The sequence below is a fragment of the Polyodon spathula genome, chromosome 23 (genome assembly GCF_017654505.1).
Source record: "Polyodon spathula isolate WHYD16114869_AA chromosome 23, ASM1765450v1, whole genome shotgun sequence".
Classification (NCBI taxonomy): Eukaryota; Metazoa; Chordata; class Actinopteri; order Acipenseriformes; family Polyodontidae; genus Polyodon; species Polyodon spathula.
In genome coordinates this window covers 22715382-22963836 of record NC_054556.1, presented here as the reverse complement: position 1 = coordinate 22963836, position 248455 = coordinate 22715382, and the positions used below count along the sequence as shown (strand labels likewise).

General features: G+C 38.5%; 10 protein-coding genes, 1 long non-coding RNA gene, 2 other non-coding genes and 1 pseudogene across 32 annotated transcripts in view; 6 read left to right on the top strand and 8 right to left on the bottom strand.

Annotated features, from left to right (window-relative positions):
- Positions 1–5225: 5225 nt before the first annotated feature.
- Positions 5226–11533, bottom strand: LOC121298135 (YTH domain-containing family protein 1-like). 2 transcript variants are annotated; one of them, XM_041225002.1, is made up of 4 exons: positions 11405–11533; positions 8132–9646; positions 6929–7011; positions 5226–6179 (listed from the first exon to the last, which is right to left on the bottom strand). In XM_041225002.1, the coding sequence occupies exons 1-3, from the start codon at positions 11516–11518 to the stop codon at positions 6943–6945; spliced, it is 1698 nt and encodes a 565-aa protein (XP_041080936.1). In that variant the 5' UTR covers positions 11519–11533; the 3' UTR covers positions 5226–6179; positions 6929–6942. The 2 variants fall into 2 exon arrangements, with proteins under 2 accessions (XP_041080936.1, XP_041080935.1); XM_041225001.1 differs by having other exon boundaries at positions 6967–7011.
- A 4507-nt stretch (positions 11534–16040) lies between these two features.
- LOC121298446 lies at positions 16041–24409 on the top strand (annotated as a pseudogene).
- Positions 24410–25116: 707 nt separating this feature from the next.
- Positions 25117–65228, bottom strand: LOC121298491 (sodium/potassium-transporting ATPase subunit beta-1-interacting protein 4-like). 2 transcript variants are annotated; one of them, XM_041225630.1, is made up of 7 exons: positions 64858–65225; positions 49892–50029; positions 48542–48622; positions 43190–43387; positions 33928–33988; positions 29464–29548; positions 25117–27303 (listed from the first exon to the last, which is right to left on the bottom strand). In XM_041225630.1, exons 1-7 carry the CDS (start codon positions 64909–64911, stop codon positions 27294–27296), a joined length of 627 nt encoding a protein of 208 aa, XP_041081564.1. In that variant the 5' UTR covers positions 64912–65225; the 3' UTR covers positions 25117–27293. The 2 variants fall into 2 exon arrangements, with proteins under 2 accessions (XP_041081564.1, XP_041081566.1); XM_041225632.1 differs by lacking the exon at positions 29464–29548 and having other exon boundaries at positions 64858–65228.
- Positions 65229–68249: 3021 nt separating this feature from the next.
- On the top strand, positions 68250–95269 carry LOC121298278. Its single transcript, XM_041225312.1, has 7 exons — positions 68250–68522; positions 82003–82180; positions 84509–84560; positions 84767–84854; positions 85247–85788; positions 90103–90246; positions 92596–95269. The coding sequence occupies exons 2-7, from the start codon at positions 82041–82043 to the stop codon at positions 93067–93069; spliced, it is 1440 nt and encodes a 479-aa protein (XP_041081246.1). The 5' UTR covers positions 68250–68522; positions 82003–82040; the 3' UTR covers positions 93070–95269.
- Positions 95270–100146: 4877 nt separating this feature from the next.
- Positions 100147–136320, top strand: LOC121297979 (zinc finger protein 704-like). 3 transcript variants are annotated; one of them, XR_005947251.1, is made up of 10 exons: positions 100148–100613; positions 102525–102751; positions 124555–124661; positions 125114–125343; positions 126884–126984; positions 127962–128232; positions 128847–128951; positions 130374–130495; positions 130584–130921; positions 132437–136318. XR_005947251.1 is itself a non-coding variant. In XM_041224637.1 (9 exons), exons 1-9 carry the CDS (start codon positions 100311–100313, stop codon positions 130693–130695), a joined length of 1578 nt encoding a protein of 525 aa, XP_041080571.1. In that variant the 5' UTR covers positions 100148–100310; the 3' UTR covers positions 130696–136320. The 3 variants fall into 3 exon arrangements, 2 of the variants coding, with proteins under 2 accessions (XP_041080572.1, XP_041080571.1); XM_041224637.1 differs by having other exon boundaries at positions 130584–136320; XM_041224638.1 differs by lacking the exon at positions 128847–128951 and having other exon boundaries at positions 100147–100613; positions 130584–136320.
- Positions 136321–138587: 2267 nt separating this feature from the next.
- Positions 138588–181715, bottom strand: LOC121297896 (zinc finger and BTB domain-containing protein 46-like). 5 transcript variants are annotated; one of them, XM_041224510.1, is made up of 6 exons: positions 181486–181715; positions 163644–164604; positions 150223–150498; positions 147057–147259; positions 146100–146142; positions 141420–145980 (listed from the first exon to the last, which is right to left on the bottom strand). In XM_041224510.1, the coding sequence occupies exons 2-6, from the start codon at positions 164569–164571 to the stop codon at positions 145397–145399; spliced, it is 2034 nt and encodes a 677-aa protein (XP_041080444.1). In that variant the 5' UTR covers positions 164572–164604; positions 181486–181715; the 3' UTR covers positions 141420–145396. The 5 variants fall into 5 exon arrangements, with proteins under 5 accessions (XP_041080446.1, XP_041080447.1, XP_041080444.1 ...); XM_041224511.1 differs by having other exon boundaries at positions 150241–150498; XM_041224512.1 differs by lacking the exons at positions 141420–145980; positions 146100–146142; positions 147057–147259 and adding exons at positions 138588–140701; positions 141236–141411.
- Positions 181716–195347: 13632 nt separating this feature from the next.
- On the top strand, positions 195348–210290 carry LOC121298075 (tumor protein D54-like). 12 transcript variants are annotated; one of them, XM_041224863.1, is made up of 10 exons: positions 195348–195559; positions 197711–197823; positions 198344–198492; positions 199315–199374; positions 202298–202345; positions 205964–206065; positions 207190–207216; positions 207853–207894; positions 208406–208454; positions 208719–210290. In XM_041224863.1, the coding sequence occupies exons 1-10, from the start codon at positions 195541–195543 to the stop codon at positions 208803–208805; spliced, it is 696 nt and encodes a 231-aa protein (XP_041080797.1). In that variant the 5' UTR covers positions 195348–195540; the 3' UTR covers positions 208806–210290. The 12 variants fall into 12 exon arrangements, with proteins under 12 accessions (XP_041080797.1, XP_041080796.1, XP_041080801.1 ...); XM_041224862.1 differs by having other exon boundaries at positions 197684–197823; XM_041224867.1 differs by lacking the exon at positions 199315–199374 and having other exon boundaries at positions 197684–197823.
- Positions 210291–210888: 598 nt separating this feature from the next.
- Positions 210889–210960, top strand: trnae-cuc. Its single transcript has one exon. It is a non-coding gene; the product is annotated as a tRNA-Glu (tRNA).
- A 347-nt stretch (positions 210961–211307) lies between these two features.
- On the bottom strand, positions 211308–211379 carry trnae-cuc. The gene has a single exon. It is a non-coding gene; the product is annotated as a tRNA-Glu (tRNA).
- Positions 211380–212121: 742 nt separating this feature from the next.
- Positions 212122–214938, top strand: LOC121298212 (pancreatic progenitor cell differentiation and proliferation factor-like). Its single transcript, XM_041225181.1, has 5 exons — positions 212122–212301; positions 213381–213475; positions 213783–213860; positions 214374–214470; positions 214617–214938. Exons 2-5 carry the CDS (start codon positions 213421–213423, stop codon positions 214729–214731), a joined length of 345 nt encoding a protein of 114 aa, XP_041081115.1. The 5' UTR covers positions 212122–212301; positions 213381–213420; the 3' UTR covers positions 214732–214938.
- On the bottom strand, positions 214834–219878 carry LOC121298213. Its single transcript, XR_005947265.1, has 4 exons — positions 219599–219878; positions 218341–218445; positions 217739–217837; positions 214834–216520 (listed from the first exon to the last, which is right to left on the bottom strand). It is a non-coding gene; the product is annotated as an uncharacterized LOC121298213 (long non-coding RNA).
- A 4978-nt stretch (positions 219879–224856) lies between these two features.
- On the bottom strand, positions 224857–232443 carry LOC121297767 (protein-tyrosine kinase 6-like). The gene is made up of 8 exons (XM_041224262.1): positions 231881–232443; positions 230871–230992; positions 229690–229853; positions 228653–228818; positions 228282–228440; positions 227428–227609; positions 226471–226624; positions 224857–225915 (listed from the first exon to the last, which is right to left on the bottom strand). The coding sequence occupies exons 1-8, from the start codon at positions 232255–232257 to the stop codon at positions 225716–225718; spliced, it is 1524 nt and encodes a 507-aa protein (XP_041080196.1). The 5' UTR covers positions 232258–232443; the 3' UTR covers positions 224857–225715.
- Positions 232444–232516: 73 nt separating this feature from the next.
- LOC121298442 (tyrosine-protein kinase Srms-like) lies at positions 232517–240139 on the bottom strand (the record flags this gene model as incomplete). The annotated part of the gene is given in 9 exon segments (XM_041225566.1): positions 232517–233619; positions 233965–234121; positions 234289–234470; positions 234937–235095; positions 236078–236174; positions 236176–236241; positions 237055–237221; positions 238877–238998; positions 240033–240139. Coding segments are annotated over 9 exon segments (1257 nt in total), but the record flags the coding sequence as incomplete, so codon positions are not given.
- Positions 240140–243149: 3010 nt separating this feature from the next.
- The window catches only part of LOC121298441 (peroxidasin homolog), a 12408-nt gene continuing 7102 nt past the window's right edge, over positions 243150–248455 (bottom strand). Inside the window, exons 14-20 of the mRNA XM_041225565.1 lie at positions 246997–248455; positions 246475–246609; positions 246174–246382; positions 245778–245892; positions 244403–244514; positions 243973–244086; positions 243150–243879 (exon numbers count right to left, since the gene is read on the bottom strand). The exon at positions 246997–248455 is cut by the window's right edge and continues 45 nt beyond it. Of these exons, the coding sequence (XP_041081499.1) occupies positions 243781–243879; positions 243973–244086; positions 244403–244514; positions 245778–245892; positions 246174–246382; positions 246475–246609; positions 246997–248455 (2243 nt within the window). The 3' untranslated portion in view covers positions 243150–243780. The remainder of the gene's footprint in view (positions 243880–243972; positions 244087–244402; positions 244515–245777; positions 245893–246173; positions 246383–246474; positions 246610–246996) is intronic.

Sequence of the window (248455 nt, the reverse complement as noted above, 5' to 3'; positions counted from 1 at the left end):
GATTACACACCCAGAACAAACACGTACAAAAATAAACCAGGTCGCGCCAGAAGCCCTTTGCTCTTCGTGCAGTGCACTTTGTCCAAAGGCTTCCATTTTGTAACACTCTAAAAATGAGATTCCTTTACTAAAATAAATGCGATTATGTTATTGCCCACTTTGGATTGAAATATAGCGGGCATTTTAATTTGTAAAGAAAAAGGTTTAGAAATAAAGATTCACATATTCTGTGACTTTATTCTGAAACTTGATTTATTGTGAAATAATTTTCATAATTTAAATGTATGTGTGTGTGTGTGTGTGTGTGGGGGGGGGTAAGGCTGTGTTTTTCCGTTTCTACGTGTTATGAAGTGTATTTGAATACTCAAATGTATTACACCATTTTTCCATCTGTGGCCTGCAATAAAGGTATAAAAATAAGATGTGTGTCTTTGCAATCACTACTCTAAATAAATAATTAATGCAATGTATTGATGGCTACATAATTGTCTGGACTGTTTATTACAAGTATATCAAAACACTACACTTATCCAAACTAATAATACGGTAAACGGTGCTATCGGATATACGAGTTTGCAAATGTTCAAGCTCAAAACACGTTTTACACAACTAAAAACAAATCAGCAGTGGATAAAGTCGGTCCCATCAGTCCTATATTGTTAAAAACACGGATGTACATTTTGCACTTGAGCATACTGAAATGGGGTTACGAAACGCTGCGTGCTTCAGTCCTGCTCTCGCTGTGAATAGGAGCAGGGGGCACTACAGGCAGCGCTGCAAGGCACTATCGTCGGGAGTTATATTTACCACAACGGAGAAGGGCCGCGTACCACCACCATTTAGAATTGTGTATAGCTTCCATACGAACTACACGTCGCACCGTTTATTGCAATTATTGAGAATACATTGTTTGAAATTGCGCCTATAAAGGAACGACTTTAACCCGTTCATACATCACCATTAGTCTTTAAATGGGGACATATGAAAGACGCAAATGCATGACAGTCTCATACTGCACGAGGATGCCGCTTTTCCCGCATATAAAACGACTACATTAGAAGAATGTTTTCTCAGAAGAAGACAGAAAAGAAAAACCTAACATGGTAAACTGTCTTGGACTGCGGCCAAAAAGGACTGGACCTTTCAGTGAGAGTCGTATAGGTGACCGCTGTAGCTCATGTAGCAAAACGTTACGTTTAGAATAATTTTAACAGGCCTATATATAAAGGTAGGTGTGCACAGATAAACATACATAGATATATCTGAGAAATTCAAAAGACGGGATTGCATAATTTACTGCATGATTTCGAAATTGAATCAGTTATGTTAAAAAAGAAGAAAAATAATTTTAAAAAAATGTAAAAAAGTTTTTTTTTTACATTTTATGTTGCTTAATGCAATTGAGCAAAAAACAAATAAATAACTGCATGCATTCTATTTATTTATTTATTTTAAAAGATGAGGCTACGTTATTGTTTCACGTTAACTGGTTTATTGGCATACCTTAGAAACAGCAAGTTCATGACATCGGCATTTTAAAATGAAAGCGCTGCAATACCCGTAGCTACCACTAGATGGCACGTTGATACAGTACAAAAATGTTTAAAAAGCGATTAAGAACAGAACAGAAGGACCCTGAAGGAACAGGTGTGTTTGTGGGCCATTGCGAGGATTAAAGGTCAAAAGAGTGCTTATCAAGGTTTTAAAAACATTTTCCCTTCATATGACTATGCATAGTATTAGCATCACGGGTACCCAACGCTACAGATGAAAAGACCATGCTGCTTCCCTAGCTCAAACTCATTCCAATGGTATCGCAGCAATCACACCATGTGATCTACAGCACGTCACACGAGGAGGTAGGTTTATATATATATTCGATTTACTCGGTTTGATTTATATGCTACGTATTTACTCTATAACTATATAATTCCACAACATCAATGTTGTCAGTCCCCTACTATCCTTATACTGCAGTTATACATAATTACTTTGATTCTGTTTGATTCCAATATTCTAAATGTTAATCTAGCATCACCGCTGCTTGCTCTTAACTCGTTGCCTGCTTTGAAAACAATAAACAACATGAACATTTAAGTTTTGACGACTTTTCGACTATCTGCCCATTCAAACATTTACTTCTTGCCTTTTGTTCTAAATAATATCCATATTGACAGATTTTTCCATTCCAGTTTGCCACGGCAGAGATTCCAGATGTGCTCTTCAGAAGCCCAGTGAACATTGCCTTTACCATGCAGTCTGCGCAGCTCAATCTGTGACACTGGTGGGTTCGTCATCACCGCCTGGGTCAATTGTCAGAGACGCGCGCCCTCTGCTGGTCAGGACTGCTCTGCAGCTTTATTTTCTTACGGTATCTTAGTGTATTTTAGTCTTCAGAAGACTACGTGCGGTACGGTATGTGAACCTTACATCAACTATGGACGTACAATTGACTTAAATGGGCTTCGTATTTCTTCTTCGTTTGTATTAATTTGGATCATTTAAATGAATGCGTTTTTCCTACTTTCCTAAGTTATATACAGTAACGGCCAAAACTTTTGCATCACCCTATAGAATTAACAGATTTTGCTTCATAAAGTAGAATGAAACCTGCTGAATAATGTTACGTTGACAAACTGAATTACATGCCGCTTTGTAATTTTCCATATTATTAACGAAAAACTGACAAACAAATTGAGAAATGTGACATTTCGCAAGCTAACATGTAATATTGTACTACTATAATGGCTTCTGGTTGACTTTCCCTATATAATTTTGCAGTTTCTTTGATTACATGATAAATAAAGTAAATGATCACAAATGTGCATGTGCAAATAACAAGTATTAGAAGAGGTCCAACTATCGTTTACTTGAACTCATATTTGAATTTCAGGGAAGGCATTACTCCGTTTAGTTTATTGGGGTCAGGGATTACTGTTGAGTTTAGCAATGAATGAACAAGCAGGGTTACCAAAGAAGAGATACATTAATCTAGCAGCCAACACGTCTGTTAACTAGATAAGAGATCGTTTAGGTAACAATTTTATAATTCAAACAAACGCTCATTTGAAGTAAACAGGTGTGGCATGCATGCACCTGACCCCTGCGAAGTCTTGAGCCTCCTCTCTTCCCTAGGTTCATAACCATAACCCAGTCGCCCTTCTGTCATTTCAATGCCTGTTCGTAGAATTATAAATCTAGCTTGCTGCCACAAGAGGGCAGTATTAGCCATAAACTAAAGCAAAAATATATGGTTTATTCTTTCTACTTCTGCCAACTGTTTAAAAACAAGTGTATGACTTATTTTTTTCTTTCAAGAAGAAATGCAGTAAACTTCTTTATAACACTGTCTAGATGCTGATCTGGAATGTACAGCTATCGCATTTGCCTTAAAAACGGTAATATTATGTTAGTTCATAAGGAATCCCTCCTCCAATATTCAATATTCAATATAATATATCCAATATTCGCCTTGCTTGTGAAACCAGTGCATACTGTTCCTGACCCAACATTGTTATCTTGCAGTGTTTGGTTACCACCCGCTGCATCACAAATGTGTCAAACATGCAAGTCAAACTTATCACGACATAACAGCAAATGATATAACATTTTAACTAGGACGTATAGCAGCTGTTGAATTTTTTTTTACAACAATCTACTCTAGTGACCAAAAGAAGGGTCACCCCGTGGATCTGATCGCACATCGCTGCACGTTTGTGATGAATTTTAATGTGATGAATCTATGCTCACCTGATCAATTTGAAACATAAAATCTTCCTAGTTCTAACCAAGATCTTAAAGTCACTTCTTCTCATCATTAGAACTAGCAACACTGCCAACGATCTCCTTGCTTTAAAACAAAATATATTCCAAGTTTCTGTAGCTTCCTGTGTTGTAGGTCAGCTTTACTCCAGTATTTGAAATGTAGCCAGTTCTAATTAAGAAAGGTATTTAATTAATTATCGGTATCTGATAGAGCATTACCTATTATTAGATATGGTGTCCACAGTGAAGTTCAGTGTTCCAAGCTGAAAGGCATTCACTGTTGGATAATAATCTCGACATTTACAATTGCTGAGCTTTACAATGATCAGCTGGCAATTCTTACAGTAACCAAGGGACCAGTGCCTAAAAAAAATTCAAAAAATCAATACAGATTGTCTTACAAAAGTCCAGGCTCATAGTAATTTTACATCTATCCAGGTTTTGAAACGTGGTAAGTTTTACAAACATTTGTAGAGGAGGATAAACAGTAATACAGAAGCAAGAGTCAGGCAAGTGCTGTAGCAAACCATCCCATAATTCCAGGAGTAAACGGCGTTCCTGCCAATGCCACTCTGTCAAAGACAATATGAAATGAGTCTCTGTTATTTTACTTTCTTATGGGCTTAATCTGCAGGCATGCAGGGCTTTGCAGCTTGCATTGAGGAAACCCCCTGCAGGTTACCAGGGTGATAGTCAGCGGAGCAGATCAAATGATACAACGATGAACTTCGTGTTGTAACGCAATCAGCAGTTTTCATTTCCACCAGCATTGCAGCAAATGGTGCAGGATTTGTTACCAACATTCATCCTGACAGGTGCTGGACACACTATGTTACCTAATCAACATCTTTCCTTTTTTTTTTTTTTTAAATTGTGACAAAATTCAAATCAGACAACAGAAACAACTAACAAGGTGCTTGCTAATAGACATTGTTTATTAAGGCTTGTATTCTCCTAGAGGACAGAAGAAAGAAAAGAAAGCCAATGCTCCGGGTTTTTTTTGTTTGTTTACCTAAAAGGCAACATTCAGAGAGGTAACTAAAAGGATCTAAATACAAGTCTAAATATGTGTGTGTGTATATTATATAATATATATATATATATATATAGATATATATTACGTTCTATTATATATATATAAACTTCAGGTCCTTTTGTATAAATACTTTTAGAAGTAGGTAATTAGAGGCTTTCTAATAAAGCAAAGATTATCTAACAATAAACACGTGCAAGTTATTCTGCATACTGAAGCACCAGGCATGAGCATGGTTTCAAAAAATTACCCAGTTCTTTCTGTCCCATCCCTGTCCCCCCTCTTGACAATTAAATCAGTAACATTAATTTCAGGTTACACATTTGAGGCTTTGTCCATGACTATATGCTTTAGAAATCCAGTCGGCAGCCATAATTTGTTTATTTTTTATAACAGTTCCCTCATTCCACAAAAACATACATACAGCAAATATCATTTCCTCCAAAAAAAAAAAAAAAAAACAACCACAGTTCTTCGTGTGTCCGCCCCCCCCCCCCCTCTTGACAATTAAATCAGTAACATTAATTTCAGGTTACACATTTGAGGCTTTGTCCATGACTATATGCTCCTACATTAAAGCTTAGCATTACTGAAGACAAACAGCAAAACTTTTTTTTTTTTTTTTTTTTTTTTTTTTTTAAATGTGCAATATGTTGTTAACAGAAAATAAAAAAAGTTACAAAGTTACAGTAAATTAAGTGATTTGGAAAGTTATTCAAACATTGTAATGTCAACATCACCACATCATTGTATGTTTAAAAACAAAAAAAAGTCAACAAAAAATTAACTTTAAAAAGTTGTAAATGCTCTCATTTTCAGACTGGATTAAACACATGAACAAAAAAGCATCAGTGTAACAATTTTAACAATTAATGCTACAATATCATATAAGATGAAGTCAGAAACAATTACTGGTTCATAATATTCTGGTCAACCAAAAAAACAAGCTGTGGTCCTCTTCCGTCCAAAGACTGTGTAAAACAGTGCCACCTTTTGGATCAGAAGAGTACTACATCTTAGCTATCAATTGCAAGAACAAGACAACACTGGCAAAGAGAAGTACTGTTTTTTGTGAAATGAAAGAAATTACAAAGGGGGGAAAAAAGGACCAGTCCAGCTAAAGAAATAGAAAATATGCAACTACCAATAAATGAAACAGAAGTTATAAATGAAACAGAACTTCACAAGAAGTTAACATTGGAGCAGAAAGCGTAAGTCTCAATAATGCTGGCCGACATCACCAGAATTGAACAGAAAAAAAAAATGTAGTTTGTTTTTTTTAAATCAAAAGGGAAAAAAAAAACAAAAAAAAACAGTCCAGGTAAAGTGTATATCAAGCCTTTAATATATTCTTCTACTGTTTGCTTCGACTTTGGTGATCCTAAAACAACAACAAAGAAAAATTAGACAATACTGCTGTATTAAAACAGCATCTGGGTAGCTTTCAAGTACCCCATTTTATTATTAATTTTTTTCTTAACCCATGCAAAAGGACACAATCATTATTTAACACTGGCTCATTTCAGTGTCAGTGAAATTGATCGCAGAGATTAATATTTACATCAGTACAGGTACACTTTCAGGGTTTAAAACAGCATGTCGCATAAAGAATCAACACATATCCAATAGTTTCTGAGATTTATTTCTAACTGGTAGTACTATCTCAACACAGCAGACCAATAACAGGGGTCTAGGAAAGCTAAAAGTCTTCCAAATACCCATAAACATACATTCATTAAGACTGGGTTTCCTACATTCATTTGTTAAATCTATGCACTATCAATGCAAATACTACTTCAGGATAACCAAGCCTATTGCAAAGTGGTTCATCACCAAGGCACCTGGACAATGTTAAAGTTCTGACACTGGCGTTCTTAAATTCAGTGCATAGGGTGCAGTGTATACATTAGGTGACAGGACATAAATCAGTATTCTTTGTGTTGTAATAAATATGCAGCTAATAAAATGGCCTATTTGAAAATGAAAGGCCCTCCACATTAAGTGATTTTGGCTATGTGTCACCTGACATTTCTTACACCGTGTATATTCCTATTTAAATCCTGTGTTAATGCATCATCTCTACAGTGAGCTTCCTAGTGGCATCAATTATGACCACAAAGTAAAACTAACCTTCCCACAGTAGATCACTGCAATAGCTGATACTGTACCTGATCCAATCTGGAACGGTTCTGGGTCGGAGCAGGCTCAAAGTTCTATCAGTGAAAAGAAGGCTGATTCAGTGATACAGTGACAATTTTGTGAATTACTCATTATTAAGGCATATACATAATGGAAAGCATAGATGGCCTCCAAAGGTCTTGATTTTGCACCTAAAACCAACTACCCTGGTATGGAGAACTTTTGCTGCTTCATTATCTAGTTCCCAGGCTGACCTATATTTCTGAACTTGACATGGCATCAACCGGCATGTAGGATTCTGCATTTTTGTTTTCATAATACTTTGTAACAATTGATTGACTGAATGAGAAATAAAGCATTCCTTTAACATTTCATTTACTCCCACATAAGCTTCAGTTTGAGAAGCTATTACAATGCTGATAGGCCAAATGGGAATTATATTAGCTGTATTTGAAAAGGTTACTCCATAGAACCACTTTTAGAATGCATTATAGCATCAAGAGGACTATTTCCATGTAAACTGGGCTTGATACCAGGCATTGGCTCATCTGTTGTGGTCTTACAGGGTTTGGACTAATGGAGTAATTGATTTATATGTACAATCCATTCATCTTACTATTTTTAGCACAGAAGACTACTATAGTCAAATTGTAGAGAACAAAAGCTCTTGCTAACTTGTAATCTACCAGCACCTGCTTTTAGTGAAGGTAACTACTTATGGTGATTAATGTTATGCAGACCTCTTCATAGCTGGAAATCTGCAAATCCAGCTGGCCTGACCTCTGAATACAGTTCAGATCTCATCCTATTTCATTGTGAACTGGCAAATCTTTCTATTTCAGCCAGTTGAAGCAAGCATCAGGTAAACCCAGACCTCTAGCACGGTCACTATAGCAGAAACTATTTGGGACAAATCTCTTATTAAATGCCATACAATAAAATACAGCACTTGGCAATCAAACAATGCTTAAGCTTCACCCAAATGCTGTGCAACGCTTAAATGCCAAGCTGTTTCCTTAAGCAAACGATTAATGGAGGAATTCCTTACTTCACACTATTATAGAAGCTGATGCATTAGGTTATGTACTGCATATAAACTGCACAAGAAAAGTGTTAATCCAAACCTTCCCGTTTTCATTTCTCTGCAATATCATCTAAACAGTAGAGCTAGGCCGAGCCAAGCTAGTTAGTTACCTTGCGAACAACATCCTCTTCCTCCTGCCGTTTTTCGTAGTGTGAAAAGTCATCAAAGATTGAGGTGGTATGCTTGTAGGTCGCGATAATTTTAAGCACCTGCTTGGCTTTCTCCAAGGGCACCTCCTGCGTGTCTCGAGAGTTAGTGACAGGTTTGTTGTCATTGTTTTCCAGGCGGATGTGTCGGAGCTGACTGTTGGGAACGTCCTTGACAAACAGCCACTTGACGTCAAACTTGCCTTTCCACTTGTCCTGAGACCAGACGCCAGCGCTCGTGCCATAGTCCACAGGGGAGCGCATCTCGGCCACGCCGCAGAAGTGTCCGCTGCCGTTGACACTGAACAGCAGATAGACGGGACCCTTGCTGTTCATGGTGCGGAAGGCACTGTCCAGGCGCTTGTTTCCGTGTTCAGTGCTGCACCAGATGGAGTACTTGATGGAGCGATGAATGTCGTCCTCAGAGTAGCTCTTGATGATAAACACCCGCCCGTTCTTCAAGTTCCAGTCAAAGTCCTTGGGGTTGTAACTGTGAGCAGCTCGCAGCTTCTCTAGCACAGGATGGGACTCGGTACCAGGGATGGCGTTGCCCGAGGAGGCATTGCCGGTAGAGTTGCTGTCAGCACCCTGGCCACCGTAGCCAGCATTTCTATTCCGCGGAGCCACCCAACGGTTTTGGGGCTGCATGTTCTGGTACTGCTGAGGGGGTATCTGGTGCTGGGGCTGTGCAGAGACAAGCTGCATTTGCTGGGCTGCAGACTGAGGTGACATGGCCAGCTGCTGCTGTGGAGTAGGGACTCTAGTCACTGGGCCTTTGTTATCCCAAGTGCCGATGTCCATGTTGTGTTTTATGGGCGGTGGAGGCAAAGCCCCCCCTGCCATTGGCACCCCAGACTTGGTCTTAATTTTTGGTTGCGGCTTGGCCGGTTTACTAGCAATGGCAGCCCAGGAGGCGGGCTTGGGCGCAGACATGCCAAGTGTGGTACTGCCGTTCCCTGTCACTGCACCACTAATCCCTGTACTGTTGATGACAGAACCTACCGTTTTCACAGCAGATGCTGACACATCGGCCCCGATCTTAAGTCCCACCATGCCTTGCTCAATGCTGTTCATACCTGGGGCTTTATTCAAAGTGTCATTATGAAAGCCTGTCTGTCCATCTACCAAAGTCCCACCCAAGGAACTTGGCGGGTAGCTGTAGCTGCTGCCATAAGCGGAGCTCTGAGTCTGCTGTCCCTGAGAGCCGCTAGTTCCCCACGCTGAAAAGGCTGGGTTTTCAGGGAAAAAGTTAAACCTATGTTGATAAATATTGCTTCCAAGTCCCCCAGGCTGGCCGAAAACAGCATCGTGCATAAAATGGTGGTCTCCATTACTTAGCTGTCCATAGGTAGTCAAGAAAGGAATGGGAGGGTCTCCACCCGTTGACCAGGGCGCTTCGCTAAGGGAGTAGGGGAATCCGATGGAAGGGGCATAATAACTGGGTAAATAGGGATCTGTCATGGATGGATAGCTATTGCTCTGTTTAAAACAAAAAGAACATACCATCAGAGATAATGAAACAAAAAAAACACCCACTCAATGCATTACTTTCTGAATGACATTTTCTTGGAGACATTCATCTCTGTCAAAAGGCAGACAGATGAAAATTTACTCAACTCCAATAACAACTAATGGATTAGCCCTCTGTGAATGTAGTACCCTCCCCGCATCCCCCAAAACTTAAAACCCAGAATGACATTTCTGAAAAGCTTTATTTGGGACAGAGAGATATCAATTTACTGCAATCCTACAAGTCTTCACATAAAAAAAAGTCAGCCTAATCGATTTTAAGAATAATATCTGCCATCTTATTCCCTTTGTTATGCAGTGAGCCATACACATTCATACAGGAGGATGTCATGCATTAGCGACTGTAAAAAACCCACATCAGTCACAAGATAATGTTGCATGGCAGGATACCACTCACTTCCCACCATTTCCTCTCAATTCTGGAAATTACAAGATGCCATTAACCTCATTCAGAAACCTCCAGATGCAAGAACATGACACTGTGCAATAAGAGGGACAGAAATATGTTTATCTTAAAAAGGGCAAGAAGCACAAAAATGAACACTGTGCACCATTACAAAGATTAGCTTTTGTACTTGCTCTTTGAATCTCAGCAGAGGATACTCAAATAAATGTACCTTTTTACAGTTGTGTCATTCCCACTGAATTTATTTGCTTCTATTTAAGGTAGAACTTTAACGAGCTATGGAGGAAGTATTCACACCAACAACAAATATGACACTCTAGAACCTCTAGGCAGATACAAGCATGTGTGTACGGCTGTAGTTAAGCATCACGTACAGTATCTAACATTGGTATCTCTATAAAAATCATGCAGTGATCTATTACAATTCATATACAGCAATCTATTGTACTTGTATTTGCAGACTACATTTCCTGTACTGAGCAAGCATCATGAAGTCATAAACATACTCCAAATACTATACATAGGATAGCATATCTAAAATACACAAAAACATAGATTTGGGGGGGGTTGCAGACATTTTGTAATACTAAATATACTGCAAATATAAGTACATACTAGTTTGTTTCTGTAAGCTTGATAGTTTAATAAGTTAATGCAATAAATGAGGCAAAGCTTAAGTTTCCACCACCCCCTTCCCCAATTAGTCTAATAAATGAAACACATTCCCATCTACAATTAGTCACTTAAAAGGAAACCCTTATAGCAAGTTGTGTAAAAATGCAATAGCTATCACAAGATCAAGATATTCATTAAAACACCAAATGAGAGAAGCCTTGGGCTTCTCAAATAAAGTTTAACCCTTTAACATACTGTCTCCTTTACCACGTCAAGCATACTAACGACAGATCAAACAGATTGTCCTGCCCTAAATAAACATAAGGGCTGGTATTCACTTACTCAATCTTGAACCTTTCTTTGTTTTTTGTTTTTTTTGTAAAAAGGGAAATGTATCAAGTTGCAGCTCACTGTAGCTGGAAATGTTTCTAAATCTACTTCCAGTGCCGTGAGTCACATTCTGCATTCTGATTTGCCATTAAAAGCGCTTAATTAAATTAAAAAAAAAAAAAAATGTATCTTATTAGAGATATTCTCCAAGCAGTTTTGTTTGATTTGGTATTGTTCCAGGACTGACAGTGATAAGACCTGCATGTTTTACACTACCAGTGACTTCCCTTTGAAACTTCAACCCATTAGCTTCTGTATTGCAGGCTGGTGAAAACACTTATTACTTTAAATCTTACCTGATTAGATTGACCGGTGAGGTATGGTTCAAAATCGTTGTCATGAACAGTGTCCTTCTGATGCAGTGAACCATTTTGCACTAAAAAACAACACACACACACACTGTTAATCATTCATATGGAGAGAAGACAATAAACTAATTTAAAAGGAAAGGATCAAATTATGATTGATTTAATTTCCAATTATGATGTATTTCATGGCAAGGGCTGAGTAAAATATTTAACAATGCTGAAAATAAAGAGAATATTGACCTTTCTGATAGGCTCTAAAGGGGAAAATGCTCAAAGGGGCAGAGGAACTTGGAGTTAATTACATAATCCACCCTGTTGCAGGTATTAAGTGCAAATATTCTTGTTCAGTATGTCAGTTCTCAAGCTGTACTGGTCCAAAGCATTACTAACAGTTGGTTTGCACCTGTAGATAAATGACATCAAGGTCTGCAGCAACATAAAGGACTTCCCTACCCTCAATCATCATGAAGTAAACTTTTCACTGTGCCCTTACAGTCCCATTATAAATTACATTTTAACTTCAAAACATCTCAGAAAGAAAATACCACAGAGTAGCCCTCTCTTTAATGTTTGCCCACACTTATAACGTGTCCCTTAATGCTCAGAAGAAACATCTGGATATTTCTGAACTGTAGGACCAGGACCACTGGTGAGGCAAAGCACTGCAATTGATGGCAAGTGTATAGTATGTAATTGGTGACTACAGCTAACACAACACCACCACATTGGAAAGTGTTAACAGCTGACAAGGAAGTCCTTTACTGAGAGAAAATTACCTGCAAGTGAAGTAATGCACAGTCAGCATCCCACACAAACATTCGTCAAGGTCTTAAAACTCAGGATTTGCAAATATTTCAAATTCATATACTGCCCTAGGGCCGTCACGGTTATCTTGTGCAAAAGAATGGGTGTCATTCACCTGTCTTCTAGTCTGAATAAAGCAGGGCAACAAAATATGTGCAGAGAGGCACTCTGTCCTGTAAAATAAACATCTCTAGAGCTGCCAACCACCAAGGAGAAGCTTGCTTTATAGTATTTTATCAGAGAAATGTAAAATGTAGGTCTATTAGAAACGTTGAAATACACAGTAAGGGCAGTGAAAAGTAGTTAATAAAAGGATAAGGAAATAGATTGCTGTAGCAAGTAGTAACTCTGTTACAGAATCGATATATTTGTTGTTGTTTTTTTGTTTTGTTTTTTCTAGCAGCAGCAGAAACGGAACCGCACCAATTCTTGTCATTAGCCATTATATGGCAGTTTGACTACATAACACTTTTCCATGTAAATGTCTGTAACTATCACTTTTAATGCATTCCCACCACAACTTGTTATTTTCTTCAAACTCACTCCAGTAATACAATATATGAAAGCCCCTATCTACCGGTCATTTACAAATTTGATACAGCAGTATCACAACAGGGTTCAGAAAATGAAAGACAAGGAAACCCTACTGCTGCATATACATGATCACCCAAAACCCAGCACTGTGCACAGAGCGATTAGTCTATTTCACGTGTGTAATGGATTGGACATTCAATACAAGGAATATTTCAGGCGTCAACAAAGATGACTGTAGGCCTTCCTTTTTTCAACAATAAGGATTAATATCACTAGCGAACGCAGAAACAACCCGTCAGCTTGGCATTGTAATTAATTATCAGGGCATCAGACAAGAGACTCAACAACATACAATATATATATATATATATATATATATATATATATATATATATATATAATACTTATATAATTATATATATACGTTTCCATTGAAAGGTAACATAAAAGAGATTTGCCATAGAAATTCATCCTTTTAGCTCAGAATGGAATAAAAGAACAGGAAAACCAGCACAAAAAAAGGTAACAGAATTTTGCCTCTTGTACGTGTTTTTTTTTTTCCTCTCTCCTGTTGTTTAATGTGGAGGCAAAAAGAAGAGAGGGGGGGTTTTTTCTCTTTTTTTTTTTGTCTAGTTGTTTACAGTCGTCAATGTCTATATAATAATAATAATAATAATAATATAATAATAATAATAATAATAATAATAATAATAATAATTCCCTCTTGGATCTGTGCATTCCATCCTCAGCCACAGAATAAATCCAGCGGGTATGAGGTAACAAGAAAACCAGATTATGTCAGACTAGTGTTGCAGTTGAAATGTGAAAAAAAAAAAAAAAAAAAAAAAAAATCTGTCCGCATTCATAAAGTGAAATCTCTCCCTATAATTCAATATAACAGGCCTGAGCAAAGAAAACGCGCCTATGATCCACCACATCCAGCCCTGCCTACCTGAGGGTCAATACTTGCAGACATAATTCATTAAGCAAGCCCCTGGATTCCGAGCCTCGGTCACTGTCTCTTCTCCGTGTTTTAAAATACAGTATGCTCTCCTGAGCCCGTAACCAAGTCTCTCGGTTTAATCCCTTCTCCGGCCCGCTCAGGTGCAATCTGTCCGGTTCAGAGGCTGCCTGGGTGTTTTTGATCCCCGGGGTTTAAGAATGAATTCCTGCTTCTAGTTCTGCTTCCACCAATCCTCCTTAGTTATTGTGCATCCTCGTCCACTTCCCCAATGGCTTCTTCATCCGGGGCCTCAACGAAGGGGAATGACGTGACCTGCCGTCAACCACGGCACCGGCTTCTTTTGCGGAGATGGACGTGGAAAGCAGGGGGTGGTTTTGAGTGTGTGTTTAACGGGACCTTCCCGAAGTCATGTAAGTGAGCTGGTAACGTGTTCTGTGCTGGGGTTTTCAATGTACTCCGAAAGATCTGATAAGGCATTTGATATATTATTATTATTGGTGGTATTGTAGCAATCTCTAGTCATTTTAGGCAGTTATTCTCAAAATTATGGATATGTATATATAATGTGGGGTTTGTAGGGGTTATTTTTAACTTCCCCTTGGTATATTGACAAAAGGACAAAAAAAAAAAAAAAAAACATTTCGTTTACCTGTAATTTTCTCAAAAGTTCCTTGTTGTTTGGTTGTGTACTTTTTTTTTTTTTTTTTTTAATACTCATTTTCACTTTGACTCAGGGGAAGTCCATTTATTTACACCAGCAAGCGCTACACTTTTGATGGAATATCGTTAGGTTATTACCATAACCCCGGTTCTCTGAAAAAGAATGACAACCATTACCGAACGGGAAGAGCCTCTCTGACCGTCAATCTATGAGCAAATATACAAAAGCTGCCCTATCAGGGCCCTACTGTGAGGGGAAAGTCCCGCCAACCTCCTGCTGAAGAGGGACATCCTCACAGTAGCACTTCGCCATTTTCTTTCAAAATCAGAGGTCAGCTGAGGGACACGACCTCGAATTGTGATGATTGTCATTCTCTTTCAGGGAACTAGGGTTATGGTAATAACTAACATTCCCTTTCAATTCAAATGACAACCATTACCGAATGGGAAAGTTGTACCAAATCTGTCGTGGCCCTAGATTACCGACAGTACAGCCCCACGGCGATAGCAACAGAGCCCACATGACGCCTGCAAAACTCTAGAGCCCAGAGAGGGTCTCGCTCTGTTTGTCACATCAAGGCGGTAAAAACGCACAAATGTCTGACTACCTGTCCATGTAGCAGCATTGCATAACTCATCTAAGGAGGCGCCATGAAGGAAAGCCCAAGAAGTTGCCTGGCCCCTGGTAGCATGGGCCGTACCTCTAGAGCGGGACCCGTAGCAGACAAATAGCGGGTTGGACTGTCTCAAGGACACCGTCCTATCCAAATAACAGTGCAGAGCCCGAACTGGGCATAACGTGTGTTGTCTATGGTCCTCCTCTGACTCGTGTGGAGGAGGTCTGAAAGTTTTCAAAACCACTGATTGGTTAATATGGAATGAGGATACCACCAAGGATAGACTTGTTCTTAATGTTACCTGCGAGTCACTTCCAGTGAAAGCCATCCATGTGTCATCGATGGACAATGCATGAAGCTCACTTACTCATCTGGCAGACGTAATGGTTATTACAAATGCCACTTTCAATGAAACAGGACGCAGTTCTGCTGACACCATGTGCTCAAATGGGGGACCCATAAGGGCCCGCAGTACCAGTTCTAGATCCCACTTGGGGACCATACTTTTCATGGAAGGATGAAGCCTCCAAGCCCCTGCAAGAAATTGCACTGCCAGGAAATGTGCCCCAGGGGACACCTAGTCAATTTTGTCATGGCACATGGATCTTGCTGCCAGGTATACCTTCAAAGTGGACGCTGATTTCCCTGGTCAACGTGAGAGCTCCCTGGTCACTGTAGCAGGGGGTGTCCTGGAACCTCTGCGGAAGATCTTGCACCACTGATATCATTCTCCCTGGGTTGGAAGAGAGAGACTCTGCTGGGGATAGGGCTGCTCTCCGTCGCTTAGTTCTCCTCGAGAACTTCCGACATGGAGAGCAGTCCAGCTCACCTGCCAGTGTCTTGGCCAAGTGTTCTGGCCCTAGGCACCTGGCGCAGGATCAATGTTCGTCCTGCCTGGGTAGCTTAGCTGAGCCCCGGTCACATTGGTTGAAGCCAGCTGAAGACCCAGTCGACTGCACTAACATGTTTGCAGCTTTTGTTGTTATTTTTTTTAAACAGCTGTTCTCAATGAGCAGCCTGCAGATGCGTTTTTTTTTTTTTTTAAATGATCAGTCGGGGCCGAGATCGGCGTCGAGACACATGCTGTCGGTGCCGAGGTCGAAGTCGAGATGCATGTGGTCGGTGCCGAGTGGGCGGAGCCAAGTCGATTGGCGCCGATGTCGATGTGTACTGTGATCGGTGCCGGGCTGCAGACGGCCTCGAAGCTATTCCCAGGTGCCGAATCATTCGGAGCCTGAAACAGCGCCGAGAAAAGCGTTGTCGATGCCGAGACAGTCGGCGCCAAGTGAACCAGTTCCAAGGTCGGTGCTGATGGTAGGCACAGTTGGGGCCGAGTTGTAGGCGGCGCCGAAGATGTTTACACCGGTGCCGAGTCAATCGGGACCGTGTAGGCGCTGTTTTCTCAATCTCGCAATCAGCGGGAAAAAACGCGGATGATGCCGGGGTATGCAGCCGATTCAATTACCGTGGACACTGAGGGCAAGTGCAGCCGCGCTAGGCAAGCCAGAGGATTAAGAGGGGCACTTGGCCCGAGCTGTTTTTATTTTTATTTGGTCGCTGTGGCCGATTAAATCGGCATAGAGGACGACACCGCGAGCCCGCGGAGTCCCCCTACACTACCACAACAGCTGTCCCACGGTGTAACAACTACACAAGGCCTTGTGTAGTGAAAAGAGCAATGGCCGCTTGCTAATCTCTTCAGAGGGGTTGAAACCAGCTCTAGCCAGAAAACTGTCCGAGAATAAAGCAAGGGCACTCTTTTAGACACAAATTAGCCAAATTCGGTATGTAAAAGCAAAAGCAATGTACAACCTGTCTCAGAGAGATGAGAGAGAAAATGGCGATGTGCCACTGTGAGGACGTCCCTCTTCAGCATGAGGTGGGAAGGACTTCCCCATCACAGCAGGGCCCGGATAGGGCAGCTTTTGTATATTTGCTCAGAGATTGATGGTCAGAGAGGCTCTTCCCATTCGGTAACTGTTGTCATTCTAATTGAAAGGGAACTCCTGTTTATTTTCTGAGTTGCAGGACTGCATGGCAAGTCAAATGCTCATTTAAAGATATCTATGAAGAAATTTGAGATATCGCTAAATGATCCTTTGGCTTGCCATAGGAACGTGGGGCCCCGTAGGAAAACCAAATTCAGTTGCAGCAAAATGCATGAGCTGGGGGGAAAAAAAAAAACCAACGAACACGCACTTGAAATGTAACAACAACATAACACACTGTCCACTTAAAAATGGAATTAATATGATTACCTCAAAACACCACTGCTTCAACTGTTACAAAGTTCAGAGTTGAAAACCAGAATGATGGTTTTGTCATAGAGATATAGAGATACGCCTTGTTCGAACTCGTCTGTACTCATGTTCAGAGAAGGAAACCGAGATCTTCGGACTTTCCTAATACTTGAAGCAATAACTTGTGTTTCTGACTGATGCCCCACCTCCTTTCACTGCCGCTGTAGCAGTTGGTAAGCAAAGTTCGTGGATGACAACGACAACAACAAAAAAATGGTGAGCAGTCACCTTGGAAAAGTTTTAAACATCTCACCAAACACGGAAATATATGCTTATATTTCAATGCGTAATTTATATAATTGAGTAGGAAGCAGTCATATAAGAATGTAACTATTGCAGAAATAATTATTGCGGGTAAATATTATTCCCAATGGTGTGAGATTTCTGGAACACTAAACAACAAATGCCACTGCTGCTTGTCCTCGTGGTGACACGGGTATAGGCTATGAGCTTGTGCCACATACAGAAGAGCTGCAGAATCCACAATGGAACACTGGCGATATGTCTGCTGGCATAACCTCAAGCGACGCATCTGCAACTCCGAATATGCTGCTTAACACGAGTTTATACAGGTGCATATTGGTGGAGCCCACCATGAGAAGAGAGCAGGAGAGATTGAAGACTTTCCATGCCTGGCCCAGCAATGCTCATGTCTCCCCTGCTGAACTAGCCAAAGGCTGGGTTTTTCTTCCTGGGACCTGGGGATAAGGTGCGGTGCTTTTGCTGCGGTGGGATTCTTAGGGAGTGGGTCGGAGGAGACTGTCCCTGGAATGAGCACGCGAGACACTTCCCGCCATGCAGCTTTATTCTCGGCAGAAACGTGGGGAATATTCTACATGTTATCACCCAGTGCTCTTCAGATTCTGTGGATGGAGAGCTCCTTAGCCAGCTGCAGAGAATGACCGTGGAGGAGGTCTCCGGAGGACAGCCCGTGTACCCAGAAATGGAAACCGAGCAAACTCTCGTGACAACGTTCCACACCTGGCCTCCCCACGCAACAGTACAGCCAGAGATTCTAGCGAGGGCAGGGTTCTTTTACACTGGTGTGCTGTCTTTAGTATTTAGATATAGAGTCATAGTGAGTACCTGTTCAAGACACATTTGAGGGGTTTATTAATGACTCAATACACTTATCATGTGTTCATTAGCAGTCTATTTTATTAACTGCGATTTCAGTAGGAAATGATTTGTTCATACATAGTGAACACATTATAGCAATTGTTTTATCCATGAATAGTGGTATTAGTTTCTATCTTTGCATTACCAATGCAATATCCCCATTTTTATTTCATCGGTAGAAGTTTTTAAAACTGTTTTGTGTGAATGGGGTTTGAGATGTTGAAAAAAACATAAATATATTAAAAAATATATAGCATAGATAGGAAATTTTACATGGTACAATTATAAAATGACCAAAGGGCATATAATACCATAACGTGGTGAGCAATAATATTTACTATTAGTCTACAGTTGTATATAAGGTTGCAATGGCAAGTACAATTTTCAAGTTTCCAGTTTAAAAAAGGTTGTATCTTTACAGTGAAAGGTCTGTGTTATCCAAATGCACTGACTGGTTTTACTAAATCAGAATGTCTATTTAAGACTAAATAAGCAACAATACATCACAACAGCAGGCTTTTCGAAACAAAATAATTGCAGCATCATGAAGCTCTAGAAAAAGCTGGACAAAGATTAGGCTTTCTCCTTTTTTGTGTTTCTGTCTTAAAAAAGAATGACCAGTATTTGGATTTAACTGTCAAATATATAATTCTAAGTAATTTAATTCAAGTAAATTGGATCACTTCCAGAACTGATGCAAATTGAAATATGTTAAATATTGTGTTTCCCTCTTGCCTAGGGCAAATTCCATCAATTAATACAGGACTGCATTATCCTCTGTAATATTCCTCTGCTTCTTAGCACTATTAAAGCAAACTTCCAGACACAGGACATGTCCCAAACGTACCCCTCCTGCTGTTGCAAAAAATATGAAACACTTGAGTTAACATCTGGCTGCTTATTTATAATCAGAACACCTGCTGGTCATTGTTTTCTACATACACTAGTCTCTTTATAGGTGTTGTTTTATTATTTGGCTCCACTTGCTATATAATATAGTGAAGATGAATCTAACAAAGTCACAGCCTCACATAACAGCAAGAGGATTTAGCCGAGGGCTACTTTGGAAAATGGTGCATGTTATAGGACAAGTGGAAATGTAAAATTGGATGAAAGTTAATGGGCAAGGACCTTTTGTTTCATGGTAATACTTCAGCGTTTCTATTCCCCTCTCCCATCACAGGTAATGACTTACTGTGGTTTTATCTCTTGTCCACTACAGCTGAAGAAGACAAATGAAACATTTCCTGCGTAGGCAGCATTTATGAATTGCTGTGAAATTTTGTGATGTTACGCCACGCATGAAGTGATTTGAGGCTGAAAGTCGGATCGTGTGAACTCCAGCAGCTGTGTGGGCAAATTGAAATTGTCATTAGTGTGTGAAGTGCTGTGTGGAAATACACAAGAATGCATCCTCTGGAAGGTTTTCCTAGTTGCATGGGGTCCTTGTTAGTCAGACTGCATGTACTGCCACCACCTCTCTGAATCGCATGAACTCTGTTTTTTGATCCAGGCCAGAGTGACAATGTGAAATGCTTCTATTGCGATGCTAGATTCTGGGAACCAGAAGACGATCCTTGGCAAGAGCATGCAAAATGGTTTCCACGGTAACGCAACACAGAGTTCTGACTTGGGCATGAAGGCTGATCTCTTTGGACTTGAGTTATTTCTCGAAATGCTTTAAAAATATGACCAACAGTAGCAGTTGTTTTAGAAATGCTTGCTCCATTATTTTGTTTCCGTCTTTTGTGGAGTTCATTATACTCAATGTCTTTATTTTCCAGCTGTGAATTTCTTCTGCAAGCAAGATGTCAGAAATATCCAGGAGTCTTACTTCAATACCGGAGCAGCGAGGGTATGGAAACAGACATTTGTAAAAGTGTATGTGTCAAAAATCTGATTTCAAATCCTATTTTTGCGTGATGGTTTTTTTTCATTGTTTGTTTTTCAGAGTGTCTCTCTCTCATCTGGGACTGGAGATATCATTACAGGACAAGGTTAGTGTATGGTATTACACGGGCAACATTCTTTAAAGAAAATGACTTAACACCTCCAAATAATTCCCTAATTTGTAACACATTTTAGAAGTTAGGATTAATCGAACTGAATGATCCGGGTCAGAATTTGGGGGAGCAGAAACAAGTCCTGATTTACCATACTAACCTGATGTTTAACACCTGGTAATTCAATGCTGGTAGAGATGTGTAAACGAGGTTGAGTACCATGGCTAAAATAACTTCAATAAAAGTAGAATGACTCCATTACATAAACAGAGTAGACCATAAATGCTGATAAAGTGCCTGAAATACGGAATAACTACAGTACGTGTGTATCTGTTAGGACCCCAACCCGAAACACGCCCCCATCTGGATCGGGTCGGGGTTAATACAAATTTTTAGAATCCCCAAATCTTTTCTTGTACAGGGTGGGGTGGGGTTGTCTTGCGAAAGACCCCATTGCGATGCAGAAAATTAATTTAACCTGAATCCAATCTGAAGAAAATCTTCCGAAAACACAAAGTAACTCAAGTAGTGAGGAGCAACGTCACAGTGAGCATCGGTCTTCCAATTAAAGCACATTAGCTGCACAGTACATAAGAGTACAATCATTTTTACTGTATTCAGAATAAAATAGCACATCAAATAGCAACCTAAATATGATACACATGTGTTTAATTCTATCAAATAATAACATTAATACAATTATCTCTGAACAGTGCAACAGTTCGACATTCTTGGAATGTATTTTCTATTGTTTTGGCCAGTTATAATATTTCAATTAATCAATCAATGTATTTTTATATAGCGCCTTTCATGACAATGCCACCCCTAAGTGCTTTACAGAAAAAATAAATAAATAAATACAAAGTACAATGTTGTAACTAAAATAAAAAAAAAAACATGATTACAAACATTACAAAACAATTTATATTTAAAATATTCCCATTACCAAAACGCTAAGTAAAACAAATGTGTTTTTAGCAGTGCTTTACATTTCTCAAGAGAATGAGAGCCTCTCACAACTAGTTCCAAAGTTTAGGCGCAATAGTGGAGAGTGGAGAGCGCAGAGTGACACACCTGTTAAAGGGAACAGCCAGCACCTCCCAGAGTGACACACCTGTTAAAGGGAACAGCCAGCACCTCCCAGAGTGACACACCTGGTCAAGGGAACAGCCAGCACCTCCCAAAGTGACACACCTGGTCAAGGGAACAGCCAGCACCTCCCAGAGTGACACACCTGGTCAAGGGAACAGCCAGCAGCTCTCAGCTTGAAGAGCGCAGCTGATATGTAGGGATTCAGCAAGTCCGATAAATATTTAGGGTCAGTTCCTCAGACAGCTTTGAAGGTCAATAGAAGAATTTTAAAAATAACCGTATATTTGAAAAGTATCAAATGCAGTCTCCAAGACAGATGCAATATGTTCAGTTCGTTTTGTACTTGTCAGTATTCTGGACCAGTTGCACTGTTCAGATGATTTTCTTAATGTTATTGTTTGTTAGAATTAAACACATTTAGAATATTTATGTTGCTATTCCATGTACTATTTTATTCTGAGTGGTGTTGGATCAAGTGGCATTGTCTAAAACATGAAAAGAAAGGAAACCAACATTTAGTGTGTGTGTGTGTGTGTGTGTGTGTGTGTGTGTGTGTGTGTGTGTGTGTGTGTGTGTGTGTATATTAATATATATATATATATATATATATATATATATTATATATTCAAACATGAACCAGACCAAGGTTTGTCTTGCCACTTCCTGGATCTTTCATGCTGTCTCACTGGACCACAGCTATAACTCAAAACACAAGATGTCTGTACATTTCTTGTTGTGCACAAAATAAACATAACATAAGCCTAACTGCATCAATGAGTGCTTTCTAAATTTTCCCCAAGTCTGAGCGATCAACCTGACAGCTAAGCTGTTTACAGGTAACAGAACACATACTTGTCAAGTATTACAATACCTTTCATAACGTATGTCTCACCCAGACAACCTGCTTTATATACACCTGCCTACTAATTACTGGCAAGTGTACACAGCCACAAATCACCCATTCATCAGTGTGCAGGCCCTCTGAGGTACGACTGTATCAGTTTGTACAAGAAACGGAGGAGAGGGATACTGTAATGGTTCTACTGTCCCCCTGCAGTTATGAACAAATACCTTAAGGTATTCAATTATAGTAGTGTATATAATGTTCACTACTAAAACCAAAACAGTAAAGTTCTGTAACCTAAGCAAAAGTGTCTGCGCTAGAGATAGAGCTGACCAAATGTTATTTATTTGTATTATATTGAGCCACAGTCAGCGTTATCCCATATCAATACATATCTGACATGCTGACCTGAGTCAATTCAAGCCCCCTTCACTCAAGAATTGATCCTGTAAAGACACATCCCCCTCTTCAGCAAGCTTCTTGTGACGTCACCTCAGTGAATATTCTTTATAGAGACAGCCAGGCGCCCCAGACAAAGTACAAGTGCAGGAGAAGCAAGGGAAACCCAGTATCCTGAAGAGAAAGGTGAGCTAACACACACACACACACACACACACACACACACACACACATTATATATATGGAAGCCACTGTTCAAACGCTCTCTTTGCAGAAACCTAGGGCTTACAGTGTTCAGGTTTTATTTCCCAAATCACTACCTCCCTTTAAACCTCCCTTTAAATGTTAATTAGTTGTTGTTAAGCTGTCTCTGCAGCCTAATAAAGAGAAAATTACTAATTATAGATTGGGTTTAAGGTATTTTTTTTTCTTTGCTACAAATCAAGTAGATTTTAGATGATGAGACTGAGCATTTTGTGAAAATAATAAAAGCACAAGGATAAACCAGGCGACTGCAAGAGTGAAATGCAATTAGGATTAGCGGTGAGCAGTTTGGGTAATTTGTCACGTCTGTTTGAAATAAAAATTAGGCGAAACAGAATCCTGTTCGGTCAAGATGTGAAGGTAAAAACAAGCAATTTTGTTTTGTGATTAACAGTTTAATTGAGTTTGGAAATGGAATTGGCTCAAAATAAGTTTAAAGGGACATCATGTGATCAAAAATAAAATAAAATCTGAAAACTTCAAGCTCTATGTATATGGCAGTGCTTTTAACAGGCGTTTTAGACCTCCAAATCACAATGTACATGTACTATTAAATGTATTCGGTTTTTATTAAAATACCATTTCACCAGGGATTAGGTACAATGCCCGTTTGTTACTGGTCACGTGACACTAAAAAGGCTGGCTGATTGGTGAGGTGGGCAGTCCCATGAAATGCAACTCTGGTGGCCCTTCTGTTTCTCAACGTTGGGGAAAAAAAGTTTTCAGTGTACTTTGTAACTGCAGATGCCGGGAGTGGGATTTTAAATGTGAACAGTTACACAGTGGCCATATGAAATATAGAAATGAACAATTCAACCATATTTTGATACAAAACTTGTAAATAAATTGTTCATGGCCACCATTGTACATGTGTTAAGGATAGCTTTCTTTAGATATTGGCATGTATTTGAATAACAAATCCATGTTTGTGATCAGTGGGGGACCGGAGCCCAGAGGAACAGTTATGGCAGCTGCAGGAGGAGTGTACCTGTAAGGTGTGCACGGACAAGGTGGTGTCCATCGTCTTCGTACCCTGTGGGCACCTGGTGGTGTGCTCTGACTGCACTGCCAGTCTGAGTAACTGCCCCATCTGCTGTGCTGTCATCAGGGGCAGCGTGCAGCGTTTATGTCCTAACCTGAGGGCACTGGTGAGTGAATGCATATTTGTAGGACCAGTTCTTTTCAGGAATTGGAACGAAAAAAAATTGGAAAACGCACCACCAACACCAGTAATTTTAATAATTTCCAGGAAACGCTAGCCTTAAATATTAGATTTTTAAATAAAAAAAAAACAAAACCACAAGCTCTTTAACTCTTCTAGGGCACTGCGATCACACATTGAATGCATTTTTTTAAATTTGTTTGTTTGCAGAAAGTGTCTTGGTATATGTGATCCGAAAAGCCTGCTGGTCACCAACAACAGAAACTTGCAAGGACAGAGGCCCATATTCTCCTCTTGCTTTAAAGACATGTTATTGTTTGCTGTGGACGGTGGTGAATTCAAGTTTATATAGGTGCAAGCTGCACCATCAGGATTTTTGGTAAAAGCAGTAATACCAGCACCCCAGCCACTACCCAGTCTTAATACACAAATGAAGTCCAGAGCCATCCCATCCTTCCTGCCTTGGAGTCTCAGCCTCGCCTCTCCCCACCAGGACTCCTGCTGCCATCAATCATCCCGATATTGCCCTACACAGTGAACTAGTATGGGTTACTACTGAATGCAGCTTTGAGCCCCAGGGTGCACATTAGTGGTTTCTTTGGAGTTCTGACATTTACAGGATTTTTTTCTCTTTAACAAATTGGTCGTTCTGACCCTTTTAGTTTCTAAAACAACGGTAGGTCAGTCACAAAAATGACTATAGCTGGTACACATTTCAAGAAACTATAAAAGTAGATGGTGTATGTGTATATATATATATATATATATATATATATATATATATATATATATATATATATATATATATATATATATATATATATATACACACACACACAAACACTTTTTTAAAGGGATTTATGTTCGCTTGCTATCTTTTGGTCTTAATGGTCTTTGCTTTAATATATACCATATGCATATCAATACTTCCGCAGACATTAAGAATTACACAACACTTTATTAACAAATGGTTATTTACACTTGAGAACACAAACCACAGTACTTGGTCAGGGAAGGAAGAACAATACTACAGTATTCAATAAATGTAAGCATTAAAAATAAAAACAAAACACACACAGAGCCAGGAAGTTTTATAAAATAATTGAATATGACACATTAGCATAATACTGCAAAAACTGGCTTGACAAACATCTGTCTTTAGGTTGATACAAACAGTCTACATCTAATGCTGTAATATTCTATTATAATTCAAGTAGATTTATTCTGAATGTACTTCTTTTTTTAAAATCAGTGAAGCTACTGTTGTCGAATGAGATTTTCTACTTTATTAGGATGAGAAGTTGAGAAATGGGCATTATGTTCATTGATTTTCTTTTGGAGGATCTCAATGTGCTTATTAAGCTGAATAAGTAACTTTACTGCTGTGGTCGTCTCTGACACTGTGCTTCTAGATTATTATGTTCATCTTCACTTAGGAGGCACACTGGATCTTGAAGGACTGAGGACACTGACTCCAGAGCCGGATTCTATTAAACATGGAAGGAACATTCGGCACACTGTAGAATCATTTACAGCAGGAATAACCAGCCAGGGATGCATGAAAAACTCAGTTCACAACAATCCATCCAAACAGGGCAGACATTAAAGTCATTTTGTGGACAACAGAAACTTTTAAAAATGTCATTCAACTACCAATAAATGCAGTGACTGTGATTAATCTGTTATTAGTTAACTGTAAACTGAAACACAACATGGCTAGTTTGTGGTGCTTTAATACTGAAAAATCAATTCTAGCTGTAACTTGCTCCCGAAATTTAAATTAGTGCCCTTCTTTGCAGGACATGTTCCTGTTTCCTGACACTCCTAAAATCTTCCAAAAAAATATTTATATATTATATACATATGAAAACACTAGAGGGCAGTAGTGAATTACATCTGGGATGAAAAGAAACAAACCTTTTGAACAAAGGGTGAAGGAAAAACATTTTGATTACACTCGCATTTTTTTCAGTTTGGATCTGTAAACTCCCAAATGTTTTTACTTCTGAACAGAAGAACCACTTTTGCTAAGATGCACTTCCCATATTAAAACTTGCATTTAAAACAGACGTACATTACCTCAACAAGCGTTTAGGTTCTAATGTTTTTACAACAGAGTGCAGTTTGCCTGCCGTGGAGAAGACATGATGCAAGACAGGCAAGTAATCCAGAGTAGAGAACAGTCGTCCCCTTACTGTCAAAAGACAGGATCAAATCCTCCCTCTCAAAACACCAAATCTCTTTAATGATTCCTTGTTGTACATCTCAACCATCACATTTACATTTCAAGCTTCTTTATAATTGGCCTCCTGCTGTGTTACCTAGAAAACCCCCCACCGAAGATCATTAACATAGACCTCCTTCTCTCACGCTATTGCAAGACACTTCTGGCAAACCATCGTGAACTAAGAAGCTGAGACTGGTCTCTCTGTCCTTCTGTGGAGATCCTGAACCAACATGAATGGAATAGGGTTTCATGCTACAGAGATTGCTGCCACTATTGGTTTGCAGGTCCAGAACCAAGAACCACAGGAAAGGGAGTGTTCAGCATATCTGTGTTTTTTCATACAGCACCGGTACATTAGTATTGAAACTATCTGCTAATCAAACATGCATTCCCCTGTGTGATGTAAACATACACCATCTTTGCTAAACTACATAAAAAAAAAAAAAAAAAAAAAAAAAAAAATCTAGATTTGAAAGGCGCTATTTAGTTACTACACTCAGCAATCTAGTTCAACAAATAGCATTCAGTACAGTCTACATCATGGGGAAACCTATGTCAATTTCAGCTATCACTGCTAGGTCTGACCTCTCTTAACAGTTTAGTGTTCTGTACACGCTGCCCTGTCTAGCATGACCCTCAGCTTAAATACACAGATGGAATTACAGTATTTTCAAGCAGCACTGTTTTATCGTTGCTGTTTTTGTTTTGTTTTTTTTTTAATTGGAGGGAGAGGAAAAAAAATAAAAATCACAACACCACTGGAATATTTTTCAATGGTCCCTTGAGTTGCGCTCCTGTCGAGTTTTACAGCTTTTCTTCATTGTTAATTCGGCATCACCTTTGTGTAAATTCACTGTTAACCCTCTTGCCAGCAACTCGGTCTTCTATTTACGTAGACCTGGGAAAAGAAGGAGACAGTGATTTAGCACAGATGAAAGTCCAGTGTCTGTTGGTGCTGCAGGGCAGAAGAGAACTCTAATGAGCAAAAAAAAAAAAAAAAACAGCCCTGCAAGGAGTTCCAATAGCCTGGCTATCTGAGGTACAATACATTCTTTTCCTTCTGCCCTGGTAGGAGTCAGTTCCAATTTTAACCACAATGCAAACTGACAGGGCTCCAGTTATTTATAAATATCTGAGAGGAAAAGACTTTTCATTTCAAACAATGTACAGCATTTCAATTTTTTTTTTTTTTTCACCCCATTCGAACCCCCAAGCAAAGGCCTGGACCTGTAGGGGTCCTATAGGGTTTACTGAAGTGAAATTAGGTGAACTACAGCCTGTTTTCCTCCCCAACCCACAGGAACACCAAGGCAATGCTCCAGTGGGTCAATGCTCCCCCTGGGTCTCCAGCCAAGACGGTGGATTTGAGTTCCTGATCTCACCCTGCACACTCCTTACAGCAGTGCTGTTCCTGGATGAGCCACAGGGGACCCACCTCAATTGCATTTCACGTTAGAAAGTTATCATTCCCCCCTTCCCCGATTCAGGGAAGCACATTCTAGGAGGACAGAGCATTATGGGCATGCATTACATAGTTTGGTGGGCCTGACCTGAACAGTAAAATTATAATGGAATACAGATCAGGTTACAGAGCCATTTACTTCACAGTTGTAACGGATCAGATGAAGTTTCGCCAGCTATACTCTAAAACCTATAAATTGCAGTACAGTGGTAGAAAATGTTAAAGAAATATGCACAACAGCTATTGATTGAAGTCTAAACATCTATACAGCTTGTGCACTGTACAATGAACACAACGGGGAAAAAGACCAGGGATTCACTTTAAGAGGGAACCATATAAATATTGCATAATATTTCACCATTTTTCATAAAAAAATGTTATAGTAATACAATAGCTGTAAATACAAGTTTGATATATATTCTTTTCAAACATAGCAGAACCCAGTTTAATGAGAATATTTCTCCACTGTCTCATTTGTCCTTGACCTAGATACGAAAGCTACTGGAACAATCAATCTTGTGTTATTGTTAATCACATACTCATTAGAATAATTCTGCAATAGTCAGCTACTAATAAACTAGATGGATTAAGAGCCTATGTTAATTTTTGAATCCGAGATGCACAATGTTTCAGAGTGAGTAATGTCGAAGGTGAATTAGACTAAGATCTTGAGCACATCATTCATTAAATATGGGTTACTGCATTATAGACATGTCGGGGGGAAAAAAAATAAGAGAAATGGCTTGAAGGAAAAAAATAATGATGCCACTTTTTATATAATGTTTGGGATTTATAACCTTGTCTGAGATTTTTGTTGCTTTAGGACTTATTATCCAAGAAGCAATTTAAAGAAAGCAACTACAATAATATAATAGGACATATATAGACGGTACAATCAATGCATTCCCTTTCAATGTGGCTTAACTCATAATATTGTATTAAGAGACCCCCCAGGTCTACCTACTGTAACAGATGAAGAAAGTAGGTTTTGGACAATAAATATATTTTCCATTGAAATAAATTCAATTTCTTTATATGGGTGGATAAAATGGCAGCCTCATATGAGGTCCTCATGTATTTGCATCTTCCAGGTGTGGCTTATATAAAGACTAGAAAGTAGTTGTTTTAGCCATCCCCATATGAGGTCACCATGCAATGAAAGAGTTAATAAACACATCTATAAATACAACACCAAACCCTGATTTCCATGTTCTTGTTGTCTTCTTGAAGACAAGAAGTCTTCCACCGTATCAAAGTGATATCCTATTCCTTTGTAATAATCTTCTTTAATTGTAGGAATGGTTGACTGTTGATAATTAAACATTAAGATGACAATTTCAATGGCTTCCATGATGCCAAGGGCAGCGATATACTTTTCAAATTATGTGGAACTCTTACCCGAAAATATTTCATTGATTTATATGTAGTAAATTCACAATTCGAGCCTAGGCACTAATGGGTTAATTTAATTCCTATCTAAAAGTAGCATCTCAAATGGCATGAGGATGTCAAAAGAATACTGTTAGGAATATAAAATGCATAGATCCCTGTGGCAATCAGAACAAAAGCATGGTTAAACATGTCACAGGTACTTACAGGTACATCGGCTTTAACAGAAGATGGGATGGTTTCTCATTGACATGGTAGAGGGGGAATGGTTCAAATCCACCAATAAAATCAACTGAAAGCCAAAAAGGATCAAATGAAAATTAAGAAACAAAAAATCATAATATGACCAAATCAAAAAGAAAATAATGCATAAAATAAAAGTGTAAAACAAATGTGTAATGCTTGTGTGTAAACCAGAGGTAAACATACTGCATCATCAAAACAACAATTAAACAGGTCATTTCAGGACACCTTTACAATCCTGCTTATTACTGGACTCTTGGATTGTGTAGCTGGAATAATGCTACAGACATCTGATGAAATGAAAACCGTTTATCTTTTTAAGTGGGCAATTTATTTTGACATTATGAAGGTACCACCTTTTCCAATCACAGGTGCAAAACTATTTTGCAAAAGGTGGTAATGCTTCAGCTGAATGTTATATCTGAAGAGATAAAAATCATCTTTCCAAGCAGCAGTTCAATTTTCCAAATGGAAGATCCTATTGATTAATGCTGGTTAACAGCATCAATATCAGCATTGGAGTGCAAACCGGTACAGTGCTACGCAATTCACAGGTATTTAAGATAGAAGGGGAAGAATGGACATGGTGCAATAAGCTGAATTTAATGCCTAGTGAATAAATGGTTGATTCATTTGGATGGAGGAAGCCTGGGAGTTAAAGTTTTGGCCAAGCAATCAATAATCCAGGAGTAGTCAAGGTTCTTAAAGCCCTCGAAGGCTTGTTAGAAAGTAGCAGTGGGATTCAGAGGAATTGAAACAGAACAAGCCCAGAAGCAGACAAGCTGAGTATGCAAACTACCCTCTCCTACCCATAGAGTTTCAGTGACTAACTAGCAAACACAAAACCTGGAAGTTTTCTGTATATAAACTAGCAGCATCAATAAAACATAAATCTGCAAAGTCTTGTGTTCTGCGTATAACAGCTACAGTATGTTTTATAGCATTAAACAGATTTTGAATCCATCCCTCTTTCTGACACTCTGCCAAGAAGAAGGACTTACAATAAAACTCCCACTACTTACAGGCTTTCTTCCAATGTGGTTATCTTTTTGCATTACTGCATTGGAAAAAAACAGCAAGGAATTAACCATCTGTTTTTAAAAAAAAAACTATCCTGGTCTGAATGGCAACACATGCAAGCCTTTCTCTCCAGTCTTTAAAACTGTTGAGTATACCTGGCTGCAGGCCATGGACGTTGTGATCTTATCAAACAGGGTGAAGGAAGAAGAGGCACATTTGTTTATTTAAGACACGAGAGTTGATTCAGCCAACAATCTTGAAAACTCTGCACTTTTCACAAATAAATCATTCACTTCATGAACACTATTTAATGCAGATTTTAGCACATGAATGGCAGATGGTGTACAATTTTCATTTAGAGGATCATATTTCTATGAGGCTGGGAATATATTTTTTTTTATCAGCAGTATGCATTTTTTCTTAAAGATTGTAACTATTTTGCGTATTTGCAAATGTATCAGTAGACGGAAAAGGAAAAATTGCATATATATATATATATATATATATATATATATATATATATATATATATAATATATATATATATTTTTCAAACACAGTTTATGCCCCACCTCCTCCAAATATCTCAAAGTGAATAAAACTGTAGCAAGAATCAAATCGTTTGATATGCAGAGTTTTGACTCACTGCACAAATTAGCTGTCAGGGATCATTTAGAGAAATATGTGAAGTCATTTTTCAGAAGAGAGAAAGGGCTTTGAACACTCAGTGATACCAGACAGACTTCAGAACAGGCTGCAGTTGGTTGAATACATGAACAGAGATAAGGTGGGGCTCTTCATCCTACCCTCTCCAAAAAGACAACACACAGTCCCGGAGGCAAAACAGCCAGCTTGGAATCTCAACTTCTCATCACAGCTTTTATTCATGCAAATCAACAGAGTACAGAACCAGGGTGTGAATTCATTGCATCACAGAGATACTACTGAACATCTTCCAATATGTCCATTAGTCAAAGTTTAATATTTTATAAACTACTGTGTTAATTCCTCAGATGCCCTTTTTTGATGGGGGGGGGGGGAAGCTATATTAACAGCTTCTTGAGAAAGTAATCTATGAAAATAAATGTGCACATCTCCACTGCTAGCTATGTTCATGCTAACATGGTTTACAGCATCTTACTACTTTAAAATGAGGTGATCCGTCATATAAAAGAAGGTCAGGCTGGCTGCTGTGCATGCTTTATGTGCCATTTAGTTTAATATTGGGTACTGGAGAGGTGCACATTACATTCCCATAGGAATAATATTTCTGTATGCTTAATATATAGTAATGCTACAACTGCATAACTTCAACATTTTTATTTTCTGCATCGATAACAAAGATAAACTGAATATTGATGATGCATTCTTTAAAAGGAGACATTTGCCTAAACCTACCTCGATTACAGGGCAATATGTATATTTCCTATTGGAAATGCAAGCTTGTATACCACGAGAAGGTGCATAATGTACACCTTCCAGCTATTGCTAAAGAGTTCATTTAAATGCATACTCTAATTCTGCATGTTTAACTCCTTAACCAGCCCTTCTTGATAAGCCTGCCAGAAGAAAGCAGCAATAAAATGCAATGACTCTGTAGCCTGCTGTTTTTGCCACCCATACCATATTTTGGATGCAGGAGTGTAAAGGGAGCTGGGTGTTACACAAGAGATAAAGAAATAAAACCTGCCAGCTGCATTCCAACATCAAACATAAAACCGCAGCAAACTAATCAAAAAAAGTAACCGCCACATATCAAACTGAAGTTCCCACAAACACGGTACCATAGACCGACACATCACTCTGTCAGTGTACCGACTTAATTGGCATAGAATTGGTGTCACTACAAAGAAGAAAAACTCACATGGACAACACAAACCTGATATTGCACTATTTATAGTGTCTCCAATATACTGCTGTAACTATTGCATACAGACAATCTGTATAAGTCTTGGAGACAGAAGAAGCAGGAACGGCAATGCAGATCCACTATATCACGATTTCTGAGGGACCAGAGAAATTGCAGGAATGAAAGCTCCAGGCTCTTCCTGGCAAACACAAGTCAAATCTCTTTCCCAATTAGCAGTTGGCTTGATGCTTTTCAGAGGAAGATGTGGGTTGCTTATCAATTTTCCCCTTCACTACAGTGGGTACCCCTGACCTAATTAAGCATTAAACACCTCTCCTATGTAATCAGGTTACAGCAGTGCTATGTTTTCAGATGGGACTCATGCAGTACTAAGGTCAGGGGTCCCTGCACTGCCACACTGGTTTTGTGGTCATTGCACTAACCACAAAATTGCAAATTCCATTGCCAATTCAATATAACACTTAGAAAGTGTACCTTGCTGTGCATCAGAAAAGAGGCAGATGTTAAGATGTGTAATTGAAAATGTGCACTAAACTGTGCAAGACTCTTCTGAGGGAGGTTTCCTGCAGACAGCTCTAAAATATTGATGTCCTTTCTGCAGTAATTGTTCAGTTGGGTGAACTCACGACTGATGCAAGCTCCCGGGAGACCAGTCCAAATCAAAGAAAACAAATCATATCTTCATAAATAGTGTACATTTTTCATATGGAGCAATACTAGGCAAGCTGATAAATCTGTGGCATGTCCAAGAATCTAATCACCCCCTGAGCTGATACAATAGCAGTAGTCATTCTGGAATAGCAGTGTCTCAATATACCATACAGCCCAAAGGACGCAGTGATTAGAATAACAACAATGCAGCTGCTCCAAGATAATAGAGGAAATGGCATTTGAAAACAAGTGTAGTTGCTATTGCTCAACACTGCGTTTTCTTAGCTGTACAATGAATATGAATAAGCCCAAAACTGGCCTCTTTTCCATAATGATGGCAGAGAATGAAACACACGACGCATTCTAGAAGGGAGAAGCACATCCATTCTAGACGGGAGGAGCACATTCATTTTTGCAGTGCTGTTTGTTTCATGCTTGTTGGTCTGCAGTACAAAGTAGTAATACAACAAAAGTGACTCTGGGTTTTCTATGCTACCCATATAGTACTATATTGGGTAGAATACTGTAGTATGGAAGAGTTACAGGTCCAAAATGAAATTACTTCAGTATATTTTTATAGGGGGTGGGGTATGATAATAAAAACATAACATAAACAAACACTTACAGCAGACCCACGGGGATGGGAATAGTTAATTAAATTACTTCCCAATAAAACAACAAAAAGACAGCCTGCCAGTGGAATGCAAAGCATGTGCTGCTGTGGGGAGTGGATGTGATTCGATACCGGCTGGCTCAGTGGGCTGCTGGGTTTGGAATGGAGAAACCCCGGCTGTTCTCCATGGGAAGTGCCCAAGCTGGTCTCCATCACACTGAGAGGAGGAGGGGGGGGGCAGGGGGGTAGACCAGTGTTCACACATCAATACTCACAGCTGTCTTCCTCCTCTGTGAAAACACTGACGACGTAGCAGGAGTACACGAAGCCCACGAGCTGTAAGGAAACAAAAGGTGACAGGCACTGTAGAATCGAGTGGAAATAAACCAATGGCCTTGAACACACCATTCAATTGGATTATTCCAGCTAGAAAAAGCATGTTGAGAAAATGATTTGGATACAAAAGGTGCTATACATGTCATGAGTGACAACATTTGAGCTAAAACCAAACCGCATTATATCCTGTGCTGTATTCTAATGTTCAGCACAATACATGTGGGCGTGTATTAATTCACTTGTCAGTTTGAGCCTCCACCCCAGTCTTGCTTTGTTTTCAAATTCATTAAGTGGGGAGAAGGTCTCTCAGAGTGAAAGGGTTCTTTTCAGTATACAATGGTTTTTATAATTAGTCGTGTTTAAAAATCTAAAGAAAATTACATTTCTTAGAAGAATGAACGTCAACTGAAGACATTCCACAATAAAAGCAAAATGTCAAGAGTACAGCTGAGCTCGTTAGCCGAGACGCACATATTGCCTAATTTGCATAAACCATGGTAATTCCCAGCTGATGATGAGAGCAGAGACAAATGGACTCAGAGACAAACAACTCTTCAGACCCAGCTTAACGAAAATCAGTGCAAAACTCATCTCATTTAAATCTTATTTTCCAAAACAACCAAGTGTATTTCTAAAATGAATCCAGACATGTCAGACCATACGTTGTACAGGATTAGCTCCTGCTGGTACTTCAAACAATGGCAAAAGACAACATTTTATAGGAACAGTTCTGACAAAACTGTTCATTTCATTGCTGGATAAACCCCATGTCTAAACGCTATCAATGACGGCCTCAATCCTGACAGTGATAGTTACCTGCTTTAAGAGGTTCGGATAGCATTTCTGAAGTACTGTTAACTCAATTCCCGTTTCTGCAGCATCTCTCTTTTCTGCAAGCTCTTTGCTTGGTGCACGCACACTTCTGGGGGGATGCAGCCAGGGCTTTTAATGTGAAGGGGCAACTTAAACAGCACAGCCGCTTAAAATGTTATTTCAACATTAGCCTGGATTTATCAAAGCGTTTCAATCCAGTGTTTGCATCACTTTTGTGATGTTTCATCATTTAATTTTTTTTTTTTTATATAAAGGCAAGAGGAGAATTCTTTTAGATCCCTAGTGTTAACATTTTTAATGCATCTTGGAGTAACTGATGAATAGGGGCTGATGTTTTAAACAGCGTCTGTATATTTATTGTTTGGCTCATTAGCAGACAAATTAAATGCTAAAAGGATAGTCTCAGTTCTATATAACTACAGCTAACCAAGCCCTTTTTTAAACTTTTTACAGAATGGAACATCAAACATTCCCCATTTTTAATGATCGTGTCATTAAGGGTTAGGGTTAGGGTTAAGAAGGAAACTAATCTCAGCTTGAATTTACATACAGTATCCTTATAGGCATCACCATTGCCACCTTTAATGATTTCCAGATTGCCAGGATGTTCAATTCCAGAACAGCAGTGCAGGTAAGCTTGCATGCATTTCTCATACAAAAGCAATGAGGAGCAATGAAACCAAATGACTTAGTCCAGCACAAGTCATATCAAGTTTCCATCATAATAAAAACCTTCAAAAAACTGGTTTATTCCAGAGTACACAACCCCATTCAGAATTCCCGTAATCAACACATGCATTCTAATTCCAGCCATCAGCTATTTAACACATACATACTGAGCTGTGTGTTGCAAGTTGAATGAATTTGCACACTGTAATCCAACACCCACATATGTAATGTTAATGCTTTGTAATGTTTTTTTTCAAATGCGTGATGGCGTATTACAAATCAATATTACATATCATGATCAAAATGTAATTGAGTAAACTGAATTTTGATTTGCATAAATATATATATATATATTAATGCAAAGGGTATCAGGTTAATGTATCAAGCAGATTTTTTACATTTTAATGATGCACTTGTCCAAACTGTAACACGGCATTCATCAGAGCATTCACTTTATCTTGCTTGCTCATTAAGCTACACAGTCCCACACAGCACCCTTGGGACTTGAAGAATGCTCATCTGGCTACTAATGAAATTATCTTGAAGCGCCCACGACGGGGTTACTGTTCTGATCGAAACTCCATAAGGGAATGTGCCCCCAACCCTACAACATGCAGCCCACTGCCCCGCATTGGCTATCAGCAAGTTTCTATCCTAATAAATCTGCTGTTGATCAGTGTCCAAACTTCTAGCCCTGCCAGCTGAATGGCCAGGTTTCCTCATCAATCACTGGCTAGATAACGAAAGTCATGTTTCGTTAGTAATTACTAACAGTGAGGCTTTCAATTTCACACATGGATAAAATGGGCAACAAAGATCAATGGAAAAATTATAAAAATCGGTCTTGGAGTTCTTATATTTGCTTGCAATTCACCTTGATAAATAAATGCTCTACTTTTTATTTTCTGCAAATTAACCCGTTCATTATGAATCTTCCACATACTATACACATGCTCCTTCAAAAAACCCTTGTAACGCATGTGATGAACAGAACCTACTTTGTTTGATTCGAGAATCTTCTGCAGCCATTGATTTTTGGTTCCGGACAGAAGAAAATAAGCAATTTAATTTTGGAATGTATTTAAGAGGTAATCTTTAAAAATGTGGCTTGAACTTGGACTCTTAACTGTCTCATTGTGTGACCCTGAGCAAGTCACTTAACCTCCTTGTGCTGTCTTTCGGGTGAGATGTTATAAGTGACTGCAGCTGATGCATAGTTCATATACTCTAGTCTCTGCAAGTCACCTTGGATAAAGGTGTCTCCTAAAAAAACAAATAACAACATCAGTAAAGCATGTGCACACCAAATGAATACCACAAGTTAACAAAAAGAAATGACTTGCAAACCACACCCATCTGCAAAACAGCACCTGAAGTAACACTAGAAGTCAGGAAAGGCTTGCAATTACAATGACGACTCCTTATCAAGGAAAGCACTGTGCAGCAATCCTGCAGACATCATTTCTCAGATGGCGTTTATGAGTTCACAATATCTTAAAAAAAAAACACACACTCTTTCTTTTAGGACAATAATTTGCTTTGAACCATTTCCAACATCTCAAGAACTGAGCAAAACATGCAAAGCCTGCCTCAAGCATCCAACTTCCTCACCGCAAGAGCTGTATAGATTAATGACAGTGGGAATTAGTTACAGTAGTTTTAAAAGGGACAATATTAGTCACTTGCAGCAGGAGGTAGAGTCCAGAAGGGATCTTTAGCACCATGCTGTCATGCTCCACAACCAACACATTCAACTCAGGTAGCACCAGAGAAACACATTTCTATCCTACTTGTACCTCTGTTGATCTAAGTGCTGAGAGCAATTGTGTGTGTATGTACTCTATATACATTGAGGACTGGATGATAAATCACCTGCCTACTACAGAATGTGATAAGCTCCAATTGCAAGACTGTATTTCTAAATATGCCAGAGAAACACATTAACTGCTGTAATTCTTCTGTTGGGATTAGTGTAACGAAAATGTATTTTCCTAATGGATACCATTCTGTTCTGCCTCCAGAAATATTGACATGTAGACATTTCTCAAAATAAAAGGGGGAGAAAAAAAGCTCAAAACAAAATGTATTTAACCATTTCTTCTATTAATAGTAGCCTTCTGTACTTGTTCAATAAACTATTCAAAGGATAAATGTGCGCAGCAGCGCGTGTTAAACAACAGCGATTGTAAGATATTATCTTAAGAAACCTCCAAGAAATATTTGCACACTCCTGGAAGAAGCAGCATTTTAATATACAGAACCACCCACCGCCTCTGTCAGTGAGAACATCTCAAGCAAGCCCTTAAGCAAAGTTCAGCAAAGACAAATTGAGTAGGTGTTAGACAGCAAGCGGGAGAGATTCATCTGGATGGCTTCTATCCAAACTGGAACATTTGTAACGAGGTCCCGATCTTTGCCTAACCGTTGTTTTTATTTTGTGAAATGCCACACCTGCTTGGTTTTCCCTGGCTCGAGAAAGTATGTGGCTTCTATGCCTCAGAAGGACATCGAGCCGTCGAGAAAAGTGGGCGTGGCTCAAAGCAGATATTTCACTAATGAGCAGCTTCAGGACTATTAAATACCAACTCCACAAAGACTGGGGTAAACATGAATACATTTTCTTTTGCTCTTACTACCATACAGTGGCAGGAAGAATGGTTTAGAAAACAAGTCCTATTAGGAATGGTCTGTGGCACCATTTTCAAGCAGGCAAGTTCCAATCCAAAGCCTCCTCTAGCAATTAGAGGGTCATCTAATCCCAATTAAAACCCAAGCGCAGTGGGACCGGGAGAACATCGCGTTTCAAAAGTAAAGCATGCCAGGACATATTTGTATGCAATTATAATATAAAAATGGGCATGCATTTAAATCTGTGCCTGTTAATAACAGAATATGAATGTTAATAAGTGTGGAATGATTACTTCAGGCTGTATGGCTTCAATGCGCTCATAAATAATTGTAGGCAATTTTAATTACAGACACTTAGAAGAAAATGAGCAGTGGTATACAGAAGGATGGAAAAAGCTATTGTTGGGAGTTTACTCTCCATCCAATTTCCTTAAAATATCCAAATCCTAAAGAAACCGATTTTCTAAAATCTCATTAAACGGTGTCTAAGCTTGGCGAAGCACAAACGACCACTTCTAAGAAAAGCAATCCGGGTGACTATCGGCGTGCCATAATCACTAACAGGGACTTAAGCTGGCAAGAGCTCCTCTTCCCTGAAGTGTAGGAGATAAGGTTTCCATAATACATGATGTGAAGTGCTGGAAAAACTAATGTGTTGCTGTGTGTCTCCCACTCAGATACCAAGACCTGTCCTGGCTCAATTGCCCAGTCTTTCCAGACAAGTCCGTATATGCAAACCGTATTTAATAGACTTGAAAATTCTTGAATGTTTTAACAAGCGATGCAATGGCGTGTCAAAAATGGTTGGAGCTTCATCTGGGTTTTAAAGTCTTAAAACTTTTTTTTTTTTTAGCATATATCTTGTAGGCCAACCTGTATACAATTACACCCATGAATCATTTGGTTTATAAAAAGAGGTCAACTGTTAGTTCACAACTATTAACAGCACCTTACAGCAGCGATAGGCACAACTCTTCTCCTAACTGGTAATGCAGAACATATGAAGGTCGTTAACTGCTCAATGGAACCCGAGGGGTTAAAGATAAAGTACCAATAAAAAATGCGAGCTTTACAAATAAGCAGAAACAGAGTGCATTTGAAGTTGAAAAGCAGGGTGACTTTTGTATAAAGTTACAATAGTTTGTCACAAAAGGGATCCTGTCTAGACTTCAGAATGTCTGCTAGTTTTGTATCTGGATGTGTTTAATGAGCTGCTTAATTGTCCACAGGGCAGAACTTGTAAAAGCACGGTAAAGATGCTGCAAACAGCATTTACTGCATTAGTCGTCACAGGCTATCAGACATGGAGGTCAAATGCAGCGAGTGGTGCCAGAGGGGAGGGTCTATCTGTTTCTAGCACCAGGATACAATCCCTGCAGGGAAGGAGTATTGAACTGGTTAGCGTGGTCCAGCAGGGAACTTGCATTGAGTTACACAGGGAGAGAAATGTAAAGGAGATTTGGATTTCGTATGGCTATATTATTGGACAAAGCAAGATTCGACTGATTTCAATGCTTTATATAGAATAAAAATATAGATGAAGGTTTCTTCTCCCCATTTGGTTAGTTCACCTCTCAATACAATTTGGTCAGTTTGCTTTTTAAAGTCAGAATAGAACCTACATAAAAAGGGTTGCCCAGAAGTAATGATGTCCTCTAATCATTTCTTCATGCTGTTCCCCTGAGGCAGCATCGTATACTTGTTGATCCTGATGGAGATATGCTTTTTACACTCGGGTGGAAAGTCATTAAGGTTCTTGGTCCATAGCCCAATCTGACTCAAGTGCTTATTCCACTGGAGCATTGCTGGATCTAGCAGATGAGGTTGTCGAAAGGAAGTATTAAATATTGAGCCAATGAATCTGATCTGTTGAGAAGAGTAGAGAAAGACATTCCCCGGCAAAAACGTATGGTCCATAAATATGAAGACTTTTCTGAACACATGACTGTATTTTGGATTAAATGTAAAACATGAATTATTGATTAGGATTTAAATCAACTAGCAAAAGTGCATTTAGAGAGATTGAGTATCAGACAGCACAGGTGGCAATGCTATTGGGCTGATTATTTAGGAACACAAAATGGAAAACTGAAGGAATTAGAAAATGGATCTAGAACATTATACTTGGGTTAATTTACATAAAAAAAGGATTATGTGCTATGAAAACATTAGAAATACTTTGTAGGTCATAAGGCTTAAAGAAAAATGTACAGAGGGATTGAAACTTCTCCAGTTCTGGAATGAAACCATTACAGGTATGTTTTTCGCAGTCCTCTTTGAAGCTTTAATTAGATCATTAAACAATCAAACACAAAACCAGATGGCAGAATCTGTTCAGCATTTCAAACACTATCCTTCCATGAGATTTAGTGCCAGCTTGTTGATTCTCAATGGAGAAGTGGGAAATTAAACAGGTACTGGGAGCAGAAAAGAGACGGGGCATGAATTAGTGCACAGCCAGTTTTAAAATGGAACAAATACAGCATGATCTTCAGCTATGCCAACCCCCTGATAATAATAACAGGTGCACTTTGTATAATTGGAAACTTACTAATTTAAAGATTTCATTAATAATCTTCAATGTTTTCTTACCTGTTGTAGGCATTTTCATGTTGACCAGATTGTTTTACAAACTATTTCAGACACAGGGTGAATCTAATTTGTTTGGTGCCACAACACAAAATGTATTGCTGGTGTTACAGTTACTTGGACCCTACCACAGGCTTTCTATGCTGCTCAAAGAAAACAATACAGGGCAAGTTAGGTTCTTATTGCCAGCAACATAGGAAGCAAATAGAGAGAAACTTCCATCTGATAGCCCTGTGGCAAGACAAATGAGATTAACCAGAGTCAACGTGAAAATCAAGTCTGAAGAACAAAAGTAAGAAAATGTTTCAAGTTTCGGTTATTGTATTCGAACGCCTGTTCAATCCTAATCTTCCTTGCTTAGAAAACTTACCAACTAACAAACATTAGTTAAGGACTGTTCCCTGTCCTGGGGTCATGTTCATACAGAGGAATGCTGAAAAAAACCTCCTGTGAGGGGATTTTGAAAATAAATGAGCCAAGTTTCTGGTGATTAATGCATGGTGTTTCTCTGTTGCTAGAGGAATGTTAACACTTTGGGTTCTCTGTTTCTGGATCAGTTGCTTGAGTGCCTCAGTTCCAGGCAGTACCAGGCAAATGGAGGGGAGGTGGTGTCTGTGTTTCTTCTATTGTGTTACAGTACACAGCTTCTGCTTTACACAGAGGTAAGGACTTCCAAGGATGACTTATTAACCTTTCACTTCACGTTCCTTGAATGGAAGATATATAATTTTCACTCCTTTCAGGAAAGGTACATCTCTATCCCTTCATTTTGTGCCGCTCTGTCACCTCTTGTATTTCTGACCATCTTGTTGGAGTCACAGAAGGAAACATGTTAGTATGGTCACAGAATGCACTGTTCTTTGCAGTCCAAATTAACTCAGGCAAAGGTGTAAGGGCTACTGAAATATGTTTCAATGAATGGAATCTCTTAAATTCAACCTGGTCAGAAAAAGGGTAGTACAGCCTAGCTCTAATTTCTGATCAGGTGGCCTGTAGCACAGGTTTTATCAGTAAAGGGCTAATAGGTCTAACTAGAAATGGATTCAACACAGTAGCCATTCTGTCCATGAGACCACACACCCAGATATTCAGGAGATGCAAATAACCTTTTATTGATGCAAAATAGATGCAAATAAGGCCCTTTCATTGCCAGAGCTCATATTAAGAGATTCAAATAGCTAAACATTTCATAGACAGACAGCCCTTAACTACCACCAAAGCATTTCAGAAGTTTACTGCCTTTCGTTGCCGATCCTAGTACAATAAGCAAGAACATCAGAGCTTCCAACAGCGAAATCCTTTTTTTCTACCAGAGTGAATTCTCCATCCTCCACACCCTACAAATGTACTTCTCCCTGCATGACAACTTTAAAATCTTAGAAGGGGTTCCACTTATAGCGCCAAAAGAAGCATAATGAATACAAATCCCTCTTCCAGTCCTGTAAAGATCTATTCTCGTTCCCATGTGATTCCATCTCTGGTGAATGAACAAGGGAAAGCTGTTCCCAAGGCAACGGTCAGAATGCTGAGGGACAACAGAGGGGACTCTCCAGGGAGTTTCATCAATTCACAGAAAGCCATGAGCTATTATTGCAAAAGACAAACATGCATGTGCCATCAGTAACAATGAATCGTTCACTAATATTTGTTGTAAAAATGTGTTAATACTGTTTTTAAAAGGAGCATTACCATTCACGTAAATCAAGCAAAAGCTACTAGAAAACAGAAGACACTGAACAACATGAAAAGCACTTTCCACGCGCTGTGAATCCAATACAAATGTATGAGTGAACAGCAGGCATTACACACAACACTACAACAAACACAACTAAATCTACTGAGCGACTATCCGGACAAGTTTTAGTGCCAGAAATCAACAGTAAAAATATACAAATTTAATAAAACCCAATGCAATGTTTTGCAACTGAAGGTATAAAATAGCAGCAGAATTCATTCAATGAAATGTGGCTAGTGAGTGTAGAGAGCAGCTCACAGTGAAATTCACTGATGAGCAGTAGAGAAGCGATCAATCTATTGACTTCAAAACAAATATATTCTGTTGTCTAACTGTGATGAAAGGTTCCATGTAAGTGTTGACTGTTGGGTAGTACAAAACTAAAATTCACCACCAATTCACAGGAGTAAACACTGGGTTGACAGAATGGGTTGACATCTGTTAAATAAGATGCACACATTTTAAATACATCCTCTCAATTGCTACAACAAAAAAAGGCAAAACTAAGAAGTATTACGGCTGAAATCTACTTGTAAGAGGATCTGTTTTATAACACACTGCATGGTTATCTACAATGGTTATGTTAATGGTATTTGTGCATAGTACACAGTGCCAGTGTGGTGTAATGGTTCAATTGCAGCAGGGACCCAAGCACTCTCTGCTTACTGTGTAACACTTCAGAACGGAATTGGTTTATTCTGGTCCAGAGCAGGTGTTAATACTTAAAAAAAACAGTTAATACTTACTGCTATGAGTATCTGAAAGGAGCTGTGCAGGACCTCAATGTACTGGAACTCCACAATACAGCCCATCACAGAAATAAAGGACTGGCTGTCCAGACTCTTCACTCCTGTTGCCTGCATCTCCTTGCGCACGCAGCCCGGTCCATGCTCGCTCCACCATGAGTGATGAGCAGAGATGTTGAAGGTCAAGAGGTCGCTCTCCTGCAACGAGCAAGCAGTTCAATACTTGTAGTTCAATACTATACAAGAGATCCGCCACTGAAGATACAAGATTAGAATGGAGAAAAGATGCAGCTCATTGCAATGTTCTGGGGCATTCAAATATGTTTCACAGCTTTCTTATATTAAGAGAGACAATCATCTCCAAGTTAATACTACAGATCATCACAAAGTGGTCTAAATGTATTCACTAAATTAAGCATATGGTAAAAATCAGAAAACCCAAACCAAAAAAAAAAAAAAAAAAAACCCACTTTTTTCTGCTATAAAGAAAATGCATGTATAATTTTATAGGATTATTTTCTTGTCATTATTTTTCAGGATTGTCCAGTTGGATATAAGATTACGGTTCAACAGAAATTGAAAAAGGATTTATTTGTATTTATTTTTGGCATGCAATATATGCTAGGCTTGTATGCCAGCTCTGCCGGCACTGGGAATCAATATGTCAGACACAAAGGACTTCAATGTTGAGAGTAGGCCTGTACTAAATGAACACTAGTGCTGCTCGTGATAGTTCATCTTTTGTTTGCTTTGTTTTTAAACCCATAAACATAAACCACTTCTAACCCAGCTGCCTGTCAAGAACAAAAAACATGAAAAGGACAATCAATTAGTCATGACAATCATTTGTTGTTTGCTTTAAAAAGGGTCTGGAGTACAATATTAGAAAATCAGATTGTTTCTGAGGGAGAGGGAAAAAAACTATTCCAGAAGTACACAGGTTCAAATAAAGATTTTTTTTTTTTTTTTTACATCTGAAAACTAGTAGATGTAGAATAGGGTTGCAATATTTCATTTATTAAACGTAATGCCAGTAATTCAAAGAGTCAAGGGGAAGGGTACAGCCATCTACAGAATAAAACTCCAATACAAATCACGAAAGCTAACGAGACAATACCCAGGACGTACCTCTTCGAGAGCATCCATCCAAGCTAAAGATTTCCTATCTAAAACAATCACCCATCATGCAGAGTTTGGCTTGTATGGGGATTTTGAAAGTACGGTGTGCTGGTTCCGTAAATCTAGAAAGCGCTGAAGTTTGGTCAGGAGCCAAGAGTACTGTATGTGAATAATTAGGTGTGAAGACTGCACCTGCCAAGGTTTGAGCATAATGAACCCAACAGATGGATGGCGCTTGGATGCAGAACTCCAAACCACATGGTGTGCTGTGACTGGGGAAGAGGCTCACAAACTGCTGGAAACAGAACCCCTCTTCTCAACAAAATATTTACTTGAAGAAAAGATTATAATTCTTTGAAAATTACAATTACTTTCTAAACTATCAGCTCGCAACTGGTGCCTTCTAGTCTGCTTACATGTATAAGAATTCAACCAATTATTATTCAAAATTTCAGAACATCTATAGGAGTGATATCCCATGCAAGGAACATACAGCACAATTTGCAAAGTTAAATATCACCATCACCACTTTTTGTGTTGAACAGCTGTTCCGGAGTACAGATTTTGCTTTTTAATGAATTAATCTGTCTCATAAGTTTACACAAGTTGAGCTGCAAGCGCCGCTCATCTTAGCAGTTCTAACCCAAACTGCACAAGAGCTCTTGTACAAAACAAGACATCATGCACACACAATGTATTAAACTTACACTTACTACTTGCCTATAACAGTAGAGTGCACCTTTACCATCACACTGCAAACAGAGGGCATGCACCTTTACACCAGCACTCCGTGCAAGATGTTTGAGAAACTAATCCCCTAATTCTCTTTCCAGCCCATGCTGGAGGATTCTCCCCTCTGCCTCCAAGCTCTGGTTTAAGCCTATGGATTTTCATACATGAGCATCGTAATTGTGGAGTTGACATCTTACATTAACAGCAGCTACAACTGTACCAGCCTGTTCATTTGGGGAATTGTCTGCTTCTAAACAGCTTATTGTCCTTATTCATATGCACTTGGCAAATGAGGGTTCAGAATCGCGACGTGACTGGATTACTAAAAATATTTTAGATGCAAGATTCCCTTTTTCATACTTTTGCATCTTGTGTGTTTATTGCCTCTAAAAAAATGTGTGTATATCTACCTATCTAGATTACACACCGACACATTTCAACTAGATTGTCATCCTGCAAGGGTGCTGCATGCAGAATGAGCACGACAGACGTATGAATTCTTGTGTAATCACAGAAAAATGAGACAGTGGCTACGAGGTTGCCAGTTAGCAAGGGAAGAGTCTGCAGTCACACAAAAGACTTCCTGTTGCTCAACTGTTAGTTATTATAACAGAGCTGGAACTATCAGAGTCACAACAAAAAGCCAAGAATAAAAACAGGCCTGACAGGTTACTTTGCAATACATTGAGGTTAGAGTGTCTCTATATCATAAGAACTGTGTAAGGATTCATTAATACACAAGGAGTTATTGCTTTTGAAGTTGCTAGTGCATAAAAGCCTGATTATATAAAGCCCAGCATGGAGCCGTTAGAAGGCTCAGTCATACTTGTGTGATTAGCTCTGAAACACAGCAGTGAAATATCAATTACGCCCATGCTGAGCACACAGGCTTCCTATCAGTTGGTCTCATGCAGGCTTTCAGCATTTGTACTCATTGCAATCTGGGAACAGATTGTTTTTCAAACTTAACTGAAAAATAGAAGCACTAGAATAGCTATTTGAAGAGGAGAAAACAAACAGTCAGTAACTCAGTCTACATTCCTGCATCTACCACATTCTTAGGATTCCCCTTTTGATTTTTGGTCATGTGATGTCCCTTTACAAAGTTCTATTGAGCTGACTGAGTTTCTGAATTAAACTCTTGGGAAAGCATTGGTTGCGAAACAAGGATCACTTTAGTTTTTTTCTCTCATAAGTTGAATGAGGCTATGATTCAATTTCATTGATAATGTTAACGAAAAACAGGCAGTTCCTAATTTATAACTCAAACCAAACTCAAAAAGCGAGTTCAGTTAAAATGCCTTTCCTGGATTTTAATCTTAACATCTAGTTGCAAAAATGTTATAACCTGTTTTGCAAATAGTTTCCTCTTAATTCCGATTTAATTAAATCAATTTAACTTCACTCGCTGTTTGAGTTAGGTTTAAATAGAAAATAAGGAACTGCTTTTTTTCATTTTGTTAGACTATCAGTGAAACAGAATCATAGTCTCAATTAAGGTATGGGAGAAAATTTAAAGTGAACTTCTCACAGTCAAACCCTTTACAAGATTGAATGGAGTCAGCTAAAAAAAAAACGGGACATCATGGTATCAAAAATAAAAACCGAAAATGAAGCACCCTACACACTGTATCTGACTGCCCCAAAAACAATAAATATGTAAAACCTCTTTAACTCTATAAATGCAGGTTTCACATACGGATACAGTAGATGACCAGAAACTTTCTAATCCCCACATTCAGATCAACAAAGTGGTTCTTAGAGCTACGTAAAAACTCAGACCTATGGATGACCACCTCCACAATACCACTTGGATAGGATTAGAGTTAAAATAGTGGAACATCTACACCCATATTGTACCTTGTATAGCAACAATTCAAGTGTGACATACATACAAACAGTCAGACAGATGGACAGGTTCCTCCATATATGCCTAAATACTGTCAGACAAGCTTTTCTCTTAATACAAGTCAAAATACAAGGGGGAAATGCATACCCCTATGCACAGATTCTGAAACATGTCCTGGGTTTTTTTTTTTTTTTTTTTTTTACTTTGTGTAAATTGTTTCTCATTATTTTCTCATCACTTTTAACAAAGGCTGTCAATCAATTTCCTTCAACCTGAGATCCACGGACAAAACCTAAGTGAGGGCATCAATTGCTGCTTCTGCTTCTCCGTACCCAATGCTCCCAGTGTTACTGGAGGGCCTGGTGTTGATAATGAGCTTCCCATTGTGGCAGATTTATTGAGGATTAAATCCAGTGAACTGAACTGTCAGGCGAATCGCTCCACTTGACATTCCATCAAGGGGAGGGATTTTTAGTTAGTCATGGTCCAGGAACATTAGCTACTGTGGTCCCTCTTATATTACTAAAACTAACATCAGCTATACAGAAGTACTGAATATGCTCTAAATACATCAGCGATTGCACTTTATCACACAACGCCAGTTTCTAATCGAACGGGTAAATACTGAAGTCTAGAGAAATGCTAACAAAAACCAAAGGACTAGCCAAGACAATAAAAACCAGCCAATCTGGTCTAAAACAAAAGTACAGGTGGCAATGCCTACTTAGACACAATAGACTTCATTACTTTATACGAGAGTATAGGATCAAGACTTTAACCTCAAAGTATCTTCTACTGTTCTGTGACAAGGATTTAGATGCCAAGACCTCGAGGGACGAAGCTTGAACATCTACTGAGCTTTACTGTAAGGCCAATTGAGCAGCAGCCCTTTGGGATTCCAATCCTACTGAAGCACTTACACTGCATACTGTGCATCTTCTACTTCCAAGAAGCAACATGGACTTTAATCCCTTTGAAGCTACTTTAGAACACTGCTCACAAGGTTTGTCATTGCAATGTTGCTGTGAAGGGCTGTATGACCCAAATTCACCATAGTAAAGAGGGTCATACGGACGGCACTCTCTCTCTTGAGACTTTTGTCTTTTGCAATTGCATCATCTTAACCTCCAACCATTTTGGATGTACATCAAAGCTTCGACAATGTTTTCAATCTGCTATTAATCTGCTATAATGTTTTCAATGTTGCTATTAAACTGTGTTTTAAACATTGTTGGAACGGAAGGCAAACAGGACACACCCCACCAGGAGGAAATATTTTTCAGTTAAGCTGTTATGTTGCGCTATTACATGAAAACATCAAATCAAACAGACAAAAGCACGACTCTTAGAAAAGCAATAATAAAGCAAATATCCAATTCCTATTAATGATGAGGAGAAAAAAAAAACACATGGATATGATTTAGAATTCAACAATGGATATGATTTAGAATTCCATAATATATATGCATGCCTTCTATCCATCTAACTATAGACAAACAGAGTGTGTGTGTGTCATATATATATATATATATTATATATATATATATATATATATATATATATTATATAATATATATATATATGTTATACTATATATATATATATATATTAAACGCAAAATTTCCAAGAGTCTCATAAAAAAATGTCCTTACCTTTGAAAGTCCTCCCACTTCCAAATAGAAACAGATAACAAAGACATTCCAAGTGACCCAAAGAGCAGTCCAGACAGCATACTAGGAAAAAATATATATAAAAACTAAATTATATGCAAGGATAAAGCATTCAAATAAATCAATACAGTACATAATCAATGGAGAGCACCATGCAGCCCCAGAAACTGCCCATCAGGGCAGGCTCATGTGTGCATCACACTCCGATTTACAGGCGTTTATTGATGGGATTTTTATTTTAGAGGTACTAAGATATTTTTAGATCTTAACAGAAAAGAAACCTGGATAAACACCCCAATAATAAGAGGACCAAGTTTTGGTATGTAGAAGTATGTTTAGGTCAGTATGTAGCCACTGTGTTAAGCAGAAGCTCAGCTGTGCACATATGTAACCCTGCTCAGAAAGAGGAGTCCACCTGGGGATCTAAGAAGATAGTTAAGAAAAACAATAAATCACAAAAAATCCTTGGAAACATGTTAGTTTATGTAGAACCAGGTCTACCAATAGGGTGTTTGGAAAGCATCGCATGTTTGTTTATGCACAGCAGTGCTTGCCAAGGATAACACATTAGTAAAACTGGTTGATACGCAAAGAAATGCAGTGTAAAAAACAATGCAATTAAATATACAGCCTATTTATTGTAACATACAGGATGCACATGTTATTAAACATGTTGTAAAATCCAAGCCCCTTGACTTTGTCCACTATACAGGACATTTTGTTTTACTGCATAACCAATTCTTAATGTATTATATTGAAGACATTCGTAGCGTTATAGAAAAACATGTTTTTTTTTTTTTTTTAATTTTATTTTCCATGTACATAAGTCACTAATTATTTAATTAATAATTTTTTTTTCTTTTCTTAAAACATTTCTCACACCGCAAAAGAGCCGTTTACAAAAGGTTACACTATGAAAATCTTTTACAGTGCAAGAGCACCAGAAACGTTGATTTTTTTTTTTTTTTTTTCATATAGCGCCTTTCATAGTGGACCACCATCACAAAGCACTTTACTAGATAAGAGACTAGGGTGTGTGAACTATGAGTCAGCTGCATAGGACAAGGAGGTTATGTGACTTGCTTGGGATCACACAATTAATCAATGGCTGAGCTGGCATTTGAACCGGGCACCTCCTGGTTACAAGCCTGTTTCTTCAACCACTGGACCACACAGCAAAGCAAGAAGAATATTAATAACCAATATCAACATACCCACCTTAAAGTAGATTTAATCCCCTACATTGCAGTGCATGCCCTTCACAAACAAGCCAACAGGCAGTTATACAGACTTCTGTATTGGTTAAATTTCAACAATATGCATGCAACTTACCACCACAATGTATCGGGGTCGGTACTGGATCGTGCCGAAGAGGCCCAGGATAACGATGATGATGTGGAAGAAGTTTGCAAGGATGGGAGCCCACTGGTACCCGAGGAAATCAAACACCTGTCTCTCTAGCGCTGCCAGCTGTGAAGAGAGAACACCCCTCTGAAAACACAGTGCTTAGCATCTCAGGGGGGAAAAAGGGATAGACTGCTTTGAGACTAACTGTTATTCACTGCAGTCTATTTCATGAGAAAGTGGAATCTATTTTCCATTCATTTTCAGAGTATCCTAATGCAATACAAAGGCTCCCATTCACAGCAAAGCCTGTTGCTGTGTGACCAACTCAGCTGATGTCAGACTCAGAAGTGGAAGGAATAACCTGTAAAACAGACTTTAAAAAATATTTTCAAAAATGAATACTTAACTAAGCGGTTTGTAGGTTGTTTGATAACACCACTGGTTGCATTGTAATTACTGCAGATCAGTTATCTTGTGACATGCTGGGGTAATTGAAAAACGACACCCTGCAGGTGCTGCACTGTCTTTTCATGGGTGCCTATATGCATGGATTCATTTTACAAGGCATTTCAAACGTGAAATGAGAATGACCCTTTTGGAAAATAACACACAATAATATATACCATACAGTGACAAATTGATTTCCCCAGCTGTGAATAAAGTAAAGGATTACCATTAACTGTAAAATAAAAAAACTGTAAATAGTCTCATTCACATTCAAATGGCGAAGAGGCATGTTTTGAGTGTCATTAGAAATTGTACTTTTTATAAAAAAAAAAAAAAAGGTGTCAGAAACTACTGGTAAAGAGATGGAAATTAGACTCAGCAGTTTCACCCATGCCAGGTGTTAACACAAGCTTGATCAGCCACAGTGTACAGATAACAAGCTAAGATCAGGCTTACTAAACTCAGTGTAAAACCAGGAAAGGCTCAAACTGCTATGCAATAGGAGTCTTATTTCCATCCATGTGGTATGGGTGTTCCAAAGCAAGTTTATTTTCCATAAAGCAGTGGGCAGCTTGTGAGATTAGAATCACATGTACATCTAGCCAGCCAAACAGAGTTTCAACTGGCAAAAAGAATCAAACCATTATGTCAAACTAACTTGTACAGTACAGTGTAACCATTGCCGGTTAAGTAAACAAGCTCAAATAAAAGGTATTGATTTGTGAGTTGGATGTATCTTCCAGAACACATTTGCTTTATCACCTACGCTCCACTGAATCTAGCCCTGACTCACTCAACACCCACTCACCACGGCCCTTCAATAATAATTTGTCACGAGCGAACACTTATTTAAAACTCTAGAAATTAGTTGTGTTACTCACTGCAGGATGCAAGCCAGAACCTCGAGATTTACCAATTACACAGGATATTAAGACCAGGAATGACATCCTACTTGACTGCGATTAATCAAGGCTGTTCGTGACAGTTAAAATTGGACAAATTGCGTTATTTCATTTTTATGGGAAATCAGAAGTAGAAGAGGGCAAGAGGTTGCAGTTTTATGTATCTTTTGATAATATTTGCCCACTACTGCAGAAGTCTTAATAGAACAACATTTTCTCCTGAAGAGGCACTTAAAAGTCCTTTGAGATGAACATCAACACTTAAAACACTTGCCAGCCAAGATCTCTAGACTTGCTTCTGAAGATAAATCATCTTTTAAGACTCACTGCCCAGAGCTTTTCCGAAACCTACTGGGACAATCGGACATCATCATAAACCTGGTTTAGTCGCTCATGGCACGGAAAATGACACTTCGGTTTTCTTTACTTCGAGGGCCATTTTAAGGGTACATCAAAACTTCAAATATCAGCACAGGGAATCCATTGACTGGCAGAATATCATGTCAATCATAAATACTTTATTTGATGGTTGCAACAGTTACAATATTGTTTCAAATACTGCTTGTTCCATATTTCTGTTAAATTACACCAAATAGAAAAAACAAGACAGAATTTCAAAAAACTTGTAGGACCATAACCAATATAATTAGTCTCAACATGTCCACTAACATGTAACTTCTCAATAAAACAGTGCGCTTTGATGTTTCTGATTTTGAATATCTTTCTGGCCGGGAGAGTTTCCTTAACTTTCCACACAGCGAGTAAGATGATATAACTGCTGGTGCAAATTGAAGAAGTTGCAGAATATAATGGATTCAAAATCAAATACAAAAACATGAAAATACTAGCCAAGGGTCACCAGCACAAGAAACTCATGAAATAAAAATCAGCCTAGGGTGTAATTGGGCTCAGAATGCAATAGCAACATTGTACTGCTGTTGAAGTGTATGGCTAATATGTAGGGGTTTTGAGTCAATTAAAACTAAGTTTAAAAAAACAAAATCTGGCAATATTGGACAAAACCACAAATATCATAATAAGGTAGTTAGAACTCCTTACTGAGATTATTACAGTCAACATCCAACAGAACATGATCCTACCCCCACCACCTCTCCAATTCCTATTCCCATTTAAATCAAAAAAGGAATAAATATTAAATCTAATTCTACCAGATTTAAAAAAAATAAAAACAAAAATTAAAAATCATAATTCTTTTACTTTTTCCAGATCGTTTCCAAAATGGTTCCACTCCTCCGGTATTACACCCAGAAAGTTCATCAGAGACTTCTCACAGCTATTGGAGGCTGTTCGCATACAATTAAGTTTGCGAAGGGTTATCATTTTCTAAATGTGCATCATCAATCATGGACAAGTTCTCAGCACTGTGCTCGGGTGAATTATGTGTTTAATAATTATCTTCAGTGCAGTGCAGATTCGTCCAGGTTAAACTTCGCATGCTGGTAGATGAGCTGTGTCTTGGCAGAAATGCAGTTGCTTTGTTACATCACTTGGAATGAGTAAAACTAGAGCGTGACAAATCAATAATGCAAAGAGTTGACTGATCCCAGGGCTTCAGAGAGTCTCAGACTGGATAATTCTAGGGACAACGGTAAAGGTGCTATGGCACTGTGAGAGGTGTAAAAGGGACAGGGTTTGATCATTAATCATGCCACACAAAGAGTACATGCAAATGAAAAAAGAGAGATCACACAGCCCTGGCCTTTGATTACTTCCACGAGCTTGGAGAGTTCCGCAGTATGATCCCGGATAGCAAGCTCAAGGATTACATGTTTTTAATATGGAATGAACTGCCTGGAGAGCGCTGGTTCACATCCAGGTTATGTCACTTGGAGTTTGGGGCGGTGTACAATTGGCCGAGCGCTGTCCGGGTAGGGAGGGCTCAGGTCGGCAGGGTAATCCTCTGTTCACCGCACACCAGCGACTCCTGTGGCTGGCAGGGCGTCTGCGGGTCTGTTGTAGAGCCAGTCGGATCCGTGCTGTCCTCCGGCACTATGGGTCTAGTGGCTTCATTGTGGACCTGCAGTGCGAAGAGATGGCTTGGCAGGGCATGTTTCAGAGGACCCGCGTGTCTGCCTCCGTTTCGTGAAGTCGGTCCGGGAGTTACAGCGGTGGCGATCAATACATGCAATTGGCGATTCCAAATTGGGGAAAAAATTCCATTGACGACTACTAAGTTTTATAATAAAAATAATTAAAAAAAAATCTTACTAGACTAAACTACGTAACACTCGAAAAAATCTATCATGCATGCTCAATTAAACTTTTTTTGCTGGATGTACCAATAGTAAAGGCTTATTGTTGTCATTATGTGCCTCTATTGCATCAGGACTCTGCAATGCAAAGCCCTTTTTAAGCATGAACAGGCGTGTGTGTGTGCATTATTATTACCACTTGCATTTCATTAAATCACAACCCTTGCTTCTCAGCCAAGTTGTTTGGACAGTGAATAACAAGATGGCTGGCCCTTAATGGTGTGCTGTGCTCTTGTTCCTTCAATGCAGCTAGTTGTTTAATTCTGGTATGAGGACACTCATCATAGTGATTATAAGAGGGGAAAGTACTGAAAGTATTAAAAAACATATATATTCAAAGTAAAACCTGTTTTATATTCTTGAGCATTGCCATAGGCTGTCAGTGTCTCCTTTGTGCCTTCTCAACCTGCCATTTCATATTTGATATTCAAACAAACATTGGTCTCAATCCTCAGAACAATTAAGTGTTAACACAGGTAGGCTTATCTTTCAGGATTGCTTGGAAATATGCTTCTCTCCCCACGTCCGTCATTCAAAGCGAAGGCTGTAGATTAACTCAGACACCTCCCTTGGTTTGAAGTAATCAAAGTACTGACTTTCTCCAGACACTTGATAGAAACAGGGGGAAGGATTGCGTTCATAATTTTTTTTTTTTTTTTATCGAATTCATCTCAACATTATGTTTTTGGGTCTCAAATTATCCACCTTAAGCATCTGTTTTTAAAACTAGGCTTGACGCCATAGCGGATTTAGTATTCTTGTACAGTAATTGGCATGCCAACTGATATCAACAGTAAAAAGCTTTTGCAATTAGACATTCTCTTTAGGATAACAAGGATACCAAATACGATAAGCTCGCAAATGCTAATGAGAAGTGACAAAACTAGGGGTGGGGGGGGGGGTGGAGGGGGATGCACACACTGCACATTGACTCAAATAGAATTCAGGTTAGGAATTTCATCTTAAATTTGCCTCAGTAAATAGAATCCCATCGAGCACATAATTCAAAATAATATTGGTGATTCGTAGCGTAATTATAAACTGAGGTCACAGCATGATATCTATCATGATACATGTTATGGTTCTGTTGGGATACTTTGTATGGGTAATCAGATTACATGATATTAATGATGAACTATTTTGTTAAAAGCGAGATAGTTATATAATTTATTCATACTATAAAAATCACATTTATTCCCTTATAATAACATCTGCTGGATTACAAGAAGCTATGTTCATGCATCACAATAAACAAGAAACACACTTACATGCCGATTCAATATATCACGTAACCAAAGTAACAGCGTTCAATTCACCAATAAGCAGTGAATAAATACACCGCTATTGGAAAACGCCTGACAGTTTGTTTTTGAACCAAAATACCAATACTCTCCACAATTTCTGAAATCTTAAGCCACACTATTTGTGCTACAAATACTGCTATCTCCATTATGAACAAACTTGTTTGTCAAAGACATCTGAAGAAGACTTCTTCTAATCTACATATAAGCAATACAAAACTGTCCTTGGAATACGCAAGATTTCTAGAGGAGACAGAACAAGGTGTCCTTTTAAAAACAATGTTGCATCAATTATAAATAAACACATGAACACTGGCCTTAGACATTTTCAGATGAGCGAGTACAATATTACTCAAGGAGACAGGGGGTTAGCACCAGTCTGTTCTGTTTTGGGATCAATGATTTACATTTCGTATATCAGCCTATTATAACACAAAGGAAAGAATGCTTTATATATTTCCATTCTACAGTATTCTGTATTTCAGTTAAGGAGACCATCGAAGCAGTTGAAGCCATTTTCAGGCTACGTTTTTATTAGACACACCCAGGCACATGACCGCCAGCTCAAACTACCTTACAAAAAAGAATGGCCGAAAACGGCTATGCTTGTTTCCAGCCCTGTATAATATGCAATTAAAACGTGCCAGTTACTTAATCCACAATCATGCTTTCAAAAGGTGATCTTATATTATAGATGTGAACAGCGTATTAGTTAACCCTATAATAACTGGGTAACAGTTAAACTAATTGCCATGCTTGTTCATCAGCCTATTTGCATGTCATGACTAAATGAATGAATTTAGCTGTCTCAGTTGTGTTTTAATTAAAAGGCCTTCTGCAGGAACGTTGTTATAATGAAGGCAAGTCCATCAGGAGAAAACAGTGTAAGCACAGTGCCCAGTGTTGAGATTAGAAGGAAATTGAGACAGGTCTGGTCAACCTGAACAGGCTTCAGTCAGCTTCACAACTCTGCACCAGGTACAGCAGGTGTGGCAGCTAAAAGAGAAGTTCAGAGGAGGTTAATGAGTTCATTGTGCAGAGAAAAAGAACACCAGCTTCCTGGTTAACAATTTACTTACAGATGCAATATCCATTTCGTTTGCACTGACCACCCAGCTCACATCTAAAGTACTGGTCCTAATACTTGCCTACATTACAGTAACGTAGTCAGAGTGTTCTACGGAACCACATAAAAACCATGTAAAAAGTTTCTTTTTTTCTTACAAATCCTCTAAAAAAATCTGAATGATTAAACTTGTACCTTCTATTTAAATATATAAAAGCAGCCTAATGCCTGGCCGAAACCTTGCTACGTTTTTAACTTCTTTTCAAATAATATATAATAAACAATGGAAATTTGATCTACAATCTATCATAGCGTTGAACCTCTTTTTTTTTTTTTTTTATCAATTGTTACACACAAAATCCGAAAATATTTAAACACAGCCTGAATTTTAATGTCACCTCCCATATGCACTTTTTGCAGACACTGGCTGTTTAAGTTGCTATGGTAACAGTCCTTTGGGGCATATCTGTCTAAAAGTTCTCACCCAAGACACCATGCTCCACCCTCAAAGGTCACTTGTTTAATTGGCCATAGGGGGGTTGCTGAAGCTCTCTATCGAATGTTTTCAGGCAGATGCAATAAATCAGCAGCTTGAATCAATAATTTAAACAAACTCAGGCCTTACTTTCACACGCAAGCAGTGAAACCTTAATGCACATCGGCTGGCTATTAAAAGAGAGAGGGACTTTACTGCTTCTTAACCTGCAAAAACGTACCAAAGCAAAACCAAAAACTGAAGAGAAATTCAAAAACGAGTTTATCGCCGACTTCCCTCGCTCTCTCTATAATGGGGTCGACCTAAAGATAGCTGCTGTAAAACAGATCATAACCTGCCGTGGGCTCTTCCAGTCCATTACTGTAATGATAAGTGGTCATGTTCTTCTTGATTTCACAGTTTTAACAGCGTTCCATGTGGAAGGGTTATAATAAGAGTCTGCTCAATAGAATTATATGTGTGCAGAAGAGCACAGAAGTACTTCACTTCTATTAATGTAATAGTTATCACATGTAATTGCTTGTATGGGTATTGATTGATCTTTAGACCAAAATATTCAGACATTTCAGAAGCAGCTTTATTGGGTATGGGGTTTATCTTGAGTGTTGCCGAGCACAAAGCTTCGGTTACATCACACTTAAATCTAATGTTTTTTTTTTTTTATAAACTAAACTGTGCCAGAATTCTCAACCATGCACCTTGCAATAGGAACAAGTGGGACGAAGCATGTCACTGTATCTTGTACATTAGATTATATTTTTCTATAGTTTGTAAATGTTAATAATACGCCAACTGCACTGATGATATCTCTCTAATAAAGCTTAAGGGTGGCAAGCCTGCAGAAGCTTCTTATAGGAGAAAAGTTACATTCTGTGTAAACTCAGAGTGGGTCAATTCATGTTGAACACACTGAGGAAATCCCCTGTGCAAGTAAATATAATGGAGTTGGATGCATATCGATATATATGGGGTTGTCTGTCCATTTATCCATCCATTTCTATGACACACTTACAATTTTCCATTGTGATTAAATAATGAATTGCTAATTCTTCTACTATACAATTTTGCTCATACTGCTGATTATATATATATATATATATATATATATATATATATATATATATATCTATATATATATATATTAAGACCATCAAAATATCAACTGTAAAATCAAATAACTTTCTCATTATATAAGACCTGCATCAACTGTTTCATCATAAGGAAAGCTCTCATTATTAATTTCTCGCCATGGCAGGGGGGTCTATGATACTGACAATCAAGTTTAAAATGAAAAGAAAAAAAGATATTATATTCTGGATGACTACCAGACTAATCTACCACCCGACTCCTCTGTGAATATAATCTCAAAATTGTGTTATACTCCCCAAGGAATTAAATTCCCTTTGAAGTCTCCTTCAAATGTATGGAAATGTTGCTTTAAAAAGCACTTCATAGAGCCAAAAGCTTAATCTTTAATGGCAAGAAAGAAGGAACCCTCTAACTCTGTATCATAATTAATCCTGCAAGTCTATCTCGAGCGCACAGAGAAACACATGCAAGAATTTGGATGGAAGACAGCCTAATTTACCCCTGTCCTGCCACGGGTGTCTCAAACTAATTCATAATGCTTGTCATGGAAGCATTTTGCAGGATTAAATATATCAGGTCCAGACAGAGCTGAAACACTACAATATGTATAGGGTTATCCTTAGCAACTACACAGCATGCATGTATAGGAACTGTGTGCCAGCCCTGAAGGGTGTTCACACTGACATCTCGAATGTTCTTGTGATTACATGGCCAGATGTCATCAGACATCTAGGAAGAACAGTGACAGGAGTGTCAACCCAAAACAGCCTAGATTAAAAGAGACAGACCAATCTGTCTTTGATCTAGTCATGTACTGGTGACTACAGCTGCCTTAATCAAAATACAGACAACTGCACATCAAATCTGAGAATTATTTTAGCAATAGGAGTGCATCAGGGAATTGGAACTGGTGGGGAGGGGGTGGTGAAAATTATTCCTTGTTCTTTTGTGGAATAACACACTTCAATCATTTTAGTCAACCAGATTTCTTATGACAAGCACATCTCTGAATATAAACATGGCTCTACTGAAATTTCTTGCCTCAAATGCTGCAAAATCATTGCCCTCATTTACATGGGCAGTGTATGCTCATTCCTTTTCTTAAAAAGCACAGGGCTAATACAGATCAGAGATACCCAAGCTTAATTATTCCAAAGTCCTGTACGAAGACAATGATCAAACCTGTCCTGCCATCAAGGAGGCCTGGTGCAGTTTAAGCCCTGGTAGCTAACTGGAATTGCATAGTTTGGCCCCAAAGCCACCCTTTTCACACTTCTTGTGTGATGGTAGTGCAGCTCAGGAGTAGCAAAAATGTCTATCTTCCCAACGTGTCTCTTTCAAAGGCTTCTCTGGTCCATCAGCCCTCCAGAACCACTGGAAACAAGGTGGCTGATTTTTTTTTAAAAACAACAAAACAGTAGGAGATCAATCAGACACATATAAACACCTGTCCTGCGAGCATGAAAAAGCAGAGCTCTCCAGCTGGGCAGTCCATTAACGAAACTGACCCTGGCTTTCTCACAAGCACCAGATTTGAACAAAGAAAAACAAAAACATCATTACTGTGGCCTTGCATTACCCACCTTCACAGACTGGACAAGCCTGCCATTTCCCATAGGAAGACTGCCGACATCAATCATGCTGTTCACAAGGGGCTTGGTAATTCAAACCTAGATGGCAATGGATGTGCAGGCAGCATTTTCTTAAATGATACTCTTAAATGACAACATCTAGACAACGCTGCTGAGGTTTACTTGGTTTATGCCGAGTAAACAGTTGGATGTATAAGCCCTAATGAATTGAGAATTGCTCTGCAAAACCTTCTTTGCAAGCGTTTTTGTTTTTTTTTTTTTTTTTAAGATACCTTAACATGACTCTGGAAATTATTTATAAGAAAAACCAAAACATCGACAAACAAAAAACATACATGTTTCCTCTACATTGATGTGTGGTTCCTAACACGAAGATTTATAATTTGTTTAAAAAAATAAAAATAAATAAAAATCTATCAATACGGCTTGATTCCACGGTAACTATGATCAAAGGAATTCAGGTAAGACAAAATAAAATGGAAATAATCAAAACTTATGCCATGTGGTTGATAGAAGATGGTTGATTGCGTTCACTTCTCATTTAAAAGCAATTCACTTAAAGAAGAATAAATGTAACCTGTCAAATAAAATTAAAGCTCACATTAAAATAGTATTTTAATCCACCAACAACATAATGCGGTTCTCCCTTAGCCTGTACCACAATCTTCTATAAAGCAGCTGATTCTGCAATAAGGAATAGCCGTCTGTTATAAAGCATCAGTGACTATCATTGTTTGCAGAGCAATACAGGGTTAAACGATGCCAGGCGCTGTTAAGAACAACTGATTTAATGCCAACCCTACAGCTAGAATATCCTAAAGTGGTACAGGGAACTGCAGCATCTCGCAGTGCAATGTTGTGTAATTCTGTGGACCCTTTCAACACTCCCGCCTCAAGTCTTCTATTAAATGTGAAGCATGCAGGGGGTGCAGTATCCTCTTCTACAGAAGTAAAAGCAAATGTAAAGAGATACTGGAGGGTTTCAGGGTGTGTGTATGCGAGTGTGGCTCACAGCAACAACTCATAATTCCTGAGCTAATAGCCTGACTCATAAATGAGACAAGGTCCAATTCCAGTAGTTTTCCATGAGAACTGGTCTTGTGTTTAAAAGGGCAGTGGAGAGCGGGGACAGTTGTAAGAGATTCATGAACAGGGGTCAGCATAGAGACAGCAAGGCTTTTTTAGTTCCACAACTATCTGCACAGCAGCCTAGTCCTAACTTTTTCTGGAGAAGAACTTCTTGTTCTGTTCTTAACTTATTGTTTCCTCCAGTGCCAAATGGATACACATAAAAGGGAGGTTGATATACACACACACACACACACACACACACACAGGGTGGGCATTAGTCATGCTTTTTTTAGGGTTTTTCTGTTTGGTAGTGGCTAGATAACAATGGTGTTTATATGAGCACAAGAGGGAAATTAAAAGAAATTACAAGTGTCAAGAGAAGTCATTCTTTGTGTAAAAAGAGGCTTTTCAAGGTGATTCATCAAATGAGACGGTGACAGCAGTAATAGCTATTGCATGGAGCAGGCAGTTTGATGATGGGCACATAAACCTATGTGGAGTGAGGCTTCTAACAAACGGATGGATAGTGTTTAACTGGTTGAGTGTTTAACAAAAAAGATGAACCTCCTCCCTCCCAAACTCTCCGCCGAACCTCCTCTCCCTCCCAAACTCTCCGCTCAACCTCCTCTCCCTCCCAAACTCTCAGCTCAACCTCCTCTCCCTCCCAAACTCTCAGCTCAACCTCCTCTCCCTCCCAAACTCTCAGCTCAACCTCCTCTCCCTCCCAAACTCTCAGCTCAACCTCCTCTCCCTCCCAAACTCTCAGCTCAACCTCCTCTCCCTCCCAAACTCTCAGCTCAACCTCCTCTCCCTCCCAAACTCTCAGCTCAACCTCCTCTCCCTCCCAAACTCTCAGCTCAACCTCCTCTCCCTCCCAAACTCTCAGCTCAACCTCCTCTCCCTCCCAAACTCTCAGCTCAACCTCCTCTCCCTCCCAAACTCTCAGCTCAACCTCCTCTCCCTCCCAAACTCTCAGCTCAACCTCCTCTCCCTCCCAAACTCTCAGCTCAACCTCCTCCCTCCCAAACTCTCCACTGAACCTCCTCCCTCCCAAACTCTCAGCTCAACGCAGGACGTTTGGTTTTTACAGTCCTGGCCCTGAACCCATCCCAGGGTCAATTATAATGATCTTAACAGCAGCTCCTCTGAGTTTTACCACATTAGTATTTATTGCATCACTACAGATATACAGTGGAAATATACAGGTCCACGACAGAGCAGGGTTACATCATCAGCAACACTGAATACATCTAACACACAGACACCCAATCCTGTGCAAAGAATAGCACTGGCATCTTTAATGAGTGCTGGTGATTTCCGGGTAAACGCTAGCAGGATGGGGTCCACAAATAACTGTCTGTAGCAATTCCTCAACAATGTGGGCTGTATTCATAAACCATCGCCACCCCAATAAACACAAAACTTCAACAATGAGTTGACTGGTGCACTTAATAAATGCGACCTAGAAAGTATACCCCTATAAAAGTATATCTTTGTAAATGCAAAGCATAGTAAACCAAGTGTCTGCTGGGTACTAGTGAGAAAATGAAACATTACTGTATTTAGCCTTAGCAAGCCAACATTAGACCCAGCCCAATTTATTCCTGGAACAAATTTTTGTGTAAACAGATACAATCCACTAGGGCAGAAGATAAAAGAGGAGCAGCATGTGATCAATCAGGTTGTCTAAATAAAAAGATCAGACCCCCATCAACAAGCACAAAGAGATTGCAGGTAGACAGCCTGACACTGACAAGGTGATGGGAAATGAAAAGAGAGATATCACCTGTGACAGAAAACCATGAGCAAACACATCACAAAACCACCCCCCGGGAACCAAGAGACTCGAGGAGGAATGGGGACTGGATTCAGAGTGAGTGATCAGATCAGACACAGTTTACAAGAACACAGGAAAGACTGCCTTAGATCAACTGAGTAAAAGACCTACCATCAGAAAAGAGTAGACTCAGAGTAGATTAGATAACAATCAATAACAACCAATCATGTAATGCGGGGAGAGCAAACTGCTCAATTAGTCTCTTCCATTCAGCACACATCCCGAGTGGTATTCTTGAACAACATTTCAGTCATCACTGAAATGCAAGTCTCAAACTGAGCTTCAAAATATTAAAGTATATTGTATTAACTACAAAAGTGCTAATCCAAGATCTCCAATGTAGTGATTATCTTTTGTTCCTTCTGATTGTGCAGCTACATGAGACCTGAAATGTTAGTCTTAAGTAATCACTATCCCAAAGTACATGATTCTACAAATTGGTTCATTGTACTGAAGCTTAATGTTTCTAGAATACAAAGAAAAAGCTTTTTTGGGGTAAAAAAAAACTTAAAAAAACAACATCATGTAATAAGCAAGAGCCCAAGTTAACAAGTATTTTGTTAATTCCACTTTGAAGGACAGAGCAGATGGCCAGAACCTTAATGCCTGCTATCCTGACAGCAGTCAGTCCGGTCACTTCCTCAGAGCGGTGTTGTGCTACAACAGTGTTACAGCAGGCGAGGGTGTCCGAATGGAAGAATCATGGTAATAATATAAAACACTGTCTATATGACCATGCACACACACACACAGATGGACAGATCTCTCAATTTGAAGTCAAGATTATGAAACGCAGTAACTTCTGCTTAACATCTCCTCTCATTAGGCAGGTATTTTGAGTTTGTTATCTAAAACAGATCCGCAACACCTCAACAGTCCTCAACAAGTTTCATCCCAATTAGACAAGCAGTGTTCTAAATATCTGTGACTCTCCACAGTGTGATGGTCGCATCCACTATAAAATTGACTACATATGCATCCTCTACAGGAGATAAGGAGAGCTATAGGAACCAAATTCCTACATTAAACCCTTAGATAACTTGCTGTGCATCTTCTTAGATCATTTCAGAACTGCCTTCTTGATTAATAGACTTGTTTTTCAGAATGATATTGAACAGTATGTACCTACACTTTCTTGCAATTTGCCAAAATAATTTTTTTAACATTACAAATCTGACTTTTAGGACTCTATTTAATACCACATGCTGGAATGTAATAAAAATGAACTTACTACACAATGGTTCTTTAATTACTTCTTGAAGAGACAATGGAGACGTCTCATTCATTGTGTCTGACTAAATACGATATCTTTCAGTCCACTGCTCCCTATTCAAAGAGATGCAGGGTGTGTATTCTTCATCTTTATTTTCAACTACCTTCATTTGTATTCGTTTGGCTTGATTTGTATGTATCTTTTTTCTCTTATTATATACAATAATAATAATAATAATAATAATAATAAAACCAAAAAATATCCATTTGCTAGAATATGATATTTTTGGTTACATTTTATTCTTCAATTTCTTTCTCAATCTATTTATTTTAGTGTTTAGGGTTTAACACTCCCCCCCGAAAAAAAAAAAAAAACAGAGTGTTTGAAATCAACTGCAATAATTCCACTCGCCCCGATTTACATGACAAAGAATCAAGCAAAAAGGAATTTGATAGAGCGCTGACTGGCTCCTCTGTTCTCAAAGAATCACCAAAAAGCGAAATGCAGCAGAATTCTGGCGTCACAAAAACAAGCAACCAACGACTCTGCTGTACTGCTGTCTTATCCGGGGTCTCCTTTACATTTATCCCACAAATATGCAAGTAGTCCTCCAGGCAATGCAGGCAGCATGCTTGGAATTACAATTTGATCTTATCTGTCAGAAAGTCAACAGAAACCTTATCTTTATTTATTTATTTATTTATTTTTGCCTTTACCAAAGTAGCACCACACAACCGTGCATTGTAAAAGTAAACAGCAATTGTTTGGTAAACATGAAGTGCTCAGTAAAATACAAGAGATGACACCGTTCAATTTAACAGAGCATCGGTTTTGTGATTTGTGAATTCCAAATTAAAACTACAGGTTAAGGTTTATATAAGGACAACTATACGCATACAGCTTGCGAATCTCTTAGCGTTTGCGGAGCAAAACGGGGTGTTCAGTTCTGTTTTTATCTGGGCGCATAGAAAGAAGAATTGTAAGTGCTGGGTCCTGCGTTGACAGACTCACTCGACATTACTGGCTGGAAAAGTAATTTATTAGCCAGTGTTATTATTCTCCTTAGATTCCCTGCTCCCGCTCAATTTTTCAAGCACCGCTTGTATGGCGTTATCCTTTTAAGAACAAGGTCGTTGTGTGAATAACATTCTTGCATTCATTAACTATTAACAAAAGTGAATAACAGCCATGAGCTCATGGAAAAAGCCACCAACTGAGTATATCTCTCAAACGGAAAGAAGAAAAACAAAAAACTTACTCCGATTAGTATCCTTAGATAAATATCCGCATGTGTTTCATAAGCAAATTAGACAAAAAAAAAAACTGCAAACAGTATTAAACCATAGAAATACACTCACTGCACTATATATTCTAGTTTGAATGGAAACCGTTAGTTAAATATAAGCTCTGTCTCTGTGAAAAACTGTTAACATTGCAAGCTGATCATTCGCCAGCAAACAAAACACATTAGCGGCATTACAGCAAACTAATATCCGCTCACCTTACATGAAAACCGTTCTTAATTTCTTAAACAACTGTTTGTTTCGCCCTCGTTAAAACTACAGCAAAACAGGTTTATTTGCAATATGCGTGTTCAATCACAAGGCAAACCACCACACCAAGAGTGAAAACACAAAGGGAAATAATTGTTCGAAAAAGCTTACCAGCTGAAAAGTGCAAAGGAAAATCAGCGTGCATCTTCCAGAGCAGCACCCCATTCTAATCTCGCACTGGACTGGAGCGGAATGGGATCCGAGTGTTCTCTAGAAACAAAGTAATTCAATTAAACCAACAGCTCTTTAGAACAATATGAATGAATGAATGAATGAATCGGACTGGAACTACGCCAGGGGGGGGGGGGGGAGTCTGTATTTAGTTTTTACAGCGAGCTAAGCATTGTTGTCGTGTGTTATTAAAGTCAGTGTTCACAGGGTGATCCATAGACCTACTCCCACAGGAGATGTAGAGCTCAGGTTTGGCTGTGCTCAGTTGAAACTGGCTGAGAGCACTCCACGTGAAAACCACGGGAAGGGGCGAGAGGGTCTCCTTTTTAAAGGGGAATGGTCATCGTGTTTTTGCTGCACGGAATATGTTAACGTGTATTGTTTAGTTCCGGTCATAAAGCCAATTTTACAACATTCAATAAAGTTCAGAAATATATGTTAATAATGAGACATTACAATTAAAAGATGTTTTGATTTTTTTTTATCAGCAAGTCATTTGGTATTGTATTAATTAAGTACATTACATTATATCACTGTCTGTATACCATACCGTCATAACATCGCTTTAAATCAAATAAAAATCACTGCCTGCACGAATCGTCTGCCGATTTTTAATAAACTATGCACTGTAATACCAAACCTATTTAATTAAGTGCGTGCATCCAGTATGCAGCTGTTGACGGGGAGGTCGGTTCTTCATACAGTAGCCTATGTCTCTAATAATGTTCTCAGTAAAACCAGCTGTCACGTAAAAAATGGAAACAAGCCATCTCTGAACTCAGGACAGCGGAACAGTGTGGAGTTTCAAGACAGCATTCAAAGACACTAAAGCGCCACCTGGTGGCAGGTGCACCGCTAATAACCAAATACAAGACCTTTTTAGAAGGGGCAAGTGTATTTACATTAAAGGTCAACGTTGTAAAATTATTATTATTATTATTATTATTATTATTATTATTATTATTATTATTATTATTATTAATAGATGTCTCTTGTCTATTTTTGTAGATTTCAGTAAAATGCTGCTACATTCATGCTAAACTCTATACTTAATAATACGAACATCCTTCTCTATTCACTGAACTGTCTCTGCCTGCAAAACGGCCTCTGATATGTTAACCATGAACACATTAACATCAAATAAACGGTGTGTTTGTGAATACTGTTCTGTCAGTGTAAACCTCTGTGTTTCTTTTCAGAAAGGGACTTACAATTGAACTGCAGAGCTAGGATGTATACATGTGGCAGGGGCCCCGTTGCAGCTTGCACAGTACTCGGGGTGAAATGAATGGCAGTTTCACTCCATTCCTTCCATTCAGGCTTTTCCAGCTTGTTTCATAATAGAAGACCCTTTTAACCGCAGTGCCTTCAATCCCATGGTAACCCCTGGTTTTAAAGCGTCATAAATCTTTTACACAGAAGCTGGGAGAGCTGGGAAGCCTATCACATCTGATCACATCACAGCTCTCAACTAGTCTACTTTTAACATGCCATTGCCTCTCAAAATGCTCGCTCATCATGAAGCGAGTTTAATAGACCGTCCTGTTTTCCTTACATTGACAGCATGCAAGTGCAATGGCGTTGTGGAGAAAATGGGAACCACAGCCTTTAAAAGAGTTGAAGTTTTCAGTAGATGAAAAAGAAAAAATATTGCAGTCGACATATCTTTTATAGGTCCAACATGAGGGTAATGGAGCTGCAAGCTTCCGAGACCACAGCAGTTAAAAGTGGAAAAGAAATCACACCGATGATTACATTCCAAAAAGAAACAAGACTGTTAAATAACTGACCCGCCGACTAAATTATTATTATTATTTTCTGGACTGAAATTGTATATTTGAAATGATGTTGGCAGCATTGTTCTGTAACTCGTCCTGTTCTTTTGTGCTGAATCCTATCAATCTCGGCTCCCACAGGGCGGAAGGTGAGTTCAGTAGGGATTCCAGCTGCTCTAACAGCTGCTAGGGCAATTCATTCCAGATTGTCTGGCAAGTTCCTGTACAAGTCAACAGTTGCTGTAACGCTACGAGAAAATCACAACTGACAACATCATTTCACTTTCCAAAATTCAGAATATAGGAATCAGCAAGTGTCATTAGAGCTGGGTCTTCGAAATGTGCAGCGTCCTGTGTCGTCAAATGTTAAAATTAACTTCAGCAACAAAACTCAGCTACACAGATGTAACGACTAGGCAATCATTGTTCAGGTAAGGGTCTGATGTGCAGACCTCACAGCATGTTATTGTCTATATACAAGTTCTGCTGCAAAGGGTACAAGGTCATACTTGCTCGAGGCGCATTTTAACCCATTAAACGCCACTTGCAAACGGAAAGAGCGAGAGAGAGAGAGAGAGAGAGAGAGAGAGAGAGAGAGAGAGAGAGAGAGAGAGAGAGAGAGAGAGAGAGAGAAAGACAGAGAGAAACCCACCTTGTAATTAGTCTTAATAAATAATTAATTGTCATCTTTTGAGATTTTATTTGTAGTTCTCATTACCCAGTATCTGCATGAATAATACATTTAAAGGGTACACTTTCATGTGAGTTCATATGCTGAGAGGCAAAATGTATAGGATATAATGCTGCTTACAACTATACCTCATATATTACTAATCCGCATGGGAACATACATGATGGGGTAAAATGCATAGTAATGACCATGATATAGATAACGATGTACAGTGAATGTCACACCTTCTCGGAGAACAACAGTTATTCTTCAGCCTTTCAAGATTGACTGAACCCAATTCCTTTTGCACCCGAAGCATCTCAAGTCTGCAAATCTGATGCAGATGGACAGCTGAATTAGACTACGGATGCATTATACATGCCTATCTGTATTATAGGTGCAGAGCTACATGTCTTCTTTATTTTCACATTGATATCCTGGTGAAAGTGAAAAAAGGTGACTTGTGTTACCCACAGCGAACAAAAGGGGGTATTTCTGTCTTTCCGGCTTCAACCGTATGGAAAATGAACAGTGTTGTATGTATACAGGTGTCGCATGCATACTCTGTGTGTTATCTTCTGTAAATCGTATTTCTACGTTCTTAAATATACGTAAATGGTAATAGTATAAATTAGGAGGAAATACTGCTGATCTACAGTAAATGACTTCGGAATGACGTGAAAGTCCACCTTCTTTTAAAAACTATATACTTTTTTGTATTGTACTCTAGCATATACCTTACAGACCTGGTATCGACTTGATTGCCCCAGCTCGACATGTATACAACAAATTTCCAGCAGAGGGTGCACATTTGGAATACCGTGCCGCTGTGCTATGTGGGTTGTGTTTTATCTATCACATGGTACTGCTGTGCCGTGGAGCGGAGCACAGATGGAGCAAGCTTGTAAAACCAGAGGCAAATCTCACGGTTTTTCATAAAGCATACACGAAAACAGATTAACTGCTGAAGCTTGTTGCAAATTGAAAAGCTGAGTGAAGCAACAAAATATTGCAATGCTGCATGCAAGTTGCGCAAATCAAAGACTGTGACCTCCGCTGCCCTCGTACTTCTTGAAAGATCATTGAGTAGAGCGGGGTCTAAAAATGAACTAGAGATGCTGGAAGTCACCACTGCACTTTGGAAACCTTTGAGACACTGAGTGAGTATGTCTATGCTGCTGAAATATGTAGGGTAAAATGTTTATGTTGGGTTTTTCTTATTTGCATTGTCGTGGTGACTATATTTGTTCAATTTGCCAGTTTGGATAAAGAAAGTGTGACTGATGCGATGTAGCGAATTTAATCTATTTTATAAATGTGTCCGCGCTGTGTATGTTTATCGTAGTTTTTATTTAGCAGTATTCTCAAATAGAAACGGCTGTGTTTTTGGTGGGTCCGTGTGACATTCAGAGTCCTGAACAAATCGATGTTGTTCAAGAATTTAATGAGGCAGCACATTATTTAATTGATGATAATTGCTAGCTCGAAAATGTGTACTGTTCATCGACTATGTCAATATAAATTGAATTAATTGGTTATTCTCTCATCACAAGCCATTAGATCCAGCTATTACATTTTTGCAACAATTCAGTATAATAATAATAATAATAATAATAATAATATAATAATAATAATAATAATATTTATTATATGAGTTTTTATATCTACACAAATGTACATGTTTCGCGAAAACAATGGCGGAAACTTCCAGATACCTTATGGAATAACTCATCCTTACCAAAATGCTTTCACGAAATATGTAAATTGACGACCCATATATATATAATATAATATATATACAAATATATATATATATATATATATATATATATATATATATATATATATATATATATATATATATATATATATAAATGTATTATTTTACCTGGGTAACAGATTAATATAATAACAACCTAAAAGTAATACAATAAAATGTTGGAAATAGCAGTCATTTCCATTTACAGTAACTTTTGTTTATTCAAGCTGTTCTTGCTATCAAGCAAGCAGTATTACTTTGATCAATCAACATTCACAGTTGTGGGGAATCCATGTAATATAATTACACTTTTTGTAATTGTGATAAACAGAGTGACGCAGGAGATTATTGTAGAAAGGCTTCAGTGCCTGTGCTGCTAGGCAGCAATAAGTGTAATCCCACTACATTCTTTATACAATACGTGCATGGCGCTGTGAGACTGCCCTTAATTACTAGAGAGCCAGCTCACATGCAGGAAAAGGTGAGAAGCACAAGGAAGAAATACTGTATAGAATGGGGATGAAACAGGAGGTTTCGCAAAGGAGGAATGGTACTAGCCTCTACTGTGTCACCCATGCTTTCAACATGAGTGAAAACACCAATGATCTCCACTCGTTTAATCAGGTTCAGCTTTCAGTGCAGTTCAATTCCATGTGTTAATTTACCATTTAATAACGTGCAGGATCTAATTTTCAAGAGGGGCTTCTTGGCAAGCCACTGTATATTTGCACATGTTCCGTGTTCATTCACAACAGTCAAACACACGCTGTTGATAGCACACAGTAGAACTCTTGGAAATCTATAGTCACCATACCTGATTGCGTTCTGCGGTCCTGCATGCACAAGGAATCTGAAAGGCAAAGAGCATTCATTCCCTAATTCTCTACATGTTGTTACCTTTGCAGCACACAGATATTTGGAAGACATTCTACTAGTGTTGTGAGATATACTAAAGATTTTCCTTTCAAAGCCTGGAATTCTGTAAACCTCTCCCCATACCCTATCATGAATACATTATAACGTAAATAAAAACTTAAAACCTTGATTTATGCACAATTTATAATACAGTACAGTATTGACGACCCAGCTATACAGATTGAAACAAAACCCGAGTTCGTTTTTTTAAAAAAAAACAAAAAACAATTTCAGTGCTTTTCACAGAACATTCTTGCTTTTGGCCTAGAGAGTTTATGTACTTATAGTCTGTATTTAAATAGCATTGTATTCAAACATAGCATGCTGCTGTAGGTATCTGTTCAAACATTGTGGGAATTATTTATAATTTTTCTACGTGAGCGAGTGTACTTTTAAGTAGACGTTCTGTTTTATTGAGAGGTGGTGTGGGTTTATTTTAGTTGAAAAGCTTTACTCAACTGCAGTACAGTGCTAGGCTATATTATGCATCTCTTCAGCCAGTTTAAAATGGAAGGGTATTTCAACATTCATCTCAAAAATCCACACCATTGAAATATAGCCATCTGATAGTTAAACAATTCAATGTAAAAAAATAAGTACAATAATGCAGCTTATGCTTTCAGCTACTTAAATTCATGCTGTAAGCAGTAAGACATTTTTTGACCGGAACCAAATTGATAAAATGAATTACAGTGAACTGAAGCAGATGTGGTTGGTAGGTTTGCTTGCTTCTTCAAATTACAAAGAAAAATCTGTGCTCATGCTTTTTGGGAACAAAATGCAGTGACTGTAAAATGTGTTTTAATAATTAATGAAAGCACCAGACAGGCAGGCAGTAAGACTTCCCTTGTTTAAAGTATGTAAGTGCAATGAGGTGAAAGACAGACATCTCAGACTAATAATGCAACACATCTCAGCTTTGGCATCCTGCTGGTGCAATTTAGGTTGGGTGTTCAGGTGGCAAACTGTTGGGAACATGACTAGAAAAACTTTGGTGCTTTGGTGGTACAAGGCACATCTAACCTGACTGAAGTGACTTTTTTGTTATGATTCCTTATTGCAAAGCTTCTTCCAGACAGAGGAAGTGTGCCGTTACAAACATACAAAATTGACACCCAGGAGGAGTATGATGCAATGAGATGCAATGTAATGTAGTACTGTGTGGGATAGTCTCAGTTTGGAATGTCACATTCCATCTAAGAGTACTTAAACACTGTATGAGTGTGAAATGATTTAATGTCCTATGATACTACATACTGTGGGTTACATTATTGAATGTTTTTTTTCCTATATCTGACCTAAGATCAGTGGATTTAAACAAAGGACTGACACTGTTGTTTTGCACAACACCTATAAGTATCAATCATTTTGTTGTTCTCAAGAGTTTCCGCTGTTATTGCAGAGTGCTCACACAGACATCAGAAGTTCCTTAAAGGTGCACAAGGGTCTGTGCGTCTTATCAGTATGTATAAGGGTCACACTCTTCTCGAAGAGCTGAATTTTCTTCAGAGCTTTTGCATTGAGTACAGTACAGAGAAGAGGCAGGTCAGCTGAACAACTTCACTCCTCATTTAGTTTCCTTCTTGTGACGCTTCTGTGGGCTAGCCTCTCTAAATCATTCATAAGTTCCAAGGCCAGAGAGCCCTTCGCTGGACCTGAGGAAGAAAGTTTAAAGCCTCATCTGAGAACAAAGCCCTTATTTGTTGTTATCCTGCTGAATTTGCCAGGGATCATCGGGGAGAGCAGCCAAGAATGCTGTAGATGCTTGTTTTCCATCTCGTTTGAGGCTTATCCTGCTTCCAGAAACACTTTTTGTAACAGAGCAGAGAAAAGCTTGAGGGAAACATATTTTAGAAGCCTGGTCTGGTTTGCATGTCCGAAGTAAAAAGCACTGTAGGTCTTCAGAAGGAGCGGCTCAAAGTCTTGTTCATGCTACTGTAAGTACAAATTCAACTGCTTTAAATAGTTGGATATAATTAAATACAGTGAGCGCAGGCCTTGTTTTTGAAGTGTCCAAAATGATCATCTGTTGTCATTTATTTAACGACTGTAACCAAATTAATGAAAGGTGGGACTCAGACTATTTTCATCTTTTTAAGCACCCTTTTTGACATATTTTAATGCATTCAGTTTATTAACCTCACCCCCTGTAGCCATAGATTTTATCAGAGTCCATAGATCTCGTGTGTTGTCTGTCAGGCTACACACTGGGGTGTGAATGTTGTGGCTTAGGCCTATGTTTCCTGGCTTTTATGAATTTCTAAAAGTATGAACACCTGTCATTTCTGATGTAATAAAACAAAAACAACATGATAATGTTATTTTTTCATGTAAATAATGTATGTTTTCTATAATAACAGTCTTTGCTTTGCTGTACAGTTCCTGACACCAATAACTGCAAAAACTTATTGAGGATAGCTGCTACATATACTAATGAAGTTCTGTTGGGATATTGAGTTTCCGGGGGGGGGGGGATACATTTCATAATTTTTAAATGAAATGATTAATTCTCTTTTAATCTTTTAACATGTGTTTTGTAGTTGTATTGTTTAACCCTGGGGAGTAATTTCAGGTTTGCAGAATTCTCAAGTGTCCCTAGATTAACCTTCCTTATCAGTAAATTGCACATGAACTATAATCTCGAGTGCATTAAAGGAAGAATTGCTGGAAATGTGCCAGTTAGCCCCAGGCAGGGTTAAAGTGATTATAGCATCCCTTTACAGGATTCAAAACTGACATTCTCATTAAACCAGTGAATGTGGGAAAGTGCTTTCACAGAAACATTTTGCACTGCTTTTTCCATGCTAATACTGTGCATTTGCTATGATTCATCTGATGTAAAAGTTGTTTATTTTGGGACTATTGATAGTTATCTGGGCTTTTAGTGATGTTACGTCAGTGCCCACTGACTGCCTGTGGTTTGGCTGCTCAATCATTTCACTGTTTGAATGCACTGTTGGTTATTAAATACCTAACATGCAATTAATGTAGATAATATTTAAACAGCGGTTCTCAAGATTCTCAGAGTCTAGTTCTGAATGTAATCTATTATCATAGGACATGTTTCTCCATCAAATATTCTAACCTTAATTCTAATTAAATACCTATTTACCTTTGAATGGTGGCACATATATTGAACGTTAGAGGGGATATGTTTGTGTACTGTACCAGACTCTTAATATTAATCTTGCTAGATTTGAGCCAGAACTGTAGATAATCTGGGCTATGGATCAAGTACCTTGTTTGCCCATACTAATGGGCACAGCTGCATGTACATCAGCATATGCTTTATGAAATGTATAGTTTCTTCTTTAGAATCTGTCATATATAACAACAGGACTGTATGCTTTTTCTGGTCCTCTTTTCCAAATACAGTATATAAATCTAATTGATTTTAGAAAGTATTATGTTTGTGCATGATACAGTAATAGTAACACACTGTAGCACAGGACAATAGGGTAAGTGGTCCACTTTATGTAGATGTGGACTCAGTAAGGGAACAGAAATCCACAAGATATATTGCTTACATAGTGAAGAGGGCAGATCATTAACCACTCTGCAAGGAACAGTTCCCTCTTCCCAGAGCTGAGATTTCCTTTGGTCATGGAGACTGCAGAGGTACTGAGCGATTTCTAATACTTCCATGTAAGGGAAGTGCTTAATTGGTCTTCCACCCCCCTTGAGATGGGGGATTTGGTTCAGTGCATGGCCTTTGCTAATCTGCCGGGTGGTCCCGTTCAGAATGAGCTGTTAATACCTTCACCACTGTAGACAATATTCCCAAGACTTTCCTAGTGATATTCTTATAGTTGTTTGGAACCTACAAGCTGCAATGGAACACTGCTAGTCCTACTTAAATACAAGTTAAACACATAAAAAACACAATGTGTATTCCACTTCCACAAGGGGAGTGCAATGTATTGCAAACAGTTTGTAGTTTTAAAATTTCATTTGTTCGAATACAAATTGGGATTGTGAGCTTTTAAGAATGTCTGTGAATCTGTGTCCAGAAGGTTTAATACATGAAAGAGAATCTGCATGAAACTGTATTGGTTTTGCTTGCTGGGCACTATTAATAATTCATGGTGCAATAAATCAATTTTGATGAATTATCACAAAAAGCAACGTAGAGTGCAAATTACCATACTGCAGATGCGTTCTACCTGTATATACAAGTACAACACACTTAACACATTCATCCGCTATAAGCCATACATAAAAGTGCTGCCTGGCCTGCTTGAAAGATTTTTAAAAATACATTTTGTTGACTATTCCAACGAAAATGACATTTGAAAAGACAATTAAAGGCTGGCTGTGTGGGAGGTAAGGAAGCTTATTAGTGTTGCTCAGGTTTCAATGCTCAGTGCAAAGCTGATATGCTGCACTACAAAAACCAGCCTTGATATGTAATGATTTGAAGAGTGCCTTTAATTTTCAATTAAAGCTATGTAATGCATCTTGGAAAGTTATCCCTAGATTCTATATATAATAATCATACTAACCACACAATTAGCTTCCTCCTCGTTTACACCCAGAATTCTCCAGCACCACATGTCTGTGTATGTGTTTCTGTTTAATTCAAACCTGACATGGAAAGAAACATGCTTGTTTCTATGAACAATAAATGCTGCTTGCTTAGTGTCTCTCTGCAAGACGCAAGGATGTGGGAGGCATGCAACAGACAAACAGCCCTGCCTTGTGTGTAACCTACTTTTCAGGCTGATCTCTGAAAGACCTGCCTAAAACCACTCTGACGCTCTGTGTCAGGGTTTCCTGGAAAACAAACTCAGAGTGTGCCTTATCTACTGCAGGCTGCAAATGAAAGAAACCGCCAGGCTGCAGGTGCACGCTGCAAGACCATACCAAACAAGTTGAGTCTTTGAGATTTACACCAGGGCTTTGCAAAGCAACACCGAGCTGTACACATGCCCCAAGAACAGAAAGATATGCGTGCTTCAGACCTTTCAAAGATAGGTATGTAGAGTATCTGTGCTCCGGAATAAGTGCTGAACATAGTTAAGGTAATTATGTTTCATGCTGCGAAGAGATCCATATTCCATATCTACATTGAGATGTAATAGCAATAATACCCTCCACCCATCTGTGCTCCACATGCTGTCTGCCCAGCAGAACAATCCAGCATTCAAAAGAAAATTGGATATATTGGAGGTCATTTTTGCCTTTTTATTTAGTCTTTGCAGAAAGTAAAGTCCCCTGTCAGTGTGTTTTTGCTTAGTTTATTCTCCAATAGAATAATTGAGCTGGTATTCACCTTTCAGGGAAGCCAAATATAGATAACATCCATCCACGCCAACCAAAAGAAGATATTATGTTGTTTAAGGGAGAGAAGAGAGTGTGACACCTTCCCCCTAAAGCAGCCACAGATGATCTTTCCATGGCAGTTAGGTCTGTCTCCAAGCTGGGAGCTATCCATCATACACAGAGTGACTTGCTTACTGGCAGCCTGTTGTCTATAGCCGTGGACACACTGACCAATGCACTCAATAGCATGAGATTTTATATATATATATATATATATATATATATATATACACACACACACACACACACACACACACACACACACACACACACACAAAGGTATTCCATTGGTTTGTATACAATGTCCCCTGCTGAAATCTTTTGAAAACAAGACCCATAATCATTGTACTTTTTAACTGTTGACAAAATACTTACAGAATACTTAAAATTGCTGCTGACGACATGTACGGCGAATTATTTATTTATTATAATTATAGTGTTATAATTAAATTATACATGTAACATTTGCATTTTGCACTAAACCATATTAAATTAATATACTATTATTATTTGAATTAGTGCCGATATCGTCGTCCCGTCAGTCCAGAACAAAAGATCAAAAGATAATGTGTGTGTGTGTGTGTGTGTGTGTGTGTGTGTGTGTATATATATATATATATATATATATATATATATATATATATATATATATATATATATATATATATATATATATATATATTAGCCGTATGTTTTAGCCTCTATTTGCCCCCATGGCAGCTGTACTGACATCCAGGGCAGATCAAACATCCGGAGAAACTCTAAAATTGTGCGACGCGACCTCCTCCACTCAGATGTGACGATCGCATCGGGCAGTGTGTTCTGAGCTTTAATTAACACATAGTGAGGCAGCAGCTCCAACCAGCAATAGAGACGTAAAGTAAAATCATGAATAAAAACACACTGCAAATAATCATACTGCCCAAAAGCCGTGCAAGAAAATACCTAACACCCTTCATGATGATGAGCAGTGTGCTGGAGAGGTGTTCATTGAAATAATCATTGCTCCAGTCATTCAGGTCACTGGAAGCTTTTTGTAATGTTTTTCTTTCTCTATCCCTCAACTGTTTAATATCGCTCTGACTGCTTCTTATTGTACATACTCAAATAGTGTGTTATTTTTAACTGGACATAGACATATCTGTCAAAGTGTCTTTATCGGTGTAAGAGCCAGCGCAATCTAGTGACTACATCTGTATTGCCAGCAATACAAAAGCAAACTGTACCCACAGTAGGTGTTCACTAGATAGCGCTGGCCTGAGTAAAAGGACCATCTTGCTGATAGAGCCATGTTACATATGTCTATGGCTGGCAACTGAAAGAGTAAGCCTGCAGTTCTATTCAGGGTGGCTGGTAAAACGAACAGTACCTGTTATGAGCAACTGCAGGAGGGGAGAACGAGGGAAAAGGAACTGTAAAAACCAACATAAATTCACAGGAAACAGAGTTGGCAAGTCTCAGAGTTTCTTTACTTTTTATGACAAAGGAAGTGGCAAGGATAAAAATAAACACTGCACTTTTTAAACTACTTTTAAACAGAGATACCAGTCTGCGATTGTGGCATACAGGTTTCTGTTGAACTTTGTGCTGTTTGCTGAATAATGGTTAAACCATCAGTTTGTTTTAAAAGCACACTCCACAGCCCTGTTTGATACAGCACACCGGACTGTCATTATATTCCAGAGAAGGTAGAGCACATCAATCATTTTTATATTGCATCTAGGTCATGGATAAAGAACCACAACATAAGATTGATAATTATCATTGGTCTGCCTTCGGTTTTTAGCTGTATCTAATAATCCCTTTTTTAATTGTGATGTATCATGGTAGATGTTTCTTAACAGACGAGGGTGTGTAGAAAGGTTACTGTGATATACTGATTGGATAAGTTATTGTAGGCTATATCTTGGGAGCCATTTGCTGCACACCTTTATTAAAAACAATTTACGAATTCCAAACTCTATCATAATCTTCGTGACCTTGCCAGCATTAGGTTCACAGCCAAATTCATCCTGAATCGTCGAATTTCTACATAAGCTGCCATTTGTATAATAAAGAGTGATTCATTTTGAAATGCGGATGATCTAATGGTTTATACTGCAGCATGTACCCAGTTATGGAAAATGATTAGTTTCGCTGTGGGTGTAATGTCAGTTCACATAACAATGGTGTTTGTTTAGTCTGAGCTCAGTTTTAACTCGTTCCTGTTCAGATACTGTATATAGCTACTTGCCAGCAGAGTGCCAGACGAAATACTGAAATATAGTTAAGAGAGCTTGTCTTTGTGCAGATTCTGTTACACGCTTTAGCAGTTTTCCCTTTCAGTGTCATTATAAACTGAATTTCCAGTAGTGTTCACACTTGATTAAAAGGATTTTTTTTTTTTTTTTTTTTTGGTTGCTGTAATCCTTTATTAAGATCATATTTGCTTTAAAGAAAATCAGTAACTGCAGAAATGTCTGTTTTTCTGTAGCAGTAACAAAACGATGGCTTTCAACTTTTAATAAAGTTTTGTTACTGTCTGCTTCTTACTAGTAGGGGCTATTCATAACAGGGAAGCAATGTATGCAAATGAATTTGAATGAATGTTAAAAGAACAATGCAAAACTATTCATCGTCTTTGGCTTACTGAATCTACCTTGAACCAAAATGTACTAAATTGCTTATTTGTGTAAAATGAATACATCGTGAATGCAAAAGCAGGATTCATATTTGGTGTGATGCCAAAATCCTGATGTTCCTCTTTTTTATTAAAACGAACTGTAAGCCTTTTCAGCTGTAACGCTTCTGCTCATTAAATTACTGCTTGTACAACCCTGATTTGCCTTTCATTATAATGTACATAAAGCATTGGCATTTGAAATAGAAGTAGCACTAACTGGACTCTTCCATTGATCCAAACTGTTACCCTTGGCATTTCAATCGCAGGAAAGGGTACATTGCACAACCAGAGCATCTTCAGAACAATACCAGTATAAGGTGGTGCAACAGCAAAGCGAGTGGAAAGAATGCAGTGTTCAGTGTTCTATTTCTTGGTGTTGTCGGAAATGTTTTTCTAAAGCAGAGTAATATTAATCACGTAGCACCTTTTTGAAGTAGAAACTGTACTGAACAGAGATCAAACGGCAGTCAAGAATGGGCCAGATCTTCAAGTCCGTTTGCTGTGTAGTGAACAGTGGAAATGTTGAGGCAGGGACTAGTTCCATAACGTACAGTCGTGCCATTTCAGATTTCAGTCAGATTTAAGCTCTTGTTTTTTTGTTTTTGTTTTTGTTTTGTTTTTTCAGATAAAAACTTAATCAATTTATTACAGCAGCATTTTTTTTTTTAAATCATACCCTAACAAAATTACCAGCACAGGACAGCAGGCAACTTTTAAAGCTAAGCAATGTGCACCTGTGGTGTTCAGGCCCAATGCCAAATAAAGCCTTATTTTTCTATTCTTAGTAGAGAGAAATAGTTTTGTTTTATAAAATACAATCTGCTTACCCCTGCAATGATTGCTTTTTGTAAATGTCTTATTCTTATTTAAAAAAAAAAAGAATTTATTCATTTACTAATTTTACCTATCAAGATTATATTTATGTTCAAATGCCATATTTAATTATCAGTACATTGATTAAAAGTGGGGGAAAAAAAAGGAATTGGTCATTTTTTGAAAAACAGAATTTGCTATTCCCCAGAATAGAAAATCAGTAGCCCCACATCGCTATAGTGACACTACCTTTGGCTGAGATATGGATGGGTATATTTTGAGAGCCAGTTGTCCTCATTCATGAATCTATACCTGGGCATTTGTTATGAAAAAAATTAACAATTGTGTGATATGACTCAACTGTGTGCTGCAGAAACAGAATAAGGCTTTAATTAAGCTGTAGTTTCCATACTTGACTGAAGGTGCCAGTACTAGATATACAAATACTGCAAAATCAACAAACCAAATCAAGATGCCATATACACTCTAACCTTTCGAAAACTTCTGCTGAATTGTAAATGAATTATTTAATGCATTAAGTTAATTATTTAAAGTATTTTGATGCATGGGATAACAGATGATTCATACCAGAATCCACAGTTACATTTTATTTTTGTGCAGCAGTAAAAAGGGTTTAATATGAATAAGTCTGCAATGCTTCAGTAAAAGGTTTACCTCCTTCTATGAAGTAAAATAGAAACCATATGCAATTTCATATTAAATCCGCACGTCAGCAGCCCATGAGGTTTTAAGACGAAGGAGGGTCTTTGCAATGCGATACATCTGTATCAGAAACTCTGGGAGGCCAACCCTTTTCCTCTGCTGGATAACAGTACCTGCTGCATATATGTACTGGATGCTCCATCTAAGTTGCATGGGTACTTTGGAATTCCTGTCAGCAGTCATTTGATCAAAACCGCTAAATTGTTCAAAGTGACCCTTTTACAGCATCTAATTTTGTCAGAAAGGGCTCAGCCCTCATAACAACCATATTAATTCCTGGTGATAACTGGTAAGGTCACCCGGACAATTTAATCCTGCAAAAGGATGGCATATGGGGCTTTCTGTGTGAGTGTCCATTAAAGGATCAGGGAATACATTCTGTGGCTGATAAAGACTTCCTTACTAATACCTCTCTCTCTCTCTCTCTCTCTCTCTCTCTCTCTCTCTCTCTCTCTCTCTCTCTCTCTCTCTCTCTCTCTCTCTCTCTCTGTGGTGTTAACATTTGGTTTAGTTACAGTATCAATTACATAGAAGGGTATGTCAGGATGCATCTGATTTATACTACCAAGCTGGAATCGCAATTCCAGTAGATCATTGTACAGTGTTTAGAACCAGTACGCCTGTGCAGAAGACTTGGCACAATTCATTTATTTATTTATTTCATTTCATTTATTTGCACTTTGTCATAGACCCCAAGGTGCTTTACAGAAAACATAACACACACAGCATAATAAAACATTAAAATAACACAAAAAAGACTATAATCAAAAGACTATTTTCAATAAAAGTAAATACGTTTCCAATCATGTATAGTAAAAAATAAAACCTGTAATAATGGATATCATTAATAAAAAGACTATAATAAAAAGGCCTGTGTATGGGATCAACAGCTCTTGTAAATAACTGGTTTCTAATCCATTAAGGGACTTATAAGTAAAAATAAAATCTTAAAATCAATTTGAAACTGCACAGGAAGCCAGTGTAAGGAGGCCAAGACAGGAGTAATATGTTCCCCTTTTCTGGTTTTAGTTAGAATTCTTGCAGCAGCATTCTGAATAAGCTGCAAGCGAGATACTAAATACTTTGGAATCGCAGATAAAAGTTCATTACAATAGTCGATTCTTGCTGAATCAAAGGCATGCATTAGCCTCTCAGCATCAGATACAGAAATAATAGATCAAAGTTTAGCTATATTTCTGAAATGATAAAAAGATGCTTTAGTAATTTTCCTAATGTGAGAATCAAATGATAGAACAGGATCAATAATGACCCACAACTTTCTTGCTTCAAGTTTTAGTTCTGAGGAAAGGCTGCTAAGATCTGTTTTATATAAATTAGAATTTTATAATTGGTGCTGTGAACCCACAAGCATGACCTCAGTTTTATCAGAATTCAACATTAGAAAATTCTGTGACATCCAGCACTTTACTTTAATACCCTAATAGCTCCTGAGTAGGAGGTCTGTTTTTTTGTGATTTATAATAGGTTACGGTGACTGCTGTATACAGAGTGAGAGCAGCCAGATCCCCTCACCCACTCTTTTCATTATTTTCCTTACATTTGAACATGATTAGACTTTACCTGTAATTTAAGAGCGTGAACTGTTACAAGCTCCAAGTGCTGTTCACTACATAAAGAGCTGTTGTGATGCAGGATATTTTGGTGTCCCTTGTAGATAACCCTCTATTTTCCAGAGGCTTGGCAGCATACGGAAATTATTTCAACCCTATGAAGTGTTTGTAGCATACAATTTTACCTACTATATATAAACTCACTTTGCAGTTTAGCATTATGCTTTACCATGTTGTCACTGTGCTTGTGGTTTTTAAATAACTTTACTTCTGATGCAGTTTGAAAAGTGTTAATGGCATTCATTAAATAATACAGTGAGCTTCAGTTCCCACCAGACAGATGTTCCATCCTAACAGATGTTCTGTGATTTTTTTTTTTCTTCCTCCGTTTTATGTTTTGAAAGCATAGAAATTGCCCTTTTCAATGGGACTGGAGTGCAATTAAACAGCATTAACAAATCGCCAAGCATGTGATGTATATCATATTCCAGTTAACAGCTGTTGGCAGGATGGGTGTGTCTGGGTGGAGTTAAGACAGAAGATAGGCTTCGACAGTAGAGGGATCATATGATTTAGAACAGGAGGCATGGGGAGGGGTGTATGGAGAAATAATATAGCCCAGTTTTTCTTCAAATTGAAAAACAAACTTAGTGTTTGCATAAGGTCCTAAAAAAAAAAGATGTTCCTCTTCTTAACCATATCTCTTTATATTCACACAGTAGCTTATATAATACTCTTCAGAAACACCTAATTAATTCTCTAAGGGTTCAGGGCAAAATAAAGGTTAATTAACATCAGTACCCTTTTGTCTTTCTTGGTAAAAACTGAATAACTAAAGTGTTATACTCCATAACGTCTTTTTATTTTATTTTCAGTTCTTCGGAGTAAATACATTTGAGTGGAGTCTCCATCAATGGCCTCTTTGCTGACTAGCTCGAAGGGAACACCAGTGTCTCCCTCACACGGCAAGGACCTGTTCCTAGGAACTGTTGCTGCTGCCTCTGCTTTCCTGGTCATGGCTCTCATTGTACTGCTGTGTGTAGGATGCAAGAAGTAAGCAGACACATTTTACCATCTATACTGTGTTACTGTAGGTCAGAGGGTGTCCAGTCACAGTCATGGAGGGCAATCCATCCAGGTTTAATAGGTAAAATGCTGTAGTTAACTACTTCAGGGTCTGGGTGGAGGTTTAATTAGATCAATTTATTAAACAATTTAGAACAGGGTTGGAACAAAAACTAAGTGTAGAAGGGCCAACTTTGGACACCTCTGCTGTAAGCCTTTCTTTAAAACACAGAACATAAAATAGTTGTGCTGGCAGCGGAGTAATGACTCGCGTTTTTATTGTGCTTGTCCACATACACTCTCCTTATAATCACTTGATACTGGCACTTCCAACGCTGCATCTGTAATTCTGGTTAGCATCCTCTTTGATGGTTTTCTTGGTGATTTGAATTCATAAATGATTCTGCTCAAGTTAAATACGTCGTAAAGCCACAACCAGTAAGCTCAGGTCTTCAGTATAATGGTGTTCCCACTGCAGCCGCACATTAATGGAAAACAATGCAATGCTTCTCAAAAGAGCTCAGCTCCTATTCATGGACTGTATACATGATGCAACTTAAGAACAATCGCAGCCTAAAATTCACTAGAGAGCCATGGAGGAGAATGTGTGCTTGATGTGAAGCTTCACCTCCTGAGACACAGGCATTGCAAGCCACGTGGCAAACATCAAACACATTATTTGTGGTCTTGTTGCTGAGACTGGAAATACCATTTCATATGAACCACAACTGACTGAAGATGATTTAATATGTTTTACATTACTGATTTCAAACCAGGGACTGTTAATTTGAATATGAGATCAATTAATTTTAATATTTTATATTTCATGTAACATTTAGTGGAATTTAAGCAAAGACACTGTTTTCAAAACAAAGTAGATGAATTTTGATTGTTTTGATGGACTACTTTTCTATGAGGTTAAAGTCTACTTTTGTTTTTTTTTTTTTTTTTACTGGCAGTTTATTTTTAGAAAATGGGTTTGGTGGGTCGGAGAGATAGGAAGCTCCTAATGGATCAGAAGCAATCCAGTTTGCACCAAGGTGACGATCTGAAGATTTTGTCTGGGGACCCATATTAAGCCTAGTATTGGCCTTTGACCTGCAGTTAGGGAGGAAAACCATCTGGGGATAGGTATACCTCATCAGCGACCTCTACTGGTCAGCAAACATATTGGCTTGACAGCAGGATCTGATGAGAATCAGTCCTTCTGATCGCAAAGTGGTTTGTATTGGACAGTGTCCTTTATATTCGAGGAAATTGACGGCAGTGACAGTTAAGAGCAATACCAGCTGCAGCGGCTAGTAATGCTATCATGAACCACAACTGTTGTGTGTATCATTTGTACTGTGTTAAGTTTTGGAACTATGCCACTGTTACAGTGGGAATTTCAAGATTCTAAGCTTAGTGGGCCACATTGCAGGAATTTAGATCGGTTCACATTTTGAGTCTTGTTAAAACTGCTGGCTGCCTCAGTGTAAAAGTAAAGTTTTTCTGTATCATGAACAAAGAAGTCTGACAATCCTTCGGTGTGCTTGTGACCAATGTTCTTCCAACAAAAACTGAATGGCAGTACAGGGCTGCAAAAGCTGCTGTGGCACCATTAAACATGATCTGTCTGGTTTGCAGGCATTGTTTATTTAAGCTGCCAAGCTATTGGCAAGTCTAGTCAGTTTGCTTTGGAATGCAGACTGCTGCCAAGCTACTTTTTCAAAGCTTTTGTATTGAATACTTTCAGCTCTGTGTTACTGGAGGCCAGAACTGAGGCCTTGGATGTTGCAATAGCTAAGATGGGATTGGGTGCGGAAATCGGTAATGCATTGCGGGGTCTGCATCATTAGTTACAGTATGCTGGAGATGTGGAGGGCTGAACTGTCAACGTGTTCTTACAGCAGAGGAGAAGATCCTATCTCGTATGGTAGTTCACCTTCCACATTGTTAGCGTTGTCGAAAGCTAGCCTAGGCTCGGATTGCCTCACAGTTTTGAGCATCGCAGCCATACCCTTTGTTTTAACTCAGGCCTGGGTGTGTTAATACTTGAATGGGAGATGCCAGCAAATGCCAGCTGTTGCAGGAAGTGGTATCGATGCTAGGGGGCACTCTTCTCTCTGGATGAGTTATGACACTGAGGCCTTTTTTTTATTATGCACTATTTTAAACAGCAGGGTTGTTTCAATTCGGTCCTTGCTAACCTCCCCCATCTTTACATTCATTGAAGTGTTCTCATGTGTGGAGTAGGGTTTCTCTGGTTTTCAGTACAGTTAGCACATTATTACAGTGTAAAATCTCTTGATCTATTTTTTTTTTTTTATATTTCAGGAAAGGGAAGACAAGGAAGGTCCAGATTGATGGGGTGAAACTGGTGGAAATGGTATTTTGAATTATCCTTTTAGTAATGCAAAGTGAACTGTACTGTACTATGCTGGATCCCAGTAAACATTCCCCACGTCCGTGTCCTATTTGATCCTGTTGTACTTTCATCAACAGCTATTCTTTGATTTAGTGTCCGTGGCTGTTCTGTCCTGGGTATTTCGAAACAGTCTGAAAGCTCTTATTGTTCCTATTCTCATTCCACAGTCTTTGCTCAGACAGACACAACTCCGGTCTATCAGCAAATCTGATACAAGACTTCATGAGATGAAGAAGATACCATGCAATGGGAAAAGTAAGAACTGTTTATGAGGTTTGGAAAACAGCAGATTCATTAAGTCACCAGGTTGTAGTTTTGACATGTAATTGCTTGAATTGTATTTACATTGTAACACTTGCATTTAAGTGTCCAGAATTATATATATATATATATATATATATATATATATATATATATATATATATATATATATATATATATATATATATATATATATAAACGCACATTAAATATACCTACATATACAGATTCCACACTTGCTCTTATGAACAGCTAATGACAGTGTGCATTTTTATAGTATTAGTTACCATCCATTTAGTAACTGCTCTCCAACAACACAGTGATGTTCATATCTGCTGTGTAGAGTTCCTCTTCTCTCAGTGCTTGTGTGCTTGTTTCTCTTTTAGAGGGTACCAGAAACCGACCGGTCAGCATGGACCTGCTCCATCTCCCGAGTCGTCGATCTGACTGGGATTTAAGATGTCCGCAGAACAGGCAGCTCCCCACACTCCCGCTGAGCCCTGGCGAAGACAAAGACCACACATATTCAGAGGTGGGGAGGCGCTCTTCTCAACCCCGCGGCCCTGAAGACGCCCTTTATGAGAGTGTGGGGGGCAGGGATGAGACTGGAGCAGCCGCCGCCGCCTCTGCTGTGCTGCCCAAGCATTTTAAGCAGCCTCCCCAGTGCCATGGGAACGGCAGCGTGGAGCTCTCTCCCAGCCAGGAGCCCTGCAGGCAGGCTGAGAACTCTGTGACCGCAGAGTATGCCTGTGTGCGGAAAGTCAGGAAGGCCGATAAGGCCCAGCAGCAGCAGCAGCTTCAGAACAATCCCAAGCCAGCAGAGCAGGAAACCCGCTACTCAAACCCAGAGATGCTCCCTGGTCAACGCAAACATGATCCCCCAAGGATAAACGACGTGGACGCTTTCTATTCACATTCCTTCCCAAAGGTGGGTTTATGTTGTGTCAGGGTGGCATAGGTAGGTTATCCAGAACCTTACAGCCCATCAAGAGACATGTTGTTCTTTTGGCTTGGCTGTTGATTATCAATCTATTATTCTGGGATCTAAAATTATTTTATTGTCTGATTAGGCAATAATGCCGACTGTTACAGACATAGAGATAACCGATTTGCAGCAAAGCTAGATCATTGATTGTTGTGACGTTCTGAGCAAGGTTATGGCAGCTGCAAAAAGGATCTCTGCTGTTATAAACTTTGTTTCTAAAGACCTTTTAAAATGTGTTTTTAGGGTTTTTGTACCGCATCACATTACAATGCCACAGTCTAAGCTTTCATCACAGGACAATTCAAGTGTCTGCTGGTGGGATGTTTTCTGATCCCTGAGAATAAAGAAATATGACAGGTTTTGACATTATTTAGAGCTCATTTGTTGACAGTTAAGATAATGATGGCTAACCGCTTAGTTACCAAGGGTTAGGGTTAGGGTTAGGGTTAGGGTTAGGGTTTGGGTTTGGGTTTGGGTTAGGGTTAGGGTTAGCAAGCGTGTGTTCAAGACAGTTCGAACTGTGGGAGGGATTGAACTGACAGTATAATACAGAAATCAAGGTTCTTGCAGACAGGACCGGATTTATGGGAGCGACAGGATCAACCAAAATAATTGCCATAAACAAGATGCTGCAACTGTCTAGCTTTGTGTGTGGCGCTGCTTTGAAATTGTATGCATGTTTTTTTTTTTTTATTTCTTTCTCTCCAGTCTCCATTCTGCCCATTAAATCAAGTTAACTAGACATTAAAAAAAATAAATAAAAAGATTGACATGGTCATGTTTATGTTTCTATATTATGAAATCTCTCTCATGACAATTGAATTTGCATTTCAGTGATAATTGTGACACTTTTTCTATGCCCCAAATATATCATTATCCTGGTATACCTGGACTGCTAAATACACTGAACAAAAATATAAACGCAACATGTAAAGTGTTGGTCCCATGTTTCATGAGCTGAAATAAAAGATCCCAGAAAAAGCAAAAAACAAAAAGCTTATTTCTCTCAAATTTTGTACACAAATTTGTTTACATCCCTGTTAGTGAGCATTTCTCCTTTTTGCCAAGATAATCCATCCACCTGACAAGTGTGGCATATCAAGAAGCTGATTAAACAGCATGATTATTACACAGGTGCACCTTGTGCTGGGGACAATAAAAGGCCACTCTAAAATGTGCAGTTTTGTCACACAACAAAATGCCGCCAGCCCAGGACCTCCACATCTGGCTTCTTCACCTGCGGGATTGTCTGAGACAAGCCACTTGGACAGCTGATGATACTGTGGGTTTGCACAACCAAAGAATTTCTGCACAAACTGTCAGTCTTGACCTGACTGCAGTTCGGCATCGTAACCGACTTCAGTGGGCAAATGCTTACCTTCGATGGCCACTGGCACGCTGGAGAAGTACGCTCTTCACGAATGAAGCCCGGTTTCAACTGTGCCGAGCAGACTGCAGACAGCGTGTATGGCGTTATGTGGGAGAGCGGTTTGCTGCTGTCAATGTTGTGAACAGAGTGCCCCATGGTGGCGCTGGGGTTATGGTGTGGGCAGGCATAAGCTACGGACAACGAACACAATTGCATTTTATTAATGGCAATTTGAATGCACAGAGATACCGTGACGAGATCCTGAGGCCCATTGTCGTGCCATCACCTCATGTTTCAGCATGAAAATGCATGGCCCCATGTCGCAAGGATCTGTACACAATTCCTGGAAGCTGAAAATGCCCCGTTTTTCCATGACCTGCATACTCACCAGACATGTCACCCATTGAACATGTTTGGGATGCTATGGATCGATGTGTACGACAGCGTGTTCCGGTTCCCACCAATATCCAGCAACTTCGCACAACCATTGAAGAGGAGTGGGACAACATTCCACAGGCCACAATCAACAGCCTGATCAACTCTATGCGAAGGGGATGTGTCGCGCTACATGAGGCAAATGGTGGTCACTTCAGATACTGACTTGTTTTCTGATCCACGCCCCTACCTTTTTTTTTTTTTTAAGGTATCTGTGGCCAACAGATGCATATCTCTATTCCCAGTCATGTGAAATCCATAGATTAGGGCCTAATGAATTTATTTTAATTGACTGATTTCCTTACATGAACAGTAACTCAGTAAAATCTTTGAAATTGTTGCATGTTGCATTTTATATTTTTGTTCAGTGTATATAAAAATAATACAACTGAGTGGAGACTGAGTCTCATCCATAAACAGTCGTTTAAACATCCTTCAAAGTAAAGACCAGTACAGTATTTGATATCGGTTCAGTCAGTTGGGTTGCCTGTCATAGAGCAGTAATATCCACCAGAGGGCAGTGACAGTTATTCAGGGAGGCAGGCTGTGCTTTATATTTGCTTTGGTGTGGGCGTCATGGCAAATTTTGTCCCCCTCCCTGTTGTCCTAAACGAGTCACGTGGCGATTTCGTTTCGCGATTCAGAGGGAACAGAGGAATGCCCAAGTATATGTTGATATTTTTCTGGCTCTAGTTATTTATCATCTCCGGATGCTTTATATTGATCTGTGTGTGATTATCATAACCTTTATAGTGAAAAAAAACAAAAAAGAACCACAGAAAATAAGGTTTAATTACTATCTACTCATTAATATATATATATATATTATAAATGCTTACCCAAAACATTACAAAGTAGCCTGTCCTCAAATGAGGACATTGACATTTTTATGGCTTCAGTCAATTCCTTGGGCTCCCAGTCAATGATTTTTTTTTTTTTTTATGTATGCTGTTCCATGGTAAAAAGCTTAAGAAATTGCAGTAAAGCACCATGGGATTTTTTTGTGAGCCTCAATTAAACATTATATCAGTAGGCATGCATGCTTTTACTAATAGTATTGGTTTTCAAATAGGAAAATTGATTTCAATAAAATGAAAACATATTTTTATTCTGTAGCATACACATTTCAGAGACAGTATGTCAAATTCACTTTTGTCTTCCGTACAGTGCAAGTTAGTTGACACACACTTGATTTGCTATGTACTGTAGATACAGTGCTTGGAAGGCGGCCATTATGTATTTGCTGTGTTACAAGTGTGAAGGAGATTTAGTATGGCACACAAATAACTCACTGATTACAAGAATAATGAAATACATGTTGTTATAGGTATAGGTTTGCATGATACATATATATTGACTGAGTAATTTGGTTTCTTTTCATTGCCCTTGTGCTAGATATGTTCATAGGAGAGCAATAAAAGAATCATAGTACTTCTTGATATGTGTACAGTTTGTCATTAGGATAACTTAACTGCAGCATTTCAATAGGAAATTTCGTTCACGGCAGCATTGTGAAGCTATAGAGTGGACACCAAATGACAGTATACATGGAGGATAGTGCATGAACTGTCATGAAGGGGAAGGAACGCTTGTTCACTACACTTGGACCATGGTATCCTACTGCAACGTTTTTTTTTAAGGAACACGCTCAGGATGAGTAAGAGAATCATGTGAGCCGAAGTTGCCAATATCTAAATATGCTAAATATCCATGTCTGCCGCCTTCTTGAAGGCGTATAAATGGCTCCTATATATGTTTGCTGGACCCTACTTTCTAAATGTGTTCCAAGAAGCAAGCACTTTTAAGAGGTCTGTCCGGAGTTATGAATAGATGCCCTTTCTGGCTGAGTTTGTTCTTTATATATACAAATTTATGAGAGAAATTAAACCTGTCAAACACCAGGTTTGACATTTAAATATATTGTAAAAAAAAAATTAAAAAAGCAACAGAGACTGAAATTCATTTTTAGCTTCCACATGGTTTGCACTGTAGGACCATGCTTTGCAGATGATGTCAATGTGTAAAATGTACTATAACCTATTTAAACAAGCCTCTGGATGTGGATCACTGGTTTCTCGGTCACCGGTGATAAATATCTGTATTCAGAATGCTGAAAGAAGCTGCTGTAATGGTTTTGTCAGCCTGAAGTATAAAGATGCTGGTAAATAGGAAAATAAATGTGTCGTCATGTAACAATACCAATACACACGCATGATACATTTCATATTGGGCGATGAAATATGAAGATGCACAATGTGGACTAACTTCGCTTCAGTGCACCACTTTTTTCAAAACGTTATACTAGCAGAACGAGTTTTAGAAAACGTGGTGAAAACTGCACTTGAACAAAAGCTTTGTAAACCTGACCCTGTGTTACCTCAGTATTAGTACCATGGATCTGCTGTGCCAACAGAGCTGATCAGTGTTTGTTTCATATCCACTTTGTGATGCAGGACTCTGGCTTTGTTGGCAATGGGGAGCAGTATATCTGGAAGCCCCCGGAAGATGGTGATGGATCAACCCTCTACCCAGGAAATTCAGGGGTGCAGAACTTCTCCCCTGGGGGCCTAACCCCGGGACCTGCCAATGCGGATGAGGTCAGTGCTTCACTGAATTACCTGAAGCTTAATATTAATGCCCTGTCACAACACGTTTAATGGTGCAGTGCACTTTACTGCTATTTAATTACAGAGTGCTTTCCAGTTCTCCTGTCTGTTAATTGTTACTGTAGGAAGACCCTGGCTAAATTTAAATACAGGTCAAATACATACTTATCTAAATCTCTCTGTGCTGGATTAATTAACAGAGAAACAATGTAATTCTCTAAAAGCCGTCTGGGTAGACAGTATCGTCTCTTCCAGTCCATTGCAGTGGAAGGCCTTGTTCCATCCAAGTCCTTAATTATTGACTTGATCTACAGCAGGGTCAATTGAATAGTGAGTCTGGAAATGGAATGGACTGGTCTACCCCTGCTTTAAGCCTTTAAGATTTGGACAGGGTACGCCAGGAATGTTCCATTCAGTGGTTCTGTCCCGGCATATACAGTGCAAGCCTGGTTGCATGTGTTTTAGGGCTTTCACTGCATAGCCAACCAGCCAAACTCTTCTGTTTGTTTGGCATGATATAAAAGGATCTCTATAAAGGACTGACTCTGGGGAAAATCATTTCAAGTTGCAACGTGCTCTTCCGTCAAGCTCAGCCTGTGCATCATTTGAATCCCATTTGATCCACGCATTAGGCATCTAGAAGTGAATGTGGTCTGATTTGTTTTAAGTACCGCAAAGCTATTATGCGCTCAGGTTAAGACTTGCCCGTGTTTTGTGTTTGTCATATCCTGTTAATATGAAAACAATTGAAACCTTACAGTATTATTAACATGGTGGTAGGTGAGTCTGCTACTGATATCCGCAAGAACAGAAGAGAATAAGTCTTTGTTCCTAAGAGATAACAATGTGGTAACCTGTAAATCTGTAGTTATGAATTCTACTGGGTTCTACTGGGTACTCCCAGACACATGTTTGGACAACAAATGACTAGAATTATTAGCATAAACATGTTCTATCCTAGTGAAATAATAGTAATACTGAATGCATTTGTATTTTAAAGTGTATATTTGTGACTCGCTTCTTTCTTCATATTAATAACCACAGTAAGTCCAGCTTTTGTTCCATTTGCTCTGACCTCTCAAGCAATCTCGGACAGCATGTGAGTGGAAGATGACGAGCAACAAGTCATGTTTGACAGCTGCTCTGCACTTTCCAAATACGTCTTGTGATTTCCTGTTGCATGGAGGCAGTGAAGCACAAAAGTTTAAACCCTTCCTGGTGTATCAGTGTAACCACAATAAAGCTGCACAGTTAAGCTTGCTGTCTTTAACATGGAACGCATGGACCCGGTCTTATTTTCTAACACGATCACCTGAAACGTATGGCTGGAAAGTCATAATAATAACCAATCCAATTATTTTAACATGTTAATATTTCCTGTATGTGTGTAAATTCCTATTGTAGGTCTCGTGTATAACTTTTAAAAGGACGCTTTTACATTCTCCTGGTAGAGGCCATTTAGAGCTCCCAATAAAATCAATCATTTATTTAGAACCCAGAGTTCAGAAGCCAATCTTTTTTCACAGTGATTGATGCTGTCTGGTGCCCTGGCCTATACTTATTGCAGGTTGCATAACAGCCAAATTATCAAGGCCCTGGAAAGAAATGCCATATTGTAAAATAGGCTTTGTATAACTGTCCCTTGCCAGATTTTATGCAGGAGCCATAAAAGAAAAATACATGACTTACACAGCTAGCAGCATGGTTGTTTTTCCACCTTACTTCTTTCCTGTATAATGTTGTCCTAAGAGATACTCTAGCTGTCTCCTTAAGGCACAGTTCTCAGATCACATGATTTAAACTAAGAGCGCTTTGTTAGATTTGTAAAATACACAATCTTCTTTTGCTGCTATTGCATTTAATTATGATCATTTTTTCAGCTCACATGGGAGTATTAAAAAACTGTGCTAGAAGATGACACTCTAGTAATTAGATTTACATTTTTAATGTCATTAAAGTCTAATGCTTCTTAAGTCCCTATGGGATTCATTGTGTAACACTGCATTAATAAGCATTGTGCTGTCATCATTTTTGAAAGTATCCAATTATCAAAGTGTAACTAGCAAAGCTTCCTAGAGTGCTGTTAAAAAATGTAAAGGGCTCATTTTTGTGTGCTTATTTTTCCCATCTGTATCATTAGCCTTTCAACTCTTTGTGCAGCAGATGAAAGATAATGGATGTTGTTGCTCGGTTCTGATCAAAAACACATGTCGGGAAAAGATTGAGGGTAGGCGGTAACGGTCAAAACAATATGGTGAATTACCGTACACCAGATGGCAAGCTACAAGAAATCAGACTGTGGATTGTATCTAAGGATCCTTCTGTTTCCTCTCTTCTCAGATATCAGATATGTACTCGAAAGTGTGCAAACCATTCAAGAAGAGACCTCCCGCCTCCCCTCCAGTCCCATTCAATCAGGGAGCCCAGGAGAACAATCCGCCCCAGAACCAGGGCTGGTCAGCAGAACCACAGGAGGGCACTGGGCATGACGCCGACAGAGCCCAAGCGTGGGTCGGAGGAGCCCAGGCAATGAAACCCAATGAGGAACCCAGCTACGAAGCCATCGGCGAGAAGGCCTGGGTCAGGAATGAGGAGATTGACCCAGCGTACGAGTCCATCGATGCCAACTGGAAGAGAGAAAAGCCCACCGGCCCCCCGGCAGGCAAGAAGATAAAGAACAGGGTGCCGCTGAGACCCTGCTCCGACGAGAACTTGTACGAAAACATCAGTGACCTGAAACAAGGAGCCACAACAAGCACCACAACCGTCTTCATGTTTAACGACGGCATCGAGATGTACGTGACGGGACTATAGTGACCCACCAAAAAAAACAAAATGATAATCATCAACTCTCAACACTTGTGTATCATTCTCGTACTTCACTTTGTTAATCACACTCAACAAATCTATTGTGATGCACAGCCGAGCAATGAAAGTAAAGTTCCTCACCTGCATTTACTTGTTGTCATACCAGTGAAGAGACACATTAATAATGTAATCAACAGCGGTGGTTTACATTGGATTTAGATTCATTCTATCAAAGTTGGGTAAGGGTTGGCTAATGAGTGGGATCTGTTTTTGAGTACATTTAGGTCACATTGTTAAACTTTAGATACTTTGAGAAGGAAGTGCATTGTAATAACTGCATGTTAGGTATGTATGCATTTCACTACACTTTGACTGGTTTGACAAGGTTTCTTAACTTGAAGTTGTAAAATTCACTCAAAACTGCCCTTACTGGTTAGTCAGCCCCTGCAGATAGCACTGATGTACCCGTAGTCTGACTGTGAAGTGTTTGCATGACAGGGGTTATCCTTCCTAGGTCAGGATGCAGTTCCAGGAACCTCTGCCACACATTGTGGGTAGCCTGTGGATGGAGGGAAGATTCCAAAGACAAAAGCGTAATGATTATGTGGAGGACAAAATTACGAGCATGAGTGTTTTTTTGGAGACTGGCCCTCCTTGGTCAGTACCCAAAAATCTGTTTTATTTCCATTATTAGCAAACAAAATATTTTTTTCTATTTGGCCTATGAAAAGGTACCATCAGAAGCAAACCTACAAAAAAAAAAAAAGCTCAGGGAAAGAATAAAAAACGCTGTACAAGGAAGAACTGATATCAGGATTAGTTATGCTTGAAAGACGCTGTATTTTGCAATGTACTTTTTTTGTCCCTTTAGTCAAGGTTACAAAGCACTGTATTTTCTATAAGCACTGTTTTTACAAACAAGTAAGTAAAAAATAATAATTTACACAACAGGCTGAGGCACTGCCATGCTTAGGTGTATTGTATTTTTGGTACCACTCTTAATGCCAGTTGCTTGCTTAAGCATGCTGCATGCACATACAGTACTGTATTATCATACCACTTGATACAAGTGAAGTATTAGATTGCAATTTCAAGAATACTGTACTAGGCTAGATGTAGGCACATTTCAGAGTTCTCTCTTCCTCCAGTCCACCTTGGTGTTTCATATCACCAGTCACTTTTATTTTGTAGTTCTTTTTTTATTATTATTCGTGATCACTACAGACATTGGCTGGGTTTCAACCACAGACCAAGAGGTGAAAGGCCCTCCCAGCCCTTAATGTGCTATAAACACAGACAACAGTCACCATAGAAAACACAAGAAGATTCTGTTTGTCCAAAGCCACACTTGCACAATGCAGCATGACACCTCCCTTGATGCTATGATCTGTGTCTTCTTGGAACCCAGATTGCCAAATCAACTCTTTGATTGCCTAATGGTTAAGTTTTTGGGTATTTCTGAAATGCAGTACTCTCTAAATCACTAGTTCATGAGTTGTTGGATTGCAGTAGGAATTCTACAGTTCTGGGAGAGGAGGGGGGAGGGACTGTATTTAGATTGACTGCTGTTTAGATTATTGAGTTATACTTTTGTAATGATTTTGTGTATAAAGTATTCTGTATTTCTTTGAGTAGATGATGACATTTTCGTTTAAGCTTTCACTTTCTAGGCAAAAAGGCAATGTATGTGTTTTGCTGAAAGTTGGCGCTATGTAAATCCTGGACAAGAATTGTGTTCAAATTCTGTTAAATGTTTTACTTATTTTTCTTTATGGCAAAGCAAAGTTTAAATCTATTGAAATAAATGAGGCAGCTCTGTTCGTCTGTTACATGTAAAAATAAGTGAAATTAAGTGCTTATGTGCAAAAGATTATGTTCTTTTTATATTGTAAAATAATTATTTTAAAAAATATGGATGCAGTTTATACTTTTGTAATAAAGTAGCACCTTAAAACTGTGAATATACCAGATGTAAAATGTGTACTTGACTATCTGATGTTGTACAAGTAAATACACTGGGAGGTGGTTAGCTGAAAATCAAGCCCTTAGTTTGGTTGTAAGTTTTCCCTTGAAATTCATCAAGTTTTTAAATGTATAAAACAACTAGACTTTAGATAGGAATCTATGTCATACAGACAAGTATTTTTTAGCTGTACATTCACTTTAGTAAAAACATAAGGTCCAATTATAAAGTTTAAACGCATGAGTAAAGATTGTTGTTGTTTTTTTAAAGGCTAGACTGTTGTTAATGGAACCATCTGCAGTGTGTAACGGTTTGATAAAATATCAAAACAAACTAAAACAAACACTCGAAATAGTTTGTATGTCAAAGCTTTTTGGATATGGCTCATAGGAGGTATACCCAGCTATACTTATTTGCCCTCCCCTGCACTAGAATCATTTTCTTTATATGTATTTTCTATATATTTATAAATCTTTATACTTTTTTTCATGCTGCTCTGTGTTGACACATGTGTTTTAGAAAAATCTAGGTCTTATTTTATCCCATGTTTCAAGGACGGACCGTTTTCTATTTCATTTATTTGAAATGCGTACTTACTGTGGTTATGTGTGGGTTATCACTTTTCAAATGGTATCCCAGCATGATGCAGTATGCAATACATTCACTTGTTACACAACTACAGACTTGCACAGCAGTATCACAACTGAAAGTGCAAACTAGGGGCGCAGCGCCGCACATCAAAAAAAATGAATCACATCTGTTCAGATTCTAACTTATTTTCCATCTCTAACAGAAGCAATGATTCTTTTGTTCAACTGAAAGCTGATTCACTTAACAGTCATCTGGGCAGCAGCAATAGCTTTAAGGCAGAATCAGAAAGAGGAATCCCCAGTACCTGATCCCATGCACATATGCCTTTTGGGATTGGACTTGGCATATTATTTCATGCAAGTCAAACCCTTTGGTTCTTCGGCACTCTACTGAAAATTATTGAATAGAGCAGCACAGCTATTTCATTGAAGGATTACAAGGGCAGCCTGGTTTTAATCCGAGTATCATTATAGCTGCTAACAAATCTTTTCTATTATACAGATCTTTCCCATTCTGCATCTGTACTATAAACTGCTGTTGAGTGGGATCATTTTTTTGCTACAGTAAATCGGAATCAAACCCCATCAGTTTATGGTTTGCTGGTGTCTTACCGGCTTGGTCTTTTTATATCGCTAAATGATAATCTACTCTGATCTTGGGCCTCGACTCACGAATAGCAGGTGGGGCATGTTATGAACTACTGTTTACAGACCATTAGGGGGCAATCTCACCTGTGAGACAGGAGACAGCTAGTGCCCTGCCATGTGGTTGGAGGGATTGTTCTCTGAGAGATGCTAAATTAGGGTTCTGTCCACTGGAATGATTAACAACTGTTGCATCTGGGTTTACAAACACAAATGGTAAACTTGAAACTATAAGCCTTTTCTTTGGTGTCTCTCTATATATATATATATATATATATATATATATATATATATATATATATATATATATATTACCAGTTATAATCCAGTCAATATACACAGATATTTAAAATTGTTCATTCTGATTGAAAATATATTTTCCAAAAACTGGATTTACAAGTTTTACTTTTTTAGACAACTTTACAAGTTTACCTTGCCACTGTTCTTCTCAGAACACATAGTATTAAACGCTATTGCCACCCCATGCACATGTCCTCATATGAGGCTGTAAAGGACTTGTAATTTAAACAGCTGTGTGCATGAGTGTTAATTAACATGGAAAGTCAATTTGGGTTTTGAATCCAGGGTTATATTTGTGTGTGTGTGTGTGTGTGTGTGTGTGTGTGTGTGTATAATATATATATTTATATATATATATATATATATATAATATAGTATATATATATATTTATTAAAAGATATAGTTGGATTCAAAACCCAAATTGACTTAAAGTTGGATTCAAACCCAAATTGAGCATTTCATATATAATCCCGCCACCCCCCCCCCCCCCCCCCCCCCACCCCCCCACCACCCACGTGATGCAGGGTCAGGAATTAATAAAAGTTGTATATGTAATGAATACTAACAGCTACATACATACAATGGTTATCTCTATTTGCATTTAGTTTTTATACTAGTATAACCTAGGCAGAAAATACTAAAATCCTTGACATTTTCTGGAAGCCTGTGTTAAAACTTTACAAACAACTGTAAAAAAAAAAAAGAAAGAAAAAACAGAAATTGAAAAAACTATTTATTATCCACATGAAAGATTAATTATTTTCCAAAATGTCCACTCCAAAAAAGTCCATGCTCCTACAGCATGAGCGGCGAGTGCCATGTGTCGAACGTGTGCTACGTGATGACTTCAGGGACAATACAGGTCCTGACGACAGCGAGGGGGCGGTACAAGAACCACCCCGCCTATTATACACGTGTATGTTAAGTCAAACTGAGTCAGCCGATTTTGGCATCGTTATTTCAAGCCTAAACTGTGCACTGGTTACAGTGCAAATAGCTTTCACACTACTATACTGTACAAACAAAAAATGCAACAATATTGTAATGAAGAAGCAACCCACTCAGAAAGCTAAACTGTTTAAGGGAGTTACAAATTACGTATAAAGTCACATTTTAAACTAGATCTGCTTCTGTGTACATTGTTGAAAAAAAAAATCTTATTATTATTAGAATTACTATTACACTATATACCATATAAGACTATACAATATTTGCGAGTGCTACTAAATATTAGTTTTTTTTTGTTTTTGTTTTTTCCCCCACATGGTCTGTTTGATTTATAAAAGTGTCATGTCCATAAAGAAAAGCTGCAATACTGATGCAAAACCAAAAAAGTCTGGATGTATTTTCTGCATGTGTCCCTAGAAATAACCCCATGCTGTATTATTAAAAATGAACAGAGGGGTGCTTGTTGCACCGGAATAATGTAATTTATATGGTTGGAGTGATCTTTTTTTTTTCTTGATCTAAGAGGGCTTTGTATTGTGTTCTCTTGCGTGTTTTGTGTATATCACGCGTTCTCCTCTTTTTTAAATAAATGTTGTTCAAACTTTTGTTTGGAAATGCATGAAAGCAAACTTCTGTGAGCACTATGGTCCCTCTATCTTTTTTGTCTGTTTCCTCTCAATGCTGGCGTGACCTGTCTTCCGGTAGACAACAGCTCTGCGATGATCAACCGATTCTGTTATATTATAAACACAGCTATACCCCTGATAAACCAAAACTTTGGATTATCCAAAAAATAAAAAAGAGCATTTTTGTAATACAGCAGATGTATCAAATGCAGCCTTGCTCATCCAAAACACTAATTATAGAACAAAACGTGAATGGAGCGGTCTACCCCAGCAGCAGTGAAGAGGGTAAAGATTCAAATTGAGAATCTGAAATGAAGAAGCTTCTGTCTGGTCAGTAAACGGGACACACAACACCCGTTTTATTTCTCTGTAAACCGAGGGTTAGGGATTTGGAATAATTAACTTGTAGTAACTGAGAAGACAGGCAGATTGTACAGGCTGATTGTACAGGCTTGTGAACATTTGAAGTAACTAACCTGGCAAAATCTCTGAAAACTCAGATGAAATAAATTGAACTTTTTTTTTTTTTCACCCCCAATGCAGCTAATGTGAAACTGAGCAATATCCTTCAACAAGACACCCTGGAGAAAATGTTTGAAGTGTTCCAGTTGTTAAATAACTTGAATGTTCTGGGTGGGGGGTAGGGGAGCTTAATTTTACAGAGCTAGAACCACAGACATTGTCCTAGGAACACTCGTTATGTTATGGACCTTTAAATGTACACAGATGTATTTAAAAAAATAAAAAACATACCAGTTATAAATAAAATATCTAATCTGTAAACGATACATATTAAACCAGGAAAATATTAATAAACAAAAATATTTATACAGCGTATTTTGGACACCGTTAGCGGTAGCACTGGCAGGTTTTCTGCTAGGGCAGGGAGTAATACGAGCACAGCAGGTCTGACTGATAACCGTAGGCTCACTCTTGGCAGTTGGTTCTGTATAGATGACAGCGATTTTTTTTTTTTTTTTTTTTTTTTTTAATGTAATATTTTAATGTGGATAAAAACGTCGAGATGTAACCTCTCGTTTACACAGGCGTCTCAAAATTGATGTCCCTACAAGTTATTCTGGCTACCAGACTCCACGCCTAATCAATCTCCTTGAATATATTCCAATCTCCTTGAATAATTAAGCGGCAGTGTCCACAAAGATGTTTCATTTTGGAAGGGCCGTGTCCCACCGGCATTTCTTTAGATGTGCAACACACTGCAGAGAGTCACCGTGCGAGTGAGCAAAGAGGGACTAAAACAACGCACGTCCGTTCTCTGATGCAATACTCCTGGGCGACGTTACAATATTGCTTTGTTTTGCACACGTTCCTATTTTTTTTTTAAAAGGAAACAGGAAACTACTAATTGCTTTATGAAAGAGCAAAGCAGATGCAGCAATTGTTTTTGAAAAGTTAGCCCTTATGCAGTAAATATTCGTAGACGATAAGGCTTGTGTATTGTGTATAATTAAATATGCAATGCATTTAAAATATCTAAATATAAAACTGAAATAACCCTAACTGTCAGATACCTTCTTTTTTTATTTGTTTATTTTTATTACCGAGGTATTTATTTTAAACAGTACAACTAACTTACCTATAACTTGAAGAAGCTTCTGCTCTAGAACTTGTTGTATTCAATATTGTTTTTAAACATAAGCCTGTATTTTAAAAATGTGCTTTTTGTCACGTACGATGCCAAAATTACGATCACAGCAACGCAGAAACTGCCGGCCGGCGAGCTAGCAAACAAACTGAACACACGCCCCCCTCCCCCCGCGTAAAAAAAAAAAAAAACCCCACACATAACTCCTTGACTGATATGTCTCTCATCCACCAATCACATCTTTCATTGCTCTGGCCGCAAGCCATAATGGAATGTTTATATTTATTTTCTAGCCAATCACAGTGAATGGCAGGCGGGGTTCTAAAATGTTGCCCAGATGCACGCGCAAAGAGGGGGCGTGTCATGTATAGGGGGAAAAAAAAAAATAGCAAAACATTTATTTTTTCTTATATACCGGCAGCTGCTGGGGCAACGGTGGAGAGGCAGTTAGTAAAGCAGTAGACTGTTAACTTAAAAGTTTGGGATAAAGCAATTGTTAAATGTATTGTTTTTATATATTTGAAATATAATATTAAGCCTGAAGTACCGTAGCTAAGCCTACCAGATCATGAATTCCAAGCGTCTTCCTAAGAGGTCTGTGCTGGGGATAAGTGTTTGCGCAGCTCCAGGTTCAGTCTGTACCGGTAGCTTGCAAGCAGGGACTTGTGACACACATGGCAAGGCTGTTGCAGCAGGGGTTCTTGAGATAATACAAGCCTGTAAGAACGATCGTTCTACTGGAAGCAGCTTCTACACGCTGATGGTAAACGATGGCACTTTGAAAGAATACACCACTAAAGAGATCGTTATGAATCGGGCTGATTTGAAAACAACAGTGCATGGAAAACACTCTCATGCCGGTTTGGAAAAGGTGAGATCTGCGCAAACTTCGTTACATGTTAGTTTCCAGTGCATGAGACACAGTAAGAAGTCGAGACTTCATCTGTATTTTCTTGGAGCGTCGATACGGTAAAGAATATACCTGCAGAAAGCTGTGTTTAATTGTGTTAAACGAAGTACTTTACCGGCGCACTTATAATTCCAATATATGTATACGTTTTATTTTTATTTGAATTAAACGCGAACGTCTTGCAGATGTCGCAACAGAAACATTGCGCTGAAGTTTATTTGCTAAAATGGCGACTCGATGCATGCTCAAAGTTTAGTGTAAAGGGAAAAGGAGGTTGGGACTTTAACACGAAAAAAACAAACCCTCCCTCACAGTGATACTGTAGTGAATAACAACTGTATAGCCAACATTCCCAAATAATATTCAGATAGGCAGTCATGCTATTCACTCAGAGGGAAGGCTACATCTAATAGTGTTCTTAGTAGGATAGTATTCCAGTCCTTACTTTAGCACTGCTACTGTAGACTCAGGACTTGACGTTACATGCTAACAGTAGCACACGCAAGAAGCCGGTCGTGAGCCATGATCAATGTACCAGGCTCAGCTTGATGTTGTTATTATTATTATTATTATTATTATTATTATTATTATTATTATTATTATTATTATTAATCGCTAATCTAATAGAATAAACACTGTTTGAGAAGTCGCGTATCTTGGATTTGTTACTCTATAAACGATCCATAATGTTTGGCTATATCGCATTATACAGTTCTATACTATTTTTGCAGTGTCCGGCCATCTAAAAACGTGTAAATCAAGCTTTTTTTCCCTCCAGCAGTGCGTACTGTGCTACAGTGACACGCCCACTCAAAACAGTGCTCTCAGATGATCTACTGTACCAAGATTTTACTGATGTGTGTGTGTGTGTGTGTGTGTGTGTGTAATAATACTAAAAAATAAACAAAAAAACAAACTATCCTTTGACATTTGTCTCAAAACATCAGAATCAGACCCAGCCCTTTTTTTGTTTTGTTTTGTTTTGTTTTGTTTATTATGGCAGTCAATCTAGTTTAATTAAAAGCAGAATGCAATATTTGTAATTAGATATTTTTCTGGTGCCAGCACAGTTAATTAAGAATTTATTAGAAGTAATGAAAAACAGAAGGAGTGGGTTCGCTTTTTACAGGAGGAACGTTACCAGCTGTGCACAGCCCCATTCCAGTACTACCAAAATAACTGCTACACTAACTGCCTTGGGTATTAGCTCAGGGTTTAGTCCTAGAACTGTGTAGCCAGTACATCTCTAGTATGAGTCTATCCGCTGGTGACTGGCCACATAAAGCAGATCAGATTTAGTTATAGATGCAGCAGAGTACAGAATTGATACAGGGTCGGGGGGCATGCCAGTGCAAAACTTTGGTTTGGCACCTTGGATGTACTTTAATCAAGGCCTGCCTGCAGAAATAGATTGTTTCTAACCCTGCTTGTTGGCGTTGTTTCGTCTAAGGGGAGTGTTCCATTCCAGTCGCAGCATACTGAGAGATGTCTGTCAACCACTTAATTGCTACTGACAGTCACACAGCTGACAGTATAAGTGGTATTCTTTAATGTGGTGGTGGAGCTGGCCCCTGTCCATCAGTGTCACTCAGCTCTGGCCCCTAGGGATCCCAAACAGTCAAGGGGTTTGTTTCTGCTGGCTCACACAGTATATAACACTTTAACCAGCTTCCATTCTACCAGTGAGCTGTAAAGGCAATCAGTATTTGGATGTTCAAACTGAATTTCTTGCACTCTGCATCAACTTGCTGTTTTAATGTGAATGGCTATAGAGCCTCAGCTTTGCAATTTTAAATGTAATAAATAAAAATTGAGCAGCATGTAATAATGTGAAGTATGTATGGTATTCCAATTCCTGCATTATGCTTTCAGATACCTTTGTACTGCAAGAGTGAAGAGGGAGTTCCAGAATTGGAACAGAAAAGACCCGCACGCACCTTTCTTCCGAATGGCAGAAAGTTAGAAGCCTGTGTGCACATGGATGACAAAAGTTCTGTGGGGCGACGGGAGGACACCAAGAAAGACCCGCTTCCACTAAACCCAGTGCATGAACAGAGCCGGCTCCTGATGTCATCCTACATCCCTGTCCCCAAGCACAGGTAGGGCTGGCTGGGATACTCTATAGTTAGGAACGATAGCTTTGCAGCAGTCCTGCACAGTGCAGGGCGCCTGAAACAATTAGGGCTTCCGTGTGTACAAATACACTGCTGTAAACTAAAGTTTACACATTGATTGATTGTGCCAAATTCACAAAGAAGAAGCACATATTAAAATACACTAGCAAGTACAGTAAGAACAGTACAAATGGATGTATTTGAAGTCAAGGTAAAAAGTTAATGCATGATCTCACTGCACCAAAACCTTAATAAGGTTTAAATATTGTCTACTTGTACTGTATAACTCTAATAACTGGTGGATTTCCTTTAAACACATTTGAGCCTGTTGAATAACTGCCCATCAGCTGCAGTAAAAGGCTGCTTTTGGGAGCAAAACATCTGGAGTGCTTTGACAAAGTGCACTTTATTAGAGGTGGATTTTAAAGAGGCATATATAGTTGAAACCTGTGTATAATTGCAATGTGTCAGAGGGAGTGCTACTGTAGCACAGAGCTTTGCTGTGTTTTGGCTGGAGTGTGTTACTGACCCAAGCCGGATATCTTTTTGATAACTGTCAGGCAAAGATAATATTCAGTGGTTCTGTATGTGCAGTGTTTGCTTTTTTCTATTTACAGAACATGAGAACCAACCTGGATTGAATTAACCATTTATTTTTAGGTGTAATCCTGAGATAACCACAGATAGGTGGTTGATCTAATCAAGTGCAACACAAGTCTTTATTTTTACGACAAAGCTTCTGTTCCAGTCCAAAACAATTTAGGTGCAGAGAAGTCATTACAGTAATGCTCTGATAAAATGATTTTCCTGTTATAAAAAAAAAAAAAGTTAAAAAAAATAAATGCTGCAAACTTTGAACTGGATCAAAATTTAAAATCATACCGTAGCTCATTCATTTAGTCATAACAGTAATTTGAGGTATTATGGAAGCACATTACTCTGGTTACAGCACTCTGGTTATGGACTGTTTAATATATTGGTAAACCTGCATCAGTTTGAGTCAGACACATTGGCCACTCCCTGTCTGACTGTCCATATCAGTCTGCTCCCTCTGCAGTGACAGCCTCGTCCCAGCTAGGGTTAACCCTTATCCAGGCCCTTTGGACTCATCGGAGCATTTCTTTGTATTTGTAACTCCTGCAGATTATCAGTGAATTAGTTTATTCTATATATTTCTAGCATCCAATCAAAATTCATTGCATTAAAAAGAAATTCCGATGATTTCTGACAACTATGTTTGGGGAAGCATGTGTCCGTTAGAGCAGGGTTTCTCAATCCTGGTCCTGGGGGACCCCTGTGTTTGCTGTTTTTCATTTAAACTGAGTTCTCAATTACTTAATTGAACCCTAAACTGTTCATTAGCTTAATTAGACCTTTTGAATTGTTTACAGCTTTTAAACAGTTGGAGATTTCAAGTTAACTATACAATTTTATAAGTAACTTGAAATCATCAACTTTTTAGGAGTAGAGAACAATTAAAAAGATCCAATTAACACATTATCAGTTCAATTAAGGGTTTGATTAACTAATTGAGAACTGTGTTGGAATGAAAACCAGCAGACACAGGGGTTCCCCCAGGACCAGGATAGGGAAACCCTGCATTAGACTAAACTGCAGATTATCCCTCAGATTCCTAAAGCCTTTTGTAGGTAGCAACATTGATTGCTTGCTGACTCTTAAAGAATATGAAAGATCTGGGTGCAGGGGTGCATTCCAGGAATCTATGAGACTGCCATTCAAGGGGATTTTAGGGTCTAGCTCTTAGATTATCAGCATGTTTTAAAAATAAAGTATCCCGAAGTTCATTAACCAGACTTTGTTGTATTTTTTAAAAACTTTGTGTTTCACATGTGTTAGGCATGCATTTGGATTTTGCATGTTACAAATTTTCAGAGATAGCATAGTTGCACTTTTAAAGCAGACAACCCTGCAGTTCTTCTTTGTTTTTTTGCAGTTCTTAGTTACTTGACATTGTACTGTAACATAAATTACAATAACTGTACCGTTCACTATTTCCAGGTCTTGACATAAAAAAGGTGTTGATTTGTCTGACAGTTTCTCTGCTACTACCATTTTTTGGCCAGCTTTTGTTGTTTTTTTTTGGTTGTGATATCCTTTGTATCACGTACTGTATTGCTGCTTGCTGACAGTTTCCTCAGACCCTAATCAATTACTCAATCAGTGATCATCTAGGTCTGTTTCTGTGCTGGTGTGGGATCGCTACACTGTTGCTTACTGTGGACCTCAAGTGTGACGTGCCCTTCAAAATGTGACAGCAAGACAGAAATTGAATCCAGCGCAGTGGGGTGGTATTATTAATGCTCAACCTGAAACCAGATTTTTGTAAACCCGGTAAAGTCTACTGAGGGATGATTTACTTTTTTTTTTTTTTTTTTTACTGCTGTAAATATTTTTTAAGCAGTCTACTGTATGTGCTGGGGAGTCTTTCTGGGGGTTAGTTCACAGCTAGATAGCGACTAGTTTGTTATATACAAGCTTAGACATGCCCTGCCTGATAGACAGGTCGCTTCAGAAAGGCAGAGGAGTCAGGAGTCAGCTATTTGATCGGTAATTCATTTCAATACCATATCTGCATGTGTGTTGCCAGCCACCCTGAGAAACCTAATTAGCGAGGCCCTCATAAAAGTGTACTTGTCTGTGCCATTGAAAAGCATAGGATGCATGCTAAAAACAGTATTGTTAAACCTGATTTGTTTAATGCATAGTATAGGCATGGCGAATATTCAGTAAAGGTAGAGATTAGGTTTGCTCGCTGCCAATTTTTTTTTTAAAGATAATGTTTGTCTTGCTTTAAAGCTACAGTGTCATCACGTTCATTGTTTTGTGTCTGCATGTTTACTACTTGGTTCCATAGTTTCGCCTTGATGCACTCTGCTTTTAACAGGATGAAATAAAGCAGACCTTTTCAGCTGTAACAAAACACCCTTCCAATTACCCCCTTGAAACTGGCTTCCCCCATGTATGTCAGCCAAATTAACATGCTCCTGTTGTTGTTAGGGTTTAGGAAGCAAATTTCTTTGGGTCTTTATTTTAAATGTTGCTGTGATCACATTGTACACAGCATGCATATTGAGCTGATCTTTTCAAAATGGGTTTATGGGTTAACAAGCTTCCTATGTGAAGATGATGTTTCTTTACTGTGGGGGCATTACACTTTAAAAGTGGGCCGATTCAGAATATGCAAGCTTTTGCTCAGGTGTGAGGTGTGACATTTTTTGTTTCTAAAAGAACTCAAAGCAGAGCGGATTAAATCATTGTAGCTCTATAAAACTACCAAAGACTAACCTTGATTCAACTGCTCCTTCCTACAGATTTTGTTTTTATTCCTTTTCATGTGTTTGCTTCATGGTGTTCAGGACCCTTATGTGCAGCCAAGTTTGTATTATTTTATTCCTATATCCATTACCAGAACGAGAAACCCTGCACAGGAGCGTAGCACTTTGCACAGACCTCAAGGAAACGTAAACCGCCGACTGTTTCTTTAAGGGTTGAGGAATCATAGACTTTGAGTTACAGTGTAAACAAGCTCACAGTCCACCCTGAATGGTTGTTTGTTTTTATGTGAGTTATAGCTGCTGGAGGACTTGCATGACTGACCATGATAGTGATCGTTTACACTTTTATATTTTGTTTATACATGCTGTCTTCATTGAGATGAGCTTTTGAACCAGCCTTCTACAAGCTGTTGCTTGCGGAGTGGAGTATAAGCACCCGCAACATGTAGCTGTCAACCTGTCTGTTATTATACATATCTGGTCTGGCAGCCCTTTATCAGCAAGTCAATCGGCTGACTATCCTTTCTCTCTTTTATTTGCGCACAGCAAGGCGGGACTCTTCTGTTTTCACTCTTGCTACCTGTTTCGTTGACTCAAAAGGATTTGCACTAAGGGCCATCCTGGAGAGCAGGAGTGGCTACAGATTTCCAATTCCCTGAATGAATTGGAGGAGATAATCCTTTAGGAATTTGGCTAAAGTACCACTCCCGAACACACTGAGTCAGTGCCACTCCTTGCTGACAGTGTTACGGCAAGTGTAGGTGATTTAGGTCCTAGGCACTGTCCTGCAGGCATGTTATTGAGGTGGTGTGTTTGGAAAATGCTTGTGATGGTATTAAACTTGTGCCTTGTGATAAATATAATTAGAATGTACTACGATTCCTGTTTAATTCAACAAGGATGCACATTGTTATATATTATAAGCCGTAATCACTTACTGTAAAAGTACTATGCAAAAAGTCACCTAAATATTAAATAAAGCGATTATGTAATTTAGTTCTAACTAAGTGCCAGCAACTTTTCTTCTGAAGTATAAAACACATTTTTGTCCTTGTTTCTGTACCGGGGGGAAAAAAAGCATGCTGTACAATTATAAAATGCAGCTTAAACTTTAAAGTGAGTCATTCCTCAGTACTGTATTAGCAGTTCTCAGATGTTACCTGCATGCTTCTGTTGGGACTAACTGTAAAATACATTCTTTGTTAAGTGTGATGGTGCTGTGCATGTCATATTGTACTTCTTATCAGTCTAATTTGTTAACTGGTACAAGTGAAAACTAATATTGAAAACTGCTCCCACCTGCATTCATAGAGTTTAAATAAGTAAGCACAGTATGGTTACAGAATTTTCTCCCTATAAGGCTATGCTCTTAAAATGAGCTATAGGCTAAGCCAGGGGTCTCCAATCCCGGTCCTGGAGGGCTGGTGTCCCTCCTTGTTTATGTTTCAACTGTACCCTAAATTATTTAATTGGACCAATTAAGTGCTTATTAGAAGATTCATTGGTCCAATTAATTAATTTAAGGTGCAGCTGGAATAAAAGCCAGGAGGGACACCAGCCCTCCAGGACCAGGATTGGAGACCACTGGGCTAAACAGATTTCAAGAGGAATCTGGGTCTGCCCGATTATCGGGGATGCTGGCATTAGGCTGACCACCTTTTCAAAATGCAAAAACAGGACACCTGCCATTAATTATGCTGGGGTATATTTACATATGTTTTGGGTTTTTTTTTTTTTTTTTACAGTTTCCCTCAAAGAGCAGGGGGGGTGGGGGTGTGGGGAGTAATGATTAGTTGTAGTGATTGTGAGAGTAAAAAGATTAGAAATTGAACCAGCATAACAGATTTGTGAGATAGTTTTCCTTTAAGACTATTTCAGATAGCTTTAGTTGTAGCTTTTATTGTTGTGGACTATTTGGCTGTCACTGTAGTTGCTGTTCTGTCTCGATGGCAGCGCGCTGTGTTTATTCATTTTTTAAAAGGGAAACTCAGGAAAAAACAAAAATGTAGCAGTCTGACTGAAGCACTTTATAGCATGTTGATTCAGAGTTGTTATCGGCATGATATGGGATGTAGGTGTGGTTCAGGTGTGCGTACCATGTGAGGTTGCTGGGGGCGGACCTGGATATACACATACATTTTATTTATTGTTTTATCTGGCAAGCGAGCCTGTGTCAGGTATTGCAAAATAATGCGGCAGGGGTATTGCTGGGAGGCGCTATAAATAGATATGCTATGGTTTGACTGTGGCGCTAAACTGTAAGATTGCACTGTGTCTACGAATTCGGGACAAATGCCATCCTGGAGGCATTAAGCCCGGGACTGGGACTTGATCTTTACATTTCAGGACTGTCCCGCCCTACTAGGGATGGGTGGTCATCCTAGCTGGCATTAGCTTGGGGTTTCTGATACAAGCATTTGTAGGTCTGTACTGTATGTAGAGGGGTTTTCATTTGGTGCATTTCCACAGTGTGGTATATCATGGTACAAGCATAGGAAAGTGTAGTAAAGAATTGTAAAGGCATGGTAAACCACAGATTAGTATGGTAAAGCACAGTGGAAACTGCCTTCAACCCTAATTGAATATGTTAAATGCAAAGCAAAAGTGTGGTAAACTGTATTGCTCAGTGATTTTCTTGTTGAAACCTGCAGGAGATTATATCCTGACTCTGGTTTGATTGAATCTTCCCAGGGGGGTTTCTGCTTTGTCTCAGCACATCATACCTTCCAGAGTGTAGATCTCTGACACTGGCATGATGCCATTGCAAAGGAGAAAAAAAAAGTGGTGTATGAAATAGGAAACATCTTACATAACACCACAGTGTGTTTTGCGAGTGCTGTAACTGGAGTAATGTGCTTACATAATCCCTCGTAATTACTGTTATGACTGTAACAAAGCAGAGCCGTTACTTCTTGTAGGACTTTAGTTGCATAGCAACAACATATTTCCGAACCCTATTGGTCTGTCCAGCTCAATCTCATCATTATTTATTGTTCTATTAACTTTGTATATTCTAGCAACAACAGCTGGGGGATTTAATTCTGCAATATTATGAACTCGTAAGGAAAATTCCACAGGAAACAGATATTATATGTTGTAATGTCTTGGTGAGTAAAGTTCTTGCTTTGTACGAGTGGGAAGGCTGTCCACAGTCCATTCAGCTTGGAATCAGCAGGTATACCAACAAGCAATGGATATGGACTGGGTGGACTCGAAGCTCAGATCAACTAGAATGTGTTGGATTTAGCCCTGAAGTTACCAACAAAGAGCAACCATTTGATTCTTAGTGTGCAGCTAAGCAGCAGCCCAGCTTGCCTGCCCAATCAGGACTTCAATTCTTCACCTCACACTATACTGTCTCAACACTAACATGCTGTCTATCTACCAGACCTGCGGCATTCCCGATAGTTATCTGTTTTAAAGGGGCCAGTCTAGTGCAGAATTGGAAAGTGGTGGTTCAGGTATAACAAGTCTCCTATTTAACAGCAGTTAAACACACACCTTTATATGATATTCATTCTACAGACCTTCTTGTTTCCTTGCCTGGATTCCTAATTAGGACTCTTCAGCAGTCAGAAAAAATAGCAGGGTTAAATATTTAAACACCCTCAGGAAATGAACCTGGATCCTATAGGCATTATATCTAATTGTTGCCTTGGCTGCTTGGGGTAAAGGTCTCTATAGACTAGGGGTCTCCAACCCTGGTCCTGGAGAGCCCCTATCCAGCAGGTTTTATAGGCATCATCAGTGACTAATGATTTGGAACACCTGTTAATCTTGATTAATTAAACCAATAATTGGTTCAATTAAGTAACTGAGAGATTGGTTGAAACGAAAACCAGCAGCCACAGTAGCTCTCCAGGACCAGGGTTGGAGACCCCTGCTCTGGACATTCTACCAGTAGGGGTCACTGTTGCAAGACCTGAGGGATAATACAACAGAAATAGTAGTCTGTAATAGATCACTAGAAACTTGAGCCTTTTTATGGAATAACTTCTGATCAGGCATGGTTTAGTGGGACATAAATTATTTTAATGCTGAGCAAAATGTTTACAGTGTGATATAATATCATACATATACAGGAACTGAAATGCCCCTCCAAGGTATAAGAGGATCCAACGATACATTCAACTGAACTTTCCTGCTCAACCCCTAATAGGATGTTATTTTTTTGTATGTAATTTTGTATTTAATTTCAGCTTGCCTTTGTTGGACTTGATGATTTTTGTAGTAATCTTGCCCATCACGCATTGCTGTGTTTAAGATAAATTAGTGGGTTCATCTGATATTTACTGCAGTCTGACCACAGCTTCTTCCTCTTGTCCTGGGACCTTGGAAGTACTGTACTCCCCTGCAATACCCTGGAGGTGCATGATTAATGGGCTTCAAGTTAGACAGCTCCTGCCTAACCACACTTAAAATAAACCTTTCCACTGTAACTATCAGCCAGTGCAAATGGACTGTGTTACCCTATCGATCACTATTAGCTGAGCAGAAAGCGTTAATGTGTGCACCCTGAATAGATCTGATCCGAGCCTGCAATAAGTACTCTGGATGAATCTTAGATGGCTCTGTGAGATCATTCTTTAGCATTGCTACTGTATAAATACATGTATTACTATGTGAGTACACTAAAAGTACAATGCAAAATGAAACGTATATTGATTTTTAACAGTAATCTATTTATGCATTGATTACTGAAGTGGGTGCATTGCATTGATTACAGGACAGGGTTGATGGTTTTTGAAAAGCTTAGCGTGTTCTGCCTCGTCTCTCTCCATTTCAAAGTGCAATGAGATGTAATGTCTGTTGGTTTGAAACAGCGTTTCTGTTTATCTGACATGTTTCAAGTCAGTCACGAGGGGTCTCCTTGGTGTTGTCTCCATTTCACATACTGTAGGCTTGGGAAAGGAAAACAACACACACAGACACACACACAAACAGACAAATTACAATTTTCTTCCACTTTAAAAAAATACTTTGCTATGCAGTTCTTAGATGTGCGAGCTTGTGTTCTATTGTTGTTTTGGCTTAGAAAATAAAAGGTACTTTTTGTCTGAGAACAATAGTGGAATTTTTTTTTTTTTTTTTTTTGCATATTTCTTCACAGGTAAAGCATTTGAATGTTGTATCAAACTCCTAATGCAGGCATCATTTATTTCAACTGCTTAAACAGCTTATAAACAGCTTTTATATGTAAGCCTTTTTTTTAATTATTATTATTAAGCTGGGTTCAAGCACAAGGTTAAATAAATGCTTGCTCACCCACAGTATGACTGTCGCTCATGCTGCAAAATTATCTGTTCCTTTTATTTATTTCAATGCTACATACATTGTCTTTTAATGGTAATTTTGCTGCACTTTTTGTATAACGTTTGTCATGCCTTTCCCATGCTTGCGCTATACATTTACCAAACGTTATCATGGTTTTCACCATGGTATACCATTGTTTTGTTTACCATGCCGTTCTATGCTTTGTGTGTTCACTGTATTCGCTTTGCTATGCTTTAACATGGTTTAACTATATCATGTAATCAGTCTGGATTCAATTCCACAACCCTGTTTAAAAGATTAATTCAGGAATAGAAATAAGACTCCGATTGCATCACAGTTTCACCCTGTTCAGCTAGATTAGCCACAGTATATCGGTAACAAGCCCAGGTGTGTGATTAAAATCGTGCTGAAATCAGGAATGGATCAAACTGCTATTACATCATTTTTTGCATGGATACTTGACCAAGGGTTAATTATTGGATCTCTAGTGTAATTATCGTCTACATATAGGTATGGCTTTGTCATCATGGACTTGGACTTGCCTTGATACAGGGAACTGCAGTTTATTAAGTTTTGTGTTCTATTTAGCTTTTAGAGCTATTCTAAGTGAGTTCTATTGATTAATCCATTACTGTACTTCTAAGCAGCTTTATTGATGGGGCACTAACATCTAGGAGTAGTCATTGTTAATAATATAATTTATGGATTTAGATTTTGTACAGTAATTCTGCAAACTGTCAACACTGCCCTGCTCTAAAATAATACTAGTTGGGATTAGAATAAATGCATTCATTTATTTTGGTATCATTTATTTTTGTATGTTTTGTTGCCAAATCATTGTGTCTTCCTGCTGACCAGCTGTAGTCTAAAGAAAGCCTCACAAATCCTTATGTCTCTGATATATCAAAATATCTACTAGCCTGGTCCCAAGTAAATGTGACATGTGAAGTAGTTAATTGGTTAGCCCACGTTTTTATATTTGTTTACACCACTTTACACTAGGGGTGGAATTCAGGTTGTTCTGTGTTTAATGTTTGTGTTTGCACTGTCTCTAATGTGTGCTGCCATGCTAAAACTGGGTGTCGATTTCCAGTTTGGGCCAGTTAAAAGCCATGTTACATAAATGATGTACGTCTGTGCTTACTGTTCAGGGTAATTGCATACTTGAGAAAGCTGGCCACATTTCTACAAATAAAATACATCTGGAATGTGTGGAGGAGTTGTTTCCCTGGTTTCTAAATGTCCGTTCTGTTTTCTGAGAATGATAGTGATTCCTGCACAGCAGGTTATCTTCTGTACAGACAAACAGGGATATGGACAGCTGCTTTCTCCAGTCTCACCCTGCATCCTAGAAATAATATTGAAATAATATTATCATAATAATAATAATAATAATAATAATAATAATAATAATAATAATAATAATAATAATAATAATAATAATGACATTATTACACACTTCCTCTTTCAGAAATATCTTAAAATGTAATTATCATCTTAAAATGGTTTCTAAATCATTGACTACATTATCCTTCATATTATATACTGCATATAAAATATTCCTGCAGTGTACAGCTGTACAGTGAAAGTAATGCAAAGTATAACTACTGCACCATATCCTGTTCAAGTTCAGCTATGGCCAAAGGTTTTGCATCACCCTATAGAATTAATTAATTTTGCTGCATAAAGTCAAATGAAACATTTTGAATAATGGTACGTTAAGATATTGATTTACGTACTGCTTTGTAGTTTTCCAAAAACTGACAACAATTTTAAGAAAATCTAACATGAAATACTTTTCTACTATTATGGCTTCTGGTAGACTCTGCAGTATCATTTTGTAGTTTCTTTGGTTACATGATGTTAAATAAAAGATCTAAATTATGTTCATATATAATTTTTTTGTTTTTGTTTAATTGCCTCAATCATAAAATTCTAACCATTCTGGCCATAGCTGTAGGTCCTAATCTACACATCTATACAGCTCAAAACAAAGTACAAGGATTTTGTGTGCGGTCTGGAGAGAACAAAAGACTGGACTGTCGATGGATCTGAGGACTGGAGGGAAGCACCCTCTTGCAGCGAGCTTGGGCTGGGAGCTGTAGTGTACTGTAGCATCCTGTTGTAGAATGCAAGGCAGAGCCACTGAACCCAGAAAAGCTGTATGAGAAGCATAGCATTTTCAACCCGTTCCGCTCATGTCACCCACCCCCTGCATCTTGATGACTTAGAAACCTGGTCATCTATGTTTATCATAACCCAAGTGTGTTTTATTTTTCTGAAATCAAGCCCGGCTGTTCGCTAGCCCGCGGTTAACGACGAGGCTGTTTACTTTCCCTCTTGCAGCAGATGATCAGCGTGTGCAGCACCACACAGAATGTAGGATTCAGTTCATGCAACTGCACCCCGGTTGAAGAAGCTTTTTGTTTACTTTGGTTTGGGAAGAACTCCAGGGAGTCTTATTATATAAGCAATAGGATAATTTAGCCAGGACTTAAATCTTGTTTTTTTGGTTGAGATGAAGGCATTTCTTAATAACTGTAGGACATTGTCAGCTGTCTTGCTGTCGTGCTGTCTTGAGCTAGCTAAGATATATCTATTTTTATATATAAGCTCATTTTCTTCCTGTATACCAAGAAATGTGAAAAAGATTGTGTGAATTCTGAGAATGGCTGTTTAACACCTGAAAACATGTTTATCCTTTTTAATATATCAATTTCTCTGATACATATGGTTTGAACATGTGGTTAAAATCTTAACACTCTACAGATTTTTTTTTCGAAACATAAGCTTAGATTTCAGCTCTTGAAGGTTACTTTCTTTGTGATTGTTTATATACACCATCAGAGACCAGGGGATTTCCCTTTTAGCTTATCAACAATTGAAGCGACAGCAGTAATTGCAAGACATTGCCGTAGTTACAGAGCCTTGTTATTGCTACAGCCTTTCACTGTTCTTGTGCTCTATGGCTCGAATGTGATGACATTTCTGACCAGTCAAGATTATTTTTAATGGGCACTACAATCTTCAGTTGTGTCAGTGTGACACGGAAGGAAGTGGGTTTCGCGATTTGTATTGCTGCAAGGCTGTGGAAACAGTACAGCAACTGAACAAACAGTGGGAGCTATTACTTTAGCATTGTGTTAGCATAAAGTACAGCATATGGAATGGGCCTTACTTAAAGTTAAGTGTAGACATTCTGCAACACATATATTGCAATACATACATGTTTGTAAGAAAAAGGGGCCACTTTCATTAAAGTTCATACTATACAACATACATGAAATATGCATTTTACATGTGTTTTTTATTTTTGTTTGTTTTTTTAAGCTGTGGAGGTAAATTTCATGCAGTACTGGGAACAGATTAGTGTCTGTCCATTTCCATGCTAACAAAATTTCTGTGCTATAGAGAGTTAACTTCTCTGACAAGCTTGATAGTCCGATTGTAGCAGCTGTTTCTAGCAAGACTTTTATTATTTCCTAACTGCTTGCGGCATCAAACTGCTGGAAACGTAGTGTGGTGTGTTGATTATTCATGCAAGAAGCGTTTCAAAGTCTAGCACTGCTTATGATATAGCTCGAACACCAATCTCATTGGAACTATTTAGAGTTTTTATTTGGTGGATCTTCCAAAATGCAAATAATGATCTGCACTTTGCCAGCAGCGACATTTTCTATATTTAGATCTTGTGTTTATGTGAACCACAGCAGCTACAGGAAGTGTCTTTTTGTGTGTGTGTGTGTGTGTGTGTGTGTGTGTTTGTTTATGCCTCTGCTTGCATCTTATTGGCTGAAGGGCACTCTTATACTGAACTTTGTAGCTGGGTAGCAACTGTCATGCTATTGGTTAGTCTGTTTCTATAGTTACGGTATAACCTTGGAGTTTTAATAGACTGTGAATAAAGTAATTGTTTGCTTTTTTGGTTTGGAAATATCTTGCTGCTTTCATTTTGTATTTGCATAATGTGGACTGGAATCTGTATAAAGTAATTTAAAGTGGACTCATTGAGAGAGAATTGAGTCTGAAGCTGTGATCGTTAAGGTTTGCTTCTCTTCAGAACACCCACTTTCGCACAAGTCCCCTTTCATTTTACAGACTTCACTTTGACACAGGTGAAGACACAACATTCTAGGTTTGTTGAAAGTACTGTAGGGGGCCAATAACTAAACTTACAGTGTTGTAGATAAATGGGAATTTTAAATCTGCACATCTTTCCAGTGCCCGCTAAACAGTATAATAGCTCCATGGTCTTTAAATGGTGCTGTGCAAAAATGATCAGATGCTTGCACATTTAACTAAGTAAAGGACAGGACTCGATGTGAACTTACAAGTGCAGAGGGTTTGGTCTGTGGCCAGTATGCATTATAAATTGTAATAAATATTACCAGCATTTCTGATTTTTTTTATTTTTATTGTATCGTCTATTAAGTTAAGTTAGTTATGAGCTTCTTGTTCATAGTGCTTGCATTGTTCATGTGGATCAATTTTTGTTGAAGAGTGCAGATTTGAAAAGGACAGTTTGTTCAGGATCTGGTTGACAGAGAGCTGTGTCGCGAGGCTGGATAGAGAAAACTTTTGGAAATGTGGTCAAGCACAACAAAAGGCCTCCCTTCATTGGTTTATAATAGGTTTATAACCAACCTGGGTTATTCTGTCCATCATTGTGATTCATATAGATTAGCTGGTCGGTTTCTTTGTCTTCACAAAGAGTGAAACACAAATTGTCCTTGGCAAAACCCCAAATTATCTAAATAAATGATTAACTACCTCTAGTAATATGCATAATCTTAGATCTCAGACTGTTCTTAGTTTGCCAGTTCCTCGGGTTTGTAATTCAATTGGAAAAAAAGGCATTCTGTTTTCTAGCTCTGTGGTCCTTTGTTTGTTTTTGGTCAAATTTGTTTATATTCCACCTTCTTGTCCTTGAAAAAGAGATTTTAAGCTCAACAGGATTTTCCTGGTTAAATTGAGGTTAAATAACAAAAAATTAATGACACCTGATACAGTAGTAAACCTGTTTACTTTTTTAAAGAAACTACAAATGCAAGTATATCATTTTAAGTCCCAGCGTCCACTAAACCTTGGCTTAATAAAAGTCAAAGTTACTGATAAACATTTTGTAGAGCAACACAATCCAGCCTTGTTCCGTCACTTTTATTGAAAAGTTGACTAGCAAGATTATTCCTGTGAAAAATGGTTACTATAAAGTACTGTAAACAGGGTGGGTCATGACATCTGGGAAGGAGAACAAATATGTTTTCTGGCACTTTCTCAAATACATGCAGATGTAATAAGTAACTCCCAAAAGGCTTGTCTTTCGAATCTCTGAATTTTAATACCATTAAGAGAATGGGCTTTTAACACAGCGCAGTACAGAACTAAAGAGATACATGTAATGAAGTGCTATTGGTCTGTCTGTCAAGTGCAAGTCAAAATTATCAACAGGTATTCTTAATACAGTAGAAGACTTTATGTGAGAGATCATTTATACACCAGTTGTACGATCCCCCGCATCTGTTAAACTGTTAATGTTTCCATACAGAATATTGATCCAGTGCCTGTCTGCTTCCTCAAGGTTAAACACAGCAGACTTAATATTCAACTGAATAAACATCAGAAAGATAGCAGCCAGCGTTGGAGGAATTTTCCACTTTCATTGCCCAGGAGGGGGTGTTGATGTATTTCAGCAGACATGGTCTTAATGTTTGTGACTGAAAGGCATTAAGACACAGGCGCAACTGTTGCAGTTGATTACAGTGAGCCAGTTAGCTGGCTTAATTATGAGAGGGGCAGTAATACCTGTTGAAGGTGAATGTATCTTGTGAATAATGAGACATCTGCTTCAATGGAAGTTGCTATAAGGTTTTCAATGTGTAATAAAGGAGTTGTATAAAAGGTCACTCTTGCAATATGGGGTTTGTTATTAAAATAAGAAACACTGAGAAACCTTTTTTCTATCTATGTGTTGCATGTTTTGGTATGTCAGCAATTTTTCATACTGAAGTCTACTTCCTAAAAATATTAAAGGAACTGTTATTATTTTTAATGGCAGGATGCAACAACATTATTAGCTGACTAGGTTTTTTTTTAAGTACTGAAAAAAAAATTACAAAAAAGTAACCTATTGGCTGTAACCAAGTAACCAAGGCTGGCTTTTTTTGCCTAAAGCAAATTTAGCTGTTTTTTTAATGTAATATATTTATAATTTGTGCTGTCACTGACGGAAACAAATTCAGGTACCCCAGCTTCTCCAGTCAATACCCAGACGGGCGTAAAGTTGTCATTTAGGAAAAAGTGTGTTTTGGGTGGGGGTTGACTCAAGCAGGGGTGAAATTACAGGCATTATTATAGACTGAGTATTTTTAAGATTAGGTAGGTAGATATATTTACAATTAGGCATGCTTAAAATGCAAAGGCAGAGCACAGCACACGTCACAATTAAGAATCAAGAAGTGCAGTCCATATATGTATTGACTGGTGAAATACAGTCAGAGTTGCTGCAGTATGTCCACTGTTTTGTCATTTCAAATATTTCCACAAAAAAAAAAAAACATTAAACATTAAAACTACAGTGTGCAGTGCAAAAGCACATCATGAAAAAAAAAAACGTACTGGTGAAAAACACTAGAATAAGAGTTGCTACATTTAAATATATAAACACATGACATTTTTGGTCCACTAAAATAAAGGGCTTTGCATAATATAAAAGTTTACTGCAGTATAATAGCATAGCACAAGGCAGTAAAGGATAGTAAAATCAGAAATCTGCATGATAAAAGTGAGAAAAATCACAGTGCATTCTGCAGACAAGCTCATGAAACACTTTAAGGGCCCTGCTATACTACAGCAATCACAGCAATTGTCCAGTACAGTAGTTCAGGTGTGTTACAGTAAACAGTAATGTTCAACAGGCTCACTATTAATCCCACTGGTCGAGAACTGTATCATCTCTTGTTTTCCCCAGGCTAATTGGCAGACTGCTAGTCTGTAGGAGTTAATGCTAGCTCTGTGCCAAAGTTTGCGCTTGTTATTCTGCCTGTATTAAAGCTGCTGGCTCTGTTCCATCCAATTGGAAGGCTGACATTTGATCAACCCATTTCTGCAGAGTCCTGGCTCACTCTGCTGGGCTGTTTATTTAAACCAGCTATCAGTTGACACTTGCAGGCACGGGGACTGCTGCAACAGTTCTGTGCTTGCACCAACCTCTGCTCTGCAAATGCTTCCTTTGTAAATAGAGTGTCTCCCACAATGTTGCATGCATTCTTCATTCCTCTTTCTCCAGCTTCACTTCCAGCCTTTCCCTGCACATTATACACTTACTTGTAAAGAACACGCTTTAAAGATTTAAATGGAGTACAGTTACTGTACTGCATGTTGTTTGTATTGCCTCCCCTTACTGTTTATCTAGAGCACAGTTAATCCAGAATAACAGATTTACATATCCGAGAAAACAAAAACTATGTAGTTTGCAGGCCAGATCATGCAACAAGGGCAAAATGCTTTTCAAATGCCATAAGGTTTAACAGTGATAGCATGCAATACAATACAGTACCCCTGCCAGACCACAGGGCATGCTTTGCACTGCTAACATCAAAACAAAGTTGCAAAATGAAGATTACTTTAAGGCAGTACTGCATTTTATCAGGAGTGAAATATTCACTAGTGCAGCTAATAGAAATGGCAGGGATATAGTGCCATTGTAAGCATGCCTCTTTGGATAAACACGTGGCTATAGAGATGTTGTGATTTAGATTTAATCTAGGTTGTAATGGAAATATCGACTGATCAATAAGACTGGAAAAATTTCACTTGGAAACTCCAATGGACCACTTGGTGTTGTAATTTTACTGTGCATGACTGTACCGGCACTGCACTGGAACTCAGTTGCTTGTGGGGTATTTTCAGCCTTACTCAATTTCAGGGTTGCCCAGCTAAAGAACATACATACATGCACGTTACACACACACACACACACACACACACACTCACACACACACACACACACACACACACACACACACACACACACACACACACACACACACACACACACACACACACACACACACACACACACACACACACACACACACACACACACACACACACACACACACACACACACACACACACACACCTCATGACCAGTTATATCTCTCTGAATTTTTCTGGCAAGGAGCAGTCCCTCTGCTCTGCTCATTATAGATTGCCTGTTCCTGCCTTTCTCTAAACACCCCCTGCCCTACTCTAAATATACATAGCAGTGCAAACATCTCAGGGCCATAATAAGCTCAGAAAATAAAAACATTTTCCCAGTGCCGTTGGGCTCTTGACACAATCTTGAGAGGTTTTCCAGTTCGAATTTATTATTTTAATAAGTCATTGTGGCACTGCATCTATTATCCTAATAAAAATAAAATAGAAGTTTCTAATTGGCTTGTCTTTATGCCCTTATTTCAGATTAGTACGTCTCTGCTTGGAAAATTATCATTTTAGTTTATTACAACAAACCTCTTAATTAAATGGTTTTGCGATATTTGAAAGTTGACCCAGATAAAAAAAAAAAGGTTTTGGCAGAGTCTAAACTCTAAGCTCTGCCAGATACTCTGCTTGGCCTTGCTTGCTGCCTAAACCAGTTTGTTCTGGTTATGTTTCAGAGTCTGTGGGTGGGGGGTGGAGGAACAGCAAAACAAATTCTTAAAGTCACAGGTTATTTTAAAGCATGGCAAAGCACACATTCGGTAAAGCATTGTACAAACCGTGATGGAGCATACATTAGATTTAGGTTTACCTTGGTATTTTTGCATTGCATTTTTGCAATTTTATCATGCTTTTTCCATAGTTTACCCTGGTTTGCCATGTTTATTAATGTGCTTAACTATACCTTGTTATTCTTTCCAATGCTTCCCTATTCTTTACCATGCTTTCAATATGCTTTATAATGTTTTGCTGGGCTTTTACCATGGTAAACTTTTATAAGGAGGTACTCACCACCAAAACCACTGGAGAACGTCCCAGCTTTTCAGAGGATGAAACAGACATGGCATGGCAACAACTAAATTGCAGTCTTACGCAAGCCAACAGGGCTGAATTAAGGTACAGTTCACTGTAATCAGCACTACCCATAACATTATATTAGACTTCACATTTTAATCGAGGGGCCGTGCCGTTGCCATAGCTATAATACTAAGTAATGGTCCAGTTTGATCAAGTCCAGGCTGGGATTTGTGCTCTAATTTAGTAATTGTGGATTCTGTCCCACTGAAGATTTAAAGATGGCTTTGAGAAGCATTTATTTTAGTAGAGTACATGTATTAAAAACATCCCTCGGTCTTCAGTGCATGGTGATGAAGTTCTTTTAGAAACAAAGTGGGATTGCTACCAAAGAAAAGCATTGAAACCACACATTTTAATTAAATGCTTGAATTGTTTATATCAGTAAACAATTTGTCCCTGGAGCCATTCCTCCCTGGCGTTTCACAGTCAAACTCTGATGAAAGTTGACTGCAGTACAGTTCTGCATTGAAAGCATTGCAAAGTAAAGTTATGGCACACACAAAAACTATAGTTAACAATGGTAAATCCTGCTGAGTACTGTACGTTTATGTTGTATGAGCACAGTGAAATTACACGACATGCACTTATTTTTATAACCCAGTAACACTCGTTTTTAATTATTATTATTATTATTATTATTATTATTATTATTATTATTATTATTATTATTATTATTATTTTAATAGCCATAGCTGCTTGGCCAAATTTTAATAAAATGCTCAAAACCTTGATATGTGCTTCTTAATTTATGCTGACCTCATCCCCAGTGTTAGAAATATGTTGCAATGCATATCCTGATTTTAACCATAAATTATGCGGACTACAGCATGTGTGGTGAGTAATACAAGGGTCAACAACAGTGATTAAAATGAAAAGCAAATGAAAGTGGTGAATTTAACCCATTCAGTGTTAAAGGGTGTTTAGTGTTGAAGGCTGTTGAACTGTGCTCAGTGTTGAAGGGTATTGAACTGTGCTCAGTGTTGAACAGTGCTCAGTGTTGAAGGGAGTTGAACTGTGCAGTGTTGAACTGTGCTCAGTGTTGAAGTGTGTTGAACTGTGCTCAGTGTTGAAGGGTGTTGAACTGTGCTCAGTGTTGAAGGGTGTTGAACTGTGCTGTGTTGAAGGGTGTTGAACTATGCTCAGTGTTGAAGGGTATTGAACTGTGCTCAGTGTTGAACAGTGCTCAGTGTTGAAGGGTGTTGAACTGTGCTCAGTGTTGAAGGGTGTTGAATTGTGCTCAGTGTGGAAGGGTGTTGAACTGTGCTCAGTGTTGAAGGGTGTTGAATTGTGCTGTGTTGAAGTGTGTTGAACTGTGCTCAGTGTGGAAGGGTGTTGAATTGTGCTCAGTGTTGAAGTGTGTTGAACTGTGCTCAGTGTTGAAGGGTGTTGAACTGTGTTCAGTTTTGAAGGGTATTGAACTGTGCTTAGTGTTGAGCAGTACTCTGTGTTGAAGGGTGTTGAACCGTTCAGTGTTGAACAGTGCTCAGTGTTGAACTGTGCTCAGTGTTGAAGGGTATTGAACTGTGCTCAGTGTTGAAGGGTGTTGAATTGTGCTCAGTGTGGAAGGGTGTTGAACTGTGCTCAGTGTTGAAGGGTGTTGAATTGTGCTGTGTTGAAGTGTGTTGGACTGTGCTCAGTGTTGAAGGGTGTTGAATTGTGCTCAGTGTTGAAGGGTGTTGAACTGTGCTGTGTTGAAGTGTGTTGAACTGTGCTCAGTGTGGAAGGGTGTTGAACTGTGTTCAGTGTTGAAGGGTATTGAACTGTGCTTAGTGTTGAGCAGTACTCTGTGTTGAAGGGTGTTGAACAGTGCTCAGTGTTGAACTGTGCTCAGTGTTGAAGGGTATTGAACTGTGCTCAGTGTTGAACAGTGCTCAGTGTTGAAGGGTGTTGGACTGTGCTCAGTGTTGAAGGGTGTTGAACTGTGCTGTGTTGAAGTGTGTTGAACTGTGCTCAGTGTTGAAGGGTGCTCAGTGTTGAAGGGTGTTGAACTGTGCTGTGTTGAAGTGTGTTGAACTGTGCTTAGTGTTGAAGGGTGTTGAATTGTGCTCAGTATGGAAGGGTGTTGGACTGTGCGCAGTGTTGAAGGGTGTTGAACACTGCTCAGTGTTGAAGGGTGTTGAACTATGCTCAGTTTTGAAGGGTGTTGAACTGTGCTTAGTGTTGAGCAGTACTCTGTGTTGAAGGGTGTTGAACTGTTCAGTGCTGAACAGTGCTCAGTGTTGAACTGTGCTCAGTGTTGAAGGGTTTTGAACTGTGCTCAGTGTTGAACAGTGCTCAGTGTTGAAGGGTGTTGGACTGTGCTCAGTGTTGAAGGGTGTTGAATTGTGCTCAGTGTTGAAGGGTGTTGAACTGTGCTGTGTTGAAGTGTGTTGAACTGTGCTCAGTGTGGAAGGGTGTTGAACTGTGTTCAGTGTTGAAGGGTATTTAACTGTGCTTAGTGTTGAGCAGTACTCTGTGTTGAAGGGTGTTGAACCGTTCAGTGTTGAACAGTGCTCAATGTTGAATTGTGCTCAGTGTTGAAGGGTATTGAACTGTGCTCAGTGTTGAACAGTGCTCAGTGTTGAAGGGTGTTGGACTGTGCTCAGTGTTGAAGGGTGTTGAATTGTGCTCAGTGTTGAAGGGTGTTGAACTGTGCTCAGTGTTGAAGGGTGTTGAACTGTGCTGTGTTGAAGTGTGTTGAACTGTGCTCAGTGTGGAAGGGTGTTGAACTGTGTTCAGTGTTGAAGGGTATTTAACTGTGCTTAGTGTTGAGCAGTACTCTGTGTTGAAGGGTGTTGAACTGTTCAGTGTTGAACAGTACTCAGTGTTGAACTGTGCTCAGTGTTGAACAGTGCTCAGTGTTGAAGGGTGCTCAGTGTTGAAGGGTGTTGAACTGTGCTGTGTTGAAGTGTGTTGAACTGTGCTCAGTGTTGAAGGGTGTTGAACTGTGCTGTGTTGAAGTGTGTTGAACTGTGCTCAGTGTTGAAGGGTGTTGAACTGTGCTCAGTGTGGAAGGGTGTTGAACTGTGCTCAGTGTGGAAGGGTGTTGAACTGTGCTCAGTGTTGAAGGGTGTTGAACTGTGCTCAGTGTTGAAGGGTGTTGAACTATGCTCAGTGTTGAAGGGTGATACACTTTGGCTGTTCTCTTTATCTCCCTGAATTTGCCTTATTGGCTAAAGTATCGAAAGTTCTGCTTGCAGTGTGCTGAAAGAAACTCTCGCTGGGGTGGGTTTTAGCTTTGGTGTCGTTCCAAATCAAACTGCTGAAAGATTGCGAGCAATGTTTGCGTTGGAAACAGACTGTGTGCCAGTTTACGCCACCACTACCACAGACTTATATTAGACAGACATTCGAGCTCTGAAATGTATTTAAAGAAGTTGGTGGACCTGATTTTATATCTTGAAGCAAAAAATTTTTTCTGTTTGTTGCTGTTCTTTTTGGTAATACTACTGCTTTTGACAATGCTGAAGACCTTCCTGCTGTAAGTGTATCTGACTTTTTGTATAGCTCACTTCTTCAAAGCATGTCTGCTTTCAGCCAGACTTCTGGAGAGCGCTTCAGTTACCCAGCATGCCATAGTATCAGTGTAGCTATGGGACTTGAGTTTGGCAGTGATTAGACATGGCAGTGTGAGACTCTGGCACTTGTCTGCTGTTGGCTCCTCCAAGTCTCTTCAGCCCTTTCAGGTGACCTTTATTCTTGACCCTCCTGCATATAAATAGGGTCTGTGTCACACTCTGGACTCGTGCCCTCTTGTTTAGACTGTGCTGAGATGTTAGACAAACAAAGTGATTTAAAACCCAACACACATGGGCCCAGGGGGGTATGGGCTCAGTACACTTTGAAACAGTGGGTTGTTAAATAATGTTTTTGGTGTTTTTTTTTTTTTTCCTTCTGTATGTATGCAGCTTTTCCAGACTTGCTAAGTGTGCCAACAACATTATAGAACAGCTTTGTGAATATCAAACTTTATTTAGTCCATTAAAACTTTCATGATAAATTACTTATGAGTTAATGCTTTGTGAGTGATAGGACCCATCTGTCGTCACACTAAAGTTTCCTTTCTGCCCTCCTGAAGGAAGCATGCTGAGTGGTACTTTCCTCTGCAGTGAAGTGGTCCGCATTTCTGATGAGGTCCATTACCTAAGAGGTTTGTGTTTGTTTGTGTCTTTGTTGCAGGAGGCCGTTGGGTCATGCAGACATGGAGGTGATGGCAGCTACAGTCCTCACCACCCTCTCCACCAGTCCGCTGGTACTTAGTCCCCCCTATGGGACTCCAGGCACAGGTAACATGATTCTGAACCCCAACTATACTGTACAGAGGGCAGATTAGGAGGTTTAGTGGGCAGCCAGTCAGTCTTTGAAGTTCTGGATAAAAATAACAATTCTTAGTATGCAAAGATGTTATCTTAAGCAACGAAAGTGTTGATAAGGCATCAGTAATCAGCGTCGTTTTCTGAAATAGTTTTCCGTACGCATTCTTGGTACAGGTAGGTAGTAGTGTGTGATAGATGAACCTTGTTTACAGTCTATGTAGACTTAAATAATAAACTAAATCCATCAACATTCATAGATACTGTACTTATTCAATGAGTGAGGATGACTGGTGGTTTGTTTACATCCTCATGAGTGAAACACACACAGCCCTATAGTGCATGTAGGTTCATGGTGTATACCATTATTATAACCAGTAGAAAGTAACCTAAATTATTAATGATAGACGTGTGAACACTTCCAGATCCCTGCAGTCGAGGGTGGAAGGAGGGCCTGTCTGCCAGCTACAGCAGCTCCACTAGTGGCAACTGGAGCTGGGATACTAGCGACCAATCGGTCCCCTCCACTCCCTCCCCGCCGCTCCCCGCCGACTCCAACAAGAGCTTTCTGCTGTCCTCCCAGTCCGACGACAACATCGAAGAGTCCGTGACCACGCACTTCCTCTTCGAGGACCCCATCCCCAGGAAGAGAAAGGTGAGGCAGAGCCAACGGCACCAAGTCAGGCCTTCGCTAGGTGTTCTTTACATGATATATTATATCATGATAGAGGTATGAATTGTTTGTATCGTGATGCAGGACCGAAAGCACAAGCTCATTGTAGCTTACCAAGTGATTCTTGAATGAAGAAGTGCATTTCATGAATACATACTCTCCTTAACTCTTAACAATATAGTCCATTGAGTCGCAGCCTGCATACAGAACCGTTCCACCCCTCACCTTTTCCAGTCACTACACTGATGAAGCTATCAGCCCAACGCTTGTCTATTTGACCAAGGAGGGTATTTATTTATCACAGTAAATTATAACTGTTTCAGAAACTCCACCAAATCTACCAGCTTTGGCAGAACTTCTATATTAAATTAATTTGTGAAGGGCTGCAGTATTTACAATGCAAGCAACTTCAAGCTGCTTTTTATTTTTGGCAGTTTAAATGCAGGCCTGTTTGGACTCCTGCTTCCGAGTTGCATAATATACAGGGGGAATGTTGCACGCTGCACCCACGAAGGAAAACCACTCCTGCTAAGCACTTGCACCCCAACTGCACAAGTAGGACTTGTTGCTAATCAAAAGCCCAGAACATTAGGCTTATTTTTAAAACCACAGTACTGTAGATCCTTTTCAGTGTGATGCTGTATTGTATTCAAATGCTCAGGGCTAGAAAGTGAAATGTAACTGGCTGCTAGGGTAAGTGACATGCGTGGTGTTTATTCCACTTGAAACACATGTGTTTTAAAATTTATATATATATATATATATATATATATATATATATATATATATATATATGTGTATATATATATATATATATATATATTTTTTTTTTTTTTTTTTGTTGTGAAACACATGTTTAGACTTGTTCTGCAAAGCAGTAAGTTGTGGGAAAATCAAGTCTGGTAACACCCCTGCAATGTTTTTTTTTTTTTTTTTTTTTTGGAGTGGGGTGTTTGGGATGTTGAATCTTAAACTGTTAACCCCCTCTAATCTAAAATAGAATTATAAATGGTTATGATTAATAATACTATGCCACATTTCTGTAGTCAGAAGAACTAATATAGCAGGATTACTCCTGTTGCTTTAATGAGAAACTTGGGTCTAAGTGGTTGCCTTCAGAGAAGGGTTATACTGCTGGTGATATACTAAGCCATTTGATGAGAATCGATTCAGTAATAGGTATGACTCTGAGAACAATCACACACTGCTTTGACACTGTAGAGGTGATACATTTTGTCACCTGAGCAGTCTTGGTGTTCCAAGGTGTACCACTAGGGGGTGTCATGAACAGTAGCTCTGCCTCCAACTCATCATCGGTATGATTTGTTCAGAAAAGGAAAAACAAATGCAGTTACCAAAACAGAAATCAAATACAATGTATTTAGGGGGGTTGTCCTCACCGTTGATTGTATTGGTGATTCTGTGTTAAAAAGATCCCAGAATGAGCAGTTATCTGCTGTATTCCTGGACTCTCCCAGCAAGATGTTAAAGGCTGGGTATTCCTGTTTTTTTTTGTTTTCAGAACTCTATGAAGGTGATGTTTAAGTGCTTGTGGAAGAACTGTGAGAAGGTCCTCAGCACCTCATCAGGAATTCAGAGACACGTCCGTACTGTCCACCTCGGGTAGGTCCACACCAGTGCGTCCTGTCATTGACACAGCCATGATCGTTCTTCATTAAACGTGGCAAATAAAATTCACTTCAGTCTGCTTTACTTTAGCAGAAAGGGCTGGTTTGTACAGAATCACAAAATTATAGGCAATACAAAACTTTTGGCCACAGCTGTGGGTTGAAAAGAGAAACCGTAGCTACGACTACTACAGCGAGCCTGGAAAAGATATTCAAGTCCCTGTACAGCTTGATAATCTATTGTAACAGCCATACACTAGGGAGCAGCACTCACATGGGCGTCTCTTTGCTGCTGACACTGCACTGTATGATAATCCTATTCCAACAACATTGCTGACACTGCTTGCCAGTCCATGCACAGTACTCTGCTTTCAAAAACTCTGCTTAGACACTGATGACCCCTGCTGGTGAGATGTTGAGGAAATGGTCCTGCAGTGGGTGGATCATGTTCTTCGCCAGAGATGAAACATACTGTAGCTCACTTCTGTAGTGCATGTCAGTTTATTTTAGTCCTATGTAATTCTTTACCAGAGAAAGATTGGTTAATTGACTCAATTATTAACACTACTACATACAAAACCATTAAAACAGACCACAATATATTTGTTCCATCCATGTCCTTAATTAACAAATGCATCAAATTAGAATTCAAGGATTGAGACGTCATTTGAAAAAAAACACAAAAAAAAAACAACTATATGAGCATAATTTAGATCTTTTATTTAAAATCATGTAATAAAACAAATTATAAACTGATATCGCAAAAGTCTACAGGAAGCCATAATAGTATTATAGTTTTTCATGAAGTACTGTATATGGAACACTACAAAGCAGAATGCAATCCAGAATGTAACGTAACATTATTCAGCAGGTTTCATTTAACTTTATGAAGCAAAATTAGTTAAATTCTATAGGGTATTTGGCCATAGCTGTTTATACACTGTATTGTACTGTGGCGTTTTCCTCTTGCAGGCGGAATAGTGACTCGGACTACAGTGATGGGGAGGAGGATTTCTATTACTCTGAGATCGAGGTGAACATGGATTCACTGTCGGAGGGGCTTTCCAGCCTGACGCCAACCTCTCCCACCTCCACGGCCCCCCATCCCCCTGTGTTCCCCCTGCGGGAGCTCCCCCACTCTGAGCCAGCGCTGATCCGCCCCTGGGGAGGCAAGACGCTGACCCCACTGAGCCAGTCTGCTCCCTCCACGCTGTGCCATATCCGCACTGATCACGCCTATCAGGTACCGCCAGTCATTAATTCACTCACTCAGTCATTCTCTTAACATTTTAATGCACTGTATCGCTGGCCACAACAGCCACTGAATCCAGTCCTGGTTCTTTCGCTGCAGGTTATTCCCAATGGTGTGGTTGTTTGTTTTGTGATGTAGATTCACGTGGGGTTAAGCTGTTATCATATGCTAATTTAGCAGGTCCCCTTGTATAGTTCTTCCTGAGAACGTATGTGTTGAATGTAAAGTAAAACCATTAGAAGCTGCTCCAGTGTAAGGCAACATTAGCCTCAATGCATTACGGGCTGAATACTCAAAGCTGTATCGAGAAAGGAGAAATGCACCAAATAAAAAGCTACCAAACTAGAAAAAAAACACCTAGTCCTTTAATTTAGGGGCTTCTTAGTAGTCTTGAGTTGGTTTTATATTTAATTTTAGAATTGGTGTTATGATGGTGTTTTTTTTTTTTTTTGTTTGTCTTCTTCACTGAAGTAAACTGCTTGGAGAGTCCACTTATTTCTTACAGTTTCAACACACAAACTCATTAGATTGTGTGTTGAAAGTTGCTGATTAATTATATTTGAATAAAACACATTATTAAAAACCTGATCACCTGTATTTTTCAGGCCACTGTTCCTGTTAGCATCCCTGTATCTTCCAAGTTCGTACCTAGTGAGAATGGGATCAGTATATCCTGGCAGTCCCCTCCTGTCATATTTAAAGGGTCACCGGTGAGCAGGCAAACAGTTTAACACTCTGTGTGTACTGTACGTGTGTGCATGCGTGTGTGCATGTGTGCGTGCTTGCGTGTGGGTGTGTGTGTGTGTGCGCGTGCGTGTGGGTGTGCGTGTGGGTGTGCGTGCGTGCATGCGTGTCACACAGTGTGCACAGGCATTAATACTGTATTAACAATAAAACAGATGTGTTAATTTAGCTAAGATTTTACCACATGCAAGGATCCTAGCAAGTTAAATTAAGAGGAATTTAAAACCCAAGCCGTTTGCCATTTCAAATTACTTTCAAAGCCAAGAAATATATTACTTTATCTAAACCAAACAAAGAAAAACAAAAGGGATATTAAAACAATGAAACATCTATCTGCACAGTACCTCAAATTCTGTGCCGTAATAGGCTTCAGTATTTTTAAGTGGCAGGACCTCAGCAGTGAGATGATATCCTGCTGCTGTACGGTGGCACTCTGAGAAAAAATTAGTCGGAAATTAGTTTAAATCCATGTCTGACCTAAACATGAGCACTTAAAGCTTAAATACAAAACATCAAGAAGCCATCTCATGTGTTTTTTCCTATTTAGACTTTTATTAGCACTTGTTACAGTGTGTGGTCTAAATAGAATGCTTAAAGAGTTTAATTATAGCTGTCTTGTTTGTGAGGGAAGTAACACAGAACATAACTTTTCTTTATAATGAATTTCTCACTCTCAATATAACCGTACCTTTTTCAGCCCATTGGTAACAGTTTAAAAGAAGAAAACCGTGCTGCACTTTTAGTTTTGTACATTCCTGAGGTCAGGTTTTTAATATAAAATGGAATTCAGTAAATAATCTAAATGTTTTCTGGCATGAAGTAGCAATAATCAGGGTTCTATTTAATAAAACTCATTCCAGAACTGGAATGAGGGCAGGACTGCCTCAAGTCATGTAATGTTCTCAAACTATCTGATCCACACTCTGGGGCAGTGTCATGTCATTATCAGTATTATTTATTTGTTAGCAGACGCCCTTATCCAGGGCGACTTACAGTTGTTGCAAAGTATCACAATACAAGGTATTACATTGCAGAATATCACCTTACAGATAAGAGCAGTTACAAAGTACAGTAAAATCAGTAGACAATAAGATTCAATTCAAATAAGAGCAAAATAAAGAATACAGTACTTTACTGACTGCAAAGATATTTGTTTATAAGACTAAATTCCATTAAGAGCACATAGTATGCTGGATATCATGAGACATGTGGAATAAAACAATTAAAAAAATTGAATGACTCCAAGTAATATGCAAAAGTCTAGATTCTTGTATTTCATTAAGAAGTCCCATAAACTCAATAGTAAGGAAAGCTGACCACAGTGTACTGGATCAAAAGGGAAACAAGCTCATTAGTAGTCCATGACAGCTGTCTCCTTTTGCCTCCAGGGATCCATACCGCAGATCCGCACAGTCAGCATTGGGGAGAAGAGGCAGCCCCTCCAGCACACTACAGTCCCCAAGACACACACGGCTCTCCCCTCCGCACCCAAACCAGCCACGGGAACTAGGTAACCACAGTGGATCAAATAGCACTGTGCCGGGCTGCGGCGTGTTTATTTCTTACAGTAACAGCATTCCTGCTGTTTTTATCTTTAGGAAACCTCGCGGAGAAGCCAAGAAGTGTCGGAAGGTGTATGGCATGGAGAAGAGGGACATGTGGTGCACCGCCTGCCGCTGGAAAAAAGCCTGCCAGAGGTTTATTGACTGAACCCGTCCCTTTCTGAAGTTCCTTGCTCAAAAGACTTGCTCTACAGGCTGGTATTGTTAAACGCAAAAGCGGCAAGAGGCAGTGCGTGATACCTTTGACTTCAAAGCCACCTCTTTCCGATCCATCCATGTGCCGTCCTCCTTTGTTCTGTGGTACTCTCACTGGAGGAATCGTCACGGCTTTGGTTGGGTTTGAAATGGAAAAGGGATGCCAGCGCTGGATTCTGGTAAAAAAATTAAAAATACCAAAAATACCAAAAAAATACACAAAACTAAAAAATTATTTGTCTCGTTTGGGCAGCATTGTTTTGCTAATCTGTTAAGAGGAAGAAAAAAGCTAAACAGTACATTTAAAATAAATGGTTTGAGGCTTCTTAATTCACTCTTAATATTTTAAAGCATTTCTAAACTACTTTTTACAATTTCTTATTTTAAAGACCATGCTGTTTATTATATATAAAAAAAAAAATCAGACAAGCTTTTTATGTAAAATATTTGACTTTACTTTTTATTTTTCTAGTCATTTATTTAGTTAATCAAAAACAGTAAAGAGGCTCATTTGCACAAACCTTGCTAACTGCGTAGCTTTATCACTTGACAGTATTTTCTTTGAGATTGCTCATTGAATTCCTTTTTATACAGGCATTGTTATAAATTCTAGTTCAGATTAGCAGCACTGTTTAAAACGGTGCTTTTAAAAGGAAACATCACTGGACTGAATTTGCTTGTATTACAACACCATGTCTGGTGTTCTTTTACACTGTGCATACCTGTTTAATTTGCTTTTTTTTTTAATCAGTTTAGCTTGGATTTAGAAATACAAATGACAAGTGCTATATTACTCAATCCAAAGGGTTTTCTGGGAAGCAGGTCAAACCGATGAGGTTTTTTTTTTTTTTTGGTCACATTCAGATAGGAGGTATTCCGCGGGTAGGTGCAAGATGCTCAATGCTTGTCACATGTTCAAGACTTGGAAGCTGAGAGTTTTAAAGACATAGTAACATATCTCCAAATGGAAATCGCATCAAATGAAAGTCTGTGGTACCTTTAGTTACTCAACCACTGAAAAGTGCAGGTAGTGACAAAAGTTTGTTTATTCCAGACAAAAAAATACTAATGATTATACATATTTTGTTTAATAATTTCCATTACATGATGAAGCCTTTTCTTGGCCACACAGTGTTCAATTAGTAAGGAAGAGTAGCCTAGTTTTCATTTGTGTCTTTTAGAAACCTGTGTTGTTGGTTGAATGACCACCATTATAGGCAGATTTCATTGCCGAACGCAGATTTACAAAAATTATCTTGTAGTTGCCTTCAAATTTCAGAAATAGGATGGATCCAAAGAGATTTTAAGTGTTTTTTTCCTTGTATGTGGCATTTAGGACAATTTTAGTTCAGTGTACCAGTGGAGAGGCTATTCTGGTCAAGCCAGATTCACCTGAAATTCCAGCAGGACAGAAGGCTGATCTCTTAGTGCTTACACTAACCTGCATTTGCAAGTGTTTATTTGCTTCCCAAAAAGCCTGCAACGAGTCAAGACCTGCATGCAGCATAAAACACAAAGACAAAAAACACATGGCTGTATACAAAATGTCACTTTTTTTAGTAATAGATTTTTTGGGCTTCTGGGTTTATAGCTGCAGCTTCATTTTTATACTCACGTTTTCTTTAAAGTGATTTCTGTGGATATGCAGGTTAAACGTTTTTATGTACATTTGCAGCATGTCTTTTTTTCTACAGATTTTGAATTGGAGGAATTTTATTTACTGTGCTGCCTCCTGTCAATACTTGTGAATGAAGCTTTGATCTGTTCAGACGGTCCGGCCGTCGCTGAGATGCAGAGCACTGTAGAGGTCATTAAAAGGTGCACTCGGAATATACTGTGCAGTTCACATTCCCTGTTATCAAACACTAATAGCTATATATATATATATATATATATATATATATATATATATATATATATATATATATATATATATATAGTAAAATAATTACTCAGTCAATGTTATCAGCTAAACAACTTAAGTAGTTTCACACCACCTATATTAAAAATATCTTTTACTTGCATACATTAAATGTCCACTGCTTCTGTATACGTATAGGATCTTAAAAGATGTTTAGTGGCCTCCACAGATGCTGTTTACTGTTTTTAGAGCCTCACTGTCAGGTCATGCTCTGTACCAGTCAGCTCAAAGTTCCGTTCCTGTCTGCAGTTTTGGGGAAAAGAGCATCACCAATTTTGGGTAGAAACTTCAGCAAGTGCCATTGGGAAAGAGGAAACCTCATTAAATTGCACTAAGTTCTGCTGAACAAAGATATTTTTTTTATCTGGGGTTTTATATAAAGAAATTGAAGACAATGTATCAGAAATGGTTAATATTCACTACCTACCGTTGCTTGTTTGGATCAGTGATGAACATGGCTCCTCGCCAAAGCTATCGTTGTAAAAGATATGTTCAAGAAAAGTTCACATGTAAGGGATGTTGATCGTCCAAGACCAATCCCACAAGTGGAGCAGTGCACTCATTGATTGCTTATTAAAAAGCCACCAATGCAGCCAAGGAATAATCAAGCTAGCGGCTTGAGTCCTTTAAAAACTGGAAACATGGTTTTAAAATGTACACAGTTATTCTGTTGCAGTGAAGCTGGCAGGTTGTTCTTTACTAGGTTTTGCTGTTATTTGTACAGGCCACTGGGGTTGCATATCCCAGCAGGGCAGTGTGCTCCACTTTGTTCATCATATTGATAGTTACAGCTGTGGTAGGTGATGCGGTTTACTAACTAACAAACCAAAAATGAGTTTCCAAACATGAAACGGAGGTACTGGCAATTAACTATGAAAATATTTTTTATTACTCTGTAATGTTACTCAGTATTTGTACATGTATTGCTTTTAGTAGCGTTGCTTGGGTGATTGTTTAAGAAGTTAAAAGAATGCAAAGAACTTGTGAAGAGGATTTGTGTGTACCAGTGTATGCACACAAATACCATGTTTTGGAAAAAAAAAAAAAAAAAAAAAAAAAGATGAATGTAAAATGTCTATCTCTTTTTACCATGTGGCATTTTAGGAATGTGCAATCAAACATATGTCTTGTTTCCAGTGCCCAGCTGTAATAATCTGTCAGCTAATGAATGCTCCTAACAACAAAAAATTAGCTGCATGCAGTGTCTTTAATTGGACTTCATATCAAAGTGAAACTTGAAATCAGTGTGGTAATTGGATATTTGCCTCATTATCAACAGAATGGAATAATAAGAATGGTAAAAGCTGACAAATTGATTGTACTTCATAAAACAGACTCCTTGCAAGTATCAGTCTCCAATTATGGCCACAATTGGTTCAGGTATTAAGGAATATTGTGTTATGGTACCAATACCACCCCCTGCACATTCCTTGGCTCTGCAGTGTCTTCTTGCATCAGCCAGTTGAATTGAATTTGTTGTCTGTTGTGTACAGTCCAGAGCCCCCCGACTACAGAAAGCTTTAGAGAGCTGTTCCCACAGCTCATGAAAAACACACCAGGATGTTAAGCTAAACAACACCCAGTAATGTGTCAAAAACAGTTCAACCAGGATGCTGAGAAGTGATTTCTTTATGGCAGCTTCCCAATACAAGGGTTTCATATGGATTTTTTTTTTTTTTTTTTTTTTTTTTTTTTTATTGTTGTCAGTGTTACTGGCCTGGCTTCACTTCAGGCAAACTGACTGTATTTTTTCACTTTTTTTTTTCTTTTTTTATATAAAGTCAAGCAGAACTTTCATTACAGAGATGGTTTTTATCAGTTAAATGAGTGCCAAGAACCACAGATCAGGATCATCAAGTTGGCCTATCTGCTTTTTAGATTCTAGATTATTTTTTACTGTGTCGGAATACACGTTTGATTTCCTATTACAGCGCTATGATTGGGGGGGTGCTTTGGAAGAATAATAGAACTGGAATGAAGGCGCCATACTAACTTGTTGGCACATTCATAGACTACAGTATAGTCTGTAGTATTTGTCTGACACAGTCTTATGCCTGTAACTGTTGCTGAAGTTAAATTGCAGTTGTTTGTTTCTTTGAAAAATACCCCCTTACCTTGATGAGGGTTTTCTAAAATTGTGTTTTTATTTTTTCCCTTCTTGGGCAAGAAAAATAATGGCAAGAAGATTAAGCACCGATAAACCTGACCGTATTGCTAAAATGTTAAGAGATCCAGCGATACTGTGTTTTTGAAATTCCATCTCTGTCTGAAAGTTTTCACGACGTTTGCTTTTAAAATAAAAGTAGCAGTGCTGTTAGTTAACAGGCAAGGGGAGGGGAGGGAGGGAGCAGAAATTATACCAAAGGATTTATTTTAAAGCACAGTTGGCTTAAACAACTGTTTATTTTATTTACTAGCTAGTTTTCAAACGAAAGGCTGTTTTGAATACCCTTTTTATGCTACTGTATGTTAGATTCGTTAAGTACATATGATTGTTTTTGCCATGTTTTTTTTGCCTTGTTAACAGGTTTGTGCCTTATCCCCATTCTCTGCTCTTTGTGAAGTATCATTGTATTCTTAAATGAGTATGATTCTTCTAATAATAATAACAATAATAATAATAATAATAATAATAATAATAATATCCTGTTTCATTAAAATAAAATAGACCTGACCTATAGTTGAAACCGTCTGGTTGAAAATACTTCCCGCCCTCCTCCCTTGTAAAAGTAAGTTACTGTCTGTTTACTATTCTGAGGAAGAAACGCTAAAAGCACATGGCAAAATAAATCTTATGTTAACACTGCTTATCTCTCCTCTTTTAATTGCATACTATACAAATAAAAAGGGTGTTTTTTTTTTACTTGGCGTGTTCAATCTGCTTTGAATAACATCAGAATTTCTGTTTAAAAAAAAATGAATGTATTTCTTTTTTGTGTTGGAACTTTTCAATATGTTGTACTTCTGATCTAATATGTGAAAAACATAACAAACAAACAAAAAAAATCTGCATGTCAAAGTATTTTACCTGACATTGAAGCTTGTACCTTTTTTTGTTCTTTAATTTGATGATTCATGCAAGACAAACTTCTACAGGTGGGCAGGTCCATTATTAATTTCATTTTTTGCATCACAGGTAAAAAAAAATACAGTGAAAAAGTTAATTTCACATCAAGGAACATGCAAAATGGAATTATTTCCAAGTTTAAACAGACTCTTGAAATAAGTTAAACAGTTTTCCAACCAATCCAAGATCCCTGAATTTCATTACTCAGCTTCATACTCTTGTGAGATTCTCTAAGCAACTTCTCACAGCTGGCTCCTGTTATTTTGCTGGATTATCTTGTTTATTCATTTTTTTTTTAATTATCTTTTAAAAAAAAACCCTAGTGATCACAAACAGTAAAATGTACCAATGCTGTTCCATTTAAAAATGCACCATGAAAAGCACTATGTAATTGTGTTGATTTGATACAGCCCTGTAGCACAGTAGACTTTCTTGCAAGTTTCATTTTGAAAAAACATTCCATGACCTTTACATATTGATGGAATAACTATTTGCATAAACAAGTTTTACCAGCTTACAAAAACAAAAACGTGTTGCATCTTTTTTTTTTTTTTTGCTCTAATGCACTTTTGTTTAACAAAGAAAAAAAAACGCAAAGATTTTGTTTTTTTTTTTTTTTTTTTTTTTTTTGCTATCCTTCTGTTAAAAATTAAAACTTTGATGCAGAATAGCATTGTGTGAACATTTTTAAGCAAAATGCGTGTGTGTGACAGAGGATGGCTTAGTCATTACCCACATGATATTCAATAAGCTTATCTATTTTGGGGGGGGGGGGGGGCAGTCAAGTTGTGTTTTTACTATAATTAAGCTACACCACTGGTTATGGACAAAATATGTGGGATTGTTTTTTTTTTGACAACAACACAGGGAAAAACACTCAATAGCTATTTCCCTTCTAGTACAGACACCCCCAATTACATATAATGTTCAAGCACATCAGGAACTTGTTGATGCCTCTGTGCAATGTGTGCCATTTGGAAGCGCTCATGTGACTGAGGAGAGGTACTACATGTATAGCTCATGGCCAGCAGTTGTTTGAGCCGTATTCACAACAGTTCTAATAAATGTTTTCCTAGTAATCTAATTTTAATGGACAGTAAAACTAGTGTAGAAGGCAAACATTTCTGCCAATGCCTTCACCGGTGTATTGAGTGTTTCTTCTTGTTTTGTCAGCATTTCAATAAAATACAGAGGCATTCATTTTCAGCAGCAATTTCCAAATTTATTGAGACTGATTGGTTTGCGAGTATAGTCAAGCTAATCCCATTAACATGAAGTTAAGAATAAACAAAGGCAGACTTTTAGGAATTCCTACACGATACAGGAATTTCAAGATGGAACTAGAAAAAGGTAAAATGATCAGTAATATCGAATACAGAAAATCAGTACAATGCACTGTTATCTTCTCCCACTAAATCGTGATTACTACATTTGTTTTCAATTATCCAACACATGTCCATTACAAACACACGTTTATAATAAAAATTATTATAAAGTCAGTATCATATAGAACAATATTCCCAACAGCGAACTTCAACAGTTTCAAACACTGCCCTTTTAAAGACAAGCTGAATCGTGTCGAAAAATAAATTTATATATAATTATACACACATAGCACTCTTAGAAAGCACAAAATCTAAAATAAAAGGTACAAATTTTAAATATAATATAATCTAGACAGTAACCATACATATGGCTTTAGATTTGCACATAGCTAAAATATATATATATATATATATATATATATATATATATATATATATATATATATATAATATAGCAAATTGATTTCAGTTTTGCTTCTAAAGTTACAATTAGAGGTGTGCAGAAGTTTCAACATAGCATCACAGGTCCTCACACTCAGAATCTGTTTTCTACATCCTTAAAAAAAAAAAAAAAAACACATCTTCAATGACCTTAGGCACAGTATTTTAAGGCTGAATGAATTCCAGAAAGCAGGGAGACGCAAATTAGGTTGTAAATGAGTTCAATCCCTGTGATACACGACAAATATTGAAACTCTGCTAACAACATTTACCCACCAGATGGTGCTATTGTTCTTGGTATAATGAACAGTTCTTGCAGGGCCAAAGTGTAGTTAGGGTCTGCATAATATTTGGATACTACGAGTAAATTTATATCCAGCAGTCAATGTGTTCTTTCAGCGAGAGAGAAACCCCCCAAATTTGGAAGATTATATTAAAAGGAATGACTTTCAGCAACAACAAAAAAGTGACAATACAAAAGATTTCCTAAATTTGAAGGTGAAAAAAAAAAACATACAAAATTCAGAACATATAAAAATGAATTAATAGGTGTATTGAAAAGCACACTCCTCAACTTTCATTATAGTATTTGGAAATATGGTAGTTTAAAACTGGTATCTACCAGATACATCAAAACACAAAAGGAGGCTCTTCATACCGTTATCAATTAGTTTTTATTCTATTTGAACAACGTAACCATTCTTAAAATATCAAAGCGTTGAATCTGCACACCTGTAGAAAAAAAAAACTGCACTTAATGTATACAACTTATATTAGATTATTTTTGGTATAATATTCATTTAGTGTATGTTAGTAATATAGAAGCATGTGCTATATATAACTTTTCAACAATATATAACAAATAAGTTAGCTTCTCTGGTCTTTGGGAAAAAAAACAACAAAAAAAAAAAAAACAACTGCACTTGCAACAATATGAACACTCTGAAAGCCACAGGCTTACTGTCCGAACATAATAGGCAAAGTTCTTGTTCTCGTTTCATATTTTCGCACAAGTTCTATTATAAGTATATATTATATATATAGCTTTTCTTTATATATATATATATATATATATATATATATATATATATATATATATATATATAAATAAAATTAAACATGTAGTAAAGCTTAGCATCCAGCACTTAAGAAATCAAACCACTCTCTCTTCAAAAGGTAAAACACTCTGGCACAATCACAGTTAGAAACAAAAAGAGACCACATCCTGAGCCTTAACGATTGGATGGGCAGAACAAAAGGAATGTCTTAGAAAACAGCTGTTTCCACTGAAGCAACTTTCAATAAATAACCTGTCAACACAAATAAAACTAATCAGAACAGGAACTTTCTTCTCAGCGCTCACTTAAATTCGAAATCTACAACGTTACTTAAAAGCCAAACTTCTGAGTCTGTTAGTGGAATCTAAATATCTTAGATGTGTATGGGTGCTTTTGTGTAATAAAAATAATTTAAAAAAAAAAAAGCTTAAATAAGAAAATCATTATTGAAAAAGCAGCAAAGCATGCTAGAGAAAGGACAAGTCACCTTGAAAATAAAAGTACCCAGGGTTTCCTAGCACATATTTGTATATAAAAGCAAAACTAAATTATATTTCACAAAATAAAATGAGCCGATAACAACATGTGTGAGTGGGAGCCTAAATATAACAAGAGTTTTGCTCCTAGATGGTGGGATTCTGTTCCGCAAGTCAGTCACTGAGTGAGTGCAGCTTCCCTGGCATCGCTTAGCACATGCACCCCACCTACAAGCTTCTTCATACCACTGTAGGGGCCTCTTGGAAGGAGTAATGGAAATAAACACTAATCGAGGATCTCAGGTACGTATTTGAATTTAAAAACCCTGCAGGTGAAGCCTGCATTTCCCTCTTTCAGGCCATGACTATTCAATGGTGGTGTGCGAGACACTTCAGTTGAGGAACAGTCCATACTGTGCACTAACTTGTTAGAAGCCACGCACATTAAAATCTGTACACAGACGGCTCTCCCGTGAGCAAAAAACTTGTTTATGTTATGTTTGTTTGCGACAATTTTTTTTTTTTTTTTTTTTTTTTTTTTTTTTTTAAATGTTGCTACTTACACTCAAAATGCGAGGAACAACTTATTTAAAAGTTAAAAGTGGTAGATAAATGAATGTTAAAAAAGGCATTTAAAAAACACAACATTTTGCACAGGTAATAATAACAGTCATGAGGACATTTGTCAAAGGTATGGTTGTCACTGAGTTCAATGTAAACCACTTGATTAGGGTCTTTTGATAATAACCAGGTCAACATTTAAAGTGCAAATCTGGGGCAGTTTTGTGCCGTCAACCAAACTGCTGTGAAGAATCCTAAACCTAATTTTGCAATAGAAACAATACAATATATTACCATAAATTTCATAAACCTTACTGTAACAATTCATTTGACAAATTAGCAAGAGGACAGATAGCTCTTTTCTTGTTTCTGTTCAAACAGCTAAGTTATTCTGCCACAAAAAATATTACAGGTGAATATTTTAAACCTCTTTTCATTTTACAATTGGCCATCATCATCAACGCAAGACAGTTTCCTTAACTGTCAAAACCTCAGGAAACTGCAGACAATTCCAAAACCACTATTTGAAAAAACAAAAACAAAAACTAAAGAATCAAATACTCCCACCTAGCTTTTGCAGATTCACAATATATGAAAAATGTGCACACGTGAGTATTGGTACTGTAACTCTTTAACATTGTCATATTTAAAACATGATAAAAGGCTATTTTTATTTTAATATAAAAAAATAAATAAATAAAGGGATTATGAAATCCAGGCGAAATCTTTGTGGGCCCCTTCCTGGTTCTCAGTTTCCTGTGCAGAGTCGCTCTCCTCTTTGTCATCGTCTAAGGTCACATCCGGCTGGGACGTTCCTGAGTCTTCTTTCCACTTTCCGTCCTCATCTCCCATCTCCTCCTCCTCCTCCTCCTCCTCCTCGTCAGCCTTCATGTCATCAGGGTCATCGATGAACTGGTTCTCCCCGGGGTACAGCTCCTGCTCTGGGGACCCCTCTCCCCCGTTCTGGTCCATTAGGGAGGACATGCCTCTGCCAGAGCAGTCCGCGCACACCCCATGGCGTCGGGAGCCGTGCTTGATTCCAACACTGGCCGCAGACATGAACACCCTGCTGCAAACTTTGCAGACGTACTTCTTATCTTTGCTGTGCACCTGAAAACACAAGCACAGCATGTAAAGAAAATCTGTCACACACACACACACACACACTTCTCTGCATCTGTAACTGCATTAGGATCAATCATATAATGAATACAGTTGTACTTAAATACAACACTAGAAAGTCAGAAGGACCTTAATTGTGTTGCACAAAAAGAAGTACGTTCACAAAAGGTTAACAGAAGGTCTACTTCATTAAACTGCACTTATGCATTCACGCGCATGCATTATGCGCAGAAGTGCATTTCTGCATGCTTATGCATGTATAAAGCTCTTGCTGTATATATGTGGTTAGATGCCTTTTATCTTAGTAAAACCAAGAGTACATTTTTGTGTTATCTTTCCACCAGATTTATAGTTAGGACATATGTTTGTTACAACCATGCTATAAAATGTTGTCTCTGACACACTTTTTCCTGTGAGAGTGCAGTTTAGTAAAACTGCTGATTATGGAAAAGCTCTGTGTTGGAGATCAACATGCCATTATTGTGTTTGGATATAGCATGGCAACACTGCATGGTGACTTACCAGTGTGTGTCTCTTCATGTGCTCTCGTCGGGTGAATTTCTTGCCGCAGATCTCGCAGGGGTACGGTCTCTCTCCTGTGTGCGAGCGCATGTGTCTCTTCAAGATGCACTGGTGCATGGCCGAGAAGCTGCAGTACGGGCACTTGAACTTCTTCCTGATCACTGTGAACTCGTTCACTGCAACAAGAAGCAATGCATACATTTATCTCCTGCTGCCAGGTCACTTATCCCCAGTTCTAACTTCAAAACATCCCAATTTATTTTGCCTCGTTCAAGCTTTTTATAAAAAAAAAAAAAAAAAAAAAAACAGCTTGTTTTTGAAGGAGCATTAGTCACGTATAGCATAACATCACGTCCCCCCCTCCCCATATTCACTTGTAAATATGAACATAAAACGGTTTTCAAATATGGTGGACACTACATGTACTAATGAGCAGATGTAACTATAACACAATATTTGGCACTAATTTAGGTTATTTTTGCTTCAAGCAGTCAAATCACAGTTTCATGCATTTGGATTAAATGCACAGTATACAGCCTAGCAAGCCAACAGAGTTTCCATCATTTTACAAATTCTGCTGAGCTGTTTAGGTTAGCAGAAAGTAATAGCTACACAACATGATGCACACACCTATTTTACAGGGACTGAAAAGCTGCAAGAACAGAGAGAAATGACTCCTGGAAAACAGGTCATTAGAAGCAAGTTTAAGCACTCTGCCCTTTCTAATTTGGACAGTGATGAAGCCAATTAGCTAGTGATCTAGACTCAAGTACAGTAAGCAGATCAATCGGTGCTTTTATAAAGCCACACCATAAACCCAGTAGCACTGCAATCAACACCAAATGACTATGCACACAAAAAAAAAAAAAAATACATCAATAGTAAATCAAAAACCAAGACATGAGATTGGGATCACTACTTGGAAGCAGATAGTTAGACATAAAATAAACATACAAAGTCTTTTTTTTTTTTCTTTAGAAATATATGTGAATTCTAAGTTCCATGCTTTCTGTAGTTTCAGTTAACCACCTGTAAGCACACTCAGGCTCCTGGTCCTTTTAATTAATACAGTACCATTATACTCATTTTACATTGTAAAGGTTATTAAATGTGTGAAAGTATATTGTCTCTCATGGCAAAGGATGAAGATAAACATGATGCATTATGTTCTGGGAGCGCATAATCCCACAGCAACGCTTCCAACAGCTGCAAAAACACACAATCCTGGTGCGATTTCATACATTTATTAAACACAAACACATGACTACAGCCAAATATTACTGTGCTTTAAAAAAATACAGATTTTATTATATTCATGTTTTATTAATATTCAAAAACAGTGCTGTATCCAAGAGTTTGGATATACAGTACAAAAGGTGGGTTTAAGTAACAGGATTTATAACTTTACGAATAACAAAACTAGGAAGTTATGAACACAGTAATACATACAGCAGCTGAATGAACCCTCAACCCTTGGCAGTGATCCTGAGAATGAAAATGCTGTGGGCAAGAATAAGTGCTTCCGAAAGTTGTGGGTGAGGGGATAATCTGCTACTAAGTAATTAAGATAATTCATCTTAATTATATCTTCTGCATTGTGTTCTCTGGAAATATCCAGGCCACAAAGCAGTCCAGATTTCTACACTAGCAATGTCTAATGGACTTCTACAGTACAAAGAAGATTCCGAATTTAGAATGAGTGTTTCAAAAGTTATGGATGATGCCATAAGGAGGTTAAACACACACACACACACACACACACACACACAAACGGGGAAAGGAGCGTTGGTGTGCTTTAAATACAATTAAAATAAAACACATCTAAATGCAATGGTATTCATTTGTGGCTCTTATCTATGGGTTTGTTCAGTCAAAAGTACTGTTCCCAAGGGCAAGAAGGAGGAGAAAAAAAGGCTCCTTCCAAATCTCATTCACTACAAAAAGCTGTACTGACCCCACCTATACAAGAATGACTACAGCAGAGAACCCTGGACAACAAGAACACTGAAACACATTTCAAATAAAGAGAGACACATTGAAATGTAACCCTTTCCACAGCTAAATCACAACCGGACAACACATTTACACAAACACTGATCTTATTTTCTTAAAGTTATAATAATGTCTCAGACACAATTACCTAAATATAAAACTATCAACATATAACATAGCAGCAGCATTTCATAAAACATGTAACCAGACAGTACGAGATTAAGATTTAGTACTTCAGCTTCATGAGTTCAGGAACTGTACATATTTACACAAAGTATTTCATTCAAATGAATCTTTTTGCTTGTCAACACACATTGTAAATCTAGCTAGCAAACTATCTGCTGTGGTATTTCATATATAAAAATAAACACACCTCTTTGGTTTCTAAATTCCATCCGATTTTTATTCCAGTGCCAGTGGCCTGAAAACTTTTCATTTGATTGTCTAAAAAATTAGTCCTTATCCCTGGCAACCTGTGCGGGGCCTCATCACCAGAAGAAGAAATCACAATTCCTGTATACCACAACCAAAGAGGGCCATTTCTTTGTGTACCTACAGAATGTAAAAAGCCAATATATATTCTGCTGAAACGTATAGAAAAGTAAGGGTCAGTTGCTTGTGTCATAGTGCAGACACTGATCATGTCTACAGCATACAGATGTAAATTGGGCTCGTGATTCACTACCACATCTTACATCTTGTAAAAAATAATTCTTATTACAAATGCATCTGCATAGTTTCATCACAATTAGACAACTGGTTCCTACGACTCAGCCTTCAATATAGCTCAGCCAATCAGGCTATAGTCATAGACCTATATTCACAGTAACTTCTTAGAGATGCCCAATTAGAATTACATTTATGCAGAGGTTCTGAAGGTAAAGCATAAGTAAAACGCCATGATCAAGACAGCGATGTTCATACCAAGGTTAATCCCAAATGGAGCTTTCTGGAACGTGGTTTATTTTGCATATTGAAAATTAAAAAGGAGAAGAACCTGCTCCTGGAAAACAGTTTTGTATCACTCCTACATATATACACCTTTTCAAAATATGCATAGCTGCCATAATTCAAGGTGCGGGGCCTCAAACAAGGCTGTGCCCCACAAATAAAATATATAAAAGTGTTACAAAGAAAAACAAAACTAAAGGCAAATCCAGAAAAGGGACACAAATAAATCTCTCTGGTTAAAATTAACTTTGAAAGAGTCCTCCAATTATTTTCAGGATTAAAAAAAAAAAAAAAAAAAAAAAAGAAATTACAAGTACCTTAGCCTTAAATCATTTACCTCAAACAATAGAAAGCGTTACCTGAAAGCAAACAGCCCGATGTGGTGCCGACATGAAACTGCATATCCTTAAACTACTAGATTATGAAACAGTTCAAAGAGGTCACCGCTTCAGGCCTAACCCCTTCCCCCTACACTTTATCCAGGGGCAAGGGTCACAGAGGGCAAGGCACACATGGGACAATTCTAACAATTACTCAGGTAAGCTCAGAAAGAACCAGTGGGGTGAAGCGAAAAGTGGGGGTGGGGGGGCTCTGCTTACCTCTAATGTAATTTTCCCTTCATTGTGCCATGACATGCTGTGTTCTTTTCAAACACATCTAAAAAGAAAAGCTAGTACCGTAATGCTCCAGCAGGCAGTGCTGTTGCACGTAGTAGTCATTTCAGTATTACCTTCCAAAGGCAAGGACTGCAGAAACTCTTAATACTAACATGCAGTTAAGACTAAATTTTATTTGTGACCCGTGTCAGGCTGAAAACTCAAGAACAAAGATGGCTTTAGAAAACCGAGCCACCTAGTTTTATATGATTAGCCCGTTCCTTACAAAAAAAACATCACAACCTGTCAGAAGAAACCAGCACGTGCATGCTCAAAAAATCTGTGCAATCTCTTCATCAGAAAGCATCACTTTCAGATTAAAAAATCCAAACAAAAAATAACCTGTATTCCAAAAGAATGCACTGTGTACAGCTAATGTGCGTTCCAATATATCGTAGTAAAATATTTTTTTAATACAAAACCCTTAAATATCTTATAAAGGTATTATACACAAGTTACAAACACACTCTGTAGATGATACAAAATACAGGAGGAATAGCATTTTCTGGATTTCATTTATCCATCATGTAAAGCAAGAGCCAGCATTTCAAGACATTACGCGCTAACTGTTGCTGGTCGCTTTGTTGTGCTCCGCTGTTTCCCAGAGATCTGTCTGGACAATGCTCTGGTAACAAACTTTCGTGTGCGTCGCTAGGTTTTTCTGTGTGCTGAAGGACTTGTTGCAGATGCTGCAAGTGAAGATGCGCTCTCTCGAATGTACAGAGGACAGGTGTCGGTTGAGGTCAGTCCTGTCACGGAAGTTCTTGAGACAGAAGTCACACTGCATCATCTTGCGTTTGAAATGGATGGTCTTCTCGTGCCGGTCGGCGTTTGATTTGAGAGTAAAGCTGGCCGGGCATTGGGAACAGAAATAGCGGCCCTGTGGCCCAGGAGGCACCAAGCTGGCAAGGTTGGACACCGAGGGCCTCCCAATTTCAAAACTGTCGATGGACAGCGCCATCATAAAGGTGTGCTGGTACTCGTGTTCCTTGAGCTTCTCCGGGCTGCCAAACAATCTCCTGCATAAAGAACACATCAGCTCCTGCGACCAGCTTGCACCACTTAATACCAGCTCGGTTTCATTATTGCTTGTATCTGTGTCAGTCATCTGATCTTCAGATCTTGAGTATTGAATCGCATCCAGGCCTAAGAGAGAGAGATCTGTGATTACCATGGCACAAGAGGAAGTTGGTCGAAAAACTCAAAATGTCATTATCTAATATATCTTGTAAAGGGAATATGCTACTGATTACATATTTTTGTACCTGTATTGTAATTCTGCATATCCTCTTCATCATGCATCTTGACCTGTAAATGTACGGGGAGAAGATTAACAAAAATATTCAACAGGTTACACTTTTCATTTAAATGTAATGCAAATTTAAAAATCTGATCACATAATTCACTTCAATTGCGACACATTCAGAGGGAGAAGATGCAAATTTGCATGCAGTTTAAATACATTTTGTTCCTTTGACAAATAAAAAAAAATTAATCAGAATTACTTAAGTTAAATCAAATCCTCTTTATAATAGAACAGGAACTTCAATCAAACATTGCTTTTATAAGAGGTGTTTTGGGGGCAAAACTAGTTTAATTACAGGTTTGTTTTATTTATTTTTTTATTTCCAACTCGCAGAACAGGAGAACAACATTTTAGATATTAAAAAAGTAACATTCTTGATGTCTCAATTGAGCAGCGACTATTCAATATTTGCCAATCTGTGGACAGGCAAGTGAGTGAAGTTATTTTTAACAAGGCTCTTTGTTCTTCCCCAGGTCTCCTGTTATAGGACCCGGATTGAAGCCCTGCTGTCCCTAACTCCCCCTCCCCATCCCCCAAGACTGCTCTCTTGACCAACAAACAGATGGTGCCTCTCCGCAGAGATAACAAGACTTCTGGGGGTGAACCAGAGCAACTAAATGGTATTTCTATTGAAGGTCTTCAGAAAGAAAGGACATTTAATTATAGTAGCATTAGGGTTCAGGTAGGTGCAGTCCAACATATATTTACTGGTCTGCCAATTCTTAGCAAAAACGGTCCTGTATCACTGATGCTGGTATTTTTAACCCTTGATGTACCGTTTTAATTGTTGAAGAGCCTTTTTTTTTTTTTTTTTTTTTTTTTTTAAAAATGCAATGTTTGTATAGGGACAGTGGCGAAAAAGATATTTGAACCTAATCTGAACCTTTTGTTATTTTTGTTATGAATAGTTTCTTACCTGCAGGGGTGGCGAGTCAGGGACCTCCTCCCTTGGCACTGTATCTGGTATAAGATCCCCAGAGAGCAGATTGAGGGGACCAAGGGGAGTCGAGGGCCTGCATGCAGAGGTGTGCAGGGGAAGGCTAGGAGAAGAGAGCCCTTGTTTGCTATCAAATGTGTCCCTTGGACGAGGATTCGAGGAGTTGTTGGAGGAGCCAGACCCTGAGGAACACAGGAAACGAGTCTCACCCACGTAAACTAGCACCAGCTGGCGATTTCCACATAACAAGAGGGGCAAGAGGCATCAAGAGGCAGTTAACACTGTACTGCATGGTTCATTGTGTGTGTGTGTGTGTGTGTGTGCGTGTGCGGGGTTTGTTTTTGTCTTCCACCCACATGCGCGTTTGCTTGAGAGCGAGAGAGGGAGGAAAATCAGTCGAGTTGCACACAGTGTCCACCAGAAAGGCTGCAGTCGTTCAGTATCACAAGGGCTGTATTATTGCAGTACACAAAGAGCAGAGATTGTTAACAGCAGTAATCGTATTTGAACAATAAAGTAAAATAGAACCAGAAACAAACTGCAGTCATTGATCCAGGAAAGAACTCCTTAATGAAGGGTTGAGAGAGAGAGAGAGAGAGAGAGAGAGAGGAGAGAGAGAGAGAGGAGAGAGAGAGAGAGAGAGAGAGAGAGAGAGAGAGAGAGAGAGAGAGAGAGAGAGAGAGAGAGAGAGAGAGAGAGAGAGAGAGAGAGAGAGAGAGGAGAGAGGAGAGGAGAGAGAGAGAGGAGAGAGAGAGAGAGAGAGAGAGGAGAGAGAGAGAGAGAGGAGAGACGAGAGAGGAGAGAGAGAAATATGGACTGGCCAGGAGGGCTATAGTGGAAAATTATTGCCCTAGGGAAAACTATTGTTACTGACAGGGGGCTATAACTGCACCCTGGAGATAACAATTAGTCTCACCCTGGAGGTAACAATTAGTCTTCCCTCGAGTCAATAATTTTCCACAATTTGTCATAAGTTCTGCAGTTCATATTTAAATCAGTCAGTCAAAATAACGAGAGACAAGGATGGATAGTAAATATCACTTTATATACCGTAAATCCATAAATATTTGTGAGCCTTTTATTAGTCGTTTTTAAGCGTATCAAAAAAAATTAAACATTTTTGGCACGAATACCTTAGTGTGTCGATTATTCATTGCCGCCGTTTTTCTGCTGATTTCTGGTATAAATTGGTTATACATGGATTTCACTTTAAGTTTTTGTATCAAGGGTGTTTTTATTGGTTAAAACCAAAAATCAGAAGCCCTAAATTATACAATACAGTTACAGAGATAAATAAAAAAGGCCCCACTGCACACTGTTTATATTGTATTGCTCAGCACCCTACACTAGAAATAGTTGCTCTAATACGTGGCTGGTGACTTTCAGCAAGACTTCCAAAATAAACACAATTCACAAACCTCTGTGTTTCACTATAGAACTGTATGTGCAGGTGTTAATTATTTTAAACAATCTTTAAAATGTTAACCTATTTGAGAATCAGAGCATGGAGGTGCTGTGAATAAAGCACTTGAATCAAAGACATGTCTGCTACAGCATCCTGGCACCAGGCATTAATAACCTGGCAGAGTTTGGAGTGTAAACCCATGCGTCCCAAGCCAAGTTAGTCTAATCAGCTAATGCTACCCCCAGCTTTAATCCACCTTTAATTATACAGAGATTGAGACGAGTGACTGTGCGCACACACACTACCACCCTGTAGCAAATCAAAGCTTTTATATGCCAAGAGCAAACATGGCAACAGAGAATTACAGTAGTACTCCAAAGCTTTAAAATCTTCCTAATGAGGTCTACGTCTTACGACAAGCTTTTCATTTTGAAGTGGTGATTAGGAGACCCTTGAATGCAGTGCTGGCACTGCATTAGAAACCTGCTAAAAAGAAAGGTGAGGATTGGATGTTTGTCAGTTTATTTTTAATAAAACTTGCATCTTCCCACACAGGCAAATTCCAGCAAAATGTCCCCCTACATATTACATGTAAAACACTGCCATTTGTCTGCAGATTTAAAACAATTTAAAAATCTTGCCCTGCATCTCTTATGATCGAGTGTTTTAAAGGTTGCAGGCGATGCACCTATAGTCATAAAAAAAAGACTGCACTACCCCTCTGTGCTGGTTTGCATACCAGGGGGTGTCGGCACAGCGAGGTTAAGGTGGGGGAAATCAGATGTCAAGATTTTTTTTTTTTTTTTTTAATCTGACAGCTCCATCAGCTGCTGTGCATCCCCACTCCCCACTCCCCACAATGGCTTCCCTTGGTAGTGTCAGTCCAGATATAGAAGCAACTACTGTGTCCAATTCAGTTTGCATCAGATCTAAGCAGGATGGAAGTGGTCATCTGCTGTTGACCTTATTACTACTCCAAAACGTTTGCCAATCTCACCCTGGACACTCACAGGGATTACAGTAGGAAAGCTTTGGGGTAAACCGACAAATTTACCCTGTACTGTACTTCACCAGAGTCCTTCTAAACAGATGCATTTAACATAATATTAAAAAAAAAAAAAAAAAACACCCAAAAAAACACAAACACACACCGCAGCCACTCGGCACACATGCAACAAACTTTTAAAACATGAACACTTCTTTTTTTTTTTTTTTCTCCCCAGGGCCTGAATTAAATTACATTCTAGCAGATTACCAACGAGTTAGTGAAGTTTTGGTAACCAGCCATTTCAGTGATAAAGAAATGGAGAGACAAACGCCTACACACCATCTCAGAGGGAGATAATGTACCAACTGTTCCCAAGAGTATTTCGACACTCCAATACAGAGCTGCACGCCTTACACTCTTTGTACTAATCTAAGCAAGAACGGTTTACTAGCCAACATAAAAGTCATCAATCATAATGTCAAATGTATACTAAAGTGTCTCAGAGTGAATTTTACCAGTAAATGAATGACAGGTTACAACTAATGTATTATACAAAAGAAAAGCTGTCTGATCTACAAACAAAATCATTAAAAATGACATATATTATAAAAAGCTTAGAATTAATATTAAACTTCCCTCTCAGTATCCAATTGTGCTACAGATTCTTGACAATTAGAAATCATTAAATTCAAGCCCTATCATATTTAAACCGTCAACAATAAGAGTGTTACAAAAATAGAAAGATAACTTACGAGACAAAGAATGTGTACCTTTGGGAAAGTACTCAAAAAGCAATGGGTTGTCTTCTCCAAGCATTTCTGCTCTGAGAGATAACAGGCTGTTTTTGCTCATGAGGGCAGCACGCAGGTTAGCCACAGAGGTCCCCTGGCTCAACGACTCTTCCTTCTCCGAGCCCAGGGACTGCGACAGGTAATTGGCCTCTCCTGCCAGCGCCTCATCCTGCTTCATGAAGAAATCCAACTGGTCTCCTCGGCTGTCTGAGCTGTTGGGCTCCATTACATCAGCACCTACAAAGAAAAAAAAAAAAATGTTAACTTAGGAAACATAACTCTAGTTTGAAGCTGCAGATATAAAGCCAGGACAGATCCTTGTGTTTTCAGGGACTTCCTTACCCCTCACCCCCCCACCCCCATTCACAGCAGTAGAGGAATGAAAGACCTTGAAATTAATTTGCAAGTGCATGGGAAATTTAGACAGCTTTATCAAGCCCTCATCAGTTACTAGTTATTATAACACAAGTGTGGTACAGAACTGGAACATCTTAGTATACGATGGATAGATTTAGCAATTTGAGATTTGAACTTTATTTCACTTCTGCTATATGTATAGGACCACAACAAACCTACCAAGTATAAACACGTGCCTTTGTTTCAATTTCACCAGCCATGATTACCCCACTCCCTAACTACTGTAATCCATGCGGTTGCATCCCTTTTCCTGTGCAATGAAAATGCTGGATATTTTTTTAATAGTGCATACATGCTATCCACACAATACTGTAACACAATAAATTATCACCAACAGTTTATTAAGGTAAAACTACTCTTGCAACTGTTGAAACTTTTAACAATTTCACCAAGGCAGAAAGCTGCAGGTTCCAAACCTTTGTATGGTAGCAGTGCTATCCAACAACACCCCTGTACCTGTTTAACACAGCCACTGTTCACAGCATTCAAGGCCAATGGCTGTACTTGGTCTGTTTGGGGGAACATTGCCCACAGAGAAAGTAAAGCAATTCCCTTTAACTGATGCCTCGGCAGGCAACAGCATCAATTCAATTTGGATCTAAACTGGCAGAAGCAGGCCACATGCTGGAAACATTGTCGAGAAAACCTGGTCTAATGGAAAACAAATCAAGCAATGTCTGCAGTAGAGGAACGGAGGGCTGGGAGGAGGGGCAATCCCTTTTGCACCTCTGCGCTGAGCTGAGCACTTGATGACCCAGAAACAAACACCGGAGAGGCATCTCAACATCCCTGCTTCTCGTCTCTCCAAGCGACAGCGCAGTTCTCTTTACATGTATATGTGCACACATTTGCATACAGGTACAATGCTAATGAGAGGAACAAACACGGTCATTCACCTATTTTTTTCACGTGCTCGTGCCTGGTGCCATCTCGAGGGGGGTTAAAGACAATGTGTTTTTACAGTAAAATCTACTTCTACGGTCCCTTATGGTGCCAACAAAATTCTCTCTCTGTTCATATATATCTATATACAGTATTAACTACATACAAACATATACATGCAGTATCAACAAATTATTTACAGCTAGCCACGGGTGGGGGTAGTGTTGACCGAGTGAGACAGATTGCTCATTAAAATCCTTAGCATATTTTTAAAAAAGGAGACCATTTTCTACTCTGGGATTCCAAGATACTGCGTGACCAAATATTCCGACTGAGGTTATCAGACAACAAACAGAGATGTCTTGCTTATTAAAATTTTTTAAAGAGGATTATCTATTCAGGGATACCAAGGTATTTTATTGGCCATTTTCCTTCACACAGACCCTTTATTTAATAAAACCTTGGTAGTTCTCAATAAATATGCAAAATATGCAGCAAGTCGTTTGCTGTTCCCATAAATTTGTTGTCAGTATTAAAAACAAATGGATGATTTCTGCTTTTAACTGCACCCTGCAATTGTTTCTCAGTAAATAGACTTAGATGCAGTAAAATTCCGAGTCATATCTTTATAAGGAAATAATAATAAGGGGAGCCAGGAGGGATTATTACACAGACTCGTATATCTATCACTTTAAAGCAATTGTGGCCACGGCAAAGTGACCTGTTGATGGAAACACAGCCACAGAAGGGGATTATTTATACAGTAGCTAGGAGGATGGTCATTGTTTTCTCAAGATTAAGAATAAAGGGTCTGCTTTCCACAGGTCTGACTGTTTGGAGACTTCCGGTACTTTCCTTGAATGATTCCCTAACGCACAGCAGCAACCACAATGTACCAAGGAAGTCAAGAAAAAGCACTTTCCAGATGCATTGCAGCTCATGTACTGTATAGCGCAGGATTCCTGATTTTACATATTGTACATTGAAAGATCATATTGTACCGAGTTCTCTGAATTAAAGAGACAGCCCTTGGAAATTCTGAGAGTGGTGTGCTTTTCTGTGCTCTTCTTCATGTATAGGCGTACAAAGCTTATGTACAGCACAGTGGTGCTCCAGCATGTTTTCTTTGTGCTGGGGTAAAGAGCTGAATCTAGTTTTTAGCGAACCTCTATTTATTCCATTCACTGTACTGGATGCTGCAGACCGTGGCAGTAGAGACCATCATGTGCAGATCGGCCTCTTAAAAGCACAAGAAATGAAACTGAAGAGTGAAGGTGTGGAGGCTAGGCGTAATAGACATTAACTCTTGCTCTATTTAACAGCAAGGCTTTTATAGCCCACAATGTCAGGGCAATGCAAATTACGAAGGTACTGCTGATGGTAAAGCCTGTGGGCTAAAGTACTCTAGGCGTATAAAAATAAATATTAGGCACCAGAGTAGGCTGAGGTTGTGTGTTGACTACATTTGCATATGCTTATAACTATATGCTTAAAAAAAAAAATAAAACACTGACCGTACAAGAACAGTAATATAAAAATAAACTACATACAGATACCACCACAAGCAGTCAAATCATATTTAAAGAGTTATTCAAAGTACTTGTAATCTGGCATAATTGTACCATATAACTGTAAAGGGGCATCTCAGGTGTCAAAATAAACCTGTTACCCCAACAAATCACATTATAAAAAACAGAGGATGTGGACTGTTATGTACAGTAAATGTGTATTGTTTTCAGGGCTTGTGTGTAAAACGGTCTTAAATTTGCAGGCGATTTGTCATGTGAACACAGTATCTATCGTACAGCAATTCTTCAGGGTGGTTTCTGCAGTCAGTCGATCTGTTTTTATTTTGTTGTTTTTTAAACTATACATTCCAAAACGATGTAGTCCAAAAGTCCAGTCCAGTTATTGAAGAGTACGGCAGACTATGTTCCTTCGATTTACTCCAGGTTTCAAACACTGTCTCACTCGCCTCCAAAAAGTGAGGCCCCGCACAAATGAACAGCTGGAAGGGGTTATGCGTTATAGACGACACAGACAAATGATAAAGTTAATTAAGCTGGGGGAGCAGGGTTTGGGTCAGGGGCACGGGGTTAAGACGTTAATTAAAACAGCAACCCCCCCCCCCGCCACACACACACACACAACTTGAAGTCACAGTGCCAGTCGACAGAATGGATTTGGAAACAAACCAATCAGTAACACCACTACAATATAATGCTTTCAATTTACTGTACTGCTCCCTCACCCCATCCCAGTCTTATCACTAAAAAAAAAAAAAAAAAGGTTTCACTGCTTCACCAATACCAGAAGTAAAACAAGTCAAAATAATTATGATGCATTCTTCCAAACAGAATCTCCATTTAATATGGTTTCCATGGCAGCAGGCAACCCCTGGCAGGAACATTTGTTCTAAAATAAACACCCTTTTGAAATTACTGAAACTTTGTTTCTCAGTATGTAACAAAGGCCATTAAAAACAGACACACTGAAGTGCATAACCAGTATTGTACAAAGTGGTCCTTGGTTCTATACTACAGTGATATCTATTGATACCTGAAATACTATCACAGTACAAGCTGTCCAAGGAATAATTTGTCCTAAAAGTAAATCTACTACATATTTCATGTACTATAGGATTTTCTTAGCAACACTTTAAAGGTGTGTTTTTTTTTTTTTTTTTTTTTAAATAATATTCAGTGTTAAATCAACTTCTACAAGAAGGCAGGACAAAACTAATCCCACATCAATACATGGACTGGATCAAGCAGCTATGGAAGGATCTTAATTTCAACATATGGGGGAGGAGGTCAGCTCTTGGGGCACTCTCCTCCTTCAACTGCAGGCGACCCCTCCCTGACAAACTCAATACCGCCATTGTTCCACTGTGCTTTGAGATATCCTGGTCTTGCTCTAGTGAATCCCATCCCCTCCCCCACATACCAGCCTTACTTATTAACACACACTTCGGGAACAGGTTCTTTGTTGCTTGACAAACAATCCTTTAATTATAGAAAGCAACATGAAAAACAGTCCTCAATTCTAAAAGAAGACTCACCACAGTATTCTCCAACTGGGTATGTTTACTTTACACTCTATTATAACAGTGCAGGTGCATCTCAATCATACCGACACCAACACAAACAAATACCTTCTTGGGTCATATGAAGGGAAAACAACTACAACTGCACTCTAAAAAATACACCAACACACTGTCCCATTTAATGAAGAGCCAGTCCTGGAATCTAAATACTTCTTCATCTGAACGATTCTAAATGTGTGCTGTAGACTCTTCAAGCTGTGCTGCCGACTACTGAAATCCTCAAGGATTACAGTTCACTGTCTCGTGTGCTGCTTGTGTGACACAAGTACACAGCCTTTTAATAGGCAACACCTCAACAGTGCTTTCCTGCGCACCTGGACAGGAGACTCACCCTCCAGAACTGAAACACAAAACTATCCCATTTACTATATTATCACTCTCACCAATTCTGCAGTTCCCAAGCAGTCACCAGTGCTGGTCCTGCACTCCCTGGAAGTATTGCACAATAAAGTATTTTTGCAATGTTGGCTGTCAAGACTGGTACAGCATCCATGTGATTCCAGTGCTGGCAGCAAGAACAAAAGCAAGAGGGTAAAAGCAAAACATTCCAGATTTTACTTTTTATTGTGACAACTGGGTTGAATGAAAAAATAAGTGATTGCGGTAGACACCTTAGCAAATATACTTGACAGTGTTGTGAATGTTATTGACAATGCATCCCTTTAAATACCTTTTGTCTTTAAAATAGATATTCTTTAAAATAGATGTCTTTAAAATAGATATTTTGAGACAGCAGAAGCTTTTCATTTCAAGACAGACAATCTGGATGGACACTGCCTTATGCAATACTGGCATGATGCATAATAACAGAAGGATCTGGAGAAAAAAAAAATTATTTTTAAATACTTGCTGTTAAACTTGAGCAAAATCATGCATCTTTTCAACTGTAGTTTTGAAATGTACAGCACATCCTTCTTCATATCTAACTGCTTTCAAAGACTTCAGATTAAACAACAACACAGCACTAGAAATGAAATGCAAAAAGGTATGGGGGGGGGGGGGGGGGGGGTCCACAGAACAAACAGCATTAACATTTTTTTTTTTTTTTGTTTTTTTTTTTTCTTTTTATTCACCGTTGCAACTCCCTGGCGACTCTGGAAACGGTGGCTGACACACGCGTCCTCCAGAATGTGCCCCTGTCAAGCAGTCTTTTTTCGCACTGCAGAACCACAGCGAAGCCACCAGACCTATAGCGCAGGAGGACAACACAGATCTGAATGGATGTCCACTGCAGACCCAGAGGCGCCCTATCAGCCACAGGGGCCGCTGGTGCGTGGTGAACCATGTATTGCCCTGCCGACCTAAGCCCTCCCTACCCGGGCGGCGCTCTTCCAATTATGCACCGCCCCTTTGGAACTTTCAGCCACAGTCGGCAATGGCAAGCATTAACACTTTTAAAAGCAATCTTCCTTCCAGAAAATGATTCATTGTGCCAACCACAGCTAAAAAGACTAGGTTTGGTGATTGTATTACCCATTTTTTCTCACTCAGACCCGTTACTTACGAAAAACACTCTGGTATCTCCGAATAGATAATCGCCTCCTCTTTAAAAATATGCTAAATATCTGAATGAGGAAGACATCTTACAGGTAGAATGGTAGGAATGTTCTCCTTTTTCTAAGTAAGCAGTACAACTGGGGATGGGGCGTTTGTTACCAGATAACTTCACTCACCACTACTTGTTCACTAAATATCTTGGAATCCCTGAATAGAAAAAAAAACCCTCTTTACAAATATGAAAGTACCCCAAATATGATCCATTTACTACCAATGCGGAGACACAATGATCCAGTTACTACCAACATATTTAGCAAGAAAAAGACAGGCAGTACAATCCCCACCCACTAGTCTTGTAAATAATACTTTGGCTTCTTGCATCTTCCGCATAGAAGACTTGAAAGGGTACAAAGTAATTTTCAAAAGAAAGGGGGAGTCAAACACTCAAAGAAAAGAGCTCAAGAATTCAGGAGGCAATTTAAAAGAAGTGTGGGAGAGGAGAATGAAAAAATGCAGGGTAAAAAGGGAGGAAGGAAAGGTTATTTTTTTTGTGCGTTTTTAGGGACTAACCAGGCCACATTCTCCACCAGGGAGGGAGGGAGGGAATAAATCAAACAGCCCCGTGAGGCTAAAAGAAGGGGGCAGGATTGCCAAACTCGAGGTAATCTGGGGAGTGAATGCAGCTTAACAGTGCAGGGAGAGGGAGCGGGACAGCAAGCGCTCCAGCTTCAGTTGAGTGCCTGGGGAAAAAGGAATGCAGGGTGGGGAAGGGAAACAAGCACGCAGGGCTTTGTGCTAAAGGCAGACTGAGGGAGGGTGGAACCACTTCAAATCCAGGGAGTAGTCTAAAAAAAAAAAAAAATGGGTTTAAACGGCACGCAATAATGTGTCTTTAGACACTGAATAAAAAATAATTAAAAAGCAGCAGCACCAGCTAACTCCCCAATTTCTGCATTCCAACCGTACATTGTGAGGTTTCATGGTATATTTTTATTACAGGTGGTAGTCCATAGTATCATAGATGAGTTTTTAAAAAAGCACTGTAGTGGAAACAGGCAGCATTCTAAAACTAATTTACCACAAACCAAACAAGAAACTTGATGATGGTCAAAACTGGTTGGAGAGCTGTGCTAAAAGTTAAACAAAAAAACCTCTCATACTGCTGCACTGAATTGGCGTGGGTTCACATCCTGCAGGTTACCTGTGTCTGCATGCTTTAAGATGAACAGCTTCAGTACTGCTGGGTGCTAACCCACTGAATTCACTCGTCCAATCCTGGACCAATACATGACATTTCAAACACATATATTCTAAAATCACATTAAGAAAACAAAAACTGAACAAAGTGGTTTTAAATTGATTTTTTTAAAATAAAGTAATCATAAAAAATAAATATTAAAATCGTGCTGTTGATTTGTTCCCACTTGATTGTTTTTTTATTGCCAGAGGAGCCATAACTAATGGTGTTGAAATTTATTTTATACGATATAAGCAAGCCTACAGCCACTGGACAGTTCATGTCATAGTCATATATTAATTTAGGCTACAGGAATGTCACTTTAGGTTCCAGCTAAAGTCGTACCACTTGTACGTTACAACATGCACATGTATTTGCTGAGAAGCATTTTATATATTGCAAAAAAACTAAAATAATAATATGCAAAAATGTGTAAACTGTTCATTGTCTGAGGTCAAATTAAGTTGTCTTTTTATTGATTTATTAAATAAAATGAACTGTTCCGTGTTTAAAAAAAAAATAAAAAATACACAACCTTAATTAATAAACAGGTGAATAACTTTGTTTAAATGAAAGCATAAACATGGCATACAAAATAAATAAATAAATAAATAAATAAATAAATAAAAAGCAAATCTGCTGTTTCAGACAAAACTAGTGTTCAGGTCTATAAAATGGAAAAGGATAATTTGGTAGCAAAGGAAACGTCCTCAGTAAGTCAGCGGAATGTGGAATAAGTATATTTGAACCTCTGAAAGAATGATTTCTAGGGGTGGCGTTACACAGCAGACAAGAATCCATCACCCCACAGACACTGGCTCCAGCTATCGCAGGGCGGACAATCAGAACTGGAAACAGACCGCTGTCCTTTCTCACTTCAAGGAACCCTGTTCTGACGACCTAAAGCAAAGATTGCAGGTGTCCGATTTCAGGACCCTGTGGTGTGGTTTAGCAACCCTAAATACATGGAAGGGGCTGAGAACAATGCACTACCTTATTTCTCTGTGATTTACTACACATCAGTTTAAGAAATCCTGGCATAATATGTAACCCCCCCCCCCCCCCCCCCCCCCCCCCCCCCCATCATGTATATTACGATGTATATATTACAACATGTTTTCAAGCATTTTTTTTTTTTTTAAGTTGGGGCTAGCTTTTGATTTGACAATAATAGATACGTATGTATTTATTTATTTATTTATTATTGTACCATTGTGATCACTTTTACAAGGAATGTAATGACAATTTATAAATATGCAACAATAAAAAAAAAAAAATTCTCATCCCTGATTTTATCCTTTCCAGCCTCCTGAACAACCATCATGTAGACTTTAGGACAATTTCTTTTTTTTTTTTTTTTTTTATTTGCTCTCTTTGCCATTTCTTTACCAGGCTTGAGGGACTTGTCAGTGGGAGTGAGATCTGCCCTATAGCAGGAGGTCTCATTCAGCAGAATGCTCCGACTAGGCAAGCCTGACACACCCAGAGGAAAAACACCCATCCTGTCAGAGCAAACGCCTATCCATATACACTGGCACTACACTTCACTGCCTTTTAATTAAACTGGGCAGACTTACAGCACAGCGAGGGGGGAGACAACAAAACAAGCAAACACAAACACTTGCCACAAGTCATGTATGATCAAAATCCTACAGCACATTGGTGTCCTAGTTTCTCTACAGTCACCGCTCCCACTAGAAGCAATACTGCACTGTTAGTGTTTCTTCCATTGGGCACAGCGTCTACAGAGAAACTTGATTGTACAAGCTCATCAGTTATGTAACACCTGGTACAGTGATACTGAACACTGTTGTTTGTTTTTTTATTTTTAATATAATTGTGCATGCAACAAACATGTAAGGCCTTGATCAGATAGGGAGCATTCTCTTATGTGAAGGTCTCACTATGGGTCTTTTACAATTGTTTACCAAATAATGAACAGTTGGATTATTAGGAAACAAATCTGCACTGTATCTTCAAAGATGCTGTTCAGAATCCTGTGACAGACCCACAGACAGTATCAATTAGGGTCTTATTCCAATAGGAACAATCTTCATGCAGCTGATCCAGGCTCACAATGCCATTTTTAAAAGGTGATTTCAAAATCAGCAAACTGTGGGATTTGTGTACCGTTACAGTTTCACAAAACCTGTTCAGTCAACTATCTAAAATAACAATATTACTTTGTATTAATAAATAACTTACTTAATTTATTAACTAAGGTTTACAAAATCAGGTAAATGCATGAAGTACACTGAACACTAGAATTACACCGTTTAGATTGTTCACAGTTTTCCCCTAAACTTTGAATAGAAAATAAACATAACTAATAGCAACCTATGCCAGAATATAAGAATACCCCTTTGTATCAAAATAGAGAACAGATCAGTCACCCACTCTCTTGCCTCCCTCTGACGTTTCTTCCCATTTCAACTTTAAAGCATACAAAATGTGCCAACAGGACATCCTGTAAAAGAGGTGCTGCATCTTACTGGGTCTCAGCTTAATGAGCAAACCATCACAGTACAGAGCTGTAACTTGGCCCTTACCTACACCTGTATCTGTGATTTTCCCCCTCGGTGGGGGTTGGGGTGGGTGTGGGGGTTCTGAAACAAGTCTATTCTGTTTATTTTCAAAGCTGTTTCTGAACTGGCCATCGTCATTCGTATCTTAAAAAAAGGAGGCAACTAAATCACGCTGGAGAGACACACTGGGAAGAGAGAAAATAAGACAGAGGCGAAGTGAGAAAAAAATGGCGAAATCCTAGGTGACGACTATTCTATTCAACGCATTCACACAGAGGAGAGCTGCAGGGTTCCTGGGGTTAAAAGGAGTTTCTTCCAACAATAGTTCTTTCCATTTCCTTTGTAAGATACAGAACAGTGTAGGAAGACATACAAAAAATTACAGGAGATGAAACCAATTCAAACGTTTGAAGACTGAAAAGGATTCAAATTCTTCTCGGTTTTAAATATGAAATCTATTTTGGTTTTAATGGAGTGGGAGTACATAAAACAAAAATATTAAACCGAAAAAGGGGAGAGAGAGGGCCTAGGGTTGAAATATGTTCTCGGTATTTTAAATGTTCAACCTATTTTAAGTTTAATGAAGTGCAAATACTACAGGGATGTTTAACTGGAACATTAAAAGGAGTGGGTGAAAAGGGGCTTAAATTCATTATTTCAAGCTTTAACCTTTGCACAGCTGAGAATTCATTCAAAGTGAAAATAAAAACAGGGAAAATGTTCTATAAAGTGGTGCCTTTCACAGCACTTAAAACTATATTTCACAGAACATTTTATAATTGTAAGGCTGAACAAATTGAAAATAACCAACATCTGACTTCACAGCATATACATGTGCTTGCAAGACTTCAAAACCACCTTGAAGTGTTAATTACCTCTGCAATATCCTGTGTCGTCTGTATCGCAACAATATATGGTTCGACATAAGTGTGACTCTCTTGATATTTTTTGTTCACTTTTCCCGTAAATTAACGTGTGAATAATTGTCTGTTGTATAGACAATTATCTAAAACACTGCAGTTTCCAGATAACGCTTTCTCCTGCAACAATGCTGGGTTTCTGTTCCCACTTTTTTCCAGTAGGGAGCATGGTCTGGATATACTGTAACATCTGAGAAAAATGTATTCCCCCAGTTGATTTACTACCCATGATGTGTTGAAAAAAAAACAAAAAAAAAAAAAACACATCGAATGAAAGCAGGAATTTGTTGAAAAATATATTGTTGCAATACAGGCAACACGGGATACAGCAAATGTAATGTGTTTGTTGTAAAAACTGCAGGGTGTTACGTGTCTATCATTCATATTATTGACACTGTACAGCCTTTTATGCAGATAAAGATTGGATTGGAAATTTCAGCATTTGGTTCTTAGGTTGAAACTATAACCATGTCTGCAGTATCTATGCAGGTCATTGTGAAAATGGAAAACCCAGTGCAAAAACGATTGCTTTAGATAAACAAAAGGTTTACATTTTGTGAGATACCAATCTAAAAAAAACCAAAAAACACGCACACAACACGGTACTGTACAACAGTGGGTCGGTCTCATTTAGAAAATAAAACCCCCCCACCTAACCAGACAGAAGCTTTGGTGGGTTTCCCCTGAGTCTCATATCTGAGGAAGAACTTCCTGAAAACGTACATGGGGGCGACAGGCTCAAGCACAGTGCAGCGAGTCAAAAGGCTCACCCAGTTTCCAGAACGTCGTCACAAACCACAAAAACATCTTTATTTCAATAAAGACCTACTTGATTGTACATAAATCATTTTAGGAAGTCAATCTGCCCTTTTACAGCTGTAAGTTTTAACAATGACCACTTGACCAAACACCTTGTTTGACTTACAGGAGTAGAACTTGGGAATTTTACACTGTGACCTTTGTAAGAACAAGAACCCGTGCCCTTCAAAAATCGCTCAAACTGGAAGAGGAGAACTGGAATGTCACGGTTGCGGTCGGTGCTAAAATGTGGTGGGAATATAGTGGCATTGCATCCTATTAAAACTCTTCCACTTCTGCAGTCATTTCTTTGTGATATGAATCCTTCTCTTCATCGGTACAGGTTAGAGTTGTTAAGAAATTATTCTATTGATTTCCCCTGTGTAGTTCCACAACAGGACGCAGGTAATTGCATATCGAACAGTGAAATGCAGTGTAGAAGAGTCTTTTACGCACAGAGGTTAATAAACATTTAATCTTCTCGTTTGAACTTCTGGTAAACTCCCTTAGAGTGTTGTTCTCCAAGACCCACTCCATAATTAAATCTGTTATAGGAACCAGGCCTACTTTTACTCCAAGTGCCAAAACGCTGATAATTATTATTATTAGTTTATTTAGCAGACGCCTTTATCCAAGGTGACTTGCAGAGACTAGGGTGTGTGAGCTATGCATAAGCTGCAGAGTCACTTACAACAACGTCTCACCCGAAAGCACATGGAGGTTAAGCGACTTGCTCAGGGTCACACAGTGAGTGAGCCGGTATTTAAACCAGGGACAACCCTTTTCTTTAACCACTGAACCACATGATCATAATCTTAATGCACTTAAAGATCGATATAATAAAATGGGATAGTCATCAGTATAAATAGCTGAACTCCAACACTGTATAACACTGTACTAGGAATTAAGTTACTGTTTCCTATGGTTTGAATTTGCTATTTGTTTCACAAAAAAAGTGGCACATACTTTGCAAACTTCTGTCCCACACCTTCTCATCCTTATATGTAACAATAACAAATGTCTATTTTTATATAGCGCCACTATCACAAAGCAACTTACAGAGATTGGCTGTGAACTGTGCATTATATGCAGAGTCACCTATAATAGATTATAGATCACTGATTTAACATCTCATCCACAGGATGGAGCACAAGGAGGTGACTTGCTCAGGGTCACACAATGAGTGAGTCAGTGGGATTTGAACCAGTCACCTTCTGGTTACAAGAGCTGGACTTTAACCACTGGACCACACTGCCTCCAATAGGAAAGAGATGTTAAAAGCACAAGAGGACAAGGACGACAAAAGGACAAGGCCTCATCTCAGAGACTGGATGAGAATGCTGTCTCATTCAAAGCAATGCCTTTATCCCATGCTCTTGTGTCATAGTGCTAAACTATATTGTATAAAATGCAGCACAGCAATTCTAATCATAAGTCAGTTTTGTTTAGTAAAACAGAGAACATCAAAAATGAATCCCTGAAGCACCCAATAAAACTTGTCACCGAAGTGACTTTGATAGTTTTACTTTTGTTCTTCTCACATGAGGTTATCAAAGAGATATGGGCAGTGAGGCAAAATCATTAAGACAGACATTGTCCACTATTTAGAGTTTTTTCACACAGATCAACAGAGTTCTTGCCATTAAGAGTTGTGCCTCTGAAACTGGAAATGGACCAGACCATTCATGGACAGAAAACCTCTTGCATACTCTTGAATAACATCACCTTTGTCCTCACAGAAGAGCAGTGTGTTAAAACATAGCTTTAGAATAGATGCAACAGTGCAACAGAGGAATTAAACATCACTGAGATGCTCATTTAGTTCTTGATGGGCCACGTTTTATACCAACAACAAAATGAGCCCGGGACTGCCACAATATCCCACAATTAACCAGATGTAATGAAATGTTACATTCCATAGAAATTGAGCAAATGGGCTCATTTGCATAATATTTAACAACTGTAAGAGCAGTTGTGGAGATGAGAACCCTGTTTCTTACCTGGAATATCCTGGCTGTTGTAGGTCCAGCCAGAGACGGAGAGGATGGACGGCATGGGTGAGCTGGCCCTGCTGTCGTCTTCTACTTGCTGCGTGATGTGACGCACCGTGTCCTTATTTTTCCGGTTCTTCCTGCGCCCGGACCCAGATGGCTGCCAGCTCTCACCACTGCCCTGCTCCCCTAAAGTGTTCTGTGCAGAAGTAGATCCCTCTTTCCTGTAGTTCGAGGGGGATACCTGCTCCTCTTTAACCTGTACAGGCCGGAATTCACTGGACCACAAGGACTGTGAAGAAATGTCATCGTGGCTGTCGCTTTTGGGCTCCTGGTCCTCTTTACCATATGTGCTCCCTCCTTCATGGCAGCTGGCAATGGCCGAATCGCCGGAGGAATTGGCAGGGCTGGTTCTCCGTGCCAGCCAAGGAGAGGTACTCCTGCCTGACATCATTGACACCAACGCTTCTGCATTGCCGCTTCCCCCGGTGGCCGCGTTCATCTCAAAATCAACCAGCTCGTCCGACAACTCCGAGCGGATGCTAATGTCGAGGGCAGCTTTGATGAAGTTGTGACATGCCTGGACGATGTCGGTCATCTGCAGGTAGCTTGCCGCTGACATAACCTCGATGACATTTTTGCTGGTCAGAGCCAAGTGGGCGGAATACATGAAGTCCAAGATGGTTTTGAAGCCCTGCGCTGTGACAATGTCCAAGTGTGTGACAGTGGCCTGCTCGGAGGTCTTCTTAACCTGGCAGTACAGGGTCTTGAAGTAGCGACTGCTCCCCAGCAGCACGTTCTTGTGCGCTTTGAAGATCTTGCCCTCCACGATGATGCACACGTCGCACAGGATGCCGTGCTGCCGCTGCTCGTTCAGTTCCCGCAGGAGCTGTCGGTAGTGAGACGTGATCTCCATGTCTTCCTTCCTGTTATTCATTTGACAATCTGGCGGGTTCTCCTCCTGCAGATTCTGCAATAAAAAAGCAAATCTATTTAAAACAGCAGCTCCAGGCAGCTTGTCGACAGCAGCCAAGTAGCCAAGGATGTGTGTTAAAAGGAATTGTTGCACCTCTTTGATTTAAACAACATAAAATACTGGTTCTCAACTGCAGTCCTTCTGGAGGGGGGGCAGTACGGGACTAACAGCCCAGGATTTTGTTTCCACTGGTACCTAAATATGAATTTTAAATCTACTTACCAGTGCCCATAAAACACAGTATTACACATTTGGCTGGTTTAACAGATGCTGATTAGCAGTAATCTTGGACTACTGTATCTTTCCTAAGGCAACATTCGCAATTTCAAAGTCAGTGCTAATCAGGGTCTGTTAAATCAGCCTATAGGAGATTAACATCAATATAATTGATTAGAATCCAAAAATAACTCCTAGACTGTAATGGGTACCCAAGGATCCAAAGTTGAGAAACACCAAAAAGTGTAGCAATGTACACTTCAGATCTGAATCCTCAACAGGTGTGCCAATGCCTAACTCGGAATGATTACTACAGCACAGATGCACTAAATTATGTTCACTCTTGTGTTGGAACACCTAGTGCAGCAACCCAAAGACTTGTCCTTCTAAGGTAATCAATAACACAGGTCTCCTAAGCTCTCCAAATAGAAGACACGTATATTACATGTAATAAGTACATTAACAGTGTGTTAGCTAACATTAAGACACATAGTCTTACCAACCAAAAGTTTATTTCTGCATTTTTTATTTATTTATTTATTTATTTTTAAATCCTGTCCGATACAATTATTGTAACATAAAAGGCAGCTCCAGATCCGGGATGTGACAGCAACATCTGCTGCAGGGCCGGCACATTTGAGGTTTATGTTTATAAAAGTTCTTCAGAATCTGATGGCTTGTAAAATCAAATAAATCCCAAGCATTTCCAATGTCTACTTGGACAAACACACACTATCTTTGTACACAAAATAGAGCAAACGGAACTACAGAGGCATGACATGAATTCAGAATTGTATTGGTTAACCTCAACTGTCCATGGTACTGCTGAAACTGCAAGTGCTGCTTTTTCAGGTCGCTTGAGAAAATGTTTACCTCCAGCCAGATGCAGTGTTAACAGAAAAAAGCCATGTGCTGTAGCATAAAAAAACATTTTTGCAACACCCAAAGCATATTTTACTGATTCATTGTATTACACATCAGCCTTTCACTTGTAATGCTTCCAGATTTTAATGGTCACATCTCTTATGCGTCCTGACAAATCACCACCAAAAAAGTTGGATTTTAAACCCTATCGTACCCCAAAACTTGGTTGTTAGGTTTTTTTCAGGCAAAGCTCAAAATTTACAGTTTTAGACTGATCAGATCAATGGGTCAAAAGGAAGTTACACCTGAACAAAGTTTTTGACCTTTGATCCCCAAAAATGTGTGTGTGTATATATATATATATATATATATATATATATATATATATATATATATATATATATATTCTTTCAAATTTGCAGTGCGATTTCCAATAAAATGACAAGTCTGTAGCACAAACCGCTTTTGAGTACAGGGTTGGTTAACATTAAGCGGGGTACCCACCAACCACATTTTGACCTCTCTAATTTTTGACCCCTTTATCTGATCATTCTAAAAATGTATATGTGAGTTTGTTTGCCTGAAACAACCCCAAGGGTAAATTGGAGATGGTGGGATACTGTATTCTGACCACCTGATTATCATTCCAAGGAGATGGACAAATTGAAAGGGCACAAAACAAAACACGCAAACCCTTTAAAGCACCTTCCTAGTTAAAACAAGCTATCTTCTGTAGTGGGATTTTAAGAGAAGTATTTCCATTTTTCTTCAAAAACTGCAAAAATGTAATTAGCATTTGCATGCAGTATTAAGAGCCTATTGTTTACTTTTATATTTTAAACAGTAACTCTACTACTGTGCTTTTTTAACCCAGCATTTACGTAAAACAATTACATACAGTAACAAGCAATTTAAATTTTATACAAGCTTTCAAAATCAGGATTAATTACTCAAACTCATTCAAGTATACTGGATGTGGCTTCTATGCAATTTCATTATCAGTCTGCAAGAAACCCTTCGGACCTCGCGAAGGCAGAGCTTGGATCACAGTTGTTATTTAATGGTCAGCATAGCATATTGAGCACAGCAGGGTGGAACACAGACACAGGCTTCTAAAACACAGGCATGCAATTCACTCAAAGAAAGATGTACAGTAATTACTGGTGCTGTACCTTGGCGTAGAACTATTGTGATCACAGAAACATTTGCAGTCAAAGCTCCCTTTATCATTTGAAGGCTTAATAACCAACCCTGACAATTTAAAAACAGGCAGCTACTGTCAGTAATAGTATTCAGCCAGGATCATGAGTAAGGCCCTGTGTAAATCGCAATTTCACGGGCTGTGCGGAAATCTTGAAATTAGCCCAATACTGCGATTTTTTGAGTATTCTTAAGAAATAAAAATTTCATATTTATTACTTGTATTTCATACAAAAAACCAAAAAAAAAAAAAAAAACACATTAACGAAACTGTACAGCTCTGCTGTGTGCCTGCGTGTAATATTCACCATGCACACAGTGCTGTGCAGTGATTGCCACATGACTATATGCAATCTAGGTGGTAAATTAAAATAGCAAGCACAGTAAACAAGAAAATGGATGTCTCTAAAAAGGCTAAAAATGTGTCTGCAGCAGAACACATAAAGCAGTGTCCAGCAGGAGTTTTACACAGCGATGCAGGAAAGTTCTTCTATACGTCCTGGAAAGTTACTGTAGATCACTACCGAGAATCGGCTGTTGACAGGCATTTAGATTCAAGTATTTACCGAAAAAGAAAGGTGGAAATCCAGAACAGTACCGCGACTGCTTTACTTGCAAAAAAACAAAAACCCATGACTTCCATGGCCCAAAAGTCCACTGAAAACCGTGAACCACGAAACACATTACATTTTGACCTGACAGTGGCGTTTGTTTACGATAACATCGCTCTTGAAAAACTGGACCTGTTGGTTTTACAACATTCTTCAAGAAGTCTGACTCACAATGGTGGAGCACCTCGCTAAGGAAGTAGCCCGGCTCGACTCGTGCAAAATAAGATGCTTACTCAAACAAAGAGGATATTAATGTTGTGTGTGTGTGTGTGTGTCACCAATATCTATATATATAATATATATATATATATATATAAAATAAATTTTAATTTTAATCAATTAGCTCCGGCCGACTTTCGGTCACTTACTATATATATATATATATATATATATATATATATATATATAATATATATATTCCGTGTTTGGCTTAGGAAACTCAATGAATGTCAGCAATGTTTGGAAGGTAAAGGGTTAAGAACATAAGAACATAAGAAAGTTTACAAACGAGAGGAGGCCATTCGGCCCATCTTGCTCGTTTGGTTGTTAGTAGCTTATTGATCCCAAAATCTCATCAAGCAGCTTCTTGAAGGATCCCAGGGTGTCAGCTTCAACAACATTACTGGGGAGTTGATTCCAGACCCTCACAATTCTCTGTGTAAAAAAGTGTCTCCTATTTTCTGTTCTGAATGCCCCTTTTTCTAAACTCCATTTGTGACCCCTGGTCCTTGTTTCTTTTTTCAGGCTGAAAAAGTCCCTTGCGTCGACACTGTCAATACCTTTTAGAATTTTGAATGCTTGAATTAGGTCGCCACGTAGTCTTCTTTGTTCAAGACTGAACAGATTCAATTCTTTTAGCCTGTCTGCATATGACATGCCTTTTAAGCCCGGAATAATTCTGGTCGCTCTTCTTTGCACTCTTTCTAGAGCAGCAATATCTTTTTTATAGCGAGGTGACCAGAACTGCACACAATATTCAAGATGAGGTCTTACAAGTGCATTGTACAGTTTTAACATTACTTCCCTTGATTTAAATTCAACACTTTTCACAATGTATCCGAGCATCTTGTTAGCCTTTTTTATAGCTTCCCCACATTGCCTAGATGAAGACATTTCTGAGTCAACAAAAACTCCTAGGTCTTTTTCATAGATTCCTTCTCCAATTTCAATATCTCCCATATGATATTTATAATGTACATTTTTATTTCCTGCGTGCAGTACCTTACACTTTTCTCTATTAAATGTCATTTGCCATGTGTCTGCCCAGTTCTGAATCTTGTCTAGATCATTTTGAATGACCTTTGCTGCTGCAACAGTGTTTGCCACTCCTCCTACTTTTGTGTCGTCTGCAAATTTAACAAGTTTGCTTACTATACCAGAATCTAAATCATTAATGTAGATTAGGAATAGCAGAGGACCTAATACTGATCCCTGTGGTACACCGCTGGTTACCACACTCCATTCTGAGGTTTTTCCTCTAATCAGTACTTTCTGTTTTCTACATGTTAACCACTCCCTAATCCATGTACATGTGTTTCCTTGAATCCCAACTGCGTTCAGTTTGAGAATTAATCTTTTGTGCGGGACTTTGTCAAAAGCTTTCTGGAAATCTAAATAAACCATGTCATATGCTTTGCAATTATCCATTATCGATGTTGCATCCTCAAAAAAATCAAGCAAGTTAGTTAGGCACGATCTCCCTTTCCTAAAACCATGTTGACTGTCTCCCAGTACCCTGTTACCATATAGGTAATTTTCCATTTTGGCTCTTATTATAGTTTCCATAAGTTTGCATATAATAGAAGTCAGGCTTACTGGTCTGTAGTTACCTGGTTCAGTTTTGTTTCCCTTTTTGTGGATCGGTATTACGTTTGCAATTTTCCAGTCTGTCGGTACCACCCCTGTGTCAAGAGACTGCTGCATGATCTTGGTTAGCGGTTTGTAAATTACTTCTTTCATTTCTTTGAGTACTACTGGGAGGATCTCATCCGGCCCAGGGGATTTGTTTATTTTAAGAGCTCCTAGTCCCTTTAACACTTCTGCCTCAGTTATGCTAAAGTTATTTAAAACTGGATAGGAACTGGATGACATGTGGGGCATGTTGTCAGTATCTTCCTTTGTAAAAACTTGTGAAAAGTAATCATTTTTAATATATTTGCTATTTTTTTTTCTTCCTCTACGATTTTGCCATTTGTATCTCTTAAACATTTAATCTCCTCTTTGAATGTTCTCTTGCTGTTGTAATATTGGAAAAACATTTTGGAATTGGTTTTAGCTCCCTTAGCAATGTTCATTTCTATTTCTCTCTTGGCCTTTCTAACTTCCTTTTTGACTTGCATTTGCAGTTCTGTGTACTCTTTCTGCGTACTTTCTTTTTGGTCCTTTTTTAATGCTCTGTAAAGTGCCTTTTTTCGCTGAATATTTTTTTTAATTGATCTATTAAACCATTTTGGCAATTTAGTTTTACATTTAGATTTGTCTACTTTAGGGATGTAATTGTTTTGCGCCTCTAGTACTACATTTTTGAAGAACAACCATCCTTCTTCTGTGGGTGTTTTCTCTATTTTACTCCAATCTACTTCTGTTAGTCTCTGTTTCATACCTTCATAGTTTGCTTTTCTAAAATTGTAAACCTTAGCTTTAGTCTTTACTTTTGGGGATTTAAAAAACACTTCAAATGAGACCATGTTGTGGTCTGAGTTTGCCAGTGGTTCTCTGACCTCTGTTTTAGTTATTCTATCTTCGTTATTTGAAAAGACTAAATCAAGGCATGCCTCCCCTCTAGTGGGTGCCTTGACAAATTGTGTTAGGAAGCAGTCATTTGTCATTTCCACCATTTCTATTTCATCCTTCGTGCTACCCACCGGGTTTTCCCATTTTATTTGGGGGAAGTTGAAATCCCCCATTAGTATGGCTTCTCCTTTGCTACACACATTTCTAATGTCATTGTATAACAGATTATTGTGCTCACCGTCTGAATCTGGCGGTCTATAGCATGCTCCTATTATTATGCCCTTTGAATTTTTGTCTGTTATTCTGACCCATATTGATTCGGTTTTATTTTCTTTGTCCAGGTTTAACACCTGGGCTTCAAGACTGTTTCTTATGTATAGCGCTACCCCTCCTCCTCTTCTGTCCTGCCTGTCTTTCCTATACAGTGTATACCCACAAATATTATATTCGTCCCCATCACTCTCAGACAACCAAGTTTCTGTAACACCTATCACATCATAGTTACCTGTTAGTGCAGTAGCTTCAAGTTCTAGAATTTTGTTTCTGATACTTCTAGCATTTAGATAAACACATTTAATGGTTGTCTTACCTGAGTTGTTGTTCTTGTTTTGATGCGGTCTCCCTTCTGTTTTTTTGTTGATTTCTCCCCCCTTCCTTTCTAGTTTAAACCCCCCCTTCCTTTCTGGTTAACCCAACGTGGCACGTTGCTCCACATCTGTGTAATATTCACATTTCAAATCTATTCTGACTGGCTCTAATTCCGTCTGCCATTTGCCGTCTCTTGTAATGAAGTCTACTGTTTCTTGATGGCTGAGATGGGTGCGTTTTCCTGTCAGAGACCACAGGGATGATGCAGACTTGACCAGGCGACTAGGACATGCTGACCCCCTTAGGGTGAGCCACTTTCAGTGTAATACAGTACCCAGGCATCCAAGAATCTGAAAACAGCTTTTCTTCCACTCAAATGGGCAACAAGGTTAATCCTGTATCCCTCAGTGCAGAGATCATAGTGACAGGGGTTCAAAAGTGCTGAGCATTTACAGTAAAGCCCCAAGAAGTTTTAAAGATTGATTTACAAGTACAGAAAACGTAAAGCCTGATTCAGTACTGTACCTATAGTATGTGCAAACACATGGTGTAAATATCTGAGAAAAACACATGTCATGAAGAAAATGTAGCTGTGGTCTGTATTATTTTAATATGTGTCACTATAAGCTACAGCTTTACTTAATTGTTACACACTAAAGCAAATATAAAAATGTTTTCTTACTGAGGTGCAACAGTAACCTTTGTGTTTAAACCAGGATTTCTCTCATTTAAAATGTAAAAATAAAAGGAATGCAATCCCTTTGCACTTAACGTGGTGAACACAATAGCCATCTTGAATTCTCACCATCCTTCCCCAAACCTTTACCAGCAGGCCCTACCCTTCTATAAGCCTTTCAGACTGCATTGTGTATTCAGGCTAAAATGTAAATAAACTTGCTAGAGCAGTACTGCAGAGGAGGGAGAGCATGACATGCACAATTAACCTGCCACCCTCAGAGCCTCTTCTCAATTCTATACTCAACCAGTAGGTGCAGGGGTCTGAAAGCATTGCAATCAATATCTTTAAACAATCCATTAAATACAGGGAGGTCTACAGTTGTTTATTTTTCCTGCTCAAAGTTCATGTAATCCTGTTCACCACAACCTGGCTTTCCTCCTGCAATGCCAATGAGTCGAAGGCTATTCCCAGCTTTTCACCCCCAGTTCCATTACCTCTCTGGGGTTCACAATGACAACGCAAGGCTTAGCCTACAGTTCTGACTTAAACCCAATAAAATATCTCATTATAGTTCCAATGAGAAGCAGAGATGCATTTCTGTTCTAATGTAAACATAATTGTTCAAATAAATCTAAAATCACCAAGATTTCTGGCCAGTTTTCAAATCTTAGAAATGATGTGCACTTACCATGCTTCAAATGTAGAGTTTGAGGTTTTACATAGTCAAGCCACATAGTGGGTTATCAATCTATCAATCAATCCTTTTCATCTTCAATAGGTATTTCTAACAATTGAGGCGTATCCTGTTGGATACAGTTTCTGGCATAGTGCAATTGCTGTTTTTGAATGCTCGCTCTATATCTAGATCAACACACACACAAACAAACAAAGGTGGAACAACATGATGAACATATGTTTGATTACTGGAGTGACCTTGGTCTGTAGGAATTACAGAGATACACCGAATCCAAGGTTTTGGGATTCGGCCGAATACCGAACCGAATCCTACAAAAATTGTCAAGAAAACCGAAGGAATCTGTTGAATGAAAAACAGACTGGCAGCTACTAAAAAGGGATGCGCACAATGTATTGTTTTGAGCCTTTTAGGTAATAGTATTTTTAATACCGAATGGAAATATATCCCTGAATAAGATTTCAGTTTTAAACTTATACAATTTACTGCTAACCCCTTCCCCCACAACAGAAACGTCAAAATACAGAACCCTTTACTTTACCTTTACAAAAGCTGCATCTTTGCCATAACCCACTATTTTCTTTTACGACGTTTCAACCCGTGTCAACTGATCTAAGAGCTATGAGGAAAAAAATTACTTACCTGAATCTCCCTGGGAAATAAACCCACGTTGATTTAAATGCAACATGTGTGTAACACCTATCAAATAGGCTATGAAATAGTTTTCAAATTATTTTAATAAAACACAGCAGTTCCCAAATGGTTCAGCTTGTATTGGCACATTACAATAACGTAAAATGTCAGTTACTAAAGCATATTGTTCAACAACGTTTTGCACATCTAACAGTCGTAAAGTTACAAAAAATATATATCTGAGCACCAAGTTTTTTTTTTTTTTTTTTTAAATCTCTGTATGACCTCTAGAACATGTTTCACAGACAAAGCAACAAAGCACAAAAGTCTACAAGTTTGCTGTTGTGTTGCATAGGGGGTGATGTTTCCAATCAGCAGCTGCGTGATGTGTGTAGTGCGTGTGCCACCAGTAATTTAGGGAGTTGACAGCTGCGACAGTTTATCAAATGTGTTCTTGAATACTTGTTATTACATACAACAGTTATGTTCAATCCCGGATTTGTTTTTTCTTTTTTTTTTTTTTTTTTTTTTTATAAAAAGAACTGCACACATTGGAGGGATGCATTAAAATGGATGCGTGTTTGGGCAGTTGTAGGATTCGGTTCACCGAATCCCAAGTATTCGCCCAAATCTGAACCCTGCTCAAAAAGTAGGTATTCGGGCCGAATCCGAATCCTGGATTCCGTGCATCCCTAGTAGGGATCCTCTCAGTGCACTCACAGGTACTGGTCCCTATTAAAACAGAGAATTAAGAAGATGACAGTATTTTTTTTTTTTTCTTCTAATTAAAATGTATAAAACCTCCATATAAAAATGTCATTATTAAGCTGGATTTAAATTAAGATAATCATCAATCTGTGTGGCAATTGCCTTGTTCCCAATCACACGCTAACGAACCCTCAAGATACAGGCAACACATTCCAGAAAAAAAACACCTCATTATCACTCCCAGAAAATGAAGAACTGGTTTTCCTACAGATAACAGCACGTGACAGTATAAATACCAGTATTATTAAAACATATCCATGCTCTGCACAAGATCATTTCTGACCCCCACTTGAATTTACACAACTGTCAAGTCTCTTGTGTATATTTAGACATATGCACCAACATGAAAATGTTTTTAGTACCACAGAAACTAAAGAAATAAACCTGAACAGAATCACTGTTTTTGTCAAGGAGGTAAAATTTCCATCCATCACTCTGCAGCTTGCTAGTTTGTGTGGATACTTGTCAAGATCCATGTCCTGTTGTTGCTGTAGCCAGTCACTTTAGACATGTGTATTAATTAGTATTAACCATGACTAACAGGAGCATACCACTTGAGGAAGGTAGAACAGTGAGCAGGTTCAAAAGAACAGTCAGGTCTAAACTGATGTACATTAATAAAGACACCCTTACTCCAACACCACCCCCCCCCACCCCCCCCACCCCCCAATTTTTTTTGTCCATGACCAAGTTAAAAACTAGTACACTGCCAAGAGTTTTGTCATGTATTATCAAAGGCCTGCCCTTGGTCATTCTAAGTTTTAAGCTTTCAAATTCCTTTAGGTTAAGTGACTACCTACTGCACATCCTCCACCTTCAGGTCGATTATTCTAAGCCTACGAGATGGTAAACATGGCGTTCGGTGCAAAGTGCTCTGCCCCGTTTATAATAGGTCCCTATAGGAGCTCAAGACACTTCAAAGAGGCAGGTTCCCTCTAAGAGAAAGATGAAAGCTACAGCACTGCAAATTAAGAAGTGGGCGCCTTTCTATTTAAAATTGCACAAAGAAGGAAGCCACCTTTTCGAAATCATTTCGTCTGCAACTTAGTAAAAGGCAGCTCTATTCAAATTTGAAGATATGCTGAAGTACAGTGCAGTACTAAAGATGTATCTGCAAGCAAGGCAGAATTTGCACCCTCCACTTGTGTCACTATTAAAAGAAAGGTGTTGCTAGGTTTAAGGAACCATAGATGCTCTTAACTCCTTTGGGAAATGACTTTAATAGGGCAAACTTGCTACTAAGCATTGTAATGGAATTCCAACAACGCTAACGATTCGGACGTACAACATATCAGGCAGCTTTACTAACTCTACTTAATCTTGGTTTGGTCACTGCCAAGATGAACGATTGAGGTGCTATTTACTTCATGAATAGTGCCCCTTTGTGCAGGAAGAGACATGAATTACAGTAAAAATCCCTCAAGTTTAGATGCATAGCATGCGTCACTGAGGTGCTTTGGGGTTACATCCCTTGTACAGTATAATGCGCAACTCTTATCAAATATTATATTGAATATTTACTTACACATGCCTACACACACAATCATACATATATATATATATATATATATATATATATATATATATATATATATATATATATATATATATATATATATATACATATATATATATATAATATATATATATATATATATATATATATATATATATATATATATATATATATATATATATATATATATATATATATATATATATATATATATATATATATATATATATATATATATATAATAAATAAATAAAATAAAGACTTTGACTTTACAATGATTGCTCAGCATCATTTTTGAGGCTGTATTTAGCAGCCAACTGCCTCTGCAAAGAGGATAAAATCTTAGATGGGAGGAGAAAAGGAGTTTCAACACTCTGGCACAAATCTCACAATATTAAACCTTTTATCGGAGCACTAAGAATCTGGGGAACCCAAGCCACATTCAATGTACAGCTCTGGAATAATTTATGACTTAACAAAACCCAGGTGATCTGTTTCAGCATTTGAAAATAAAACCATTGGGAAAGCAACAACCTTAACATAAATCTATAAAAAGCCCAAACTGCCCTGAAATTAAAATGAATCTCCGATGAGTCATTTATGTTTGTAACATCTTTACAGGGGACTGCATCCACTACAGTATACGGAACATGCAAGGGAAATTTAAACAAAGGACAACTTGTAATTCTCAAAACAAAAACAACCTGAGCATAACCTACATTAACTGGTCAGCAAAGGGACTTACCATTTGTGGTTGCTGTATCAAGATAATATTGTCATTTAAAAAAAAAAGTCCTGGGGTTTACTGTCAAGCTGGTAAAAGCTAGTGACTCTAAAGACAGTTTTTGCTGTATGTTACTATTCTTTTTTATGGCTCGGTATCAAAATTTAAGCAAATAGGGGGTGGATTTTGCTCTCATGCACCAACCGTGACTAAAAGGGAACACTGGATGAACCAGGGGAATGAATGCCCCACTTCCTTCTCCCCTGGGTTAGACAAAAGAGGAAAAAAAATTGCACTAGTTCAAGACGTGTCATTTAAATTAAAAAAAAAAAAAAAAAAAAAAACCTAAGTTACGCACAATGCTTCAGTATTTCCAGTCCTCATTTACTGTACCTGTGTACAGGAGCCCTCTATTAGGACAGCCTACAACAGCCATATCATTCAGACAGTGTCTCTCCTCCCTCTCTCTGCCCCTCCATTATGCTCTGAAGTTTGATGGCGATGTAGTTGACTTGTCCTGAATTTGCTACATCAGACGGGCAACAAACCCAGCAGTCCAGAGACAATCATTTCGGGGGGACATCAAACCCCAGGAGGAAGCAGAGAGAGCGAGAGAGGAGAGACAACCATGTTCCTGAGATTTCTGCCTTGGACCAGGAGATTACTGAAGCTGATTGGTATTCCTACGAGTTGCTGAAACAGCTGGACTCCCACAGCCCAGGCAACCTACAGGTGACAGCCAGTTGTTGGAATGAACTTCAAAAACATCCTCACCGGGTCATTATATTCTTGTGTGATCATCAGTACCCCAGAACAAGAAGTGGTGCAGTAAATCCTTAATCTTTTTCATTTAAACTACAGCGTAAATCTTCAACAAAATTGCTTTATCTTTTTAAAAGCAATGCACCCTTCAACACTTGGATTTGTTTTTTTATTTTTTATACATAAAAAAAGGTACAGCATGTATGAAACTTAATACAAATAACACTTTCCACAATGATGCTATTGTTAAAAGGTAACACAAAGAAACACTAACACATGCAATGAAAAGAAAAGGAAAAATATCTTTTAGAAATTTAAAACTAAGCTTACTGCTAAAATTATTCTCCACATTTAGCAAGCAAGGTAGTAATGATATAAACTGTTGAAGAAACAACAACACTGCATTTTAATCTGGACACCCCTGTACTTTACAATGGTACCAAGAGATCTATCCTTACAGGGAAGGTAAACTCCACTGGTGAGGATTTCAGTTACAGTTTGAAGAAGTAGTTCACATTGAGAATTTATTTTTCAGTAAATACAGTACAGATCGTGGAACATGTTTTTTTACTTCTATTTTTTCTTTTCAAAACCTTAAATTCAGGAATTAAAAGCCAGAGTTCCCCTTGCATCCACATCCCAGTGGTTTGAGCCCTTACTCCCCTGAGCTTTTCAAACTGTAGTCTTCCAATGAAGTTCCTCTATTATAATAAACCTAGCTGGCTCAAACTACTTGGTATGTACTGGATTAGGTGGGTGCCTTGCTTATACTCCACATTTTATTTATATTCACTAACTGCCAGAGACAGGACTCATTTACAGTGGCGTGCATGTCTAGCAAAGTTCTGCTTGCTTCTCTAAAGCCCATGTCAATCAAAGCAGTCTTCCCAGGCTGAATAACAATGGCTTACACATACAATTAATGTCACACTTGTAGTTCCTGGTGTTCTAAACCACATTTACACTTGGCCTACCCAGCCAAACATTAAATATCTCAGCTTGAGCAGAGGTTATCTGTTATATAACCAGCATCCTCACAGACACCAAATAGGCTTTGTGCAGTAAATCTACAGCAGGTAGCAAAATGGGAAATACAGCAACCTTAATGTTTGTAGTTGTTTGTTATCTTTTAGTGTAATAGTAATTATGACTAATTATTTAAGTATAATTGTAATTGCACTGCTGTTAGGTATCACTGATTAAATATAAGTAGTAGCAGAGATGCAGGCATAGACAGTAAACCACAGTTACAGGTGACAAAACAATCCTCCACTGAGCACTTCCAGAAGTGAACCAACACCATGATTGGGTTGCAGCACAAATAGTGATCCAACCTTTCCATTCTGTTCCAGTGCAAGTAAATCCATCATCTATCTATCACGATTGCATTAAAAGCCCCACCCACATATGTATCTAACAGCAGAGCTATGTCAGCTAGTGAGAAATGCACCCCCCCCCCCCCCCCCCCCCCACACACACACACCGCCTCCCCCAAAACAGCTCATTCCATGTGAACGAACGCTCTGATTAAAGAAAAACAAGGCTTAAAAATTAACTCTCTATTGTGTGCTTTAACATTCCTTCAACAAAACATGTTCCCTATCACACCCATGCCGTGTTCTTTTGAACAATACTTACAGTGTAAATATAGAAATACATATATTTATATTAGTGTGCCCACAACCACAAACAAACTATCAATAGCAATATCATATAGAGGCTCTACCGAGATGGTCGTTACACGACATTGTGTCTACTTCAAGCACGACATGCTGGAGTCAAAATCCCAAGACAAAGTCAAAAGACCACAAGATGAATGTTAAAAAACCAAAGAAACAGCCAATAAAAATAAGTGTCTTCTTATTTCCATTTCTTTTTAATATTCATCTGCAATACACTGCAGTACTGTTTCATTTACAAAGGAAGCAGAAGTTGGCACATGACACCCTGGTCACCTTGCCTCAAATGAAACACTAAATACAGCTTTCGGAGTCGTACGAATTGTAAAACTGGCTGCCCATTAATTTGGCCTGGTCAACACTGATCACTACCTGTCTGATTCTAAGGCTTCCCAGACCAGCCAACTCCCTGAAAACACACAACTGCTTGAGGGGCCAGCTGGAGCCAGCCATGGGGACATAATCCCACGAAAATCCCATTTTTTGGGTAGGGTCTTGTTTTACTGATCTAAACAGTGGCAAGTTGTAATGCAGTTATCTGAAAAGTGTAAAACGCTATTCTGGACCTTTTCTAGTGTATGTTTATTGTATTTAGTGATGTTGGTAATAAATCATCTCTTGGGGAAAACATCAGGGGGATTAATGCAGTTAAAGGATGGCATTGTTAAAATAATATAAAAATGGCAGATTTTAATAGTCCCCACTGTAATACAGCCACTTCTGCCAATTCCTAAAAAGTTATTAGCCTCTTATTCTCCCTTCCAAAACCACATGCACAGTTACAGATGTTACATTAAGTTTAGCTGTGTTGTGGGCTGCCGACATACTTTGACTTCAGAAATACAATTCAGAAATAACTAAGAAAAAAAAAAAATTCAGAAACTTTGGGTGTTTTAACATAGTTTTGGGTTCATACTTGGCGAGGCTGAACAGATTCAAATAGGCTACTATAGTCACAAAACTATAGTACACAAAAAGGCTTTAGTCAGAGGTTTGTGTTGGTCAGCCTTGGGGTACGTAATATAAATGTGTGTGTGTGTGTGTGTGTGTGTGTGTGTGTATATATATATATATATATATATATATATATATAGGATCAACAATGACAAATGGAAAGTAAGACCAATACTGACAGCAGAAGAAGGTGTTTCAGTTGGAGAACTGTGACTTCATTTTAATGGTCAAGCATCTACAGATGCAGACTGCAGACAGTAAAGTAGAAAATCAAGCTTCCAAGTATCAACCATTTATTTGTTTTTGATTGCTGTAGTGTAACTGCTCCCAAAAACAAACAAAACAAAAAAATATATACCTATAATTTATAACAGGTCTACATAGGAGCAGTCAGGAAAATACAAGTCAGGAAAAACAGTTGCAAAGCAAAGCCAGTACTGAATGCTACATAATTTGTTAAGCCCTGTAAAAGTTTCAGTCAGGAGAACAGTCACAATGGAATCCTAACAAGACTCTAACCAAAATATTTCAGCCTGAAATGCAAATTTGTTTTTTGTAGAGTAAACATTATCATCTATGATATTTGCATAATTATTTCAAAAAGTATCAATCAGGCAGTGCACTATTCAAAACTTTTCACTTCAACAAAGTGGTCTGAGTAATTACACCACTGCAAAACAAAATGATCCATAATCAAAATACTATTGCTTTAAATGTAACAATCTTTGATAATTAAAAAAAACCAGGTCACTTGTATAGCATACTGCTTCTCAAAACCTTACACACCAACATCACTTCTTACAACCTCCAGGGGTGTAGTACTAAGAGTATGTCAGATTAACTGTTGCGAAAGAGCAAACCATTCTGTCCATCTTTTTTCAGCTGCAAAATGAAAACACTCTCCTTCATATAACTGTACACCTTCTAGTAACGTATTTAGTGCATCTGTCACACATGCTACACTGTCCTGGCTCAGGATTGTAGCCAGTGATTTTCTAGTTATTAAAACGCGTGCCAAAGTATTCAGTTGTATCAGTTCAACAGCACTGTGTCATATGATTTTGTTTCAGTGCCTTGAAGCTGCAGGTACAGTATACTAGGGTCTGCTCCCCTTTCTGTGCACTTCTGTCATTGAATATAAAATGGAGGCAGCTGTTGGAGAGAGAGAGAGAGAGAGAGAGAGAGAGAGAGAGATACACACACACCTAAAAAAACTAAAAGCGGAGCATCGCACAATTATTTATCTCCAGCATATCATCCCCCCCCCCCCCCCCCCCCCCATCATATATCACCAAAGCCGTACTTTATACCACTTCTCTAAACCCCAAATAAGTAATTCATAAAAAATTATACGATCAGGTGGCAAAAATAACAACAAAAACAACGAAACATTGAAGCTGAAAATCCCCCTTCCCTTGCCTGATGTAGAAAGGCAGGGTGTTGACGCAGCAGAAATTTCCAGTTGGAGAAATTCCCCTTTTGGAGGTTAGACGAGGGAGGGAGGGAAGGAGGGACGGGAAAGGGGGGGGTTAAACCCTTGCTAGCTTTTGAGCTCGTGTCCATTTATACCACGAACCGTAAACATCAAAACCCACACAACACATTACTGGCATTGCAAATACTTTTTTTTTCTCGTTATCTTGTAATGTTATGGCACTCAAATTCATTTCAAAATAACATTTTTAGGGTTTAAAAGAAAGTCGGACTAGACGAGAGAGGGCGGTGGGTGAGACCTCTCTCATTTGAAATCTCCTGCCACAGTTAAAATACAGTGTGCTCTTAAATGGATACAAAATAAATAAACAAACACCGGACTATGAAAGTAGTTTTTGTTAATAGAATGTTTATTGCCATTAATAATAACAGTATTATTAAAACACTGAAATATTATTTTACGTTTATTCTTTACTGACTGCTGCCTGACAGTACGGTGCTGTGCATTTCTTAAAGTCGCGAATGCTTGACCTGTCAGAGCAGATACAGAGCATTCATAAATACGTAACTGTATACCGTACATAATTTGTGTCAACCAAACCATGCCAGCTCATGACACTATTCAACTTACATGACATATTTAGGTTAAGTAAAACACACAATTAAATTGTCATATTTGCTCTATAATTAAAAGTAAACATCTCCAACTGACGTAGACAACGAATACAACACCGTACACAACATTAAATATAGAACAGACAATTGTATCGAATGTATACAGATAATAATATATAGAATTGGAACCAACCAAGATCCTTACCTGTTAATCCATGAAGCTAGGGTTCTTAGAATGTTGCTGCTTTGGGTCCAGGATGCTATGGCAACAAGGGGCACATACAGAATATATGTATATTTGTTCTTGCTGCCTGTGTATATGTCTGTAATTCCTCTGTTCTCTTTCTTCCACCCCTGGCTCTGCCTTTCTGTGTCTCGGTATCAGGAACAGCCTTCTCCTCTGTCTCTCCTCTCCTCCTCTCTGTCTCTCTCTCAACTGAGTCTCAAACACAGGAAATGAGGCAACATGGGCACACACTTACCTAATAGCATGCTGGGTAAAAAGACCAGCCCACTGACAACCCCAATCTGACGGACAAAACACTGTCTTTACTACTAGACTGAACACAAAGGCCTGTCAAGCCTAGGATAGGGAAATAGTAGTTTATTCAGGCTGCCTGGGTATTGTATGTGGCTATGTGGTGTCTTTCACACAGCACAACAGAGCATCCTGTTATTCTTTCCACTGCTATTTTAAATTACTTATATTTATGTGAAAATGCATATACTCTTTTATCTTTAAGAAACATACAGTGAAAATAATCAATTGACCCCTGTGAAAACACAAACATCTAAAATTTGTCAAGCTTTGAGTTGTTTAACACATTTCATGACATTTTTATAGCTTATCGTTCGAAAAGTGAATTAACCAGTTCTTTCTGCTATTGGCCAAAATACTGTTATGGGGGTTTGTTGTAAACTGCTCAAATCAGAATACAGTAAATTCAGTGTTTACAGCATAACTAACCACTGGTTTAAAAATGGTCTAGTCCTTTGTCAATTCAACCGAGATTGTAGGTTAACGTCTAATGGCCAGTATTTGTACTGTGTAGCCAAATTTATTTTTACTTTTTTTGCATGGATACTATTAATAGGTTTCATTTATGTGTGTTTAATTCCAATAATAAGCAATTCTTTTTAAAACATTTAAAATATCTTGAAATGTTTTGCAAACAATAAGCAATTGCTGTTACCACCTGGTGAGCCATGTGATTGTGTGTTCCCTGTGTTCCTCATCCATATAAGGTATCTCCAATAGAAAGTCTACTACTGTGCAGTTAAAACAGCTAACAGCATCTTAGTAAGCAATAGGAATAATGTTAATTTTTGCAAGCACAATCCGGGCAAGATTTGATAGGCTCCTCCTGGTTAGTAAATGTAATGAATGAGAAAGAACTGAAAGATATCACAACCTTAATCCAGCTACATTGTACACTATCTCTATATTTCATTTACAAGGGTAGATGTTTGTTTTTTCCCTGCAAAATCCCTATAGTGACACCCTGTAGTTTGTTTTGACCCCACATGGTTTATAACCTTCCTTTCTCACCTTATCTGGAAGGGTGAAAAATAGGTAATACTACTTTAATATTTGACATGTTTTTTTTTTAATTCTGACCTCCCCTGTAATATCTGTCCAATTCTCCTGTGAATAAATCCCAGAAGTCAAATTATTAGAAATAAACAGCTTTGCACAGACTACCAAGCCTAAGATCAGGAGACCTGCCGGGAGACTCCTGTCCAAAGCTGAAGGTTGAAATATGTGTTTACATGGATTTTATGTTCAGTGGTATGAATACTACAGCGCATGCATATGGATTACCTTTGATTCCAGTTACAGACCACCCAAGTGACCAGCAAATTGACATTAAAAACCGCAGACCCACGACTGTCATTGTATAACCCGCAAAATAAAACATATATGAAAGCTTAAGGTCATACTTGGCTGGTTCCAGGCTAGAAAGTGGATTAATCTGTTTGGGTGTTGTAAAGAACTGAACTTTGTCATCATCAACACATGATTGTGTTTACACTCCATTCATTGATGGGTTCTTAATTCAAGTTGCAAATTACATCATTTGTTTTCTTTTTCCTTTATTGATTCGAAATGCAATTTTAGTAATTTAGGTCAGATTAATCTTTGTCCATAATTATAAGGTTACTGCTATTATTTTATGTTTAGTTTGTTAATGGCTAGTTCTTGAGCTATAACAGTGTCATAATTACATTTAAACCTGCCAAGAATCTTAGCAAGATTTTATTTTTTTAAGTCAACGATAAGCAAACAAATGTGAAACGTCTTTTCATATGCCTTCGGGCAGGATTTAAACACTGAGACAGACAGAGATTGAGACAGGGAATTCCTTCAGAAGCATAGTATCACAAAAGATATTGCAATGATGTTTAGAGCTTTAATAAATAATATTGTATCAATAACTGCAAATTGCTGCAGAAACTTACCCTAGTTTTTCTTTTTCTTTCTTTTTATATTGCGCTTCCCAAGAGTGCACAAAAGCAAAAGTGGACGAGCTTCTGGGTAAACAGTAAGATGACTTATCTTCAAAGGCGTAGAGGCTATCTGTTTTGTACCCAGCATGGGGGTAAAGAGCAGTGGAGCCCAAGGGGCTGCCAGCGCAGGGTAGGCATCATGTTTTGCCTCCAGGATAACTTTCAGAAACAGCTCTCCTGTGATAAATGAAAGATATTCTTGATGTTTTAAAATTGTGTTATTTAGGCCAAAAAAAAAATACAGTGTATCCAAGGTTTAGGTTTGGAAACCTTTTGTATGAGCTGTCAGTAAGGAGGGGTTGATCTGATTCTTATATGTTGAAAATCTGATGGCTTGCTAGACACTTTGAAAAGGAATTGCACCCGGCACAGTTAAAGCAATGTAGCTTCATGCATCATTTCAATTTCTTTTTTACATAGCTATTGTATGGTGTTTACAATCATTCTGCATGGCTCTGGGTTCTATTGACCTAATATTGAGTTATTAGAATTCTTCTCTAAATCTGTGTTAACCTGGCTTCGAACTGCTGTCCTCGTTCCATTCGTACCATGGGACAATGTGACCTGTCAGCTTTACATTGTAGCAGCTGAACCCAGAACCGTGGAGCGTGATTGCAGTCAACATGAAATTAAGGGGGAAAACTAAGAGGAATGTAAAAAAAAAAAAACATTTAAAATGACATTTGAAGCAAAGGTCAATGAAAACAACATAATTGGTCAGGTTGACCTTGATGACCTTAGTGGTCATGAAGGGTTACAATCTATGCCACTGGCTACAGTCTGGGACAGTTTCAGCAAGTGTCACGAGTGCCCTTCAATCCTGACCTGAATGCACACTGCCATTCAGCCCAGGGCCGCTCCCAAGCAGGACTGCTAAACAAGAGGAACTGCATGAAGACTTGTTTATTGATTCGCGCTTTGCGTATATGCAATGTGTTATGCAGAGCGTGCGAGTCGACTGTCTGGAGGTGTGCTCTTGATGTGATCAGTTGGTGTTAGCAGCATCCAACACACCATGGTGAAATAAATAGATACAAGGACAGTTCATAGTGTGGTTGTATTGTTGCAAACCTAAGTACTCCATTAAGCACAAAGGGGGTGCAATGATTTGGGAGGTACTGTAGATACCACACTCTAATGCATATAGTCTACCTTAACTCCATTCTCCTTTAAAAAAAAAAACACAAACAAACTCACCTCAAACTCAATAAGCAGTGCACTGCAGGGGATTAGGAGATAACTGAATGCTGTAGGCTAGCGGTAGTATTACCTTTACATTCTTTACTGCCTTTAAAGCTTTGATGGTATTTCATGAACAAATACTGTATTATGTGTGGAGGGAGGTCAGGGAGGGATCAGCTCTTTCTTTCCCTCTTTCTCTCTCTGTCACTCTCCCTCCTTCTAAAGCTGCTTCCCATCACTGTCGTCTTTGTCAATCCGCCTGCCTGCCAACTCCTACATCCTCATGTGGAGGCTAAGGCTAGCTGCCATCGAGTCAAGGAGACTACAGTAATTCAGGGATAATTCTCTCCTACACTGGAAATACATTAGGGCTTGTGGACAGAACTCTCCCACACCAAGCAAATCCCATGAGCCTCTGAAGGGGTGTTTCTTTTGTGGTGTGGGTTGACATCAAACTGCATCTCAACTCAAACGATACACCACATCTGTTACAGGGCTATTGTACTGTCATGAAATTATCAAGCATTTACAAATGATTTTAAAGCAATGGGTGGTGTTTTACTCTACTAAAGATTTTAGTCTAGAAATTGTCTAATTACACATTTCTTTTTTTACACTCAGTTGTTGTATCCCAGTATAGATTAGCTGCCACAGCCTTTTTTTGAGAACTGTGCTTCTTGTTTACCTAGCTGAGGTATGCAATTTTAAATGATGACAAAGAGATAATTTACAAAGAAGATGAAATGCTATAAAGTCACTTGGACATTTCACACTTTGCTTTGAAAAAATGGTATTTACTGCCCTGTAATAAGACCTTAGTCATACATTCACAACAAACATCTGCATGGTCCTAAGTTTGTGGTTTATTTTTCGTGTATTTCTGGCTTTTTTTTTACCATGCTTTATCATACTTGTCTCTTGTGCGTTCCTGCACTTGCCTGTACTTCGCACTCAGTATGCTTGGAGTAAAACTAAAGTAACATTACAGTTCAAAGCCAATGCTTTGTATTTTGTTATTGCGAGATCTGAGTTTTGACTATGCTTGACTGAGATGTGCATTTACAATGGTATACTGCCATGGTACACGTTTGAGGGCAGGAAACAGCCAACAGCGTTGTAGGACAAGCACAAAGGCATTATTGCCCTCCTGTTCTTGTGCATTTTAGACTTTGGGCTATACAGATAAAGATCAAACTGTTTCTCAAACTTACTTCCCGTCACTTGTGTAATAGGTCACATGGTCTGATTCAAGCTAGGCCATTGGATGTCAGCTGAGCTACAGCCTGGGATGTGATGTGGCACCAATAGCTGCAACTACTTGTATAGCCTTTGAAAAAGCCTAATATTAAAAATGAAAGTACACAAGGAAAGACCCAAAAGAGGTCAAGTGGGGCCAGTAAAAATATTGCTGCTAATGCTAGTGTTAGTAAATGAGAAGAAAATAGAATTTTAAATTGTATGTGTTAGCTAAAGTACCCCTTGTGATGGGGACCTTCTTACTGCACTAGATGTGTATAAGTTGTGTGTAGTAACTGTTAAAATGTTCAGTATGATGGCATGAAGGTACTTTATAGAGAGACAGATCTGTTCTTATTAGAACAAGCTTCACAATATCATGTTCCCTGTCTGAAACGGTGTCATTGAACTTTACAACAAGGCAAACAAGAGGTGCTTTCCTTCACACTGAACTCTCAACGCAGACTCTGCAAACAGGAAAAGTGTGGTATTGGGCTCCATTGTGTCAAAGCTCAATGAAACTAAATCAAAGACCACAGTGTGGGTGTTGACTCTTTTCATGGGGTTTTACAGATAACACCCAGTGTATCTTCCTGGTTTAGAATCACACACCACTCACTGAACACGAAGGCTGGGATGGTGTGCAAGATGCAATTACAGCCAGTGCATCTCTCAAACAACCCCTCATCACGTATGTGACGTCTGACCCCTTTCTAAATGATGATGATGTGAAATCTTCTTCTTGCTTTACTGTGGGGGCGTATCTGGGTTTGGAAATGTTACTGTCTTACTTCTTATTAACACTAGCTATATTATCACCCCCCCCCCCCCCCCCCCCCCCCCCCCCCCCCATATTTCTTCTGTTGAAAATCTTGTCATTTGGAACATAAGTTGTAGATAAAAAATTCACGCCAATTGTCTGGCTGGAATCAGACCATTTGACCTATAGTCCAGGTACCAGGATGCAGGAGTTTATCAGCATTTGGAATATCCTAAAAAAAAAAAAAAAGAACAGCCAAAAGATAAAGGAGACCTCTCTCCTTTAAGCTGTGAGCCTGAGCTTTTTTTCTCTCATGTTTATATATACTAGTATTCACCATTATCACTAGTATTCACCATTATGTTAAGAACATCTGTTGACATTTCATTATTTGTTCATTATGTGGTTATTGTCTGTCAGCATGTTTAGTTATTTCTTTTTTTGTGGTCTCAACAGATATCAACAGATGCCAAGTGATGTCGACATTTTAAGATTTTTTTTAGATTTAAAAAAATGATTAACCTTTGAAAGCTGTGAACATGTGACCTGAGCTGGAGATGCAGTCTTCAAACTTATTCTGATCCAATTTAACGAGCGTCAAATGTATACAATGATTTTTACCTGAAAAGCATGAACAAAAATACAGTTTCCACAAAAGAGTCCGGCTTCTGTCTCTTACAGTGACAGCAAAGTTTTTAAAAATGATACTAATTTTCATTCTCCATAGAGCCCCACAATCCCTGGGTCAAACCTGATTAAAACTGAAGACTAAATTCACAAACAAGGAAAGTGAGTCAGTGAGAAATCATTGGGAAAAGTGATAAGAAATAGTTAATAGTTCGGAGGTTGTGGCTGATAGGCAGGTCTTGGGAACCAGGTGGTTGTGGGGAGGAAATTGGGGACTGTTCGGGCCAGGAGACAAGCTCATGAAACAAAGTTCAAGAGTTCAAGGAGCGATCATGAAGAGGAAGGCAGGAATAAAAGAGTAGAACTGCTGATAACTACAGACAAGGGGGTGGGGAAGGGGCTGACACACACAGAGTTTACTAAGGGAAAGAAATATATTGTGCTACATATAGCCTACAATCACCTCCACTGTTGGTTTATAAACACGATTTCCCGTGTCAGTTATGCTAGACATACCGAAACATTGGGAAGTTGGTGTGCAACTGGAAGTGCATGTGCAATTTCAAAGTATTTCAAACACTTTCCTTTGTTTATCTCTGTTTTTTTCAATACAGCCCCATGTCTTCTTAAGGTCAACAGAGGTGTGATGAGATCATTTTAATTCATGTTCAGTTTCAGATTGCGACCAGCAAGTAGGACCAGCGTGTAACATCTGAAGGGGATGTTTTTACACCCCCCCCCCCCGCCCCCCAAACAAGATTAATTTGAAGCTGATTAAGGGCAGGAACTTGACTCCCTGCAAATGGGAGATACTGGGATGCAAGTGTGATGACAGGTCTGGAGCCAAAGTTTTCATGTGCGAAAGTCATTGGCAAGTGTGATGGAAAGAGAGCCATTTTAGCAGCTTCTAAACTTGCATCTGTTTTTATTGACATTGACATTGCTTTAAAGGTATGCCCTGTCCTTTCTGAGAATGTTTTATTTAAAGAAATGGTTTAAGTCAGAGAAGTAAAAGCTTTTTTTTTCTGTTTTTGTCAGACCTCATAAAGAATCGCTTCACGAATAGTAGCCACAGTTCTTTTTTAAATTAATACATTTCTTAGTCAGAACAGTGGCCTCCACACAGGCTACACTACTCAATGGAACAGAAAAGTGAGCCTTTGTGCAAGGTGACTGTTATTACATACAGTAACATTGTGAGTCTGAGCTCGGATGAAGCTAACTCTAGTCTCTGTGGAAACCTTGTTTTGCAGCCAAGCAAGAAAACTCTGCCATTATTTTAACCAAGGCCCAGTCTTAGTGGGGGCCTTGACCACTCAAGCCCGGAGACACATGTACTAACTATCATGCCACTGGACTGGCGGTAGTGAATCAAACACAATTATAAAAGAAATTAACGTCAGGTCTATAATTATGTTTCCTGTGTACAGTAGTTAATATTATACAGACACTGGAGTATCAAGTACAGCACATTATTTACATTAAAATGACTAGGATACTGGATTTGATTATTAGCAGTAAGTGCATGCACAGTAGTGTAATAAGAGTACAGTTTTGCAGCTCTAAACTGCAGATAATTTTGCTACTATCAGAAGGTACGCTGTAGGTGCAGTGCCGGTACAGTCATCTAACTTTGCATAGCAGGCTGTTACCATGAAGTGTTGCAATTTGTTTTTCTTTTAATGCTGCAGGTTTTTTTTTATGTGCAATAGTAAGTCTGGTAAATGTTCCAAGAAATGATATATAGAGCATATATAATTATGTCTTAAATGGCATCACAAACACATTAATACATTTTAATAGAAATAAGGGAGTGTAGTTACCATGGCATCCCTACAGTATTTTTTTAAACACACATTACAAAGGCATGTTAAACATACTGAAACGTTGGGATGGTGGCTCTTTTGAGGAAAAACATTATTACTGTAAATATGTTAGGTTCATTAAAATTTGTATAACCCTGAAATCTTTTCCTGTTGGGTTGTCTTGCGAATGACCCCCATCTCGATGCAGATAATGCACTTAACCCAACCCTGATCTAAAACACATCAAGCAGTGAGCAGAAATGTCACAGTGAGGGTGGGGTTTCTAATTAAAGCTACAGTACCATATTAGCTGTGGAGTACACAACACAACAGAATACAATAAAACATCAAATAGCAACCGAAAGTTTAATTCTAAGAAATGATAACACTAATACAATAATCTGAAAGCTGCTGCCTGATGGAAGTGGTAGACTTCATTTTTGTTCGTAACATTGGTTTACTTGCTAGTTTCCCCCAGGGCTATTTTCAATTTCACTTCCTCTGTGCATATCTAGAGAATAAAGAGGTTTGATGTTTGGGTTGGGGTTTTATATTTCACGGATGCACAATGTACAGCAGTTACAATATTGTTTTATCTTCAGCCTGGATGATGAACCATGGCACAGAAAGTGAAAATATGCTAATGGATTATTTGACTGATACAATGTGGTACAGTCAGTGTTCCATTGTCTACAGGAATTCCCAGGTATAAGGGAAATAACTACTATTGCAGGGAATGTAGAAATGTTTCTAGCTATATTTTACGTGGGATTTTCCCTGTCTGTGGTGAAATAACAAATATCATCAAAGGTTATAGTGCGGCTAATAACAAGGAATAACATTTTAATCATACATAATGAAACATTTGAATGACACATTACATTGATCATAAATAATAGGTTATAGCAAAGTATTATAAGCACATGTAATTATGGCATTTATACCAAACCTTAATTAATTGGTTTATAACATGTCTTCACATGTCCTCACGTAAATAATCTAGGAGTCTTTTCAGAAGCAGGCCTAGTGGTTGAAAAAGGACGCTTTTGCTGGAATACTTATAATCCAGGTAAATAATAAACTAAATAGAAACAATAGTAGAGCATTATAATGAGATAAAGTATAAGACATACAACATAGAAAAACATACGAAGTGAACTGTAAATGAAATAAACAGCTAAAGATCAAACACTGAACAAGAAACTGCTCAGCTGCATCTATCCAGGGCCTGACAACTGCCATAGCAGGGTGCGCTCCACTCTGGCTGTGGTAGCTGGCTTCTAACTGAACAGCTAGCTGAACAAAGCCCTACTGCAGGTGGAAATGGGATAGTCTTGGTTGAGGAAAACAATCTGTTTTCACAGAGGTCAAGACAGAAATTGGTAGTTTAGGTTTTCTTTCTGTATTCTTTAAAATGTTCTTCGAGGGAGGTTAGCACAGCTCTTCCTGTCTTTAGCAGTGATAAACTTGTCCATGTGTTTGTTTATAACTAAACCACAAGGACACATTCTTAGAATCCACTCAGTAATTTGCTGAAGACCTTCAATGCATCACAAAGTCAAGGATCTCCACTCAAACTCGTGCTATGACTGCACAGCACCAGTGTCAGCAAGGAATATTGAGTTGGTACATTTTCTGCTTGTTTCACTACAATTCAAAGTCACTGTACCATGGGTACAGTATATGTGTTTTTCTGTGTATAGAATACTTTTAATTTGTGAAGTTAGATTGAATAGCATTATAAAACAGGGAAAAAACAAAGCTCTAAGTTATTTTAGGTTTTGTAAGATTCTAATAGCCTTTGATCCGAGTGTGGTTGGTAAAGGTCACTTATGAGAAAGCTAGATTGAAAATGTCATTTTATAATTAGCCAGCTGCAGTCACATGGCGTTGGAGCTCAGAAAGACAGTGCACAGTCATAGTGTAGGGGTAGAGAGGAGCTAGCCAGGGGATGAGACAGAAACAGGGTGTGGTCATCACATGCCGAGTGCTAAGGGGAAATGCAAATAAACTCAGACAGGATCTGTAGGGTTTTAAAGGGGAATTAAGCCATCCCTGCATGATACACAAATGACACACTGTACCCACACAATCATACTTGCTGTTAAATTGTACACAATATACCAGACACAAATCTTTAACTCAGTAGTTATTTAAATAATTTTTGGTTAATTAAATATTGTTTGGCTTCTTTAAAAGTTGCATGCAACTCATCTTAATAAACATGAATGTGAATTAGTCAATATAATCCTCATTTATTTAAGACAGCAGTTTCCCTCTTCGTCTCTCCTGAGTCAGTGCGGGGGTTTCAGCGGTGAGCCGGGCTTATCCTTGCCCACCACGATGACACAAGGAACACCACACTTTACAGAACTACAGGTGTTTTGTTTATGCAATTGCCCCCTCTAGTGCTGAAGAATATAAAACATAGCCTGCAGTACTAGATTTTAAATTCAACATACTGTACCTGTATTTTAAAAATACATGTTTGTTGTTTTTTCAAAAACAAGATATTGTATCTGGAGCCTGAAGCAACAGGATATAATCATTACAAACTTCCAGCGGTAATACATTTCCACAGCAATGCAGAAACTTGAAAATGTTACTTTTGATTTCAATTTGTCTCTCTGCCTAGTTTTTGCCTGGCTCAGAAATAGAGATGTGACTCGCCCCCATGCTTTACAAGACAAGCTGCTCGTTACTCTTAGTGTTTTCCGAGGGCGGGGGGTTGGCAAAGGAGTGGGGTTGGGGTCAGTGGACAGCATTCCCAGCTGAATACTGAAGGTCTCAAATGTCCTAGCCCTGAGTTTCAATGGCATTAATAAATGTGGTGCTTATCTTCAGCGCCAGTCAAGAGAAACACAGGTTGAATAAACAATTGATCATGTGTTATTAATTTACAGACCAAAACATGTTTCCTGTATGTTCTCTAATTCATTTAATCTGCACTGACTCCTACTCACAGCACCAGCAAACACAGTAAGGTTTTGTTTTAAATGTCCTTGGAAGATTTCAAAAAACACTACCTAAAAGTTTATTTATTGTTATTATTATTATTATTATTATTATTATTATTATTATTATTATTTATATATCAACGGCGGCCAGTTGCTGTTGACCGTTGACCGTAAGGAATTCTCCTTTTTAAAAACACCTTGGTAGGAGATTCTTTATTTGTGTAGGAATTAAGTATTTACATATACTGTTTTCATATCCCTATCTCCAACTATGTGAAGGCTATATATATATATATATATATATATATATATCTATATATATATATATATATATATATCATACATACACACACACAGACACAGACACACACACACACAAGATGACAATAAATTGAAATTGGCACTGTATATCAGAGTTGCTTATGTGCAGATTACAAGATCTTTATCCCAATTCCAGACAGTTTTTTCCATGTGCTCAGTGGCGTCTAAAAGTGGTATAACTACACGTGCTTTCTATAGGAATAGGTTGCAGAATGTTTGTAACTTTACTATATGCTTTAATTACCTGTCATTTATTGCCTCCCTTTATCGCAATGCAAAATATGGTCAAATATGTTTAAAATATGGTACCCCTCTCCCCTCGTATTACATTTTACTGAGCATGATGGGAGTCAAGAAATTGCATCCTTTATGTTGTGATCAACTGGAGAACGGTTCCTGGTACGTATATTTGTGGATTAGATATATCTGTAAAATACTTCCACTTCCCAAACAGTCTGCGCAACCTGGTTTCCATGGAAACATCCAAGGAGTGACCGCACCTTGATTACTTGGATTTTCCAACAGTCCTCGCTTAAATTCATAAGAACATAAGAACATAAGAAAGTTTACAAACGAGAGGAGGCCATTCGGCCCATCTTGCTCGTTTGGTTGTTAGTAGCTTATTGATCCCAAAATCTCATCAAGCAGCTTCAACAACATTACTGGGGAGTTGATTCCAGACCCTCACAATTCTCTGTGTAAAAAAGTGTCTCCTATTTTCTGTTCTGAATGCCCCTTTTTCTAAACTCCATTTGTGACCCCTGGTCCTTGTTTCTTTTTTCAGGCTGAAAAAGTCCCTTGGGTCGACACTGTCAATACCTTTTAGAATTTTGAATGCTTGAATTAGGTCGCCACGTAGTCTTCTTTGTTCAAGACTGAACAGATTCAATTCTTTTAGCCTGTCTGCATATGACATGCCTTTTAAGCCCGGAATAATTCTGGTCGCTCTTCTTTGCACTCTTTCTAGAGCAGCAATATCTTTTTTATAGCGAGGTGACCAGAACTGCACACAATATTCAAGATGAGGTCTTACAAGTGCATTGTACAGTTTTAACATTACTTCCCTTGATTTAAATTCAACACTTTTCACAATGTATCTGAGCATCTTGTTAGCCTTTTTTATAGCTTCCCCACATTGCCTAGATGAAGACATTTCTGAGTCAACAAAAACTCCTAGGTCTTTTTCATAGATTCCTTCTCCAATTTCAATATCTCCCATATGATATTTATAATGTACATTTTTATTTCCTGTGTGCAGTACCTTACACTTTTCTCTATTAAATGTCATTTGCCATGTGTCTGCCCAGTTCTGAATCTTGTCTAGATCATTTTGAATGACCTTTGCTGCTGCAACAGTGTTTGCCACTCCTCCTACTTTTGTGTCGTCTGCAAATTTAACAAATTTGCTTACTATACCAGAATCTAAGTCATTAATGTAGATTAGGAATAGCAGAGGACCTAATACTGATCCCTGTGGTACACCGCTGGTTACCACACTCCATTCTGAGGTTTTTCCTCTAATCAGTACTTTCTGTTTTCTACATGTTAACCACTCCCTAATCCATGTACATGTGTTTCCTTGAATCCCAACTGCGTTCAGTTTGAGAATTAATCTTTTGTGCGGGACTTTGTCAAAAGCTTTCTGGAAATCTAAATAAACCATGTCATATGCTTTGCAATTATCCATTATCGATGTTGCATCCTCAAAAAAATCAAGCAAGTTAGTTAGGCACGATCTCCCTTTCCTAAAACCATGTTGACTGTCTCCCAGTACCCTGTTACCATATAGGTAATTTTCCATTTTGGATCTTATTATAGTTTCCATAAGTTTGCATATAATAGAAGTCAGGCTTACTGGTCTGTAGTTACCTGGTTCAGTTTTGTTTCCCTTTTTGTGGATCGGTATTACGTTTGCAATTTTCCAGTCTGTCGGTACCACCCCTGTGTCAAGAGACTGCTGCATGATCTTGGTTAGCGGTTTGTAAATTACTTCTTTCATTTCTTTGAGTACTATTGGGAGGATCTCATCCGGCCCAGGGGATTTGTTTATTTTAAGAGCTCCTAGTCCCTTTAACACTTCTGCCTCAGTTATGCTAAAGTTATTTAAAACTGGATAGGAACTGGATGACATGTGGGGCATGTTGTCAGTATCTTCCTTTGTAAAAACTTGTGAAAAGTAATCATTTAACATATTTGCTATTTTTTTTTCTTCCTCTACGATTTTGCCATTTGTATCTCTTAAACATTTAATCTCCTCTTTGAATGTTCTCTTGCTGTTGTAATATTGGAAAAACATTTTGGAATTGGTTTTAGCTCCCTTAGCAATGTTCATTTCTATTTCTCTCTTGGCCTTTCTAACTAACTTTTTGACTTGCGTTTGCAGTTCCGTGTACTCTTTCTGCGTACTTTCTTTTTGGTCCTTTTTTAATGCTCTGTAAAGTGCCTTTTTTCGCTGAATATTCGCTGAATTCGAGTATGGCAGAACGATTAAACATAAAACACACGGTTTCTACCAAAATACCAAGACATATGGACATGTGGTGCGGATAAATTAGACGTTTTGTTGTTTTTTTTTTTTTTTCTTTCGCAACATTTTTTTCTATTTAACTTGCAGCTAAAGTGTAAAATTACAATGACGTCTTTGTCCATCGCCGGAAGCAGGATGCTTAAGGCTTGGCAGGCTGAAGGGAGTCATTTTCGTAGTGCAGGGGTGTCTCTCTGGTGTTTGGTGTTGTTACAGATCTTGATGTTAAGAGGAGATATTTTGCATTTCGAAAAAGCTCGGTAAAACATAAATCAGTGGTAATATTTTTACACGCAACGTCGACATCGAAAGACCAGGCACTGTTTAGAAATCTGACAGGATGGAGTCTGCAAATCAAGGTATTTTCTGTTTAGCAGGTTGTCAACAGTGGGAACGACACGACTGTCGAGTTCCTTGGGAAACAGGGCCCGCTGTCTGCTCCAAAAATAAAAGTGAAGGGACGGGTGGGTGGGACTATAATGGATACACGCGCACAAAACTATCCGGTTTAAATGCAACTATATCGTTAAATAGGGCACTTTTATTTACAATTTTAATCGATGCACCAGTATATAATGTGACCGCCCTGTACGTTTTTTTTTTTAGGCAGACTTGGTATATAGTCAATATCTTGTAATCTAAGTAAGATCTATTTTATTTAGTGACAGTACAGTCTGACAAATACAAATCATGTACCGATTTACTAACTCCTTGCTTCAGAAAGGGTGATTTCATTATGTTGTGACACGTGTATATCCGGTGATTAAAAAGATGAAGAAAAAAAATACGTTGTTTTTTTTTATTATTTCTATTCAGTCAAAAGCCACAAAATTACATTTTGTCGTTATATTCATAGCTGTTATTTTACACATGGTACAATATATTCATCTGTTAAAACTCATTATTAATAACTTAAATATGTGCAATTGAACCCGGTTAATGACAAGGAAGATGCATCATTTGTTAGACACTAAATTCTCAGTATAGCCATATTTTTGGGTTAATGTTACAATAACACCATGCTTGTTCATGATGTGTTGTGCGAGTTTCTGCATATTACTGTAGGTGGGGCATTACAAAGGGCGTGCTGTAAAATGCCACCCAAATACGACTACTTGACAGTGGGAAGTGATAAAAGGCTGGGCTTTTATTTATCCAGTCATTTCAGTATAAGATCACATTGTCAATGATTTAATGGGCTTCAAACATCATAATTTAAAACTGCTTGGGGGATGCTACTCCCATTTCCATTACATTTAAGGGAATGATGTTTGCCACTGTTATAAAGAAGTATTGGTGGTTTGTCAGCAGTAACATGGTTTACATCTTGGACACACCCTCACGCTGCATCTACAGTACAGTGTATATGGCTCATTGAACACCTGAGGGCACACATTTTATTTAAGTTTACTTCATTTTTTTGGTGGTATTTATCTTGAATATATAGTTCTACTTTATATCTGGGGAAATAATTCTCGACTTTTATCCCTGTGTGCACTGTGTGGAAAAGACAACAAATGTAATTTCTTATTACTGTATTTTTGTCACCCTTTCAAAAACCACACCAAAGGATTAAAATATTTCTAAGAAAATAAATGACAACCTGCTATAAAATGTGTAAGAACTGGCTGACCATTTTCCTCTCAACCCAGTATGTACTGTAATTGTAGGCAATAACATGTCTTACAGTGCTGTAATATATTCAATTTAAATAGTTTTAAAGTATTAGTATAATACTCACAGATGTTGGTGTGTTCCAGGCAAACTTCCTCTGTAAAATCAATTTTCTTGATGTATTTCACAACTGCTGAAACAGAGGAAGTGCGCTGCTAATTACCGTAGTAATAACACGCTCTTCTAAATGACAGCAAATTGGCATTTTTTGTGATTATTTTATTTATTTAAATTAATCTAATTGGGGTCTGGAACCAGTTCTAGTCCTCGGATAAAATCCAGAGAATCCAGACAAATTCTGCTTTTAAATAAGCTAATTCTGTATGAATATTGATTGGTAACGCAAAAAAAAATAAAGATCAGGTGTAGAGGTAGTGCCATCTTATATTTCCTTGTAGTGCTTAAATACTGTAATGCAGTATATCTGGCCATTTGTTTAATTATCTATTCTACAGAAGTCAATAAACTGACATTAACTAGAGTCTGATTTATTGATTTATTTTTTTTACATCAGGTGACCGAGTACAATGCAGTGTATTAGATTACTTTATCAGGACAACTACTTTTTGTATGTCTGGCCTACTGTAAAAGGGGGTACTGCAAATTGCATTTCTACTTGTGTATGTAAAGTTGCTAAAATGAAAAAAAAAACATCCAAAAACAGTTTGTGCTGAATGTACCCTTAGAGGACAGCTGTACGTCTTTATAAATAGAAAGGCATGACTTCTTGTTTCAAGTGAGATGCACCTGTGTGCACCAACCATGCACAATGGCTAAACTGTTGATGCTTGTGCTTGTACTGATGACAGATATCAACCTCAACTCTCCCAATAAAGGGCTTGTGTCGAACAGCTTGACAGACGTGCCAGTACAAGGTGCCACAGGTACCACGGTGCCTGTAGGCTTGACTGAAGACGAGTCAGAGGAATTAAAGAACGAGCTGACCAAGGTAATTCATTGCTTTATGAAACATGACGCAAATATTATTTGAAAAATATTATGCCAACTTTTTTTTCAACATCAAAATGTTAAGTTTTGCTTACAGTATAGCTTTATTACAATATAGTTTATTTCAAATTTGTTTCAGAAATTGCTAATGTAAATATATAAATTTGACTGTGTTGCAATTTCATGGGGTTTTTTTTTGTTTGTTTCGTCTGAGCTATAGTATACGTGATAACATCTCTTGCAAATGACTTCTCCTTAATGTTGTTGTCTGTTTCTACAGAAACTGTAGTCCTTATAAGGACAATGCCTTGTCAATTGTTATCATTTAATATTTTCATTATGTAGACTAGGAGTGAAATATTTCACCTTTATTTCTTTAGAGAAACTGAAATCACTAAACTGACTCGCATTTTGTATCTAACATCTGGCAGTCGTGACGGGTGGGAGACAGAATTCTATTACAGCTGTTGTGTGTTTACTGCCTTGCTGAACAATGGGGGAATTTAATTGCTCTCTCCCAGGTGGAGGATGAGATTGTCACCCTGCGCCAGGTGCTCGCTGCCAAAGAGAAAACTGCTTATGAACTCAAAAGAAAACTGGGACTCACTCCGCTGAACGAATTGAAACAAAACTTCACCAAAGGCTGGCAAGATGTTCAGACATCCTCAGCGTAAGTATATAATGAGCAGAGCAACAAACCATATTTAGGGATTTTTTTGTTTTGCAAACTAATAGTATTGATTGAATCTCAACAGAAAGCTAATTTACTTAGATGTCCTGTTGGTGTACTTAATTAAATAAGATCTGTATAAAATAAACATTAGATTGTGTACAGGCCTAATGGTTTCCAATGTATTCTGCTACTGTCCATCTAAAGCACCCCATGTCGTTTTGAAGTGTGATGGTCTGCCAATGTGTATGTATCTGAGAACAGGGGAGCTCAGACACGATCAATGAGCTCTCTAGGCCTATAGCTATTTATTTGCATGTCAGTGGAAGACTTCAGTCTAGTGCAGGGTTCTCCAACCCTGGTCCTGGAGAGCAACTGGATCTTCTGATTTTCATTTCAACTGACCTCTCGCTTACTTTCTTGATTGCAATAAATTATTGGCCTAGAACCTAGAAAACCTGCAAGATTGGGACTCTCCAAGCCAGGGTTGGAGATCCCTGGTCTAGTGTATCCAAACTAGTTTGAAGACTGGACACCTTAGACTGTTTTGTTTAGATTGGGCTACATTAAAAAAAGAACATGTCTTAAGATGATTAATTAAGTTAAGCTGGAAGATGGGATAAAAGCTGCTGAGAATCGCTGTGTTGTCAACTGAGATTTAGCAGTTCAAACAAAATAACCTTTTCCTTCATTAGTGGGTGTGCAAAATGTCTGTGAAACGTGTTCTATATGATCCTCATCCAGTTTTTTATATGCTTGTCAACTAAAACTGTACCTCAAGAAAGAGTACAGTGTTCTTATTAACAAGACCTCTGTTTTTAGCTATGTGAAAACCAGCGAGAAACTCGGAGAGTGGAATGAGAAAGTTACCGGTTCTGATTTGTGAGTCCCTTGCACAACTAAATTGTTGCTGAATTTCAGTCTGCTCTTTTGTGTGCTTTTCGTGTTTCTGTTAAAGCCAAAGGCTGCAGGGGGCTTTGCTAAATTGTGAGACCAGTGCATGGCAATGCAGTTAGGAAACCAAAATATGAAAAGCTTTTTTAAAAAAAGCAAAAAAAAAAAAAAAAAAAAAAAAAAAAAGCACTTCTACATTTCTCTGGGGTGGAGGGGTAATTATTCAACTTTTTTTTTTTTTTGTAAAATGAATATATAAAATACTTGCAACATGACTTAAAAAGTATGTCTTTGTTTATGATTTCATAAGCGATTTTTAATGTAGGTCTCACGCTCGCCAAAACCCTATAGAACAGACCGAACTAACAGTGCTGACTAACTCCAAGTCTGCATTTATTTAATCAACTGTGTTGCTGGGCAGAAAAATACTTGCAGGCTTCTTTTGAGAGCTGTTTGTCATTTGTTGCTGTGCTTGCTTGTTGTGCAAAGATTTACTTTCAGTTGAATTTTGTATTTACTGGTCACTGTTAATTCCACAACACTAGATTTTAAAAAATAAGTTGCAAAGCAAACACAGAATCAATGCACCAGTAGCTTACACAATTCTAACGTTGTACTAAACCCCCCTAACTGCAACCAAAATGTCACAGGACTTGAAGGCTTTCTGTTGCTGTGTCAAGATTATATTTAAATGTAGACTGAATCAAATTAGTGAGAAAAGGTTCTACATGTTATGTTTATTAGATAGTAAGCTTGCTATGGGGATCATTTTTAAGGGAAGTACGCTATGATGGAGTTATTTTTCCAGAATTCAAAGCGAAAGCAGTGTCTTTCATGCATCTAATGTCAATGCATGTTTATGGATAATAATAGGTGTTTCTGGCGCTATCAGGTTTGTCAAGCAGGGCCATGCTGCTGTGGCAGGATTAAAGGATTAAAAGTTTTCTTATAGCCTATGAAACTAGACAAGGTTCTGAGATGTCAACTGTATTATTATTATTGTAAAAGAGCTACGATAAGTAATGTAAGTAATTTGACATAGAATAACAACTCCCATTATAAAGTTTATCAGCCCTTCCTGTGTTGAATGGAGTTATTTTTAAGGAGATTTTATATTTCCTACATTGGATGAAGGCCTAGGTTTTCTAACAAAGAGAACAAATGATATTATACCAGTGAGTGCTCCTAAGAATTTTGTGTGTATGTGTAACCACGAGCCTGAACATTGGACAAGGCTTTTACTAATCTTGAAGCTGGTGTTGGCAGACCCTTTCTCACCTGAGAGAGGAGTGCATTCCATCTCACATTCTACACATGGAAAGTTAAACGAGGCAACTTCCCTTATGAAACATGTTTTTCTTTTATTAAAATACCAACGGGATTAAACAGGAATTCAAAGGTTCTGGATTTAAGACATATTTTTTTTTTTTTTTTTTTTTTTTTTAGATAACCCAAAGTTTTTGAGAGAGGGTGAAAGAAAGTTTATTTTAAGTACTAAACAGGAATACTACCCCATTTAAACAAAACGTGCCTATGGACAAATTAAAACGGTTTCAGAAAATGTGCTCAACGTGATTTTAATGCAGCATCTTAATCAAAGTGTCAGCTTTGGCCTGTTTCCTTTAGCACTTGAACTGGTCTTTGTGTGCCTGCTGAATGTCATCTGTTACTATCCACTAAATGTTTTAAGTCTTAATCCATATCTTCAAATTTAAGAATAGTATTTCTGTATTTGCTTATGGGTGGTGTTGTAGTGGTAGAATCTTGTCTATGCACAATAGCTCTATTTTAATAATTCTGTAGAGGATTCTAGAGTAGAATTTGCTGTCTTGGATTGCCCTGAGATGTTTTGTCTTGCTTTTGTTGATGTCCCAAAGTCAGATCTCAAATCAGAAACGCATAAAAGTCTAAACACTTTTGTAGCATTTGTTTAAATTGCAACTAAATGTGCGATTGCTCTGTAACCCTATATTAATTTTTGCAAAGGGATATTAAAATGGGTATTGTTTTTTTCCTGTTACAATTCATATTTTTTCCTAGTTAGGTTGAGCTCCAGAAGTTTACCGAAGAAGCTCTTCATATACAGTACAGGCTTTATCATGTGCATGTATCCTGTAGGAAGATAAGAGGTCACCAAAAATACCAACATTTAAATTTCCTCCATGTTTTATCATTTTACTCCCCTTGTCATTTCAAAGTTGTTTTGTGTTTTTAATCATGTTTTTGTTTTCTTGCATAGGCTTCAGAATGTCTGCTTCAGAATGTCTGACTATGATGCACCTGCACCACTATCTAAATACGCACTATAGGCTCTTGTGTCATTGTAATAAAACATTTGATATGAAATGGAGGGATGGGAGATGTCTTCAGTAAACAGTAATGAAGCTTACTTCATTGTTGATTTTTAGGTACTGGATTTAAAGTTGGATGGTCAGTATAAACCTGCATAATGTTGCCCAAAATAACTTTTTTTTTTTTTTTTTTTTTTTAAGCATAATCTAGAAACGTAGGGAAACTATTTACAGACATGTGCAGTACTGCTGAGAAGCCCTTTTGTATTAACATGGATTTGCATGATATTTGATACAGCTTTTATTACAAATAGATTTGGATTACCTTTTTGCCCTTCATCATTATCAGGCGTTTCTTAGGCATTCAAAAAAAAAAAAAATCGAGGTCCTATTGTAAGTGACTGCAGGAGCAATTGTTGATCCATAACTCTTCTCTGAGTCGCTGTGCATAACGTGCCTGCTAAATGACTAATTCATAATTCACCTGAGGATAACTGCTGTTCCTAATCCCGTTTCTGTTGCAGGTTCAGGAGTCTGCTGCTTTATGTATCACATTGTGTTAAACTGCAGCTGTTTCTCTAAGGTCTCTTTCAATTTTCTGTTACACTGTATGTTTATAGATATCTGTCAGCGAGTGCCACTTTGGAGGACATAACCCATTCAGAAGCGTGAGTTTTTGTTTTTGATAAAATAAAATACATTTTAAAAAACCCTTTTAAATATAGCAGGGCTACAGTTTGTTGTGGGTGTAGGACCAAAAAAAAAAAAGCTCTTCTCCAGAAATACACATACCTTTTATTAAATTACTTTTGAAAGAAAACAAAGCTTCAGTCAGCACGTATTTATAGCAGAAGCCTTGATCTTAACCTGTAGGCGTTTGTGATTATACAGTTTGTAAATAAAGATTTAATCAACTAGTAGAAAACCCACTTTGGTTTAATCGTTTTTAACATGTGAACATGTCTTTGCTGCTGTTTTCAATACATATAGAAGGGGTACCTATAGGATGGGAACTTTAAAAATACATTTCAATGAAGTCATGTACGTTTTGGCTTATAGTTTAAAAAAAAAAAAAAAAAAGCAAACATTACAAGCACATTTAAATCTTACATTTAATTTTCCTTTACAGTTGTCTGTGTAAAATGTACTTGATAGTAAAGATGCTGAAAGTGTTATTTCATTTATGGAGTGTCCTTGAGTCCGTACAATAAGCAGTTTTGATGTGATTTTGAAACGAGCGCATTATATATTTGACAACACGACTAATGAAGAATATAGCAGCATGATATTCCAGTGCAAATAAAAGATATACACATAAAGGAATAATAAAAGCAAGCGGGTCATCATTACGCCGGACAGTCGGGTTTACTGTGGTGGTTGCTTGGGCTTTTCAGATATGTTGCTGTTCTGTAAGAACATGATAATGGCCATGTAGTAAAATGCAATAGTATATGAAATGTAACCTGCCAAAGCTTAACGCGATACCTGCATTTTTAATTGTATTATGTCTTGGTTGTGATCTTGTACTTGTACATCACTAACTGCCTGCTGTTTACTTGCCTTCAAAAGTTAAGCTATATTTTGTATTTAAGTGTGTGTGTCAGACATTCTTGTTTTCTATCTCCTGGATATCAGTGTATTACCTCAAGCCGTTGGGATTTCAGACTATGTATATCATGTATTTTCCATTGAAGCTGGCATTTAAGGGAAAATTCATTCTTGCAATCAGCAATGAACACTTCCTGCCTGCAAGATGAGTTTTACACTGCAAAACAACCTGATTAAAATCACTTCAAAATTATTTGTGCTTGGATCTACTAGCTCCTAAACAAAGAAACTACAGTGGCTTGCGAAAGTATTGACCCCCCTTGGCATTTTTCCTATTTTGTTGCCTTCCAACCTGGAATTAAAATGGTTTTCGTGGGGGTTTGTATCATTTGATTTACACAACATGCCTACCACTTTGAAGATGGAAAATATTTTTTATTGTGAAACAAACAAGAAATAAGACAAAAAAACAGAAAACTTGAGCGTGCATAAGTATTCACCCCCCCAAAGTCAATACTTTGTAGAGCCACCTTTTGCAGCAATTACAGCTGCAAGTCTCTTGGGGTATGTATCTATAAGCTTGGCACATCTAGCCACTGGGATTTTTGCCCAGTCTTCAAGGCAAAACTGCTCCAGCTCCTTCAAGTTGGATGGGTTCTGCTGGTGTACAGCAATCTTTAAGTCATACCACAGATTCTCAATTGGATTGAGGTCTGGGCTTTGACTAGGCCATTCCAAGACATTTAAATGTTTCCTCTTAAACCACTCTAGTGTTGCTTTAGCAGTATGCTTAGGGTCATTGTCCTGCTGGAAGGTGAACCTCCGTCCCAGTCTCAAATCTCTGGAAGACTGAAACAGGTTTCCCTCAGGAATTTCCCTGTATTTGGTGCCATCCATCATTCCTTCAATTCTTACCAGTTTCCCAGTCCCTGCCAATGAAAAACATCCCCACAGCATGATGCTGCCACCACCATGCTTCACTGTGGGGATGGTGTTCTCGGGGTGATGAGAGGTGTTGGGTTTGCGCCAGACATAGCGTTTTCCTTGATGGCCAAAAAGCTCAATTTTAGTCTCATCTGACCAGAGTACCTTCTTCCATATGTTTGGGGAGTCTCCCACATGCCTTTTGGTGAACACCAAACGTGTTTGCTTATTTTTTTTCTTTAAGCAATGGCTTTTTTTCTGGCCACTCTTCTGTAAAGCCCAGCTCTGAGGAGTGTATGGCTTAAAGTGGTCCTATGGACAGATACTCCAATCTCCGCTGTGGAGCTTTGCAGCTCCTTCAGGGTTATCTTTGGTCTCTTTGTTGCCTCTCTGATTAATACCCCCCTTGCCTGGTCCGTGAGTTTTGGTGGGTGGCCCTCTCTTGCCAGGTTTGTTGTGGTGCCATATTCTTTCCATTTTTTAATAATGGCTTTAATGGTGCTCTGTGGGATGTTCAAAGTTTCTGATATTTTTTTATAACCCAACCCTGATCTGTACTTCTCCACAACTTTGTCCCTGACCTGTTTGGAGAACTCCTTGGTCTTCATGGTGCCGCTTGCTTGGTGGTGCCCCTTACTTAGTGGTGTTGCAGACTCTGGTGCCTTTCAGAACAGGTGTATATATACTGAGATCATGTGACAGATCATGTGACACTTAGATTGCACACAGGTGGACTTTAACTAATTATGTGACTTCTGAAGGTAATTGGTTGCACCAGATCTTATTTAGAGGCTTAATAGCAAAGGGGGTGAATACATATGCACGCACCACTTTTCTGTTATTTATTTTTTAGAATTTTTTGAAGCCAAGTTATTTTTTTCATTTCACTTCACCAATTTGGACTATTTTGTGTATGTCCATTACATGAAATCCAAATAAAAATCAATTTTAATTCCAGGTTGTAAGGCAACAAAATAGGAAAAATGCCGAGGGGGGTCAATACTTTCGCAAGCCACTGTAAATTCAACCAGCCTGTGGTGAAACGTGTGTAGCTTATTCCTATTACACAATTAAAGTTCTGTAAGTGTCGAGCTGGCAGTGTACCACGCCCTTGTGAGTTTAGCAGTCACAAATAAACTATGCCCTGCAGAAACTCAGAAAAGAAGTTCTGAGCTTCCTGTAAGAAGCCATTCTGAAGTTAGCAGCCTTATAGCTAGTTTGTGTTGAACACGTTCTGCGATTTGGCATTGGACCTTGTATACTTTTCATTACATTAAAATTGTTTGATTTCTGTGCTCAGAGGCAATGTTAGGGGTGTCATGTTTCATCATATATCAATAAATTGTGACACTGTTTAGATGATGCATCAGATGATGCAACAGAGGCAGGTGTGTGTCGTTTGTATTGTGATACTAGACCAAAAACACAGTTTTGTTCATTGCCATTCACCAAGAAAAGACATTTGTAAAAACATTTACAGTACTCTCTACATGGTGATTTCCAGTGTGAAATGACAATAAAAAAGTTGATCTGCAGTTTGTTTAACCTGAGTAGTTTAATGTATACACACTAGTTAATTGTATAAAACTGCTAGATTCATTTGGGTTTTTTGTTTTCTTGTTATTTTAAGGGGCTTTACCAGCATTAATCATTTTAAAGGGGTAAGAAGTACATGCTTTTTTGCTGTGGCGTTGCAATGTTACTACTTCTCTCTGTTCTGTTGCTGTTTTGTAGCTAGACTAACCCTTACAGTCTTCATATGGAGAAAGGCATTGCTGCTCTTCTCGCCAAACGTATTTTCTTGGTTGCCACAGATACAAGAAGACTCAGGAAACACTGTCTCAGGCAGGACAGAAGACCTCTGCTGCTCTCACCACTGTGGGTTCTGTTATCACCAAGAAGCTTGGAGACATGAGGTATGAGTTTGGTTATACACGTGTTTATCAGTAAAAGTCAACTAAAGAGATCTACAGCTGCTCTTGTTTGATCAGGCAAACCCTACTGTCACTGTGCCCTCCTTTCTCTTACCACATAGTGTAACAAATACACTTTAACAATTGCAAACTGTGCATTGTATGTATTCCTGATGTTCAGCAAGTGCAGCTTTTAAATTAAGAAGACATAGTGGAAGGTTTTTTATAATGTACCTGATTTATTTATAGATCTGGATGTGCAGAGAATGGGATACTCTACGGGTGACAATTTTCCATTTGCTGTGCATTCAATATATTTATGCCTTTTCAATTTAGATCGAATGAACAAAAAATTCCTATGGTGGCAAAATGTGTTTGATACAACCTGTCACACCTGGTAAATGGGAGGTGTATACCTCAGGCAGTGAGGGCATTCTCATTTCCTTTCAGACTTTCTCTTCCTGCATTGCTTCCCCTCAAATTACTGTACCATTACATTTTTCCCTTGAATATTGTAACATTATTTATCTGAGATTTATTATCTAAAATGATCAAACTTTTTCGACAATGCAAGGATAAAAACAACTATCCTTAATTGTGAAACTCCAATGAATTTTGATATTTATTTCCACATAAAGAACTAAAGTAAATTGTCTGTAACAAGGTTGCCATTGTTTTTCATAACGAGCTAGTGATATGCCTTTCACTGTAATTGCTTTATTCCCTCTCCCTGCCTTAAAAAAAGCATGTCTTTATATGGGATTATTTGTTTTAATTGCATTTTTTTATAATATATTCCTTAATCACACTAAAGAATACATGGAACTATAGGCACATGTTTTTCTCCACAAAGAGTATAGCAAAGGTTTATTATCACTGCAAGCATGTTACTTTTTTCTTCAGCATAACAAGCAATACTAACAATTTTAAGTTCAAGCTCCTGAATTAAGCTTTACTGTACTGTTTTTTTTTTTGTTTTTTTTTCCTCTTCAAAGAACCAAACTGAAAATCAGTTTACTGGTGGTTGCTATGCATTCAGTATTTTAATTTCTCATTTATTTTATTAGATTTATTTTTGCTTACCTTACTTTTGTCCTTTTTGTTGTTGCTGCAAATGACTTCTTCAGAGCTCTTCCATTCTCACAGTCATTTAGGTAAGACTGTCCAGTACTGTGCGGGGAAACCAAGACCATACAAGTTACTTTATGAAGCGATGTGTCTTCAATTGAAACACTCAATCAAAATATAAGACAAAACTTAGAGAAACGTATAACTTGGCATATAGAAGACAATACACTAGACGAAACACTTGTCTACTTGACTTTATGTGCTGTAAATCTTACTTTGTAAAACAATGTGTGGCTTTAGAACAAGGTTACATGTATATTTCCTATGTTTTTTATGAGTTCTATAAAACTACACATTTTATATTTAATTACTCAGTAGACCCAAATTCTTTGGGGGGGTAAAAAAAAAAATAGATAAGGTTTGCATTGGTGTAATAGGTGTAGTAGTAGCGCTACATCTTGCCTACATCTCCTGTGCAAGTGGTTTTGGATTGTGAGGAAAGGGCTGTTCTGCTTTAACCGTTTGCTGAAGGGTTAAAAAATTAACAATGTAGGTAGCGTTGCATGTGCTGCATGCATAATTTGCCTAATTCTAGAATGCGGTGCATTTTGGGGGATGCATTCATTTTTAATGCTTTGCTTTTCTTCCTGTCATCTTTCCTTTAAACTTATATACTTGCCGTAACAATTGCTTCCTCTGTCTTCTTAATGCATTCCAAGTAGCAGTTACTCCATTCGCCAGTCGATAAGTATGCCTGCAATGAGGTAAAGTACAGCTGATAGAGATGCATTTCTGCAAAGAAACAAGTGAATACGTAATCATATGTGTCTTGCACACTAATGTTGTCATTGTACAGTCTTAGTATAATCAGTACACTGCACTGGTATCAGAATCATAAAGTAACTTTACAAATGTGTTGAATAGCGTGCCATTTATTTAATTTAGATTCTCGTAAAATGTAAAACGTTACTGTGAGATTTTTCAGAATGGAGCAACCTAGCTAAGATGACTATCCTGTTGGGTCTGGGAAAGAAAGTATATTTTACAGGGTTATGTATGGAGATTGACAATAATGATGAAGGCAGTTAAATTCAATAAGAAGGAAGAAATACAGATAAAGTACAGATCAAGAATGACAAAGTGTAAACACCAATGGTGCATGCTTTTCAGAGAGTTGTATTTGACCCTTAGTGGTTTTTATAGGGAGGTTTGACTGTATTTGGGAAATGTCTTTGTAAGGCTATTAAAAAAGCAGTTATTTAACTTTGTTTTCAGGAACTCCCCATCGTTCAAGTCATTTGAAGACAGAGTTGGAACTATCAAGGTAAATCTGAACTCCAGTGAAAAATGTAGATAGATTAACTTAAATTACAGAAGGAGCAAATGGTGAAACAAACTGACTGTAAATTTGAGATATCATTGTAAAAATGATTTAGAATTAAGTGAATGCAACCAGAATAAATAAATGCTTTTACAGAAATATTTACAAGAAATCGTGAATGCCACTGACTGTATGTAACCAAGGTCTGGAGGAATTGCACAAGTAATTTTTCTCCACTCAGTATGTTTTAATCTGTGTTTCTCCTAGTCCAAAGTTGTGGGTGGCAGAGAGAACGGTGATGGCCTGCAGTCTCCCACTGAAATGAATCCTACTCAGGACGGAGCTCCATTCTAGACTGGATGTCCAGCGGCTGAGGACACACTTGATCACTGAAGCCCTTACACTTCCCATCTTCACAACAGAGCAAGCCCCCTTCCCCCAACACTAAAGCATGTGTGTGTGTATATAATATATATATATATATATATATATATATATATATATATATATATATATATATATATATATATATATATATATATATATATATAAATGTTCATTTGATGATGGAATTTGCGAGAAGACAAAAAAAGGCTAATAATCATTTTGTATTAGAAATAATTTTACACAGCTTTGTATAATGTTTTTACATAACCTTTACCATTAAGCTGCCATTTGTGTGTGTGAGGGGGGTTCAGAAAAAAAGTTAAAGATATTTATCTCCGTTTTTTCTTTTTTTACATGAAATCCATGAGTTAAACAAACTAATCCCTTTTTGTTTTTTTACATTTGGTACTCTGTGAAGCAACGCTTTGATGTATAAAGAGGTGAATGTGAAATCTGATGCCTAATAACCTTATATCACTTTATGCTTTATCTGTTTAATTAAGGGAGAGCAGGTAGCTTCAGAGTGAACGCAGTTGAATTTTAAGCACTCTGGGTGGGCGGGTGGGTGGATAGATGGATTTATGGATGGAGGGACAGATTTTGGTAACCTAAATAAGAATGCATGCTTTTATGCCATGTAATTGATAACTAACGCATAGAGGATCACAGTAGCTTGAAACTTGCTTTTTACCAGCTAATCTGTAAACCTTACTATACAAATATATGTAGTGTTTGTTGAGGCATAATAAAGTCTGTTTAAATCTATATTCTAGACCAACATTTCCTAAACCCTAATGTGGCATGCAGGCCATGTGAACAGATTATAATGCAATTTAGATGTGGTTTTTAAGGGCTGGAATTTTTTTTTTTTTTTTTTTTTTTTTTTTGGCCAGTGTATGTTAGCACTGCCACTTTTTAAAAAAATAAACAAACATGTAGAAAATGTAATGGGCAGATGTGAATAGTTTCTTTTCACTAGATTTGTGCAAGTGTTTTTTTTTTTTTTTTTTTTTAAGAATTTTTTTTCTTTCTAAATCTGTTCTATTGTATTTGCAGGCTAGGATAGTTAGATAGCCATAAGTTCGATTTTTATAGTTCCAGTTTCTCAGCATTATGCATTGCTGCCAAATTGTGTAAAATCCATAGTATGCAGATTTTCCTTATACAACTAACACTAAGCTAACAGAGTGTAAGGCAAGTTTCTTGCTTTTATTGTTAGAGCTGCAAATATTAGGCTACAGAAATACAAATATATATGTGCTAAGGGTGAAAGTAATAAATATATATAAAACAACGTATAGCCATTATAGGCCCACATGAAAAAACAGTTTGTGTGAGTATAATTAGAAGACAAAGGGATCGGATGCTATGGTATGGTGGGTGGTGATGGAATTATCTTTCTCTTTTGGGTATATATGTTTTAAATGATCAATAAAGCATTCCTTTAAAATACCTCTGTTCTGTGTTACAATGTTTTCAGGGTTTGTTTTGTTTTTAAAGGATTTTCCCTGCAAAGCTATTGTTGCATCACACAACTTGATTTAAAAAAAATTAAATAAAAAAATATATATATAATCTTTATTCATTAATTGACCGAGTAGGACACACACATGGGTGAATCAAGTCTCCAGGTACTGGGGTTCGATATTTTGAACAGTAACAACATATGTACAGGATAGTTAAGCTCGCAGACAAGAATTTAATTTGAACTGTTTTGTATTGTGTATAGTACAAACTACTGTCACTAAGAAACCATAAATATTGAAGTAGGTTAACATCAGGGCAGAATAATGGCAATCCTGCTGGTAATACTCAATTTATTTAACAAAAACAATCATTACGGATTATTTTCACTGTAAAAAAATAAAATAAAAATAATAATAATTATTCATGGGGGTTAGTATAGGGGAATGTGTAATACAATATTGTTTATGTACTGGACGTTTTCAGTACAGAGGGTGGGTTCACGACAAATACACGACCTTAATACTGTAAGGCGGCCACTGCAATTCCAAAACGTCTTACTACCATTGAAATTGTTTTCGTAGATTCCCTGGTGGTCTAGTGGTTAGGATTCGGCGCTCTCACCGCAGCGGCCTGGGTTCGATTCCCGGTCAGGGAATGGCTTTTTTTTTTTTTTTTTTTTTAATTTGTATTTATTTTGAAGAAAGAGTGCTGTTATTGGGTACACATTTAAAAAAACGTTTTACTGTATCAGAACACAAAATCAGAACACAACAGCAAACAGCTGTCAATTCTGATGAAGACACAGCAGGTGGTGCCACAGTGTAAATGAAAATATGTTCTAGTGCAGTACTAGTAAATTGCTGCATTTGAAAATGTAATGCCTACTCACCTGGTACTCTTCACATTTCTGTAGTATACATAAGATATTACAGTATTCTATTTACAATTCGGTTTTATTTATAAACACAGTATAAATTAAATATATATTTAAAAAAAATGTCATTCCCTGACCGGGAATCGAACCCGGGCCGCGGCGGTGAGAGCGCCGAATCCTAACCACTAGACCACCAGGGAAGAAGCGAATGTGATTATTAAACCTAACAATAAAAACAACGTGTGCAATTTGTATTGCAGACGTAGTGCACTAAGTGAATTCACAACAGGAGCACCAGTACCCAGGGGACAAGACTTTTTGAATAATTCACCTTATAAAATGTTGGTCGATTCAATTTCCTTATACAATGTTATACTTAACTTGAAACCCCAACTGTTTAAAATGATTTTAAGTCTCTGATTAGGCAAATTATTAGTTAAGGGTTGAATGAAGTAATTGCGAGCAGCTCGGTTGAAACAGAAACCAGCAGAGGCACATTGGGTACTCCAAGACCAGGGTTAAAAACCACTAAGTTATTTAATAATGGTAGCTTAAACAAGCTCCTTTTCTGTGTTATTCACATCTCCTGACTAGGTGGCAGTACCAAGCAGAGTGAGGATCGGGTTTGCTTGCAGACACGGTTCTTTGTCAGCTACCGCTCCTCTGTTGATTGAAGCCGTGGCTGCTCCAGCGCAGTACAGGTGTTGCACAAAACCTGCTTAGCATTATGAAAATATGCGTACATGAACGCAGACGTGTCTAACCTGTGTTGCCAAATCTCATGAGAAAAAAACAAACGGTTCTTTTTTTTAGCAGACTTGGTAACTGTGAACTGCACACTGTCCTGTGAACTTGACTCCGCCCCTTGACTCAGGCTGGGGGGGATGGGGAGAGGCATGACGTCAACAGCCAGCCAGTCTATATAAACAGCTCTCGTTGTACGTTACTCAAAATCCCTTGAGTTATTTATTAATTTTGTTAGAAAGAAAGACGCAGGGTTGTACCCAGTATTTCCTTTACAAATGGGCCCCGTTGCCTAGCGTTTATTTTCCTGAGATGTTTTTGCTGTTTGGTGCTGTCGAAAGAACTGGAAAACCGAAAAAAGACTAAAAACTAAATCAAGTATGTTTACGTAAATTCTAGTTTGGTGGGGAGATTGGTATGTGCCGTGTTGTGTTTTGAAAAAAAAAAAATGTGGACGGTGTGAAGAACCACCTAAAGCAAGGCAGATTCACCGAAATACGCTTCAGCATTTATTTACGTGTGGTTTATTAGTTGAAAGTATTTTTATATGTAATATCTGAAAGAGAAAATCCTGGTTTGTATTAATGACTGTGGCAATGTAAGAATGCTCGAAATGTTTAAGGCAGAGATACGTGGTGTTTTTTTTTTTTTTTTTTTTTTTTTTTTGTATAATTGTATATGTAATTTTATGTACATCATTTTTTTGTGTGTGTACCTTTTCAGTTTCTCATAATACGTGAAAAAAATGAAAGTGCTTCACAGCAGGGTCGGTGTTTTCTATTCATTTTTTTGCACGTATTGCAAATGTGGACGTGTCATGGAACATGCTTAACGTTAATTTTTCACATGTATTTTTGCAGTGCTGAACAGTTTGAAATGTGTTTTATTTTGGTGGACGGTGGATCTGAAAAAAAAAAAAAAAAATCAATCCCTTTACAATGTGGAGCCCCACCCCCACCCTTCAGTTCAAGATATGGTAATCTTAAACATGTTCAGCCTGGAAAGTGAAATATCTATTTACTGTTCAAGGGTTATTAGTCCATGAAGGATAGCAACACACTGCACCTCATGGGCCTGCTCTGCCCATCACTACATGGCTGTTTTTATGAGGGATCAGTTCAGTGCCCTTCACCTAAGTTCTACTTTTAAAAAAAAAAAAAAAAAAATGCCTTGTCCCATGCAAGTGGTGCCACAGACTGAAATTGAACTGGAAAATCCAGCTGTATTAAACTCATGTGCTTGCTTGGTGTTTTGCCAGAGTATATTAAGACTTTAAAAAAAAAAAAAAAAACACGCACAACCTCCATCTCCCACACCAAGAAGCTTGTTCATTTATTTGAAGTTTGTTTAAATTTATTGTATGGTATTACATTTTCTGTCTAGTCTTAGTGTGGTTTTTTACTTAGTGATAATGTGTTTTCAATGGCATCTGGCATTTGACTTTGTCTCCTCCCCAGGGTTTACCATCCCAGTACCGTGTGAAATAAGATTAGGAAGATGGCATCAATTCCCTCAGTTGGCTCACTTGTTGCAACCCATGATTATTATCGCAGTAAGTTTGAGGCTGGATATGCAGTATTTTGGTCTAGGCTAACAGTGTTTATCCAGTCTTCACCTAATTGGTGGCTAAGCAGTAATATTTGACTGATGGAGGTGGATGTCATGACTAAACATGTTGTTGTAGTGGCTAATCTATGTATTTTATAAATCCTAGTCCTACATGTGAAAACATGCACTTTACACATGACTTCATTGTTAAATGTAAGCTCTTCTAGGTTTCATGTTGCAGGTCTGACAATAGTTGACAGTTTGTTATAATAACAGATATATATATATATGTGTTTTCTCTTCCTCTGTAGGGCGCCTGGGTTCCAACTCGAGTAGCAGCTCTTGTGGAAGTTCTGAATATGCTGGAGAGGTCATTCCACACCACCCTGGTGAGCAGCTGCTTGTAACTGAAATACACAGCTACATGCAATGTTTGCATCACTATTGCAAGCAGACCAAAAGGCTGCTGTGGAATGTCATTCCTATTTGCAGGTACAATAGTAGAGTTGGTACTCGTCACTTGTGCACTTGTAATTTACCCGAGTGAGTTTTCAAATGCCTGTGGCCCAGCTCCCCTTTGACAGTGGATTGGTTTGATAATTGTCAGCTCAATGCTTTGCTTTTTTTTTTTTTTTTTTTAAAAAGAGATTGCAGGGGGTGGTTGTGTCATTGCAGCCCTCAATCGGGTGTGTCTCCATTTATTGGCATGAGCAGCAGGAAATGTTATGTCTGACAACACCTTGATCATGACTAACCTCTCATGTGTAGGGAAATCTCTTTAAAAACTACAAAATACATAGTTGGTTGAAATCTATCACTTGCATGTTGGCCTGATCCCCCCCCCCCCCCCCCCCCCCTATTTTTTTTGTTTGATATTTTGTTTTTTTTTATTTAATTTGTAGGTCTACCAAAATCTGATCCCGGTCACTGGTGGTCAAGCTTCTTCTTTGGGAAACCAAACCAGCCAACTATGACCACATTGACAGAATCTCCAAATAAGCAAGTTGACTTCTTTATCTATAAATTACAGATAGATGTGTGTAATATAATTTGGCTTTTTTGTATAATCCATCCAGACACATGTACAAAGGTTAAGGCTCTGTGTGAGTTGTGATTGACTCATTGTGTGTCTTTTTTCTTTGTAGATCTGGAACCTTTCACTTGTCTGATGACAAAGTGACCTGTGGCCTGGCTAAGGAATTGATGGCAAAACCAAGCCCAAGTGAGCCCAGCAAACCAGAGGCTGGGGCTTCATCCTGAACCTGGAACTGTGCTCTGGAATTCCATTCTGACTAACGCTAGGGACAGAGCACTATTACATGTATTACTTTTTAGAAAGGCTGCTTTTTGTGCTTTTTTAAAAAAAAAAAAAAATTACATTTTTTGTAACACTTTTTTCTTTTTTCTTTCTTACCACCTTGGGTTTTGCAGATTAATAAAATGGCCTTCAGCAGCCAACATATGTTATTTTTGGTTTGAACAAAGTATTATTGAGTTGTTTTATGGTTTCTAAAATGTGTTAAAGCAAGATGTTCTAAGAAATGGTATAAAAGCAAGAAACAGCCCAAAACTGTTGTCTTAATACAAAAGTTGTCTTGGTACTGTATCTTGGAAGCCATTTCATACAGATATTCATATTTTTATAAACTAATGGCAGCTGTGTTTGTTAGGAAAGCCTGTGTGCCCATAGCTCTAAACTGCACTTAGGGAATGCAACCAAACATTCCAACACTGTGGCATTAGAGTTTACAGAAGGGAGAATTAGCAAGACACTAGCTTGACACAGGGCTCTTGTGTTCAAATTCCCCTACAGTGCGCAATTGAGTAACTACCTACTTAATTTCTTCTTTATTGCATCATTCCCCGTGTGTGGGTTGCATAACAATTTGTCAGTGAGTGATTTATTGTTTTCTCCCTTCGGATTCATAAGCAGGCAATGCCTTGTTTTTTACTAGAATTGCTGGTCTTTAAAGCTGAACAATGATGACTCTGCAATGATGCCCAGATCAGCACCAATTAATCTTCTAAAGCACATAACATCAGCTTAATATTTGGTATTACATGTTGCAAATGCAGCATTGGCTTATGTAGGTTGTACAGCTGCAAAGTCTTATCTGCGACAGAACAGTACATGAATCGGAGGCCATATACAGTGAGTGTAAAATTGACTTAATTTTATTACATGTTTTAAAGTATAATAGTATTTCGATTTTATTTTTTAAATTTGTTTTGTAAGTCACAGATCCCAGAGATTTGTAAAAGACTGAGTTGTAATGTTGGAAGAGTAGACAAAATAATGCTGTACATATTTACAAAAACAAAACTATTTTCTAATAGCTGATAAAACATTGTGAGAAGTAGTTTCCATGTGTGCCACTAATCCTTTTACATTACCTGTTTTTCTGCAACTGGCAGTGCATTGCTCAAATAGCCTCAAATTCATTCTGGTGTGTTTCAGAGAAGGCCAGGAACTGTAGAATTATGTAACATGGTCATGCCAAAAGCTGTCTCAACCTATTCCACACTATTGGGGAAACTGCTAAGTGAGCTCAACGTGCTGTATTTTATTTGGTGTTTTACTTCAAGCTTTTGTGCTGATTGTACACTTTTTTGTGTTTATTCTTTCTCAGCCGCACATCTGTCTGAGCTTTAGCACTATCAATGAACCAATCGATTTCTATGGCCATGTACACTCCCCCCCCCCCCCCCCCCCCCTGGGGTCCAAGTTTGGCCTGCTGCCTGGTTTTTCTAATGGAATAAAACACATTTTGCCTTTTTCAAGCGGCAGGCATGAGCATCACGTAGTTCTTCTGTCTTCTCAAGCCAGTCTTTGTAACTCAGTAACATTAAAACACATACCGTTTTCCGCATCCTTCATTAGCACAGACCGTATAAAGTTCCTTTTTTTTTTTTTTTGTCTCCATCAGAGTGAGTCCGGCTTTCCGTTGCAATACCATGTTATCCTATTTTTTTGATGAAACCTTGCCAGTACTGGAGTTCTGTCCCAAACTTCCAACAAATGCACCGCTCAACCAACTTTTCTCCACAGCTGTTGGAAAACGTGTTAGGGTTTTAATTATAAAAACAGATGAAAATGTAACATTCAAGTTGCAAGACTGTCCATCTAAGTGGCAGTTCAACATTTTATACATCCTGCAACTAGGGTGTTTAGCTCTTTAATCTCTTACCCCTCTGGGATACTGTTGTGTGTCCAGAGCCACACACCACCAATACAATGTTACCAATCTGCAGAACCTCCTGCCTCTATCTCTAGCACCAAATCCATTACTTCCGCATTATGGGATAAGTAGGGGGTATAGTGGAGGCACTTGTAGGTACTGTACATATTTCAAAAACACATTACGTACATATTTGCACAAACTGTTAGATACTGCAAATTTCAAAACATTATGGACATTGATTTGCATAGTTTGTCTCAAAATTTGGAATATTATCTGATCCCCCTTTCAGAAGTACCAGGTCTGGTGTGGGCGCTCATATGCAAAAAAGAAAAAAAAAAAAAAGCTGTACCCAGCATATTAGTGAAACACACCAAAGTAGATTATTCTAGGATAAATCAGGGAAATAATGAATAATAGAGACTATTGTTTAAAAATACTGAGCAAGCTTTTTACAAAAGAGCTTCTGCAATGGCCTATGGCCATTACATATTGAGTTACCTACACTGAATGTGGTTATTTCACAGCCCCCTAGAAACCTTACCATGACCTCCAGGGGTTCACAACCTCCACTGTGAGAACTCATGCATTACCACAAGTACTAGAAAGGTCTCATGAGCTGTAAATTGGGTCAATGAATTGTGTTGTGGATAGGTCCCTTCCCAGTGTTAGGTTACTGGCATGTATAAAGCCGTGAGCGGTGTCTATTACTCTTCTGAGTCAGCGCTGACATCACAAGGAGCAATCAAGAAGTATTAAGCAAGCTAGGTGACACAATTAAGTTTTCTCATGCTCAAAGGAAGCATCTCTTACATGGGTACATCCTCACAATTATACGCAACAGTACAAGACAATACAAGAATAAACCCAGCCGAAACACCTGCTGTGAATTAATTTTTAAAACAGAAAATTGGAGAGTACAGGGTTCTGAGTCACCATGCTGCCCAAAGAAAACTGAGTTATAAGTCAATGATTTTGCTCTGCAGGTTTCTTTAAGTGTGGTCTGTAACATAAGGAGAACCCTTTCTTTTACAGGAAATACTGGTTCCTTAACATCTTGGCTGACAAACCAACACAATAATACATACCTTGACGTATGGATTTAGTGGTTAGGGGGAGGCTCCCTTCGTTGTCTTTTGACATATTGGAGATTCCAGATGAATGGCTGGAAGAGGAATTAATTCGGTCTGGAAATAATACAACATATGTTGTGACATTACATATGTATTATTATAGGGACGCTCATGTCAGTTTATAATTTGTATTTTTACAAATGTATTCCCATCGATTGCTTTACTAATGGGCTGATATAGTTTACTGCAAGTTTTTCATCTTTTTTAGGTGGATGACAAGAAGAGTTGTACAGTTCTGTGAGCAAAGCAGCCTCCATACATAGAGTAGAATATTTGAAATCATTAGTACTGGAGCATTCATTTCTCACAACTTGCTTAAGCATATAAGTATATATACCAAAAAGTAGAAAAAACAGTATGGTCTCAGTCAGTATTTTATTCAGTGTTGTTAAATCAGTTGTTAGCGTATATTTTGAATCGTTTGGTAAAGTAACTTAGTCTCTTCAGATGAATCCTATTGCACAGGTCTTAATTAAAAAGACGCATGGTGAATGGCAGCTCGATTGGATTGCATAACAGTTGTACCCAAGTTACATACTGAGCGCAGAGCAGCTTACTTCTGTAAAACTGATTCCTTGCAAGCAGGCAGCCTGGTGAGGGGACTGCGGCCATGCTGGACAACAGCTGCTCCCACGGGGGGAGGAAACGTCTGCCTTTGAACACTGGAGTGAAAACAAAGGGTTCAGCTAGAAATCATGATCCCACCCACGCCTTTCACAACTTGCAGAACACGAAACTATACATGAAGTTGCTGCTCTTGCATTTACAGCAATAGGAGTTATATAACTTACCAGAAATGATGAGTCAACGCAGTGTAAAACACAATAGGAAGCTTTTATTAGAGAACAAAGTTTGCACAACCTTTCTTATTGTTATTTGTTTCAAAACAAGGTTCATTTAATGTCCTCTGCAGGCAGCAGCAATGGGCTGGCATGTTCCAAGGAGCTGTAGAAATGCTGATTTGTTGGAACACCATAACATGCTGTCAGCAGACACATGCATGGGAGACACATGCATTTTGTGTTACGACTAATCTCTGTCCTTTGCTTTTACTGCTTTTGTTGGCTCAGCGCACTGTGTTGGAAATGTCAGCATCTCCATTTGGGATCAGGGAGAACAGTTAGAGAGCGGTTAAAGTATTCAAAGGTCTCATACAAAAATTCTACTTTGGGGATATGCTCTATGACATGGTCAATTGTGCAACATTAACAGAACTTACGATAAACTTTAAATCCATATACTGTATATGCACATCAGTGGTCAATGCATGCTGTACAAACATTTTCCACAATTCCTGTGAGACACAACTGCTCAGAAATATTTAACACAAATGATTTAACTTTTAATAGTGCTAATCTCTATGTGTCATGCACTGCTTAATCAGTAAATAACTTTTATAAGTGTTAGTGTAGAGTTAACTGGTCCTCATTGTGAAAACCAAGGTCGCTCTTTTAGTAATACTGTAATACATGGCAGGGACATTTTATGAGAAGAACATTAAGACATTATGTTGCTGCTTCTCTCTGCTCTTACTGCAGCTGATCAAAGCATAGCTAGAAGGCACTGACCACTTTGCAATGATGCTGTGGAAAAACACACTCTTGATCGACAATATCTGAAATGTTGCATTTAGGCAGTGCATTCTGCTGGATGGTTCTTTGATAGTGAAACCTGTGTCAGATCATTCTCTTCCATGTCTCCACCTGCTAGGCTTCCTTGTTCTTGAGCACATATTTTACCACACCTGCATTGCAAAGTGTGTTTTATGCTTTTCTGCAAGAACAGACCAGTAAAATAAAGTTAGATTGAACCTACCTTTGTAAGTTTGATTTCTGTTTCCTTCTTTGATTGAAGACTCCTTTAGGTTTATCTAATCTTGTTTGTAAATACCTGCATAGATATATTTTGTATTATTATTATTATTATTATTATTATTATTATTATTATTATTATTATTATTATTCTTTTTTGTGTTTGTTGTAACAATTTAGCACTTAAATGTCCAATGTTTTAAAAGCCAAGCTAAAATATATTTTTTGCCTGTTTTGCTCACTGGCATACAATAAATAGAACAGCTTACAGGGTTAAGTAAGAAAATAACATGACATGATTGGTTAAGAAACCTGAAAGGGCAGCCCTTGAAGTTTCTGAGAACTCACAGCAACAAGCAATCAAGAAAGGAGGGGCTGGAGGACAAGGGGCTTTAGTTAAGGTCATTTGAAAAAGATCTATTCAGCAAGCTGGAACTTTATTTCATAATGTATGTTTGCTGAAACAATTTATATTAGTAGCTGTGTAGTTTTTCAGTGTGACATTAGAACTAGAAAGGTTCTCTGAAGTCAGGGCGAACCTGGCTCTGGATATTGAGGGTTAGGAAGTACAGGGGTTCTACTGAACACTCTCAGACCTCCTTTAGCAGCTTACAGGGAAGCAAAGCTACTGGGCATGCTCAGTAAGTCTTCCCTTTGTTTACAAGGTTTTGTAGAGTAAAGGTTACCCTGCACAAGAAGACTGGGAAAAAAAGTCTCAATTTAGACTTAACTGACAAGCCAAAGTTAAGCCTTACATGCTGTTCCTGTCTAGATACAGAAACTGTGCAGGTTACACTTAAAATTTCTTCACAGCTGTATATCCATGGAGTATTTTTTTTCCCCTTTCAAATTAGCCTTTTATTTTGCTATAGAGACTGAAAAGTGATCCTTCTGTGTGAATTAAAAAACCAGCCAGCTCACGCTGTCACTATTTCACCATGCCAAAGCTTGACCTTGCCGTCCCTTATATTTATACCACTATGTTTTCTCAAGTTAGCAGCTGCTGTGTGCATGGCAGTCGACTCCCACGCTGCCTGAGATACGCAGAGCTAGAAAGCTCGTGCTGGAGCCTGGCACAGCTCTGCATTGTTGACTGGTGCACTGATATGACACAATACTGACCTCTTCATAAGGCAATGCTTGTTAATGTGAACAGAAAAAGTATTTTTCCCTTTCAAACTGGCTTTTTGTTTGTGACACTGATCAATCTTTCTCAACTCATTGACCAACGACGTGCTGTGTCAATCCGCATTGAAATAACCAAACAAGCGCAACATCAGCCCTCACCTGCTGGAGTGATCTGTACACAGTGCTTTTCAGAAATCTGTTTGCTTAACTGAGTACTGAAGCTTCACGCTCACTGTCGGGCAAACCCTCCGCTGAGCCTATTAGATTTCATGAATGATCACACTGGAGCACTGTTTTCAGTGCACCCAAGTGTAAAGACCATTTTACCATTGACACATTCAGTACAAGTTCTTTTTAGTTGTTTCCTTAACAAGCAAATATGTTTTGTTTGTACATGCAGCACTTTTAAATATAAATTCAAGAAACAGCAAGAACAAAGCATGCCACTCACTCAATGGAAGCTAAAAAGGAAAATATGTGGTTCACTCCAGTCTGAACCAGGAATCACATCCATAACAACACAGACCAGTCTAGTATGCTATACTGCCTTTAATATATTTTTGTTTTATTTCCTATTTAAAGAGCAAACATGGTACAGCAAAAATACTTGACACATTCCACACCTAATAAAGCCTCAGCCTTATAAGTTTAAACTATGCCCTACATGATGCAATGTAACTGAAACACAGCTCTACTGAGCAACACTCTCAGATCTCCTTTAGAAGCATGCAGGGAAGCAGGCCACTGGGCAAGCTCAGTAAGTCTTCCCTTTGTTTATAAGGTTATGTAGAGTAAAAGTCACCTGGCACAAGAAGGCTGGAAAAAAAGTCTTTATTTAGATTTAACTGGCAAGACACAGTTAAGCCTTACATGCTGTATGTACCTGTCTAGACACAGAAACCATGCATAAGTCAGATTACTCTTAGGATTTCTTCACAGTTGTGTATCCCTGGACTAATTTGTTTCCCCTTTTAAACTGGCCTTTTGTTTTGCTTTAAGACTGAAAAGTGTTCTGAACATATACACCCAGTGTTAGTGTGAGTGGGTATAAATACATACCAGCTTATAACGCCTGAAAAACAGGCTAAGAATTCCTCGTCAGAGTTTTCTTGGTTCCATTCAAGCTCAGTAATTGTATTTCTAATGCATTTTGTTGAGAAATAATTCATGCCAACGTTGGGCAGAGTAAATCTGCTCCACTGTACTGTAGCTCTATAGCTTAAATCATTTTAAAACCGAGGTCATAGAATACCTGTTAAGAAAGGGACTGTAACGTGGATACAATAATATTTTCCGATGTGGCACACAATTGCTGATCCTTTTGTGTGGGCTAAAAAAAACAGCCAGCTCACACTGTTGCTATTTCAACGTGCCAGAGCTTGACCTTGCCGTCCCTTATATTTATACCACTAAGGTTTCTCAAGTTGGCTCCGGCTGTGTGCATGGCAGCCATCTCCCACACTGCTTGAGATATGCAGAGCTGGAAACGCATGGCTTGGTGCCAGCAATGTAAACACACATTAACCCAATAGGTGCGGTCGCTATCTCAGGGAAAAAGATCCTGCTGGAGCCTGGCACAACTCTGCATTGTTGACTGGCGCACTGATATGACACAATACCGACCTCTTCATAAGGCGCTTGTTAATTTGAACAGAAAAAGTAAAGATAGCAATATAAGATTAACAACTAACAAACAATACATAAACTGTATTAAAATAAATAAGACACAGATATATATATATATATATATATATATATATATATATATATATATATATATATATATATATATATATAGTACTGTGCAAAAGTTTTAGGCAGGTGTGAAAAAATGCTGTAAAGTAAGAATGCTTTCAAAAATAGACATGTTAATAGATTATATTTATCAATTAACAAAATGCAAAGTGAGTGAACAGAAGAAAAATCTACATCAAATCAATATTTGGTGTGACCACCCTTTGCCTTCAAAACAGCATCAATTCTTCTAGGTACACTTGCACAAAGTCAGGGATTTTGTAGGCATATAGTCAGGTGTATGATTAAACAATTATACCAAACAGGTGCTAATGATCATCAATTCAATATGTAGGTTGAAACACAATCATTAACTGAAACAGAAACAGCTGTGTAGGAGGAATAAAACTGGGTGAGGAACAGCCAAACTCAGCTAACAAGGTGAGGTTGCTGAAGACAGTTTACTGTCAAAAGTCATACACCATGGCAAGACTGAGCACAGCAACAAGACACAAGGTAGTTATACTGCATCAGCAAGGTCTCTCCCAGGCAGAAATTTCAAGGCAGACAGGGGTTTCCAGATGTGCTGTCCAAGCTCTTTTGAAGAAGCACAAAGAAACGGGCAACGTTGAGGACCGTAGATGCAGTGGTCGGCCAAGGAAACTTACTGCAGCAGATGAAAGACACATCATGCTTACTTCCCTTTGCAATTGGAAGATGTCCAGCAATGCCATCAGCTCAGAATTGGTAGAAAACAGTGGGACCATGGTACACCCATCTACTGTCTGGAGAAGTCTGGTCAGAAGTGGCCTTCATGGAAGACTTGAGGCCAAAAAGCCATACCTCCGACGTGGAAACAAGGCCAAGCGACTCAACTATACACGAAAACACAGGAACTGGGGTGCAGAAAAATGGCAGCAGGTGCTCTGGACTGATGAGTCAAAATTTGAAATATTTGGCTGTAGTAGAAGGCAGTTTGTTCGCCGAAGGGCTGGAGAACGGTACACGAATGATTGTCTGCAGGCAACAATGAAGCATGGTGGAGGTTCCTTGCAAGTTTAGGGCTGCATTTCTGCAAATGGAGTTGGGGATTTGGTCAGAATTAATGGTCTCCTCAATGCTGAGAAGTACAGGCAGATACTTATCCATCATGCAATACCATCAGGGAGGCATCTGATTGGCCCCAGATTTATTCTGCAGCATGACAATGACCCCAAACATACAGTGAAAGTCATTAAGAACTATCTTCAGCGTAAAGAAGAACAAGGAGTCCTGGAAGTGATGATATGGCCCCCACAGAGCCCTGATCTCAACATCATCGAGTCTGTCTGGGATTACATGAAGAGAGAAGCAACTGAGGTTGCCTAAATCCACAGAAGAACTGTGGTTAGTTCTCCAAGATGTTTGGGTCAACCTACCTGCCGAGTTCCTTCAAAAACTGTGTGCAAGTGTACCTAGAAGAATTGATGCTGTTTTGAAGGCAAAGGGTGGTCACACCAAATATTGATTTGATGTATATTTTTCTTCTGTTCACTCACTTTGCATTTTGTTAATTGATAAATATAATCTATTAACATGTCTATTTTTGAAAGCATTCTTACTTTATAGCATTTTTTCACACCTGCCTAAAACTTTTGCACAGTACTGTATATATATATATTTATTTTAATTATTTCTCAATCCTAAAGTTCTAGGTGATGCAAAACTTTTGGCCATAGCTATACATATAGCGCAAAAAATATGTTGCTTAAAGTATGATGAGAGACAACCTGCTTTCGACCTCACAGAATCAGGTGTCAATAACCAGTGAGGTGGGACGAGTGGCTGAGAGACTAGTCAATGTGACTCTGATCAATCTCCCTCATCTCATTGACCAATGGCGTGCCGTGTCATCCCACATTGAACTAACCAAAGAAGCGCAACATCAGCAATCACCTGCTGGAGCGAGCTGTACGTAGTGCTTTTCAGAAATCCCTTTGGTTTACTGAGTTCTGAAGCATCAAGCTCACAGTCAAACTCTGTTATATTCCATGAGGGATCACACTGCAGCTTGCCTTTGTAATGATATCTAAAGCAATGCAGGTGTCTCATTCAGCTATTTCAAGCAGCCTGTTGGCTTTGGTTGCAACATAGCACTTCTGCCAGCATCATGGTTTAGAGACTTGAAATGAATGTCAGCCAAGAAGCATTCATCAGTGTTGTATCATCACTCAGATATATCACATACTGATAACAGATCGTTTGATCGTGTGCTATGCACGTGCATATATTTGTTCACTAAGTAATTTTTTTTTGGATACCGATTGATAAGAATTACATAAATATTTATATGGATTATTTAACAATGGCGATGCATTTGATGTTGCATAACACAGTATCAGAATAAATAAGGAAATGTTGTTTTTGTGAGACAGAAATACATTTAATGGTCAAACCTGTAGATTATTGTCTTGCCAACTACTGTCTTAATATTACTTTAGCCTCTTAAAAGTATGGGTCGATCTGTCAATTAACTGATCAAACTATTCAGCTCAACAAAAAGGAGAATAAGAGGCTCACAAAATATTCATGTTGATCATTTAAAAGAAAAAAAAAGAAATATATTAGGAGATTTTGCATATCATATGTCAAGCACAGTTTTTGTTATAAACACTGAGCAGAGGTGTGAAAAGATTGCAGCCTTGCAATACTAACATCCCGCCAACAGGGGGCACCATAGGTGGTTGACAGATTGAGAAGCATGCTAGCATTTATTTTCTTTTTTCCTTAATCTACGGTTATCTATCTAGCAATGTTTTACTTATCTTCATGTTGTGGTTATAGCTATTAGAAAGTTCATTAGCAGCTCTGAATTTAGCTTCCAAACCCCATGACCTTGGATTTCTTCCTGTTCAATCTATAGATTACTCCACAAAACTGTTAAGAATCTCCTTCATTGAAAATTACTGCATCCCAAATACAAATAGTTTGCACTGTCTATTTGTAGCAGAGAAGGTGGCCCTCTGGTGGTATCAAAGGACTCTGCACCTAGTTCACCCAAATCATATTATATAAGTGATGTTCAACTGCACGTATCCACATGTAATACCAATATATACACTGCACCTATATAACTTGAATATATATGTAGCACAGAACTACTCCACACGATTTTTGCTGCCAATATTGTGTGTCCTATAGGTTCTCCTTTAATATATTCAGCCAAGTGTGCATTAGTGATAATGTGATCGTGCATCAGCTGGGAGGTTCCACTGGTCTCTTATCCCCACTCCTGGGAAGTCTGTTCTTCGTAGCTGGTACAATTGTCTAGTTTCCAGACCAGCTGCTTGAATTCAGGACGCGCATCTGTTTTCTTCTCCCAGCAGGACATCATGATGTCATAGACAGCCTGGGGACAGTTGTCAGGACATGGCATGCGGTACCCTTTCGCCACTTCCAGGAAGACATGATTAGGCATCCCTGCATAAAACAAGGGGTGGGGTGGGGTGGGGTGGGGTGGGGGGGTGGGGGGGTTTAATGACTGAAATTTATTTTAGCTCATTGATGTTTTATTGAAAAATACTTCCTGCTGTCCATAACAATATATACATATTGCAAAATGTGTATTTAAAGCCATCAGAATTACAGCTATGGCCAAACTATGTGCATCACCCTATATAATTAACTCATTTTGCATCATAAATTCAAATGAAACTTGCTGAATAATGTTACGTTAACATATTGAATTACATACCGCTTTATAGTTTTCCATATACTATTTTTAATACAATTTGAACACACACACACACACACACACACACACACACACACACACACACACACACACACACACACACACACACACACACACACACACAGGCCATAACTGTTAGTATTCTTTTCTCACTAGAAAATTGACAGAACCACTTAAATGTTAATTTTTGTGAACTAACTGTTACTTTCAATTTCACTGTCTTGTGTTGTTCGACAGAAGCTACTCATATCTAAATAAAGGGGCATATTGACAAGGCCTACCTGGGTAAGGCACCTGACCATAGGTGACAATTTCATACAGAAGAATTCCAAATGACCACACGTCAGATTTGATAGAAAAACGCCCGTGACTTATCGCTTCTGGAGCGGACCACTTGTAGGGAATCCGCTTCTCGTCAGACAAATAAAATTCATCCTTAAAGGAAAAGCAAAAGCATGTCTGGATTTCAGATATATCCAATGCACCCTATAGCACCAAACACCCTGTTTCAATCACTCCAATACACTCAGCAGTGTCTATACATGCATGCATCACTCCAGTGCACACGACAGTGTCAATACATGCATGCATCTCTCCGTGCACTCAGCAGTGTCTCAGCATGCATCTCTCCAATGCACTCAGCAGTGTCTATACATGCATGCATCACTCCAGTCACTCAGCAGTGTTATACATGCATGCATCACTCCAGTGCACACAACAGTTGCAATGCATGCATGCATCTCTCCAGTGCACTCAGCAGTGTCTATGCATGCATCTCTCCAGTGCACTCAGCAGTGTCTATACATGCACGCATCACTCCACTGCATTTAGCAGTGTCTATATATGCATGCATCACTTGGTTATTGATATGAGCATGTCAAAACAGGAGTTAAGGGGTTAAAACAGATCAGCAGACTGAATCTATTTGTAACTCTGCCTCAACGATCTATATTTTACAGCACACCATTTTTAAAAGCGGAGCTGCTAGGGATGAGATCTGTAATGCACATTACTGAGCCGTGGGCTGATCGTCCACCCCACCTAACATTAAACCTCAAAGCGGCTTGTTTTAGTTCACTTGCACAGTAGTGTTGCACTTCCTTATGCTTACACAATACTATGCTTAACCATGTTTTCTTCAGTGCTTTATCATTCTTCTTAATCATGACGTGACTTTTTTTGACGATATTGTTTCTGTTTCTGTAAACTTTGCTTTGCTCTTATCACACTCCAGTTACCTTAATCACCCGAGCCAATCCAAAATCCGCTACTTTGCAGATGCCATTTTCCCCGACCAGAACGTTTCGCGCTGCCAAGTCACGGTGGATGAAGTTCTTGGATTCCAGGTAGGACATCCCATAGGCGACTTGGCTTGCCATGTCTAGAAGGTGGGGCAAGCTTAACGTGCTGCCCTCCTTACCTTAGAAACAAAGTGAGGAGGAGATAACATGAACTCTTAGCACTGGAACACGAGAATCATTAAGAAACAGAACCGTATACAGCAAGGGTGGGCAACCCTGGTCCTGGAGGGACGGTGTCCCTCCTGGTTTTTGTTCCAAATGTATCCTAAATTACTTAATTGGACCAATTACAGTAAGCGCTTATTAGAAGCTTGGTCAGTTGGAACAAACACCAGCTGGGTCATCTGCCTTCCAGAGCCAGGGTCGCCCACCGCTGATATACGGTGTGTGCCAGTGTCAAGCTGTGACCCTGGTCTCATAGAGCGCCTTTATGTCTATACACCACCTGGCGGATATCTGCTACAACTACACCTCTAGAAGGGTGCATTTAACTCCACTTGGCTCTTATTTCAAGCAACTACACTCTGAAAAGAAACTAGTATCTCAAAAATGCTTGGAGTGCAAATAGATTTTTTATCGTTTGACTGCTTCATTTGTAATAAAGCTCAAAAATGTCCTGCTGTGAATTTGGAAACGTCCTTAACCTGTCCTTTGTAATATACTGTTGACAAATTATTATTATTATAGTGTAGAAAAAGAAACTCAATAGCTTTCCATAACATTGCTGTCACATTGTGCTATGGTGTTTAAGAACACTAGCCTGCTTAACTAGAAAGGGCCATTCCACTTACTCCTGAGATATTGTAGGAGGCTCCCTTTCTCCATCAGCTCAGTCACGATGTAAAATGTATCCCCACTCGTACACACAGCGTAGAGGGAGATCAGGTGTTTATGAGAGAGTTTTTTCATGATCTGAGTCTCGGCCTGGAAGTCTTTGAAATTCATGGTTTCTGTGGAAGATATTAACATTTACTATGAACAGAAGGCCAGCAGTCATCATCTCACCTGAGGTTACCATCTATAAAAAATCTATTGATTATAATAGCAATAAAACCTTCTGTAGCAGGCAATACTAGCCAGGCACGCACATCTGGCTATACTGTACAAATTTGAGTACACTAAAGATGACTATCAAGACAGCAGTTCTGGCAGTATCGCTTACCCTTTTTCAACACTTTAATTGCCACTTTGACCTGCTGTTTCCAAAATCCTTCAAAGACTTCACCAAAATTCCCAGCGCCCAGTTTTGAATGAAGCGTAAACTCCTCTTTTGGCCGTTCCCAAGCATCCACAGTAGAGTGAGACAGGTCCTTCAACACCGGCTCTTGCTGGTAAGAAAGTAAATGCAAACACAGTACATCTTTTATATCATTATTCACAATTCCTATTACTGGTCTGTAGCCTGAATGCTACGTCACATTTGGTTTTTGTGTGGAAACACATTTATTAGGTAGGTTTTATTTTAAAGTCAGCCAGCCACTTTGAAATAATTCTGTCAAAAAAAAAAAAAAAAAGCCACAATGTGATGTTTCCTGCTGTTGTTAATACATCAAAGTTCGGCACTAATGTCGTTGTTTATCTGTTTACCACAGAGTGATGGTAAATGTCCTTGAGTGGCCCAGTCAGAGCCCCGACCTAAATCCAATCGAAAATCTGTGGCATGACTTGGGGAGAGTTAATGGACAGCAATCTTCAAGGAACTTGACAGAGTTTGAACAGTTTTGTAAAGAAGAATGGTCAAAGACTGCCAAATCTAGGTGTGCAATGTTGGTAGAGACCTATCCCAACAGACTCACAGCTGTAATTGCTGCCAAAGGCGCTTCCAGGCGGGTGGAGACTTATCCAATTATGAACTTTCAGTTTTGTATTTTTAATATATAATTTTTTTCTCAATAAAAACTTTTTTCCCCTTAACAGTGCGGAGTATGGTGTGTAGATAAGTGGAAAAATATGATGTTAATGTTTTGTTGAAACACACAAACACAAAATTTCACAGTTAGAAGATTCATTAATTTACAGTTAGGCATATTCACAGTGAAGTGTTCATGTGTTGCTGTACTGGGACACCTCACTAATTCACTGCTCTTGAGTTGTCTATGTGCAAGTCAGATAGACATAAGTGACAAGGAATCATTGTATAATGAGGCACATGTGCAGTAAACCCACTGCCTGAGTTAGTCATAACTTAGCTGAACTTACTTTTGTACATGCTTTGGTTAGTTTCAGTCCCGGAGCGAGATGATGCTGTTTGTAGAAGTTTATGACTTCAAGCAGGGTTGAGAATGTATGTTTGTCATTGAGATAGAACAACCCAGAGTGTCGCTGAAGAACTTTGAAGTGTTTCACATTGGTGCCAACCCTCACTGCAGAAAAAAAAGACACATTTTAAAAAATGCTTTTTATCCAAGATTTATTGTTTCTTCAATTTAAACGAAACACAATCAGTTTTTGTTGTGGATCCCCAATAAAGATATTCTTCAGCTGGAAATACTGAGTGTGCGATCATTTTATTCTCCTATTCTTTAGTGTAAATGCAATCTAATTCTGCTAAGCTTGTATAGGTGCTTTATAAGCTATAATAAAGACCTATCATTTTACAGTCGTATGTCTTTTGTGTCTTTGTATTGTCGAAACAATATTCCAGAAATACTCTGAAGCTCGTTTGCATTTTCAATTCCTTTTTTTTTCATTTTTAAAGGAAGTCTGTTTTTACATTTCACAATGCTGTAATATATATATTGCGTTTCTCCATCAAGGAAGTTAGTATTTCTGGTGCGATCAGGGCTTTGTTTTAGATGTATACTGTGCTCTGCTCATAAAGGAGTTCTAACCAGATTCTCTGGTATCAAGGATTATTTCCAGGTAAATAAATGCATTTGAGTTTGCAGGGACCCTGTGAAATTATATTTAAAAAGTCATGCACTGAAATGGTACTGAAGACTGAAGGACAGTGGCCCTTAGATCTAGCTTGCTGACTTTACTACACATCCCTAAAACATGCTTATTGTTACATACAGTGGCACAGCATGGGATTTTGACATGGCATACTTTGTAGGGCTGTGCACAGCAGTATCGTCAGAGCAATCACTGTCTGTATCAAGTGCAAAAAAAGATCCCACAGTATGTACTACAGATCACTGGAGAGGTAAGATTCCCAAACCCTGGCACCAAGAGCCACCAAATGAACTGCATGCACAATTCATGCCAACAAAGGGCCCGGCGTCACTAATTAAAGCTACATCACTGGAGACATTAGATCCGTTCAGAGAATACATCAAGTGCATCATTGTGCCTTGCCTGCCCCAGTGCTATTTCTGCAAGGGACTTTCTTCACTTTAACATTGAACTGCAGGTCACACGCACAGAGGACCAAGACTCACCAGATAAAACAAAGCCAACTTTCTCTTTCTCACTGATTCTGACCAGGAAAGTGCCATTACCATTCCCCGATTGAAGAAGGAGGGTGATGGCTTCGGAGCGACTTAGGTTCCCAAAGTACCACCTGGAATAAAAGAATGTTTAAAAAAAGACACCAGATCCATAATAGGACACAATATGTAGATACCATGCAGGGTTAACTTAACACATTACAGACTCCAGTGATACAGGGCAAGAACTGCAAACTGATACAAGTAAATAATGTTACAAGCAATCCTACATTTTTCAATTCCTACTGCATACCTAAACAAGGCAGTGGAATTTATCTATTAGGGTCAACAAATAGAACTGGTTCTAGCAATGGAAGATTTTAAAATGGTCGTCAGATTGAAAGGCACTTAATTGCAAGCTGGTCTATACGGAATTGGGTTTCCTGAGTGCTGTAATTGCTTCAGAGTTTCACGTTTCAATTTTAATTTTGAAGAACCGCATTCAAAACCAGTTTCACTTGATTGTTTGTAAGATTATTTCAGGGGAAGGACGTCAGAACTCAATTAATCAGTTATCTTCCTTGATGACAGGCTCTGTATTACACAGTTCATCGTACCTTTAAACCTGTTCTGCGGCAAAGTACAAATGAAATCGTCAGCAACATACAGTTTCTGTTACTGTAGTGCCCTGAAATTCTAGGCAAACTGGTGAACATCTAAATGTTGGAAATTGTAACACATTAATACTGGTAACTTACTGAGCACCCACAAGCAGGCATAAAAACGCCTGGCAAGGTACAGCAAACAACCAACACCAAGTCTCATCAAACAGCATGACCAGCGTACACCAGTTCTGGCACTACAGGGTACATTAAATCTCACATTCTCCACAGTTCATTACAACTTAATAAGAATACCCAGTCCCGTAGAGCACCACTCGATCGCTTACACATGTTAAAAACACGAAACCCTTGTTACACGCACAAGTAAGTCGTGCTAAGTTTGGTTTAAATGCAACTTACATTTGGGCTTCTACGCTTTCTCCGCGCACCAGGTAATTGTAGGGCACAAATCCTTTACCAATTACTTCTCCACTGGGACTTAACTTCCCAGCTTGCCACCATTCGCCAGAAAAGGTGAAGACCTTAAAGACATCACCTTCCTCAAAGGTTAACTCTTCTTCAGTCCTGGCTTTGAAGCGCCACAGTGCCGTGTAAATTGTGTCTTCGTTCTGAGGGTTATTACTGACCACATAGCGTTCCTCTGTATCTACTTCGTTACTATCATCTGAATCCGGACCGAGTCCTCTGTCAAAATCCTGTTTTGGCTGCTGATCGCCAAAACATTTGTCCCACAGACAGTTTAGACAGGGACAGATCCGCGTTAAAACAGCAGCCATATAATATATACCAACCGAATCTATTATTGTATGATTCTGAAATAGCGGTAATTAAAAAAATAATAAAAATAAAAAATAAGCCACCATTACCAAAGTTAGCAAAGCATTCGGTTGTTAAAAAAGTTTTTTTTTTCCTCCATTAACACCCACAAAAGGTCCAGACCAGTGTATATCTCTGTCGTGAGAAGTAACTTTACTTTTTTTTTTTTTTTAATAGTTGAACTTCCTTATTACTGGCCATTCAATTTTAAACCACGCCCAATTTATTTTGTTGAAACGTACAATATAGAACACAAAAAGGTAAGACCCACGTAAACATTCTGTAAAACACCAATTTCAGTTTGGTTTTGTACAACAGTGCATTATTTAATCAATATTTCATGTCAAAAAACTTGACTCTGATAAGTCCTTAGTGTATATAGAACACAGATTTTCTGTAACCATCTGCTTCAATAAAACATTGTGACAATGACTTTAATTTTCACATACAGTGTTATTAAAAAACAACAAAAAAAAAACACACCTTACAAAAGCTTGAATCGAAAAAGAAATATTGTGCAGCAGAGGCAGAAAAGAGAACAAAAGCAAAATATGTTCTACAGACATTCAAAATGTGCCCTGAGATTTATCCATAATAGGGACAGGAATCAGCAAAAGCAACAACAGTGTTGTATATACTGTAGTACTAATCCAATAATATGTATATCATAACAGAACAATGCATTGCAACCTTCAGTTTAGCATGTTTTAACACTGTTTTTCTTTTATATATGTACCTGTGGTATTAGGTTGATCACATTTATTTTTCTTTACCACCATCCTTACAAAATGGATAAAACTGATTAAAAAATAGGCCACATATATTGTTTGTACAACTAACAACTGAATTAACTACTCTGTGAATGGTACAGAAATGACCAGATAACAAATTTTGCACATTTTCAAAAGACACCTTCTTCAGCCTCCACAGACAATCCTCCAATGAATATGGTTCTCAGTCCATTTTAGTGTCAGACAGTGGCTGGATGGCCATATGGAAACTTGCCACAAATCGTTGAGTTCAAACTGTTTTTATATCGCTGTGACGAGACAGAATGATCCCACATCTCTAGATGCATGGTCCCTTCAGTTAGATCTATCTCAAGGTTTTTTGTGCATGCTGCTACGATTCTGACTGGTTGTGGTACAATTTCGAGTAGATGGCCTCAAGGTGGCTACGGAGGGCGTGGAAAGATGGCCTTTCCGTACCAGTGTCCTTCCAACAGTCCAGCATGATTTTATAAATGGTGATGGGGCAGTTTTCAGGACAGGGGAGCCTGTAGCCTTTGTTCAGCATATTTATGACCTCCTTGTTAGTCATACCTGCAAGAACAAAGGCCAAAAATAAAACAAGAAATGTTATATCTGACTTTAGGGTGGGTGATCTGTAAATGAACATTTCTGGCTCAGGACAAGCCAATGGGAAAACAATTACACCATCAAAATAACTGGCCATATAGGAATGCTGTTGGGGGTCATGTGACTTTACTGTTTACTGTAAGAGCCTGTTGATGCAATGCTGAGGAAACACTCAGTATTTAATTGCTTCCAGTTTATACCCCATGTGATATGCATGTATGGGCTTCAGTAGCACTGCTTGTATGTTTTGCTTAATTCAGCACGCTATAAAACTTCTGGGACCTAAGAGAACATCAAAATATAAATTACCTTCATAGGGCATCTTGCCGTAGGTTACAATCTCGTACAGGAGGACTCCGAAGGACCAGACGTCTGATTTCACAGAAAACTTGTGAAAAGACGTAGCCTCCAGAGCTGTCCACTTCACACGGATTTTAGTTGATGCACTGACAAAGTACACATCGTCCTGCAGGAACACCAGTCACCAAATTAACATTCAATTCAATACGCTTCAATTCTCCTTTTATTCCTTGACTCAAGAATCTAACAGCTGTTATGTACCGATTGTCTCAAAGTACCCGCTCATAGAAATTACATCCCAGTCTCACTTGGTTGTATCTTATCGGACCTTGCCTTAACGATGCGCGCAAGTCCGAAATCGGCAACTTTGCAGACAAGATTGTCCCCTACAAGAACGTTGCGAGCAGCCAGGTCTCTGTGAACGATTTTCCAATCCTCCAGATAGGCCATCCCCTCAGCCACCTGACTGGCCATGTAAACCAGGTGGGCAAGGAGTAACTGCCTGCCCTCAGCAGCTGTGAGGGCCAGCAAAAACAGAAAGAGAAAAACTCAGAATTGAGCTCTGTACCAACACTGGATGGCATCATTACACTGCTTCACCACTCCAGTAGTAAGCACTGGGGTGTTCTTCAATGGAGGTCAATAATGCTGCCCCAAGTTCCCTTGATATGAAGAGCAAATGAAGGCCACAATTCTGTTATCAAACCGTAGGCTTCCAAATGTGTAACCATGCACTGTATTTGATATCAGTGTGATTATTCCACCCAGTTAAACTCAGCTCTCCATAATACATTTGGACACCTGGGCTTACATATGTCTGCATTTTGACCTGGTTTCACATTTGTGCTCTTTTAATACTTTGAGGTGAATGTAAAAAAAGTGAAGTAGGCACAAACTTCAGCAAGTGCCTTCATCAGTGATTAGCTTTACCTCTCCATTCCATTAGTATCCATACTCACAATGCTTATGTCATTCACTCACAATTGAGGTAGACCAGAAGGTTGCCCTTTGACACAAGCTCAGTGACGATGTAGACGGGTTGTCCGCGGGTACAGATGGCATAGAGCTCAATCAGTTTGGGGTGATGCAGGCTCTTCAGGTCTTGGACCTCTTTGACAAACTCATCGTGCTTCATGTCCTCTGCAGAGAAATTCAAGGAAAAGCTCATCAGTGGCCAACAAAACACATTGAACAATTAACCAGCCCTGAGAAGCTACCACAATATCCAGGCCATGCAACATAAAATAACAGAAGTCAAAAGTAAAAGACACTTTCACATTCCATATCACCACTGATCTCACAAAAATGTCTTCTCTTGGGGGCCCAATAGTTTACATAACACTCCTTATTTTCTGGTAATGCCCTGATTACTAATCGGCTAATTATGCATCTTTGCTATTTATAAGTCAAAATAAAATGCTTATTGTTTTGCTGGTGTGTGTGTGTAACCAACAGCAATGCAATGCAAACCACATTCAACTGTTGTGCAAACAGCACCATTTTCGTGCTGCAATGTTGGATACAATTTGTATTTATTTTTTGTTTTGCAATTTTTGAAGCAGGATATAACTGGCTACTCTTTGTTACAGTCACCCTGCAAGTTGCACAGGACTATGGTGCTAAGACATTAGCATAGTTACTGTAAATATGTGATTTGTTTTTATTAAAAAATCCCACGATTGCCCAAGTTATTCCTGCTAATGTACAAGTAAGTGCCATAGTTTCCTGTTGGCACGTTGCATGCAGTTTGTTTGTCAGCTTGCTCAATCACATTAAAAATGGGAACATACCCATTCTAGGCAATGACACGTGTTTAAAACTGCTTCCACACAACATCAGAACTGTGAAACAGTGGTATGATTGGTTTTGCACAAACTCTTACCAAAGGAACAGTTGGTCTAGCAGCTGGTGTGTGGTTTAATCAAAAAAGACTATTTTTGCAATAATGTATTACATACCAGACTTGGAAACTTGTATGCTACTGGATATCATTTCAAATGAAAATAAATGCTTCTTTCAAAAAGCTGCATGGCAACATTTACGGAATTATCCGATTCGCTATAATCCCTTCAAGTTATTATGTAAATGTTCTACTTCACATACAGCTTATCAGAGAGCTCACCTTGTTTCAGCGTTTTAATGGCCACCATCTTCTTTGTCTTTTTCCAAACTCCCGACCAGACTTCTCCATAGTGCCCCCCCCCCCCCCCCCCCCCCCCCGAGTTTCTCCTGGAGAACAAACTCCTCCCGGGGCCTCTCCCAGAAATCTCCATCAAACTGCTCCTTCTGGAAAACCAAGCTGAACGTCAACCCTTTCCCTCAAGCACACTGGTCATGCGTATGTGTGTGGATGAAAAGACTGCTCAGCATACAAATAGCAGCACAACTTTGCACAGGGTACGGCACACACTGACATGTCTGAGCGGGCTCTGATAAAACACAGGGGGCCATACTTTCTAGTCGTTTACTCCAGTCTTTAATTAGATCCTGTTTTTTTAAAGAGGTTGTAAGACTTTGAGTTAAATATCTGTTCATTTTACAAAACTAAGATGTATATGTTTCATGTTCTCTTAAGCACTCTCAAGGTGTTTCGTTCATCATTTTGCAACATTAACAATTTTCTTCTTTCCAAAATCAGGTGTTCATTAAAAGAATGGAGGAAACTGCTTTGAAAATGTGGCCCAAGAAATCCTCAGTGCATGTTCTGAATCTATATCAGGGAAGCATTTATGCTTTACAATAGCTTCTCCTGGATAATAATAAGACTCTTCGTTGGGAATGAACACATCTTCCATTACTTCTATTGACAACACATGGCATGGTGCTGTCAGGAAACCTCAAGTTGACCACAGCTTCCCATACCTGTGAGAACCCTGGGACGCATCCAACATGGGTTGGGATCAAAATGAAATTACAACGACTTTAACCCCTTATCACTGCATAATGCACATTAATGTCTTTGTGACGCATATGTTGTACACACACCAAAAAGACTGTGGTCACCATTTGCTTTCTGTCTGATACCGATGGATGCTAGATATTTCTTACTAATAATGGTTGACAGGAAATTTGATAAATACTTGAAGACAGTGGTCATACCTGTTGTGTACAAGGCTGACCCAATCGCACCCCTAGACTCTTCCAGTGGCTCTGGTGGTAATTTATCAGCTCATCAAGGGAGGGGAAATGTTTGTTCTGTGTAATATAGTAATCACCTGCATGCGTTCTGTAAATTCGAAAATGATTGGGTTGGGTCTCATTCCGAACTACAGAAAAAAACAAAAACAACATTTTACAAATTTACAGTCAGTAAGTGAGACAATGGTATTCCTATGAAGCGTTAATGACAGATGACAGCGTCCTTATGACAGGGAGTGGAGAAGGCAAGAAGCATTATGGGAACTGAATGTTATTTTAGACATGTCCAAATGTTCTTAAGCACAGATTATTGAATGCATCACAATCAATGGGTATACGGAGGTTGTCTATCAGTCACACGTATATGTTTTACATTGATCTACAGAACCGCTAAATGAGCTATGAAGAAACTTGAAAAGGACATTCTTATGTACAAGCTATGGAGAGGATCAGAAATCAGGGTTATATCTGTCCCTCTGGCTATGTCAGACTTCTATTTTTACATGATAATACAGCGAATAAAAGTTATGGCGAGCACCATGTTACTGATAACCCCAATTTTAAAAGGGACGGATGCCACAGACATGCTTGTTTTTTGAACAGTTTTGAGTGCAGTATTTGAACTTGTAAAAGAAAGTGATGTTTCACTCAGTTTCACATGTGCTTTGACAGGGCTTGCATTGGTCTCTTACTGACCCCTCTGCAGACAAGTCAGCAAGTAGCTATAGCTGGATCACACACAGGGCTAGACAGGAACCAACTAGACATGTGAAGCAGAACAAAGAAAAGAATTTGAAAAAGGATTTTAGATGAGACACCTGGACTTTCCACTGACTCACTGTACTTAAATTTCTGAAAGTCCCACATGCATCTATGAAGCGTTTTAAAGATAATTGGTGTGAATTATGCCATCTTCTATTCTTCCCTATGTTCAGTTTTGAATTGAGCTGTGCTTCTAATTTAATTATACACTGTAAAAACACTCCTAGTCATGCAAACTAGAAAGGAAACATTGGACACAAGTATGCAATGGTACAAAATGTATGTTATTTTTACTTACTATCACCAGACTAGGTAAGCTTCATCTTTAAGGTCTACTTTTGGATTTAAAGCAGGAGCCCATACTATGATATATTTACACTGCAGGTCTTGCAGCTGTCCACTACCACCAGCATGCGGTTAACCACTTCCTTTCAGCAAATATATTTAATTCACACCATGCTGCTAAAGTTACATTGTCTTTTTTCTCACATTTTAAATATACCTTCAATGTAATTCTTGATTTTATTTGACTTGGTTCATTTCCCATTTAACCTGTTCTTATTGGACTGAATGCTATGCTATGCAACTGCCCTGGCGATGGGAAGTGGCAGACACAAAACACAATACAGTTCATTTTCTCATGTTTTCCACAGCATGTAGTCTCCACAAGGTTGATACAAGTTGCACTTTGCAGTAATGTAGATTTAGATGAACCTACAGTGTAAAAGGACCTATAGCAACAAATGCTATTTTAATAGTATTTATTTTACATTTGTATGCATGTGTTCCAAGTTCTGTGGCTCTATATCGGTCTTTGTAATATTGTTCCTCACTAACTCATATGCTGTTTTGCCATGTGTCTTTGGTTCCAGGTTCATAAGTTAGTGAACATTGCACTTTGTTGGTTTGACCTGCTTCAGTACTGAACCAGGGAGCAGGGGGAGTAGAGATGTCATGATATTTTGTATGTAACACCAGGTACCTAAACACTTGTAAGTAAACAGAAATAAAACAGACTTACCTGATAGAGAATATTCATCACTGTTACTTTCACTAATGCGTACCAGGTATGAGCCTGGTTTATTCCCAGGGGACATTAGCAGTTTTTCTGCATCTTTTCTGCTCACATTTCCAAAATACCAACTAAAAGAAAACACACACAAAAAAATGACTACCTGACAAATTCAAAAATAGCTTCCCAGAGGTTAGTAAATCTCACACTAAAAGCTTGATCAGATTATAAAGCACGAGTATAATGAATCGGAAATACCAGATCCTGAAATTAATTCTCCATTCACAGCAGTCACGTTTGCATGCATTGCTGTTCAAAATTGTGCCCTCACATAATACATTGTGTGTAGTTTGCATGCTTCCATCACAAGGATCAGTTTTGAATATATGTGACTACAAAAGTTACAACCTGCATTGTTCACTTGTGCTGCTGAATTGTCTCTGCTAACAAAGATGTTATCTTGCTGTTGTTGCTAGTTTGCGTATGAATATTATTACTCTCCGATCCCTTTCACAGGTGCAAATCAAACTGCTTAGCTGTGGGAGCCACTCCACGCTTTACATTTAGCTTAAACGCATGTGATTGTGACCTGTACTGTTAGAAATAAAATCAGGCGTAACTAAGCTGATTGTAATCGTGTAGTTGTTCGAGCTGCTCTGCGAGAGTAGAGTTACTGCCCCTGGTGTAGATGAAAACGTTGGTAGAAACTAGAATCTCAACAATGAAACAATTTTCTACAAAAAAAACAAAACAAAAAAAAAAAAACAAAAAAAAAACAAAAAAAAAAACAACAACATTTGAAAGAATATTCAACCATGACATCTGTTCATTGTAACGCTGTTTTTTTTTTCTTTCTGCTGGTAAACAATATGTACAGCCTGCTTAAAGCTAAAAGTAACAATACAAGGAGTATCGTATTGTGCCATTCTTAATGCGGGCGCGGTTCCTCTAAAAAACACCTTTTGATCAACAGAGGGAGAGTGGGTGGATGAGTACATCTTGGTTTTACCACACAAAGCCAAATTAGATCTAATTCCAAATATTCTACATCCTCGATGCCTGCCTAATATAGGCCCAAACAGTTACAGTATATAATTTATTTACAAGTATAATACTAATTACAATAAAAAAACGAATTTAAACCATAGCAGCCTATTGTACTTACGGGTTATTAGCAAATTCGTCCTGAATGAGAGTCACGTAGGTGGCAGGCACTAATCCCGACTCCAAAGAGCCCGAAAGTTTATTGGCTAGCACCACATTGGAGGAAACGAGTTAAGGAGATTACAAGCAAGCAAGCAAACAAACAAAAAACCGAATGACTTTGAATCAGCCAACACTTTCCAAGTTTAGGATTCAATCCTTTTAGGTTGATTGTGTGTGTGTGTCGCCGATCAGGTGAAACCAGCTGTGTGAACACAAGGAATGCGGAAACAGCTGATACTGGGATAATCCAAATTGAGGAAAAAGTTGCTCCAACATTTAGAAGCAACCTATTGTTATCAACTCGAAAGCCTGTTGACTTCAAGTATCAACTTGAAAGTCTACTATTCAAGTTTCGGTAAAAACTAAGATGTTAATACAAGCACAGCTAACAGGCATTGCTTGACATCAGACCTGCATCAAGCAAATGTAAACAAATAGCAGGAATGCCCGAGAAAGGCATAGCTGACCATAAAGGTATATTTGTTTAATGTCGTTACTGTACTTTCAGACTAAAATATTTTGTTTCCTAAAAATAGTATGAAACTTGAAAAATGATTGTAGTCTGTTAGGTAAACACTTTAGTTAATACATGTGAAGTGTGTAAATACATGGAAGCAGTAAAAATATAATTAAACACAAGAACAACACATATCCACTAAATACTAATATCTACTGTAAAAATAGCAATGTTGTTTATGGAATAGCCCGTGAAAAATGTGATGAAATAAAATATGTTGGACAGACTGGAACAACTTTATATAAAATAATTCAGAACCACCTTTCATTAATTAGAAATAAATTAAAAAAAGAATGAATTGTACAGCACTTCAGCAGTCAAGGACATGGCATAAATGATGTAAAGTTTGTAGTATTAGAATAGCAAAAATTAGACAATGCGACATATAGAAGAATAAAAAAAGTAAATGGACAAATAGACTGAACATGATTATGCCAGCGGGACTCAACAGAAAAGAGTGAATTAATTAATTCCCAATAGATCAATAACATTTAAATAAATAAATACATAAATAAACAAACAAAATTAATTCAGAAGTTGTGCATGCTGATGCGCTGGGAGGCCAAATCAAGGCTGATCCTCAGAGCCAGCATTGCATGATAATATAAATATGTTTATAAAAAATAATGTTAATTAGAATTAATGCAGATTTGAAGATAGACTTAAAAATGATGTCACAATATGTAGAACACCATTACATCATGTAAGAATAAATCATGGATTTGATTATAAACAATAACAAGTAGTTGTCATGCCGTCAAACACCAATAAATACCTCCAATGTTTTGATTCGAACACAGGCTCCCTTGAGAAAGATATGATGTACAACATATCGAAACGGTGGGCAGCTGGCTCTTATATATAACAAAAACAACAACACATTGAAATAAATAACACTCCAAGTTAATTTACGTGTTCTATCTGCTACACTAATACTTATATACACAAGGGTGCTGGGGGTTATATACAGGGGTTACAGTTTTGTTAAATGGTTTTCAGCACCCCCACTTTAAAATTTGTTCCAGTGCCACTTCATATGCATAATTTTCAAATTCAAGCCTTTTTTTTTTTTTTTTTTTTTTTTTTTTTTTTTTTTTTTTTTAACCACAATTCAGCCATGCAGATCTGACTCCTGAGTTACTGCTTAAACTGAATGCCCCTCCCCCATTACCACACGGTAATTGTTCAGTGGACTCTCTTTTGTGCTGGTGCGTTCAATACCCTTGTGGTTAGCAGCGGTAACTTTTACCAATTCCTTTCACTTCCAATCTCCATTTTTACTAACATCGTTTGTTGCATTTACATAATTTAAGTAATAACATCAGATACATAACATCAGAAAGAGTTAATACAAAAGCCATTACAATATATAAATAAATACATGCGAAACATCCATTATAAGTTATACTAAAAAAACGGTTCATTACCAAAAGCCAAGGAAAACAAGCGTGTTTTAAGTGTAAATTTACATTTTTCTACAGAATCAGAGCCTCTCACAAATACTGCCAGTGAGTACTAAAGAGAAGGAGCACAGGAAGAGAAGCTTCCACCTCCCACTATAACAACAGAGCAGGCAACAGCCCTGGGACATAAAAATTGTCAATTGATTACCATTATTATCACATAACTGTCGAACTGGTGTCAAGTTTAATTCTTCACATGATAAATAATCCAAACACAGTTATAAAATGTCAATGCCTTATTCTATTACACTTTCACAAGATAACAATGAACAATGATCACATTCATTATTGGTCCGATTAGTAATATTGTTTCATTACAGCTAAGCCACTTCCCTCATATAAGAGTTTAAGCAACAGCAGTGATGGGAATCACTTCATAAATATCCATCTGGTGTACTGTAATTGGTTATTCTGGAGTTTAACTGTGACAGTATATTTACTGTGTTTGCATTTGCCTTCACATTTGTTTGCTCTTGGTAACCTGGTAATTAGTTTCCTTGCAATAAAAACACACCCCTGTGCAGGAATTAGACAGCACTGTCAGTGTAATAAGAGCAGCGGGAGGAGTTATATGGGAGGTGTAATGAAAATTGCAGCCGAACATGGAACATAACATGCCACTGCTGTAACATTTTGGGTGTTTTTTAACACAGTCAAACCTGTATTCTTTTAAAGAATGTCTAATGGAACAACAAAGCACAGTAGACTCAAAGCATACGCATGCAGTGCTAAGTAAATGGGTACATCTCATTTAAAACGACAATAGACTCTTCATTTGTATTGTTCCTCCAGTATATGATGTCAAAATATGTTCAGTCAATGATAATGTAATTAAAAAACAATAATGGTTTGTATTTGGTATAAATATAGCATTTTTTTCTGACTGTACACAAATCTAACATATTGTCTTTGTACTAGTCTGCATATTTAATGCAAGGTTTGCAGAAGTATACAGAGAAAATACTTGAAATACAAGAATGTTTTATTGAAAAGTAAATGAGGTAAATGTAACCATAATATTTAATCAAAAGTACTTTTTAAAATACACAACTTCTCAAACACCAAATCATAAGATATACACACAACAGTACTCATTACACACAACTTATTTTGTTACAAAATGTAACATTTAAAAAAATTTAATTTTCACATACAGCAATAAACTGATGAGTTAAACAAGACAATATGATGGTTTAATTTATCAATTTAACCTTCGATTTTCTACCCAATTTAAAATGAACACTTCACTTCAACACACTCAAGAGGACTCAAGTTGCCAATATCGCCAACTTGCCACAAGTGAAACTGGAACCCAACATGCTTCACACTGTAGTCCAAAGGGCATTGCTTTTACTGTGCCACATATGACCCCTGATGCTGGTTTCTGATAGGCTGGGCATGCTGTCACTCCATGTCACTGCAATGTTCTATTCTTTTGGCAGGTTCACAGCAATAGAAATGGAGGAACTTCCTGGTCAAGTCAGATAAGGGATAAGGTTTGAAAATGAGTCACTTTTCAGAACTGTAATGTCTGGATATTGGGAAAGCATCCATAACTTCAAGCCCTCGATTATAAAATCTAAGGTAAAACTTTAAAAAAAAAGGAAGTCAAGTAGGTAAAATGTGGTATAGTCATAGGTCAAAGTCTTCTGTAAATGAATCAGACGATATTTCAGTTGACCATAGTTCTGTGCCTGGGGGTGTCTAGATGGCATACACAATTTCTTTCACTTGTAGCACACAGGACAACAGATTCCCTCCACCCTCGCCAAGCTGTGGCAGTTAGTCTCTGGGCAACGTTCAACCTTACAAATCACCTGAGCGTGCTGGAATGGAAACAGATCATAAACAATGTTAGGCTATATAGTGTCTATATCTAGCACCCGACAGCTTCACGGATTGGAGCTGGTGTCTCTTACCCGACACAGGCAGGTTGTGCAGTCGTCTTTTCTCCAGGTCTCCCCCCTGAGCCTTTGCGTTTCTGTTTCATCCAGACAGGCTTCACGCTTCAGCCGAGCCTCCAGTTTGTTGATCTGTCACAGAAGTGACATGAAAGAAACAGTTTTGACTGCTACCCCCTTGTGCTTCCTGTTGAAGTCTCACGCTGCTATAAACTGTGCTTGGTGGACATCTATTTGTGGCCGTTCAACTGCAAGAGCCAGCAAAGATGTCGACAACATCTGCAGGTAAAGACACAACCTTCTTCTTAAAAAAGGCTTATAAAATTGATGCCTCCAGTGAAAATCTCCAGTGAACTATGTATGTTTTCTGGGTGTTGCTTTGTACTTTTCATGTCTGATGGGCCAATAATGGTAATTCAGTCCAAACTGGAATTGAAATTCACTGTACCTGTTTTTTCAGGGAGGAGATGGTTCGCAGCATTTCTGTCACAAATTCACTGTAGTCGCTTTCTTCAGAAGCAGCAGTCATGTTTACAAAGCTCCTTTGTTCCTCAACATGCCTTTAAAAGAGAATATAAATAAAGGATTCCTTAAAACAGTGGGCAGTGTGCTAACAGAGTCACTAAACATACAGATTTTATTTATTCTTCAACTGTCATTGTGTTTCAGTCCATTTTTCCAGTATAACTGTTTTAATCCTATTCACATTATTACAGTTGGTTTGGATGTACAGTTCCCTCTTCTGGAAAACTACTGAACATACACGCATGGCCCACTTTACCAAGCCTCTCCAGTTTTTTAATGAAAAAACTGTTATTGGTTTCACAGACCGCATTAGCACTAATCTTCAAGTACCTTGCCTATGTTAATATTGGGGTAAAACCAGCAATGAATGTTTTATTAATTGTAAATAACTGGCTTAACTGTCAGTGTGCAGTCATTTTAAAAAGGGTTGGATAAACATGAGCCTGACCCTCCTGTTATGATATAGAATACCGATTGTCATTCTCTGTGTTGCTGTGCTAGTATAATTTTGTCTGTGAACTTTGTTTTATCAGGGCGAGGTAAGGGCTGTGACATTCTACAATGCAAAAATAAGTCTATGATAGCGGATCGCATCTAAGCAATGATCATGTTTAGAATGCATGCTTCTGCTACAAGTAGCAGCTCCATTAATAATAGCTGTGGTTGAAAACCTCAAGCCAGATAAGTTTGGATGATAGCATCATTGCTGTCCATTTAGGGTCAGTCTGAAATAAATCACCCAATAGGCAATATCCTACCCCCTCGGTGCTCAGGGATGTTGAAGGCAACATTTTTTTGGCTGATTTATCATGGAATTACCCTTTTGTGACCTTTTGTACACACGGCAGATAAACTCCTAAACGGAGTGGCACTTTTGTTGCATTGTAGAGTCAAAACTATGCGACTAGTAGGTTTATGAACTATTGACCAATGAATGTGATTATATAAACAGAAAGTAGTTATAAAGGATGTGAACAAGTTGTGTATAAATAAAGCATAGTGAGTGTGACTTAGATCAGAGGAAGAGAATACTGCTACACTATCTTTCCCTATTGCTTGCTATGTTATTTATCAAGTTTGTTAAACTTAACTTGTTGTAGTGAGGTAATTCATTGGGTTCAACCCACAAAATAACACCTACTTAGGTGATCGGATTTTGCCTCCATGGTTGAGTCATATTTGCAGGGAAATGCTTAGAAGTGATCCTTGCTTTGTAGATAAATAGAGAGGACTTCAGTCATCATGGGCACCAATAAAGCATAGCAAAAAAATCAAACAAACAAATTAAAACAAACTACCAATGCTTCATGTGTAGAGATGACCTCTTTCTTCTTTGAGATGCGCCATTGTCTACATAGCTGAATTCAGCAGAGTGATTACTGGGGAAGGTCTTGGGAAGTCCTTCAGCCTGCCCTTTGGTAAGACAAACAAGGGAAATGAAAAACAACTATTTCGATTTCTGTGTAGTAGTAATGTTTATCTCCATTCATTTGTTTTTCCAGCTCGTTGCACACTAATGGCCTCAGTAGATGTTATCCGTGCTTCTGTTGTGTAAGCAACATGTATTGTCTCTATGTACTGTCTACTGTCGCTTTATATTGGTTTCATTGTTTTATTCCATTCCTATTTTTAATCCTACCTCTGGTAAATGAAAATGATTGTGGGACACATCAGGTGCAAAATAAGGGTCATACCTTCATAGCATTGCTGCCACAAGCGCAGGTCGATGAACGGGATGTCACTGCAAGAAACAAATCCGTGAGGGAAGTCCGCAATCTGGAAGACGTCTGGTTGGACCTCAGTGATGTCATCAGCGTTGTCACAGAGGACCCTGGCCAGGGAGGCTTGACGAATCTGGGTCAGCTGTGCCGGTGTAAATACCCCTGGGTTCTCGTACCAGAAACTGCAACAGCAGAGCACGAAGAGAGCAGATTAACTTGGAAGAGCTCCTACCAGTCTGCTGCTGACCACTGTAATAAATCAGGGTGTTCTTACCGGTCTCCATCTCGCAGTTTTTGAAACTCTACCACAAGCAGACACAGAAGAGTGGCTCCAAGTCTTGTCCCTGGGACCAGGTCTTCATTCATCAGTGCTGGGAACAAGTCGATATTCTCAGTAATGCCATATAACCTGGGAATTCAATCAAACGTGTTTAATCTTGTACAATGTCAAACATATATTCTCTGAAGGATTTTTCTTTGTCAAACTGCCAAAGTTTTGTTTTTCTCTGGTTGTTTTTATGCTCTAATTGAAGATATATTTTTTTAGCACAATGGAGTAAACCAGGACAGATAGTTTGGGAGCCATGTCTGGCTCATTGAGCTTCATCATATGCCTCTTTTGTCTCTTATCTAAGGTTGCAATGGGTTTGAAAACAGTACAAGGACAATCTGTTAGGTAGAAGCAAATACTGCAAGACTGATGTTTAAAAATTCAATGTGTAAATGTGCCAAAAACTACTGAAGCACTGTTTGTGGAAGCAAGGTTTTTTTAAAAACTGCCATGGGTACAACTCACCTTTTCAACTTTTCTCGAATTTCTGGGTTTTTTATCTCATTTCTAAGATCCTCAAAATCCTGAGCAGAGGTGAGGTTGCAGAAGACCCTGTAATCATTGTATGGTGGGATCCCATGGTCACGCCCTCTTTGGATGTTGACAGCGGCGAGATCCAGGTTGAGAGCTCTGGTTGTGGTGAACAGCTGCTCCGTGAGAACTGGACTCAACTGCTCAGTTGATACTTTCATCTTCCCAGGCCTTCCAAAAAGACCACGTAAGATGGGGTCAATGCCTCCCTCACGGACAATCCGAAATGGGGAAAGGAAGGCCTTTTGTAATTGCAGATGACCTTCAGGGATGGCCCCAAAGGTCTTATTAAACCGATAAAGAACTGGGTCTATCATAGTGTGGCCAAACCGGAAAGCAGCTGTGGCAAAAGAATTGGAAATCCCTGCGTTGATGTTGGGGTTGTAGCCTTTGTATTCCCCCAGCCTCCTCATGCCAGCTGTCCCCAGGATCTTGGGCAGCCAGTGACTGTATGTTATATGCTGCATCTGGGCACCCACAATTTTTCTAGCCTCATGGTAAGTGGTGTTGCTATTCCACTTTGGGTTCAGCTCCAGCAGTTTTGCGGCTATACGGTTGTGCTCCCTGAACCAAACCGTGTGCATGGCTGTCAGCCCGAGATGCTCGTTGGCTCTAAAGTCTCCTGATAAAAAGCATGGGATAGAGGTTTTCTCTCTGTTATTCTGACACACTGTGGGTGGGCTCATCGCAAAGGGCATCAAAGGTTTTCCTGAGCCGGGCACTGCATCCCCTTTCCTGAGGAATCCTTTGCTAGTCAGATCTCTTAGCTTCTGTGAATCATGCTCACTGCTCCCATACACATTTGAGGCATCAATGTAGGAAGTCAGATGGTTCATCTGCTCCCTCGGGAGCACAGAATTTATGAACAGAGATGCCTCGCCACTTCCACAAACTGGGCTAGAGCGCAACAATGGCATGCATCTCTTGCCCTGTGCAAAAGGGTCATTTTCTGGGATCAAGATAGAAAAGCAGGGCGGGTCTTCCGTGCAGACTTCACTGCAGCGTGCCCCGTCTGAAAAGCGGGAATTGCTTATCGCTGCTACAGTCCGAACAACATCGTGGGTGAGAAGCTGTCCCCACTGCATCAGCATCTTCGTGAACTGGTTCTCAAGAGTCGTTGTCTCTGACCTCATCACTGTGGTTGACACCAGACGGGCTAGTGGGAGAGGATGCTGGTTGTCACTTGTGTGCTCTCTGGAGCCCCGTGGCAAGCTGAACCCATCCTTGTAGGCTGGTTTTAGGAGCCGCTCGAAGGCCGTTGCAGATGCCCCCCACTTTGGGTGCTGGAGATTGTTGCAGCTGCCATCTTGTGTTCTGTATTTCTGATGGAAGCACATGTCAGAGCAGTCAGGGGATCTCCTTTGGGCTGCACAGCCTGACAGGCTGTCTATGA

Excerpts from the sequence above, each read along its gene's own strand:
- LOC121298135 (XM_041225001.1), bottom strand. The coding sequence starts at position 11,518 with ATGATTAACAGTGTGTGTGTGTGTTGTTTTTTAGTGCAAAATGGTTCA. Across the intron at positions 9,647-11,404 it reads TCACCGGTCAATCTAATCAG|AGCAATAGCTATCCATCCAT; the intron begins GTAAGATTTAAA and ends TGTTTTAAACAG. Across the intron at positions 7,012-8,131 it reads AAGAGGATGTTGTTCGCAAG|AACTTTGAGCCTGCTCCGAC; the intron begins GTAACTAACTAG and ends TTTCACTGATAG.
- LOC121298491 (XM_041225630.1), bottom strand. The coding sequence starts at position 64,911 with ATGGGGTGCTGCTCTGGAAGATGCACGCTGATTTTCCTTTGCACTTTT. Across the intron at positions 48,623-49,891 it reads GACCCCGATACATTGTGGTG|TATGCTGTCTGGACTGCTCT; the intron begins GTAAGTTGCATG and ends ATTTTTTCCTAG. Across the intron at positions 33,989-43,189 it reads CCTTTCAGATACTCATAGCA|CTCGTGGGCTTCGTGTACTC; the intron begins GTAAGTATTAAC and ends GTTTCCTTACAG.
- LOC121298278 (XM_041225312.1), top strand. The coding sequence starts at position 82,041 with ATGGCCTCTTTGCTGACTAGCTCGAAGGGAACACCAGTGTCTCCCTCA. Across the intron at positions 82,181-84,508 it reads CTGTGTGTAGGATGCAAGAA|GAAAGGGAAGACAAGGAAGG; the intron begins GTAAGCAGACAC and ends TTTATATTTCAG. Across the intron at positions 84,561-84,766 it reads GGGTGAAACTGGTGGAAATG|TCTTTGCTCAGACAGACACA; the intron begins GTATTTTGAATT and ends CTCATTCCACAG.
- LOC121297979 (XM_041224637.1), top strand. The coding sequence starts at position 100,311 with ATGAATTCCAAGCGTCTTCCTAAGAGGTCTGTGCTGGGGATAAGTGTT. Across the intron at positions 100,614-102,524 it reads CTCATGCCGGTTTGGAAAAG|ATACCTTTGTACTGCAAGAG; the intron begins GTGAGATCTGCG and ends TTATGCTTTCAG. Across the intron at positions 128,233-128,846 it reads GCACTGATCACGCCTATCAG|GCCACTGTTCCTGTTAGCAT; the intron begins GTACCGCCAGTC and ends TGTATTTTTCAG.
- LOC121297896 (XM_041224510.1), bottom strand. The coding sequence starts at position 164,571 with ATGAATAACAGGAAGGAAGACATGGAGATCACGTCTCACTACCGACAG. Across the intron at positions 147,260-150,222 it reads AGGTACACATTCTTTGTCTC|GGTCTGGCTCCTCCAACAAC; the intron begins GTAAGTTATCTT and ends TGTGTTCCTCAG. Across the intron at positions 145,981-146,099 it reads TATGCAGAATTACAATACAG|GCCTGGATGCGATTCAATAC; the intron begins GTACAAAAATAT and ends TCTCTCTCTTAG.
- LOC121298075 (XM_041224862.1), top strand. Across the intron at positions 206,066-207,189 it reads AAGAAGCTTGGAGACATGAG|AGCTCTTCCATTCTCACAGT; the intron begins GTATGAGTTTGG and ends TGACTTCTTCAG. Across the intron at positions 207,217-207,852 it reads CCATTCTCACAGTCATTTAG|CAGTTACTCCATTCGCCAGT; the intron begins GTAAGACTGTCC and ends CATTCCAAGTAG.
- LOC121298212 (XM_041225181.1), top strand. The coding sequence starts at position 213,421 with ATGGCATCAATTCCCTCAGTTGGCTCACTTGTTGCAACCCATGATTAT. Across the intron at positions 213,476-213,782 it reads AACCCATGATTATTATCGCA|GGCGCCTGGGTTCCAACTCG; the intron begins GTAAGTTTGAGG and ends CTTCCTCTGTAG. Across the intron at positions 214,471-214,616 it reads TTGACAGAATCTCCAAATAA|ATCTGGAACCTTTCACTTGT; the intron begins GCAAGTTGACTT and ends TTTTCTTTGTAG.
- LOC121297767 (XM_041224262.1), bottom strand. The coding sequence starts at position 232,257 with ATGGCTGCTGTTTTAACGCGGATCTGTCCCTGTCTAAACTGTCTGTGG. Across the intron at positions 228,441-228,652 it reads AATTAAAGTGTTGAAAAAGG|AAACCATGAATTTCAAAGAC; the intron begins GTAAGCGATACT and ends TATCTTCCACAG. Across the intron at positions 226,625-227,427 it reads GATTGGCTCGGGTGATTAAG|GATGAATTTTATTTGTCTGA; the intron begins GTAACTGGAGTG and ends TTTTCCTTTAAG.